General features: G+C 33.1%; 25 protein-coding genes and 2 long non-coding RNA genes across 64 annotated transcripts; 13 read left to right on the forward strand and 14 right to left on the reverse strand.

Annotated features, from left to right (window-relative positions):
- Positions 1-5713: 5713 nt before the first annotated feature.
- LOC127063143 (allatostatin-A receptor-like) lies at positions 5714-49251 on the reverse strand. Of its 3 annotated transcripts, none has more exons than XM_050992520.1 (6): positions 47871-49251; positions 42536-43232; positions 37462-37591; positions 36097-36282; positions 35525-35770; positions 5714-6769 (listed from the first exon to the last, which is right to left on the reverse strand). In XM_050992520.1, the coding sequence occupies exons 2-5, from the start codon at positions 42985-42987 to the stop codon at positions 35525-35527; spliced, it is 1014 nt and encodes a 337-aa protein (XP_050848477.1). In that variant the 5' UTR covers positions 42988-43232; positions 47871-49251; the 3' UTR covers positions 5714-6769. The 3 variants fall into 3 exon arrangements, with proteins under 3 accessions (XP_050848477.1, XP_050848475.1, XP_050848476.1); XM_050992518.1 differs by having other exon boundaries at positions 36097-36363; XM_050992519.1 differs by having other exon boundaries at positions 36097-36345; positions 47871-49249.
- On the forward strand, positions 12350-36479 carry LOC127063149 (uncharacterized). 3 transcript variants are annotated; one of them, XR_007781281.1, is made up of 4 exons: positions 12350-12803; positions 16733-16946; positions 34832-35143; positions 35531-36479. It is a non-coding gene; the product is annotated as an uncharacterized LOC127063149 (long non-coding RNA). The 3 variants fall into 3 exon arrangements; XR_007781279.1 differs by lacking the exon at positions 12350-12803 and having other exon boundaries at positions 14948-16946; XR_007781280.1 differs by lacking the exon at positions 12350-12803 and having other exon boundaries at positions 14948-16946; positions 35047-35143.
- A 920-nt stretch (positions 49252-50171) lies between the features above and the next one.
- On the reverse strand, positions 50172-54656 carry LOC127063606 (uncharacterized). Of its 4 annotated transcripts, none has more exons than XM_050993610.1 (5): positions 54226-54654; positions 52591-52825; positions 52253-52411; positions 51871-52124; positions 50172-51441 (listed from the first exon to the last, which is right to left on the reverse strand). In XM_050993610.1, exons 2-5 carry the CDS (start codon positions 52610-52612, stop codon positions 50665-50667), a joined length of 1212 nt encoding a protein of 403 aa, XP_050849567.1. In that variant the 5' UTR covers positions 52613-52825; positions 54226-54654; the 3' UTR covers positions 50172-50664. The 4 variants fall into 4 exon arrangements, with proteins under 4 accessions (XP_050849567.1, XP_050849568.1, XP_050849565.1 ...); XM_050993611.1 differs by lacking the exon at positions 54226-54654 and adding an exon at positions 53296-53311; XM_050993608.1 differs by lacking the exon at positions 52591-52825 and having other exon boundaries at positions 54226-54656.
- Positions 54657-56446: 1790 nt separating this feature from the next.
- On the reverse strand, positions 56447-60867 carry LOC127063605 (uncharacterized). Of its 2 annotated transcripts, none has more exons than XM_050993606.1 (4): positions 60779-60867; positions 58815-58973; positions 58434-58687; positions 56447-58004 (listed from the first exon to the last, which is right to left on the reverse strand). In XM_050993606.1, exons 1-4 carry the CDS (start codon positions 60837-60839, stop codon positions 57228-57230), a joined length of 1251 nt encoding a protein of 416 aa, XP_050849563.1. In that variant the 5' UTR covers positions 60840-60867; the 3' UTR covers positions 56447-57227. The 2 variants fall into 2 exon arrangements, with proteins under 2 accessions (XP_050849563.1, XP_050849564.1); XM_050993607.1 differs by lacking the exon at positions 60779-60867 and adding an exon at positions 59151-59420.
- A 797-nt stretch (positions 60868-61664) lies between these two features.
- Positions 61665-100797, reverse strand: LOC127063465 (protein couch potato-like). 5 transcript variants are annotated; one of them, XM_050993298.1, is made up of 9 exons: positions 98789-100797; positions 82829-82906; positions 82419-82472; positions 81102-81164; positions 78940-79078; positions 77757-77890; positions 76959-77167; positions 76083-76287; positions 61665-74573 (listed from the first exon to the last, which is right to left on the reverse strand). In XM_050993298.1, exons 1-9 carry the CDS (start codon positions 98849-98851, stop codon positions 74541-74543), a joined length of 978 nt encoding a protein of 325 aa, XP_050849255.1. In that variant the 5' UTR covers positions 98852-100797; the 3' UTR covers positions 61665-74540. The 5 variants fall into 5 exon arrangements, with proteins under 5 accessions (XP_050849255.1, XP_050849256.1, XP_050849257.1 ...); XM_050993299.1 differs by having other exon boundaries at positions 77763-77890; positions 78940-79081; positions 98789-100795; XM_050993300.1 differs by having other exon boundaries at positions 76110-76287; positions 78940-79081; positions 98789-100792.
- A 3863-nt stretch (positions 100798-104660) lies between these two features.
- Positions 104661-120943, forward strand: LOC127063396 (apolipophorins). Its single transcript, XM_050993140.1, has 26 exons — positions 104661-104855; positions 107985-108011; positions 108090-108274; positions 108392-108574; positions 109024-113601; positions 113707-114195; positions 114279-114462; positions 114537-114753; positions 114909-115201; positions 115370-115564; positions 115682-115908; positions 115975-116467; positions 116545-116729; positions 116824-117044; positions 117119-117692; positions 117776-118020; positions 118114-118357; positions 118459-118695; positions 118779-118912; positions 119016-119176; positions 119297-119480; positions 119571-119709; positions 119803-119991; positions 120084-120329; positions 120401-120607; positions 120722-120943. Exons 1-26 carry the CDS (start codon positions 104777-104779, stop codon positions 120749-120751), a joined length of 10146 nt encoding a protein of 3381 aa, XP_050849097.1. The 5' UTR covers positions 104661-104776; the 3' UTR covers positions 120752-120943.
- LOC127063397 (uncharacterized protein C1orf112 homolog) lies at positions 120676-125469 on the reverse strand. Its single transcript, XM_050993141.1, has 13 exons — positions 125287-125469; positions 124861-125016; positions 124617-124763; positions 124298-124518; positions 124005-124162; positions 123716-123909; positions 123492-123637; positions 123292-123403; positions 123044-123209; positions 122710-122941; positions 122303-122630; positions 122026-122217; positions 120676-121951 (listed from the first exon to the last, which is right to left on the reverse strand). Exons 2-13 carry the CDS (start codon positions 124954-124956, stop codon positions 121349-121351), a joined length of 2595 nt encoding a protein of 864 aa, XP_050849098.1. The 5' UTR covers positions 124957-125016; positions 125287-125469; the 3' UTR covers positions 120676-121348.
- A 1253-nt stretch (positions 125470-126722) lies between these two features.
- LOC127062913 (uncharacterized) lies at positions 126723-132164 on the forward strand. Its single transcript, XM_050991885.1, has 9 exons — positions 126723-126911; positions 127016-127213; positions 127378-128010; positions 128071-128616; positions 128694-129030; positions 130218-130551; positions 131218-131335; positions 131450-131610; positions 131826-132164. Exons 2-9 carry the CDS (start codon positions 127028-127030, stop codon positions 131884-131886), a joined length of 2376 nt encoding a protein of 791 aa, XP_050847842.1. The 5' UTR covers positions 126723-126911; positions 127016-127027; the 3' UTR covers positions 131887-132164.
- A 218-nt stretch (positions 132165-132382) lies between these two features.
- Positions 132383-136835, forward strand: LOC127062914 (E3 ubiquitin-protein ligase LRSAM1-like). 3 transcript variants are annotated; one of them, XM_050991886.1, is made up of 13 exons: positions 132383-132708; positions 133155-133397; positions 133666-134079; positions 134150-134179; positions 134390-134491; positions 134592-134700; positions 134841-135002; positions 135078-135177; positions 135241-135484; positions 135560-135685; positions 135769-135963; positions 136064-136267; positions 136408-136835. In XM_050991886.1, the coding sequence occupies exons 1-13, from the start codon at positions 132631-132633 to the stop codon at positions 136561-136563; spliced, it is 2163 nt and encodes a 720-aa protein (XP_050847843.1). In that variant the 5' UTR covers positions 132383-132630; the 3' UTR covers positions 136564-136835. The 3 variants fall into 3 exon arrangements, with proteins under 3 accessions (XP_050847843.1, XP_050847844.1, XP_050847845.1); XM_050991887.1 differs by lacking the exon at positions 134150-134179 and having other exon boundaries at positions 132384-132708; XM_050991888.1 differs by lacking the exons at positions 133666-134079; positions 134150-134179 and having other exon boundaries at positions 132385-132708.
- A 1072-nt stretch (positions 136836-137907) lies between these two features.
- Positions 137908-138900, reverse strand: LOC127062916 (DNA polymerase epsilon subunit 3). The gene is made up of 2 exons (XM_050991889.1): positions 138733-138900; positions 137908-138458 (listed from the first exon to the last, which is right to left on the reverse strand). Exon 2 carries the CDS (start codon positions 138435-138437, stop codon positions 138048-138050), a length of 390 nt encoding a protein of 129 aa, XP_050847846.1. The 5' UTR covers positions 138438-138458; positions 138733-138900; the 3' UTR covers positions 137908-138047.
- A 310-nt stretch (positions 138901-139210) lies between these two features.
- On the forward strand, positions 139211-142403 carry LOC127063583 (gamma-soluble NSF attachment protein-like). Of its 2 annotated transcripts, XM_050993565.1 has the most exons (8): positions 139211-139413; positions 139504-139571; positions 139640-139724; positions 139831-139848; positions 139945-140152; positions 140220-140468; positions 140553-140804; positions 140883-142403. In XM_050993565.1, the coding sequence occupies exons 1-8, from the start codon at positions 139364-139366 to the stop codon at positions 141078-141080; spliced, it is 1128 nt and encodes a 375-aa protein (XP_050849522.1). In that variant the 5' UTR covers positions 139211-139363; the 3' UTR covers positions 141081-142403. The 2 variants fall into 2 exon arrangements, with proteins under 2 accessions (XP_050849522.1, XP_050849523.1); XM_050993566.1 differs by lacking the exon at positions 139211-139413 and having other exon boundaries at positions 139507-139571; positions 139925-140152.
- A 675-nt stretch (positions 142404-143078) lies between these two features.
- On the forward strand, positions 143079-145508 carry LOC127063581 (protein MCM10 homolog). Of its 3 annotated transcripts, none has more exons than XM_050993563.1 (2): positions 143079-145073; positions 145170-145508. In XM_050993563.1, exons 1-2 carry the CDS (start codon positions 143234-143236, stop codon positions 145379-145381), a joined length of 2052 nt encoding a protein of 683 aa, XP_050849520.1. In that variant the 5' UTR covers positions 143079-143233; the 3' UTR covers positions 145382-145508. The 3 variants fall into 3 exon arrangements, with proteins under 3 accessions (XP_050849520.1, XP_050849519.1, XP_050849518.1); XM_050993562.1 differs by having other exon boundaries at positions 143080-143399; positions 143481-145508; XM_050993561.1 differs by having other exon boundaries at positions 143081-145508.
- Positions 145509-146417: 909 nt separating this feature from the next.
- LOC127063584 (nucleoporin Nup37) lies at positions 146418-148533 on the forward strand. Its single transcript, XM_050993567.1, has 4 exons — positions 146418-146710; positions 146894-147091; positions 147225-147592; positions 147686-148533. The coding sequence occupies exons 1-4, from the start codon at positions 146561-146563 to the stop codon at positions 147936-147938; spliced, it is 969 nt and encodes a 322-aa protein (XP_050849524.1). The 5' UTR covers positions 146418-146560; the 3' UTR covers positions 147939-148533.
- A 339-nt stretch (positions 148534-148872) lies between these two features.
- On the forward strand, positions 148873-155703 carry LOC127063207 (uncharacterized). The gene is made up of 14 exons (XM_050992633.1): positions 148873-149328; positions 149808-149988; positions 150097-150211; positions 150325-150565; positions 150653-150811; positions 150887-151114; positions 151199-151345; positions 153418-153633; positions 154050-154230; positions 154337-154451; positions 154532-154772; positions 154859-155017; positions 155087-155314; positions 155386-155703. The coding sequence occupies exons 1-14, from the start codon at positions 149167-149169 to the stop codon at positions 155536-155538; spliced, it is 2526 nt and encodes an 841-aa protein (XP_050848590.1). The 5' UTR covers positions 148873-149166; the 3' UTR covers positions 155539-155703.
- Positions 155704-155818: 115 nt separating this feature from the next.
- Positions 155819-159046, forward strand: LOC127063582 (lipase 3-like). Its single transcript, XM_050993564.1, has 7 exons — positions 155819-156575; positions 156948-157128; positions 157680-157794; positions 157932-158172; positions 158285-158443; positions 158508-158735; positions 158804-159046. Exons 1-7 carry the CDS (start codon positions 156411-156413, stop codon positions 158957-158959), a joined length of 1245 nt encoding a protein of 414 aa, XP_050849521.1. The 5' UTR covers positions 155819-156410; the 3' UTR covers positions 158960-159046.
- Positions 159047-159286: 240 nt separating this feature from the next.
- LOC127063408 (guanine nucleotide exchange factor for Rab-3A-like) lies at positions 159287-180923 on the forward strand. 6 transcript variants are annotated; one of them, XM_050993164.1, is made up of 9 exons: positions 159287-159484; positions 176946-177332; positions 177484-177772; positions 177924-178169; positions 178306-178544; positions 178635-179018; positions 179100-179202; positions 179290-179356; positions 179471-180923. In XM_050993164.1, exons 2-9 carry the CDS (start codon positions 176989-176991, stop codon positions 179548-179550), a joined length of 1752 nt encoding a protein of 583 aa, XP_050849121.1. In that variant the 5' UTR covers positions 159287-159484; positions 176946-176988; the 3' UTR covers positions 179551-180923. The 6 variants fall into 6 exon arrangements, with proteins under 6 accessions (XP_050849121.1, XP_050849123.1, XP_050849122.1 ...); XM_050993166.1 differs by lacking the exon at positions 159287-159484 and adding an exon at positions 171564-171700; XM_050993165.1 differs by lacking the exon at positions 159287-159484 and adding an exon at positions 171667-171815.
- Positions 170509-173342, reverse strand: LOC127063413 (uncharacterized). The gene is made up of 3 exons (XR_007781340.1): positions 172693-173342; positions 171531-172284; positions 170509-171200 (listed from the first exon to the last, which is right to left on the reverse strand). It is a non-coding gene; the product is annotated as an uncharacterized LOC127063413 (long non-coding RNA).
- A 267-nt stretch (positions 180924-181190) lies between the features above and the next one.
- On the reverse strand, positions 181191-183446 carry LOC127063409 (methyl farnesoate epoxidase-like). The gene is made up of 8 exons (XM_050993170.1): positions 183332-183446; positions 182955-183252; positions 182708-182896; positions 182456-182642; positions 182247-182367; positions 181935-182115; positions 181451-181710; positions 181191-181372 (listed from the first exon to the last, which is right to left on the reverse strand). Exons 1-8 carry the CDS (start codon positions 183414-183416, stop codon positions 181191-181193), a joined length of 1503 nt encoding a protein of 500 aa, XP_050849127.1. The 5' UTR covers positions 183417-183446.
- A 2551-nt stretch (positions 183447-185997) lies between these two features.
- On the forward strand, positions 185998-195311 carry LOC127063405 (uncharacterized). 4 transcript variants are annotated; one of them, XM_050993156.1, is made up of 6 exons: positions 185998-187820; positions 191356-193248; positions 193330-193671; positions 193776-194003; positions 194103-194579; positions 194742-195311. In XM_050993156.1, the coding sequence occupies exons 1-6, from the start codon at positions 187809-187811 to the stop codon at positions 194760-194762; spliced, it is 2973 nt and encodes a 990-aa protein (XP_050849113.1). In that variant the 5' UTR covers positions 185998-187808; the 3' UTR covers positions 194763-195311. The 4 variants fall into 4 exon arrangements, with proteins under 4 accessions (XP_050849113.1, XP_050849114.1, XP_050849115.1 ...); XM_050993157.1 differs by lacking the exon at positions 185998-187820 and adding an exon at positions 189192-189985; XM_050993158.1 differs by lacking the exon at positions 185998-187820 and adding an exon at positions 189192-189529.
- A 1029-nt stretch (positions 195312-196340) lies between these two features.
- Positions 196341-199678, reverse strand: LOC127063407 (uncharacterized). Of its 4 annotated transcripts, none has more exons than XM_050993161.1 (10): positions 199259-199678; positions 198914-199184; positions 198674-198837; positions 198198-198351; positions 197917-198090; positions 197732-197833; positions 197423-197648; positions 196986-197311; positions 196694-196885; positions 196341-196574 (listed from the first exon to the last, which is right to left on the reverse strand). In XM_050993161.1, exons 1-10 carry the CDS (start codon positions 199325-199327, stop codon positions 196411-196413), a joined length of 1842 nt encoding a protein of 613 aa, XP_050849118.1. In that variant the 5' UTR covers positions 199328-199678; the 3' UTR covers positions 196341-196410. The 4 variants fall into 4 exon arrangements, with proteins under 4 accessions (XP_050849118.1, XP_050849120.1, XP_050849119.1 ...); XM_050993163.1 differs by having other exon boundaries at positions 196694-196837; positions 197917-198099; XM_050993162.1 differs by having other exon boundaries at positions 196694-196849; positions 197917-198099.
- A 1654-nt stretch (positions 199679-201332) lies between these two features.
- On the reverse strand, positions 201333-207513 carry LOC127063410 (monocarboxylate transporter 9-like). Of its 5 annotated transcripts, none has more exons than XM_050993174.1 (9): positions 207317-207513; positions 206290-206417; positions 205918-206069; positions 204982-205252; positions 204612-204871; positions 204234-204465; positions 203925-204152; positions 203437-203631; positions 201333-203351 (listed from the first exon to the last, which is right to left on the reverse strand). In XM_050993174.1, the coding sequence occupies exons 3-9, from the start codon at positions 205981-205983 to the stop codon at positions 203152-203154; spliced, it is 1452 nt and encodes a 483-aa protein (XP_050849131.1). In that variant the 5' UTR covers positions 205984-206069; positions 206290-206417; positions 207317-207513; the 3' UTR covers positions 201333-203151. The 5 variants fall into 5 exon arrangements, with proteins under 5 accessions (XP_050849131.1, XP_050849130.1, XP_050849132.1 ...); XM_050993173.1 differs by having other exon boundaries at positions 205918-206076; XM_050993175.1 differs by having other exon boundaries at positions 204982-205064; positions 205147-205252; positions 205918-206417.
- Positions 207514-208471: 958 nt separating this feature from the next.
- Positions 208472-212543, reverse strand: LOC127063412 (monocarboxylate transporter 14-like). Of its 2 annotated transcripts, none has more exons than XM_050993178.1 (10): positions 212267-212543; positions 211401-211506; positions 211045-211171; positions 210750-210893; positions 210415-210542; positions 210197-210331; positions 209719-210031; positions 209248-209403; positions 208963-209154; positions 208472-208849 (listed from the first exon to the last, which is right to left on the reverse strand). In XM_050993178.1, exons 2-10 carry the CDS (start codon positions 211485-211487, stop codon positions 208686-208688), a joined length of 1446 nt encoding a protein of 481 aa, XP_050849135.1. In that variant the 5' UTR covers positions 211488-211506; positions 212267-212543; the 3' UTR covers positions 208472-208685. The 2 variants fall into 2 exon arrangements, with proteins under 2 accessions (XP_050849135.1, XP_050849133.1); XM_050993176.1 differs by having other exon boundaries at positions 211752-212543.
- A 4225-nt stretch (positions 212544-216768) lies between these two features.
- LOC127063599 (monocarboxylate transporter 9) lies at positions 216769-221625 on the forward strand. 2 transcript variants are annotated; one of them, XM_050993594.1, is made up of 9 exons: positions 216769-217280; positions 217751-217877; positions 219006-219220; positions 219350-219440; positions 219760-220031; positions 220119-220354; positions 220437-220738; positions 220845-221039; positions 221144-221625. In XM_050993594.1, the coding sequence occupies exons 1-9, from the start codon at positions 217113-217115 to the stop codon at positions 221305-221307; spliced, it is 1770 nt and encodes a 589-aa protein (XP_050849551.1). In that variant the 5' UTR covers positions 216769-217112; the 3' UTR covers positions 221308-221625. The 2 variants fall into 2 exon arrangements, with proteins under 2 accessions (XP_050849551.1, XP_050849552.1); XM_050993595.1 differs by lacking the exon at positions 216769-217280 and adding an exon at positions 217343-217452.
- A 157-nt stretch (positions 221626-221782) lies between these two features.
- On the reverse strand, positions 221783-225483 carry LOC127063600 (cytochrome P450 4g15-like). The gene is made up of 8 exons (XM_050993596.1): positions 225153-225483; positions 224569-224779; positions 224054-224350; positions 223512-223932; positions 223386-223454; positions 222495-222663; positions 222240-222414; positions 221783-222158 (listed from the first exon to the last, which is right to left on the reverse strand). The coding sequence occupies exons 1-8, from the start codon at positions 225289-225291 to the stop codon at positions 221975-221977; spliced, it is 1665 nt and encodes a 554-aa protein (XP_050849553.1). The 5' UTR covers positions 225292-225483; the 3' UTR covers positions 221783-221974.
- LOC127063602 (cytochrome c-1-like) lies at positions 222821-223391 on the forward strand. Its single transcript, XM_050993601.1, has 2 exons — positions 222821-223011; positions 223109-223391. Exons 1-2 carry the CDS (start codon positions 222885-222887, stop codon positions 223291-223293), a joined length of 312 nt encoding a protein of 103 aa, XP_050849558.1. The 5' UTR covers positions 222821-222884; the 3' UTR covers positions 223294-223391.
- Positions 225484-225583: 100 nt separating the features above from the next.
- LOC127063601 (uncharacterized) lies at positions 225584-235456 on the reverse strand. 3 transcript variants are annotated; one of them, XM_050993598.1, is made up of 3 exons: positions 233723-235456; positions 233029-233442; positions 225584-225652 (listed from the first exon to the last, which is right to left on the reverse strand). In XM_050993598.1, exons 1-2 carry the CDS (start codon positions 234370-234372, stop codon positions 233037-233039), a joined length of 1056 nt encoding a protein of 351 aa, XP_050849555.1. In that variant the 5' UTR covers positions 234373-235456; the 3' UTR covers positions 225584-225652; positions 233029-233036. The 3 variants fall into 3 exon arrangements, with proteins under 3 accessions (XP_050849555.1, XP_050849554.1, XP_050849557.1); XM_050993597.1 differs by lacking the exon at positions 225584-225652 and adding an exon at positions 225950-228887; XM_050993600.1 differs by lacking the exon at positions 225584-225652 and adding an exon at positions 232324-232725.
- A 37491-nt stretch (positions 235457-272947) lies between these two features.
- On the reverse strand, positions 272948-276957 carry LOC127063430 (achaete-scute complex protein T5-like). 2 transcript variants are annotated; one of them, XM_050993222.1, is made up of 2 exons: positions 275615-276957; positions 272948-273735 (listed from the first exon to the last, which is right to left on the reverse strand). In XM_050993222.1, exon 1 carries the CDS (start codon positions 276571-276573, stop codon positions 275662-275664), a length of 912 nt encoding a protein of 303 aa, XP_050849179.1. In that variant the 5' UTR covers positions 276574-276957; the 3' UTR covers positions 272948-273735; positions 275615-275661. The 2 variants fall into 2 exon arrangements, with proteins under 2 accessions (XP_050849179.1, XP_050849178.1); XM_050993221.1 differs by having other exon boundaries at positions 272948-273738.
- Positions 276958-288358: the final 11401 nt, after the last annotated feature.

Consider the following 288358-nt stretch of genomic DNA (forward strand, 5'->3'; position numbering starts at 1 on the left):
TTCGTAGTTAGTTGCCGACAGCGCTTAAGTTAGCAGTATTAAACATATAGATCACTTTTCAGTGGCCGTTCAGGAGGCCAAAGCAGAAACTTGTAAATTACACTGACTAATCCAGCGTAGAGTAGTTGGAAAACATGGCAACACACGGTGCTCTGTTAATCATATAATTTTCTCACTTTATATAACACATCTCACGTCGTAATGCGTAAACTGGAACATTATAGAAACAGTGGCTGATGATGCCCTAATTTGATATCATTCATCAATATGCAATATTACATATTTCATTTAGTTACGTCCATCGAAATCGATCGATATCTTTTTATTACGATTAGGATAATCCAATAACTATAATGTAATCTAAAATACTCGAGAAATACGAGAAAAATTTTCTTTCCAAACTTGATAACCCAGTTGTTACTTGTTACTATATCTTATCATAAATGAAAGAGATAAGTAAATATTAATATTAAATAAAACATTATGCCGTTACGTGATGGTTTATGAGGGAATTGATTATGAATATAAAAAACTTTGCAATTTTTTAAAATCTCTGAGAATGTTTTTAAAACTTATAATATTTCTTAATTAATTTCATTTTGTATGTAATATAAACTTTGCTAAATGTAATAGGTTTAAAAAGTAATCATATCGATTTCAAATAATTCTATCAGAAACTATCATTCGATCTTAGTTTACCTATAAAATACGAATATGTACGTACGGATACATGTGAAACATAACTCATCTCCATCGTATTCGATAATACACGTTCTGCCTTCAAATCTTAGAGAATGATCGATTATGCTTCTGTCAAACGTATTAATCTGTGAATTCCAAGTTGCGTGGCTGACAGGCAAAGCATGTTGTATACACCTATGCGGCAAATATTGTGGTGTTCGCGTTCGCATAATCTCTCAAGCATTAAATATTAAACGACGACATAAGCCTTTGATCTTGCTCTATAATTCCCTCTATTCTGTCTATAGACAAATTCTTTTCCATCGTGGAAAGAGTTTGAAGTTCCTTCGGTAAACTTCTTATCATCTTGTTTACGTTATCAACGTCATGATTTCTTTCTCATAACTCTTCAATTTGTTCTAATTAATAATAAAGACAGCGCATAAGCGCGTAAGTAGATATTTCTTTATTTTAAAGTACAAAAATGGATTGCTTGAAAAAGGTATGCCTGTTCGCTTTTATTGCAGACATAACTTGTTTAATTAATTACAAATGTAATTACGCCTTTTTCTTTCTCTCTCGCTATCTATCGTATAAAATTTAATGCGTTATTGCATAAAAATTATGCTTTTGTGTATTCTTTCTCTTCTTTTCCTTCTCTCTCTCTCTCTCTCTCTCTCTCTCTCTCTCTCTCTCTCGCACATTTCCTTTCCCTCTCTCTTTTTCTCTCTATTTTTCTTTATCATTTTCTTCAAATTTATTAAAAATTAATCATTGGAAAAATATAAAAAAAAGGGAAATTTAAAATGCAAAAATTAATTCGATAAAGAGAATGAATTATTTTTTAATAGAATCTGTAAAAATGCATTTAATTTTTTGTACGATCGAATTATTATTTTTGATATGAAAATTATCCTATTACCTATATAATTATTATACATATTAATATTGCAATTAATATGAATTTTTTAATATGAATTTTATAATATGAATTTTATAATACTACTCATAATATTGTACGTTTCGTTGGTTTATCAAATTAAACGAAGTCGAAGTCTAATTAGTGGAATGTATGTAATATTGACGAATTAATTGGACACGCACGACTGATAATAGAACACGTATATATCTATCAAGATCTAATCGAAAAGGATGAAGTATCAATAACGTGATAAATAATAAAAAACATATATGGAGCATGTGGTGATATGAAATATATTGAGTTGAACATAAATTAATTGCATTTATCATAGTGAAGATTCTAATAAATTTTGATTAATAAATCAAGTACGACACACGTAATAGTACGGGCACATTCAAACGTATTTTCGGAGATTGGCTCTCAGCGTAATTTGACCAACTTCGAAATTGTCTCCCGTTAGGTGACGAGTATCGGCGTAAACACGCAACCGCGAATTAATTTGCAGAGACGTTTTAATCAAGTTCCGAGAATTTCGACCACATATATATGTGTGTATATACATTTCATTCCTTGTTTAATATATCGTATATGTACATAATACAAAATATTTTTTACTGATAAAATTAAACATTTTTTTATCATCATTCGCATTAATTATAATAATTTAAGTTATTAATAGGTAATTCACAGCACATATAGCTATTATTATTAAGATTTTTATTGTCGATAATCTTTAATATTTATTAATACTGTTTTATATTTATAAATACTGTATTAATTTTATACAAGGTAAATATGGAATTTAGATAACCTGTCTGTTTGTTACTTTTTCTTCCAATATAATAATTATAAAAGCTTCTCTCTCTCTCTTTCTCTCTCTCTTTCTCTCTCTCTCCAGATAAATGAATTAGGAGACAAAGTAAGAGTGGAGTTGTGATAGATTGATTGAAACCGCGACAATCTGTAAAAGTGATTAAGACGTGGTTACGAATGAAATTTCGAATGAAAGACGGAAAATAATAAGAAGTTAGGAAATATAAAGGTCCCTTTTCATACTACCAAAGTTACACTTTTAGAGTAGAAAAAGTGTTCGCTATCGGAAATTCTATTACTTTCACGTGTTTTCTTGGCCGTTTCTCGATTAATTGAGTATAATACGAAAGAAGCTATACTCGAAAATAATGATCTTTGTTTCGTTGAAAAGATAAAGAAATTTCGATTTTAAATTGATTTTGAAGGACAACTCGAAAAATGAATTTAATGTAACACTTAATCTTGAAATAAATCTAACTTTATTGAAAAAGTTCTGACAATAAATAAAAAAAAATAATGAACTATTAAAAGAAACATTTTTATATACACTTAACACGATTCCTATGAAATTCTTTAGTAAAACTTTCGTTGAGTTGACCGTCATACTCGTTTTTGCCGTCTACGTTGCTTCGACGACGACGCAATTACTAGTGCATACGTGATGACGTGGACCCCTTTAAGTTTCAGAGATGGCCCATATTCTCTCCTTTCTGTTTTCGCGCCACTATATACAGGTTTACCACTGACCTAAGAGGGCAAGATTGAAAAAGAGAGAGGAAGAGATATGTTTCGAAAGTTGACCTCGTTCGATATCGAACGTAAAAATACTTCAAAGAAATTTGATTCCTATGTAAGTTATATAGCTATAAAAAAAATATATGTTTTTTTATTAAAAACATATATATTTTCATTAAAATTTTTCCAATTATCCAATATCGAATGACACGATCCATCTCTATAACATATTTACGGAACCAAATTCCATTTTCTATATTTTATATAATATTACGGAATAATATATAATGATTTTAAATTCATCATAAACTCTTATTATAAATTTAAACTTGATATTATTTTTATATTCAAAAATCAAATTCATTAAAAATGTTTTACAAGTATCACTGAGATCTTTGACTTTTGTAAACATTACAGGTCATATTTGTTTTCGCAACTATCTGGTTCTTTGAATTCCCACGACATATCTTTGTATTTTTGAATTGTTTCAAATACATTACGTTTTTTCATGTACTTATTTACGTGACTTTAATTGTGGCTTCGTTTTCCGCCACTACAATTTATTAAAATTAATCAAGACTAAACATAGTTATAAATCGATTTATAACTTATAAATATATAATTAAATGAATTTAATTGTTATTATCATAGTTTGCTAATCAGTAGATTTTACAATTCATTGTAATTCATTGAAAGTGTCATTTAAAAATAATTAATGTTGATTTTATCAAATATTTTAGAATGATTCATAGATTTTTTTAAGATGGACGTTACCTAGAACGAAGCACACAAATCGATTATTAATTCTGAGAGAAAAAAAAGAAGGAAAGGTAGCTACGTAGGCGTGGTTAGTTTAAATTTCATTTTATGTTAATGCAAGTGCGAAGAAAAGTCGGAGAGTACTTAAGGAGATAGGCACGTATACTACGTGATTTTATTTATGCATAAACCACTCGGTCGGATAGGCATCCATAAACCTCCGTTTCATGGGTTCATTCAAACCTCTTCCGCTCCAGAAACGCGTTTGCTTCCTCCTCTCGGAACATACATTGTTGTTTCTCTTAAGGATAAGGTTCATAGTCGTTATTAGCGTTCAAGAAACGATGCGCTTCTTAAGTGTAACTTCGATACTAGAGCAAACGTAAATGATTATTCGTGCGAACATAGTAAGTAGTACTTACCTTATCGAATTCGAAGAATCTTTGATAGTAATAATTTACAGTCGGTTTCATTGATTATCTTCTATGACAAAATAAAAAAGAAGTTATCAAGAGGTAAACGCGCGGATTTACGATATTTTATTAACAAATTTCGAAAGAAACGAAGATTCTTTTATTTTTCTTTTGTTTTCTTTTTTTCTTCAATCGTTTCTTTCTCTTGTTTCTCCTTTTATCTTATTGTACATATCACCAAACGTCAGAAAAACTCGTAAACGAAAGTTTGCGGTGTGCGATATGAAGACATCGATATTTACGACGTAGCAATGGTGGACTCATAAAACTTAAGTCCTTTTAATTTTATGTGACATCGTAAAAGCACACTTTAATCCTTTCGACGAGGAGAGAGAAGCTACGTCGGCCGACAGATGCCCATTTAGAGGATCAAAATTGTTATCTCTTTTTTGACTGTAACTCTTACTCTACTTCACCAAAGGGTAAAGTTTTGGATACATTCCGGAAAATAAACTTTATTTTTCTAGTGTTTATTAATTTGAATAAGGCGATCAAATGAAAACTATTCTGAAAGCAATAAAAACGAAAATTCAACTCTCGATTGTGTTTTAGTCGTTATTCATTCATTAATGATAATTTTCAAGGAAACTGTATAACAAATCGATAATAGTTTTATCCATCAAGAAAGAGAGAGAGAGAATAGAGAAAAAGAGGGAGACAAAGATTGAAATTTTATTTTCATTTTAAAATTTAAAATAATAAATCATTTTAATTTAAATTCTGTATATGTCCTATATTTATTTTAAAATTTAGAATCTCAAATTAAATTTAATTTAAATCATCAGTAGTTCATTTTACAATTTATACAACAATTTATAAACATTTTAATTTAATCTTTTGTGTTTGTGTGTATGTTTTTATTTTAAAATCTATGCATGGCTGGCTTTTACTAAAAATTATTGAAATCATTATTTAAAGTGAATTTTTAACGATAGGTATAATAAATATAAAAGAAAAGGAATATCGAGCTTCGTTTTTCCGAAACATTAATTTTCTCAAAAGAGCAACTAATTCGATCGTTATCAATATATCCGTTATTTCGCTTTTTCGCGAGCATGGTCTCATTAGGGAAAAAGCTCTTATCTCTCTGTCTCATCAGCGAAATTATAGCTAATTAACGATCGATTTTATTTCCAAGAAGACGTTCTCCGAATCATCGACGAGATTCTTCTCTTCATTTATCACGATAAAATCGAAAACTATTCTTTTAAAGTCCCATTTTCAAAACCCTCCTCGAAAAAACGATATAGTTGATTGATGCCTTTTGATAAATAAAACGAACATAATTCTCGGGTACGATCTTAATTATGAAAAATCATTTAACTACAAATTATATATTGACAGAATTTTTATTTCTCTTTATTAATAATACACTATACAATTGCCGTCAATCGATTTTTTTTTAATTAATTCTTCCATTAACCTTACGAGATAAAATGTTAGAGTTTTCGAAAAGGAAACGACTTATTTTTTTTTTTTTTATCCATCCGTGAAAAAAAGCGGGGGCTCATCCGCGATTGTCCACGGTTTTGGCCGTTTTCTTTTCATGTACACACGCAGTTCTTATTTTAAACGATCAATATATCTAATTTTATCGAAAGCTCGTTCAATCCGTTTACAATCAGTCGATGTTGTTAATAATAGTTTAACAATGAAGAGCGCTCATTTAATTAACACGTCTCGAAATCTTAATAATCTCCGATAATATCGTAAGTGTAATTATCTTATCTTATCTTATTTTAATTTAACAATCTTCCTTTTTCTCTATCTTTTCCTTTTTTCCTTTTTTTACAAGAGATATTTACATTTTTAAACAATATGAATTTTAAAATGGCGGAAGGATTTCGTGTCGCTAACTGTCGGATCTGGTAAAGTTCTATCATTAAGCTTATTAGTCTTATTTCAAATTATACTATATATTTTTATTGTTTATTTCACTCTCGCATGTACATCATTGACTATAGTATCTCGAATCTCGCTGTTTTTATTTATGTCAAAAGAAAAAAGAAAGAACAAAAACATCACAAAGTTTTGATTCATCATTTAAATGGTAATATTTTTAATTCATGTTCTTTAATACACACACATATATATATAGTATACACGTGTATACGTATTTTATATTTATATATCTAATTCTCGGCATCTTTAGTAACTTTGTTAGTCGAACGAAGCGTCACAAAATCACTCCACTCGTATAATACACGCCTTTTTTACAACATCAAAAACATAAACCATCAAATATATCATTTGTTTTGTGTGTGTATGCGTGTCTGCTTGGGTGTGTGATTTTTTCTTTTTAATTTTTCTTTCTTTAGTTACACAAAATGTTCAATACCTATTGTACGTCCAGCATCAATTACATTGATGAACGTGGATATCATACCTGTAACATAAAAAGAATGAACATAATTTTTGTGAGGAAGTAGAACAAACGAATATCGTAACTATAAAACGATTATCACTATTCTTACGCGAAACAAGGACAATTTTAATTTAGCTGAACTATTTCAGGAAAAAAAGAAAATGTACATCACTGCAAGATAAAATAGCACAACCACAACCGCACTATTTTCTCTGTCACACTTTTCTCTGTCAAGTGATATAAAAATATTATTTACTAATTACAATAAATTTACCATTACGATCATGACCATTATCGCAATGACATCATATAAGAAAAGTTCTTTTTATAATATTTATTTCAATCGATTTATCGCATGAAAATGAAACACCTTTTTATTATTTATTACGATGAGAAATGGTTTGTTTAAATATGTATACTTCGTACCATAGAACGTCATATATTATCTAAAATAATACGAATGGTTGACACATTATTTCGACAAAAAGAAATACAAAAATGTTTTTCTTCTTTTTTTTGTGAGAATATATACATACTAGTAGTAAAAGAATAAGGGTAGCTGTGAATATATCGACAATGCAATCTGTTATTTCTTATTTTTTGAAACAAGTGACCAGGGTAATATTACGTGTTAACTGCTATGTTAGAACATATTAGAAAGACAAAGATGTATGAGTGATAAGGAGATCCTTTGTCAAACGCGTGAACGAGTCAGTCACTAAGAAAAAGGATCTGTGAGATTAGTATCACACTGGCAACTGGGTGTTTAAATAATTTGATCACTTAAAAATTGATCTTCTCTTCTGACACGATCTGGATGACTAAGAGCTCGTTCACACGACACCGAATCGGTAAAAAAATAATTACATCGCTCTCTATTCTGAGGATGAGAGAACAGTTGCCGATGTAGACCGTGCATATAGAACTCTGTCTATGCGTAATAGTGATTTTTCAGGTGCTTTCATCTAGTCATAGAGTAATGAGAGTAACGAGTAATAGGCTTTTTAAAATACTAATCAAACAACATAAAGCACAGATACACGCGCTTTCTATGTAATTATTTTTATGTAGTCATTTCGTAATGGAGCTATGTATAGCCTGCGTCTGCAAATCAAAGGAGAAAAGCAAAACTTTAAAGTGATCATACTATTTAATCGGCCATCATAAAAATTGTCAATGCTTGACTAAGTTAAGAACGCATAAATCCAACTTAACAAAAGCTTTAAATAAAGAAAAATATAATATATCCAGCGGTTAGATTTAGTAGTAAAATTAAACAATCTTTCTCAAAGAATACTTCATCGTTATCCTCTATAATAAAAAGAAAAAATTAAGCAGCGGATATCGTTTTTATAATCAAAGTTCTTCTTCTCTATAAACAACGAGAGTGAGTCTTTTCGAAGTTCCTCTTTAAGAAGCAGTTCTAACAAGTACAGGGATACGCCGAATGAAGAAAGGAGGACCGTCGTCGATGAGATCTTGAAAAGATCTTACGTACCACCACTTGCTGCCGTTTGTACGGTATCAGCTCGACATTTTCCAATAACGTTCAATCGTCAAAATGTTCTCCAAGGAAAAGAAATAGAGAAAAAGAAAGAAACTGAGCAAAATTCATTCGCACGATATGATTACCTTTATCCCACTACTATCCACCTCCTCCAATCTTCTATCTTCCATTTCTAGCGTACTTTCATCGACTGTATAGATTTTCGTTTCAGTTTTATGGACTCCTATCTCGTGTAATCTGCGATAAAGCTTAAAATTTATCGAGATATTATTTGAATCGGAATGGATTCCAAATTGAATCAAGTGATTACATATCACGTTTATCGAAACGAAATTATTCGAAACAAAATTCGTGCGTTCATATAAAGTATTGTTCTAAAATATTTTAAATTTGGAATGCTGATTTGATAATTTATAAATAATAGAGAGAAAGAGTAAGATAGGAATTTAAAAAAAAAAAGAAAGAAAAAATGAATTTAATGTACGAGTAGAAGTATTTAAATAGATTCAAGTGATGGGAATACGAATCGATAAGTAGGAAGAATAAATCGATAAAAAAGAGAATGAAAAACGGTTGAGTAGTAAAAAGAGTAAAAAATAGTAGTGTCCATTGAAAGAAGCTCATTTCTATTGTATTTCCTCGAGTTCACACTCTCGCACTATTATCACAATCGTATTGTATATTTGAACACTTTAAAAGCATTCGAAAACGAGTTCATAGATACATCTGATCAATTTTATATGCAAGAAAAAAGTTTTCCCTTTAGATCCATCTACGATAATATCTAATCGAATTCTTTTCTTATTCCATCGAGGGCACAATCAAAATACGATGAAATGATTTCTCGATTTATTACTATCGTTGTTGAGCATATTTTCTAGCAAATTTAACGAGGATAGAATATACGTACGTATGTTGACGTACGTCACTCGACCAACAAATTAAAGGAAATACTACAGTAAAAATACACACTAAGTCTATACCACACGTACATATAATAAATTTATAATCGCACTTTAATAGGCAGTAAAATTTCAACTCTAGTCGGTTCAATCATAGGCTATGATCGTATCCTTTGAATAAATATGATAAACAAATATAATAAATAAATTAAATGATAAGAACTGAGTTTAGCAATACTTTCAGGGACTCGAATACTGATGCAAAAATTTCTACAATCTCTCATTTGGTTTTAAAATGATTATTAAAACTTATTCTCACTGAAGTAACGAAGAAGTTTTTGCTGACGTTTCATGTAACTTAAAAAAGTCATCGCTTGTTATCGAGCATTTCTTTAAATCTCTGTTCCCAAAAAAACACAAATGTTACTCGGATTATTTTACTTCGGTGTAGACAAAACGTTTCTATAAGTTGTTATTCCAGAAAAATGTTTTGGAACGTGCAGCAATAAAAGGCGACAGTAACATCTTCATTGTTATTTCAGTGGGGACAAAGCTTTAAGCCAAGATTCTAACAATAAATCAGGCACGTGCAGATTTCGTTTGCAAAGCCAATTTGTCTCTTATCTCCGATCTTTCCTTTGTTTCTCCTTAGCAAATTTTCGCTTCTATTATAACAGTATTCTTCAATGTTTCCTCGTTGTTATTACATTGTCACAGTCACGATATTATTATCTTTTTTTATAAATGAAGAATTTATACATATATTGCTTATTTAAATAATAACATCTGAAATCACTGGTTCAATAAAAATATTCTACTGATGATGAGTAATAGGAAAATCATTTCTGCTTCGATGCAATATGTATACGCCTGTCTTCTAATAAGGGAAAATTCCTAATCCGGAAATTTTGATTTTCATTTAATTTTAATGAAATTTTGTAATATACAGAATCCATCAATTATGCAAGAAGCAATTTTTTCTCGGAGAAAAATCCCTTTAAAGAAATAATATTATTATATCCCTTAAAGTTATTATAACTTTTTTTCCGATTTAACTAGGTAATTGTACGATTATAAAAACAAGAAACTTTTTTTCAAATTCTTCCCGTCCTAGTGCAATACATATTACAAAAGAAGAAAAAACTTGATCATAAACTGATTTTAAAAAGTTATGTCCTATATAAGAAATAATTATTTAACTGTATAGATTTAATTCGATTTGATCTAATTATACTTTATCTAAAATTAATATATTTTAATGTTGAATCAACTTAATTGTTGATTCGCAGATTATTGCGAACACGATAATTTCACACGGCAATTTGTGGGACGATATTTTGCGACACGTGAAAGACTCAAAATTGCTTGTTACAGGGATATAAGATGTTTACTTACAAGAATAGAACAAATGAAGCGTAATTAAAGTAGTATATGTATGAGTGGACCGTCAGGCGTAACCCGGTTCTTTGGAGATTTAGTTCCACTCAGCGATCGATAGCGAATGGATTAGCAATTATTAACAACTTGCATTTACATTGCCAGTTTTCCTACACAACTTTATTTTCAAACTCCAAAATTAACATTATTAATAACCTTTCCTTTTTAGCTATGCATCGATTTTCGTTTAATTAACTTTTTCGAAAAATTTACCGTTTAATTTTAATTCTGATCAGACGTTAACTAATCATCGTTTACTCGTTTCAGACTCCTTTGCTCTGATACTGGCATAGAATCAAGGCGTACGCATCTTTAATTAATGAGAAAATATACGCCATCACCCAAATTATATCGTAAGTATCATATCTTACAAGATCGTTGACGTGATGGGGGATGGACGTTATCAAATGAAACAAATAGAATTTGTACAAAGAAATGTAGCAAAGCAATAATTTATCCGATAATGATCGCATAATACACTTTCTACGATCATATTTAAAAAATGATTAGCGAAAGGATCAGCGAGTTATACGACGTAAGAAGATTAATAACAAAAATTTGCTTTTTCTTCATATAAAGCGACCCATTTCTTCTATGTATTGATATGTAAGTACCAACAATATCAAAATTCCTTTGAAAAAGTATTTAGAAAAAAAGAAACAAAAAAATCTTTGTAAAAGATGAAGCTCTAAAACGATAGGAAATAATGAATTTCATTTATAGAAAGACGGTTAAGGTTGATGATGGAAATCGAATATCTGATCCCCGTTTTCAAGCGTCGATCAATAGCGAAAACTACGAGGCACCACAGTTTTATATACGACAAGAATTTTCCATTAAGTAAAACGAAGCCAATGTTCGACTTGTCTCGATTACCACCTACCCGCAATCTTTGGAGAAACTTTTTTTTACCCTTCGACGTTAATTTCCACTGCGAATTCGTTTACTCTGTCTCGTTCTTTTCTCAAATACTGACAGCTTTTACTAGCGTTCGTTTCTTCTACTCTCTCTCTCTCTCTCTCTCTCTCTCTCTCTCTCTCTCTCTCTCTCTCTGCTATCTGTTTCATCCTGTTTTTCTTAGTTTGTCTATCCATTCCTATCTTTCTGTCTATTTATCCTGTCCTTCTCTTTTTCTGTCTGTCTATCTTTATCACTTTTTATCTCCTATTCTTGTTTTTCTCTGTATCACATTAATTACTTACTTACGATAAGTAATCTTTCCAAACCTCGAATGTACATCTAGGTAAGTACACAAAGTAAAACAAATCCAACGTAGCAAACTGTAATAGCCAAGTTCTACCGTCGGTGTCACACGAAAATTTCCTAATTAGCGTTGCCTAAGTGGCTTTCCACGAATTCAAGGCGCGAACGAAGCGTTCTTTCGAAGCTGAAGTGGAAAGACAAAAAAAAAGAAAAAAGAAAAATGGAACGAGTGGAAAATCAAAACGATACGAAAAGAAAAAAAAACAAGGAAAGATTGGCTTGACATAATTAAAAAAGTTGAAAAAGTTGATTGGAGACACTATAGATTAGGTACTTAACTTTTCGTGTCTAATTATCCAGTGAATCTTAACTACAACTACAGTATCGAAAAGAAAAGGAAAGTCGATGTTTCAAGCGTTTAAAAGATAAGCTTGTAATAAATTTCTCCTCGTGTTATTGCCTTTAAGAGTTTCTTTTCTATATTATATATGCGAATATATTTGCGTATTTTATAAGTAGATCCAAGCATATGTATATTTTAATGTAATATTTACTATTCACTATTTTTATTCTTATTAATATCATCGGTATTACTGTTTACGTCAAACGATATTTCCTATTTATCTCGTACATTTCTCTCTGTGTATCACTATCATTATGTATACATACGATAAGCTTGCACACGTACATATACATGTAATTTTCGAGATAGTTTCTGCCAACCAAGGTTCGATGCAATAGCTACAATCTGTTCACCGATCTCTAGCACTCTCGTTAATAGCCACTTTCGCACGATCATATGAAGACATCCTCCATATCATAGATATATATGCATATATATTTATGTAAATGTATGTGCTTAGTAGGAATATATATTTGTGTGTGCTTTTGTTTTTACGAAATGGTGCAAACCTATGAAACACCAATCAATACTACATTTTCGAGTTATCGATTCGAGCTGAACGACTCGTCAACAGTTCGTTAGAAATCTGTTCGAGTGTTACAGGTACTTTACATATTTATAATCAATCCTTTAGAAATAGGTCTTTAAGAATTAATGCAGATATTTAAACGATACATATGTTCTACAGGATCTCCTTTCAAAAGATGTAAAAAGATTTTTTTTTAATATTTTTTTTTTAATACATATATGTTATTCTATTCATACTTTTCGAATTATACTATTCTCCGATATATCTAGGATTATAAATTAAGAGATGAAGAAATTTGATACCAGCGTGGATATCGAATTAAACACGAAGTGTATATATCAATAAAAGGAACTATTCTCTTACTGAAACGCCAACGCAAAGTGTTCGGAAGCAAACTAAATTAATCTTCATAATCGTGATCGATCAGTCATATCAACGTTTACTAACAACCAAATATAAAAGTTTTCTTCGAACAAAATAATTAATTAAATCGTAGATATCGTTCATCGTTTACGTAAAAGTAAAAGAAAAAAATCAATTAAAGAAAAAGATTTAAAAAATTAAAGAAAAAAATCAATTAAAAGAAAAAGAAAATTTATTAGCGTTACTTTTACGAATTTATAAACATATATCTTCAGCATATTGTACTACAACATTTTAATCCTCTGTATAGCACTTTTATTTACTACTTTATGCGGATAAAATCATTGTTAAACTTTTCTAAAGTATTTACAATCTACTAGTTTGTCCTATAGAAATTCTTAGAAAACATTTGTTTTGATTTATTTAGGACGAATAAATTTATCACGTAAAGGTTACATTGCGTAACAATGTGATCGTTAATGAGATTGTTTTGATTTCTTGTGTACTGTGTTCTAACGTCGTTTTGTTTAACGTCTCAAGATCAGTCGTAGTCAGATCGTAGAAGAGTGAACATTAGGTAAGCGTTACTTTTACGTATCTTCCCTTTTTAACTTATATCTCCAGCGTATTTTACTGCAATATTTTAATCTTCCATATAGCATTTTTAATTACTACCTTATGCGTATAGGATCATCGTTAAATTTTTCTAAAGTATTTACAAGATAACAGTTCGTCCTCTAGAAATTTTTAGAAAACATTTGTTTTGATTATTCAAGACGAACTACGTACAGGTTATAGCATAACAATGTGACCGCTAATGAGATTGTTTTGATTTCTTGCGTACTGTGTTCTAACATTGTTTTGTTTAACGTTTCAAGATCAGTCGTAGTCAGATCGTAGAAAAGTGAACATTAGGTAAGCGTTATCTTTGCGTATCTTCTTTTTTTACGAATTTATTAACATATATCTTCAGCGTATTTTATTACAATATGTTAATCTTCCGTATAGCACTTTTATTAACTAACTTATGCGTATAAGATCATTGATAAATTTTTTTAAAGTATTTACAAGATACTAATTCGTCTTATAGAAATTCTTAGAAAACATTTGTTTTGATTTATTTAGGACGAATAAATTTATCACGTAAAAGTTATCGCGTAGCAATGTGACCGCTAATGAGATCGTTTTGCTTTCTTTCGTATTACGTTCTAACATCGTTTTTCCTAACGTTACAAGATCATTATTTAAAAAAAAAGTTTATTAGATTATGCATTATATTGGGATATTTTGTGAAAATTTTGAAGAATTAAGTGCAGAAGAGACATCCTTCTTGTATCACAAAGAATAGATGAAGAATATATGAAAGAAAATGTGAGTATCCCGAAGGGATCTTTAACGATATCGTATATCGTATTCTATTCAATATCGTCCTTTCAGTTTACTAGAAAAGACACTTCGAATTTTATGATTGCTTTCTTAATAATGCACAGAGACTTTCTATTTCAATAGAATGCATTGAGTTGTAAACGCGAATAAAGTCTGATATTATATCATAAAAAAGATTTTTATAAGAAACATATCTCTTTCATATATCTCTTTCTTCTTTGAAAGAATTATTTACACTTGCATGAATCTTGATGTGGATACGATTAGATTGATGATAAAACAAATTCTACATAAATAAAATTCACATTAAATTAAATATTACGATTTCCTATATTTTTAATAAATAAAATCATCTTGATAATATTTTGTTTCTTTTTTTTTTTGAGATTAACAGAATTTAACTTTCTCTTTATATTATAATAAATGGTATGATCGTTAGAAAAAAGATAAGAGCGAAAGGGAGAAACAGAGTGAAACAGAGAGAAAATAGTAATATGTATTAAAATTCTCGAGAAACCACGAGCTTACATAGACACGCACACACATCAGTAGGAAAATTCATTTTACATAGACCCTACAACTCGACGAACTAGTTTACTTGCAATTAAAATTATAGGAAAGTATATTAAATTAACCACATTACACAAGCTTTCTGATAAAAATATGATATAATAATTAAAACTTATTTAAATAATTCCATGCAGTTAAATTCACGTTCAAATGAAATTTTTGGACTTCTGTTAAATTCACCAATGGGACTTCTAACTTGTAAAATGTAATCACTGGTTATCTTTGAAGTACTTGTCCCAAACCCTAAAACCACTAAAATTGATCGCACGATCTTAATGAATATAGTGGAGTTGTAATAAATGAATATATTCTCGGATATAACATACTAGTATATTTTAGAGTTAGCTGCAACGAGTTTTTACGTGTTATGTAGATGTTCGACCGAAATTAGGAAAAGAAATGATTTTTGATTGTGTTAGAAATGTGTCTAAATTGTTAATATCGAAATTATTTCTATAATTTCATATGATGTTCCTCATAGAAAAGGATTTTACTGCGTCACGACTAAAGAATAAACGCTACGCATCATAAATCATTTGCTTCTTGAATTTGTACTCAGTTTGAGATATATATCTAAGATAAACTAAAAATTCACAGAGATATCTATGACACAAATAAGCCTTGGCCACGGATTCTTTTAGTTTTGATTAGTAATTGATATTAAAGCAAAATTATAAAGAATTTTTTTATCTAATCGAATTTTATCATCTGACAATAATCGGATTCAATCGCCAAAAACCCAAATTTCAAATCAAATTTTTGAAGGAACTATTTAGCTTAAATTCATACATCTAATATATTATTGATATATTATGCTCCACGTCTCCATTTATTTGAAAATAAAAATCCTAGATTTAAAAGTTGAAATGTTCTTTTTTAAGCAAAAATAAATTCAAACAAGACACAATCTTATTCGAAAGAATAAGAAAAAAACTTTAATGGAACGCAATATATATAATAAACGAGAAAAAAAATCAAATCTCGTTTTTCTTCGTTATTCTGTACGTTCTTGAAAACAGGGCTTTCCCTGTTAGAGAAATAGAGTTTTCGTTTATTAAAAAATTTACATATTTAGTGTAATAAAAATATTCGTGATTGTTTTTATTGTTCGTTCGTTAAAAATTAGTTCTCGAGCGATTCAAAGTCTATATCTAATTTGAATAGTATATACAGGAGCTTAAAAGATAAATAAAGTGGAAGAATGTGTAGATTGCTTACAGAAGAATATTATACCATAAGAAAAGTCTATTTTTATATGAATTAAAAAAATAAAACATAATCATCCTTCAGAAGATTATTATAATGCGCATTCCATAAATCATACAGTCTCATAATATCATAATAATATCGTTTAAACAGCATCCTTTTCGTTTAAGATTTAATAATTGATAAATTTTATACTTACAATTTTAAACCTGTAATTTTTATATATTTAATTCTTACATATTTTGATAATAACAACTAATGAATAACCGACAACAACAATTATTAATCACTCGACTAAACTTGCGTCCTTTAGAAGTTTTTATTACCTATTCACTGTAAATCTATAGCCTTATCTGTTTATAAATAGAAGAGGGGAGAGAGAGAGAGAGAGAGAGAGAGAGAGAAAAGATGTTATCAATTCTATTTGTTACGACCTTCGTCGTTTACCTTAAAGGTAGATGCGTATATTCCAGTTCAGTTTCAGATCAGTCTCCGTACCGTCGACGTAATTTACATTAAAGGAGTTATCTCGCGTTCGATAAATTCGCAGAGGCGTTGTCTAAGCAGAATTCGATGTAAGAAAATCGAAACTCTCTTTCGTTATCGAATAATTTATTATCAAGGGGTGAAGAACGAAGAGGTCACGGAGAGGAGCAAATGGTGGAACGAAAGTGCAAATTACAACTACGTATGTAAGTTCAACTACATATATAATACTACAAATCTCGATAATATATTTAAAGTCCGTGCTAGATATTAAATCTCATGAACAATATATTAATATATAAAATTTATACCAATATAACTATATAATTATATATTAGTTATATAGTTATATGTAGTATAGCTATATAAATTTCACATATAATTCATATTTAGATTCGAAAAATTAAATTATATAGGATTAATAAATATAATATTACTTTCGATATCTTCCATATCTAATCATACCATTCAAAATATTTTAATATGAATTTGAAAAGATGCAAAATTCGTAAAAGAATGTCTCTCATTAGACGGATGTTTTTGTAAGAACGAATATGTTCATCATTCTTATTTTCAATAAGTACAAATCCATAGTTTATCGACTAAATATTTTCTCACGATAAAACGAAGATTAGAACAGCTAGGTTTAGTAATGGAGAAATTCAAACTTCCGAAACATTTATTGATAGGACGAAGAACTAAAGCTAGATACCTAGCTATTCTTCGAAATGTTTCTTCTTTTTTCTATTTTCTGATTAAGAAACCACCAGTGTTTCCAGCAAGCGAGGTATTATCACGTCGAGAAGAAAAGAGAAGAGAGTACAATATACGAGAATATATACAGGGTGTACCAAATTTAAACGAACTGCACCTGTACTTTCTATAAATAGAAATAAGAAAAAAAAGATATTTGCATAAACATTTTATATAATAATATATTAACTAATAAATAATAAATTAATATATGTATAATATTAGTAATGTTGAAATTTGATCGTTTAAACCGGAGCACCTTGTATATATTTACGTACTTATGTAATAGATATATACGAGAATATACACGAATAGTATTTATATAAAAACTATATGTGGATATGTGTGCAACTCACTCCTTCTAAGATAGAGAAAACTTTAAATCGAAACACTAGAAAAGGAAAAAAGAGAAAAAGAAGAGAGAGGGAGAGACAAAGAGATTAAATTAACGAGAGAAGTTAATGGATCGCAAAACTTATTGTTAAAAAGAAATAAAAATGAAGGAAAATTTCGTTTTATCGACGTTTCAAAATAATGAAATATCCTATCATAATTTGAAATCATAATTGATGATTTCAAGAAGTTCGTCTTTGAAAATGACAAATGGATGTACTTATTACTCGTTAATATAAGATTAAAGAATTAATTAATCGAGCAAAAACGATTTAATCGTCTATTTAATGTAGATTGTCGATCTCGTCGACGCAATTTTAAAGTCTATTAAAAATATATCAAAAAAGAAAAAAATAAATAATCAAGCATGCAAAATCCATTTTTCATGAAATAAAATGATAAACCAATATAATGTTTGGCTTAGGGAAGTAAATCTTTTTTGTAGAAACGTGACCGAGAAAAATATTAGCTCCCAATTCCATGGAAATCATGAAAATTCACGTCCGGGAAAATATACTGCAATTTATCAATAAACTAACAAACGTGGAAATATTTTTTGTATATATGAATTTGTGATGTAGAAAAATATGAATACTTGTAGACGTTAAATTTATAATAATATTTCATAATGTCGCATTTGTAAAGCCGATAACATTTATGAATATGTATACGACGAAAGTTTTTTCTTATATTTTTTACGTTTACTTTAGATTAAAAATCGCTTTACTGACTGATAATAAAAGAGGGAGAAAAAGAGAGAGAGAGAGAACTTTTCTTCAACGAAACATTATACTCGTTCTTTAATAATCAAATAATTCGAATTGATGTCTTAAGGCACTCAAACTTCAATTTTATTTCTTTCAAAGCTAAGAGGTTTCATTTCTCTTCGCACCATCATATATTTCATCTGATATAATTTTCTCATTAGCGTGAAGAACTCGCTACGGCTTAATTAAAGTGTTAGTTCGCGGATAAAACGTAATATAAGAAAACGCATTCGACGTGTTTTGATACTTAAATTAATTTAATTTAAATATTTAATTTTTATATATAAATTTGAAAAAGAAAAGATAAATATTTTCGAATTGTAGTGTATCGTAATGTCAACAGTAACAATACGATCGATATCTCTCGAATCGAGGTGTTATTTTATGCTGAGATATTTTCCTTCCGGTATTGCTATATTTTTTAAAACGCGAAAATATTACATTAAAATACTTGGTGTTACGATATTAAAGCTTAGACAGTGAATGCCGATTAAAATCATAAAATTTAATAAACGCTAAGAGTGAAAACAAATGGAATCGTTATATAACTAAAAATATTTAATTGTCCTTCTTAATCGTCCTTTATAAATACATACTTATTTTCAACAACATAAAGGTGAATTTGTTTACTTTTTCTTATTTCTCTCTCTCTCTCCCTCTCTCTTTTATCTTTCTCACTCTCTTTGTTACTGTAACATCATAATTAGCACTCGAGTTTAATGGAACATAAATACTCAGTGTATTTCCATTACAAATTGTATCATATTTTGCTGTTTAATTTTTGAAAATCCTGTGTCTATATCAAAAGAATTTACTTTTTTTATATCATTTACATATCATATACAAAATTAAATATCGAATAAGAACTTGCTCATAAAGTCAAAATTTACCTCTAATTAATAAACCCAAAGTATTGAATTAATATGTCCCAATGTAGAACAGGAATGAAAATATTTATTTTTCATCTCGACTGCTCAAAAGCACGTTAATGAAATGACATAAAGATCGTGTTTGTATTTTCAGCAACATTTTCGTTTGTGAGTCGAATGACGACAAGTTTGTCAGAGAAAATTGATGATAAAATGATCAATATTTTAACAAAGTATTTTAAAATCTCGAATAAAATGATCGAATGCAATATAGAAAGAAATATATCGAGAAAACGATCAACATTTTTTAAGTAATAACGGCAATTATAGTTGGATTGACAGTATTCAATATCGATCGCTGATAAAACAACGACCAAGAAGAAACAGTTACGTCGAATTGTGATCGAGAGACAATCGTTTCGACAAAAGACTATTATTGCCAGACTTGAATCGGACATTGATATGAGACCGATCGTTGTTTTATTATTGAAATTTTTTTCTCAAGTTCAGCCATCGAATCCTATTAGAATCCAAATACACAGAGTGATGCAAATGAGTGATCCATCAAATCAATATGTTATTGGCAACTCAATATCGATATGTTCGTGAAAAAATGAAAAAAAGAATAAAAATGAAATATAATCTTGAAATTTCTTTTTAGTAGTTCTGCAAAATATTTTCTCCTCGACTAAAGTATCTACTAAATGGGAACGTGCCACGTATCAATACTTTTTAACATGCTTTCATTATCAGGCAACGAATGTGCTAAAAATTAGCTTTTAAAAAAAAGCTTTTAAAATCGTTTTTATAAAATTTTCTATAATCCTTTTCTATCTCGTTTATAAAAGAAAATAAAAAAAAGATTTCATTTAACGATAATGTTTTTTCAAGAAACTTCTGTTCTTTTAATAAAAGATTAAAAATGATTTTGAAAGTTTCTTATCGAACTATCATTATTATCACCACCACCAGCATCCGTTTGAAATTGATCCTCTCAATGTCCCTTCTTAAAAAAAAAGAGAAATACTTTCTGAAGTTTAATCATATAGCGATGACAATGTCACTGCCGTTCAATTAACTCGATAATTATCATGAAGTGGATTATACGTATTTAATCGAATTTCAAGAGAGTGAAATATATCTCGCACTAGGTCAGCGGACTATCATTGGATTAATAATACTCTAACTCGCGTATAGGGGAGAGATGTTCGGCTTACCTCGAATTACCCCAAATCCATTTGGGTCTTGTTAACGTTCGCGATAATTATCAAACCAAGTAAACCTGTTAAATAGCTTTAATACTCATAACGATGCTCTTTGTTCTTATTCAATATTACTTTCAATATCAAATAAATATCCCTGTTATCTGTAATCGTACGAAAAACTTCTTATGACGAAATTATAGTATTTTAAATAATAAATACGATAATGGAAAAAACTTTTCTCAAGATTACTTTTTAAAAGGCTTTTAAATCATCAATTTTTATATAAATCGACTTATTATTATATATTCTAGATAAAATAATATTGTAGATAAAATGAGATTTTGGATAATAAGAAATTTAATAGTAGATTTATAACAATGTATCGTACAGTTCACCTGTTTCCAAGATATTTACTTTTGTTTACACATTCTGAAGTTTATTCGAAATAATAATCATTGATGCAAGCAGCATTTTTATCAGCAAAAGTAATTCTACGGAAGTGTAAAACAATGTAATGAAAAAAAAGTTGTATCTCTTTTAAAATTTTTGCTTATAAGCGAGACGAATAATAATCAATAAGATGCTAAGTAATATTTCTTACTGAAAAATCGTCTGTCGATAAAAATCACAATGTTTATCGTGTTTATCAATGTTACGATACATCGTTCGACAAGGTCGAGACAAAGAGAAAAAAAAAGCAAGATATTGTTTTCGCAGAAAAACGTAGAAGACGGAAAGACCATCCAACGAGTTCGACTTATCTTCAAAAATTTCCGAAGTATAAAAAGCTTCCTTTTTCTCGAAGAACTCGTCGTCCTTTTTCTATGCCCTTCTTTTGCCCTTTAGAGATGGGCAAAGATGAGTCAAGGATTCTTTATATCTTTGTTCTAGATCTTTGTGCATCTGCGTTTCTATTTTTCCTTTTTATCTATTCAAACAAATGTAAATAAATACAAACGCATTGTGATAAATAAATATTCATCTTTTCCTTAGTAATAAATTTTTACTTAAAGAAAGTATAAAAATCAAATGTATGTTTGTATTTTCGTGTGTGTGAGAGAGAAAGAGAAAGAGAAAAAGATGATTTCTAACAAAAGAAAAAACAACATACATGAAAAGATAATGCCAAGGCTTTTCCGGATGACAAAAATCTATAGAAAAATATCTTGTCCTTTCCAGTTGGAATAACAAAGAAATTTTCTCATTGTGAAGTTTGCCACGAATTCGTGGGCGTGCCACGAAAATAACGATAAAGCGACGGAGCATGAAGACCGTCGTGGAAATGTTGAGGATGTCTTCGACTACTAATGGAAGTTTTCCCATCTATTGGAAACGATAAACTATGAGAACGAAAAGATATGTAAATAAAAAAAAAAGAGAAAGAGATGACCTCCAATGAACGCTTGACTATTGTCTTTTTCTTTTCAGAGAAAAATGTTATATTCGATTCTATCAATTGTCACGAATATTTATCGCGTTAGCAATCGCGTTGACCTGTTTGTCGATGTCTATTCGAAAGAGTTTCGGTAAGATAGATCAAGTTGACAAAGAAAAGGAACTGAGAAAAATTCAAGAGGAAAAATCGAATAACTTTTCTGTAAAAGTTGAAAAATAACTTATTAAATGCGTGTTTTGCTTTTGTCTTTTTTGTTTAAAATGATACTGAAAGGCGAGACAAGAAAAATAATATAAAGTAGGAGAGAAAAGTATGGAATTAAAATATTCTAACGATTTGATTAATATGTTAATTTTAAATTTGTTAATATATAGATAAATGTATATAAACAGTATTTAGCTAAACAACAAAGATATCATTGTCATTATTAAAAAATAAAAATCATTATTAAAGACAGAAAGAGAAAATTATATTTGAATACAAAAATTAAGAAAGCAATATAAATAGAGAAAATACCAAGATTTTCCACGCGATAAAAATAATTAACCAACGAAAATTTTCATTTACGAAAATACGTCTAATCTAATTTAAATCGAAAAAATGAAAATCTGTGATCATCTCAACTAGCTATCATCTAATACGAGCATAAATAAAAATCACTCATGGGAATCACTGAATCGTGTGATTTCTACTCTTTGCCAAGTTGCCAAATTCGAATTGTCTTACGACACACAGTCAGAGTTTTATCACGAGGTGAAAATGTTATCACGGAAGTTGGCACCGTTAGTGACAACTCGATGGACTTTTTCTTCCAAAATTGCTCTAGATTCGATGGGGATATTGAACGCTTTAGAAACTTGTACGATCGATATCATTGGAACAATTCCATGTCTACTTTTCTATATTTAGATAAAATAAACGAGGAATATTTCACAAAATACTCGTATTATATAATAAGAAAATATTTATTTTACATCATAATTAATTTCTGCAATAATATATCCTGATATATTATAATGAATGATAACAAGATCATATACCGAGATATATATTAATGTCGAATGCACCGTTCCAATTAATTAAAACGAATATATGTTAAAAAATATCTGTGTACTTAGAAAATTACTTATCGTTACGAGAAAATCTTGGGAATCTTTTTTTTTCTTTTTAAAAAAAACAAACATCCATGAGGGGATTAATGACCGAATGAAAAAGAATAATTCGAGATGAGTTCGAGTTAATAAAAATCATGTTTTACGATGACAACATAAAATCGTCCCTATATATTTTGACTCTTATAAATATACTATATCGAAATTGGCGCCATAGGAAGGCAGGAATAACCGAAAGATGTGGCAATTGCACAGCATGACGTCTATTTATTTCTATCACCGCTCAGCATGACTCTTTACTACTTCGTTAACTTTCTGCAGGAAGATCAAAAAGGGAGATAGACTTTGTGACTCACCGAAAAATTATTAAACCTTTCGGCGAAAGATGTTTGCTTTGACTAAAAATATTCGATCAAACGGGATAGGAAGGAATTCTAATTTATAAGAAATGACATATATATATATATATATATATATATATATATATATATATATAAAGATAAACATAAAACATTTTAAACGGGGATATCATTCATGAGTCACGTATCATTTAGTAGAATCTCGATGTTTTCATCGACATTGAAAATCACCTAACAAAGAAAAATATGATTGATAGATTTCATGAACGGGTATCTAAAAACGTATCTGACGTTAAAAAGAAAAAAAAATAAAAGGAAGCGAGAGAGAAATAAAGAAAGAGAAAAATAGGTCGAACCGTTTCACTTTTTTAAAACGATCTATCTACTTACTAACAACACAGATTTTCGCGGTGAAGCTTTGTCATAAAAGCTTCCGTTATTAAACAAATATCTCATATAAATCGAAAAAACTAATTTCGACAAAGTTATTAGTAATTATTGATTGTTGTAATGATAGTGATTTAGTTTTATAAAAGTAAGATACGTAAATATACCACAATTAAACACTTTAAATAATTACTCGCCAAAGTCACGTTTTTATCTAATACTTTCTATAACGTGACGATACATACTATGTCAGTCATTGTTTCAAGATCGCCATGACCTTTAAGAACTTTCTCTTTCTATCTTTCTTTCTTTCTTTCTCTCACTCAGGAAGCATTCTTCATTAGAGCAATTCTTCCTTGGTCTTAGACTCTCCTCCACAAAACTTGAGGCCTTTCTTAACGGAAGAATCAAAAGTAGGCTTTCAGAGATCACCGGATTCCTCGTTGTCCTCTTTCTTATGCCCTCTTTTTTATGTCCAACTTAACTCCCTTGTCTTTAATTCTCTCTCTCTCTCTCTCTCTCTCTCTCTCTCTCTCTCTCTCTCTCTCTCTCTCTCTTTCTCTCTCTATACTTTTCTCTTTGTCAGTCTAATCGCACAACGATATTTATATCTACTTATCTAAGAATAATCTTCTCGTCTCATCGTGTCTTTTTCTTTTCTATATTCATTGATAAATCGTACCAGTTGTCCTCTATGCATCACTTCTAACCCAACTTTCAAAAAATAAATCAAAGACTGAATAAAATTTTAAAAGTATAAGAGTCATGAATATACATTTTTATTGATCTCTAGAAATATGGTAGTCTTTTTTTTGATCGGACTGTAGAAGTTAAGTTAAAATGCAGATAGATATTACACGTTAGTAATTATATCGTAATAAAAAGTTGAGATCTCAAAAACAATGATATTCCCGTTATGATGGCCGAAACATATTTTCCATTGTGACACGAATAAAATGATACCTGTATTTCAAGAGAAAGACTCAACACTGGACGTTTCTCCTATGCGTTATATGTAAATGGTTATCATTAGTATCACCTGCTATGAAAAAAAAAAAATACGATTGAACATTTTTTTATTCGCCGTCACGACACTCGCATATCTCGTTTTGATAAATACAAACTCAATATAAAATCGTGTCTATCGTCGACTTACAAAAGGTTTCCTTCGCAAAAATGTTATCTAATCTCAATGGGAGTTTCTCGTTGTTTTATTAAGTGATTTTGAAAGAAGTCATCATTATCATATTATTGTATTATTTTATCACGAAATACGAAAGCAAACAGTAAAATTAATTGTATCATTCTTTTAATTATTATATTTTCTTTTTATATATACTCCCCATTTTCCAAACTTTCAAAAGACATTGTCATTTGAATATTCATACAAATTAGATGATAATGATTTCTAAACGTTCATATGATCCTTCCTGACCATTTTATTGTATCACGTGATACATGGCAACATAACGCGTGCGATGTAAACCGATACGCGTCCTACATTACTCTCTGTTATCTGGTTACAAATCGAGTCTTCGTGATCCACCATCGAGAACATTGAGAGCATCAAAATTACAAGAGTTCTTGTTATAAATAATTGTCTTCTGTTCGTTCACGTGGTATTACAATCGTTCTTTCTACTTTATCTTAGACCAATAGAAGTTTCTCGTTTCTTATTTTCAGATCGTTCTGATATTTTTTATTTTTTTATAGCAGCGTTCACATCAATGAAATAATTAAATCATTTTTGCTAACTTAATAAGATTTCGTTTTATCATTTTTTCTGATATTTTTGTATTGTTAGTACTTAAATGTAAGTAGTACTTTTATACTCGTATTAATTTACACTTACTTTTTTCTCTTTTCTTTCTTTCATGAGTCACGCTAATTGAAAATGTCGATAGTGGCCATTTGCCCGAGTTAATGAATCCTTGAAATTGGATCTATTTCCCAATGAGCTACTGAAGCAAGGAACCCCACAGCAAACAATGCTGTTTGAGAGAGAAAGAAAGAGAGAGAGAGAGAGAGAGAGAGAGAGAGAGAGACAGAAAGAGAAGGAAAAAAGTAGAGAAAAAAAGAGTGAGAAGAGATAGAAACTGAAGGGTAAAAAAATAATGATCCCTATATAGGGTATTCCGTTTATCTCGAAAAATTGAAATATCTCGTAACTTTCTAAAGAGTGTAAGATTTCTCAAGTTATCAAATGTTATATTATGTATACATGAGATAAGATGTTTGGTCTTTGTTTACACTATGCAAACTAACAGCCGGCAGCGATATAGATTTATATTCCTCAGAAACTCATAAATTTATAACATAGTTTATAATATTTTACGATAATAAACGATGTCATATGGCACGTCGTTAAATCCTACTATGAAAAGAAAAATAAATGGTTCCACTTTAGAAGAAAAAAATTAATTTAACTTTGAAGTTTTCCCCATCAATCGACTTGAAAAAAATTGGCATCATATGATATCTCCCTTCGTACCAAACATACTTGCAAAAAAATTATTTTGATAGGTTCGGTCCCTCACTGAGAAAAGATTCCAATTTTTCTAAATGAACGAAACACTTTGTATCATATTCTCTGACCATATAAACCATATAAATCCTAGGATATGTATCTGTATGCACGCACACGTACACATACGTGACATGTGTTATAATGAACGAGAATGAAAAAAGGAAAAAGAAATAAGAACGGGGAAAAAGCAGAGAAAGGGCATCTTCAACAAACGATCAATTCAAAAAGACAGAATTGAGAAGGCCAAATTGTGGGTTCGCGGACAATATCTAACATAGTAATTGTTATAGCCATATGAGTGATAGCTATGAGGAAAAAAGAAGAAAAGAAAGGGAGAAGAAAAAAATAAAGCAAATAGTGAAGGGCGATGGATGAGTTACAAAAGAGTGGGAGAAAAAAGAGTGGGAGGAGCAATGTAAAATGTGCAACGACATAAGAAGGGGATAGAGGAAGGAAGAAAAAAAAAGAAAGAAAGAAGAAGAGAAGAAAAGAGAAGTGAATTCAGTGCAAAGCTTGCGGACTTAAAGGACGTGGCTTGTAGGATGCGACTTTCGAGAGTAATTAGGGCGACAAAGCTGTTTCTGAAAAGCTATCCCCTCCCCCACTCCTTTCCCATCTCTTTATCACAGCCACGACTACTTTCCTCTTTTATATCCCTATCTCTCTCTCTCTCTCTCTCTCTCTCTCTCTCTCTCTCTCTCTCTCTGTCTCTCTCTCTCTTTCTCTCTTTCTCTCTATCTATCTCTATATCTTTCTCCTTTTCTCCCCTCCTCATTGTTCTTTTTTATCGCAATTTCTCGTTAAAGACGATGCTGTTACGTTCTTTCACATCTCAGCCAACAATCTTCTTCTTCGATCATATTTCGTGAACTCAAGTAGAATAATCGATCAAAATGATTTCCACGATTTCATTCTTCCTCATCTTCTTTCTCTTCTTCTTTCGTCTAATCGCGAAAGAAACAAGCGGCGTTCCCTTCGAACTAATGTCAGGAGAAATGTCGTGAGTAAAAGTAGAACATGTTGGATGTTGTTGATCGATCGATTCCCTTTCAAAGGGTGTACTTCTTTCTTTCCTTTTTTTCCTCGCTAACTCGTTGCGCCACTTATAAGCTCTATTTTCCACGACCTCCATATATGATCGTTTCCCGAATATATGAACACGCATACATTCATGCATACATACATAGCTACAATTATTGTTTACATGGGCACGTCTGGTTGAACAAAACAATAAAATCAATGACGTAAAAAGGACAAATGTCACGAACGAAAGTAAGTACGAGCTTTGATTATCGATTAAAGTTAAAAAAAAATTCAGCAAAAAGAAAAACTTTCTTTAAAAAACGAAGGAAAGACAAAAGAAGGAACGTCGGTGAAAAAAAAGTACTTTTTCTTTTTCTTCTTTGATTTTGAAATTCGAACAGTGATTTTAGATTTGTAAACAGCATAACCCAATTTTACGAAATTTTTCAACGCATTAATTCTAATAATACTCTTATAATTTAAGCTGCGTTTAAAATTTTTTCCTTCTCTTTTACTCTTTTATCGTTCGAACTTACAATCGACGAGATAGTTTTTCTTTCAGCTACGGACACAAGAAATGTGAGAAATTCTTACAATATACTTTATCAGAATTTTCGATAGTTCTAACGAGAAAACGGTATCACAAGAACAGAATATTATTCTTTAATTCTACAAAGAATGAAAAATATTCGTCATTTTACAGTTCTTGCATCGACGATAAAAAGAAGAAACGTGAAATTCTTTACGTCATTCAAGCGTCATATCGACATCATTTATCTCAAAGGATATGATCGACGAATAAACGTTATCTCGAATGATCCAAGAGCGAAAAAAGCGTTTAATACTCTTGACATGATTAATGATTTTTCACAGTCCCAGCTTTTTTATAGTTTACCTTCTTGAATGGCCCTTTTTTTTCGTAAATTCTTTTATTGAAATCGTTAAAATATTAAATATCTGAGAAATTTTATGATATTTTCTTCGGAATTTTTTAACAACGAGTACTCTTGAAACAATCTATATCGTGCATAAAGATCAATGAATAATTTTATGAATCACTTTGTAGATCTTTTATTTCTTGCCATATATAACATTCAATTGCCATTTATAACGACAATCTATTAATTTTTACGATCTTTTTAACAACTCATTTGTTTTAATTAACTCTTCTAATTAATTCTGTTGGAGCATATTCCAACAGAAAACCATTAGAGTTATTTGGCGCATGATAGTCTTGGCTGAGATTTAGTTTATTATTGCATGTCAAACATAATCGTTGTTTACATTTCTCTACATTCAATTATTTGATCGATTGTTATATAGCATTCCGCATATCGTGATCTTGATTAAATAAACATCATATATACATCGTGTTCCATTTCAAACGATATGGCCAAATATCTCCGATCCTAATGGTCTAACAAATAAATATTTCGGATAAAAGTTGCTAGCTTTTAAGAAGGATATATAATACTTATTGCAGCTGTTTCATAGAAGAAACTGTTGTCAAGATACAAAAGTCATAATATTTTTCAAATGAAAATCAACATTTTAAGTCTTATAATAATTATTTCCTATAGATTAAGAGGTATGAAAAAATGTTACAGAAGAAGGTTGTACAGTTAAAAAAGAGAAGGAGAAGGAAAAATAGAATAATATAAATGTTCTTTTCCTAAAATCATTTATGTGTGTGTGTGTGTGTGTGTGTGTGTGTGTGTGTGTGTGTGTGCCCTTTAAAATCTAGAGTTTAAAATTCTTAGTATTGCTATTAAAAAAATTCGATGACAATGAGAAAAAAGTTTAAAAATTCTCACTAATTAAGTCAACGTGTAACGACGTTATGGGAAAAATTCTTTGGAGGATAGAGAATGTCGTGTTAGTTAGATTCATTTGCATCTAAAATAGTAAGAGAACGCAAAGAAAGAGAAAGAGAAAAAAAGAGAGAGCAAGAAAGCTAGCATATTCTAAAAGTGTTCTCTTTATTTCTTACTCTCGCAATTTCAATGATTATGAAAACGAAGAGAAAAGTTTCTGAATATGAAATTACTGCTTCTGGACAAAAAAGAAAAGATTCTATCTCTCTCTCTCTCTCTCTCTCTCTCTCTCTCTCTCTCTCTCTCTCTCTCTCTCTCTCTTTCTCCTTTTCTCTCTTTCTTTTTTTTTCTTCTTTCGAATCCATTAGCAATTTGATGCAAAACCGTAAAATGTAATGATATCTCTTACAAATACGATACGACAGAGAGATGTTTCTTGTAAAAAGAAGGAAATGAATTACGACTCGACTCTTACCATAAATTTGCCATAGTTAAGCGATATCGTTCAAGAAGGTAACAATACTCACTTATTTCTTATTATTTTCCATGAGAATTTAACGCAGCATTTAAAGCAACGTCATCAATTGTCCAAGTATAGGATTATGGCGTAGCAACGAGAAGAAAGAGGAGTAGAAAAGTGGATTGTAAGAATAGCAGAGCCTACAATAATACCGTCTTCCTTGCGACATCACCTTGTCGAATTCATTCTAAACACATTCGCATTGAAAGACATTGGTTTGACTTTAACCTTTTGCTGAGGGTTCCTCGAGGTATCTTTGCAGTATCCTCGCGGAGGATATTCTATCATTATATTCTACGAATATATTAAAGCGATGGAAAACAAGAATAGTGGTAAGCTTAGCTGCACGGTTAAACTATTCCAATACGAGTATTCGAGCGTTGCAAGGAAGTTGCCGTAATATAGGTTCTGTAAGCCTTAGAATTCTCCTGTCTACTCTACCCTCTCCTCGCTACTTCTCTACAATCCTTATAATTACTAATAGTAAGAATTTGAAATAGGTCTTTCGATATTAATGACTTGATTTCCGCGGATTTATTCCAAATGTAATATTTATAATGCTGAGACTTGTTGTTAAATTATTTAATATTAAAAATATGAGCAATTTAACTTTTCTTTAATAACAAACACAATGCATTATCAATATCTCAATTCTCGTTTAGATTAATCATAATTTTAAAGTTCTACTTTTTTTTTTTTAATACAAACAACGTTCTGATTAAATGCATCCCAATAAATCTAAGAAAATTTATTAGCTTTTGTTCGAGTAATAAAAGAATATAATCTATTGCATTTAATATAAAAAAAAAAGAGAGAGAGAAAATCTTACTCGAACGTTTTGTTATGACCTTTGAATCGTCTCTTTTATGGTAATATCATAAATTAATCCAAAGTGAATTGGTCTTGGTAACTCGTAAATAAGATCGAGCGAATGATCAAGAAAAACGGCATCACTTGAAGTAGGTTCCTGGCAACGAAAGAAAAGGCGACGTCGAGGTAGCCGAAAAAAAATCTCACATCAGAAACGAATACGAATGGTTGGCTATATTGGTGACGTCTGTGAAGATAAACGAACTCTGCTCGAATGTCACAGTGATAGAGGAAGAAAGAAAGAGAGAGAGAGAGAGATAGAGGGAAAGGGAAGAAGATACTATTTATACAAGGATATCTTGAAGGGAAACTTAACATTTTCGTGATTCCATCGAGCTTAGCAACCTCTCGTTTTTTCTTTTCCTCTATATATCTTTCCTCTCTCAGTTTTTTTTTTCTAAGTCTGGCTTAGAAGTACCTTACAAAACCTCTGGGAGCTATTTGATTTCTCTTTCTCTCTTTTCAACGCGTATCAAAAGAAAAAAATTACATACATACGTACGTACGATTTAAGTTGGCAATACGACTTGCTCGATTATCATCTAGACTTACGCGATAAAGATTGTACTTTTTTTTAAGCAGAAGAATGAGAAAGTTAAAAAGGGGTAAAAAAAAAGAAAAGAATGAAGAAAGAATAGACGAAAATACGAAGTCTTTATGAAAAATGGAGAGAGAAAAAAAATGGAGGACATAGAATAATTTCCATTGTGCCAAGACGACGAATGATGTGTACCATGTTGTTACAGTTTTACTTTTGTATAAAAATAACAAAACAATATCCCTGACCAAACTTGACCAACTTTCGTACTTATTTCGCGATTCAAATAAAGTTTGTCGATTGTTCGTAAATGTTTTTACCATAATCCGAGATTTTTCAATTTCTCTAAAATTTCATCTTCTATTCGATAAAACGGGTCTTGAATAGAGTTTTAGATATCGCTTGATCTAGAGATTCCGTATTTCCTTCTTCTGAAAGAACATATAGTTACTAAGAACGTGCCTGGCTATTTCCGATAAAGTTGGAGAAATGTAGATCCTGATAGCTTCTTTCCGAGTGCACCACAAGAACGGATTCAGTGAGATAGAGTAATGTAAATTTCTCAGAAACGCTTTGCAACTTCTTCCTTGCTAAAGCATGCGTTATTACACGTCGTATATCTAATATTCATGACAATTTGTACAAGAGCTCATGCGAAAACAGAAAAAATATAAATCTTCTATAATCGTCCATGGATTCAATTGGACATTAGATAAAATACCATGATTTATCCCGCAAGTGGACGAGTGCGTAAACATTTGCAAGAAAAAAAATAAAAAAAGAAAATGAAGAAAAACAAGAACGGAAGAAGAAAAATTACCAAATAGACATTTAAATAGTTTGATTAGTATCGCATTCAACACTTTTTTAACGGATTAACAAATCAATCTAATTTAATTATGAAATCCGCGTTTTACAAATTTTTACATAGAATTTCGACGAAAACAAAATGAATAAAAAACGCTTGTACGAAGAAAAAAAGAAAAAGCATACGAGAAAAAAGGATAGAGTGAAAGACAGACAAAGGGAAAGCCAACATTGGAGGGTGTAAAATCGTACGAGTGTTAGCTTGATCCTACAAAAAGGGGTCGTTAGGGTTTATTTACTGCGCTAGGATAAAATAACATTTACGTAGAGAATATAGTTCTCGACCTGCAAACTCAGACAGATTAACGTCGAATACATAAAAGAACCGGTGAAAGTAAAAGAGACAAACGTAAGTATATAACGTCGTCGCTCACGATCGTTTTCGAGCCCTCACGTCCATTTGTCTCTGACATTATTCCTTTAGCATATCTTTCAACGCGAACAACGACTCACTCACGATTCTCTCTCCCTCTCTCTCTCTCTCTCTCTCTCTCTCTCTTTCTCTCTCTCCCACTTTCTTTTTCTTTCACTTTCGTACTCTCTTTCTAAAATAAAAACTTTACGACAGGAGCTTGCCCCTTATTTCACAGTTTCCGCCTTTCCGCTCCTCGTAAATCACTGAAAGTTTTCCTTCGTTCGTTTACTGTGCCCTTCTTTCTTTCTGTCTGGTTCGATATTACATCACAGAGAATCGAAACTTGGTACATCGGTACGAACTATGGCCGAGTTAGTCAAAGTATCTTTGGATGTCATGGTATTTTTATGTTACTTTTTTATATTCACTTTGGTGAATACATAAATCTAAGATTTTTACTATAGTATAATAAAAAATGTTTGGATATTCGAGTCATCTGCAACTGAAAGATTCAATATCTTGGTTATTTTTGATAATAAAAAAAAAATTTTTCAAGAAGAATATATTTGATTAAAAGGGCCTGATATAATTGAAGTTAAAACTTTTGCCTTTTGATAATATGTTGAGAAATATTAGGATTATCGATATTTTTCTAAATTAAATTTGATTGTTTTTCATTTCACTATATCACCAGCTCTTCAATCGAATGTTTTTTTTCAGAATTTTTTCCTGAACAAACCAAGATATTCAAGTTTACAAATTTTAGATGACTCGTCCAAATGTATGTCAGAGAGCGTTTCTTTTTAGTTTACTTCCTAAAGAACATATTTTATATTTCTTTCACAAATGAAGCATGGATTGTGACCTATTACTAAAACCTACAAATTCAAACGACATACTTCATTTAAAATAAGAAAAAATAAATCTTTAAAGAGAATTCAAACCCTTAAGAGATATTTTATCCTCATCATTTCAACTTTAAATTACTATAAGTAAACAATTCGTAATATTAAATTCCATTAAAAAAAAAAACAAATTAGAATATGGAAACTGAACTCGCGTAAACATTATATGTATGTCCTGCGAAAGTAATTAAGTATTACCCTTTTAGTGGGAAATCTTACGACGCTTGTTTTTAATTAGTTTACTTGATTTATAGTTAAAATGATGATCAACATTTTGTAAACATTTTCGTTCGTTCGTTCATTCGATATTGATTACTTTTACGTACCATATTTTTCCTGAATTAAATTCTATGACTGTTTATATAACAAGTATTATTTTATCTCGTTGCAATTTATTTAACAGAATATGAGATAAAAGGGCAAACGTGCACGAGTAAAATGAGCTGCTGTTAAGAATCAAGTTAAACGAATTTAAAAAATTCTTTGCATTCCTTTATTTCTTTGAATAATATTGGAATATCTTCACTATGTTTACGCGCATTTTCGATGTACCATAACTTACAAAATTTAGAATAAAAAGAAGTTACTGCATAATATGTACGTTTATTAAGGTTCGTTCGTGCGTGCCAAGAAAATCGATAATCCCGAGAAGATCCCGTCTCGTGCGAGTTCTCTTCATCCCACAATTTCCTCTTCGATCAGACGATATGCACGCCTGAATAAGTTCTTCTTCATAAATGAAAACGTCAGCGAGAAAAAGAATTTATTTCGGTTCTTCTACTACCACGATATACGAATAAAGTGTCAATTATTATTATGTGTCTAATCGTGAAATTATAACATATTAACGTTTAGTATAGTTTAATGTGCGATGCAAAATATGCGTTTTCATGTAACAATTTAATTTTTCATTACATTTCGTTAAAGAAATTAAAATGATTTATATAGCTAGAATATATTTAATGGCTATTATAATATTCTTTTCATAAATATTGCTAAAATAATAGATCATTTATAAAAAGATTGAGAAAATCCAAAAGCAAAGCACTCTAAGCAAAGTAACTAATCGATAATTGTACAGTAATAATAAATCGTAGTAAGATAATATTTTAACGTAAAAGATTCGATATGGATGCTATTGTACTATAACAAATATCTACTTCCTTTTGTAAAAATGTATCGAATAGATACGATCATAAATAGAAGATAGATCGATTTAATTTAAACGAAATATCAAATCCCAAAAAATCATGCAAAAGGTTATAAGAAAGAAAACGAAACTTGTTATTTGTAAACCTTAAAAATGTCTGTAACTATTTTTGAAGAGAGAACAAACATTTCATTTTCTTCTGATCGCGTCAAGATTCGAATGAAAATCGATGGTGAAATTGTTAAAAGAAAGATCAAAGTTAAGAATCGCTCTCGTGACAGTTCTAGATTCGTTCGGTATTCGTTCTTCCGTACGGGAAAAAGATACCGGCTGATTCCCGCTAGCTCGATGGCACGGAAAATGCAGGAAATTGCACTCGCGGCGAAACGAGAAGCGTAATTTAGAACAGACTGCTGCAACCTAGACTTTCTCCACTAGTGCGCTACCCTCTAAAATGTTCCATCTTTCTCTCTCTTACACACTCTTCTTTGGATAGGCTCACGTTTCGAACTTGAGTCGAGTACTCGACTACGCCTACGAATACGGAAGAGGAAGAGAAAGAGAAAGGGAGAGAAAGAGAAAGAGAGACAGAAGTGAGTAGAAAAAAAAAGAAAAAACGTATTTCTTAGAAAAAAAGAAAAAAAAGAAAAAAATTCTCGATTTGCACGAAATAAAGATATCCTATCAACACGATAAAAATATTCGTTTTTATCGCTTTGTTTTACGTTAAAGGTAATCAAATTTTCCCAGTCGTTATTTCATTAAAAAATTTGTTATACTTTTAGACATTTTATTCTCGTCTGATATTTACTCTTTCTCTACCGATTTTTTGTAATTCTCTTTCTAAAAAGACAAAATATAATATGAAAATATTTGGATAAAGACAATTTTGATTAATTAAATCTTTATTAAGTGTTTAAATTTCGAATTCATTTTCAATTTCTTAAGGAAAAACTATCAATTTATTGACTTACTTATAGGATGTCACCAGTGCTAGCAGCTCTTGTAGTTTTTGTAGGTGGACCCGATCTTTGTGGATCTTGTCGTGGCCTGCAATAGATGATTTTCCGGAAAGCTTTTCGGAAATTATCGCTGAGAAAAGCGTAAAGGATGGGGTTGACGCAGCTATTGGTATACGCCAGGATATGACTCGCTATCTGGACCATAATCGTCGCTGACTTTAAAGGATATGCCTCTAAAGACTTCGTAACTAATATTACCTGTAAAAATAAATAGATAATTCTTTTTTTTTTTAAGTACCTATACGTTAACCAAAACAATTTGCTGAGATTAAATGATTACGATAGTAGAAGTACGAACGATATTCATCTACTCAAAAAATGGATATATTACATAGTACACCTATATTAATTAAATGTTTTTTCGTTTCAATTAATTCATTATAGAGGATTGGTTAATCAAGAATTACTATGATTGTTTCAGTTAAATAATTAAATCTATCATATTGATGGATAAAATCGTCATTGGCCTAATTTATTTTGTAAAAATATTTAAGTCTTGAAAAGGTAAAAAATATTTAACTCACCTGGATCGGACACCAACATATAGCGAAAACTCCTACAACGACGAGAACCAAACGAGTAACTCGTCTTCTCCCTCGTCGACTCTCGGCACTAACACGAGCACCACGCCATAGTCTGACAAGCATACAGACGTAAAAGACGCATATCAACGTCAATGGCAGCAAGTAACTCGTTAGGAAGAAGGATACCTGGAAAAAGGACCAATCATATTGCGGTAGGATCCGACAAGCCGTCGACGAGTTGTCCAAGTCCTGAAACGTAAAGCGAATCTACATACATAAGGGAACGACTCTCGTGAGAGAAAAGAGGCTATGAATTAGGGAAGATAAGAGACATCGAAAGATCAAATTTTGTAACAAATTTCAGTAAATCATTGAATCGAATATTTCATGATATATATTTATTTGTGCATATATGTAAAATCATATATATATATATATATATATATATATATATATATATATGTATATATTTATATATATTTTTTTTACAATGGCTACAGATTCTGTACAAATGCACGCTGTTACGTTCTATTTATTTCCCGTCTTATATATTATTACTACAATTATAATTATAATTATCATAATATTAGTTAGTATTGTTATCGTTATTACGAATAATTTTTATATGTATATGTGTGTGTTTGTATAATCAATCTAGATGAAACTCTAGATAAATGCATTCCAACTACCAAGCTCATAATACTAAATATACAATAAACCAACGAATACACAAAACACTAATCATCTACAATTACGACATAATTTAAAATACATTTATTACTTTCGAAAATCGATCTTTTCTTTTATAATACACGTCCAGATTATTTTAAGACGATGCAAAATTCAATCGAAAAAAATACAAAGTTAATCGATAAAAAATGCAAATATTATAACAGGTACTCCAATATAATGTAAAAAATTGTTTAGGTTGCTTCCCATTTTAGTTGCACATTAATTTGACCTATTATTAAAAAAGAATGTCTGATAACATTTTTATATCCTCCATCTTATGAACCGTAATCTTTACAAAGCATATTTGAGACATATGAATATAGATAAATAGTAACAGCATTACATCAAACTTTTTTACGTAAATAAATAGATCAAACCGCCTATGTTTCAATTTTTTAGTCGACACTTTAAGATAAAAATTGATTTACAAAAATAAAATGTGAATGTGCATGAGAAAATATGAAACGTATTGTATAAACTCAATCGATTGATTTTTATATGAATTACAAGTTATCCAAAGAAATAACTACAACAACGATGTTAAAAAAAAAAAATAGGACGTTTCCGTCTGTTCTCTTTCCTTTCTCTTGAAATCAACTTTCGAAAATCTCTAATAAATTTTGACTGACTTACCTCGCCGTGAATAACGAGAGCTGGTGTAGATAATGCAAATATAAACGCCCATGCGATGCAAATCGCTAAAATCGCATGGTTCTCTGTTCTCCAAGACATCGATGTTATCGGATGAACCACCGCCAAATACCTGAGAGCAAAGGAGAGAGAAAGAGAGAGAGAATATTAAGGGACAGATATAGAAAGATAGTAATAGACGAAATTAGAGAAACTTTGCTAACATTAGCAATAGTCGATGCCCAATTATTCTATGATAGGAATCGTAACAACTTCAAGTACAGTTTTGATATATATGTAGATAGTATATTACAATCCATATTTTTTCAAAGAGTTTTGATAATATAAATATTAAAATATAAGAATTTGTGCCATAAAGTCTTGATCTGATGATCTTACCTGACTTCTGACTAATACGTACGATTACATCGATAGAATTTAATTTACTGATAAAAATAAGCTTCGAATTTTTAAATGAATGCGACAGGATCATATGAAAGAGCTCTTCTCGCTAGATTTGTTTATTCATCAACATGTGAATAATTGATTATAAAAGAAATAGTAACTACTATGCTAGATATTCATAATACTGATAATTTTATCAACATAAATCAAATATGAACATTATCTACAGGTTTTTCTGCTTACGTTCGCATTATTAATAAAAGATTAGATTGATTAATCGCTATGTAGATGTTATAATATGAATATTATTGGAAACTCAGGACGCTTTTCTCAAACTCATTCGCCGAATAGACAAGATCGCACGAAAACAGGATTTATTAAGAAAAAAAAAACGTGACGAATCGATCTTCGTCGTGTACTCAGCCGGATGTTCGAATGAAATGCGTCAGAAAGATACGTCATAACGATGCGGTTAGTTCGTGACATGTAAGGGTTCAAAGGAGGGCGCTTTTATTAAGCTAGCTCAAACACTACTCCCGTACCAGGCTGTATGATTTCATCTAGGATAAATCTGGTCGTCAAGCTGGGGTTGCGAACGACTTCCCCAACTCGTAATGATAACACGAAAGAGCGAAGGCAGGACACTTTTCAGTGAGCGGGGTGACTCTCCTGTGCTTAATAGCTGATGGTAAGACAGGATATCGTTGTATTAGAAGATATGAGGATGGTAGATTGGACTATGTGTAATACGTCGTCACAATTCTAACACAACGAAAATTATATGTGCGTCTATGTGTGTGTGTGTATATATTATATATATATATTGTATATATATATATATATATATATATATATATATATAAAGTGCAATAATAAATCTAATTTAATGTGTTAGATGTCCTTGTCTATTAATGATTACTTCAGCCATAGATACGACTTAACTTCTCGTTATTTATTAGTCACTGGATTTTCTCAGAGAAATAAGTTTTGATCACGATTTATCGAAAAAGTATTATATGAGCTGCTTGCATCGACCTTCCGAGCTTACAATTAGATCGATGATGTGTACGAGCGGATGATTAATAGGTTGCGATGTATAAGAAAGTGGGAGTGTCACGAATATAATCGTATTTGTCATCCACACCTATGTAACCGAAATATGGTATAATATTTACATATGTATACTGAAAAAGGAATTTTTCTCGTCCTATCAGCTTTCATTGGAATCATCGGCTTTAAATTCAAACTCTAATTTCATAGATAAAATACAAATAGAACTTAAGTAGTTCCATTTAAGATCTTATGAGTTCTAATAAATGTAAATTGCAATTCGTGTACGATTAGTTTAACTGTAGCGAGTGATTTACTCGAAAATAGAAAAAAATGTTAAATAAATAAACGATGAATACGATGTATTCATTTTTTATTAAAAACAAAGGGAAAGCAGCAGAATAGATTTCAAGCATCTAATACGAAGATTAAAATATTGTATTTTACCAATAAATAATGTTGGAATTTTCGATAAAAAATAATAATGTCGCTTATTTAGATATAACTACTGAAAATTCCTACATTACTTATTGGCAGAATTGATATATTATCAGTAAAGATATAATAATTAATTGGAAGAAAAGAAACAAAAAATAAAAATAACTAAAAGAGAATATATTATTTTTCACAATGAAATATTGTAACGTCGTAGATTATTATTTTCATTTCCTTTAGTATCCAATATCGTAAAAGCATTTTTATTGAAATCTTTTTCATATTTACAGTTATCCATACTCGACGAATCGAATCGAGTATATTATTTTACCTTTTTGTATAATTATTTTTTTACATATCAATACACCGACTTGCACTATTCAACAATATAGAAGTTTGATCAAAAATTGAGAAAAAACATATTCTCGTTTCACGATTGTTTTATTTTCACGATGGATTTTCCAATTTTTATTTTATTTTTCACCAACGAACGATTTATTTCACCAACGCATGTATATACCCTATATACAATGTACTAACAAAAAAAAATCTTTCCTCGCTCAGAGCCAACAGTTTTTATCCCGTTGCTTTAATGCTTTCGTTGATTAAAAGAATGATTGATCGTTTCGTGAGTCGGAAGAAAAGGGGAATTGAATGTATCGCGATACAAATCAATAAAAGAATTCTTGAACGAATATCTTACGACGACTTTTCAATCTTATGTCAGATGTTACGAATGAAAGTTGTAAAGAATGAAAGTCGTACATTCATCGTTTAATCATATACATATATAATACATAAGTACATACATATAAACAATATGTACATACGTACGTAAATATATTTATATTTTTCTCATTGAACTATGCTTTATCCCATAAATTTTTTATGACGTATCGTTTTCGTATATAGTGATATGTGTAAACTTCCAAAAAAAGAAAAACAGAAGAAAAAAAGAAAAAAATGGATAGAACAAAGAGAGAGAGAGAGAGAGAGAGAGAGAGAGAGAGAGGAAAGGCTTCTAATGAGAGCACGGCACAAAAATGTTTCTGAGCTACATTTTCTTGTGTAAAGCAAGAAGTAGAACGCACTTCGTTTTTCCCTTTTCCAATGGAATATCCTTACTCGCTATTTTTCACGCGAATGTACAAGAGGTTGATGTGTCCTGTGAGAACTGATGTCACAACAAATCTACTTTCACATTTCCTTTAATAACACAATAAAAATATCTTCTTTCTCTTTATACTCTAACTCGATTATTGGAGGAGTCTAACATAAGATTTATTATCAATGTAATCATACTGTATAACAAGAAAAAATTCTTGACGTTCCATCAGTTTTCTCTTTTAACTGTATTTTATGTTATTTCTTTGTATTTATTTTATAACATATAAAATCATCGTCGATGTATTTCGCAATGTTTTCAAATATCAAAAATAACACAAAGGAATGAATCTAAGTATCTAATGTTAACATGATTTTAACACATTATATGCGATATGAAAAATAATTTTATTTAAGAAAAACACCTAACAATATGATTTTTTTTTTTTAGTCATTTCTTATGAAATGGAAAAAAATTAATTATTTACTAAAAATAATTAATATTGTGCAAATTGCGAAATGGTATCGTACAAAATAAATCTCTTTGTCAAGACGTAGTGAAACAGGTAGTGAAATAGATAATGAATCGAGATGTATTCATTTCTATAAAATCAGAATGCGGAAATTAATTAGGGGAAAATTTAATTAAATAGAGTTGTAATTCTAAAAACAGAATAAATAACAATGTTTTAAAGTCACGCGTAACTAAGCTAACGTCATGGGGTTGAAACTGTCATTAAAAAGACTACAGCTTAAGAAAAAACAAAATTTTCCATTACTCATGGAATACATTGTGCATGAAATATTTTCTGAGTCGCATATAATGTAATTTTCTAAAAAACATGTCTACTTATTCTAACATATGGCTCGTTCAAAATTATATTCATTTTCTTCATTACTGTGAACTTGTTATATTAAAAAATAGAATTTTATGTAAGTTATTCAGTATGTTTAACATATTGGATACGCAAAATTTGTTTTTTATTTTTATTTTTTTATATGATGGACATTCCACGTGGTTCTAACGAACCTAATGTACCAGCTGGAGCTTTTTTAATACCCGTATATCTCCTTTAAAGGAATCGACGAGTATTTTCCACGCGAAGGGCTACATTAGCAACGCGACGACACGATTTTATCGTCCGAAAGCAAAAGGATAAACCGAAGAAGAAAAAACCACGAATTTTATCTCTCTCTCTTTCTATATATATACATATATATATATATATATATATATATATATATATATATATATATATATACTCTCTTTCTTTCTCTTTGTCTGTATGTCTATCTGTCTCTCTCCCTCTCTCTCTCTCTCTCTCTCTCTCTCTCTCTCTCTCTCTTTTTCTTTCGTAATTTTCCTTCCTACGGCAAATATGAAGCGAATGAATTTTAAGAAGGTCCATCGAACGTCGACGTTCATTTTGTCGCACTGAGAATCATGCCGCAATGGTATGGAATACGAAACGAAGAGAAAAGTCAGATATTTGTGTGTCTTGCCAAATGGAATATGTGACCCCACTATCTAAAATTTATGCACGTCGCCTGTCAAGAGTCCACTCAGGAAAGCATTTTTGGTATATATTTACATCTTTTACGTGAGAAAAAGCTTCGTCATAGCGACTGAAAAAAAAAACAGCAAACACAAAAAATTGGATCAACCTAGCAAATACAGTGAGTACATGAACTTCTTTGTTTCACTTCGTTTGCATTTTAGAACTTTTACAATTTATCAAAAAACTGTAATTATACTTGAAATAATTTACGAATTTAAATCATATCATATAATATATGTTCTATATGTGTGCCGTTTCGCTCAAAAACGGAATTACTATAAATATAAAAAATTAGTTTATTTTAAATATATATTACATGTATTTTATTATAAATGGAAGTCAAATTTATGTATATCTAATCATCTCATGCTAAAACACTTTCGATACTTAAGAAACCCTTATATCGATACTTAATAAATTCGCAAGCAAACGATATTGTTTATCAATTGTTAAAAAACAGTATTGGTAATATCAAAACTACAGAAAAAAGAATGAACGTGAAATAAAGTAAAAACTGGTCTTACCTGTCGAGACTCATGAGGACCAAAGTGTAGACGCTAGCATAGGCAGTGACGATGATGAGATATTGGACGATCTTACACCAGATATTACCAAATGGCCAAAAAGGTAGGACAAAATCAGTCGCCGTGAACGGTATGCAAAATATGACGAAAAGAAGATCGGCCACCGCGAGATTAATGATGAGAATATTAGTAGTTGATCTCATGCCTGGATTTGCAGCTACGACGATGACCACGAGAGTATTTCCAATCAATCCGAGGATACCAATCATCCCAAAAAAAACTGGCACTATCACGCGAACTATCTTCTCGATGAGATCACGATCATAGCCAATATCGAATTTAAGTTCCTCGCAATTTTCCATATCCATTAAAGTGCTATGCGTACTATTGCAAATGCTTATATTTGATTCTTTCGTTAAATTCGAGATCCCAATGTCCCAGCTAGTCTCCATCTTGATTGCGAACTTTTTCTTCGTGAGGAAAGAAAGGAGAAAGAGGAAAAGAAGAGGAGGAGGATGAGGAAAAGGAAAAGGAGGAGGAGGAGGATCGATAAATGAGGATTCTCGAAATTCTTTGACTTAAATGAGCTATACGATTTCCATTCGATTCTTCTCGACTGTTCGCGTGCTTTGCGTGACTTTCATCCCAGACTAATGTTTTTTTCTTCTTTCAGCTTGCGATGGCCCTGGTTGATAATCTAAAAAATGCATGGATTTAATTTATTAAAAGGTTCAAAATATTAATCTTCTCTCGAAACAAAAGATAAATATTAATATTAAAATTTTCTAATGCTACTTTAATTAGCTACGATTCTATAATGAGATCAAATATTTTTAAAGATATTTCTTTCACATTTGCGACAACTATTCTAAAGACCTGATCAATCATTATTTATTTAATTACCGTCGTATTTTTATTATTTCATTTTAATACAAATTTAGAATATTCAAGTTTTAGGTTTTTAATGTCCTACATTTCCTATATTTTTAAATGTCCTACATTTGTATTATTAAAAATAAGCAAAATCTTTCAATGTATAGCGTTTACTCCACAATTTTTAACTACATAGTAAGATGATCTCATCGATCGATCTCGTGGAGATACGAATATTCTTGGAATTGGAAATTACGTCAACGGACTTCATTAAAAAATATTCATGAGGGTCCTCGCATCTTAAAAGAAGAGCGTGTACAGCGGGAGAGACTGCCATTGAATTTTTTCATTTCGCACTTCTTATGATCAAGAAGAGCCAAGAGATTCTGTTTCCATGTTGAAAATGATTATAACGATCAATATCAATGGAGGAAGATATTTTCTATAAAAGAATATTTTACGAAATAAATTTGTGATGATCATAAATGATGGATATTTCATGACTATTCGAAATCAATTTGATCCAACAGCATATTAAATTATAATACAATTCCGCGATTCGTGAAACGCGATACATCCACGTAGATTTTCGAAATTGATTTAAGACGTTCCTTTCGATATTTCTCTTTGTTCTATATAAACAAAACCTTAATAAAAAAAAAAAATGAGAAAAAAATATAAATTATGTGCAACAATTACTGAAGTTCTCTATCACATCTAAACAACATAATGAATAAATAATTCTAAGTGTTATATTACTTATGTTATGTGATATTTTTATTATTCATTTATAATTATCCTCTATCTATTTTTTTCTTTTTTCTTTTCTTTTTATTGAAAACAATTGTAAAAAATGTAATAATTCTTAAGTCTAAAAATTCAACCTATTCGATTCATTTGTTAAAAAGTAAAAAATTATATATTCGTTCTTAACGACGTATATTCTATTTTAACATCCTATATTGTAAGCTGCAAAGATCGGAAATGCAATCGAGCAAATACGAGAACGAGATCATAGTAAATTTCCGAACAGCTTTAAACGGTAGCCAAGCATCGAACTGAACGAATCTCGGACAAATAACAATGGAAAATGGATGGAAACTGTAGGATTTGGTTGAGCTTGTTTGATTTTACGCAGCCAGTCGACAGATCAAATTAACCAGAAGCATCGGCCATTCGAGCATAATACCGCGATAAATAGTTTCATTCGACTGCAACCGCCCATAAACGAGTCATTTATGCATTTCAACTACCTTTATATGATCCACTTCTATTAAATCGATCATGAGAGAATGATGTTAGTGGGGTGAGTCTCGATGAAAGGATGACCAAAATCTCGCCATTCTCTTTGTACATAATTCGTTAATTCTCTTTTTAATGTTCAACTAGAGATTAAAACGTTTAAACAATTTGTTTAATAATATTTCTTATATATTATTATACATAATGCAACAATGAAAGTTATAAAAGATATGAAACAAAAAAGAAAACAAAAAATATATTTAAAAAATCATACTTCAAGATAATAAAAAAAAAGTAAATCAATGAACTGGAACAATGTCCACATAATTTACGATGATTTCTTTCCTTCTTTTGCTTTTTTTTTGCCTAATGTTTCATTCTCATATAATCGACTATCTTATCTTAGAAAAGATTAACAACACGTAAGAATAAACAGAACGAAGGAGATCGATACGTACGTAAAAAAAAAAAAAAATAATGGCAGGTAGCTCCGAAGGTAATAACGAGCGTATATCTTACATCACGATGAAAATGCGATAATAGAAACAACAATTGCTTTTCTTTTATATATATATATATATATATATATATATATATATATATCATAATAATACAAAAGAGAGAAAAAAAGAAGAATTACGTACACACACATACGAGTAGAAAATAATTAATTATAATATTCACAGAAATAAAATCTCTTTTTGAAAGCAATCTACTTATGCGTTAAACGTTCAACACGTTATTAATAAATTTCACGGTAAATAGAAATTATGCAAATCGATGATAACAGATGATCAAAATAAAATTTTATTAAAGAAGTAAAAGATAAAAGAGAATTGAATATTCTCAGCTAAAATATTTTATTATCGAAATGAATAAGTATGATACAACCTCTCTTTCGTTTTACTCGCTTGACATTCTTACAACATTTTTCTCTTTATATGTGTAGATTTTATGTGGTACTTTCTCTCTCTCTCTCTCTCTCTCTCTCTCTCTATTTCTTTCTCTGTTTCTCTCCATTTTTATTCATTATATTCGTTTCTCATGCGTTTCGGAAGCCATTGAAACTGAAAATCTTTACTTTCGAAAAACATACGTAAATAAAATAATAAAACTATTTTGTTATACTACTTTCTTATTTATAATAGTTATATTTGTCTATAGAACTATAATAATTATTATATAATATTCCTGTTGCATAATGACGATTTATGATTATGTCAAGAACCTAAACTCGACGATAGGAATAAAAATTATAAGTAGTTACGTAATAAAATAAACGAGAATATAAAATGATAATTAGAGCACTAATTAATTTTCTTTTTTCTATACTCTCCGTTCAGAGTTCTGGTGTTAATAACTAATCGACTTTGTCATCTTTCTTCATACAATCTTACATTTTTATTTATCTTCTTCTATTAATCTACGTATTTATTTTTATTATTGCTTATTCCTATCACTTATCATCAATGCTTTAGAATTTTTACTAACTTACTTTGCCTATAATATATATCATTCCAATGCAGTATATATATGTATATATATATATATATATATATATATATATATATATATATATACGTATATATATATATATACGTATATATCAAAAAGATATAAACAACCAGAACGACACATTAAAATAAAAAAATACGATTGATGGCACGTTTTATCGCGATTATAAAATGATCAATACGTACGCATTACCGGAAGAAAAGTAGATCGAGCGTAATCATCGTAGATCGACCGTTCGCTTTCCGGTAGAATATCCTACCAAGCTACCAATCTCTTTTTCTTCCCTTGGTAAAACCAGAAACGAATCGTCGTCATTATCATCATCATTTGATGCTTTCACACTATGGAAAATATTACCAAGAAGAAATTTCCTTCCATTCGTCATCTACGTTACTTCAATTCGTCCGAGAATTATTGATTACGTAGGTGAAATTGCTAAGAAACTTTCTTCAAACATACATCTATTGTTTCCTTTTATTTTTTTCACTTCTTTCAAAAGTTTTATTCCGCGCAGATTTTCGAAATTCAATAAATATAGAAAAATTTCGAGCTACAAGAATATCCTTAGTTTTACAAGCAATTCGTACATTTTATGCATGCATGCAAGAAACTCGTCTTCGTACATCAAATAGAATATTTTCCACGGTGTTTTAGTTATTTTAAATATGACCTAAAAAAAAAAAGAACCTCTCGAATAATATTCAAGTACGAATTTAATTATTCTCACGAGTGGCTGAAAATGTTTGAAAAGAAACATCGAAACTTAATTAAATATGTCAGATAATTTTTCCTTGTTAATATTAAGAAAAACAAAAGGACGATAAATACAATTACGAGTAACTTACCGATCGCAATTCTAAGCAGAGACTATGTCGGATCGAGAAGATTTCACAGAAGAATAACGAGACGTGTAATGATTATTCCTATTCATCATTCTACAAGGGGAGGAGCGTGTAATTCACATAAATGAATAATGACGGAGGGCATCACTCTCTCTGTGTCGACATCGAAAATTTATATCGCAGTCGTGACCATCGCCATAGGATTTATCTCGAAATGAATGTATTCTTCCATATACGCTATCCTTTAAAATCGATCGGCATTTTCCATTTCTTTTTTTTTTATTTATTTATTTCATTTTGTATTCTTTTTTTTTTTTTTCCATGTGTCATCATAAAAGAACTTGTTTTTATTAACTGTCTATACTAAAAGGAAAGCTCGACAAAATATTTTGTTATGGAAATACATTCGAGTCTTTTGTAATTCGATTGCGGACGAAGTAAAAAACAGAAAAGAAAAATGAAGTGATGAACACAGAGAGATCATAATCACCGGCCTAGATTTTTGAACGCAATATCCTTTTATGTACACGGTTTGATAAACGGAAAACCCTTTTTTTCCTTTTTTAAAAATTCTTTTATAAAAGTACGAGCGGAGACGAGCTTTTTGCGTTCATGCGCACAACTTTATAACTTGATAATGAAACCTCCACTAATCCTAATCTACTATCATCGACAATATCAAGTTTTCTTCATCTTTCTTTTCTTTTCTTTTTATTTTTATTAAGTAACTACTCTTCGCCAATAGATCTCACCTTTGAAAGACATCGCTTATAATATTGTATTATCCTACCGATGAATCTACCTCAATAATGTCTCATTGAAAAAAAATGAAGGATAATTATCAATGCGTTATATGTACATACCTTTAATGCACGCGACGATGTCATGCAGAATGAAAAGAAGGAAGGGTGAAGTAGAAGATTGAAATAAATTTTTCTTTTTTCTTTTTGCCCGCCGGTCACACGACCTCGTTGACCACGTGCCGTCTGGATCGAGACAGACTGGTCTCACGAAAACTTCCGATCGATTATTTTCGTTTTTCTTTTCTTCTTCTTCTTCTTCTTCTTCTTCTTCTTCTCCTTCTTCTTTTTCTCACTTGAATGCCCGTTTTCTTCGGCCTCGTCGATGAAGTGTTCTGCGAAGAACTCGACAATAAACTATTCGACGATAGTCGTTGATGTACAAGGCTCGTCGAATATCCACACGCATGACTCGCCGAAAGATCGACGAGTCGAATGAAATTCACGAGTTGCGAACGCCCTAACGATCTCGATCGTTTGATCCTCCCAATCCTCTCTGACGATCACATTATGATCTTTTCAAAATTTTAAATCTTAAGTTAATGAATTCCAATTTTATACCGTGTTCCCACGAGGTATAAGCCACGAACATGAATCACGCTTCTGTGCTCACCCCAGGTTTTTTCACGTCTATCAGTGGAAAGTGTGAACCGTTCGGCATTGAAATTTTTAATTTTTTAATTTACAACAACTAGTAGAAACAATTATGTAGGCATTCTGTTTTATGCTTGCTACTTTCATAATTAAAAATCAAATCGGTTTGATTTTGTCCCGACTAAATTGTGAAGGCATCGATGTCACAGGCAATCTTCACGATAGCATCTTCCCACAAGTCGTACTTCACGAAAACATAATTCACGTTCGTAGCCTCGTAGGAACGCGGCTTTAAAAAAAGCAGTTTCGAAGTATTAAGTTATTGTAGTTAAAAAAAAAGGAACAAAAAATCTAAAGGTCGACGATCAGCGAAGTCTCGTTATCTTTCTGTTTCCTCTGTAATTTTATTTTTTCTTTCTTTTTATTTTTTTAAATGCCACACATCGAGGAAGAAATATTATTTCGGATGATTTAGCAAAGTGAGATGTAATTGTCGATAGTTTCGTCGAAAACAATTCATCTTAATTCATACGTTGACAAAAACTCGATCAAACACTCTTTACACGATATATCATATGATATCTTATAAATATTAAATAAAAAAGAAACAAAAGAGCCTTTTTGCCTTTAATTGTATTTATCTACGGCACGTTCCTTCGATCCTATCTTCGTTACGATCAGGATCGTCGTCATGTAACCGACCACGCTCGTTCGAAGGACATTCCGTACTGACGACTTTTGCCCGCTCGTAGCGACTCACGCATCTATGAGAACTCTTCTAGAGGGTGTCCAGAATCAAGGAAGCGCGGAGGACGTTGGATGAAACGCGACTCGATAACGTCCTCGAACTACTGTGAGAAATTTGTCCCTGATTCCTCGATCCAGGAACGAAGTCGATTTCGGTAATACGAAGCTGTCCATAGCGACATCTAGTGATTAATTAACATTCAATAATCATAAGAGAAACTAGTTTTAACTCTAACGATTGTTACACTTCTCTTATTTTACAATATCGACTAACTTTTTAACGTTAACCTCTTCGCATATGATTTAACCAAAATCAAGGATAGAAATGTAGCAACCAACTCTGACCGAACGGATCAAATAAAGAAAACGAAAGTATAAATCAGTTGATTACATTCGTTTACATGAGTGTTAGGATTGTGTTAGGATTCTAGATTTCATTCCACATTTTAATTCAAAGCAAAAAAAAAGCTATATGACAAAAATATCTTCACAAACTGTAACTCAAGAGACCAACTATAAGTTATTAAGTTATTCTTAACAGAGTAAAAACTTCCGCAATAGTAGATTTCTCTTTGACCAAGTAAAAGAATACGATAATAGCAAATTTCTATTCTTCTTACAGTTCGTAAAGTAGATTCCTCTTTATCACCGGTCCATAAAGTATATTCCTACTTTACAGCTATTGGTAAATAGATCCTTGGTTAATAATGATGTTAAGTAGATTTCTATTTTATCGATAGTCAGTTCATTTCTATTTTGCTAATAAAGAAAAATTTAGATAAATCCTAATTTACCAACATATCAGTGAAGCATTTTACTATCATACTCATTTATGCAGTATATACGAAATCTATTAGAATCGATTTGATATTCACGTTCCTATAAATTGCTTTATAAAGAAGAAAATGTCAATTTTCTGGAGGAAACTTTTATTATATACTTTTTTTTTTATCAACATAAATCATTTTATAATTGGATAAAAAAGATTGACAAATTGCTATTGAACACTTCTGATGTTTCTCATTAATTTTATCTTTTTTTTTATTTTGTTTAACTTCTTGCATTACAATCTCAATTTTTACAAACAATTTAATATTTATGATGTAAAGGTTATATTTATAATATAAAAAGATGAAGCTATAATATAAAAATACATGCATGCTCCAAGAAAAACACGTTAATATATTCGCAATATGGCATATATTTGATAGATATTTATTAATGTAAAAAGTTAATTGAATTGTTTTGTTATTTTGATTTTTTCTTTCTTGTATTTACAATATGTTTAATTAAATCTTATTATACTGTAAAATTGTTTTTTTCCATTATTCAATAACTGAAGAATAACTTTCAATAATTGTGTAATGCCGATCAATAACTGACATTTTTGCTGTTAATGTTTATAATATCGTAGAATAACAAAAATAATTTTTCTCTTAACGCATGCTATTTCATTACATTATTCTTATTTCATCTTTTCAAATAAAATTTAATTAACAAAATCGAAAAATTCCATCTATTGCACATACGTTCGAAGATAATGTAAAGTTATCAATTTAAATCTCTCGGCTTTCGTTGCATCTATTGCCTTATTAAAAAATTCCATGTCTTCTATATTCTTGACAGTCATTTTATCCATATCTACAACATTGCTTTCATTAGCGAGTACTATATGAATCAACCAAAATGAAGTGATCAATCCGTACAAGCAAAACTTCTTTAATTCCAACTTGAACCATTCTATGGTCAAATTCTTAAGATCTCCCTCGGAAACGCCATACTCTTTAAGCTTTTCCACAAACGTACAGTGATAAAGCTCGATCAAATTATCATATTTATCTTCAATTATGCAAGATCTTACGCTTGAGTACACGAAATAATGAAAGTCAAGGGCGACAGATGTATGCCGAGATAATTGAAAATCAACGAATTTTATATCAAGCAGTTTACCGTTCTTATCGTACTTGTAAAGGATATTGTTTATCCATGCATCCCCATGACAAATAGTGAAATACCTATCTTTCGGTAAGGAAAGCAATTTTGCTATTACATCGTAGCAATTATTTTTGAGAGATTTTACATACTCTATCGCCTTTTCTAACTCTGCCGTTTGAAGTTTTATTGATTCCAAATGATCGGTTGCACTAATCAGACCGTTTTCAAGGGTCTTACCAACGGCAACATTCAAATCTACCGGGAAAATGTTTTCCTTCAATGGACTTGCCAATTTTTCAAAGTTTTCACAATCCTTCAATTTTATCGATAGAGACTTCGCATGCCACTTCGCCAGTGTCTGAAAGAGAGAAAAAACGTGAATATTTCTTTCATTACTTATGTAATAAATTTTTCAATAATCATTATCGACGACTGTACATTGATTTTTAACAACATGAGAAAGAAGAATAAAAATATTTCTCATCCTTGACTATAATTAATAAATAAATTCTGAAAACTAAACTAAATAATAAATTAAATAATATTGTTTAAATAAAAACTTTCTCGATGACGTGTTCCGGAACATAGAAGTAAATCAAATACGACAATCCTATAAAAGCGATTGCCTTGGCAGATGTTTGCCGTTGTACGCATCTTGCATACGCAATTAATCATATTATCTTTTATAAACAGCTGAACATATGTATCCGGTGAAAAGAATACATACATAAAAATTATTAATAAAAAACTTTCATAGAAATATCGAGAAAAAAATTTTCGATAGTACCTGAATGGTGAACAAGGTATGTTCCAAATCAAGATAATTTTGTCTTTTGCAGTTAATGTATCCTTTCTCTCGCAAATCTTCCATAATAATTTCCTTCTGGTCGACGTAAACGCAACGCGGACCATAATCACCGACGACAGGAAGGATCTTTTCATACATGTATCCTTCGATAATGAAAAAATCCGCGGTATTGATGAATTCGGCAACAGGACGAAAATGAGGAAGAATTTTAGTCATAAAATTTTTTTTGTAAGCTATAAATAGAAAAAAAAACAAAAAGTTGATTCGATAAGTCGTTGTTCGGCTATTCATTGATAAATTAACAAAGAGATCGCAATGAAACGTTTTATATGTTGATCGAAAATCAATGAGTAATACTAACGACTTCCGTTTCCATATTTGCCGACGACTACAGTTCTGATCATAACGGAGGTATAGTTGTCACCTAGATTGGAACCCGCTTCATCTTTAGCTTCATTAATAACGAGTTCATCATCACCTTCAAACTTCTTTAACAAAGGCTGCATCTTCTTTATGATATCTATAAAAAATTATTAAAAAAAAAAAAAAACAAGAAATAAAAGGACAAATATATTTGAATGTCTTTGTGAATAATGTCGAAGGAAAAAAAAATAACAATAAATAAATCGTCTAATTAAGCTTCTTCGTGAAAGCAGAAAATCGGTAAAATAATATTATCATAAAATCTTTCTCTGGTACCTGACATAGACCTCTCCTCCATTTTTGGTTGTAACTGTACTAGATCTAAGCCGATAGCAAACTATTTTCTTAGTAGAAAGAGCTGGCGTAATAACGTATTAAGATGCTTAGCGTAGCGTCAAAGATAAGTACAAATATCGCGGAGAATTAACTAACTTCTCCCATCTTGATTATGTTCTTTTGCTCTCTTTCTCTCTCTCTCTCTCTCTCTCTCTTCCTCATAATAATACTATTCCTAAGAAAAGAATTGTAACTCTAATACCATCATTATAAACTTTTCTAGCAAACACGATTATACAAAACTACCATATATGGTTATCACTTCACTGAACCCACAATATCACTCGCAACATTGCATATATATATATATTTATATGTATATATATATATATATATATATATATATATATATATATACATATATATATTCTATCCACCAAAAATATACACTTGAGCTCACGCGAGTACAAATAATAACTATCAACAAGGTCAAGAGCTGATAAATTGGACGAACGTTACAACAATCTGACATCCCATTGATTTATCTCTTTCCTTCTTTATTTCTTTCTCTCTCTTTAATCTGGCATTATCTTTAGAAGAGTGCTATGTCACCGCTTGACCTTGAACGAATAGACAAGTATGTAGGAACTCAACTATTCTTGAATTCTGGTCTATAGATATGCCCAACTGTATATATTTACTTACGCATAACTTCTTTATTTTTTGTTTTCGTTTATATAATTGATAAAATGTCAAAAAACTTCACGATCGACTTCTTCATAAATTTTTCTTATTTATTCGAATAAGTAAGTACCAACTTAAAAAAAAATTGTTTAAATATAAATAAAAAAAGATTGAAGAAGAGAACATTAAGTATGTAATATAAGATGTAATATGTAAGAATGTAAGATGTAAAATGTAAAGGAAGCAGATGATATGTCGTTCATTATCACGCGATAAGAATTATTGCTTATAGCAATATACGTAATGCTCATTCGCTAATTACACAGAGCAATCGATATTTTTACGAAGACCATGAAATCCACGAGCGCATATAAAAAATTGAAATAGAGATAAATAATGATTACGAAGATAAATTTTATCATTTTCATAAAAAAATTGATAAGTATAAATGCGACAAAACAACAATAATATAAATATAATATACAAAATGTGATGAAGAAATAAAAAATAGTAAAAATTTTTAGAAATAAGATTTTTAAAATAATAAAGAAAAATAAAAAATAATTTCATAGATTTTCATTAGATACTGTTACTTATACTCGAATATTAATATTCATTTATATTTAATGTATAAACAATAGACAATATGTAGCAAAAATTATAGAAATAAATATAAAAATCTTTCTTTTAATTTTCATTAAATAATCGCAATGAGCTTCTGGATTGATCAGATAAGAGATAAAGAAAGAAAGAGAGAGAGATAGCTATGTTTTTTAACTTCATTTTTCTTATGCAGTAGAAATTGCTTCCAACGTTTTTTCTTAATTATAATAGACCGTCATGGAGCCTTATTAATATGGCCATTTACGAAACTCTCTCTCTCTCTCTCTATTTCTCTTTCTCTCCGCTTCTTTTTCTCTCTTTTTGCAATATATGTTGGTTTATACGTACTTTCAGATGAGCGATTCAACAAAAAGTTTTCCTTCGACATCTTGTCAATTGATTGATTAATCGGTAACAAATCAAGGAACACGTGCTTCTGAACACCGTTAACGATTTTTAAAAAATGACGATTTTGTGAAGCAGAATTGACATAAATGAATAATTTCTAATCGCGAACGATCACCCACCAATTTCCTTGTTATCTCGACAACGCACATAACTTACAAAACTCTCTCTCTTCCTCTCTTCCTCTCTCTTTATCTTTTTCTCTCTCTCTCTTTCTCACTCTCTATTTCTCTGCGTTTTTATTCATTTTATTCGTTTCTTATGTTTCAGAAGCCATTAAAAATGAAGATCTTTTCTTTCAAAAAACATACATAAAAAATAACAAAATTATTCTTTTTTTTCTTATCTATAATAGTTATATTTCTCTATAAAACCATAATAATTATTATACTAATTATTATTTTACTATAATAATAATTATTAATATAATTATCGATTATTTTGTCGAAAACAATTCATCTTGATTCATACGTTGACAAAAATTTGATCAAACAATCTTTGCACAATATACCATATGGTATCTTATAAATATTAAATAAAAAAAAAGCAAAAGAGCCTTTCTTTCGGCTTGAAATATATTTGTTCACAACACGTTCTTTCGATCCTATCTTCTTCGTAAACAGGATCGTTATTATGTAACCGACCATACTCTCTCGACAAATATTCTGTACTGACAACTTTTGCCCGCCCGAAGAGACTTATACACCTGTGAGATCTCTTCCAAAGAATGTCCACAATCAAAGAGACGCGGAAGACGTTGGATAAAACTCATCTGTACGATAACGTCCTCAAACTACTGCCAAAAATTTGTTACAGATTCCTTGATTCAGAAACGAAATCTATTTCGGTAATACGCAGCTGTCAAATGAACAGTTCAAATAAAGAAATGGAAAGTACAAATAAATTGATTATATTCGTTTATATGAGCATTAGGATTGCATTAGTATTCTAGATTTTATTCCACATTTTAGTGCAAAGCAAAGAAAAGGCTATATGCCGAAGAGATCTCCACAAATTGTGGCTCAAGAGACTAACTATAGGCTATTGAGTTATTTTTAACAAAGTAAGAACATCCGCAATAGTAGATTTCTGTTTGACCGAATAAAAGAATTCGATAAAAGCATATTCCTATTTTTCCTACGGTTCGTAAAGTAGATTCCTCTTTATCACCGGTCCATAAAGTAATTCCTGCTTTATGGCTATTGGTAAATATATCCTTAGTTAATAATGATGTTAAATAGATTTCTATTTTAACGACGGTCAGTAAGATATATTACTGTTTTATCAATCAAGAAAAATTTGGATAAATTCTGGTATACCAATATTTAAATGGAGCATTTTACTGCCATACTCATTTATATAGTATATATAAAGATTATCAGGTTTGATATTAACGTTTTTACTTTATAAAGAAGAAAATGTTAATTTTCTAAAGGAAAGTTTTATTTTTAATTTATATTTAATTTTTTTATATTTAATATATATATAAGATTTTTTTATATTTAATAAATATATAAGAGAATATGTGGAAAATATAGAGGAACGATAATCTGAATATAAACGCATGGTGCGATGCTTCAGCCCGTAGTAATTTCTAAAATTCCACTATCAACAGTTTCATTATGTTCCATATGCGAAATAAAGCATATGTTTATTTATTATTCAAGTGTATTAAAATCATTCTTAAAATATTTCCTATTTATTCTAAATCACCCTATATTCACATATCAATATAATTCAATCGAAAGAATAAATCTTTTTTTATTAAAAATATATATTTTAAATATTATTTTATAATTAACCATTGAAAAAAATGCTTATGATATCTATTATAAATTTTAACTTTGACCGCTAAATAGGAATCGTGTTGACAATTAATCGTACATAAAGTGCACCCGGTTCGAAATTTTATAACAAAATGAACATCGATCTCGTTATTGCGATGATGAACGTTATAGATCATTTATCAAATTTGCTGTAAATTATTATGAATCTATGTAATAATAAATAAAATGAAAAACAATAAATAATAATAAGTATTATAAGTACTTCGAAAAACGTCCATGAAATGGTTCAAAAAATACCAAAATGATAAACTCTAAAAATTTATACAGGATTTCGAGTGACTAATGGACCATATTCTTGTAAATAAATAATAACACACTTCTTTAATAATACGTAACATGTTTATAAATTTATAGTGGTATTTAAATTGAGTTTATTTAAAATAATTAAATTGTCTAACATGAATGCTTAAAATTGATAATTGGTTTTCTTTATTCGCAGGCATAAAACTTTCTTCTTAATCATTAAATAATTATAAATTTTCCCGAAATCAGATAAAATAAATTAAGATATTGCTATTAATCATTTTTAATCTTTCTCATTGAAGTTTTATGTTTTCTTTCGTCCAAAACTTTTGCTTAACTCCTTGTATTACAATTTGTGTTTTTACAAACAATTTAATATTTATAATGTAAAGATTAATATACTTATAATATAAAAAGACGTAGTCATAATATAAAAAGACGTGTATATTCTAAGAAAAAATCGTTAATATACTAGCAATTTGGCACATATTTGATGCATCGTAATTAAGATAAAAAGTTAATTGAATTGTTTTATTATTTTGATTTTTTCTTTCTTGTATTTAAAATTGTATTAATATTTCATCAGATTGTATTATAATAAATTTTTTCTTTCTTCTAATTATTCTATAATTAAATGATAACTTTTCAATAATGGCTATAATACCGGTCAATAACTAACATTTTTGCTGTTAATATTTATAATATTATAGAATTACAAAAATATTTTTTTTCTCAACTCATACTACTTCTTTTCAAGTAAATTTTAATTGGCAAGATTAAAAAATATGAAACATAATTACACATGGTCTACATCTGTGATAGTTGTTCCCTTTGTCTATTTCTTAAAAATTCCATCTATTGCACATACGTTCGAAGATAATGCAAAGCTATGAATTTAAATCTCTCGGCTTTCGTTGCATCTATTGTCCTATTAAAAAATTCCATGTTTTTTATATCCTCGGCAGTTATTTTATCCATATCTAAAACGTTGGTTTCATCAGCGAGTACTACATGAATCAACCAGAATCCAGTGACCAATCCGTACAAGCTAAACTTCTTTAATTCCGACTTGAACCATTCCATGGTCAAATTCTTAAGATCTCCCTCGGAAACGCCGTACTCTTTAAGCTTTTCCACAAACGTACGATGATAAAGCTCGATCAAATTATCGTAATTATCTTCAATAATGCAAGATCTTACGCTCGAGTACACGAAATAATGGAAGTCAAGGGCGACAGATGTATGCCGAGATATTTGAAAATCAACGAATTTGATATCAAACAGTTTACCGTTCTTATCATACTTGTAAAGGATGTTGTTTATCCATGCATCCCCATGACAGATAGTGAAATACCTATCTTTCGGTAAGGAAAGCAACTTTGCTATTATATCGTAGCATTTATTTTTGAGAGATTTCACATACTCTATCGCCTTTTTTAACTCTGCCGTTTGAAGTTTTATTGATTCCAAGTGACTGATTGCACTATCCAAACCCCCGTCAACGGTCCTGCCAACGGCATCGTTCGAATCTACCGGAAAAATGTTTTCCTTCAATGGACTTGCCAATTTTTCAAAGTTTTCACAATCCTTCAATTTTATCGATAGAGACTTCGCATGCCACTTCGCCAGTGTCTGAAAGAGAGAAAAAACGTGAATATTTCTTTCATTACTTGTGTAATAAATTTTTCAATAATCATTATCGACGACTATGCATTGATTTTTCACAACATGAGAAAGAAGAATAAAAATATTTCTCATTCTTGACTATAATTAATAAATAAATTCTGAAAACTAAACTAAGTAATAAATTAAATAATATTGTTTAAATAAAAATTTTCTCGATGACGTGTTCCGGAACATAGAAGAAAATCAAATACGATAATCCTATAAAAGCGATTGCCTTGGCAGATGTTTGCCGTTGTACGCATCTTCCATACGCAATTAGTCGTATTATCTTTTATAAACGGCTGAACACATGTATCCGGTGGAAATAATACATATATGAAAATTATTAATAAAAAACTTGCATAGAAATATCAAGAAAAATATTTTCGATAGTACCTGAATGGTAAACAAGGTATGTTCCAAATCAAGATAATTCTGTCTTTTGCAGTTAGTATATCCTTTCTCGCGCAAATCTTCCATAATAATTTCCTCCTCGTCGACGTAAACGCAACGCGGACCATAATCACCGACGACAGGAAGGATCTTTTCATACATGTATCCTTCGATGACGTATAAAGCATCGGTATGCATGAATTCGGTAACGGGACGAAAATGAGGAAGAATCTTCGTCATGAAATTTTTCTTATAAGCTATAAATAGAAGAAAAACAAAAAGTTGATTCGATAAGTCCTTGTTCGGCTATTTATTGATAAATTAACAAAGAGATCGCAATGAAACGTTTTATATGTTGATCGAAAATCAATGAGTAATACTAACGACTTCCGTTTCCATATTTGCCGACGACTACAGTTCTGATCATAACGGAGGTATAGTTGTCACCCACATTGGAACCCGCCTCATCTTTGGCTTCACGAATAACGAGTTCATCATCACCTTCAAACTTCCTTAACAAAGGCTGCATCTTCTTTATGATATCTGTAAAAAATTATTAAAAAAAAAAAAAACAAGAAGTAAAAGAACAAATATATTTGAATGTCTTTGTAAATAATGTCGAAGGAAAAAAAATAACAATAAACAAATCGTCTAATTAAGCTTCTTCGTGAAAGCAGAAAATCGGTAGAATAGTATTATCGTAAAATCTTCTGCTCGTACCTGACATAGATCTTTGCTCCATTTTTGATTGTAACCGCACTAGACCTAGGCCGATAGCAAACTATTTGCTTGATAGCAAGAGCTGCCATAATAATGCATTAACGTGCTTTGACGTAGCGCCGAAGATAAGTGTAGATATTGCAGGGAATCAACTGACTTCTCGCATCTTGATTATGTTCTCTTCCTCTCTCTCTCTCCCTTCCACATCTCTCTCTCTCTCTCTCTCTCTCTCTCTCTCTCTCTCTCTCTCTCTCTCTCTCCCTCTCTCGCTCCCCCTCACAATAATATTACTCCTAAGAAAAAAATTGTAATTCTACTACTGTCATTATGAACGTTTCTAGCACCACGACTATACAAAGCTACCATATATGGTTATTACTTCGTTAAACCCATAGTAACACTGCATATGTATATTCTATCCACCAAGAATATACATTTGAATACATGCGAGCAAAAGTATTGACTATTAACAAGGTCAAGAGCTAATAAATCGGACGGACGTTGCAACGATCTAACATCTCGTTTCTCTATTTCTTTCCCTCTCTTTGATCTAGCGTCATCTCTGGAAGAGTGCTATGTCATCGCTTCACCTTGAAAAAGTAGACAAGTACATAGGAACTCGACTGTTCTTGAATTCTGATCTGCAGATATGCACAACATATATATGCATCCTTACGTATGACTTCTTTACTTTTTGTTTTCGTTTATGTAATCGATGAAATGTCTAAAAATTTCGCAATCGACTTCTTTACAAAGTTTTTTTACTTATTCGAATATATGAAAGCACGTATATAGGTAAGTGCTTAAGCAAGTATCGATTTGGAAAAAAATTTTTTAAATACGAATAAAAAAAAGGTTGAAGAGAAAATTAAGCGGTACAAATGTAAGATGTAAAACGGAAGCAAATGGCATGTTGTTCATTGTCACGTGATAAGAATTATTGCTTATAGCAATATACGTAATAGTCGTCCGCTAATTACACAGAGCAATCGGTATCGTCACGAAAACCGTGAAATCCACGAGTGGATATAAAGATTGAAATAGAGACAAGTAACGATTATGAAGATAAATTTTATCATTTTCACAAAAAAACTGATAAGTATAAATGCGACAAAACAACAATAATATAAACGTAATATATAAAATGTAATGAAGAAATAAAAAATAGTAAAGATTTTTAGAATAAGATTTCTAAAATAGTAAAGAAAAATAAAAAATAATTTTATAAATTTTCATTAGATACTGTTACTTCTACTCGAATATTAATATTCATTTACATTTAATGTATAAATTTAATGTATAAAAAGTAAACAATATGTAGCAAAAATTATGGAAATAAGCATAAAAATCTTTCTTTTAATTTTCATTAAATAATCGCAGTGAGTTTCTCGATTGACTAGATAAGGAATAAATAAAGAAAGAGAGAGATAGCTATGTATTTTCTTATGCAATAGAAACTACTTCTAACGTTTTTTCTTATGCATTATAGAACGTCATGAAGCGTTATTAATATTGCAATTTACGAATCTCTCTTTCTCTTTCTCTCTCTCTCTCTCTCTCTCTCTCTCTCTCTCTCTCTCTCTCTCTCTCTTTTTCTCTCTTTGCAACATATGTTGATTTATACATACTTTCAGTTGAACGATTCAATAAAAAGTTTTTCTTCGACATCTTGTCATTTGTAGGTTCCATTAATTGATCAATGGGTAACAAATCAACAAATACGTGCTTCCAAACACTGTTAACGATTTTAAAAGAATGACGAATTTGTGAACCACGATTGACATAAATAATCTCTAATCGCGAACGATCACCCACCAATTTTTTTCTTATCTCGGCGACCTACATAACAATACTGGGAGCTTTCGGTTTTCCTCGCAGTACATTGACTCCACTTTTTAAATGATTAAGTTACGTAAACAATCATTTGATAATTATTATCATAATCACCTCGAAAAAAAAAACAAGATTAGAAACTGAAGATGTCAATGAACTCTTTTATGCTTCCAATAAAACTTGATTGGAAATATATTTTCCCTTTTCATAAAACTCTTTTTCGTTAAAAAAACAACTTTTATATTTGTCATTTCTATTAATATATACTATTAATATTCCTATTCATAATAATTTTCATTAATTTGAATAAAATGTAGGAAAAAATAAGTTAATATACCTTTTGTCTTTCTCTCTCTCTCTTTCTCTCTCTCGCTATTCCTCTTATCTAATCGCTCTTTACGTCGATAAGTATGAAAATCTGATAATATCCGCAATATTTCAAGTGCTCTGACGATAAAATAGATAAATGATAACATTGTAAATGGAAATTATTTAAAACTCTCCTACCTTTCTTCTCTTTATTCTATAGTCATTTTTATTTAATCATCACAACTATTGACAAAAGAATGAGAGGCATAAGAAAAAAGAAGCTTTTCTCTTCTTATTGATCACTCCTGCCACGCTATCTCTATCTTCGAATTTGCAAAAGGAGAAGAGGTATCAAATAAAACAAGATATCAATTACGTATTTGCACGTTTTATTATTTTCAAATGTTGCTTAGAACCTGAAGATATTCTTTCATAATCTAATAATTAATTAATGATAATTAAGTTTAACATTAACGCCTGACAACGACGAAGTAAAGATTATATATATATATATATATATATATATATATATATATATATATACATATATATTTATATATATATTTATTTATTTATTTTTATATATATGTAAGCTAATCCTTGCCCAGACACACGTACTGATATGTAATGTTTAATGGTTTTATTTATTTATTTATTTTTGTTGTTGTTAATCTTATTACTTCGACTTTTTTTACGGGCATATAAATAAAATCTTATTGCTTAATAATTTTTGTTTATATGTATATATATGTATATATATATGTATGTATATATATATACATATACATATATATATATATATATAGTAATATTATATACGATGATATGTTTTTGTAGTCCCAATGATTAATATGCACGCTTTTGTGCAAATGCCTCGGCGCGAGACATGTTTGGACGGATTGATCCAGACACGACGTGGACATTCCGAGAAATGATCGACAATTTCGTTCAAATTTTTGCTTTCTTGAAAGGAGTAGACATATATAGGTCATATATCGTCGTCGTAAGAGAAAAACGACGGAAGAAAAAAAAGAAAAAGGAAACAGGAAATATTCTAAAGGATAAACAAAAATTGAATTTTCAAGATAAAACACGATAATCAGCCGATACAATCGCTATTCGCGAAATGCTCGGAAGGTCCTCGCGTGTCCGGTAGTACTTGACGAGGCCTCGGATTGTCGTGTCGAACCTCGTCCTCGAAAAAGATGACAAATAAGAAGGAAAAAGAAAAACAAAACAATAAAAGAAAAAGCACGAAAGAAAAGAAAAAGAAAAAAGAGAGAGAAACGGCTATATCGAGACACCCACCGCTATATATACTTTACTATCTCTCGTGGCGAATCGACCGTTTTCTTTTTTTTTCATTGTTTTTTTCTTTTTTTCTTTTTTTTTCCATTGAAGAGGCAGCGCTCGGAGCCTCGTCGACATACTGCTTAATTATTTTACTCCTACGCTCGCTAATATATCAGATTCTTATGTTTCTGTATCAATATGTATATGTTTTTGTCTGTGTCTGTGTATGTGTGTGTGTGTGTGTGTATGTGTGTGTGTCGAGTGTATTTCTTTTTCTCTTTAGTTTATATCGCTACGGTAAAGTTACCATTACTTAGATATCACAATAACCTTACACAGAAAGCTGCTACAATTTATTACTATCGATTATTCCTACTGGTTATTAATATTACTTATTATCATCATCATTATCATCATCAGCATCAGCATCAGCATGATCGACATCATCATTATCATCATTGTCATCATTATCATCAACGTCAACATCGTCGTCGTCGTCGTCGCTACTTCGATTTTAAGATTCATTCACAAGTTATTTCTTTCTCTCTATTCCTTTCCATCGCATAATCTTTCTGTCCCATTACCAACTCTTTTCTTTGCAAGAATATACGTTCTCAAAACGTTCCCTAAACTAATTCAAACCTGCTATTACGCATTCATTAAGATACGATTACGAAACGACGCAAGTCACTCGATCATGCATTCAAATTCAAAATTCCCTCTCGTATGAGCGTTACCTCCTACTTCGCGAGTTGGATAAAAAATAATCCTACCCCAATCCATTGTCATTAGTATCAGTATCGTGATCATTGCTATTTCTGTATGCGTAGACGGTACTTTCTTTACAAATTTTCTTCCTCTGCTTTGTTTACCTATTTATATATTTTTTTTTTGTTTTTAACTTCTCCTCCCATGATCTCCTAAATTTCAACCCTATCATATATACTGTCCGATCTTAAATGTTAACTATCATATGTATATGTGTCCATGTATTTGTGTATGTATGTATGTATTATTTTCCACTTTAAGAGTATAAAAAATATCCATTCAATGGTCTATTAATTGCCCTTTCATCATACTTTCATTCAAAATATGTATATGCTTGTGACATATTATTGAATTCATGATTATTACTGTGATCTCTTTCTTGTCTTGTCTTGTCTTGTCTTATTTTGTCTTCTTTTCTTTAGCTTCTTATTAGAGTATCTACGCGCGGAGAAACATCATCGACGAATAGATTAAATCTTATAACAGCTGACAAGTGTATCGTTTGACCGCTATCGAGGAGTAGAGAGAACTTTGGTTTCTTGACTCGCAATGGTTTAATACGAAATATTGTATATTTGGTCGTTGAATGTTACTTCAAAACTACTTAAAAGCAGAGAAATTCTATATATTATATGTGTGTGTGTGTGTCTGTTTGCTTGTATGTACCTAGATACGTATAGATATGTATAGTATATGACGATATTGCAACGCATGAACTCCGCGCGTGAAGATCGACGTCGAATGAACGACTTCGAACGAACACGTTAATAAATTATTTATCTCATAAATACTCCTTTTGGACGTTCAAATTCGGTTATTAACTGCGTACAATATACTGCCGGTATGCGATGCTTTGTATGTGGTATGTATATGTATGTATATCACAATCCATTCATTAACTTCCTCGCAAGCGTATCCTATATTTTCCGAAACAAACAACAAGTTTATTATTTTTTTATCGTTCCTTCGTTTATCCGGGAAATCTCGCTGTTTAACCTGTTTTGCTTAAATAAATCGAATCGATATTATTCTGGTGACGAGCATAAAGATCTTTACGAATGTGAATGAGTATTTCATTCAGCTCATATCGAGTTAAGAATTACAATTCATACTTCGCGTTACATCGATCTCTACCGAATACTTGGTACTTCTCGTTAACATAAATTAACATGCTTTGAAATGGCTTTGGTTTAAACATAGACATTAACAAGACAATAAAAAAGTATCGCAATCAAATAGCTTTATGATCGTCGGATGCCTACGCATAAATGATTGATGAATTAGCTATTCATAATCACGTGATGTTTACCTGATACGCAAAGAATCGCTGTGCCTGCCTGACGCGAACTTTTTCGATTTGTACATATATAAAGAATATATTACATATGTATGTATACATATACATATATATATACATATGTATATATATAATATATATATATAATATAATAGTAATCGTTCTTACATTGATAATACATTCATAATCACTCGAAATTTTAGCCCACTTTTCATACTTTCCATAATTTTTTTCGTACAACTTTATATAAGTAGGAACGAAATTCCTAGAAAAATCTTAGACGCTAAATCTTAGATTTAAAATAAAAAAATGTTCATTTTCCGAGAAAATATGCAGGATGAGCGTGCTTTCGTTCTCATGAACGGAAGAGCATGTGTACGCCGATAAACGCTTAATGGACCTGCTCTTTAATTGGAGCTGAAGTTTAAAACAAAAATGATAATTGTCATTTTTCTATTTTTCTTTTTTCTATTTCTTTTCTTGCCACATATGATAACGATCATTCGTGATCGATACTTACGTAAGTAATAATAGTATCAACAGAATATAATGCATCTAATGTTATTCATAATCATAAAGAAAAACAGCGAAAATAGACGTACACTGTGCACGCTATGGGAACACAGAACTCGGTTTAAAAAATATGCCCTTGGAATGATAGACGAACATCATTGAACATTCGTGATATACGACGACACTCCTGGACGTTGTGTTTTTTGTTGTTTCTGCCTTGTTAGATCGTTTCGATGAGTTTCACTGTAGTTGTTCAAATAAGAACACGACGGATCTCGACGGAATAGTGTAAGAATAATACTGATATCTGTTTCGTCGATTGAACCCCAAGCAATTAAATGCTTCTTTCTGATTAAATCTCCAAAAGGCTAGTTTCTTTTTCTAAATACGTTGAACTACGCACAACCACCATACTATATAGTTTCACAGTAATCGTTAATATAATATATATGATAAAATTTTCTTCGTAGATTCTTACATTAGGAAATAGTAAAGAAAAAAAAAAAAAAGAAAAAAATTAAAAAAAATTTACGTGTCAGCATTTTTTTTTCAATATTCGGTCCGCCTAAATGCTCGTGCCTTTATAAACGAGCTAATATGACTCGACTTTTTATCTTCGTTAATATAACGATATGTATTAATGACTTATCTCGCTTGTTAAGCTCGGTTCGTAGATTTCGAAAAACTTAAAAACTTAGCTATAAGGCTCGCATTCTTCTTGAGTTTAAAATATCGCAAACTAGACGCGTATTTTGAATCTCAAAAGGGTGTATCTATAATTTTGTATAAAACTTTGGAAAGATCTAATCGTTGCCGATCGACTATCAAACTATTATCCAATTTTTATTTATTAGCTAGCAATTTATTATTTACCGAGCCAAAGACAAAATTTTTTTCTAAATCGTCAATCGCGAGTTTTTTCCTCCCGCTACTTTTTACTGATCCTTACCTAAAAAAAAGAAAAAAAAGGAAGAGAAAGGTGCTTTTTTTATTTCGAATTAATCGATGAATTTCGTTGGGATCGACACTCACGATCGATGAAACGATAAACGATCGAGATTTCTTTCTTCGATTGTAACAGATAAAACTTTTGTGTTCTAAGTTATCTTCCTTTCAACATTTATCACTTCGCCTTTTCTTCACTTTTATGTTATTCTTCTTCGTTATTTCTCTCTTTCTCTTTCCTCTCGCTCTTATAATCTTTGGAAGGATATACATACGTTGCTAATCTTTGGTTAAGAATATATTCTTTCGAAGTTCGATCTCGACTAACTCGAGGGTAGATAACCTCGAGTACCCCAGGTTTCTACTTTTTATCCTCTTTTATTTTCTTTAAAACTTCTTCGAAGATATATACAAGTGCAAACTAGAACGATCTCACGCGTTTTCTTTTTTCTGCTTTTCTTTTATTCACGACCATTCAACCTTTTCAAACACAACCCTTTCCATCGCATTTCAACACATCTTGGTCGATAGCCTGTAGCAAGAAAAGCAGAGGATTTTGTAAGACGATCTTCAATGTAGAACGCAAGACGTTCCATTTTGTAATTTTCTATTTTCTTTATTTCTCGTTTCTCATTTTTTACTTCTTATGCTCCTTCATTCATATATTTTTCTCTGAAGGCTTTCGGCTTATGATGAACGACATTGAACGTTGACAAAAATCGTCGCGAAAGGTAAACGTCCTGCATAAGACGATGTTATCTAGTAATCGTCTCATATCATGTAATCGTGTTGACAGATCGACTATCACTCGAGATCGATGCGATAACAAACGTTTTTTTGTGAACTGCTTTTATGGAAAATACATTTCATTGGTGCGAATTCACGCATCATTTATCTCTTTCCAGCGATACCGATTCACATCATTGCGAAAAATCTTTATCGCGTAATATGTGTACGTTTATATCTGTGTTGTATGTTGTATGTGTGCATGTGTATGCCTGTATATGTGTCTGTATGTGTGAACTTTTTACACGCTTTCTATCGAATTTGTTTATCTTATTTTCACATATCTATATTTTCGCATAGCAATTGTGCTTACGTAAATTTTTTACGAAAATTTTTTATGTTAACGTAATTTACACCATAATGATATTGCAATAAATTGTACAAAAGAAAAAAAAAGTAATGGAGTCGTTAGAATAGTTCCTCTTTCCTCTCCTACTTGCATCGTTCTTTCATTATCTTTGTAATCTTGTTATTTTCTTTTTCCCTTTCCTTCTCCTTTTTATTTTTCTTTGTTTCCTTATTACGGTACAAAATATCTGATAGACAATGTACATATTTTTCTCTTCATTATACGCAAGTTTGTGTTTGTATATGTGTGTGTTTTTATTTTTTCTTTTATATATTTTTTCTCTCTTTCTCTCTCTCTCTCTCTCTCTCTCTCTCTCTCTCTCTCTCTCTGCGTCTTTTTCTATTTTCGTAACGTGTATATACATATACATATGTTTGTGTATATATATATATATATATTCACTTTTAATATATATATATACATATATATATAAATATATATATATATATACATATATATTATTCTAATATTCTTATTTACGCGTAAACGCTACTCCCTAGAGAATTACATACTAGCAGTACTATCTACTGATATGAGTTAGTTCACTTGTAAAGCACTTTAAAATTCAACCTAACGACCCGTCGTCGATCGCCGACAACGAGTACGTTCCCTTACGATCTAAAATACAGAAAACCAGTTACGATTACACGGAATGAATTCGCACTATATTTCACCGATCCCGATGATTCCTCCTTTGTCGAAATATTTTATCAAACTACGGTGATAGAAACTCTACAAAAAGCAAAGAGGAGAACAGATATATATTATACTTTCGTATCTACACCGTTCTCGTCGATTGGGTCTCGTCGATTTCCCTCGTCGAAAAGGCCAATCGGGGAAACTAGAGAATTTCGCTAATCACACGAGACGTCGAGATATGTATATGTACGGTACCTACATATATCATTTTCTTGATGATTTGCATGCAGAGCACGGGCAAAGCTCGTTCGTCGGATCATAGATATGTATATCGCGATCGTCGGTCTATGTACGTTTTATTCCTACATTGATATTTTTTTTTTCTTTTTCCTCTTTTTTTTTCTTTCTTTTTTCTACATCTTTTTTCAAATATAGCTTTTCGAGCGACAACGCTCGAGCAATCGCGTTCGTACAGTAAAAAAAATGAAAAAGGGAAAGTGATAATCGAAGTAACTCTTTACTTTCGAAAACGGACTCGAAAAGAGAACCGTTCTTTTCTCGACGAAACGAATTCGTGCACCGAATCGTGTATCTCCCAAGGGAAAAAAGAATTTCAATGATGATAAATTAATTAACGAGTTTTCCTACGAGGCTTTTGGTTTCAATTGACTAAGTTATTTGGCATTGTTTGCACACTGATCTTCTCACCGATTTCTATTATATTTCATTCAAATATTTCATCAAGCAATCGCCCTTTAAACGACGTTGAATTAATTATGAGAAATTTAATCTCGAATTTCGAATAAATAATTATACAAGGGATATATGTGTACAATGATTTGACCGAGTTCGTTCTACCGAAGAAAATATGCCATAATATATCATCGCTTCGTTTCATTGTACGTACTTTCCTAACTATAAAGCGAGCTCTTTGGTAAAAATGTTTAATGAAACACGAAAATGAGGGAGAGAACAAAATAAAAAAAAAGAGCGGGGTAAAGAAAAATTGAAGTTCGAAGAACTCCAAGATTATTCAACGTTCAGCTCGTTAATGTTAATAATTTTCCCTGAAACCTCGATATGGGATGTAAGGCCTCGTTTGGCTCACAGCTTCAAAAACTGTTCTATTACTTTTGAAAATAACGTCTAACAAGCATTACCCTTTTTAATCGTTACCATTTCTAACCGTAAGTACAAATTTCGAAAGCAGCCTTTGAGCGACTGCATTCGAATTCGCTTCAATATAATATAATACATAAATAAGTTAATAATAGCATTAAAAATCATTTTTCAACGATATTCAAGATATAAAATAAATTAAAAAACGTTTCTATTCTTTTCGATTTAATCACTCATGGTCGATTCGAAATATCGCTGCTCGGCTAAGTTACAAGAAAAATAAAAAAAGAAATATACGACGTAAACGTAGACACGTCAGAATATATATCAATCTATAATAAAACCACATGAATAGTAATAATTTACGTATATCGATAACTATAATCAAATTTAACGACTTAAATTTTTTAAAAACGTATCACGTAAAACACCATGTAAAGATAAAGAATATAAATAAATAATTAACACACAATAAATATCGAACCTTTACATTGTTGTTGCAAATAATAATAAACTAAATACTATGGGTTTACTCTCGCTAAAGAATCCCAACGAAATAAGAACAGCGCGACTCGTGTTTCGTATCACGTGCATTAACTTTTTTAAGGTGAAATTCTTAATCAAGTTGCGATAAGCTCTATTACGTGCTATAATTTGCATATTGTTGCATTGTAACCCATCATGTGTACGTGATAATTCAGAAAATTTACATCGCGCAAAAAATAGAGTTCACTAAAAAAAATCAATTCAAGAATACATTTCGTTCGTGATATTTTATGCCCGCGACTTTGCTAAAAAAGAAGTAATTTATTTTTTTCTTTACGTTCGATAGGAATTTGCCAATAAAATTTCGATTCCACGAGTTACACTGATCTTTGGAATATATCGAACCAAGAAGCATACTGAATCATATTAAAATATCGGCATTTATTGAAGTAGGATAAAGAAAAGAAACCGTACAAAAAAGGACGGATCGAACTTGTAAGTTTAAAATACGCTTTGAGAATGCCTTGATGCACAACCTCAATCAAAAAACGCGAAATCGAAATTGTCCTCATGGAATGATTTAAAAATAATATAACTCGTATATCGATATCTTGTACGTGTATACTGCAATTTTGAATATCCATGACGTTCTATCTCGTTTGATTTATTTATTTACTCATTGAAAATTCTTTTTATTTTCTGTTACTTTCGTACGTGGACTTGCTTTCCCCTTTATTATAAAATTTTTGCTCAAAATTGCTCAAAACGGTCGCTCGCGTTTTCCTGTAATTTGGGCTTTTTTAATCTAATCCGAAATTAGGAAATATATATATATATATATATATATATATATATATATATACATATATCTGCGTGACAGTATAACGACCCTGAATACCATTTGCAACGTACTCTTATCACTTTCCACACGATATGATGCTTTCGGCCATCGTTTTCCCTGAAACGATAATTCGGTCCCGCTCTATATGTATGTGTATATATGTATGTATGTGTATGTATGTGTATATTTCATATTTATTCGATATTATCATAATCAATAATATCAACACTATAATTCGTCTAATTGTAAATGTAAATTCATCGATCCGTCCTCGGATCAACGAACAAATGTATCAACAGATGTGCTTCTTCTTTTTCCTACTTCTTTTCCTATTTTTTTATTTTCTATTTCTTTTTCATCTACGCAAGAGATTATTCAATCTCTCTGAAAGAACGATAAAATACTATACGAACGTCCACTGCGCGATCAATTGTCCCGACTTATATGAAAAGTCCCCACACGTTTCTCTTTCTTTCATTTTACTTTTCTTCTTTCTTTTTACTTTTTCTTTTTGGTTTCATAGTTTCTCTTCTATATTATTTTTTTCACCCAATTACGTCGGCAAAGTTGAACGGTCGATTCTCAGCGATTTTTGCGCGCGCTGGACATCCCGAACGTACGCGGAAACATTTAATATGTCGGGCTTAATTAATGAACGTTATTCAGCCGAGCAATACTCGGCGAACGCTCTTTATACTTTCGATTCATAGTTTATAGTCTATTAAAAATAATTACGAACGCATTGATTGTTCTGTCCTATCCAGACTCCACCGATATTAGTGAGTTTATTACACGAGTGCGATATTAGGACGGCTAAGGATATGTGTCTATCGCGATGGAACATAAATACTTTCTCTCTCTTTCCTTATCATGGAAAATGGAAAACGAGAGGCGAGACGATCGTGATCGGTCTACCGAAATTATTCGAAAACATTTCTCGTCGATATTACAAAAAGGGTGTGAAACCAATTACAGTTTTCATAAATCCACGAAACTCTAGCGCTATTCTCTTGTTACGAGTTTATATTATTTAAAAAAGAAAAAAAGAATAAAAAAAGTAAAATATCGTGAACGTCGCGAAAAGATCCTTTCTTCCTTCAATCACGACTTTGTTTAATTAATTATTTAATCTTTCTTTATTTATCCATCCATCTCCCTTCATATCCTGTCAGCGTCGAGTTTTAAAATGCAAAAATCGCGACTGGGTGTCACATATCGGCATTTTGATGTATGGATGATGATCAATAGAAATCCTATTGATCTTTTTCTTATGGATTTTTCTGTTTTTGTCCTTTATCGATGAACGCCAAATATATTGACATATACAGTAAGAACTACTCCGACGATTTGCGATTTAAAACATGGACTATCTTTAAAATCTCTAAAATGCAATTATTCGTCATTTAATTTCTGCATGAAATGTGTACCTATATACATAAGGCAATGACACGAGCTTTATTATTATTTTATTCTTTTTCATCTAACTCGGCTTTATTCGATTATCGATTTAATTCTAACAACAGCGGGTTTAAGGTTTTTACTCGACATCTTCGATACGGCATTAACGCCATTAACAGACCCGAGGGAGACGCGGAAAATTTTGCCTTAAAACCGTCCTAAATCCGGTGGATGATTATATATATATATATACATATATATATACATATATACACATACATACATACATACATACATACACATATATGTATATATAAAAAGAAGAAAGAAAGAAAAAACAGCGCTAGAGGCATAAACATTGAATTTTTAGTCTTTTTTTTCAGACGTTTAACATCCGGACGAGAGATTCTTTTTTTTCTCTTTTATCTACAGTTTACGATTAAAGCATGACTCGACCAACGGGAAGGCACTTGGACAAATTACGTGCCGAGTTGGCCGCTGTTTATTTTTTATCTAGCACGCATGGCAAAACACCTGTTCTGTCTGCTTTCTCTTCTCTCGTTTTTTTTTCCTCTTTTTCTTTTTTTCCTTCTCCGATACATCACGACAACAGATCGTTTAATAATGTTTCTCACGTTTTTTCTTTGCCCTTGCCTAATCGCCTAATCCTATGATATGTTCACATTCGTTATGTATATGAATAAGGTTATCACTTAATACTCGTTCGATTTTTTAATAATTTTTCTCCATCTTTTTTCTCTCTCTTATCCCTCCCTCCCCTCATCTTTCTCTCCCTTCTAATCCTTTTCGCTAAACCATACTAAATCTTTCGTCCTTTTTCTTCTATTTTTTATATTTTCTTTTCTATCACACCCTTCCCTTCCCTTACCAACATCATCCTCTTAAACATCCCACCTGAACACCCACGTTCTTTCGTTTTATCCATTCTATGTGAATAGATGCACATCTATCAACAAGATACATATTCATGCAACGCATATGGCTCGCACCTTCGCAATCCACCGATAATAAAACATAAATACACGCATCTTAGGGCACCTTTGGTATTAAGCTTGATGTACATAACTCGTCTTCCTCTTTGTATAATAAATACGTAACTTCATCTACGAGCCTTCGACGCTTGCTCCTCTTATTTTTTCGTTTATCTCTCTTCATCAACATTGTCCATAAAAGATGTATGTTTGTGTTCGTGTGCGCGCGCGCTAATTAGTCATCTCGAAAGCATCGACCGAAAACGTTCCTTCGTCGTTCGTCTTAAAAATCAAATAACCGACCGTTATTTACAGAGATCGTTTGTTCAATGGCGACGATAGCCATCTTGTATAAAACCTATTTTTTGTTCTTTCTTTTTTTTTCTTCCTCGTTAATTCTTATAGTCTCAAGTAAAAAGCTGCGAAGGATAGCGTTACTTGCGCGAGCGCTTGATTATTATTATTATTATTAGTATTATTACTATTATAATTATAATTATAATTATAATTATTATTATTATTATTATTATTATTATTATTATTATTATTATTAGTATTAGTATATATTAATGTTATTATTGGATAATATAATTATTCTATTTGTTTTTTCTTCTTTTTCTCATACGTCTCTCTTCATCGCAATTTCTTTCTTTTTCTCGTCAAGACGACAGCGCGCGCACGCTCGTTGCGTTCTTCTTTCTTTTCCGTTTTTTTTTTTTTTTATGATGAACGTCGAGACGTCATCGCCGGCGTTTTGAGGCACGAATTATCTCCTAAGGAGAATCTTACTCGATCTTCTGTGCGCGACGTGCAAATAAATTATATGTGCTCTTCGGTGTGATATCTCCGTTATTCTTCTTTTTTTATCTTTGTAAGTGTCATCTTTGTCTTCTTTACATTATTTATAATACGAACCGATCGTCTTTCGACAACAAGGCTATGCACAAGCGTGGTTTTGCGCTTTAATAATTAGCTTTAATTAGCTTCAATTACATACTCCTCGATATGCGGATCCTTCGTATCCATTTGTTTCTATCGTCGACTGTTATCTTCCTTCATTTTTTTCGACTTTCGTCTTTCCGTTTTATTCTCTTTCTCTTTCTCTTTCTCTTCCTCGCACACATTTTCTCCTCATCTCACGCAGCATGACTTGATTTTTTTTCTCACTCTCCTCTTTCACTTCGTCGTCGTCCATCCATCTGATATATAATTCAGCGAAAATAATAATAATAATAATAAAAAAAAATATATATATAGGGAAAAACGCACGGCTACGAATCGGTAAGATAAATTCTTTAAAAATATTATGTATACCTAGGAATACACGATTATTGGGCCCCCGGCGAGACGCGAACCAACGCCATTGCGCCGAATAAATTACAAAATTTATCTATTGGTGCTGCACGGATCAAGGTGGAACGACTCTCCTCACCCCGTCCTCGTGATTCATATTTTCGTATCTCCCCATTTTTCTTTTACTTCTTCTCTGTATGTACGTGTAAATACCTGTTTTATTTCGCATGTATTTGTAGATGTATGTGTATGTGCGTGTGTTACGTTACTCTTTACGATACGTTAATACGCGCCTATCTATATTTTCATTTTCCATATTAAATTGGAAATTTTTTACGCCCGATATATATCCAATTGTCGTTGTTCTTTTTGTTTTTGTTGTGCTGTGTTTCCTGTTGTTTGTCATCGTGTTGTTGTGCCATAGCGAAATCTTCCAATTCATTATGAACGCCAGCGCTTTTTTTCCCTTCTCCGTAAGAATATGCCGTTTTTCTCTTGCTTTTCTTCTTATATCCCATTAATGTCGATCTTAAGGTTGCCCGTTTTCTTCTCTCTTTGATCCCTGAGAAAATAAAGAGAAATAATTAGAATCTCTTAGACAACTGCAACGATCGTCTATAAATAAACTTATCCTTCTCGTATTAAAAATGTCAAAGTAATCTTTGATTAAATATTTTTAAATCGCCCTTCGTATAACGCCCTTTGTCTATCATACAAAGGATATCTACTGTATATTAAATCGAAATTGTTTTATCACTCTGTTCAAGAAAAATTAGATGAACGAAGATACAAAAAAAATAAATGAAAACGTTAAAAGAAATTAATTTTCAAAGTTAACAGAACGCGTCGCTATGTTGTTATTTCCTATGCATGGAAAATATCTCTACCTTGTCTGCTCGTTGTTAAATTAAACAGATAAATAATAATAAACTTGCTGTAAAGAACGAGTTACGTCAGAAAATTTATGGGATGTTATTTCAAATGCGCTGTATTAATTTTTTTCATAGAAAATAAATGAAAATTCTTTTGCAACATTCCCTAATCTTTTTATTAAACAGAAAATTTTAATTGAAACACTATCTGATAATGTTTTTATCTCGGATATGAGTCATACTAATTGGAAAGAATATACTAAAACTAAAAGAAAATTATTTTTAACAGAATTGTCGAGATCGAGCCAAATGTGAAACTCAACATTTACAGGATACTTTACAAGCGATTACTCCGATTAATCGACTTAACGTATCACTGTAAACGCAAACATTGCATTGTTTAAAAACGAAATCGTGCAGAGACAGAGAAACAAAACCCGTCCCACCAAAGCACTATTTCAGCGCAATATATATATATCTATATATATATATATATATATATATATATATATATATATATATACACACACACACAGAAAAAGTGAAAGAGGGAGAGAAAAAAGTTTTAATAAATATTAGTGTAGTAAGATCAGCGATTTTTTTTTCGCGAAAAGCAAATTCGAGAACGCAAAAATTGAAGAAAGAAAACTTGAATAAGGCTAACGCTAATAAGATCGAGAGATGCAAGGTGTGAAACGGAAGATAAAAAAAACAGAAAAAAAAGAAAAAGAAAAGAACAGATAATGGACTCTATAATCCACCGCGGCCAATTATGTCGGATAACGATCCAAAAACGACCAAAACGCAATGTTGTGCTCGTGATCCCTTCAGTAAAACCGATGCACGATGTAGACCTCGATCGTTGTGCACTGTACAGATATAGATTGTCCTTCTACGTTCATTATTACAATGATGGAAGTAGAATCGGTGCAGGAGCAGGTAATCAAGCGTAAAGAACATCGGGCGTGCGTTTATGCGGTTTAAAATTGACGGAGAGGGTTGGAAAGATTCCGAGTGGCTTAGCATCGTATATGTATGTATGTACCAGTGAGCAAAACTTTGCGCGTTCGTCGAATATTTTACGAGAGAAAGAGAATGAAAGAGAAAGAGAGAGAGAGAGAGAGAGAGAGAGAGAGAGAGAGAGAGAAATATAGACAAAGAGTTAGCCGGTTGTGTATCATAGACAAAATGAAACCTACTTCGATCCAGAGATTTGTAAAGCCCACCTCGGCCATTTTTGATTTTGCATATTCGATTCTTATCGCTCCTCGGTCGGAGGAGAGGAGAAGGGACCCCTGGAGAGTGGACATCGCCTGTGCCGCGTAGCGTACGTCTTGATATTCGACGAAGGCCACCGGTGACCCTCCCTTCGTGTGCATACGAAGCCGGGAGAAACCAGGGAAACTGTGCATAAATAAGATAAAACGTGCTTTTGTTAGTTGTACAGAGGTTTTTTGCTGCTAAAAGGGTTTTGGGAGGTTTACGGGCTTAGGGGTAGTTAATTGCTCGTGGTTGCTGGTGATAATTGTGCAAAATGTTATTATTGTTCTCGGCCAATACAAAGCCGGTGCACGCGTGTGATGCATAGAAGAAAAAAAGAAACAGAGACAGAGAGGAGAGAGAAAAAGAGAAAGAGAAAGAGAGAAAGGGCAGTTGGTTGGGTGCATGGAAACCTATACTGGAATTTTCGAGTCCTATGATGAGATTCCAAATGGTTACCATTGTGAAACGATTGTTGGTGCGATAAAAGATAAGATTCTTTCATTCTCCGAATTGCTTGTCTTTGATTTGCGATCGTGTCAAAATGATGGACGATGTAAGATATTTTATCGCGCACTGTCAACTTTGAAAATTAAACATCGATGCCATTGAGATTGATTATTCGATGTCAATCAAACGTACTCTAAACGAAAAGAGAATCCGATTTCTAATTAACATTCAAAGCAAAACGAGGGGCACTCGCAAAACTGTTATAATTATCATGAACAATCGTTCGTGATAAATGTAAAAATGCTTAAAGCATTTAATCCACCTTTAATCTGTTAAACGTCGTAGATATATCAAAACTTTCTGACCTGCTGAAGATATCCTTAAGCTCGTGTTCGGACACAAATTGACCGAGATTAGCGACAAACAGGGTGGAGCACGGAGCGTTGCTAACTGCGATATTCGGCTGTGATGACGGCGATCCAACGGGTGACGCCAATGCCGGTGATGGTAAGAAGTGTGGCAGCGATGCGTGTATTGATGTTAAAGTCGTCGGATGTGGTAAAGACATAGGAGCCTGAAATTAAGAAACATTGGAATATATCTTTACGTGTTACTTGTGCCATCAGAGAGATCGAAAAAGAAAATTCTAATTAATTGGAATGTAAAATTTATTAATATTTAGCCAACTTTTAAATATATCCAAAAATGGATATATATCTACTGTATTTCCTAATCCAGTCGCCTAACCGTATATTCTTTCCCACGTTCCATAAAAATCGTCTCTAGATCGCGAACTGTCTTTGGTCGATTCGTTCGATCTAGACATATGTATTAGATATAACGTGTACACGTCAAAACATCTACGCGAGTATAAAAGCACGTCCATCGAGCAAATAAATAATTCAGGCGATCGAAGCAGAGAGATCCGAGATAGAAAAACCGAGCTATGTCGTGCTCGTCGTAGTCATCATCGTCGTCGTCGTTGAGTCACGTCGATGAAATTGATCTCGACGTAACTTCACGTATCTTTTATCTCTATCTTATTTGGACACCGCATGATTCAGTAATCGAGTATAACGATCATGTGTATCACTAACGTGCATCGGGGCGCTCGTCGGCGGCTCCAGAGCTTTGTCTGCTGATAGTCAAAGATAGGAACGTACGGGGACCTGAGGGTGTAACGCTGGATGCACCAGCGTTGCATGTTGTAGAGCTCCTGGTAATTCTCCAGCTGTTGAATACGCCAATGGATGATGCCATAGTTCAGGACCACCAGGGAAAAATGGGCTTCCTATGTCTGAAATAGAATTGGTTATTAGAGAAGATTGTTGTTTTTCATGAACATAACTTATAATTTATATTTAATAACGTATCGATCTATCCAAACAAATTGATAATGTTATAAAGTACGATTAATATTAAATAAATCTTAAAATAATCACGAGAAACGTTGCAGATCATTCATACTGTTTAATAATAGATACTCCGATGTACTCAAGAAATTTATAGACAATATAAATTATAATCGATACTAAACGAACCTTAAAATGATCGTGTGAAAATATATCGTTCAATAATAATTTTATGTATCTATCTCGAATTAATCCGGAACAACTATTTTTATTTCTTAATTTAATTTATAGTCGAGATTTTGCAAACTTCTTGGAAAGTATGGTATATGTATCTACGTTACATATATGTAAAAAAGACGTCAAGATTTCCACGAATGCCGGATCGAAGCGACGCGCTTTCACATCCGTGACACGTCCATACCCTGGACAATAAATTTTCGACGAGGACGATTAAATCAATCGTGACGGTGAGTAATTTCACTGAAATTGTTGATGGCTTAGAGTTGCCATGTTTCGAAGTACCGATCGATAAAACAACGCTTCGCGTAGAACCGCGCATGGTACGATAGAACGATACCCGCAAAACCCGCTTGATAAACGCTCGAGTTCGTTCTTCGCTTTCTCCCCTTCTTTCTTTATTCCCTGATCTTAATAGCGTGGTTAAGAACTCTCTTGGATCATTTTTATAGAAAATTAATTTTAATACTTTCTAATGCTTTTTTTGTGATTGCCTTACTTCCTATTCATGAGCTCGTAAAATGAGTCAGTGATAATAAATGGCCACATTATTATATTATTATTATTATTATTGATAGGTATATACTCGTATGAGGGACGTAAAACAGATGAAAAGGAAAATAAAACAATAGGACAGAATATATATATATATATATATATATATATATATATATAAAGTTTATACAATCGGTGCAGTGGGTGAGTAGAATTGGTGAGTTGTGTGTCAGCGAGTGAATGAGTGGCGGTGCATACTTACGTCCAGTTAGAGGGTGCATCAGAGCAGGGTGCGAGGTGGCTGCTGCAGCGGCTGGTTGCTTGGGTTTGCTAACCTTTGTGTTACTTTTTGCAAATTCCAAACGTATGGTTTGTGGCATATCAGGATCGAATCTAACCCCCTGCTGGAAATAGATTCCCTAAATTAGTAAACCGGGAGCACACGTACAGAGCTGGGTCGTGATATGTGTGGAGGTAGAAAAAGACAGAGAAAGATAGATAGAGGTAAAGAAAGAGAGAGAAAAGGGGTCAGGCTTTTTCGAACATTTCAGCAACGTCTTCTTTTCCATCGTCGCCATCGCATTACATTTTCATGTCCAACCCTATTTGCCCTACGAACGCGTTCAAATAGACATATCCTGAAAAACTCGTTGATATTTTTATTATTCTCATATTTTCATTCGCGGTGAATAGATATTTTACGTTTGGCGACGATGAATCGGAAAATAATGCATCTACAGGTAGTGCCAATCACGAAGGGTAATAGAGTTCAAAAGAATTCAGCATAGGAGCACGCATGTGCGTACGTGTTTTAACAAAGTGGATCGTTCCTCAGTCCGTTCTACGATAATATGGATACAGAGCGAGATGTGTCCATCCGACAAGAGGATGTTTCTCAAAAACCATTGTCATTGTTATCGTTGTTATTGTCTTTGTCATTATTGTTGCTGTTATTGTTGCATACTTGCAATATAGCGTGAGCTCAGTTGCAGTGTCTACTAGATAAAAATATATACATATACGCGTACACCTATATATGTATATATAATGTATACAGTCAAAGATCGTACGACCTCCTCCCCTTCACCTTATTTACCACACATCGCAACGTCATTTTATAAGATACCAAATCGACGTACATACATATATCAAAAAGCTCTATCGCTAGCGCAAGCGATATTCGAAGGCTTTCAAAACGTGACACGGTCCGTTCGTTAACGGGTCAAAGTTAATATTAGGAATGCTGACGTCAATTCGATCTCGCAAATAACATTTATGCCTCAGATGCATTTTTCGGGAGAGATGGGGAAGGGAATGGTACCGCGAAAATAAAAACGAATCCTCCTATCGAATTCAATTTCGAACGATGTTCATTAATATTATACGATAAATCCGTTTGCTTCGACGTAACGAGAATTAAATATTGAACTTTGTTCCGATTTTCTCTCTCCGGTTATATACCCTTCAAACGATTATCATGATGTTTAAGCATCGTTCAATGTTCTAACCTACTTCGGAGAAACTGATGCTCGCAATTACTGCAAAGGGGGTACTTAGAAGAACAACGGGCGCGATTCAAACGCAAATCAGTGGTCTTTAAAAGAGGAATATATTTATGAAATGAAAAACGCTTACAAGTACCTACCTATCTACCGCTACTTCCCATCTATATAATTAGTTTGTAAAATACGAAATTAGTTTAATAACTACAACGCCACAACTAACGTTATCAAACCACTGTAATCTCTACTTTCATTTAAAAAGATTACATAAAAATAAATACGTAAAAATTTTATTTCATAGATAAAAATTGAAGAAATCCACCGAATTCTTCCGTTAATTCTACTAACGAATATTGCGATTACGTGAACTATGAATATTTATGCAACGAAAACGATTCTAAAAAAAAGAAAAAAATAAAGTAGAACACGTTACGGTCAGTGTTATTATGAAAAGAAAAAAAGAAAAAAGGAAAATTTATCGATTTTCGTACGTGGTGATATAGAAAACAACGATACTGCAGTTTTTCCCAGGTGAAAGAAGCTAATGCTTGGATAATGAAAGGGGCAGGGGGACGGATGAGTGGAGGATATAACGAATAAGAACTAAATAACGTTAATCCGTGCCAAATGGACGGCATAGTCAAACAATATACGTGTGTGTATGTGTGTGTATATGTGTGTAAATATATTAGGGTATATAGATGGATATAACGAAGTTCTAACATTCCATGGCACGTCTCGTCTAATCTTATGTTTGTGTGTGTGTTTATATATATATATATGTATATATATATATATATATATATATATATATATAAACACACACACGAAAGATAGATAGGCAATTTCCTTAAAGATATTTTCCGACTCCTTGAATTCTATCTATTTATCGAAAGCATTTTCAATACAACCGGACTCTTACCTGTAGATCTTGTTTGGCCGCCTCCGCACCAGCCCTCGTATGGAAAGTCACGAAGCCCACCGGCTGAAATTGTAAGTAAGCCCTTATTTATATCCAAAATCATGAATCACGCTAAATTTATAAATTTATTATCGATAACTTCGACTCTCAACGATCTTATTTTTCATCAATCAATAAAAATTTTCTTTTGGATATCCATAACCGTGATGGAATCATTTCATTATTCATGATACGTTTAATGAAAAAGATCGTTTTAATATTCCACAAATTTTCAAAGTAGCTACAGATAAAGGTAAATGGTCAAGTGTATGTCTTACGAATATTGTTGATTTTAACTTTACCGAGGCTCTTTTCTGAGCGAACGAAAGACAGTACAAAAGTTTCGTAAGAATCGTATATTCTACTCGAACTGACGAATGCAACTTAAGAAATTCCTTCTGAGACATAGTCAACCTCGAAAGACAAAGCTTTTCATAAGTATATCCTTTAAGTATTCCAAGTCTGACAAATAATAAATTATGATGAACGTAAGACGGACGTTCCTGAGCTCTCTATGGTCCGTTGTCCTACTTTTCACGTTATATCTCTTGATACTCTTGGGGATCGTACGAACTATTGTATTTTATATCGGCATCTTCATCTATGCATGTGTATACGTATATTATATATATGTATATTGTATGTTTCGGATCGATGAACTTAAGGAATTCTAATACTAACTATAAGGATGAGTTGCACGCGTGCGTGTTAGAGTTTACATTGATCTCGTGATAAATCCGAATTATCGTTCAACGTATCGTTCATTTTTGAAATTAGTTAAAAGAATATCAATTGTGTTAATAGTAGCTAACGTTTGAAGTATCATCGTAAGAACCGATAATAAAAGGAAACGTAACTATATTGCAATTGACGTAACAATTCTTCTGTAAAACCGCGATTTATTCCATTACAACCTTCATATGTCTGCCGACCGATAAATGTTTCAGGAGTTTCGAACGAAAATGGAACTCGGATCGATGCCTCGTAAGATGGCCCCCGCTACGTCCGTAACTTCCTTATTTCGATATCCCTGCTATTTTATTTCCGACCACGTTACCATAGGGAAATACAAGTTTTCTTCATTCAGTACCAGTGCATCTGGTTACGAAATAAAATTTTTCTCAATTCTTTTAGAAAAGTTATTGTACGATCGAATAATGAGTATCCATTTGTGTAATTTCTATGTTAAACAATTTCTTTTGTTGCCTAAATTTTTAAATCTATTTCTTAAAAATAAACTAAATTTGTATTTCTTTATATCAAAAATATTTCACTTACCGACGCCGTCTTTCCATTTTTACTCGTAACCTTCAGCAACGATCCCTCATAACCCTGAAATAAAATAAAAAGTGCTCACTATATCGCTCGTTTTCCCTTCGCTGAACGAATCGAGGAAATAAGAATGAATAACTATAATCGATTCTATTACAACTTTTCTATTAGTCGTCCATGCAACATATGGAACGTATGGAAGCTTTTATTATCGACCTTCAATAACTCCTATAAAGTCTATTTCTGACCTAATCGTAAGTCTAAATGAAAAATAAAAGACGATTAAGTTCTTTCTCGCACCGACCCCAGTATTATGATGAATAATAAAAGGGGAGAGGGTGCAAGAAAGAAGACAAAGGGAAGGAAGAGAAAACAAAAAAAAAAGAAAAAGAAATTGTGGTAATTCGTGTGCTGACCTCGTATGCTCTGAACAGCAGGTACAGTTCTCGAGGCTTGGCGTCCATCGGTAAGCCGCTCACGAACAGCGTGCGCACCTGAAAAAAAAGATGAAAAGCACGATAAAGAAGATTAAAGAGATACCCTTTAACGGAGGATTTTAGACCTAAGGAAAGAAGAGATGGACAGTCTGTATCAAAAGATCGTAAAAAGTCAAATTCGAGATATTTGTACAATTTATATATACTCTACTAAATAGATAAAAAAAATAGAAATTTAGAAATAAACCCAAACAACAACCTTACATTTTTCTTCCCTCTCTCCAATATTGAGATATGAGTCATTAGATAAAGTAGCTTAGTTACTGGAATACGTCGAAGCTATAACGACACATAACGAGCGTTATACATTACGTAGAGATGATTATCACGATCTCGCGACCCTATTTCACATACAACCAACGGAAAGAAATCGTTCAAAGTTCACCTATTTTCCTCGGCACGACACGCGACGAAACCGTCGTACTTTCTGTTCTCGTCGTCGTCGACATTTCCAAGATAGAAAGGGAAAAAATGAAAAAAAAAAGAATAACGAAAAAGAACAAAAAAAAGCAAAAATAGAAAGAAGAGAAAGAGAAAAAAGGGAGAAAGCTCTTAGGTGGAAGTTTAAATTTCGCGGATTCTAGTGGGCTCAATAACGAATCTCAAACGGGGCGCATAAGACGACGGGGATTGAAAAGTTTGAGTTTAACCAGAGCCCACTGAAGAGGGCATAAAGCGGACAAGAAGAAGAAGGTTAGGTGGGGCAAAAGTATCAACCGAGTGAAAGCGTACAGTAGAAAGAGGTAGGGATATGGGATGGTAATAAAGAGAAAGGGAAGGAAAACGAAGTATGAGTAGTAGGTGAAGAGGGATCGGGCAGGGGGTGGCAGGTATACTGGCGCCATCGTGTCTGTGCAACGCCCGGAACGAAAGAAGCAAGCACCGCATGCGAATCACTTATTCATACGCTGTGAAATGATTTCAGCCTTCTGCGTAGAGAAAGACTAACATATGTATACGCGAGCCAATGTTCAGAATTTCTTATGTCTTTTCTTTGTACATTCGTTGAACGGATGTACATATATATATATATATATATATATATATACACATATATATGTACACACACACATATGTGCCCATATCTCTTTATTTCGTTTTTTTTTTCTTACGTATTCATTTATTACGCATGTGTATCGGTAAACAATAGTTTTGCAATTGCCATCAATATAGACATCTATTTTTAATTACACGAGTCTCGCGAGAATAATTCAACGAGACTGGACCGATTCCTTTGAATCTTTCGAAACGACACTGCTATTGGGTAACCTTCGCCGCCATCTTTTCTTCGGCCATATATCTGGGAGCTTAAACGATTTTGGATGGCGAATCGTGATTTTCTTCGGGTTTAGGAAAGAGAAAACGAGAGGGTGATATCAAAGCAGGAAGGGTGCCATGGAGTCGAGTCGTGAGTCAACTGTCCGAGAGATATTGACGACGAAGAAAGGGCGGAAGTTGAGAGCAGTAATAGAAAGAGGGTCAGAAAGAGAGAAAGAGAGAGAGAGATCAGAAGAAGAACGTGAGAGGGTGACTCGGTTCGCTTGTTTGCGGATAACGAGTCGCGTACGTGTGAATGTGGTCGACTTTCAAGTGGAAAGTGGGGCTGCTACTGACTGTTTCAAAAATTTCTTTCTTTCAATTGACTCTAAAGAGAATACGTTCCAAATCAATAATTAGGAAGACATTAATACGAGTGAACGATCGTTCGAAAACTTCAATTGTCAAAAATTCTTTTATCGATAGAAGAATAATACGATCAATATCCATTTTATGGATCGTACATATACCTAGCTTTGAACGCTCCCTCTTTTTTTTCTCCCTTCTTTCCCTCTCTTACGAAGGATGATTCATAAGGTCTGGTGAGACCTTAGATATAACGGGATTACAGGATTTTCTAGTAGGATAATAGGAGTCAAATTATATCCAAAGAGTAAAGCAAGGCATATCGGTCGATATGACGAGGTATCTTAGACTCTTATTAGACGTTTTTTAAAAATCGTTACGGCTGAAGGATACGCTTTCTCAAATGGAGTATATACGTTATATACAGTATTGTGATGTTAGGTTACGTGAGACAAAAACAACTGTGTTAAAGAATGCTTTAAGAAAAAAAATATATGATCTTTATAAGTATACAATGTAAAAAGTAGATACACATTCCATCCTCTTCTTCGTTGTTTCCTTTACGTTACAAAATGTAAAACGAAGTTGAATAAACGTAGAACAAAAGCGGGCTTATCTGCGTCGTTCAAATGTTTTACCATACGCGAGCTATGCGCTCTACGACAGAAACGCTCGCGCATGCGTACTCTCCTCGATGCGAATATAACCGGCATAGAATATACTCCTCTCTCCATCTCTCTTCTTCTTCTTCTTCTTCTCTCTCTCTCTCTCTCTCTTTCATCGATCCTTGCATATACACGCGCGTTTAATCACTAACTACAGATTCTCTAGTATCCAATAGACTATTAAATGAAATTCAAGCAACTTTTTCTCGAGCGTTCGACGTTACTTCACCTTCTTTACCTTTAATATTTTAAAGGCGACACTTTTATTGCTTGCAGAATGTAAAACGTTACGTTTCCCATCGTGCTCGTAAAATATTTAAAGAACTTGTGACTATAAATCGATTACGAAAAAAAAAAGGAAAATAATATTCGCGTGAAAAGAAATTACCTTACCAAATCGACAAAATGTGAGGATTGCAATATTAATCTATGATAGTGAAAACAATAAAAAAATTATTATCGTTAGATTAATAGCTTTGCATTATCACCACTAATAAATTTTTTTACGCAATTAAATAGAATAATATATATATATATATATATATATATATATATATATATAAACGTTAAAGAAAGAGGTTATCCTTGCAATCTGTCTTTATCACTCTATCCTGAATTACCGACATATCCTACTGTATAAAGTAGTAACATGGCGCACTCTACATCATAAGTGCGGACGTTTACTGAACTACAATTACGGATTTTGTCTGTATACTAACTTGTTAGCAAGGTTGCCAAGTCGAGTGCGTTCTTGCCAAATTTAAGCGTGCGTGTAAAATTCTATGCTCGCGAACACGAATCATTGATGTGTGGTGTATAACACGTTGCACTCACTCATGCAAATAGTCAACATATGTGTACGTATATGTGTGCGCGCGCGAGTAAACGGCGTGTGTATATATATATAACGTGTGCTCATATTTATATATATGTGTATCCATCAAACCGTGCATCATAATTGTTCCCTGAAGTAGAAGAGCTATTAAAAAAAGAAAAACGGCTGATAGCGCAGTTTTACGGATATTTGCAAGCAAATTCCAGCAAATAACTAAGTAAATAATATTATTTAATCACAAAAGAGAGTGTGAATATATTATAAAAAAATTATACTTTTCTAACGTTCGATTAAATATAATAATGAATAAATATACATAGAGTTGATTAATAGAGTGAATTAATAACGATTCGTTAAAAGTTTCGTTAAAAGTTTTATATTTTAATCCAAAAATCTATTCTCTATATTACGGTGCATGAATCGAATACAAATTAGATGCGCGCAAATGGTAAGGAACGAAAGCGAACGAACGTCCTTTTAATGCGCGCTTGAAATGCAGAGAATTCTAAGCGCGTTGAGTCTCGTACATCTGTCTTGTACTAAAGACGATCCCTTTTCATTTCAAAGAGCGTTCGTTAACGCGTCCGTAACGTGTTATAACGGTTATCTATTTGCGTGATGTTTTATTTTTACATAGAAATGGAAAGGAACATGACGAACGAACGGTCGGCCATTTTTTTTTCTTCTTTCCTTTCCCTTTCGGAAAGTAACTTCGATAGACCGTGAGGTAAATAGTAATCGATATCGAACAAGGGAAGGTATGCTGCTGCCCCTTCAGAGAAAAATGCGCGAACGCACCGAAAAAGGGAAAAACCGGTTAAAATACTTGGCAGATGTGACTAGGTGGGAGAAAGAAAGAAAGAAAGAGAGAAAGAGAAAATAAATAAATGCATACCATTTCTCTACTCGCCACTCTCTTGTTACAACTGTGTTTTTTAAAACTAAGCAATCATGATTCAATGTACGCGTGGAAAAAGAATTTTTTACGACTTTCAGCGCGATGCCACGTATGGCTAAAGGAAGAGACAATCAATAAAGCAAATAAAGCAGCGTCAAACTCGTTTCAGGTTGCTGACCTGCGTGGTGTTTGATGGGTCACATAAGAGTACCTTTTACGATGCTTTTTTAAATATATCGTCATTAGAACTCGAGCAGGCTCTTTATCATTTCGAAATGAAAAACGGAGATTAAGATACTCGTTCTTTTTGTTAGAATTTAATTTTCTGATAATTTCTACTAGTACGTATAGATAAATATATGTGTATATGTGTGAGTGTATGTTATGACACATCGCTGTGCAATTGTTCAAAAAAGAAAATAAAATACGCACATTGGTATTGGCACATTGAAATAGATCGAAAATGCACTGTCGTAACATATGTCCGGAAACACTTTATTACATAGATAGGAACTCTAGTGTGTCGTATAAATGACCGAGGTCGATGCAAGAACGTTGGTACAATTTCATGCGAATGTTTTGAAACTCTCTCGAAGAACAAACGTTTGAATTTTTATTTAAGTTCTCCTTTACTTCGTTTGTTCCTTTTTATTTGCAAAAATCTTTTACTGAAATATATAAAAATAGGAAAAGATGAAGATATTTACGATTTATATGAATATATCATACTCGTGCGTTTGTGAAACCGACGTTAATCCAACAATTTCATATGACTAAAACATTAATTATAACTACTACCGAAATGGAGATTAAGAGGATTTATTCAGCGTATGATAAATATTTATTCCAGTCGTAGAGTAATCCAACAAACACTAAATAAATACTTATAAAAGCTTTAACGCTAATCTAAATACTGATTTCAATGGCGGATTGCCATGACGTGTAAGCTAACATACACAGGCATACAAATACGTAAGGTAATGGATATCAGTTCGACTAGTTAGTAACATAATATGAATGCTGGTAGTAATCAAGCATTTCCGAATAGCTATTAATTTGTAATATTCGACTATCCTCATACCGATGTATCGATTTAACCTTTCTCAGAAATCACCTGTGCAATTTATAAATCAACCGAAATATCACACACTTGAATGCAATTGCAATGAGAACGAGAGAACGCAAGGATATATTATTTGAATTTACCTATAGGGAGCTATTTGTAAAGACGATATACGCTTTTCGATAACAAAATTCATTTCCAATGCGACCTTTACATAAGAAATTGTGCTAAATCGAATCAAACATAAATACTACTCTTCCGTTTTTCAACGAATCATCGAATTAATAACGGCCGTAACTTTCTTCGTTGAATCAGCGGAAATGTTTCGCGAAACAAGAACGCTAAAACTGGACCAGTTCGCATAACCTCAATTCGGTTTCAGGAAAATGGAGAGGAATTTCACAATGACGTATCGTCGTTCAATCTCGGAAAGCTGCGTTTCAGACCTCATTCGTTGGGAATCTCTGTAAATAGGTACAGAGAAAAATATATACCATATATATGCATATAAGCGTACACACATATAGAAGAGATAAAGGATGAAACACAAATGAAAAATGGATCTCATTGTACGTCAGTAGTGTTAAAAAAAAGAAGAAAAAAAAGTAGAAATGTTCACAACGCCATTAAACATTTTTGCGTCCTATATAGATGGAACTTTGACCGCATCTCTACCTTGGTCAATGACATGTCGGAAGTGAGTATTACGACCCAACAGCTAAAATGTCGGTTTTACAAATCATGGGTCGTATGTCAACTCTCGTTTTACAAAATATACCTCGATCAACTGCGGAAGTGTAACCACAAGTCGAACGTTTCACGCGTTTTATAAGACACGATAGCATATGACGTATAAACACATATCTAATCACACGACAATGAAGTGATACGTAATATAATCAAACGAATAGTCCAATAACAATTTTCAATGGAAGGAAATATTCAATGGAAAAACAAAAATAGATCATAATAATCATCGGTGAAACGTTACCTCGAAAATGACATCGCGAAAAGTATGTATAATGTATCTTATCAAAGGACAATTAATATATCTATACACATGGAGTTAAAGAAAAGAAACAATGAACAGGCAGAAATCGAAGAGAAAGTACTGAATTGTCAGCGAATTGTAATAAATTTTTAAGATCGTATTCGAATCAGTTATTACTTACTTTCCTCCTGTCTTGTTTTTTGTAAAAAAAAAGTGACGAATATTCGATAAAGGCACTTTCTACATTGCCAGGACAATGAACGCGAATGATCTCATGGCGGAATTAGAGTGGTAAGAGAGATATAAATGTCGAATAAAAGAGAAAGAGAGAGAGAGAATGAATAAAAACAAAAAATAGTAGAAAGAACAGAGAGCATCGAAGTCGAACGACGTGTACCAGAAAAACAGTGGTGAAAGAGCGGTTGCAACGAGGAGCGAAAGAGATTACGGAGAAAGGAAGGAAGGGTGTGAAGAGGAAGGGGACAAAAAAAGGAGGATTCGGGGGCGACCTCTTTTTCTTGCAAAAGCTGATTCGTCCAGCGAGCGTGCATCTACGAAGATACATAGTCCGTGCATAGACAGTAGTAAGAGAGTCTTTATGCTCCAAGGTTAGACCATCATTCCGCGATGGGAATACTTTATGTTGATCGTATCCGGTTCATGATGATACGCGCAGCTTCCGTCGACGTGATATCGATCTGGTGGATCAAGGGACGAGCCCTCTCCATTCTCTCGGTAGCCTACAAAGCGAACCTTTGAATGCCAGGTTACAGAGCGATTACGTCCGCTATCTCTCTCTTTCTCTTCAGTTCGTATTGTATAGCAAAAGCCGCAAAATCGATGCATTTCTACCATTGAAAGTTCTCGAGAGTACATGAGGAGAGAATACATGATCCATTTGAAATCTATAAGAACCTTGCATTAGCCCAATAAAATCTCTCTAGTAAAAACAATAGAAAATGTTATGGATTATTCTTTTATTTGTACTCAACACGCATTCTCTCATATTTGAAAATTAATGAAAATCTTTATGAGAAAATTAATAAAAATACAAATCGATTGTACCAGCTCAAATAATATAATGATTATTTTGATTCCGCTAATGGCGAAACAGAATCTCGCTCGCGGCAAATAATTTCCAGCTTTTTGATACGCATATACTTTCGAATAATGTTGATTATCGTACATAAGGCGTAATACCCATGATCGATTAATTAATTAAAGCATACAAAAACATTTTTTTTCTTTTATTTAAAAATATATTACTATTATTATTTTACTGTATTGTTATGCGTACAGATCTTGCACGGAAAGTACATTCCGATTTACGCGTTAACTTCAAACTTAGTTTACTGCTTTGTACATTTACACGAGGTATAACAAGCAAGTTGTTCGTTTAAAAGCAAGCAGGGAATAAGCAGACGTAGTACCTATAGTAAACGCAAATATTTCTCTCGAGTTAGGTCAGTGGGATTCTTCGTTGGTACGGTCAACTTATGCGCCAGACGCGACACTGTTAGGGACGCTGTCATTTGTTCCGGTCGGACGAGTGTTTCCTGTGCGAATGACGCTTCGCGGAAAATGATCGCGTTCGAGGCCGCATCGGAGTTATGGAGTCGTTACCAGAGGAACGGTGTCATTTTAGTCGTTTCGATTTAGTCGCAAAGTTACTCCGACATTTTCTTCCGTTGTATTTTCATGAGCGCACAAGAAACAAGCTAACCTCAAACTTTCTGATTGTAAGATCACATTCGTTGCACTGATATTAAAAAAAAAACCTACTTTCACGTTTTAAGGTTCAACGAGTGGACTTTCGAAAAGAAAAAGAAAAGGAGAATGATTCTTTCAAAAGAAAAATAAAAACAGAACTTTTCTATTAGAATTCCTAGCAGGATATTTGAAAATTAAATATGACCAGTCATTCGATTTTATTTCGAATCATCCGAGCAGCGTAAATATACAAGAAATTGACGAGAAAGAGAGAGAGAGAGAGAGAGAGAGAGAGAGAGAGAGAGAGAGAGAGAGAGAAATGGAGAGAAGTCGGACTTTCGTGGCTTTTACGGTTTGCTACTCCCGTCTTGTTCCTCTTCGCTGGCTAACCGTTATACAACATCCGCTCTACCACAATGCCCGCGCCCGCTGAAGTCCCAGCCCCCATTGTCTATTGTTATACAATCGTTATTCGTTCTCTCGACTTGCTACAAAATTCGATGCGATAGAATACTAGATGTGCGAGCTAATCTGCTACGCACATATATATAAACAAACTTGTATAAGTAGAAATAGGAAACGCGAGAGAAGATATTTGAATTCTGGTGTGAATCGGATAATCCAATTTTGTTCTCCGTCTCTCGCTCTATCATTATTTCTCTTTTTTCCTGTTCTTTTTAATTTCATTCCTACGACTCTTGTCGTCTATAAAGTTCACAAAACGTATAAGCTACGTGTGCGCTGCGAGCATCGATTTTCATAGCTTCCATTTGACCGTCGGCGTCAATCGTTGTACATATCGTTGCTACGTAACGTGTATAGGCTGAATATATCATGGTAGTTGAAGAAAAGGGAACATTAGATCCAGTCGTAGAAGAAAATTTTACTTTGAAAGCTTTCGTTAAGCGTAAAAAAAGGAAAAAAGAAAAGAGAAACGAATCGATCGAGTTTGCATAAATATTTCTGAACCTTTCGAAAAAGTAGAACTTCTTTTTTATGAGGACAAGTAGATATAAATACACATTAATTGAAAAGGTGATTAGTAGTGAAGAGTGCCTTCGATAATTCAAACTTCTCTCTCTTTCTCTCTATTCCTTTTTTTTTTTAATTCTTCTGTCGAGTGTCTTTTTGATAGCGAGACACCGAATCTATTGAAACGACTAAAATATGCTCCTACAAATAGTACACGCTACTACCATATTCACGCGATAGTACTTTCCACTTTGAAGTTCCATCTGGTGAAACGTTAAATATTTATACGGCTTTATTCCCTTTAGGATCTCCATGCTATCTTTTCGTACTCGCTCTTGTCTTATGTACGTTCGTTCGTTCGTTCGTTCGTTCGTTCGTTCGTTCGTTCGTTCGTTCGCTCGTTCGCTAGAAGCTTCAGGGAACGATTCTCTTTAGATGGAAAGTCAAGGAAACCCAATATATGTAAGCCGAGTGTCCTTATTCGCAAAAGAAAAACTCGAAAATGGTAAAAATTAATATGGCATTCATACCATTTCGAAAAGTCAACTATTCCGTACTTTGTCCAAATCCCTCGTCGTACGCTTTCTAGGATTAATTTTTCTTGGCCGTAAGGAGAGGTTCTCAGCCATTAATGCTGAATTACTTAAGGAAAATGAATAGTACGGCGGAAACGACCGACGAAGACGAGCTCCAAACATTCTTCAATCTTAATGCCACCGGATTTGCATCCCTAATCTTAAGGCGCTTGCTACCCGTTGAAATCTAATGCGATTCTCTCTTATTCTCTCTCTCTCTTTCTTAAAATGTTCGCGTCTCACACAAGATCGAATCGATCTACCGTGGTACTTAACGACCTTTTTGAATATTCAACAAAGTCTGATTTCCACGCCCAGTTACAAATCTTAACACCTTTTTCCCCAGTAAAATCCTATCAACATTTGAAAGGACAGAATCAAAGATAGATGCGGCAAGTATAGCTGGTGGAAAATAGAAATTGTAAATTCAATGAACGTATTCCTCAAAGCAAAAGTTTCATCTACTGTTTCTCTCCCTTCTCTTCTTTTTCTTCCTTTCAATCCATCCGAAGAAGTGTCTTCGCTCTCTGAAGATCCAACGAGGCCTAACCCTCTTGCGAAGCTCGACGAACGCGCGGTTTCTCTCGCAGCAAAGACGGATCGGCGCGCTGCTTGAGCACGCGCTAAGCGTTTCAGTTCGACTCATGGATGCGATTTCTTCGTCCTCAATTTCTTTTCTCTCTCCTCTCAAGCCGAGATATCCGTACGGGAATTTCGCTCACTCGCTCGCTAGTTCGTTCGTTCTTACCACTAATTTCGAGCTCGATTTAATCTCTCGTTCCAAGACATCTCGACTTTCCTTTCGTTTCTTCGTTACGAACAGCGCGATGCGAATCATAGAAAAAAAATTCTCATATAGATGAGATCGATATTCGTCTGACCATGACAAATGATATTACGCTTGAATGATTAAAATGAAACTTGTCGAACAAATGTCGAACCCTCTCGAAATGACGAATTACGATGAATCGACATTAGTCCATCGTTTGCACGAATAATTTGAAATTCGTCGAGCGAAAAACGTCTTAGACTTACTAATGAAATAATCTCGAAATTCAAGATTAATTTATGTACTCACGTACGATACCACGGAGTATGGTAACGATAAAGAAGAAGGAGAAGAAGAAGAAGAAGAAGGGGTATCGTTTCCATACTTAGATGACCGAGCACGATAGGGCGATCGATCTGCAACATATTCTCTGTCTCTCTCTCTCTCTCTCTCACTCACTCTTTTTCGTTCTATCCCTATCTTGAAAAGAACATACGTTGGTTAATCGAGTAATACTCAGAGGATAACACGATTATAACATATAAACGCTATATTAAAGCAGCGTTATCTTTTTGCTCGCTATAATAGATTCGACAAAAAACGAGAAAAAAAGAATCTCGTTAAATTCAACAAGGAGAAGCTTTTACGACCCTACAGATTTTTTCGTCTCGAGATAATACATTTTAAATGAAAAAAAAAAGAAAAAGAAAAGAGAAGAAGATTAAAAATGTGAAAACACTTTTCGCGTTATTGTCGAGTAAAAAAACAAAAAATAAAATAATGTGGCACACGATCGCGTCCGACTGAAGAAGTCAACGACCTATTACGTGGTTTACTTGGCCAAGTGAAAACTCCTGTTACATAGAGCCTATTGCGAATAGAATTGTTTGGGTATGAATAAAGTACGAAGAATCAAGCGTTTCAATTTTCCTGCGTATCTTCAAAGAAAAATACGAAACCGGAGTTTCGGAGAAACTAACTCACAATCGATTCATCAAGCTATGTAAAATATTGATTCGTTGATCTTGCGATTAATTCGATGGCAAACTTCGCACGATAAATAGAATATAATGTGACGGTTAGCACGTGCTACCACGAACGAATTTCGCTATATACGCGAATCCAATTAACGAGTTGCCGTACGGCGGGATTAATTATGATCGCATTATATTTGGAGATAGGCTGTCACAATACAAATACGCGTGCGTATAACGTGTAGTTAGTTATCTATATAATAAATATCTACGTGCAAACGTGGAAATTTCGAATTACGTACGTTTGAATCGATCAATGAAAATATCGACACCTCTCTCGTTCATAAACTCGAACCACGCATGATATTAATTTTAATAAACGTTTTCGCACTCTTCCGTGTATTACAATAAAAATGACTGTAGGCTTGAAATTAAATTTCCTCTCTTCATTAAAACGGGAACCTCCAGAGAGAAGCATTCGAATTTATACCGATGTTTCTCCCTAATTCGATTTCGTTAAGGTTCTTTACGCAACGATGAATTAAAATTATTTATCTACGTATAATCATTCAGAAAAGTATTCAGATATTTTGTGGAATAGAATAATATTTTTCCAAACAAAGCGTTCTGGATTTTTTAATAAACTTTTTTAATAAAATGAAAAAATTAGTACATAATATGAAATATGTAAAAGATTTTTTTAAATATTCTTTCGCTGTACCAGAGTAGAGATACGAAAAAAATCTATATTAAGAGATCTGCAAAATGCATATATTTCTTTTTTTATATAAAATATTTTATAGAAATATATTTTTATGAAAAAAGAAATATATGCATGTTGTAGATGTATTTGTCTTATTTGTATCTTGTAAATATCTTGAAAATTAATAAACCCTAGAACGAATTTAACTAATTTTAACTGAATTTAACTAAGAGATCTATAAAATATGGATTATATCATAAAATTTATCATTTGACCACGAAAAACTCTGTAGGATATATAAAAGATAATGGAATTAATGAAATATATTTACGTAATTTTTATAAAAACATTTGATAAAAAACTTGAACTTAGTATTTTGCATGACTACTAAAACAGATAAATTTCGTTTTAAATCTAGACTTAATTATTATACACTAACTGCTCCATATCTATTAAAACATTCAGAACATATTTTCTTTAGTCTAAAACAAATTATTCCATTTCAAGAAGTGCTCAAATATTTTGTAAATGACTGTGCTTTGCATGCATTTATATAAAAATTCGTCATTATGTTCAAGCAATTAATAATCGTTCAGTATTTAAGTACCTACGTTTGGATTGTGATTTTTTCATGATTTTTACATCGAATGTTATCGCAAAAAAAATTCTAATCAAACACATGTTCTGCATCGATTTTCAATCTGTTAATCAAACCTGACATTTTTATTTTTCCGACATTCGTTCTCGATTTTATACGAGAGAAAGGAAAAATGAGAGTCAGAGAAAGAAGATAGTAACGAAGCGGAGTCGTGTGAAATAGAAAAAAGATAAAAATTTCCACGGTGTTGTCGCTACCGGCACATCTTGCAACAAACGCGTTGTTATTTGCAGTACCGTGAGAATTAAATTTTCCTCGCGGCACAAAGTTTCCCGCCAGTAACAACGGCGCGAAAGATCTGACTTCCTACCGACGCGTGTCCATGCCTCATCTTTTCTACGCCACGCAAAAAAGTCGAAACTGTTATATAAGTACAATACACTATTATTTATATACATTATAGTTTTACATACATCAATAGTAAACCAGAAATAATAATTAAAAAATCGTCCATATTCATTAACATTTTCAGCTTTCTGCATTTACAATATTAATCTAATCAATACATAATCCTTTTATAATTCCATTTTATATATACCATACCGAATTATTTGTAAGTGCCATACAAAAAAAATACAATAGTTGTATTTTTTTTGCCTTTATTCATTATCCATGGACCCAACTGTCTATCGAAAGTAAATAATCGAGAGCATAGGGTATACGAAAATTATTCTATTCTGATTATTTTAATTGATACAGATTTAAAAAGAAAACAAAAAAAAGTCGTCGAGCGTCGAAAAAAAAATAAAAGTTCTCTCGTGCTCACACCGTAGCTAGTTCGATATTATCGACCAAATAATTTTCATCCTCGTGGTGGAGGAAGATTCCGCATTAGCCTCGACGAAACAAATGTAAAGACAAATGTAATGTAATACCATTCGCTTTGGCTAACGAGGGAGGCTTCCCATCTTCGTTTAGCTCGTTCGTTCGCTCGAAATGGCCACTCCTAAAGCTGTTCTCGCAATCGATCGATCGCGATTCTCAATACGAGAATATAACTACGGCTATGACTACGATGATGACTATGACTACGACGACAAAACCCATGGAATCCGGATGGCCAAGAAAATCTCGATTTTCTTTATCGCATGATCACCTCGGCGATTACGAGAGGCGAAGTGAGTGGTCATACAGATGATCTCTTTACGTTCCTATCATAAATATTGATCGATCGACGTGTGGAATTATTAAACAAGAGTACAAATACTGAACTATTATATCTTCTTTTTCTATTGCCTTCACTCTCGCTCTAATTATTACTATCTTACATTATATTATACTTGTATGTTATATTTTTGTTATAATTTGTAATTACAAATTATAATTATAGTATTTAAATGATTCATGATTTCTATATAATATTATATGTATAATATCACATATGCTTTGTCCTTACTCATTTATATTATTTATGTACTTACAAATACGAAAGAATTTATTCTAATTCAGTAAATCATATTATTCCTACTCTCCTTATCGGTCTTTTTCTTTCTTTTCTATTTATGACCAGATTGCATTCGACTTTATCGATTTCACCATTCTACTAGCAAATTCAAAGCTCGTAAAAAATGTTACTTCTACGAGAAATTCCACGTTAAAAAACTACACCGAACGAATTTCGATAATGCGACAAGCCGATGAATAATTTACTAATGATTATTCACTCGTTGGCGTAGCTTAATTTGGAAAAGCCTGAGTACTTTTACACTCCTTTCAAATTGATAGCCTCGAAATTTGAAGGACCAAAGAAAAAACGAATTCGTATCGAAACGTAGACATCATTACCACTGCTGTTGTTAGCAAATCGCGTAACTCTTTTCTATAGAAAGTTTTCCAAAGCGCTAATTTCCCGTAATATACGAAGCGCGGTTGCGTCCAAAAAAGTTTTACCGCGCAAAAAAGCAAGTTGAGAAAGAGAGCGAAGAGAGGAAGAGAGAGAAAGAGAGAGAGCTCGTGTCGCTCGAACGAGCGTGCGAAATCGGCGAACGTCTCGTAAAACTAAGAATCATCGTTTTTAAAGTGCTTCTCGATCGGAAGAATATAACGAATCGTTCCCTTTTTCGAACGTTCCGTTACGGAGAGATGAATAAAACGGCGTCACGGTTTCACGCACAACCGAGACGATTATTGTCAAAGAATAAATTATTACTCGAATGATTACTTGTAGGGAGCGAATTGTTTCGGTTTATTAGATAAGAAATTTGTTTTCAATTTCGGTGACAGAAAGAAAAAAAGGAAATGATACCTCCATAGTTTGTAGATTATAGAAAGCCACGCGACACGAAGAGAATAACACAATGTTCGATAGTACGATAAGGTGTACAATTTGGTTCGATATTTTCCTTTGCTTTCTCTGTATATTATGTATAGATACGTAGGTGTATAAACCCATATATGTATGATATATATCTATACGTAGAAACCATACGCGTACGTACGTTCTCACGCGCGTCAAACGGAGCGTAATTCTCGTCCATATGATATGGCACGTAAGTAAGCTACATACGTAAGTGTAGGGTACATACATCCGTATGTAGGACGTTGTACATATATATCGTACATACGGAATACATACTACGTATAGATTATAACGTAGTTCGGCGCCTTTGCGCTCGCCGGCACTCGCCTAGCAGAAAAATCAATAACAAGCGTGGTATGGCGTGGCGCGTCGTGCTCTCTCTCAGGTGCCCGCCCGCTCGGTCGCCTGCTTGGCTGCGCGAGAGGAAGGAAGTCGGTGGCAGGAGAGGTGGCCAGCCAGCCAGGAGGCAGGCAGGCAGGCAAGCAGGCAAGCAGACAGGCCGACAAGCAAGCAAGCAAGCAGAGAGGCAGACGATGGTGGCGGCCAGGCAACCGATCGAGCGAGCGCGAGCTCGGTGGAAACGAGTCACCTGCGGCACACTGACGTACCTTTGCGATCGAATTCTCTCTATCCCTCTCTCTCTTTCCTTTTCTCGAAGGTACACGCGTGACGGGAACGCGCGATACCCTATCTTCGTAATAGTATGTGTATACGTCTATATATGTATGCGCGTGCGCACACCTACACACGTTACCAACGCGTCTGCGCTGAGTAAAGAAAAGAAGGGGGAGGAGGTAGTCGACGGCGCGTGCAAGGTGGAACGAAGAGAGAAAGATGGGAGAGGGGTGAAGAAGAGGGGAGAGAGGAAAAGAAAGAGAGAGAGAGAGAGAGAGAGAATGTGTGTGTCAGTTCGCGCGTGCTCGAGAGACGAAGAAACGGGGAGAGGACAAGAGCGCGAGTCGAGCGAAGGGTCGCTTGAGCGCTCGCGCACGAGCACACGAAAGGCGCGGAGGAAGCGTTGCTTTGCTTCCGTCGAGTGAGCGAGAACTAGCATCGCCGCTGTCCAATGAATACGAGAGAATGTGTATGATATATATAAATATAGGCATATATGTGCATGCGGTAGAGTCATACATATACGTACCTCGTCCTCACCGGTGGCCACCGTGTTGACGGAGTCCATGCTCTGAGAGAGCGGCGCGTCCATCGTGCAGGCTAATTTGCCGGACGGTCCGGGTTTACCGGAAGCTGCGGTACGAGCGGGTGGCGGTGAGGAGTCCACCGTATCCCGTCTCGGGCGTTTTAAAGCGGGAGGCGTTATGGTTGAACCGGCGAAGACGACGGGCGCCTCCAGGACGTATCGGTGGAAGTAAACTTTCGAGGAGAAAAAATCGGCCCTTTTGCCACCTCCCCCTCTCCCACCTCCACCACCACCACCACCACCACCACCACCACCGCCTCCTCCTCCTCCTCCTCCTCCTCGTCCTCCTTCACTGCCGCCCACTTCCGCTTCCTCCACTTCCTTTTCTTTCTAATTCCCCTTCGTTCACTTCTTCTTCCGCTTCTTACGATGCGTTTCTTTCTTTGCCTTATCCTCTTCTTCCTCTTTTTCTTCTTCTTCTTCTATTTCTTCTTCCTCCTCCTCCTCCTCCGTCGCCGCTGATGCCGCCGCCACCACCACTACTACGTCCACCTCCACTAGCACTACCACCACTGCCAACACTACCAACAGTCGATCTCCTCCACCAAACGAAACAACGACGGCACCAGCACTAGCACCACCTGCACCACCACCTCCACCGCAACCACCACCAACGATAACAACGACGGCCGAGGGCCAAGCAAGTCGCGGTGCTACTGCCACCGTCGTCACCGATGCACCTGTCACGCGTTCGCTCTAAGGGTCTTTAAGATAGAGCGAGAAGGCAAGACGGAGACGGGAGAGAAAGAGCGATGTCCAAGAGAGAAAGAGAGAGACGAGATGGATGGACGAGAGGGCCCGCGAATGTCTACGTAGCCTGCAGGTGTTCCCACGCGTCTATTTTCGAGCAATCGATACACACCGCACATACGAACACACGCGCACGGTGTGTGCAACTCTATGTTTCTCCTCTCCTTTTGACTTAACTTAAAAAACTATTTGATGTGTCAAAAAGAAGAGCAAATAAATTGATCTACCGTTGTATTTCTCAGCGTTCGGCACCACCGATCATTTGCCGATCATTACTCTCTTTGGTGACGTTGCAACTTCCGTTCACATTCGAAGAACACCTTTCGTTTGTTCCACCTCGATTAACGACGATCTTCTTTGCGTGCGAGCACATACGGTATCCAAATTTTTTTATTTTTATTAACCAGATTTTCACAGGCCTCTCTCTCTCTCTCTTTCTCTCTGCCACTCCGTCGACGACGACGACGACGACGACGACGACGACGACGACGACGACGACGACGACGACGACGACGATGCCGACGACGTAGAGGAGAAGGAGGAGGACGTTTCGTGCATAAAAGCAGAAAAGCGCGAGATGAGGACGCGCGCGCAACTTTCCAAATGGGGTAGGTGGTGGGCTTACTGGTAGCGACGATCAGAACGAACAAGACAAACGATGATAATGTAGGCGTGGGTACTGATACTTCCTTCCGATGTGAACGCGCGTGGACGTAAAAACGGGACGTTCGAGAGTATAGTAAGGCGAGTCGTTATAAAAACGAGCCAACGTAACGCCAAAGGGTATATGTATGTATATGTATATGTATATATATATATCTATTTATATATTTCTATGTGTATATATATATATATCTATACATATATATATATATATATATATATATAAGTAAAGATAATAACGACGTCGTTACACGAGCACCGCGACACAACTGGTACGCAGGCTACCGATAGACTGACGGGCCATGAACGAGCGCAACGAGCGCAACGAACAGCCAGGTGAGAGGGGAGTTGGTACGCGCGCGCACACACACATTCGTGGGGTGTCGGTTTTGTCCATCCGCCAACTACCACCAGCACTCACCATCGCTAGCACCACCTCCACTGTAGGGATGAGGCGGCCTTACGATGAGCTTTCTGGGTCGGAGGTAGGCGCGAGCGCAGGACTATGTATGGTAGGGTGAAAGGGCGAGACTGGGGGTGTCACGCGGTAAAATACGACGAGAGGGGTCAAGGGGTGAGAGCGGTGATATGCATCGCTATACTCAAACATCGTGGTAAGGTCGCACACTACTATCTCGTCCAGAAAGCAAGGAATCGTAGATGCGTTCGGTACTACATATTTTCCTCCAGCTTTGAAATGGGAGAATGATGGAATAGAGGAATACGGTTATGTAGTACTCTCATTCCTCATAGTAAAAATGTCGGATGCGAGATAGAGATAAAATGGCCATAACCAAGAGAGAATCAGTAAACGAGGAGGATAAATAAACTATAGCTTTTGTTTTCCTTTCTTTAATATTTTTTTCGTTGATAGATGCCTGGCGCCTTTGACAAAAAAGGTCCTATTATTTTGTGGCTATATTTTGAAACAACGCACGACAGGTGCACTTGATCCGAGGGTTGAAGCTCTTCCGCGTGTTTCAAGGTATGATCGATGATTCTACGAAAATTCAGCTGTTCGATTTATGACTTGGCGAAATTTTGATCCTTCGTTGAGGACAGGTGCATCGGCGTTGATGGTTTGTAAAAAAAAATCATATTTGATCGATGAACGCAGTTCATTTCACAAGTCTTAATATTTTACCTTCTTAATGTCACAAATATATATTTTTGCTCAATCTTTTCTGTGTATATACGTAGACATTTGCGTTCTTGTTGCGCATATTGTAAAAGAAAGAAACAATAGAGTAGAATCTTCGCAGCCATGACCCAGCTCAGCCGATGCCAAGAGATCGTAGCGCTCCCTCTTCGAAGAAGATGTCCCAACGTTGACCTTACCATCTGCTTCGCTACTACCTCCCACTACAAATTTTATCGGTTTTGTAGCACAACCATCGTACAGTTTGTATAATTATTTAAAATCAATCTACTGGATCGTGCTCAATATTTAATACAGATAAAATAGGAAGAGGCGAATCGTGCAGAGAGAACCTTGGAACTCGGATTGAAATCGTCGATCCTATATTTCCGCATTACTCCTGTATTTTTTCATGCACCAATGCAATCAAGGAATGCACACTTTTATATAAATAGCATATTCTGTGAATAACAATTTTCAGTTATCAAAAAAAGAAACGATGCACGATTTAATTATTTCACCTTTCAATTATTCAAAAGGTACGTTTTTTAGATTAAAACAATGTAAAAAATATTTTTTAAACTTTCACTATACACCTTTCATGTTCCGTCCATGTTTAATCTTGCTTCCAACCGATGACACTATGGCGCTACTATCTGTTTCTATTGATGGTAACATTGGAAGCGACATAAATACAATAAATGTCCGAAATTCTGTTATTTGTTTACTTTTTATATACTATTTTGATGTAGAAAAATATTAATGATTATAAAAACATTAAATTCACGCAATTGATTGCTGACTTTGATAATATAATTTTTGTCAATTTTTTAATTAGTGTCAATATAAAATTATTTTTATACATATTTTTCTCATGTATTATTGTAGTAATATTTCAACATTATTTAAATGGTTGACAGAATCTAATTTTCTAAATTGTATAGTTAAATAATTTAAAATGAAAATTGTAATACGTACGTTCGTATAATAAGTAAATAATATGAACATATTCCGGATATATTGACGTAGTTCATCAATGAATATAAAAAAGCTTTACCCTGTGGCATATAGATAACGTTTATATCATATGAATCACATAATTATGTTTAGTCGTGCCGAAAAAAAAATAGAACGAATCATTCAACATTCAGAAAAATTCATCTTACTTACATAGACATATGCAAAAATAAGTCTATGATACTCTAAACAAAATTAATTATGCTCCATTTAATAATTCACACTTGAAAACATAAAAAGTGTAACTTCGTTAATTACATTAAAATATTTCTATTCTAATATAAACTAGAAAGAAGTACTCGAAAAAACTTAAATTCTCATAATCTATCATTTGACTGTTAATAATACTGTTTATCTATATTATTGATACTCCTTAAAAAATATATTTATTTATGAATAGCATTAGTAATTAAAAAATGTTGGAATATTCGCAAATACAAACACAAAATACATTATATCGCATGTAATTCATCGATTTTTACGTTACAATTTCTCAGTTACCGACCTAGAAATTGATGATACTTATTGCCTACAGAATACGGCAAGAGAGTCGCTTCGATCGTTTCTTCTTCTATTTTAATATTTCCTTCAATATTGAATATGTATTTTACGAAAAAAACATCTTCCATGTGATAAAATGTTTATTTTTAATTAACATTTCCGATTTAATGAATGATATTCAATTTTTTGGAACAATTTTTTCATTATTATATATACATTATAGCAATTCGATTAAAACTTCTCAAACATTTATCTTTCAATAGTATTGAAAATATCGAGTGATTATTAATTTGATTGTTTTTTTTTTAAGCGATATTAAAAAATCTGTAATTTAAATGTATAAATTATTTTCTGTAAGCGGGAATTATAAATGGAAACTATAAATTATTCTATCATGCCATTAGAATCAATTTGGAATTGTGTAAAGAATACGATTAAATAATTGTGTAAAGAATAAGATACCAGTAGTTGAATGTACGAAAGATATATGCATATTTATTTAAGAATAACAGAATGGAAAGATAGATATTTACTTTTCCTCAGATCTATATAGAAGAGGGAGGTGACCGGTCAAACTCCAGTCCGCTGTTCCGCAAAGCAAGATAGCTTGCGTTTGAATAACGATATCAACATGCAGCTACTTTAACGTAGAATAAATTTAGAAGATTTTCTTATTATGTACAGTCTGCTTCTGAACTTTGTTCCTATTCAAATGTCAATTTTTACACTTGCCATGTTTACCGGAGGAACAACTAACAACCTTCTAATTATAAATACTACAGATTAAATTAGATAATATTGATTTATATTATTTATTCTTTTAAAAGAAATCAACACTTCGTTACACGGAACGCGATTTTATATGTTTGAACAATGTTTATCTACACTAAAACTTTTGTAACAAGAAACACTTGGAAAATCGATAGAAGTACGAATTAGGAAAGCCGAGGAAAAAATAACTATGTATTCTTCATCTTAAATTGAAAGATTGGAGAACAAAATTTCAATTAAAAGTTTTTTTCAAGTTGCAGTACTTCAGATTACGAAAGTTCAAATGTAGTTCTTTACTCAGAAATATTAAATATATTAACTAACTTTTTCATTCGGTGATAGCTTTCTTATATAAAGGTAACATGAAAGTCCATTAAGATTATAAAGTTAGAAAAAGTAAAATAACGAAATGCAATTATTTATCTCCTCGGGTAAATCAATGGCATGACTATAAAATATATTAGATAAACGAATCTGTTAGATAGGATTGCGTTTCGATAATTTTGACATTATTTCGAGTATTTGTTTGAAAAACTAATTTTTCATAGAACCAGTATATTCCGAGAAAGGGGCGTACGAACGCAATAAGGTCGTCGATCCGCAAAAATTATTTTGTCGTTAGAAAATCACGAGCAATCATGCCCAAGTTGACACAAGAAACGAAGTGCTTATTACCCTGACCGAGACTTCTTTCCTGTAAATAATGTTTAAAATGATCGCTTTGCTTTCTTAGGAACGTCTTCCCTCACTCCTCTTCCTCCTTTACACTGTCTTTTTCTCTTTCCTCTTCCCTCCTCCTTTTCCTCCTTATTCTTCTTCGTCATCGTTATCTTATTCGACAGCGAGTAAATGAATAGAGGGTATATACGAAGGTTAGACGTGTTAACTCACTGCCCCCGAGAAGAAGGGGAAGAGAGGGCGGAAAGACGGGGAGGTATATGGTAGAAGGTACGAGAGCATAAAAGCACGCACGAAGAAAAGTACCGAAGCTTTTGTGGTGTGCTCTCGTGGCCGCTTCGTGTCTCTCGGCGATTTCGTGCTGGACTATACGAAAGGTCCGGAAGCCGAACGAGTCGAACGGCAACAACATCATGGGGCATCCACCTCGGCTTCTAAGAGCCTTCCTCATCCTTGGTTTCGTCCTTTTATCCGTTATATCGGCTTCGGCAAGTAAGTCTACCCCTAACATAAAATCGTCTTTTACAAGGATCTTCCTCGGTCCATTTCGTTAATATCGATCCTGTTAATGTTAAAATCATTTAAGATCATTTTCTAGCGAGTTTAGTAACTTCCTCTTCTTTCTTCTTTCTTTTTTTTACTTTTCTTTTTGCTTTTCCTTTTCTTTTACTTTACTGTAATATTCCATAGATATAACTTTTAACTAAATTTTCGAATCAAAGTTATAAAACGATCGTTGCTTCGGATACATCCAATTAATTCTATATAAAGCGAGTTATGATCATTTAAAGATTTATGAGGTCGCTATTATATCGTCATTATATCGTAAAACTCATCATTTTAGAACACTTAATTTAATCTAAAACAAGTTATTTAATTTCAAGGAATACACGAATATTCTTGTGACTAACTGTAAATGCCGCGATATAGTCGAAAAGTACAATTTTTGTATTTTTCTACTATAATGTAGAAGATAAATATTTACCCTATGATAAATGCGTGAATGGTACCACGTGGAGATGTTACTTAGCATTTTGATTATGACGACATTTTGATATAATTAACAATAAGAATATTTTTTTGATAGATTTAATATGATTTTCATAGGTATAATTCGTATTTCTACAAATATGTGAAATTATTCGTACAAGTATGTGAAAAAAGTAAAAAAAAAAAAAAATTAAGTGGATTATATGCTATCAGATACTAAGTTATAATATGAGAACGTTATCCATCGTTTCCTAATATCAATTCGCGTCAACGATTATCAGTGCCGGTGGCAAGATTTAATGAATCATAAAGGTTACGCGTTATATCAAGGTTAAAGATTATTTTAGCAAGATGTCGAAATGAAGAATTAATCTAGTTGATGATAGAATTATATAATACTGATATTTTGAGTAATATAATAAATTACAGGGCAAAAAAAAGTCAAAAATTAATAATCACTCATCGTCTCGAATCTTAATAATTATTCGTAAATATATAACTATTAAGATTTTATTAAATCAAACAATTCTGAAAGTTGAGAATTTCTAAGAAGGGCCTTGAAATTTGTTCCTTACTCTTTCGGGAAGTAATTTTTATGGTAATTAAAAAAGTGGTAAATTGTACATACGCTAACAACATATCACTGCATAGTACGATGTCTGTACCATTCAAGTGATTACACGACCCCAGGGTTAAACCGGACGTTTGGTAAATTGATCTGATGTCCCTGCTATCATCCTACCATCGTCAATTCCCAATAATCTTTTTATTACTTCGTAGAGATGTGTAACCCCGTTACCGTTTTTCAACTATATGATATATTACAATTCTTATTCTTTAATGACAGATTTATGATATGTGAAATTTTGAGAAATAAAAAAAAATTTGTTCTGCCTCTCCGACTAACGATTGTCACCTTAACGTAATAATTTCATCTAATTTCGGTAGCTTTTCTTTTCTTTTATTTCTCTACGATAAGATAATTATGCGAGGAATATGTGAATAATTCGTGTAAGCAAAATTTTTACACTGGGTAATAAATAGATAACTTTTTCGCTCTCACTACTGAATGATAACACGGACGATCTCGACAAATATGGTAATATCAAAAGATGTAAAAATTTTGTAACATTTGCATTCAGTTTGTTGCTGCGAATTAACGCATACGCCACATATAAAAAAGAAAAGAAAAGATGATCATAGTTCAACTTTATCAAGTATTTTTAATTTATCATTGCAGTCGTTATAAACTTTTTATCATTCATATGATAAAATTCAATTTTTCGCATTGGATAAGAAAGAAGTTTAAGGAAATGCGACATAATATTACAAATTTTATCATTCACCTCGATTATATATTATATTATTTTGTTAAAATAGATTTTTTACGGATAACATTTATAAAATTATTATAATTTTTATTCATAAAGATCCAATATGAACTGCTCTATAAACGCACTGTATAAATTTATAAAAGATTAGTAATCTTTATAATAAATTCGCCGCAAATAAATACATTATTCTCCTCTAATATATTTAGTTGTTTACAAAGACAAGAGTTCGTTGAGTAATACGGATAAAGAAGATACTATTGAGCGTATCACTTTTGGGTCGCGGTATAAGTCAACAGCGATTATCACTGAATCATGGAAGAAAGCGATTTTTAATCTTACGAATAAGAAATTGAAAAGAAATAACGATCTCTCTATGTTGATCTCTGCTTAATTAAGAAAACGATGTGCATCACGTTCACTCGAATACAAGAATAGCTTCAATCGAGTTTTAATCAATCATAAACACGAAAAACTTTTATAGAATACGAGAGAACGTACTTAGCGCTCTTTTATCTCTTCCCTATCTTGTTTTTAAAAAACATAACATTCTGCGAACATCGATGAACCGTATCGACCCTATGTTAGCTATTTTTCGATGAAACAACGAATCACGCGTATTCGCTTTTTATCAAAGTTGTCCTTACGTTGTTATCACGAAAAAGGAGTAAATCATATTGAAATCGTTCTGAATAAAAAAGAAACGAGGTGTAATTAAAATGTTATTTGGAGAATTAAATTATTAAGACTTTGAGTTATTAGGACTTTGACGTTGATCAATGTTGCTATTAAATCTTTTTATTTCATGCTTCATTTTTCTTCATTTTTAATGCTTAAATCGCTTCACTTTGCTATTTTTCCTAACCAATGAGCGGATTTCTATTCGACTACTTATATAAAGTTCTACAAACGGCATGGCTTTCCAATAGTCCCCGATTCTATAAACAATTAAATAAAATTATCATGCCACACACGTAATCGCAAGTCGCAGAACAAAGCAAAAGAAAAACCACGGGACATAAAGCTGAGAAAGTGGGGAGAACGCCCCTTACTCATTAGGGATTAAATTTATGACTCTTCGCAATACAACAGCTTCGCAAACGTTTCCTATACGATTTGAATTAGTTCAGTGACCCTCTATCAACGTAAACATTTCCACATGATTTCGATGGTACAGCTAGTCGAACACTATGTTTGTACAGATTATAATTCCGTAATACTTCCATATATTAAAGTCCGTACATACAAATTTCTTTTCCCTCACGCAGCGATATAATGCTTAAAATTTAATTTGTTTCAGAAAAATGCAATCTAGGTTGTCACGGAGGTGAGTTGTAAAATTTAAAAATGATAATAGCAGGCATAGAGAACTGCGCAAGTTTATAATATTAATAAATAATTGCAGGACAATATGCAAAAGTGTATCAAGAAGGACATACCTATATATATCGTTTGGAAGGAAAGTCTGTAACATCTGTAACGGATTCTCAAGGCGATGCTACTCTTAACTTGAAGGCCATTGTTGAATTGACTGCAAAACCAGACTGTGTTCTACAGTTACAACTGAAGGATGTACACTTGAATGATGCTGTAAGTGTCCTCCAAATTTTTAACGATACAATCTGCCTAAACAACAAAATCTATTTATTTATTTACTCACATTTTAAAACGCAGAATATTCAAAGTACCTATAATTATATTTTTCAGCCAGCGCCCTTGTCGGACATTCAGAAGTACGCTCTTCAGTTTAGCTACCATCACGGTCACATTGATCCTGATGTTTGTGCGGAGCCTGATGATTCTCAAGCATCTTTAAACATCAAGAGAGCCGTTGCCTCTTTGTTCCAATCAGCTGTTCAACTGGAATACGGTTCTACCGTTCACCACGAGGTACACACAAATTTTTATCAATTAATATATAGCATATTTGTTCATTTATTTACATATACTCTGTAAGAAATCTCCTCCTGTCAATAACCTTAATGTTCAATTGACAAGAGTCGTTAGTTCAAGGATAAATCAAAATTACTGACTATTACTCTGCATTGCATGGTAGACGAAGATGCAATTATCAGCTTATTTAATTTATCCTGATGATCATGAATTGCATTAACTTCTGATAATAATACGTACTAAGTGACCATATAATATAATAACATCGTTTGATTGATCGACTTAAAAAAGGGATCGAGTCGACCCATGGATAAGGTCCAATTAGCTTGCATGTATGCCTGCAGAAGAGAGAAAATAAAACAAAGCTCATTTTAACGACCCGTTAAAGACAAATTTCTGACTATCAATCCTAAGTTCTTATTTATTTTTTATGTTTTTCTACACAGACTGATATATTTGGCAACTGTTTGACGGAATTCACTTTCCAAAAAGAGGGTGACTCCTTGCTCGTACAAAAATTCAAGGATCTTTCACAATGCTCCTATCGCGAAAACATCAGACAAGGACTCATCACGTCTGTATTCGATACGTCAGCTGGTATCAAATCTACGCCTTTGCTCGCTTCTCAACAGAAGATTGAACAACGCTATAAGCAGGGTATCTTAAATAAGGCAACATCTACGGAAAGTTACAAATACAGACCATTTAGCAATGGAGAAGCTGGAGCGAAAACCATTGTTGAGACAACTTTAACGTTTAAAGGCGAGAAAGGTGACAATCCATCTGCTCCAGTATCCGTTTCCAAGTCTTTGATTTTCGAAGTTCCACATCCGGTCGCAAAATCATCAGCAGATACAATTAGCAATGCTCTCAAAGCCGTATCGAAGGAAGAAACCGATGTTGTTCAAGCGAAGGCAGCCGGAAAATTTGCTGAACTTGTCAAAGTACTTCGAGTGAGCAATAAGAAGGACATTCTTTCGGTATATCACAAGGTCAGTGCTGGTGCAGGTTTTAATAAAGTTTCTGACAAAAAGATCTTGCTGGATGCCCTTTTCCGCGCTGGTACTGGCGAAGCAGCCGAAGTGGCCGTAGAGCTTATAAAGAATCATGAGCTGACCAATCTACAGAATTACGTCTTCTATGCTAGTCTCCCGTTGATTCGACACGTGAACCTTCCAGCTGTCACGGCCATAACGTCTCTTTTAAATCAGCCCGATTTACCTCGAATTGGTTACCTTGGAATTGGACAAGTAATTGGCAAACACTGCAAAGATCATTCCTGTGACAATGTTCCGGAGGTAAAAGCAGCCATCCATAAGATTCGTGAAAAAGTAGGAAACGGAAGGACAAAGAGCAGAACACAAGAGAACCAAGTGATTTCTGCTTTGAAGGCACTCGGGAATACACAGTACCTGGACGATGCTACCCTACAGAAATTAGCAAACATCGCTGCTGACAAACAAGTACGTAATCGAGTACGTGTTGCTGCTATCGAAGCTTTGCCTACTACTTGTTCGATGAAATGGAAGAATACCGTTTTCAATGTATTGAATGACCGTGATGAGGACAGTGAAATTAGAATAAAGACATATCTGTCGTTGGTCAATTGCGCCTGTCCACACGTTGCCGATAAACTAAACGAATTATTAGATAAGGAAACCGTCAATCAGGTCGGATCTTTCATCACCAGTCATCTCCGCAATCTGAGAGCATCCACGGATCCTAACAAGGAAGCTGCTAAAAAACTCTTGCATCATATCAAACCACGCACTAAATTCCCAGAAGACTTCCGTAAATTCTCTTTCAACAACGAACTGTCCTATAATGTCGAGGCTTTCGGCATTGGTTCCTCCGCCGAAAGTAACGTCATCTACAGTCAAAATAGTTTCATTCCGCGTTCGACAAGCTTGAATCTCACTGCTGAAATATTTGGACAATCCTTCAATTTCCTTGAACTCGATACACGTGTAGAAAATCTTGATAGACTTATAGAACATTACTTCGGACCGAAAGGGCAATTCACTAAATATTCGATTAATACAAAGACTTCCAAGGAAGTCGTCGATACTGCCTTCAAAATAGAGGATTACATATACAAACGTTTCGAAGAATTAAAACGTAGGAGACGTGAAGTAAAACAGGGAGAACTCGACAGATTTGCGAAGAACGTACGCCTACGAAATACCGAGGTCGATGAAAATCTTAGCGTAGACTTATCTTTGAAATTATTTGGCGTCGAACTCGCATACTTGAGTTATCAGGATGATCCTCAGAAATTCACAGCGGAGAATCTTATCGATAAGATTTTTGACAGTCTTCAAAAAGGATTTGATCTGGTTAAGGACTTTGATTACAATTTCAAGAATCATCTTCACTTTCTGGATGCCGAACTGGTCTATCCAACTGGTTTGGGTATCCCACTTTCTTTGGGTGTAACCGGAACAAGTGTCGTTCATATGAAAGCTAAAGGAAAATTTGATATCGCGTCCATCATACAGAATCGAGAAAACGCAGCTGTTCGACTTGCTCTTGAGCCAAGTGCTTCAATCAGAGTCACTGGTAGTATGATGCTTGAGGCATTGGATAGGAATTCTGGCGTGATTCTCGTTTCCACTCTCCATACCGATACAGCATCGGACGTATCCATCAAAGTACTCGATGGTTCTGGCTTGGACGTTAACTTTGGTATACCTAAAAAGACACAAGAACTTATCAGTGTATCTAGCGAAATTCTATTTACATCCGGACCGAAAGGTGAAAATCTCGTTCCACCTAAATTTGACAAAGGCAAGGAATATTCTGATTGTTTCGATCAATTGGCTTCTCTTTTTGGTCTGACCGTATGTGGATACATTCAACTCCCATACAATGACATTGAATCCATTCCAACGAAACCCTTCTATCCATTGAGTGGACCCACTAAATTTGGCTTATCTATTAAAAACAATGATGTAAAGAGTTATCATTTTAAAATTTATTATAACAAAAATGTTCCGGATGCCCGTTCTTTGGAAATCTTATTGGACACACCCAACAGCAAAACGAACAGACATATTTCTGTACTCTTAGAAGGTGGTTTTCAACCGGATAAATACATCAAGGCAGATCTCAATTTACCTCTCAAAAAGGCTTCGGCTTTAGTTGTCCTGAAAAACAAACCTGAGGAACGTACATTCTCGATTGTCGTTCACAATGATCTTATCGAATATTCCCTCCGTGTTGGACTTCTCGCAAATGGCAACAAGTATAAGCCTGTATTGGAATATAAGGTACCGGAACATATCGAAAAATTGTCAGGTACGAAGATGGGGGTTAAAGGCGGACATGGTGGTCAATTATATAATATCGATGGTATCGTGAGTATCACCGATCATGAAGATGGCAAAAAGTACACGTTTGAAAATGTTGTGGTCACGGGTGGTGGCAAAAAGATAGTTAGTCTTGACGGATTCGCAGTTTCCACACCTAACAAGGCGATCGTCGATGTAAAACTTGGTTATGGGGATGAGAATTTAGCCTTAAAATTAGATGGTAATAGACTAGGTGAAAGAAATTATTTAATTAAATTGTCAGCTGTGCCCTCCAGAGATCCAAATATTGGATTTAATGCTATATGGGAATACAAAAGGCAACCACATGAATTTGAACATAAATTCGTTTTTATTCACGGCGCTGATCCAAACTCTGAAACCAATCGTTTCACTTTGACCCAAAACGCTGTGTACAAATTGACTCCATCTGATTATGTTTTATCTGGATCGAATAAAATAACATACCCTGCTATGAATGCACTTTTAAAACTAGAAGGTAAATTAACCGACACATCGATAGACGCAGATCTCGAAATAAAATACGAAAAATTCCAATTTGGTTCCGAAGTGGGCGCGAAGATCAATATGGTCAAAGATGGCGATTACGAAGTCGAATTAGAGATTGAACTTCTGGAGAATAAAATTGAATTGAAGTCGAAGCGCACTGTTCTCGAACTAAGAAAGAAAAGCGAATTCAAGAACTCTCTTAAACTATCGCCAGGTGGTAAATACGAGGTTAATGGTGTCGTCGTTCACGACATAAGTAGATCCCATATTAATTTACAACTGAATGGCAATCTCAATTTAAACGGCAAAGTTGTTACAGTTGATACTGGTATCGAAACAAATCCAGATAACTTTAATTCCCAAGCTATCGTTAAGGTTGGTGGGAATAAATATCTAGACTTCGCTCTAAAAAGTCAAAGTGGTCCAAATCTCAATGGAAACTTGAATTTTAATGTTAAAAATTATGTGAACGCTGTAGGACAATTAAACTACCAAAATGGCAAAGGAAATGGACGTATTACGATCGATATTCCTAAGTACAATCGTAAGATCGAGGGTCACGGAGACTTGACCATTTCTGAATCACAATACGCACTTAACGTTGAATTGTTGTATGATGCGAGCAAAGATGCGAATAAACGCATCAAATTGTCATCTGTGTCTGACGTAACAAGGACATCGATTGATACAAAGAATATACTTGAAATTCTCTCATCCAAACTAGAATTAAACGCAAAAGGTGAATTAAAAGGTACACTATACAATGGTCAATTAACGATCGAAGCTGATACCCTTCTACCAAATGGACGATATATAGTATTTTCCAATAAACGAGAATCCGTCAAGAAAGGAAACAATTACGATATTAAAATGCAATCTGAAATAACAGATTATGTCACAAAAGGAGGCGATTCGCGGAAGTTTATCTGCGACATGGACGTTAAAGATTTCAATTTTAACTTGTTAACTTTCAATAGCAATGCGCAATGGAAGTTCATCAATTTTGATGGACGTGATGTAGTGGTTGATATAAACAGGAAGAATCTTCCTATCGAAAATACGGATAAAAAAAGCGCAGAATTGTACTTCAAATTATCGGGATCGCTTCCACCCAAACCTTTGGCCTTTGGAATATCCAGTGATTATGGTGAGAATGACGTCGCATATAAAGTCCAATCATCTCTTGGAAATGACTTTGAACTTATGGTACGTCAGTCAGCTCGTATGTTATTTTATTGTATAATTCTATCTTCTGAAATTAAGTATAATTTAAATTATACATTTGAATGATTTTGTAATAATAATTTACAGGTCAATGGGAATTACGTTTATGGTAATAAGGTGGACAAACCTTTCACCTTCGATACTCAGGCAGAAATGAAACTGCCGTTTGAGAATTTAAAAAATATTAAATACCGTTATAAATCTTCACTTCTTAAAAACGATAGATTTTTGGAGTATTCAGGTGTTGATGATCTTACATACAACAACGATAAAAATATTGTACTCAACGTATATGGGAAATATACACACGGTGATAATAGCAATGAAGGTGTTGGCAAGATCAAGTTGACTGCTCTTCAATTCTCACCTTTAATTGTTGAAAATACTTTCAATAATGTCATCTCCGATGATATGGGAAAAGGTTCTGCCTCAATGAAATTGTATTATGGTGACAAAGGTGGAACATTGTCTTTTGACAGTGCGTATGCTTCTGATCTATCAACGATTGATATAAACGCTAAAGCTACGACGACTATGGAAAAACTGCAGAATATCGATCTTCATCTTAGTCACAAGGTATTTTAAATAAATTGTAAGAATATATCATGAATATAATATCACAACATCATAATAACGATCTTGCTATATTGATGTTTTAGAGAAAACCAGACAACTATAGACAAACCGATGCCACTTTACAATTGGATAATACTAAATATACATTGAGCACTGAAATTCAAAAAGACAAGATAGCACCGATGTTTCACTTTATTTTAACCAGCCCACACGGTGTGACAGAAGTATTATCTAAGTTCCAAAAAGTTGGTGACACTGATTATACAGGTGATTGAAATTATCAATTAAGTTTTCGATTGCTTTATCAATTTATTCTTCAATGTTTATTCCTTGATTTTTAGGCGAATGGAAAGTAAAAACACCGGTAGGATTTGTTATCGCTGATGCGCGAATCAACTTAGAAAGTGTTGATAACTTTTTTATTAACATCAACTTTGACAGCGATAAACTAAAAGAACGTAAAATTCATGCTGAGATAGCTAATAAGCCGACTGCTAAGACTGGAAGAAGAATTATCATCACTGTCACTAGTGACGGCAAAAATTTAGTAACCGGAAGGTATTGCCTATTATCATTATTCATAACAACAGATCACATTGCCTATTATTATTATTATTATTTATAACAAAAGTAATATAAGAACATACTTCCAAAAATTCGTGAAATTATGCTACAGACAATCTGACATATCTAAGATTTTTTTATGTCCGCAGTACAAATTATAAAAAACGCCAGGAAGAAGGCAAAATTATTGTAGAAGGTAATGGTAGCTTAAAAATCGGCGAAAATACAAGAAGTTCTTCTTTCAAATACACTCGTCAACAATTGACACACGAAACTGACGGTGAAGTTGGAATAGCTATGATTTTAAATGCAAATTTCGGACCATCCGCAATTGTTGGAGAAGTCAAACTTACTAATAAAGAAGTACACGTATTCAATAGTTACTGCGAACAAAGTAAAGACTGTGCACATTTTAAACTGCAAGCCACTTTGGATACCGATAGTGAGTATTTCAGAATCATTAAAACGATAGTTTGATGACATACATAATTAAATCTTTAAATTCAACTATTGAAATTGAATAGTTAAACCATAGTTCTTTTATTATTGTTATGAACAATCCTATTTTTGTATATAACATTGTATAATTTAATGATTCATTTTTTCTCAGAGAAATCTTATTTCAAACAACAACAAACGGTTGAATTCAATTTGAGAAAGTTCAACATACCTGCCGAATTTGGATTACAAATTAGTACTCAATATCTAAATGATAGATTTGATCATACAGCCAGTTTATATATGCACTCCACTAAAGATAAATCTCAATACACTTATCAACTGTACGTTCATCCCAAAGAAGCTGGTAAGAATATGTTTTGTTTATAACATATGTCTGATAAGATTTTTAAAATATTCATTTATCGCATTTGTGAACATTATTATTTGTAAAAAAAAATATAACTTTCTTTTATAATTACAGCTGCTGTTCTAACTTTACCCAGTCGCGAACTAGCACTTGTTGCAAGCTTGGATCTTCCTAAAACTAAGCAAACTGGACTGTACAAATTAGAAATTTCTTCCTTCTTAGATAGAAAAAATAGACCTACGGAAAAAACAAGCTTATCTATTAACGGCGACGTAAACATTGAAAAAACTAGTTTATCTCTTAATGGTGAAGCCAAATTTACATATCCGTCACAGACAAAGGTATAATTATTATAATAAATTAAGTTTTTACGAAGATCTAGATAATATTTTCCATATTCTTCTCAGGACATGGTAGTAAAAGGTAAACTGCATAGTAGCGACCAAAATCTATTGGATGCTAATGTGGATATTGATGTTTTCGCAAAAAAAGCGCAAAAAATCAATATAGTAGCTAAAGTGTTACGTCTACCAATTCCGAAGGGTTATAATCTAACTGGATCCTTCCAAGTACTCAGTAAAGGTCAACAACTCAAGATCGAACATAAAACACATTTGACACTATCAGAAAATGAAATTGGAGCTGGTTCTATTTTTTCATACACGGATGTAAATCAGAAACCAAAGAGTTTGATACAATTATTCTCTGCTAATCTCAATGAAGTTCATCTCTTGATAACTTCTCCGAACAAAGAGATCATTAGATCGGATGCAAAAATGGAATTTACTAAAAACTTGCAGAAAATAGAAGTAGAAACTAATATTCTCGACGGCAAGCCTTGTATTATTAGTTTCGAAGCAAACGATTTCAATAATTTCAAATTTGTAGAATATGAAAAGAGTAAGTTAGGATTAAACGATATATATTTTTAATAATCTGCTTTAAAAAATATATAAAAAATAATCATATTTGTGCAGACAACCCTAATGACAAATTGACTGCTAATGGCCGTGTTGTACTCGGACAACTTGCCGAAGTTCATTCTGATTTTTACCAAAATGGTAAAAAGAAAAACTTGTTCCATATCTTAGTGCATCTTGATGAAAACAAATTTTTGAAACCTGATTTTGAATTTAACAAGGATAATCTAGAATATCTAGCGGTAATATACAATATTTATGTACAAATATATTTGCGTACTCTTTGCTATATATTATATTTATATTAATTGCGACTATATTTTTATTTGCATATAGGATCACATTCGAAATCACATTCTTAATATAGCAAAACGAGTGAAAGAAGTTGCTACCGATTTGGCTAAGGAAACTGTAACTGAGCTCAGGGATCTACTAGAACACGCCAAGAAAGCTCAACCAAATATACAAGTACTTTTGGACTATTACTCTACCGAATTAACTAAATTTAAAAACGAACTTCATGCTGACCAAATTATCCAAGAGATCCAAGTGACTTTGTAAGTAATTCTACAACTAATGTGTAAGCGTTTCTTTAAATAATATCATTGTATAAACTGTGCAATTATAACAGGAACAAACACTTTGGATCAATTATTACTGCGATCAATAATATTATTAAACAACTTATGGAACAATTAAACGAGCTCTCGAAGCAATACAACGCAGTTATTTCAACACTTACTGAATCAGTGAAAGCAATATACCCTCAAATACAAGAATCCTATAATAAAATCTTCGAAGCGTGCATGAAGGTGTTAGATGCGGTTGCTAACTTAGCTATAACTTATTTGAAAGCTGTTTTAAATATTATTAATAATCATCAAAAAGAAATAAAAGAATTGGCTGTTATTGGAACAGAACTTGTTCAAGATATTGCCAAAATTATATTCAAAGCACTTGATCAAGTCAAGAAGGATACCAATGAATTTATAACTTTGCTCATTAACCAAGCAAAGGCTTTACCCGTTTATGAAATTGTAAAAGAAAAATATAATCAGATAGTAAACTTCGAAGTGCCGGAGGCATTTACAAGCCCTATTGAAGAACTTTGCAAAATAATAAAGGCAATGTTACCAACGAAAGAATTACAAGACTTCTTCGGTTCAACGTGCGATTACATAATGGCGATTATCAAACGACAAAAGGTACATATCATTGTAATACGATTTCTTACGAAATCTTAAAAAATTTTCTTTACGATGAAAATTATTTTGTTTTGCTTTTGCAGCCTGACAATACTGCACAACTTAATACTATCTATACGAAAGCCCTTGATGCACTTAAGTCCTTAATCGATCTGTTGGAGACTCATTCGCTCTTAAATAATGTTCAAAATATTTTCAACACGGAAGTAGTAACCGATTTTGGTATTTTAGCTAAGTTACCTGGTATTTCTACCTTGAGGGTTTCAGTCTTGAATCATTTGCGCAACGCTGAATTACCAACACCTCTTGATATTTACTACACGTACAGGTATGCCCAAGATTGATTCTTGTAATTTTCTACTGTATGTGTTCGTACCTTTCTGTTCCAAAATTGTATTGTTTTATGATGATCTTTATTCAGGCCTACTTTGCATCTAACCGACATCGTGCCACCATTCAGTAAGACAGGAACTGTCGCTGATGGAGGACACATTTTTACATTCGATGGAAACCATTTCACATTGCCTGGAACATGCAACTATATTTTAGTACAGGATATGCAAGATGGAAACTTCTCTGTTATTGCGAATTTAAAGAACGGAGTTCTAGTCAGTGTAACTGTTACCGAACCTAAAGAAAGTATCACGCTAAAGAATAATGGAAACGTAAGTATATAATTAAAAGATTTAAGCCTGAAAGATTACTGATCGCTTTTATTACATTATTTATAAAAAAAAAAAAACTTATAAAATAAATATATCGACAGATATTAGTAAATAACAAACCAGCGGATTATCCTGCCAGTACGAAGAATTTACAGGCCTTCCTAACAATACCAGCAATAAATGTGAAGTCTGCTTATGGTGTACACGTAATTTGTAGTAGAAAAGCACCTATGATCTGTACAGTTCGAGTCTCTGGCTTTTACCTTAGCAAATTACGTGGACTTCTTGGTGATGGCAACAACGAACCATACGATGATTATAATTTGCCATCTGGAAAAGTACTCTTATGATATTTTTAATTCTATTGCTAATGATATATTTATTTATGCAATAACGTATATGAGTCCCATAACATTTTCAGATTACTGAAGATGCAACAGAATTCGGAAATGCTTATAAATTGAAAGAAGATTGCCCAGCAGCTACTGCTGTTAAAGCTAGCGCACACGCTCCAATTTGTTCCGAATACTTCACCAGTTCTTCTTCGTCATTAAGGTACCTGATGGTTATTTATTTTAAGATATTTATCTTAATTGTTCATGTCAGAATCAAAGGAAAGATGTATCATATTTTTATTACATATATTTTAATATTTTAGTTCCTGCTTCAACTACGTAAATCCGACTCACTATCAGGAGGCTTGTGATCAGGCCGTTAGTGCCAGCACTCCTGAGAAAGGAGCTTGTTTGATTGCATTTGCGTACTATGCTGCTTGTTACGAACACAATGTCTTTGGCATAAGCATTCCTTCTAGTTGCGGTATTTCTTATTCTTTATTATATTTCTCTACCATAAATTAATTCAACGAAAATATTTATTTTTTTCTTATTAATGACAAACAAAATCGATTGAAAATAAATCAAAGTATTATTCCTTTAGTAAATTGCAAAGTTGGCACAAATTCAATTTCTGTCGGCGATTCCTTCAACGTAAAAATACCGAAGAAAGAAGCCGATATTATCTTCATAGTAGAAGAGGATATGCAAAATGAGAAAATCTTCAAGGATATGATCGCACCACTTATGACAGAATTAAGAGAAGAGCTGAAACAACAAGGCATAACGTGCGTATTATATTATAAATTTAATTTTTAATTATAAGAAATTAAAAAAAAGAAAAAAATACAGTAGTAATAATTGAAATGCATTTATAGTGACACTCATATCGGTCTCGTTGGCTTTGGCGAACACATAAGCTGGCCACGCCATTACACAACCGATGGTAGCACAAACATCGTGGGTGAAGTAAAGAACATTAAATTCGAAGGAACAAACCCAATCCTAAAACTACAAGTAATCTAATTAAATTCATCTAACATAAAACATATCGATAAATTGTCCATGACAATACAGTCACTCATGTTCCTCTTATATTATAACTTTCAGGATGCTACTCGAGGAAACATAGGATTAACATTGAAATATCTTAAACAAAGATATGACGTTGAATTTGGTACTTTTAAATTAACCGGTGCTTATGAACAAGCAATAAATTATCCATTCAGACCAGAAGCAGCTAAAGCTGTTGTCGGTGTTATCGCTAGTCCATGCGAAAAGAGTCCTCTGCCTATTTCAGTAAGTTTATTTTGTTTAAAATCCATTCGGCCCCTTTAACGACGTTCCACTCGATTCTATCGATATTTAATAAAAACAAAAATCTTAAACAGTTACAGCAATTGCGCTTACTTCTTGGACAAAAAATATATCGTGATCTCGGATTGACATACTACCACGTATGGTTCCCGAATGACACTCTGGTTTCTGGAAAGCCACAAAAGAATATTGTCGGTTATGATTATGACAGTGTTTATACTTTCTCTGACAGCAAGAAGAAACCTTTGGAAGGAAATAACGAACTTAGAAATAACATGGTTCTATCGACCAGTGATGTCTGCGCAGACTTCGCCATATCCGTAAGTATACATTCTATAGTATTCTTTTATTTTATTTAACGATCCACTTGATTAATAATCATTACTTACAGTCCGGTGGAGCTGCATTTAGTTCAAACAATTTCTTGGAAGCGAAACCTAATCAAAAGAAACAATTCATTCAAGTAGCTGCCAGAAAAATTCTTAATGGACTCGTCAATACCGAAATTGAAGAGGATTGCGTATGCAAACAAAGCTGCGGAGTATTTGCTAAACCGCATTGCAAAATTGTAAACAAGAGAGAGAAGGAACCTCTGACGGTATGTAAAATCCTACGAAATGAAAAAATTATTATTGACGTATTTATAGCAAGATTTACAAACAAAAATACGTTGATTAAAAATAAAATTTTACTTCCATTTATCTTGTTACAGAGGCACACTAAGGGTGGAGTTAAGGGTTAAAGTCGTCTCGTCATAGTAGAGACTATTATTATTAAATAATCAAAATGTAATGTATTTGCTTATTAAGCCATTACTTGATGTATTTAGTAATATGTAAAATTGTCATTTAAGATTCACTCTTATTTTATATAAAATGTCAAAGCACCATGAAAACATAAATAACACAATAAATTCGATATTATAATTGTTAAACAGATGTGTTATTAATTGTTTACAAATCAGTCTCTTTACCTAGCAATCAGATGTAAATGACATGTAAATGGTCTTTACATGTGTACGTGCGTATCTTGAATATATACACAAGTAGTATGTCCTCCTGCATCTGTGAATGAACTCAAAATGTCAGTATTAAATGATACCACGATACTATATTATACATATATATATATATATATATATATATATCAAAAATATAAATTTTATTATGCATTAAATAATCAATAGAAAAGTCTAATTCTTATTCTTACGCATAGTATAATATTATATCAAATGTTATCCAATCTTGCAATTTCTTAACTGCTAATAATAAAACGCAGGTTTTAAATGTTTGTAACCTATTTACAATTTGATTATCTATATATGACTTATTCTAACAAATTATTCAGTAAGCATTGTGAGCACAGCTCGCAAATTTCGTAAAGTAGTATCATTAATATCATTTTTTTGTTTTATAATACTTTCTAATTCATTGCATATCTTATTTATACGTTCGTTCAATTCTTTCGACATATTTTCATATTTCATTTTCTCTGTTTCTATCCTTGGTATTTTTACATCCTTTTTAGAATCTTTGAAAACCATACATATATGTTTCGTATCGTCGTTCATAGAATCTTTGATTAAACACAACAAATACGATTTAACATTTAAAATATCTTGCAATTTATAATATTGCGTGTAAGATAAATATGCAGGCACGGAATCGCAAATCGTTGATTTTCTGGAAATCGCATTTGCAACCTTTGCCACAAGTTCTTCGTTAGGACACGTATGTGCCAAACGATCGAAACTCTCGAGCATTTCTTGACATACCCACGGATTTTCATCCTCTAGCAATTTACAATTTAACTCTGCGAACCCATTGATCACTTTAGGTTGGTCGTTCTTAAATATCATAGCTAAATCTTCTAAATAATACGCTATTTTTATTTTTGCATGAGGTAATGCGTGCAAAGATAAATTAGCTATAGCATTTAAAATCTAAAAAAAAAAAAAAATTATATAGATCGATGTTTATCCTTGTCCTTCGAATGCGAGAATAGAACTATACATACAGAATCATGGTAAAAAAAGTCGTGTTGAGTACCATCAAGTACATTTATGGAAAAATCAGATAATATAAATGAATATCTGTAATCGCATCCTTCAATGATATTTGTGATAAAATTCCATAATTTGGATATAACATCGATCATTTCTTTTTCCGTTATATTGCAAAATTTGCTCACTGCTGGTATTAATTTCATCTAATATAAAAATAATATAAATAAGAGCACAAATTCATATTTGATATCAAACAATTTACCATTAAGATCTCCAAGTTATATTTACCAATTGAAACCAATATCTGGCACTGGGCTGTTGTAAAAAATTATCGACTACATTTGAAATGTTCGTAACGCTAAAAGCTAAGCGTTCGCATATAATCATACGCGTTTTATACGGTAACAATCGTGAAAAAGATGACCATAAACACGCATCTATATCGCCTAATTCGATCACTACAGAATGCTTTTCATTTTCAGGCAATAAAGTATAAAGTCTACTAATTAAATTTTTTAAAACGCACACTTCAAGAGCATTGCGACGTTCGGCCAAAACGGCATATATGTGCATTAAATATTTCACGTGAGAACTACATAAATGCGGTGAGCTATATCTGAAAAAAAAAAAAAAATAATGATGTGTTCCAAATTATAAATAATGATTGAGTATAATTGAGAAAATGATTAACTAACCGTCCTATGCAATACCAAACGTCAGAACTAAGTAAGGAACTCCAAAAAAATCCGCACAAAAGATTTTTTAGTAATATCTTTTCAACAATATGGAAATTTTCACAAGGCATGGAAATAATGAGATTGCAAATCGACACCAAAGTTGCTGCATAAAGATCGATCGGTCCTGCTTTTTCTTCGAAGTTGTAATTGCCTGAGAGCTGCAATTCTCCGATACAAAGTTCTTCTTGCACTTCGTAAAAGAAATGCGTTATTATAGAACAAAAGTTATACAAATTTATAAAAATAATCTAAATTACTATTGACTTATTCGTAAGAAAAGATAATTACTTACAACAATCAAAATTTGTGAACATTATGTCGAGTATTGATTGTGTTTCTAAGATCCACTTGCAATATTTATCATACGGAATAGCGTTTATTGCTTTCAAAATTGCAAGTGTTAGTAAATGGAAACCTAATTTATCAACATCCTTTTTTAGTCTATATTGAAAGTAAATCTAAAATAGTTTGATATAAAAATAAATATAAAAAAATTTATTTATCTAACAATAAATAATAAAATTTAGGAAATTAACAAACTTGGTTAAAGTTGCTATTTTTCAAAAGAATATTTAGAAGAAGATTTGTTCCTGATGATATATTATTGTTCAACATATCAACTGCTATGTTGTCCATTAAGAAAGCAGTATATCTAAATTAAACAATGCACATTCTTTGCATTATCTTCTAAAGCAATATATTATTTTATAAATCAAAAGAAAGTTAAAACAATGATATACCTATGTAGATGCAATAGAAGTTCAACTAATGTAAAGAGAATATCATTACTTAAATATTTGCAGTAAGATGAAGTCAATTTAGTGATGATATTTAAAATTATAGTAGCTCCTTTCAATGTCCGTTCTTCCTTTTTATTGCTTGGATCCTAATTATAAAGTAGGCATAAATAAATTTTCACAATTACAGTTCAAATGATAATAAAAAGAAATGATAATACTAATACCAAAATTGTGGAATATAAAATATTAGCTTCCTGTGTAATTTGTTGAAATGATGTAATAACATTTTCTGGAGATGTTGTTTTGATGTCATTGGAATAAATTATAGCTAATTTAGCAAAAGATGTTGTTGTTCCCACAAAAGTTTTTAAGTCTAGACCATATGAACTTGCAGCAATAGCACCAAGTAATTTTATTACTATATGATAAAATAAGCAAACAGTGATTAATCAAGAAGCAAAATGCTAAGTTAAATTATATATTAAAAAACATAAACCCTATAAAATTATGTACCATTTAGTAATGATCCCATCTCAGGTTCTATATTCACATCAAAAATAATGACATCTTCTAAAATAGTCAAAAATATCTTAAGAATTCCATTTGCTTTTTGGAAGAGACTCATTAATTCCTTAGATAAATCTTTAAAAAAATTTCCATAAATATGTGAACTAAAAAATAATAATTTTGTGTAACAAAATATATAAAATTAAAAAAAATAAAATTAAAAAGAATTAAAATTAAAAAAAATATATATAATAATGAATTAATTAAGTAAACTATATACTACTATATCGATAAATTACCTTGTCTTGCAATGTTCAAAAACTAGTTTTATAGAAGATGGTAAAATATCAGATAGTGATTTAACATATTCAACGGAAACCTTTCCAAAGCTAGATACATATTCCACACATTTTTGATAAAAATGCAATATATCTTCACAATTAAGTAATTTATCTTTTATATTATTCAAAATGTTTGATACTGTAGTATTTGTCAAAAGTATATCAATTTGTTTTAAAATCTGTTAAGTATAAATTTATTATTCTATTGTTACAAAAAGCTAAATATATGAATATTTTCAATATGAATGAAATATAGTTCATGCAAATTAAAAATTACTCGACATAGGAGAGAATGAACCATAGGCAAAATTTGACTGAAAACATTCTGATCTAACAACTCTCGCTTGCAAGTAGACCAAGATTTCTCTAACAATTGCTGCCATTCCTTTATCTGAAACGTTGGATTTGCACTCTCCAGTGCCTCGTATAACCAATAAAATATAAAAAATGAAGGAAAACACAAACATTAATTCTTATTTCGTATAAGATATTCAAATTTTTTAAGTTTTGATAAAGGATATCTTTAATTGCGATATAGGAGATTCAGCGTCAATATCACTTGTAATAAAAGATATAGTATTATTGAATTGATCTTCAAATGAATCCTGATCCGCCATTTTTATAAATATTAGATATAATATTATTATAACATCATTTCTCTTTAAAATAAGTTGAACCTATAAGAATAACAATATTAGGAATCTTTAATTATATACTTTCTCTATGAGAAACAGATCAGAATAACATAAGAATTACTAAAAATGATTTCTTTGTCATAATTAACGTACTATTTTTAAAATAATCAATAGAGTCCATAAAAAAATATTTGCTTAAAATACCATTTGTTTATAAGAATAAACTTTATATGAAAAATAATAATTAATAATCAAACAAATAGGCGGTAAATTTCTAGCATGTACGTAATAAAGAATATAGCGAAAACTTACAGTTTATAAAGATGTAGTTTATACGTGAGGAACTATTTTACACTGATTTCAAAATTAATATAATATAAAAATATCAATACATTAAGCATACTCTTTTTATGTATTGTATACAACTTCTAAATACGTAATATAAATAATAAATCACACATAACACTTCTCCACATTCGTCGTCTCATTTCACGTTCATACTAGATAGCGCTGGTATGTACAAAATCTGATACAAAGTTTAGACGCTAGAGGACAGTTAAATATTAATACCAATCTTCTCGAATATTGACTTATTCCTCCCTAACTGTATTATCGACACAATTTGTATGCTATATATATTTAATTCAAAAGAAGTAAATCTTTCGTTCATTTATGTATAGGTTACATATAAAAACTTATATACAAATAAAAATTAATAGAATAATTCTATTAATTTGTGTTAAATAGTGAGAAAGTTCTATTTTTAATGAATAATAATAAAAATCATTTTTTATTGTTAATATTTAAGCAAATACTATAAAGCATTATGAAAACTTAGAATATTTAAACTGATACTGAAATGTTGTCCTACTAACTCTGTGTACATTCAATATAATGTTTAAAGCTTCGATTTCAAACAAACTGCCATATTAATCGAAAGCGTGGGATAGTGTCAGTAACAGTCAGAAAGACAGAAGAGAAAAGTAAATTCGTATGATGGGTTGATGTCATGGCAACTACAGACAACAAGCTGCCAGATCACGAAGTAGTTTTGATCAATAATCCCGGATGACCGGTAGACCTTCGAGTGTTCTATTAGTGATTTCGAGAATTGTATATAGCACGCAGACAGTAGAAGAAAAGAGGTATTGCACCTTCGAGGTGATATATTAATGAAGGACTAATTTAAATTCGTACGATGTCGATCAAAGTCAAAGATTAATACAAATTTATAACGAAGATTTCTCTTTAAGTAAACGATATTTTTTCGTGATCTTATATCATCAATTTATTTCCACTATAATAAAATTTAAAGTATCCTAAGAACTATAATATCTAAAATATAATATTCAAAAATATTAATAAAAATATAATGATAGTGGCAACGAGATAGATATAAAATCGATGTTCTCTTTAAAAAGTTGTTAAGTACAATGATCGCGAGAAAAGAAAAAGCAAAAACTGCTTATACCGAGTTTCTCAACTAATCGTAAGAAACTCAAACTCGAGTTGCGAGTTCGTGAATCATGAAACACGGATCGATTCTTGAGTTCGAATACCTCAACGGAAAATCCGTTGAAGGTATAGAGGAGTTCAAGGTAATTGCCGTTGTGGATATAACGTGACCAGCTGCACGAAATACAAAAAAGCAACGTACTGTTCGACCACCCTCCTTTTCCTTTCGGTGAGAGGGTGGTAGAAATTCTGTACTGAATCACGAGTAAGGTAGTAGTTGTAAACGATCATAGTAGAGGGCAATGGATGAGACTCGTCAGTCGGCATTCGATCGTGCTGTGAACACGATGCGAATGATCCGATCATATCTTCGTTCATTCGCATGAGAGAAGAGTTTTCACATCGTACCGTTACTAACACATATGAAGAAATATTCTACCAACAATTATTTTGGAAAATCATAATTGTTCGAATTATCAAAGGTATAGATATATCATGTTGTAAATATATAGGAAAAATATTCTTCATTACTTTTCCATCGCATCGAATGGAAACATTTGAAGACATTAATCATACTTTTATTCAGAGAAATATACAAATGTCAGAGACTCGTAGATCGGTTGCCCGAGTTCGTCAACTCTCGTTACAATCGCCTACACCACGACGATGGCAACTAAGACGACAAAAAACGTCGGACGATGAGAAATCACCGAAGATTCATGGCGATCCTATTGGATCTGGAAAAAATCGCGTTAATTCGAGATCAGGATCTTTAAGACCGAAGGTCCTTTATTGATTTAATCTTTAATAGTATTAGTTCATTCTGTTCTAAATAGAACATTTTATATTGTTATCTGTGTTAATCGTACTGAGTAAACAATTTTAATTTACGAATCGAATTCCTTCTATTTTCGTTTTGTAATTAAAAAATTCTATTGAATCTTGCAGGTACGTATAGCTTGGGGCGAACGACATCGCGAGAATGACAGCATCGACCATGTCGAAGTCGTTGCACGACAAATTACCGGTAAGTCGAAGTTAGCCTTGAAAAAATGTCAGAACAGGAATATGATTGTAAATGAAGAGAAGTCATCAATACTTTACTCGAGGCAAGAGTTAACGGAAAGACTAAGACTTGCCTGGAAACATCGCGAAGAAAATAAAGCCAATATCGATATATTTTTGGCGCATGGTGTCGTCGAAGAACGATGCGATTCTGAATCATCGAATTATACTACTATTTCGGAACCACAGACACCTATCTCCAAAAGCAAAATTCTTCAATCGACGAAAGATAGACAGCTTATTCCCGATCGCAATAATTCGGATATTTCTCGTAACGATAATTCATATGAAATTCAAATAACGAAGCGTACAGATTCTCTTGAAAGTAGAACGGATTTGAACAAGGACATCAAAGAAACAAAAAGACCAAAAAAAACGAAAGTGATCGAGGACAACTTTAAAGTTGTTGAAACTTCTTCGGTGAAGCTTCAAAATGATGTTTGTTATTCAGGACCGATCGAGAGGATAAAGTATGTAGAAAACAACACTAACAAGACACTAGAAGGAACAATCGAGGTATAACTTCAACATGATCCTGTTGACAATAAATCTTCTTGTATAAATATTTTCTTTCAGGTTTCAGCGGATCAATTCGTTGAAAATGAAAAAGAAGTGTGCATCGAGAAAGACGATAAAATAAAATTACCAACATTAAAATCCGAAACTACCACATTAAACAATTTAAAAACACAAAACGAAGTATCGTCGGCGAAACAAAAACGTGCCAATTTTCAAAGCGGTACGAATAGAGCATTTCTATACACGGAAACAGATAAAACTGCTGTCTCGAGAATATCGAACGATACCGATATTCCATCGAGATTAAGTTCGATCGAAAGAAGCTCTTCGTGTAAAAGAACAATGGAAATCAAACAGAACGAAGCTAAGAGTGGGCCACAAAATGCGATAAAAAGTATAAACGATCAAAGGCCTAATCGAAAGTCAAGAAGTAGCTCTGCACCGTTACAAGGCCGAAGTTCATCTCGTATTCAAGTAAATATCGTCCTAGATACGACCTGTGATTCTGGAAAAGTTCAAAAAGGTTCAAACGAAATTAGTGATAAAGGAAAAATTAATGAGGAAGACGTTGTTACCGACAAAAAAAAAGAAATTCTATCGAAGGTAATATATTAAAGAGTTTTTTGAGATGCTAGTAATTAATTTTCTTACAATAATTTAACTATCCCAATTACTGTCAGCCGTCCTATGCACGACCAATAAGATCAGCTCCGATAAAAAAACGTTTAAAAAATATAAAGAAACGTCAACACAGCGTAGGATCCGCTTGCAAAGACGAACAATGTAATGGTTCACGAGGTCGATGTAGAATATCTACGAAAGATTGCGATGGGAAATCAAACGATATCATTACTATGGTTTCTTTAATCAGTTCGACCGAAAGCGACAGTGATCTCGAAAATTCACCAAACGAGGCTAAATTGATCAGTCAGTTACGAGAAAAATTAACTACAGCGCCGATCATAAAAACTTCGACAACGCCGATCCCAGGAAATATCAGGAAACCTGTGAAATCAGGTAAGTTCGAAGATTCGAACGTGAAAATGAATGAAAAATATTGGACAATATGTAGAAAGAATATGATTAAAATAATTTGGAATATCGTAAATTTCCAACTGCATAACATATTTTTTATTAATCTATTATATATCGTACCACTTTTTCAAATTTTGAAGTGATGCGTAAAATGAACGGCATTCGCATAATAAACTGATAAAAGCCGAGTAGGAATTCGATGAACCGTACGTAGGCGTAACAATGAGGTGAGGCGTACAACGATAATTAAAGGAACAAATTACAAAGGGTGCGAGACACGCGACGCACACATTCCATAAATTATCTTTTCGCTGGTTCGTTGTACTTAGATATCGTGCATGAATCAAACTGATCATAAATGAAAAATTTTCATGCAACGCCTTGATCGATATTTTTAATAGAACCGTCGAAATATTTTCTAGGAGTAAACTTTCGAATCGTGTAGTTTCAAACAAATTAAGAGTTTTCAATCGATCAATGTTAGATAGACGCGATAAACTGATATATTTTCTTCGAATAAAATGAATTCATGCTGTTACTACCGAAGACTTTTGTTATATAAGCATAGAAAACTGCAGTATGTACTTGTCTATTATACCATTTCTAACGGTTATCAAAAAGGTCTTCTTCATAAAGCGTTGTCTATCTTCTTCGTGCTATCCTTATAATCGATTGAACATGTTAAATCGACCAAACTTCTTCTCAACCCTATTAACCCTCAAGGACCTCCCTTCATGGAGCAAAATATCTCATTGAAACTCGACGCGCAATCAACTTACAATAATTACTTTATTTGAGTTTTAAACGAACTAATAAAACCGAAAAACGTGTTGGACTTCTTAACATTCCAAGCGTACTTTCATAGATATAGGAACAACGATAAATATTTTTTCAAACTTTAATTTAGCTCGTTATATCGGTCTTCATTCTTCCGTTATTTTAAACGATTGTTCAGAAAATCGTATAACAGATTTATCAATGTGCAAATGAATTTCTAATACGATCTCAATATGACAATATCTTCAAAAATATTGCAATATGCAAAATAATTTTTAAAAATGTAATATTCTCTAATCGTAATGGATGTTCGTATTATTTCTATCGAAAATAAATTTGACTAGACAATAACAAGAAACCAATGTTCAACGAATAAATAACGCATCTCGTAGTTTCTTTTCAAAGAGATTCCTTCGACGAGGATACCACTTTGGAAAAAGCACAGTTTGGTTGTGTAAAAACAAAAAATAGCCTCTCTCAAAATCGTTTCATCGTGATAAAAGATTCCGAAAACCTTGAAGAATACGGAACGAGCAAGGAATCGATTCTTTGGAAACCGAACGAAATCAAAACGGCTTTACCGATGCTATCGTTTGTCCAAGATGAAAGCGAATCTTTATGCGTTCCTTTGATGGAGCATGACATGCGAAGTCTAGCCGTACCAATCGGAAATATGGATGATATGAAAAAGAAGCCACATAGAATACGCAATACTTCAACCTTAGCGTAAGTCTTTCTGTTTTCTCTAAGGAAACAAAAAAATACATATTACTATGGATTTGTTCTATAAAAATCGTCGTGTTAAGTAAAAAGCAAATTCATTGGAAAAGCCACAAAAATATGATCTCTAAAATTAATCTATCCGTTATCACATACTTCGTTAATATTACGCCTATTTAGATTATTATTTATAAGTAAAGCAAAAGCACAATTACAAGTCGAGCATACTCCTTCTTTCAACAAAGTGTATATAGAAGATGCGCGTAGGTTCTACCATAATGAAGTTGGTTCTTCGACGATATCCGCATTTTAATATTTCATAAAGGTCACGAAATACGCTTTGATTACTCCATGATTTACGATAGTCGAGAAAAAAAAGAGCTGGATCGATACGATATACATATAACATTATCAAAAGAGCTATAACATACTGGTACGACCACTCTCATTTTATTCCACTTTCTGTGAATAATTTACAATGTAAATTTATAATAAATTTTTTTTCGATATTGAAAGGTATCTTCGATAATAATCGAATTTCTTCTATTACTCTTGACTAGTTGATATAATACCATATGAATAGATGATAATAATAGATGATATAAATAGATTGAATAAACGATATGATTACTAGTAATTTAAAAATTCTGATATATCGTAATATTTTTACAGTGTTCTTGATAAAAAAACAACGATGGTAGAGATCAAAAAGGATAATGAAGCAATAGCAACGGACGATCAGTCAGTCGCGCGTCGAACAATGATGGCTGCAAAATTTTTACTTCCAAAAGTAAGACGATTTAAGTATATATATGTGTGTGTGTGTGTGTATGATTCTAATCATAAATAATATATCGAAAAAGAGTTACGTATTATATAATTTATTGTATTTGTCTATTAAAAGGTCAATCCGAATACGGAGATTTCTTTGAAAGAAAAGAACACAGACGCAATACCGATAGAAATGGAGCCTCAACTTCAAACACGCAAAGAGAAGGATTGCTGGCATCTCTACAAACGAATGTGTGACAAAGGAGTCAACGTTTCTTTCGACACAGTTTTAAGGTGTTAACAAAATTATTTCTAGAATTGTCTTTTCTTTAGTATTTGGAATTTGTATGATCTAATTTTTAACTATTCTATCTATGAAGAATGAAATGTCAAAATAATCGACGACGTTAAAGTAATATTTCAGTAAGAAGCAGTTTATTAATAATAAATAAATGCTCGTTTGACCTATATGTATATATACGATATACTTTATACACATATTGTTTCAGAGGAATGCTCACACCCACGGAATATCGATTACGACAGAAAGAATATTCGCAGAATTTTTAAAAACGTTGTCCACCGCTTGTTAGCATTTGTTATTTCCATCTGTGAATATTTTTTTAGCGCGTTAGTATCGTAATTATTATTGTGTATCGATTATCTCGTTATATAAGGAGAAGACGAAAACTTATCTCTATCATAAAAATTTATAGCAAATGATACATTTGTTGTGTAATTGTTAGAATCTTTGTGTGTATAAAGGAAAAAATATAAAAAAAAAGCTATCGCTAATGTCATTATTAGAAAATAATATATAAATTTAAAAATAAATAATACGGAAATAAATTCGACATATTTTTATTTCAAGCCTCGATGCCTTTCTTAACGAATGCATTCTTTAGAATTAGAAATTAACGTTACAATGAAGAATGGCAATATTATCGGCGCATCATTGACAAATAGTAAAACACATTTTCTGCAACAACTGTACATTGTGCAGCACGTACGCGATTGGTCTGGTTAGATATAATAAGTATAGCGAGCGTTAGTTCGATGTCTGACTGGGAGGTGTTCCGTGCATGTTCCCTTAACTCAAACAGCAAATGACTACATTGCCAATTAACGTACTTGTTCGCGAGAGACGCAATATACGTAGTTGTACCGTGAATAAGAAGAATGCTTTGACAGATGATACGTGTCTCCGTTCGTGCTTCGCTAAAGCAAACGAAATCGCATCACGACGATCGAAGGCAAACCGATGACAATGTAAATTATATATGCCACATATCGCTGTCATGACACATAGGACTAATGATGTCTCTGATAAATAAACATGGGAGCAAAGTTAATATGGATTACAAAGCTCGTCTTGAGCATAAGTTGTATCTGGTATGTGTTCATTATAATTGGAGGTTAACGATTAACGTACTCATTCTCATTATACGATAACGTAAATTATCGTGATCGATTTGATCCTTTTATTATAATTATTTTTCAAACTACATAAAATATATTAGTACATAGTAAGGTATTTGAACTAAAGATGGGGGTTGATGGTCAAAGGATTCACCAGCCAGCTCCCAATATAAAATATGATGTTAATAACACTGACTTGATGCATGACTTTGTTCTGTCTAACTAAAAATAATCATGATGTTGTTACTATGGTATTGACATTGAATGTTAATTATGATACCAATAGAACAATAATTTTATGATTGATTTTTATTGTTGTTTCTTTTTGTAGCTTTTTTAAAAAATATTCAAGTTCAAATAAATTTCATAGTAATATTATACGTATTATGATAATTATTCTATTTATTAACATATGATAGGCAAGGGAAAATCCAGAACCTGTTTTTGATATCTCTGAATGTGCCCTAAAACATGTGCCACCTGGGATTTATTCATTATGCAAAGTCTTTAGGAAGAAAATCTTATGGATGTATCGTAATAAGTTATCTTCTCTTTCGGGTGGAGGTACCTTGAATGATCTATCTTTGCTTACTGTCTTAGATCTTCATGGAAATCAATTTAGTACCTTGCCTCCTGACATTATGTGTCTTGTTTCACTCAAGGTATAACCACATATATATTATATTACATTATATTTCATTTAAATATACATACAAAATATATCTAGATCTCTTTTTATATAGTGACTTATATAAAAAAATATTTTTTCAAAAAAATATACATGATTTTTATAACATTTTCTGCAAACTAATTACTGTATTTTTGTAACCATATAAGTATAAACTATATAAAAAAAATACTGTATAAAAAGAGATATAGATATATAATTTATTTGATATACACATAACAAATCATTTCTTTATACTTTAGGAATTATATCTACAAGAAAATAATATAAGCAAACTACCCAACGAAATAGCACATTTAAATAAATTAATTATCTTAAATGTATCAAGAAATAATTTGAAACAATTACCAGAAGTAATTGGTAAACTTCAGCATCTTATTACTTTGGATATTAGTTACAATAAACCTCTTCAAAAACTTCCTAAATCTCTGGGTTATCTACAATTAATAACAAGTTTAAATATTGATGGATTAAAATTATCTTATCCACCTGAAGATATTTTGAGTGGGGGTACTATTGTAATCATTGCATTTTTAGCAAATGAATCTGGAATTGAATATTCCCCTGAAGATTCAGTTTCAGATAATGACTTGTCCAGAGAGACAAGCTCTGAAAATGTACAAGCAATATACTATGATAAGAATAGCGATGTGCAGGTATTGCATGTTGACAGCTTGCCTTTTGGTGTTGTAATGCATGTCATAATGTTCTTATTTCTGTTTTTAGGAAACATTGCAGCAGTTAGAAAAAGCAAAGGCATGCATAGCTATTTTTATGTTTCAAAATATTTTGTATCAGTATCATTGCTTTTTATTGTTTATTATAATTTAACATAACTATTTTTATTTCATTCATAAAATAATAAGTTTCTACAATTTTACAATTAATTCTTTGAATTTTATTCAAGTAATACATGTTTATTTATTTCTACATAAAATTTATACTATAAGATTATTTATTTTACAGGAGCAGCGTCAATTTGCATTATTAGAAGTAGAAAGAAATATAAAACAACAGAAAGAATATGAAATTGAGGTTCAATCTATGTTAAAGTCACATAAACAGAAGGTATTTCAGATCTATGTGTTTGACATTAATGGTTAAATTCATTATCTTAAATATAAGGCAAAACTTTATAATCAAATGCACTGTGCATTCTTAATTTCAGCTGTTAAAAGACTTGGCACTACAACAAACTCAGTTAGAACACAAATTAGAAAAAGTACAAAAAGAAAGAGACATTAATAGAGCACGTCTGCTTTCCTACATTTCTAATGGTATATCAGTTTTGTTGTTATTTTCAAATTTATTAATAAAGACAATTATAAAATTATAACAATTCTTTATCTAATTTAAGCATAATTCATATTATCTAACATTTATTCGTAATTCAACAATAATATTCACTCATTTTTAGCTGAAAAAGAAGCTGATAATGTAATAAAAGAATTTCTGAGAAATAGTGAAGAAGAAAGACAAACTCAAGCTGAACTATTAGAACGAGAAGCACAAGAAGAAATGCAATTATTATCATCTTGTCATTCAGAACAGTTCTTATTTCGTACAAAGGATACTCTCTGTAAATTTCGTATATTTAATAATTTAAATAATTAAAATATATAAAATATATATATATAAATATTTTTGTTTTTAGTGGCAATGGAAGAATTATTGGAAGAAGAATTATATAGGACAAGAAAATTGGAAGAACATACGAACTACAAAAATTATACTGCACAATCATTATTATCTTTGTTAGTATTTCACTAAATAATTTCAATAAATATTTTTCAATTGTTACAATTTTAAAATTGCAGAGAAGTAAGGCAGAATGATCATCTTGCACAAATTGTACAAAATCAAGAAAAAAGTAGACAAGATCTTATTGACAAAATACGTCAAGATGAAGTATTACAAAAGGTTGCAGTAGCAGCTTTATTAGAACGCAGTGATGCACGATCTTGGAGTATTATGCAACAAGTGAATTTGGTCCAATCACAGTTAGCTGCATTAACTAATATAGAACTAGAAAGAAGAAAATTTGAAATAAACCAACAACTTGTAAGAAAATTCAGTCAATTATATTTTATAATAGACTTTCTTTTTCTTTATTCATAAAATATTATGAATTTGCAGAATGAGATTGCTGAACGAAGAGTAGCATTAAGTGCTATTCTTATCAGTTTATTAGAACAACAAAAAAATAGAAGAGATCAACTTCTGGAAACCATTAATCATATTGAACAAAAACGATCTAGTAGTGTAATTACCTGCTTTATTTTTATTTTATTTAGATATCAATTTGACTTATTTTATTTTTCTTTAATTTTGTATTTATTTTGAAGGATTTGAGAAGAAGCAGTCAATTTTGGTTAATGCAGTACCATTCGTTAATGGAAACTCGTCCTCAGGGTTTATTAGAGATGTTAGAACCTACGTTAGTGCGGCATGTTGCAATTGCAGGAGCACTACACTGCCTACCTTTTTTAGCTACATTACCATCTTTACTACCAAACATTAATGATGAACAATTACAAGCTGTTCGTAACATTTATTAGCATAAATTTTTAAAATAGTTAATTTAACAATTTAAATGCATTTTTAATTTATATACAGCTAAAAAATAATATAACTTTGCAGATTGGTATAACAAATGAACGGGATCGCACTGCTATAAAAATGGCTGCTGAAAATTATTTGGCTGAAATAAAAACAAATGAAGATAACTCACCAATATTGCCTTCTGCACCACCTGAAGAAGCTTCTACTAGTTATAATCAACCCGAACTTGATATTGTAAAAAGTATTAATACTGCTGAATGTGTCGTTTGTCTTGATTTACAAGTGAGTTTAATAGATATTTTTTATTAGATAAATATTGTTAATTTTTGTAATACTTTTATCTCTTTTTACAACAATATAAGTAATTACATAAAAATAATTTATTATCATATCATTACTTTTATTGTTTTTGATTTTTATAGTGTGAAGTAATTTTTCTACCATGTGGACATTTATGTTGTTGCTCAAATTGTGCAAATATGGTTTCATCGGAATGTCCCATGTGCCGAAGTATTATAGAACGCAAAATGAAAATTTTTAAAGCCATAAGCCATGAGATGCCTTTTTTAAAAGATTAGAGTACCAGTTACTGGTTATTTTTAAGATACAGTACGTAATATACACGTAATAAAAAAAAGATATATTACATATATACAGCATTTTTACTAATAACTGATGTTTATTGTTGTGTTTAGATGTGACCATTTATTTATTATGCATTTCATATTTCTCTATAAACTTCATTAATTTAATTAATAAATTAGATCACATATACAATCTAGCATAAACTTTATAAAAATGTTTCTTTTATAAAAACATCTATAGTCATAATAAAAAAATAAGAATACTACATATTCGTATACATGTTTTTCTAATGACTTAAAGTATAAATAATTAAGATGAATGAAATTTGCCAAAGTGATATGAATATTACCCAAGTGAAAATTAAAGATTTATAATTTTTCTATTATTGAAATATTATTAAATATTACTAAATAAAATGGTCCCTTCAATTATATTGTTTATAGATTTTATTGTTAGGCATGATCTAAATATATGCAATATAATAGTTTATGTATATTATTCAATTGAAAAACTGCTGGAAATAGATCATATAAAGCAAATATTGAAAAAAGTAGATATCATAATTTTATTCTACTATTTGTTATAAAAAGTAATATTTTAATAATAAAAAAAATAAAATTTGGATATTATTTAAAAAACTTCTCGCATATAATTAAGTAATACAAAAACTATATATTTGGTTTGGAGAGACCATACTAAAATTAAAGAGCTAGATTTTATATATAAAATATTACTATAACATATCAGTCCCCAGTATACATCACATTTCTATAATAAGAATAAATATGCTAATCAAATTTTCTAAGTAATCTATAAAGGTTGTAGAATAAAAAATAATTTTGCATTTAAGCCAAGTACAATGAAAATTAAATAGATTAAGATTTTGGGTAGGCATTTTAATCTGCTACAATTTTCAAGTTTTATATTAAATGTGATTCTATAGTAATATAACTTTATTTCTACATACTATATAAATGATATTGAATATTTAAATCAAAGATGAGTAATCTAAGTTAATTTCGAAATTTGATTTATTCTAATGACAACGGCAAGAGATATGTAGAGTAAAATATTTGTAAACCCATATTTGTATGACATTTTTATAAACAACTAATAATTATCATATTAATTGTAAATATTTCTTATAATATTGAAATATAAATTGGTTATGTACAAAATTAATCTATTCAATTATATGATAAGAAAAAATGATATATGAAATTATATCATTATGATATAGTAAACAAATATGTACAAAAATTATTGTTGTTATAAAATGTAAGTGATACTTTTATCTTTCTTCACAAGATAAAAGAATAAATATAACTATGGAAAAGTAAACATCATACTTGTATATTTGATAATTATTATATATAATGGTTATAATAATAAATACATAATATAAAAAAAACTGCACTTTTGCGATTGACTTTATATTATCAAGAAGTATTAATACAAAAAGTTATTCTCAACTATGTTATAAAGTTGTAATTTCCTTTCCAGTATCTTCATCTTCAACTATTTCATCTTCATCTTTCTTGATCTGCTTTCTCTTTGTTGTAGCATCTTTCTTTTCTTTTTGAGTTCTTTTAAAATTTTCTAAAGATTCTTGCAAAGGATCTACAAACTGATCAAAATCTATGTCTGCCATTGCTTGTATAACATCTGTGCCACTAATAGTTTTACGATTTGCTTTTTTGGCTATTATGTTTGCTGACGATGTTAAATATAAAATAAAAATTGATGAAGCTTTAGCAATAGCAGTTCTTGCATCTTTTCCTATAGTAACTCCATCTGGTAAAGCTTCCTTTATAATTCTAGTAACAACCGCATTTGGAAGGTTTAAATCTTCTAATCGTTCAGCCATTTAATTATTTTGTATAAAAGCCTAAGTAAAGAAAATAAAGAATAAAACGTGAATTAGCTGAATGTACTAAGAAAATTGTTTCTTCTAAATGAAAATAATATAGTAAAATAAATATTATATAATACATATTTTAATTATAAAAAGATAACGTGTATTTAGTGTTTATTTAACAACTTATCAACATATATTTACATATGTATATTATCAAACAAAGTAATACACAGTTCGTATAGGTTATATATCATTATACATAGAAAAATATAAATTTAAAGTAATGTCTAAATATTGCATTTACCTTCAATATTTAATGTTATGTATGTACATGCACGCTTTTATTTCTTCCGAAATATAATACTTCCAATGAAAAATAAGGTTTTACAATGCACTGCCCTATTGCTTTCCCGCTGTTTCCCGCTAAGGGCCATTGTAGTAAACAATCACAAAAATTCGATTATAAAATCGAAACTAAAGAAAATTAAATAGAATGGATTATGAATGTAGTATAGACATTCTATAATCCTCCGCTAGATGTCATCTATCGACATTTTCATTTATTGTCAAAAAAAGAATATATATTTTGTAACTTAAGATTATATAAATATAATAATTAATTCGATTAATCGCGATAAATCTTTTATTTATGTATCATATTTTTATTTACCGAGTTTGTAGACAAGACCAATAAAAACAATCGTATTTGTATCGGACAGCGCCATCTCGCGTTGACAATTACATGAAGTACGAAAAATCTTGTTTTACACTTGTTCTAACTAAGAATATCAATTTTATGGAATAAAAAGAGTGCACAGTGCCTTGACAAGAAGTACCTGTCACAAGTGATATTGGAATCGAACACTATTTCATTCCTTAACAAAAGGATTTATTGAAGAGAAGGGTAATTACCAACTTACACCATTTGGAGAAAAATGTCAAAAATCGAAGAAGGCAATGCTCACATACGGCAAGCTGAGAAAAGGTATTATTATTGAACGAGAAAAGAAATAATATGAAGAACTTAATTTTTAACATGAAATAAAAAATGTTTGTCTTGTTATTATTGTTACAGCTTAAAAACTTCTTTATTGAAATGGAAGCCTGATTTCGATTTTGCTGCTGATGAATATACACATGCAGGTAAAATATTTTATCACTTTTACAAATGATGTATCTTAATAATATATATTAATTTTAATTTATTTTAGCTACTTGTTTTCGAATTGCTAAATCATATCAACAGTGTAGAGATTGTTTAATGAAAGCTTCTGATTGTTATAAACAAAATAGAGCGTATCCTTTGATAAATCAATATCATCATATTATATATATGTTGTGGTAAAATTAATTGATGTTATTATATATTTGACTATATTTATTATCCTGAATCATATTATAGATGGTTTCATGCGGCAAAGTAAGTATTTATTGTTATATATATTAAGTTGTTGTTTACTACAAAGAAAAGTATTGATATTATCTTGTATTTGAAGTCATCAAGATATGTTTTCAGGAGTATAGAACAAAGTTTATTAATTTGCAAGGAAATGGGCAATCTTTCAGAAGTATCAAAACTTGCACATAGTTCTTGTTCTTTGTACCAACAGCATGGTTCACCTGAATCAGGTGCTACAGTACTTGATAAAGCAGGAAAAATGATAGAGTCTACACAGCCAGAACAAGCTTTAGAATTGTTTAAGCGTGCAGCAGATATTCTGATGGTATAAATTATTTATTGCATAAGATAATATATAATATGGGTTATATAAAAAAATCTTTTGATTAAAGGGTGAAGATAGTCCTAGACAAGCAGCAGAATATATGAGCAAGGTAGGAAGGCTTTTGGTAAAACTGCAAATGTATGATCAAGCTGCAGATGCCATTCGCAGAGAAATAGGAATGCATCAACAAATAGATCATATACCATCAGTTGGCCGTCTGGCAGTAGCATTAGTATTAGTACAACTAGCACGTGGTGATCAAGTTGCAGCAGAAAAGGCATTTAAAGAATGGGGCAATTATTGTGATGCACCTGAGGTATTTTTAAAAATAAATATATTATATAAATTGCTCTCTACTGATTGTCTTTAGCATTAATAATATCATTAACTTATTAAATAGGTTCAAACTTTGGAAATGCTTTTACAAGCATATGATAATGAAGATGCAGATGCAGCTAGATCTGCACTAAACAGTCCTTTTATTAAACACATGGATGTTGAATATGCAAAACTTGCTCGAGGTTTACCTCTACCACAACAAGTATATGCTGTACCACCCGTAGGTATTAGGGCAAATGCAGCAGAGTCATATGTATCACCTAATGCTACCAAATTAACTGGGCAGGCTACAGTTGAAGCTGAAGTCAATTCTGTAAGTATATAAGATGAATATTTATAATTTTCTTTTAAATATACATTCATAATATGTTTATGTTTATTCGTTTTATAGAAAGAAAATGATACTGCTACTACTGCTGCTGCTGCTGCTGCTGCCACTGTTGCCGATACTACGGCTGCTACTGCTACTGTATCTAATGATACAATGGAACAAATACCAAATAAAATAGAAGATGAGAAATCTAATATAACTCTACAAACTTTAGATACAAAAGAAGATTCTGATGACTATGAAGGTGGATTGTGTTGATTGCCTTCCTTATAAATATACAATTCTTATTTAGAATTCCATATACATAGAATCTAATTTCAAGTATTATTTCCTACATTATTCCATTTAAATAATATACAATGTTAAAGATAATCGGATATGTGCAAGATGACGCTTGTAATATGAGAGTACAATTCTTAAATATACTGGAAATTACAGTATATTTTGCAAGTCATATAGAAAATGGAAGAGCAGTATATAAATTTGTCATATACATATACATATATATGTATGTATATGTGTTTGCACATGCGTGTTGTTTATGCAGAAAGATTTAAACAAAAGTAATACCAATTTAGGTCATATACATGATATATATATATATATATATATATATATATGTGTGTGTGTGTGTGTGTGTATATTACCATACACGCTTTAAGCAAAAATAAACGTATTATATTTGCAAGCAAATAAACTGCTTTATACTATAGATCAGAATAGATTAATATATTATATAAAACTTACATGTGTCTGAAATTGTTGAGGCCTTCTGTTAAATTTTCTGTAAAATATGAATTTTACTGAAAAAAATATTATATAATTTTATTTATATTTCACATTGAGTTCTGCAAATATTACATTATTATTTACTACGTTATTATTGTTATTATAGTTATTATTGTTTCTAATAACATTATTTATTATTATTTATATCTATATTAGTATATAATATAAAAAGTGTCAACTATATTTATATAAGTTTTTTTGCAGAATTATAAATAAAGAAAATGATATTATTTGACAAATTAACTTGTAGTTATATTTCCGTGTTAATGAAACTACAATTAATTATTTATATAGTACTGTTATATATTAAGACTTAATACATTAAAGCTGTGCATCATCCCTGATTTTTTAATGTTACAGTATAAATTTATAATATAACAATAAGATACAGATTAATACTTAAACAATTTTGATGAACAAGGACTCATTTTAAAGATAAAATTTCAAATGCAGATATATTGAAATATAATTATAGATCATATAACGCAAGTATTGTCAAGCGAATGGCTGCATATTTCAATTTATTTTTAAAATACCTTTAATTTAACTCTAATTAAATATTAAAGTACTAACACTTTACATTGCTAATACTTTTAAATAAATAGATTGGATATAGTAGAATTCCAGGAACAACTACAAAGTATATAAATTTATGACTGAAATTAAGATTTTGTTAATTATTTGGTGAATATAATAATTAATGATTACCTATATATCTAGATATTATATTATATAATTCAGAATATTTGTTCATTTCCACACTATCTATGAAATAAAATTCTCAATATTGTTCTTCTTGGTTTCTTCAGTAGGAGTAGTTCTTTATATATTCTAATTAATCGTTATTTAAATGTTTTAATTTAAAAATGTTATATGATATAATAATACATAATATAATAATATAAAAATAAGAATAATTACAAGAAGAAAAGTAGAAGAATATAATTATATATCTAGCTTATGTAGATTCTACATTATCATACATAATATAGAATATACAAATAAATTATGTATATCCTATATTTTATATGATAATGGTGATTTATAAGAATAAAAGAAGAAAAAATATATTTAAAAAAACAAGATACAATATAAGCAATTTACTTGGCAATATCTCATAAAGATATCTGTTCCTTTTTGTCACTTAATTTGGTTGTTTTTCTTGAGATCTTTAAGAAATTGTACTTTTCTATAATAAACATTAAAGCCTTCTCTTTCCAAATGCTTTAGATTAAAAGATTAATTTACTAATTTTATAGCTGTTTAAACCATATTGTGATATAAACAAAGCACAATAATCTAATATTTAAACATTAATAATATTATAAAATGATTTTAATTTTATATTTTAATAAAATTAAATCTTGATCTCCAGATAGATAAATACATGCAATATCAAGAAAAATAAACAAACGTTTAATTGACTTTGATGTATATTATGTATTACAGGAGTATAACCTATATAATTTATATACCGATGGGGACTCATGGGAACAATGTTTTCTTATTGTCTTGTAGTTCATATTTTGCCATACCTGTCGCTAAAGTCTCATACGCTACGAGCAAAAAGTGGTGAATAACCTTAATGTTTATATTTTATCAGAAATTTATCGATTTCAAATATGGATAGTGATAATGATTCTGATGGAGCTAATATTTTGAGTGATCTTTTATCAAACAGTGATGTAGAAGAAAATGGATCTACAAAAACTAAAACTATTAAAGAAATGGACTATAATTTTTTGGATTCTATATCTAATAATGCATGTATTGACAAAGTAGATAATAGTAAGTGCAACGCTAGTAATCCGAAGCCAAATAATACTGAAAATATTGACGAACTTTTCGGTGATAATATTGATTCTTCAGATGATGAAGACAAACGTTATTTTGAGGAACAAAAGTATTCTGAATATGGACGTAATATAAAACTTTTATTAAAGAAAGATGAAGTAAAAAAGAAAGATACTTGTACACCATATGAAAAAGATAGTAGATCGCTTGCTGTTAAAAGTATTACATCAAACAATAATATTACAAATTTATCACCTGTGCAAAATAATGTTCATTGCGATCCTTTTTTTGGAATAAGAATTGTTAATCCACTTATATCTTTTAAACAAATGAGAGAACAAATGAATGGTAAATCAGCTATAACAGTCTCTAAAATTAAAACATGTATAATATCAGGTACATTGTCTAATGATTGGGTAATAGCTGGAGTATTAATTAACAAATCACCTACTAAAACTTCACAAAAAGGTTCATCATATAGTATATGGAAAATTACTGATTTATCTGAAAACATGGCAACAGTTTCTATTTTTTTATTTAGTGCTGCTTATAAAACATTTTGGAAAACTACTCTTGGTACTGTAATTGGTATTCTAAATCCAAATATTATGGAATCTAAGGATCAAATTGATCAAGCAACATTGTCTATTGATACTCCTCAAAAAATGTTGATCATTGGAAAATCAAAAGATATGGGAAAATGCAAGTCAACAAAGAAAAATGGAGAACCATGTACTGCTATTGTAAATATTAATCGATGTGAATTTTGTGTGTATCATGTCAAACAAGAATATAAAAAATGTTCTAAACGAGCAGATTTAGGATCAAACAATAATGTTCGTGGATTTTCATCCGATCTTCCTAAAAGTAAATCTCAACAAACTTCACGATTTTTCAATAGTAATGGTATGCAACCATTTACTCCAATTCGTGCACAGGAAAGTGTCAAATTACGTACGCATGATCAAAAACGTTTAGCTCTTCTTTCTGAAGTGGATTATGATAAATCTAAATCTAATAAAAATAACACAGAAATAAAAAAAGGTATCATTTCTGTAGATTTACAATATAATCAAAAAGCAAAAGATTATGAAAAAATAAATAAATTAAAAGTTTGGAATAGTAATAAACAATTAAAGATGGAATTAGTACCATCATCTTCACAATCCACAAGTATTGAAAATGGAAGTCGTACTATTACAGAAAATAAAGAAAAGAAAATGATAAATACAGGAATATCTTTATTATCAACACCACGTTTAGGTATAGGTTGTAATAATGGTAAAATTGATTTTTCTCAACCAATTACTAAAAGACAAATTGATATTGCAAAAAGAAATGCAATTAAATGGGTTCAACAGAATGGTATAATTAAGCCCAAAAATCCAAATAAGATAAGCTTGGAAAAGGGAGAAAAAAGAGGTACCAAACGTACAAGAGAAATTATTGAACACATGGAAGAAACACAAGAATCAAAAAAGTCTAATTCTTTACCAAATAATTTTAAGAAATTAATGGAAACTAAATCTGTGCATGTAGATCTCATAGAAAAATCATATGAAAAAGAACAAGAAAAATATTTCAATAAATTAGAAATAACAGAAAAAATGGAAAAAAAGATGTTATCAACCTTTAAAATAGAATGCAAAGCTGTAAGATGTTTAATATGTAAATACACTGCATTTTCAAGTTCAGATTTTTGTAAAAAACAAAAACATCCACTTCGTGTAATAAATGCTATTAAAAGATTCTTTAAATGTTCAGATTGTGGTAACAGAACAGTTAGTCTTGAAAAACTACCTCTACATAGCTGTACAAAATGTAACAGTTCAAATTGGTTACAAGCTGCAATGATGGATGAAAGAAAAACTAATATTATTACAACAAATTTATCTGTGCGTGGTGGTGAAGAAAAGTTTTTAGGATCATCATTGACAAATGCTGATTTAAATCTCTTAGTCCCAAAAACGGATTAGTAGATATAAACTTTAAAACTTATAAAAAGTATCAACAGATGTATAGAAAAATTACAATGTATTTTTAGCATTTTTATATACATATGTATTAAGATCCAATTTCAGGAAATACATATTTTTCATATAATGACAAGATATATTCTAAATAAATATCAATATCATCTAGGATTTTTATTTTTTCACAATTATATATATTCATTATTTACGTACTACAAAATATCATATCATAACCTAAATACATAATATCATAACCTAAACATATTAATTAAATTTAACCTCCTAGTAATTTTATTTGCGTTATCGAATTTATAAAACTTATTACAATTCAATGAATGTATCGCTAGGTTCAAAATAAATAATGCAGAAGACTAATATGGTACACTGTTACATACATAATTATTTTGTGCTTTTAATTAAATCTTCTAATTGTGGTTTAACACGTTCACGCCAGCGTTCTTCTTTCGTTTCTCTCCGTAAGGCGGCTCTTATATTCATGCTTTTCTTCATTCTGCTTTTTCTATTAATATACTTGTTGAATTTTCATTATTAAAATTTTCATTATTAAAATTTTCAACTATATAGCAATTTTTTCTAATTACTAAACAAATTATATTTTTGGTGGTACGCTCACTCTACAGAAGATTGAAGTGTATGGAAGACTCGAGCATGAATCATCGATGGAACACGTCGCCCAATGGAGGACTCGACAGTGAGCCACTGGTGGTACGCGCCGGCGTGAACGTGTTAAGTCAGTAGCCAATCACGTTACAGTTACTATTTATTCATTTTTGTATAATAACATTGTCCATGTAATGTAAGATGAAAATCATGTTTAAGATTGTATTCTACTACTTATTATAGTTTTAAATGAATTTAAATATCTACGTATAAAAAAAATATTTTAATTTCTAAGAATTATTTATTAAATGTATAAACAAATGTTGGTAATATATCGTGTATGTGAAAATTGTTGGACAAAAATATGAATTGCTAACTTTATATTAACCTGCATTATACTTTTTCTATGATTATATCCCGCTTAGAAAAGAATAGAATACGTTTCTACAGATTATAAACAACCATTGTTCGAAAGCCACGAGGTTTTTCCTTGCGTCTGCTTTTAAGGTTATGCCGCTCAATTTTGATGCATGTATAGCATTTTATAATTAATGATAAGAGATGGATGAAACATTGAGTACACCTCCTACGATTAAATTAAATTTATCAGGACAAATCTATTGTGTAGAATTTTCTCCTTACGAATGGTCCCAGCAACTGATTTGTATTGGTTTAAAAGAAGAAGTCATAATTGGTACAATCAAATTTCAGGTAAATCAAATTTTGATATAAAGTACATCATTTTAATGTATTATATGTTGTATTATAACTTCGAGAAAGTATTTTTAACTTAAATTATAATTAAAATTATAACTAAAATTATAATTCTTGATACATTAGTAGTTAAATTCTATTATATCAAATATATGTTAACACATTTATTAAATTTTATAGGATGAAGATGATACTGTGGAAGACATAGCTTATAATTTAATTAGAACCTTTCATCATGACACTAGACCAAATGCTATTGCATGGAGTCCAGAAACAACCTTAAGTGTTGTTCCTAAAATTCTTACATTTTGTGTTGCTGGTACAGATTTTAGAATACGAATGTATAATAGTAATTTAAATGATGTTAATATATATGAGGTACATTTTCTTAGAAAATAATAATTATAATAATAGTAATAGTAATAATAAATAATAATAATAATAATAATAATAATAATAATAATAATAATGTCATAATTCAGGCTTTATAAAGTAAATTATATTATTTAAGATTTTAGAAGGCCATATAGATTATATAAATTCAATTTCTTATGAACCTGAGGGTGAATTATTAGCATCAACATCTGATGATCATACTTGCAAGCTTTGGGCTGTTAAAGAAGATCAAAAGTGTATTTCAACATTTCATTTAACATCACCTGGTATGAGTGTATGCTGGCATAGTGAAGAATCTGGAAAGTTGTTAGTTGCAGAAAAAAATGGATTGATTCATATGTACAATGTTAGAAATCAACAAGCAATTATTTCACTTGATGCAGGAGTACTTCCTTTATCCTCTGCAGATTGGTGTTCTAATCCATTAAAAGTTGTATCTTTAGCAGCTGGAGAATTACTCTTATGGGATGTATCTAGGCCAAGGTAAGAGTTTAGTTCTACAATTTATTATCTCTGGATCATAACATTCATATTTCTTAATTATACATAATATATTAAAGATATTTATGATTTTAGTCGACCACTAGAATCTGGAACACTTTATATTGAAGGTGGTTTATTAATCAAATTCTCTCCTAGTTATGAACATATTGTAGCTAGTATTGGCAGACCTGATAATCTATTAAAAGTTAGTAACTTTAAGTTAAAACAAGTTATATTACATGGGAAAGTTAAAATTGTAGGAGGTTTGTCTTGGCATTATAAATATCCATATATTTGTGCAGGTAGTGATAGAGAACTTCATTTTTGGAAAATAAAAATTAATTAAATTTCAATAAAAGTATTATTCTGATATTTATATAAATTTATATTATAAGTAAAATATTTTTACTTTTAAGTAAAATATTGAAATGAATAAGTGAATAATATTTGTACAATTCACACATTTACTTTTCAGGTGTATTTATAATATATATGTTTCAAAATCCGATTTCTATTTTTCCTTTTATCTGTTTAATGTAGTTTATGCTATACCTCATTAGATCTAACCGAAAATTTAATTATAACGTTTTCATTAGAAAATTTTACAATTAACTCATTAGTTTTGATAAACATAACAATAGAAAAATAAATGAAAAAGAATATGTATTTAAACCTTTTTCATTTATTTTTTATGGTTAGCTACATTTATAGATAGGTTAGAATCACTTACAATCCAATTTAAGTCTTATGAATACATAAATAATAATAAACTACGTACTTCAAATTAACAAATAATAAAACAAGTATTTCAAATTAACAGAACCTTGAGGTGACTTTTTCTTTGTAAAAAAGTTTCATTTAATTACTATTTTTATAACCATTAAATGATATTTATTACTATAATTTCTTGACTCAGCTGCTTTGATATTCTCTATTTTATTCCTATAAGTGACTTGATGTAATGTTTTTTTATAAGTACAAAAATATTTACATATCGACTATATTTGATATTTATGTCAGACGTTTTCTTCTTTACTACTTTATTATTGATGATAGAATATGTAGAGAAATTGTATATTATTATTAATTATTACAATGTAATTATAAATTATTAAAATATAATTATTTTTTAATAAACATAGACATAATAATAAAAATAACAAATTCTTGTCGAAGTTTTGTAGTAACATTTTCGAAAAGATGCATATAGGTAATACGGGGGAAATTAACTTACCGGTCTTGCGCATAAAAGCTTTGTGATGCAAATATATACTATGCGACTAGATATACGTATATAATAGAACAAAGGACGTTTAGAAAATTATATAAATTTATTATAGCAAGAGTAAAACATATACGTATTCGTTTCTCTTTCAGTGATAAAATTTTACGTATTACTCGTTAATAATTGTTTGAGATTATACAGTAAATGATTTACAGATAATACCTTTATTTAAAAACTTTATGGCATCGTATTTATAAACATTGCTGATCAAAACAAGTGTGACATTTAAGCATTTACTGCGAATTATCCGACTAAGAAAATCAAGAAATATTACCACATTCTAGTTAAAATGAATACGACTTTTCTATATGTTTTCACCATTTGCGCTTTAATTTTTGAGGTTACATCTCTGGTGCTTTTTCCGGATATTCAAATGATTGAAAAATTTATATCAAACAATCATCATATTTCTAATAATGAAACATACAATCCATACGTCGATCTTAATACCGTAAGTAGAAATGGCTTTTTATTTTTGTCAAGTATAAATTTGATTATTGAAGAAACAATATATAAATCGATTCATACTTGTTTATGATTGGTACGATTTATGTCGACGTTATTGATGATATTTAAGTGCATTCTTTTTTTCTCTTTTTGTAAATACTTTTTTTTAAGTACATAATAAATGGTGCATACATAGTAAATGATTTATTAGTACAGAATAAAGAAGAAATTTTATCATTCATATAAAAATATACTATGAATCATATTCAAACGTTTTTTATTCGTGTGTTGATTTTTTTAAAAGATAATCTCTTGTCCTAAGTAGATGTCGCTTGTATTGTACTAAATTCAAATCTTGTTATCCAAATCGAACTTAATACATATATTTCTTTATAGAAATATACATTTTAAATTTAATATTTATTTCATTGTACAATTAATTGTCATAACATGTACATTATATTTCTTATTGATGTTTTTCAGCCGCAAATTATACAAAAAGAAGGTTATTCTTCCGAAGCACATATCATATCTACGGAGGATGGCTATCTTTTGACACTTCATCGAATTCCGGGAAAATTCAAATCACATCCAGTATTAGTGCAACATGGTTTATTATCAAGTTCTGCTGATTGGGTACTTTCTGGCCCAAAAAAGAGTCTTGGTATATTTTCAATTTTATATAAAAATCATTTTTATTCGTACAAAATAAAGTAATAATTTTTCATAAAATGTGTATTTATATAAAATATTTTCTTATTTTATTTTATAGCTTTTATATTAGCTGATCATGGATACGATGTATGGCTTGGTAATTTTCGTGGTAATACTTATTCAAGAGCACATAAAAATTTATCAATAAAAGATTCAAGATTTTGGGATTTTAGGTATATCATTTTATATATTTTTTTTTAATAGTATAATACAACATACACTTTATTTTTTCTATTTTTAAATTCTAATTTTATATGGAATATTTTATACAATGTTTTTGTATTAGTTGGCATGAAATGGGTATATATGATCTACCAGCAATGATATCATATATTACAAATCTGAAACAAAGCAACTTGACATACATTGGTCATTCTATGGGAACAACAACATTTTATGTAATGTCTACTCTGATACCAGATATTGCTAGCAGGGTTCAAATGATGTTTAGTCTTGCACCAGTTGCTTACATAGAACACATGAAAAGTCCTTTGCGTTTGTTAGCTCCTTTTGCACACGATTTAAAGGTAATTTACTACCTTCTTAAAATTGAGAATGTACTAAGATTTTTTGATATTTCATAAACTAATAAGTATTCTTTATTTTAATTATAGTTGATTACAGATATTCTAGGTAAAGATGAATTTCTCCCACATAATAAGTTAATAGAATATTTTGCCAAATATGGTTGTGATATTAATATCTTGGAACATGAAATATGCAGTAATATATTATTTGCCCTTTTTGGATTTGATAAATCTCAATTCAATTATGTATGTAGAAATGTTTACAAATTATTAGTATTAAACAAATTAAAACACATTTATGTATCTTTCATTACGTTTTAGACATTAATACCTGTAATTTTTGGACATGTACCAGCTGGTGCTTCAACTAAAACAATAGTGCATTATGCACAAGAAATACAATCTGGGAAGTTTCAGCAATTTGATTATGGTCCAGAACAAAATCTAAAAATTTATAATAGTGTAGAACCACCTGATTATGATACATCTAATATTTCAGTACCTATGGTATTATATTATGCCAGCAATGATTGGTGTGCAAGTGTTACAGTAAGTAATATTTAATAACATTATGAATAACTTATTATACTTATAAACATATTATATTTATATCTATTTTCTTTCTATTTTTAGGATGTCCTTAGATTGTCAAGAAAATTAAGTAATGTTATTAATCTGTATAAAATACCTTATATAAAGTTTAATCATCTGGATTTTTTGTGGGCTATAGAAGCCCCAGAGTTAGTTTATTATAAAATACTAAATACAATGAAAGATAGCTAGAGTATAAAGAATGTAAAAAAGAAATTTTTTGTATATATTAATAGATACTCCAAAGATTTATGCTTTTATTTTTTTCTGTCAAAATTTTGATGATATACTGTAATAATCTACTTACTAATATTATTGAAAATATTAGAAAATATGCAGAATTAATATAATAATATAAAAATTAAAGTAAATATTAAATATGCATAGACAGTCTATATTACTAATCGACAATATACATGTTTATATGTAAAAATTTTTAATTTTCATTTGAAGTTAATTGAAAACAATATAACTAATCGAATAGAAAAATATATATATCGATCGATCTTCAATGTTTCGATCGATTTCTCTCCTTTTTTCTGAGAGAGGTAGTAAACATTTCGTAACAATGAAACTAATGAAATTTTATTTACGTTTTATTAGATATGTATAGAATGCAAATATTGGCAAATTCTATTTTTTATTTATTCATATACGCTAATATTTTTATCAGGAAGTTCACTCTTCATTGTAGCGATTAGAGATTTTTATGATATTACTGTAACAAATGACATGTTCAATAAAATATTTCTTTTACTGTTTGATCATCTAAGTGATCTTTTCAGCTGATCTTTTTATTTTTATTTTTCAAACATTCAAGTGGAATGAAACATGTTTATCTTGCTCTGATTCTATCTATATTTTTTTTTCATCTGTTTCAAATCTATCCGATTACATAGTTTCGATAATTCAAAATAATTTAAATTTTTCTTTGTTTTTTAGAATTCACAAGATTATCGTAAAAAATTTAAGTACATATGGATATTATGAAATCGAATAAAGGCTTTAGATAATAACAATAAACTGTTCAACGTGATACTATAACTATATTGTAAAAATAAATGTGTGAAGTTTAAGATAGTAGATATCGAAATGTAACACCTGCTACGGATTATAATTGTTTTGATTTCACTGATTATATACCATGATTCACAAATCGCTTCTTTATCTCAATAATCGTGTTTGATTTTAAAAGTCACGAGTATTGATAATATTCTCTCAGATTTGTCTAACATGAATCTCTTCGAAATCAGATTTTAGAAAATGCTGTTAATATTTCTTTCAATGTTATATAGTTTAATAGTTAGCAAAATAGTTATACAAATGTATTTGATCTCACGTTGATGCGAGAATAGGATAGTATATAATACGGATTATGATCTAAATTTCCTCTACATTTCGTATATGATTTTTGATCCGTCGAATAGTTATTTTCGAAAAAAAGAATATTTTGTAATATTAATCTCCAACCTTACATTTTAATGGATTTAAAATCAAAGCTATACGATATTGTGAATCTGAAACGTCTACAGTTGGTATAAGTATATTGCAATACATAATATGGTAAAAAGAAACGTCATTATATCGTATGACAGCTTTTACTTTATTGGAAATAAAATCTTCTAATTTGGTAATGTAGTAATAATCGCACGATAAATAATAAATTTCAGAAGTATTTTGTAATTATATGTATAAAATAAAGATTATTAATTATAGGTACTTATTAATTATAAATTATTAATTATAGATGTCCTATACAAATAATAAATTTACAATTAAAACACAAAATAAATATACAAAATTTAAAATACAAAATAAATAAATTTAAATTTATACTTGAAATTATACTTTACAAAAATATCAACTAATTTAATAAATATTTTTTATGCGAACTAATTTAACAAAATTCAATATATTGATTATTAGTTTTGATTTATAAATATTGTTTTTCTTTCTTTTTGTTCAAATTATAATTTATTAAAAAAGACAAAATATTTCTATGAAATTTATTGCAGCGAAAATTACTATTTTTTTTTAATAATATTATAACTAGATTTAAAGATCTTTAAAAAGAGTTTTTGATAACGATAGTAAGGGCTTAATATATTTTTCCTCGTATAGAGTTTCCCTCTCTTTGTCTTTCTTTGACTGTATATGACTTCATATCTATAAATATTCTTAATGGAGATTAATACGACAGTAATATATTTGTCACGGGTAGTGTAACAGCTTCGAACGAGCAAAAGCAAAAAATCTATTGATATTTCTTGATTGATTTATATGAAGAAAAAAGGAGACAATATATTGTTATCAAGATGAGGAAGATTTTTGTATATTTTTTCAACATCTACACTCTTGTCAAGATGATCGTATGCTTGGAGATAGTTTCTATAAACGACGAACAAATGGAGAAATATATGTTCGATAATTACATTCAGTTTAATAGAGAATTGAATCCGGATATCAATCTTAGTACGGTAAGTCTATTGAAATTAATAACATTTCGTGATCTCTATATTTTTTGATTGTTGTTTTTAATAATTTTTTATTTTTACTACTAGTAAATTTAATTCTTACTTATAATAAGCGAGTAAATGATAAATGATTTATAAGTTAATGATCTAGATGTAGAAGTGAATTTAATCATCTTATTTATTAAATAAAATAAGAATACATTTTAAATCATTCATTTGCAGTAATAGATCGTTATAATAGCTACAGTTTGTTTGTATTGTAATAGATCTTAATTGTAGGATATTTAATAAATTATCTAGTTTCTTTTTTCAAAAAAAACATTAAGAGTTATTCGATAAGAAGACATTCGACGAAATTATAAATAATCACTATAATATTGATTATATTTATAATCTAAACTCTTTGCTGATTATTTCAGGACAAGTTGATAAAGAAATACGGTTATTCTTCTGAAACACATGTTGTAATAACTGAAGATGGTTATCTTTTGACGCTTCATCGAATTTCGGGAAAATCCGGATCACATCCTATATTAATACAACATGGCTTATTAACAAGTTCTGCTGATTGGGTTATTTCTGGCCCAAAGAAGGGTCTTGGTATATATAATTTTATTTTTCTTTGGATTATAAACATTTAAAGATAGAATTACAACTTTTGTTAAATTTTATTGAATTTACATGTCGTTTTTACTTTATTGTATAGCCTATTTATTAGCTGATGAGGGATATGATGTATGGCTTGGTAATTTTCGCGGTAATACGTATTCAAGAGCACACAAAAGTTTATCGACGAAAGATCCGAGATTTTGGAATTTTAGGTATTTTTTTGAAACAATACTTTTCTGTTAAAGAATTTTCATTTTGCGTAAATATTTCATAGAATATTTTTGTAAGTTAGTTGGCATGAAATGGGGATATATGATCTACCAGCAATGATATCATATATTACAAATCTAAAACAAAGTAATTTGACATATATTGGTCATTCTATGGGAACAACAGCACTTTACGTAATGTCAATTATGAGACAAGACATTGCTAATAATGTCCAAATGGCGTTTAGTCTTGGGCCAGCTATTTACGTGACTCATATGAAAAGTCCTATTCGATTTTTAGCGCCTTTTTCTCGTAATTTGCAGGTAATATCTATTAATTTTCTTACATTCATAATTTATTGAGAAATATATTTTACGAAAATAAAATTTTTTTTTTGTTTTCTTTGTAGTTTCTCGCAAAATTTCTAGGCCAAAATGAGTTTCTTCCACATAGTAATTTAATAAACTTTCTTGCTAAATTTGGTTGCGATCTGACTTCTTTGGGAACCACGATATGTAGTAACATAATTTTTTTAATTGCTGGATTTGATAAACCTCAAATGAACACTGTTAGTTATTTTTATTACTAAATAAATTGAAAAATATTTTGCTAATACAAATATTTGGTTCATTTTTAGACGTTATTACCTGTAATTTTGGGTCATGCGCCAGCTGGATCTTCAACTAAAGCAGTCATACATTATATGCAAGAAGTGAATTCTGGAAAGTTTCGACAATTTGATTACGGCCTGCTGAAAAATTTAAAAATTTATAATAGTATTGAGCCACCTGATTATAATATATCTAAAATTTCAGTACCTATCGCAATATATTATGCCGAAAACGATTGGCTTGTTGATGTTGTGGTACGTAATATTTCATTACAATAAATTTTCATTAATGTATTGTTTTTACAATAACTTTTTAACGTTTTTAGGATGTTTTTCAATTATCAAAGGAATTAAAAAACGTCGTTGATATGTACAAAATACCATATAAAAATTTTAATCATTTGGACTTCATGTGGGCTATAGAAGCCCCGAAATTAGTTTATAGTAGAATATTAAAAACATTAAAGGCTAGAGTATAAATATTGATAAAATTTATGACATTGATAGATGTATACAAATTTTCATATTTTTTTCAATATCTTAATATACTTGTTACTTATTTCAATATTTTTCATAAGATAATTTTATTGTAAACATGATAACGTTGATAATCAATGATAAATTGTCTCTGTCTCTGGGTATTATTTATTTTATTTCGCTTTTCTATTTCCCTACCATATAACATAATATAATATAATAGAGAAAATGATTCAATTAGTGATAAAATAATGAAAATATATCTCTATTATTATAGAGATAGCAAAAAATAGTAGTCTTTCTTCTAGCAATGTATAAGGTGCCGCTATTTTTTTTGAATATAAAGATAAACTTGACAAAAAATACAATATTATTTAACATTTTAATCTTACCTTTTAAACGTTTATGTAAACGCTTGGCATGTATATCTTCAATATAAAAATTATAAAATTATAAATTAGAAAGAAGATCTTCTGACGTGTATAAAATTTAAGACAGAGCACGTTTGTTAAACGATACCAACATTTTTCGTGGTAGAACTCGAGTATGGGCACGTCTGCGTTCATTGTTCTCTTCTTGTCAATATTATATTACATGGTACGTGTCTGATATTTGATGATAATCCGTAATATACGCCATCATTTTATAATTTATTATGATTAGGATTTGATAATTGTAAAGAATACATTTTTTTTTTCTGTGAAGCATTACGATGACGCATTTATAAAAGTTCTGGTTCTGTATAAATGTAATAGTTGAGCATTTGTCGTGCGAAATGTTAGTCGTACGGTAGTAAAAGATTTTTCGACGGTTTTATAAAACTTTTATGTGTTAAAACGAAATAAGAAACACTATAGAAGATATTGTAGTCAAAATGAAAATAATTTTTTTACATTTTCTCTTTATTCACATTTTTGTTAATTCGACCGCATTTAGGAAGAATAATATACTACAAAATTTCAATATGTTTAACAAAATTTTATCTAACGATCGATATGCAACTAATGGAAAATATAATCCGGACATTGATCTCAACACTGTAAGTGTAAATTTTGTTTTTGTTTCTGCCAATCATTTTCTATTTTTATTTTTCCTTGTAGTAATATAGTTTTTACAGTAGTTCCTACAATAATTTTCTTAACATAGTTCTTTTATTATTGAAATATTCCTTAAGTAATCGGCGAAGATAAAAGCCGATTTTATGGTTTACATAATAGCTTAACATTGCTTGTTATTTTTTTATAGATTTATTTTTGTTTCTAATCATGACCCTTATATTAATGAGATATTTATTATTTTCTTATATTAAATTTAAATCTTCAAGATTAATTCTTTGATTCCACAGAAATATGTATTTTTTTTATCTAAATCCTTATAATATTTAGTCTAACATTTAAGTTAATTTTTTTAGGGGCACATAATACGAAGATATGGTTATCCTTCTGAGGCACATTATATATCGACAGAGGATGGTTATTTTTTGACGCTACATCGAATTCCGGGCAAATCTAAATCATCCCCCGTTTTGTTGCAACACGGTTTATTTTGTAGTTCTGCTCATTGGGTATTCACCGGTCCAAAGAATTCTCTTGGTATACCTTTATATATGTATCATGTGTTTTATTTTTATATTATTAAATCTTTATTTTTCATTTTTCAGTATTATACGTATATAAATAGCTACAAATTATGATAATCTATTATATTAATATTTTTACTATACTGATTCCATAATCATCGTGAAAAGTGTTTTGATAGAAGTGAAATTTTTTAATTTTGTTTGTAAAGTTCTACATGAATTATGATATTTTCCAAAGCTGTGTTTGATCTAAAAGATTGTTTTCATTTTATTATAAATAATTAAAAATTGAAGATTAACGAAATATTTTAAAATTTTACTGAACTTTTATGAAATATTCATTTCGATGAATATGAAGATGTGTTGTTCGTAATTTTAAGTAGTTGTCTGATTAGTTTCGACATGAAGTCTATTTTGTAATTAACTTATATAATATAATAGGTCATAAATAGGTATTTATTATTTCAACATTCTTCGATGTAAATTAAGGATACACGCAAGAAGCTGTTATAGTTCATCGAAGAATTGTTCTCATTTATTTAAAACATATGCGTTTTGTTTTAGCTTTTGTATTAGCTGATCATGGGTATGACGTATGGCTTGGTAATTATCGCGGTAACATTTATTCAAAAGCACACAAGTATTTGTCAACGTCAGATTCTAAATTTTGGGAATTTAGGTATATATTTACTTTTATGCTTTACTATCGAAAGATATCGTGCATTTTATTGATTTCTACATATTGAATAAAAATAATATTTTTCTTTTTAGATTTTAGATTTATACATTGTATTTTGTATAATTTTTTTATTTCAGTGTTCACGAACATGGTATATATGATATACCAGCAATGATATCATACATTACAAGATTAACAAAAAATAATGTAACTTATATTGGTCATTCTATGGGATCAACAGGATTTTATATAATGTCCATTCTAAGACCAAACATTGCTAGTAGAGTTCAGTTAATGTTTAGTCTTGCTCCAGTTGCTTACATGAATCATTTAAATAGTCCTATAAATATTATAACTCCTATTACATCTAATTTGTCGGTACACAGTATTAATTTTTATCTATTTGAAATATATTGATGTATATAAATATAAATATATATATATATATATATATATATATATATTTTACAAAAATTAAATGTTTCTACAGATGATGTTACATTACTTCGGTGAAGGTGAGGTATTTCCATTAAACAATGCAGTAATGTTTTTTTCAAGATATTTTTGCAATAGTGGTGCAATAGCACATAAAGTGTGCAGTATAGTATTAAACATGCTTAGTGGATTCGATAAATCTCAATTTAACGATGTAAGTTGTAACAATATTTATTTCGTTAAACATATGTAGAAATATACATTTTACTTTATTTTAGACATTACTACCTGTAATTTTTGGTCATACTCCTGCTGGTACGTCATACAAGGTAATAAATCATTATAATCAAGAGATATTTTCTGGAAAATTTCGGCAATACGATTACGGATCGGAGCAAAATCTAAAAGTTTATAATAGCACAGAACCACCTGATTATGACACATCTAAAATTTCGGTACCTATGGTATTATATTACGCCGAAAATGATTTTTTGTCGGATGTTACGGTAGGTAATTTGTATTTAAATGTGATAAAACAAATGTTTCTTTATTGTTTATTTTATTTTCTTTCTAGGATGTTCTTAAATTATCGAAGGAATTGAAATATCTCGTGGATAATTATAAGATACCATTTAAAAAATTTACTCATTTGGATTTTCTGTTTGCACCCCAAGCACCACAATTATTTCATAAAAGATTACTTCAGACAATGAAAAAGTTTGTAACATAAAGTTTCCGATTGATATTAAATTTTTGCAGATTTAAATAATTATAATGTTTTTGTGTCAATATCTATTGGATATGTTAATAAAGTTAATCTTACGATGCTCTCATGTTTGTTTTTAAAATATTTCGGTATTAATTTGTTAAAAAATGTTAAAAAATCTTGAAAATATTGTATTTTTCGTATTTTCAAAGTAAAACACTTGTTAAATCGATTTAGAAGGTAAAACGCATGTATTATCGACTGATCATCGATTCGTTAATATATAGTTTCAACTTCTCTCGCTAGGAGCGCTGCAGGCGTCTCGCGGCTATGAGAGCTTGCGATAGGCCTCAGTCGTGGTCCGTGGCCCGTGTCGCGGATCGCGAATGTGAGTTTGCTTGTGTTTCTTTACTTTCGTTTGGTTGACGTACGCGAGTGCTGGTGTCAGGAATCTTTCCCAAGATCCAATAACGAGGACGCAAGTCAGCAATCTGTATATTTACAGCGTAGCAGCCACGCCAATGCCGCAAGGATCACGAACATCTTCTCGTAAGTCTTCTGGTCGCTCCCATTATTAGAAACGTACTTTCCGATCGATACTGATACTAGCTTTCGTCTTGATGAATCAAAACTGACGGATGCTGTGCGACATTTTTCTTAGCTTTTACTTACCATCACATCCCTTAAATTGTAAGATAATCTTTAATATGTACGTATAATGTTAATAAGTAATTCTGTTCGACCTTTATGCGATCGTTTTAGTTCTGTAAGTTTTATGAATGTTTTGTCGGGATTTTCTTATTTTTTTTTTGCGAGCGTAAACACACACGAAAGATGATGATGTGTTCTCGCGATAGTATCAAGATCCTGGGCATGCGTAAAATACGATTATCATTAGAAAAAAAGAAAAATAAAAAAAAAAGGAAAACATTCGCTATCGGATACGAGTTTCGTAAATGAAAAAATGAAAATAAATCGTATTTATTCACTCGAAGTAGGTCTCCGTTACGACTCAAAGAAGCTTACTGTCTTGAGCAATGCGTCGTTACTTTTGGAATATCAATGAATATCTTAATATATCACTATGTTTCTTCTTTTCGTACATTACAATGATTTCCTTTCTCTCACTTGATTTATCTCGTCTTTAATAGCTACGAAATGATAGATGTTTATCGCATATCCTGGATAAGTTATATACACGAATTTTTCACAAAATTTCGTGAAATTTGACATATTGATCGCGATATATAGTTTGAAAAGAGAAAGAGAGAGAGAGAGAGAGAGAGAGAGAGAGAGAGAGAGAGAGAGAGAGAGAGAGAGAGAGAGAAAGCGATAAAGAGAAAGAGAAAATGTTTGAGTTCTTTCTTTCTCGCTGCATTCGTTTTAAAGGAATTTGTTGTTTAAAGTCATAATGATTTCACATGTTCGAGCGTGACATTGCTTCTCCGACTTTTTGTGAAGAAATAAAGAATATCGATCGTGTAACGCGTTCCTCTCGTTCGCATCTTTCCTCCGTTAAATCGTGTCACGAGGCACTTCCGTATAAGAAGCTTTCTAATCTCTCGTAGATCGAGAACCGGAAGGTTTTGCATAGAAGGGGATGACAATTCAATTCGAGTGGTTGAACGACTACACTCGGTTTCAATACGAGTTCGTCCATCGATCTTTTTATTCCGCTCGATCAACGTGCCAAGCATTCTTCGCATATTACGAATACGAATAAATAAGACGGTCGTCAAGTCGGAGAGAGTAAACGGACGAATTGCGAATACTTTTCGATTTATATTATATATTTACGCCGATCTTTTTCGAGTCCTTGACCGAAGCGTTCAGACGGAACGAAACGTATGTATGTATGTATGTATGTATGTATGTATGTATGCATGTATGCATGTATGTATGTATGTATATATCTATCTATCTCTCGTGAAATATCGTTTATTCTGTATATCGATCTCGATTTCTAATGTTTTAATGTTCTTTTCATACTTCAATGATTTTTTCACATATTCGCCTTGAAATGCTCTTGAGTAACCAACTTTCATTCATTTTAAGTATCTTGAATTAATTTTTTTTTTATTTTTAAAGAAATTCAAATATCTTACTTATTGTGGAAAGTTGGAAAGAATATATAGATTTTACGTAATGGATATTTTAGGAACAACGGATACAAATAAATGAATATAGAGTGATAAGAAACTAATTCGAAAAAATGGGTCATCTATTAAAAGTAATGATTTCTCTAATTTCGTGGCTTTGTCATTCTTCTTCAGGACACGTTAATTTACTCCTTGACCTCGATAATTGCCTGGCTTTCTAAAATAACGAGCATCGATAAAAAGTTCCCAAATTTTTTTCTACAGAAGAGTTGTATTTTATCTCTAACAATGAGAAGAGAAAATCGAACGTTGTTATCTGATCGCAAAATTCTACCAATAGCTGTAGTTATATATTCTATTGTGTCTATTTCAACGTCACAGGGAAAGCTTAATGCAACAAACGGAGGATTATTCTGAATCCTTGACGCTGTGTAAATTTACACAGTTTGAGCTATTATTATTTTACAAGTTCTCATTGATATCTCAACTTGAATTAGGATTTCGTCTTGAATTATAATCTTTAAAATAGCAAACGTTGCTTTTCTTAAACGTAACATCTGACGTTATAATTAATCACAAAGCCAAAATCTGAAACGTTAAAATTCGACATGTGAGGTATCGTATATACGTCATCGTATGCCGACTTGAAAAAAACATTCGTAGAGGATATTTTTTAAAACAGGCTCGTGTTGATCTTTTATCAGGCTTGAGTGTTAGATTCCTTCGATTCGAAAGCATCGTAATCTTTAATCATAGAACGAAAGAAATCGTCAAGCAAGAGAAAGAGCTGTTTTGAACGATAATCGAATACAGAAAATTTCTCGTTTGAAAGTCTCAGTGCGTTATTTCCTTTTATTTTATTTCTCTCTCTCTCTCTCTCTCTGTTTCTTTTTTAACGCGTTTCAAAGGAATGAGGATGCGTAGGACGGCCTTTACCTTATCGAGAATAAAATTCTATTTTTACAAAGGGAGCAGCAACCGCTGCTTGGTAAACAGTAAATCACGGAGGCGCCTCATAACCAGAGGCGTCGTGTGAAAAATAAAGTGGGAGATGCTTGATCCCGTTATAACAGTATATACAGTGGTATACATATATACATATATACATACGTATTTATATTTATATGTATATGTATATATATATAAAAGACAGGAGAGGTCCTTGCACTCTAGGAGATTCATCAATTGTTGTTTTTGCAACATATTGTTGATTTAAATTGAGACTTTTAAATCGCATTAAAAAAAAGGACGTTTCAAGTGTAATCACGATTGTTGCGAGGATCGAGAGATTTCTCCGTGCTTTCTAATCGCACGAAAGCGATCTACGTACATACGTAAGTACGTATACGTATTTATTTGTCGTACAGATACTTCAATCGTCCTTTTTTAGAAATTCAAAAAAAGAAAAAAAGACGGGAAGTTATTTCGCCGACGAAAGTTATTTCGGTGTGTCATTGATTAATGACAGAAGCGAAGTGAGATTCCATGGAAATAAATTTATCGTTCTTCTTTGAAACGACGATGCAGGGAGTTCGTTAACAAGAAAGAGAGAGAGAAAGAGAAAGAGAGAAAGAGACAGTGGTACGAGCTGTGAATATCGAAATGGCAAGAAGATAATTAATTCAGTCGTGCGTCGTATAACGTTTTTCGAAACGATTTTCACTGACAATGAGTTGCATCGTTTGTCCTTTGATTCGAGCGCGAGAAATCGCGACAAGCACGGATCGACCGATTGAGAGGATTTTTAGGACGAGAGAAAGTACAATTCGTCTACTCGCTTTAAAATAAAAATTACGATGGGTAATAGAGCGAATTAGAAACGATCCTGAGGGGACCGTTCGAAGATAGTCTACCAACGGTCTATAGATACTTGATTTTTTATTGATTGATTAAATGTACAGGTAATTACATAATATATCTTTTATTAATTATTATGATTCGTCAAACATTGATAATTATTGAAATAAAGCGTAATATCGTATCCTATTAATATTCTTTTTAGTTTTTCGATTTTCTCATCTATCGATTTTGCTTTTTACACTTTTTTCAAATAACATTGTAGGTATATATTTTATCGTTTAATATATAATTACATTAAGTAATATCTATTCGTATAGTTCTTAAATTAATGATAGATAATAAAATTCGATATGTGCTTTTGACTTGCCGATATATCTATTCGTGTTTTTCTTTTATATTTGTTTCATAGCTTCGTTTCAACATCATTAAAATATTATTCTATCTTTTATTGTTGAAACGTACTCTATTCTTTATCGTCAATCGCTCGCGAAGATGTCATCGGAACACCTTCTATATCGCACTGCAGAATAATTCGACTTTCACTTCGAGCAAAGTGAATGTTATCGTACGCGAAAGAGAAATCATAAGGTTGTAAGTTCCGAGCCATGAACGTATCATATGATTTGGTATGAAATTAGCTATGATGACCTACATAAGTAGTACATGCTTCAGTTTGTTAAAATTTTCTTCTATTCTAATTTCGATTCAATGATTTTATCGTTTCGCGAGGCATCTCATGTTTCTTAAATTCTTTTTATTTCATAACTTTTTATTTTTGTTACGGATGGTAATTGGAATCCATTAAATGTTATGAACGAATATTAAAAATGTTTCTAATAAAATCTACAAAATCGAATAATGGTAATCGATAATTCCGTAACGTATTAATAATGATACGTTTTATATATAAACGTTCATTGACCTTGCTCAATCCCGCTGTTTTTTTTTTTTATATTAACTCTACACCTTATCAGGAAATAAATTCTTCGAGATAATCAGGACTTTCTCCAGAGCTCGGTAAATTTTCCAGCAGTCGAAAGTGGATTTCCGTCTTCATAACAAGCGTATGTACACATATGTTACACGAATATGATATACGCACATACTCACGCCTTTGTAAGTCGTTGATCGATCGTTTACTTAAGACATAAATTTTAATGTACGTTCGCCGATAAGATTTTAATTAAAACGAGAGAACACACTTTGTTTTTTCGAGCGGTAAAACTTTATGTTCTCTGTTGTTCAATTTGCAACGATTATTCTTTCACAAGCGAATTTTTATTTGCGCTAATAGCTTGACTTTTAAAAATGTTATGCATAGTCACGATATTTAAATGAATACTCTTGGTCCATGTTATATGGAATACAAAGACAGAACGTAAACATGATATACTATCTTACGAGTTAGCACATTTATTATTTTTCTTTTTATTTATTGCGAACAAAAAATATTGCTCAACGTATCACTTTTCTTTTATTTGAATGTAGAAATTATTAACACATGCGTAGTGTAATGGACGAGAATTGAACGGGATTAAAAAGACTTCTTTTCGACGGCAATTACAATGTAGTAACACTATGCAAAGAACAATGATCAAAGGAAGTTTAAATAGAAGGAAATTAATGAAAATAAGATATAGTACAATAATGACCTTTTTACTATGTTTTTCAGATTTACGTGTTAGCCATTTGTTTACGCATATGGAATCGATATTCCATAGTATATTAAAAAAAAATTCAACGTCATTATTTCAACGATGATGAAAAAGAATGAATGATTTCAGAAAAATTAGAACAATATCGTGTTCACACGTATGTAACAGAAGAGGAAGAACATAATAAGTATATACGTCTAGATGTACGTACACACGCACGCACGCACACACATATATCTATCTATATATATGCATATACATATATGTATGTATGTATATGTCGCGTCGATAAAAGTATTGGAGCGGGATGATCGGAGACGCTTTTGTTTATCGGCTTATTACATAAAATCGAGTTAATGGAGGCGCTGATAATAATAGTTAATGACTCGCACCGATGCTTTTATAATTAATCCTTTGAATATTACGGTAATTGGATGTTGCCGAATGAAAATCATGTTAAAAAATACCTTGGAACGAGTTTTTTCGTGGGAGTCACGAAGGAAAGAAGGAAAAAATGTGAGGAAAAACTAATGAATCGGAGCGTAGTAAATTAAACTTAATGAGAGCAAGCTCGGTTAATTAGAATCGTCTTTTGTGATCCGAGTTCGAATAAAAGTCAAAGTAATCGATAATTAGACTAAAGAAGTAGGGTTTAAAGTGGGAGGATCGGTAGTTGATCTACTCTCGATTGGATCTCGATCGGTCAGGATCGAGGAATACACCGTTCACGAGATTCTTTATGCCGTCAATGCGCACGACAGAGCGGAATCCAGTTGGAAACCGGTACGACAGGTTCCACGGTCGTTGCTGCCGCTCTTGTTGTCTATGTGTTAGTAAGTGGAGAACTTCCCGTACTCGTAACTCATAAAGCCCCGATAGTATCCCTACGTTCACATAAAAATACTTGGTCATCGTGGCAAAGACCCCTCCCGGTACTCCCTTCCTTTCTCTCTCTCTTTCTGTTTCTCTTCTTTTGCGTATGTACACCATTCATGGAAGAACCGCGTTTATCTGCACTCGTGCGTAAACATTACGATCATTAGTTAGACTTATTTAAAAAATCGTTTTTTTTCACGAATATCGTTTTGTTTTCTTCTTCATTTATAAAAATAAAAATAAAAATGCTTACGCGTACATTTTATACTTTCGTTAATTAATATTCCTTAGAAGTTGATAAGAAAAACGACGTTGCGTATGAATTATTCAAAAGGATATATCGAAACGACATTTATCATAATCTTGTCCACAACATTCCCACGATTACAATGTAGAAATCTTCGTCGTATAATTAACAAACGTATACGCGTACATGAAATGATTTTAACGGATATTTTTGTTCTCTATCGTTGCGTCAGCACGTCCATGATTCTTATATTACGAGGATGCGATGTAATCGGAGTGACGAAGAAAAAATAATATTGAAAATGAAAGAAAACCGTCGACGTTTATAAACGAATGTATCTTGTGTTTCGTTTCGTATACTTGCAATAGCGTGTTTTCTCTCATATAAAAGATCCAAAGATTACACTTCCAACAGGGGGACAGCAATGGGAAGGAGCTCGTTAAAAGGGAAGAAAACTATTTTGGATGTCGAGACGTGTGTATTGTCTTGGCTGGGCTTTGTTTGTCGGGCAATTACCTTCTTTCACTCGACTAATAGCATGTATGTACGTATATGTATATATGTCTATTTCTTCTTTAATATGTGTATGCACGGTTCTCTGTGTTTGTACGTAAGTCGTCAGTATGTGCTTGTAACACGCGAAGCCCTTTTCACGATGGAATTCTCCGCGGCTCGTGCGCAGTCGGGTCACGGCCTGGGAGGAACGTGAGAGCGTGCGTACGCGTGTGCATGCGCGTGTCTACCCGCTTACGGCCCTCCGGATCCCCGGGATACTGTTCAGGATTACGTCCTGCCTTTTTCTATACACTAACAGATGTGTAAGTACGTATGCGTGTATATAATCAACGGGACCATGATAATTCCTTTTGAAATAGATTCAAAGAAAGGTAAAAAAAAAAGAGGTCGTAAAATAATCATTTATCATATTGAAATCGTGAATCATTTTCTTTCTTCTTTTTTTTTTCGATTTTGGAGAACCCTTTATTCACATCGTCCTCGTTCTCATTGTCGATCTAGCCGATGTCGACGTTTATTGTCACGTGCAATTCCGTGCAGATACATATATATTTACATTTACATATAGATATACATTTGTTATTTATTTTATACCAGTTATTGTCTGTTATTGAGGGATAATTTTCGCTACAATTATTTTATTCAAGCGTTCTATCATTCTTTATTACGGTGAAACGTCTTACTGTAATAACTTTTATATCTTTTCGTAAATTTACTTTAGAAAGTATTTTATGCCAGTAACTTTTTGTTTGTTACGACGAGATTATTAGTATCTTTATATTTATTCATGAAACACTGTCTAGAACATGATAATGGCTCTTGGAAATTATAACAACGAAAGATTATAATACTGTGAAGTAAATTATTTTATTATAAGTGAGAATCATAATACTGAATTTTTTTTATCTTCGTTGTTATGTATGAAAGTATGCTTTCTTCGTTGCGTTCCTGCATTCTTGTGGCTCAATGGGTACTAACCTTGAGTTTCATTTACGTTCGTACCGTCGTACCTGGTACACCTATCTCCTCTCTCTCTCTCTCGTTCTCCTTCGCTCTTGTAGAATTTCATTACTCTTTCCGGCATACGTATCTTGTTTTAAATAGATTTTGATAACGTCTGTAATCACGTTACTCAGACAGCTTTTTCTTCAATTCTTCTAAATTGCCCTATGACCTGATGATTAAACTTATATCTTGATACGTATTGCATTACACATATCTTTATATGAACATATTTTCTCAGTAACATAAACGAAATTTATGAGAGACAGAAATATGACGGTCTTGCTTTGTTATTAATAATTTATTAATATTAAATATCTAAATATTAATTATCTCAATTTCTTGTAAAAGTATGTAAAAACATTATTATTTTTTATGGTAATATATACAGGATTTTTACTTTAATAGTTCTAGAAATAAATAAGATGATCGTTATATAATCATACGTTTCCTTTTTTACAATTTCTACAAGTACATTCTCATAGTTAAACGTTAAAGAATGGGCACGATCGTATGTTTATGATATCAATGCCGTCGTCTTTCAAGTTTTTATTTAATCTAGCTCGGGTCGAAGTTGTCGAAACGAGAAGGCTAAAATGACGAAATCGCACGCAAATAGTCGACTATCGTTTCCCATACATTTTGTATCTTCTCACGTGTCGTACATGGGTTTTTTCAAACGCGATTGTGCTGTCGAAAAAATTCGCAGGCTTCAGATTTCTCAAATCTCTTTAGTCTTGAAATATTATGAAAGAATTATAATGTTATTCAATACACCTTATCTGTGATAAATTCGTGAAACGTGCGTTGTACAAAAAATTATGCAAAATTCACATGGATTTCTCATGTACTTTCAATTTTTTTTTAAATACAATAATGCCTTATTGTCATTGATACGATTAATTAAACATTTTCAGGGTTAATACGAATGACGTAAATCCTAGTTACATATGTTTAAGCGATAAGTATTTAAGCATTTTAATGTAAAACGCTTTAAAAAGTATTTAAAACATTAGCTTTTCAATGCAGCCATCTACGTAATATTTTCATGAATTTTTCCATTTTTCGATTTTTTATTTTTTATATTTAAAACACATTTTTATGTACATAGACATAGAAGCGGAAATTGTCGATGTTAATATAAAATAGTGATAATCTAGTGCTCTGACTAAAATTTAATCATTATAAATAAAAGAATATTAATAGCAAAAGAATATTGATAGCGCCGGATGTTCGGCGAATGCGGGGGTACCGTTGAAGCCTTGTGTTGAACGACGACATTTTATTCTTAAAAGCATGCCGGATGTTGTTTTGTTACCAAAATAAAGAGTGCGATTATAATAGTGTACGTGTATGCGTATGGATCGGCAGTTGAGTCCCATGAAGCTTACTAATTCCAATAACTTTTGGCTCGATAATTTTGTCGGACCGGATCGAGGACTTTTATAACATTTTGATAAAAAATAAATGTTCTCATACCGATATCTATTAAATTTCTATTGTTTTTAAAAATTAATAAGATGGAATACAAAAATATTTGTAAAGAACATATAAAGTTGAATTTTTTAAAGATTTCTTTTGATATCATTGAAAAATGTTTCTTTTTTCGTGATGTCAAGATGATCCTGTTCTCTCACTGTCTTGTTTTCTATAATAAAAAGCATTCATTCTCATTAAGAAACAATAGTTTTTAATGAGGTTATTATATGTAATGTATAAAAAATATTTAATGAAGCATAAACAATTTCCAAAGTTTTTTAACTTTTTTATCTTGATAATTATTCTGGACACATGATCAGTAAAGATACTTACTTCGTTGAAGATTTTCCGTATGAAGTATCGTTTTCTTTTCCTACAAATAACAATAAATAACAATACCGAAAGATATGAAAATTGTTCTAGATCTCATTCCCTTGGGCGATTCGAACGAGAATCGTATCGCTTGAGGAGGATTTATAAGGATTTAGAGTCGTAGAGATAAGCTCCGATTACGTTAACGTTCTTGGTCATCGTTCTCGAACGGATTGAACCGATCTGAATCGTTGGTAGGATCATACGATTGCGGTTGCAAGAGGGAAGCCAACGATGCTTCTCCTTCACGGAAATGCTTCATGGGACTTCGTGCATGTGAACAACTTCACGATGAATCGCCTTAATGGCAGAGAGTCGATTGATAGGGAAAGCTGGAGGATGTGGTACTCGAAGCATCTTTGAATATTCGATTCGGTTTCGAACATTCGATCCAGTTTCTACCAAATAGAAACGCATATTGCTTTTATCATACGAAAATAAAAAGAAAACGTTTTTTCTTCATTTTTTTTTTTACTTTATCATTGATACAAGTAAGTTAAGATGTCATTATTAACGAGTTTTATATATGATATTATATTTATAACGGCAAATTTTACAAAATTTCCTTGGATACAAGTTTCGCGTTATCGGATGATTTTTAATTAACCTACATAATGTTTGAGATTTCGATATTTGGTTATATGCTAATATATATAAGATCTTACTTTTCGTTTAACGTGAAAAAATAACGGATGTTAAAAGATACTTTGATTATTTTTGACGGAGGAAAGATCATATTTGGCAAATTAAATGGTACCGTTATGCATAAGATATCTATTTACCTACTTCGTATTATTTATTCGCGATTCCCTACGATCGTATATTAAAACAGAACAAGGCGTGTTGAGTCGAGTAACAATGTATCGGATCCGGTTTCCTTGTCAGTCGTGTAGTCTGATGGAAATTGATGAGAGGAAAATGGTGAATGATGTAGAAGGACGAAACGTTTAAAGATATATATGTTCTTAATGTCATATAAGTTAGTATTACATTCTCGATTGATATTATTCCCCTAAAGGATCTTGACTTCACCCATTACTTTTTTGTCGTACACCCAGTAGAAAACCACAGATTCACACGAATGCGTGCGAGCCTTTTCGTATGTAATTTGTAAGAGAGTGTGCGTAATATTCTACCTACGCTACTTACACCAGTCTATTTGATACCTGCGGTAGGCGATAGGTAGAGTTCGATGGTGTGCGAGTGCATACACCATAAGAGAGAACCTCCGTGGAATTGCAGGGCTGCAGATATAGGAATTTCATGTGCTCACAAAGTGTAAGCAGGATGTACGGAGAAACCTTTCTCACGTTCGCCGTGTATCTCAGGGACGCAAGCGAGCTGAAAAATTCGCATTAGGAGTGTTTGAAGGACCCCTTTAATGGGCGAATATTCATCTTTCTCGTAATGCTCTGTTAGAATACATTATATATGTACACACACACACACACATATAGTAATAGTAGGGATTACTATAATTAATAAAATAAAACGAACGTGTGTGTAAATGAATGTGGGTATATTTTATTATAGTACATATACATGCACGTATGTGTGTTTTATATATTATATACATATTACATCTAATTATAAATAATATATTGCGTTTGTACGTCGTAATTGTATATATTACGACCTAAGTAAGAAAAACATTTTTTTTTTCGTAGTTTTCTCTCAACAAGACGAATACGATTCACAATAGAGAAATGACGAATGACGTTATTAGACTGGTAATAATAGGCCGGTCATAAAATTATAACAAGGGTCACGTTTATCTCATTGAGACTTATTAAGTTGAATTACGGACGACACGATTAACGTGTCACCCCGTTTGGCTCTATTACCGGTTCTATAGTAACCGTAGGAATGACTGTTGAGTACGTTCGATAGAGGCCAATTGTTCCCATAGAATATGATATGGTATAAGAGAGACGGTGAAGAGTGCCCTCGTTGTTTTTCAATGAGTCGAAAAAACGAGTTTGAACGAGAGTATCGAATTAATATGTGTGTAAGATTTATCATTCATTAATTTTCGGTTTACTCTATCGATACTGTGTGGTACGAATCAGTCGTATTAGGTGGAGAGCTTAGATAAGAACGATGAGGGGATACATAAGCCGACGTATTAATAGATTTGGAGATTATCGTACGAATTTATAGCTTTGGAGTGCTTGGTGGAAATCAAGGCATATTTCCCCAATTAGAATTGGGTTTACATTCTGAAAAAAAATATTGTTATTTATACAGAACTTGAATATATTATTTATGGAACGTTGATTAATTATTTGTGTTTCGAAAAATTAAAATTTGTATTGTTTTTATTGATACACGCGTAAATACGTGTCTCGTCAATAAAAAAATCATTATCACTCGTTTATAAAGTTTTATATTATTAATAACTAATTTTATGTTTCATATTTAATTAGGAATTACTATTATTTCATTGCAATGTAAATAAGGTATAATAATAAGTAAAATATATTCTTTCGAGTCCGTAATTATATTCTAGTCAGAATTCAAAATAATATAAAGGATGTTAGCGTACTAACATTCTGCAGCCCTGTCGTTCTTGCGGAGAAGCAGGTGGATGAAGAGAGTCTATGAGAATGCATCGTGGAAGGGGTAGTAAAGATCGCTAGCTGACAATGGGCCAAGTGGAAAGAGAACGTATGGTCAGTCTGCGGCGAGCCGTCCTCGTAGGCGGATTATCTATCATATCGTGAGTTTATATCAAAATACGAATCAAATCAGTCATTGAGTGGTCGCCATTGGTTTGGTCCTTTCACCGAAAAATGTCTCATTCGTTTTTTATCATCCAAATCGAGAGTCGACAGGTATCGTTTGAAAACAAAAATTTTAATGGTAGACAGTGACGATATTGTGAAATTGTTCTCGTGGATAAAAAGAAAAAGACAGAGAAAAAGCATGCTACCTAATTGGCAATAAGTCGTTTTAAAACTTTCCCGATGTTGTTTGGGGACGTTCGTTATCGGTGTATTCCATCTCTCGAAATTTCATTGGATGATTCAAGGATTACGCATGCTGCGAGCGACGGGTTGTGAGATAAGTTCGAATGGAGAGAAACAATAGAGAAAAGAGCGCGGAATATTCGTGTACTTACTTTCTCTTCCTTTGGTGCCGTAGCTCGTACAGGTATACTTCATACTGTGTATGCTCACTTGTCGGCCCGAGCGAGTGCACGAGCTCGAAACTGTGCTCGTTAGCTCTTCTGGAACGTCATCTCGAAGAGTAGGAGGAGGTACAGCGAAGTGGAAGTCCTTGCTTTCAGTCGAAAAGTACCTACTAATGAATAGAGTTGCGGTAATCTTCTAATTATAATTGCTCGGCGGGCTACGGTCAAATTTCTCTTGACACAAAAAGGATTCACGGCGTATTTGTTAACGTCGGACGAGTAGGCTTTATTATCCGCAATTGCTTTGTCTACTTTTATTTCAATTCGCGGAATATTTTTTAAAAATATGTTTTTCTCTTTACGAAGAAAAATGGTTTTCTCCTTTGATATATATATATATTTATATCGTCAAGAAATATACGGATAATATATTATTGATTCATTTGATAATGAATGCATTTTAAATGCACAGTAAATACTTATGTAAAATTTTGTCTAATTTTTTTTTTAACATCGTCTGAGTACAGATAATTTAAAAGGTCTTTCAGTATAGAAGATATAAACTAGCGTATACTAACCGTGAGAGAGTGCAAGGCCAGTGCCGTATATTGTGAGAACTTTATTCGTACGAGCTTCCGTCGATACTAGTCAAGATCTTGTTAAAGACAGCGAAGTTAATTTATTTCTACACACACATAGTCGAGTGATCCAATTATTCGTAGAAAGTAACGTGGAATGAGAGCGATGTATGGAACGAGTTCGTACGTGTTATAACAAAGCCAGTGAAAACTTATGAAATGTAATTTATATAAATTCATGTTGCTTTATGTGAATTGTGTTTTAGAAGATCAATATATTTTTTATTGTAACATTTAATATTGCTGTTTCAAATCTTAATGTCCATGACGTCAAGTGTTAAATTTGAAACGTTGATCGAACGGATACCTTCCTAGCGTCAAGGATAAATCGATTAATTTTTATCCGAATAAAAACAGACAAAACGACGTTCCGTTTTATATATATGCAAGTCAGGTTCAATTTATATGCGTGGTAAAAGCAAGAACCAAACGTGACACATACTCGTAAGCTTTTATTGTTCCACGAAGGAAAATGGGAGTTATAACGCGGTGTGTATGGTTACGATGATAATTTGTGCTTCGATGAAAGCGTAGATAATGACATGATGTTTCGAACGACGTAGATGAAAAAACTCTGTACGTGAAAGATCATCGACGTATATCGAAGAACGAAGTTAACAAAGTTATAACGATATGTCTATATAGATTCGAGTTAAGAATATGACGAGGTTACCGAGAATAGAAATTCTCAGAAGAAAGCATCGAAGGTCGATAGAGGTGGGGACATACATATGCATATATATTCGTCGAGGAAGAGAAAGGAGAAATAAGAAAGATATTTTTGGAGTGGCTCGTCCGAAGTTCTCGTTTTGTGTAGGCTGTAAGTTTATCTATTTGAAAAATATTCAGGGAAATAATTCGTTTCTCTCATGCTATGATAGCTCGGTTCTGAATATATTATAGCAGGATTTTTAAGTACTATATTATTTCGATCAAGAATTCTTTATTTGTTTATGTTTCCAAACATAAACAACGTCATGTTGTTGTTGCTATAATCGTTAGATTTAGAGATTTTAATTGCAAATCGTATTCCGGACTCTTTTTTCCGGATCACTACATCAGACGTTTCGTATTTTAAAACTGTATCGTAATGTAAGATTATTACTGGTAAGAATAGATCAATTGTAAAAAGTAATATTATTTATCGGAAAATGTAAATATCACAAGCGAAGCAAAGATCAAAATCCAATATATAGCTTTCTTGGAAAACTTTAAATTCATAGAAACTGATCTAAAGTCAGCGTTATGAAGTGGAGCAAGAGTCGAGGGTTCGGCATCAGCATATCACGCTGGCGAGAGTCGAGTGGTGCTCGAGACGGGATGCTCGAAAGCAAATTAGCGTTTGGCGGGATTCCTTTGTCAGAGAGAGCAGGAGAAACTGGGCTTTATCATCTGCTAGTGTATGGGCGTGAATGGAGCGTCAGTGGTATGCCGCAGCGTCATTACAAATACGGTGTACCCGGCCGTACCATTCGCCGCTTTCCAGCGTGCGATCGCGATGTGAACCGTGACGCAATGTTCGCGTGAACGTCCCATTTGACGAAGCCAAGGATATACATATACAGACTCTTGCGATTCGAAACACCTCCGCTCTTTTCCACGCTTCCCGCTCGTCTTCTTTTCCGCTCATCGTGCGAGTGAATTTTCAACGTAGAAAGATTCTCCCCGATTGAAAAATTCGTGGTAAACGTGAGATAATCAGCTCGTATATATATATTATAGTACCGATGCTGATTTCCGTTTGAGCTATCGCGATAACGTCGGTATAAACTGAAAAGTTTTCTTTTCTTTTGTTTTTTTTTCTTTTTTTTCAAGCAACGAGTATTTTAGGTAGACGAGTTTAGATATAGAAATCGTTCGTTTTACGCGATTGCTTTAATATGTAAATACATATGTTAAAATCAATAGTTAACTTTTTAGCATCGTGTACCGTTAGAAATAATGAACTGTAAGAAGGATAAAATGTACCGTTTCAAAAATATCTATTAACATAGTTTGACGTAACTGTTTCGATTAAAATAATTGAATTCTTATCAGGAAATGCATTCGAATGCATCTTTGCGTTGGTCGCTTCACGAAGCGTAAAGGTATTTCAAATGAATGAATCTCGGCAACTAAGAGCTCATCGTTTGTTCGGTCAAAATGAAATTTTCTTCGTTTTAGTTCAATCTTCGCGTGCACTCAACGATGACTTAATCTTTGCCTTTCGTACATGACATTTTGCTTGCGAACAAATGAATCGAGCAAAGTCTTCGTAGAAAATGATATCAAGTTAATTTTTTCACTTCGTAACGATCGCTGAGCTTTGTATTATAGTTCTTTTGTTTAAAACGACACGTCGGCGAAAAAACATTGAGCCTGTCTAATGCAAACATCGTACTTTGATACCTGACTGTTTCGCAAGAAACAAAGAATTCAATAACCGGAAATGTTTTTAGGTTATCATTAATTCTGCAGAAGTGAAAATTCTTTTCTTGGTAATGTTATAAAGACAAAGAAAAGAATGTATCGAGTTAATTGCAAGGATCTATGATTAAAAGTTAATGAGATCTCTTGCGATTGATTTATATAAATTTCTTCTAACTCTCAATGTGATTTAATCGTGAGAATAAATAAAGATCAAAGCTCACATCGAGCTGTTACTTGCTTTTCTGCTGAGATGCAATTAGCTCGATTAAAATCCACGAAGTGAAAATAGAGATGCGATAATCGATAATAACAGAACGATTGTCGTGACAGTTCTGGACACAGTAACGCCTACGTCATTGCGGCTACGAGCTAGGAACGAAATTTCTGTCGGTATCACCGATAAGCTATTTAAGAAGGTAAACCTTTCACCAGCGAGACGGTGCCAACAACGGGCAAGGATCGATTAGCACCGTCGTTAAATCAACGCCAAGAAATGGAAGAAATAGAACGAATTTATCAGATCCGCCTTGAGCATCAAGCGTAACAATCTAAACGCGCGGTATTCATCGTTGCGAGTTAAAACCGACGGAGAAAAACTCGATTAAGCTGTGTCCTTATTTTAAGCTTCCTCTTGTTATTTTATAACGTTCTTCGTTCACTTATAAATAGTATATGAAATTAATTTTCGCTATAAAATAGAACTGGTACTAATTTCACGGATGAAAATCAGTTGATTTTTTTCTTTTACTTTAACTCGTAGAACGTAAAAATGTACAGGCATTTATAGGACATTGAGGACGATGAAGAGAAAGAGAGAGATGGGAGAAAATTAACTGCGCCTGGTTTCTTAATTGACTTAATTTGGAGTAGAGTGTGGGGGAAGGAATGCGATGACCGGCCGATTCCCAAGTACCGTTTATGCAATGCGACTGAGCGACTGACGTGACGCAAGCGACATCACTTGCTCTGGCTACATTGTCTGTTGGTAGATCGCAAAGAAGAAGCGCAAGAGATCTCGCCAAAGGGAACGAAAGATCGAGGTTTCCACTTCGAGTCTCTCGACTCGGCTCGATCAAGAAATATCTCGGTCATGGTATCCGTTTACGCTGATTAGCGCAAATGCGAAGGTTTTCATTGAAAACGTTGGATGAAGTAGTACGTTCGTACGTTCGAATCTGTACTCAGCACATTTTACATTATATATTTTTCAATATTAGCTCGTCACGAATTTTGGAAATTTATCGAAACTAAATATGGGATATTATCGCGATCGTGCGAGTTAATTCCTTTCTCTGTTAAATGCGTAGATCTACAATTAAGAAGGCAAATTATATTACATATTGACAGAGATGGTTCGAGAAAGTTTCAAAATATTTAGGTCGATGATAGTACGGTGCATCATTGTGCATAGCACGCTGGTATGCAATAGTCGAGCCGGATACGTCCAGTCTCTGTTGATTTCGTGGATCCGTGTCACGCGACGCGTTACGCCCTCAACGTCCTGTCACGAATGATGAATTATTCCTTCGACGTATCGAGTCATCGTCGTTAAAAACATCAATTTAGGATATTACTTCTTCTCAAAGCAATAATCCATTCTTCGAGAAATAAATAGATCCTCTCTTGTTGCAAAAGGAAATTCGATCATCGATGCGAATAATTAAATTGATATCAAATTCGTCGAGCACTTATCGTATTATGTTATCGTCGATAAAGCTTAATGATGATTGAAATAAGAAACTCTAAGCTTATCGCAAGGATAAATAATGGTTGTGCTATTTTAGTAAAGTTGCAGATCGAATAGAGACAAAGTAATATCCAGGCGCCATGAAGGCGGTACAGGAGCAACAGCAGCCGGAATCGATGGAATCCAACGAATCGGTGTCCGCCTCCTCGAACGAGTATGCCTATCGACCATTGACAACGAAACACCGAAGAGCCGGAAGTACTGGCACTACTGGCGACGAGGAGTATACCACCGACGAAGATGAACTCTATCCAGATGAAGCCGATTGCACGATCGGCTCGACTTTACACGCACCTCATCCAATTCTCAAGTCCGATCTTGCAAGAGCTGCGACGGATCTCTTTGGATATGCGACCAAGCGCGAAGATGAAGAGGAGGAACCTACAAGTCTTTTTGATGAAGATGACAAGTTTCTCAACAGCAGGTAGGCGAATGTTAATAACATTTTCACGTTTTTTTTTTTTTTTACGATTATCACCTCGTAAATTTTAATTTACCGAGCGAGAAAAATATAGATGTTGTTCATCCATCGATTTATGATCGTTCGTCTTAATTGGATTTGCTTTTTTATTTAGTTCTAGCTTAGCCAAATCGAACTCGCTCTTCGCATACAACGACAAGATACATAGTGTTTTAACGAGGCATCGAAGTCCGATGACGATGAACGAGAAGAAGCCTAGCGAGGCTGTTTTAAACACGCATGCGTACAAGTCGGAAATTCAGGTACCTGCAACTCAAACTATGACTAATTTGGATATTAGGTTGGGTGAAGAGAAGATAGACGATGTTATGGGAGACACAGTGAATAAGCAAGAGAACGTTTGTGTATCATTAGAGACGTCGTCTACTGCGAAGGATTCGCAGGTAAATTTAATAAACTGAACTGTTGAAAGTATTAAAAGAATAAAATTTACATCAAAACAATTGTTACAAACTTACGGAAAGGAAATAATTAAAAATACTTTGTGAAACTATTATCCTTAAAATTAATAATGGAAATATTTTGTTGATGCAGGCTGACTCTCGAGTGAAGCAAGAAACTTCTTTAACAAAGGATCCAAATGATCCTCCCTCTCCTACGACTGCACAATGGGGCAGAGCTGTGGCAGAAGTAAAAGAACACGCTGTGGCGAAGCTGCAGGAGGAGTTGAAGAGAGCTCACGAGGAATTGAAATTGAAGGATGAAGAGGTGGCAAGGCTTTCGAGAATCCGACAGGACGTTGAGGCCGAATTGGAGGAACTCACCGCCAGTCTATTTCAAGTACGTCGTGTCGAGAATCGAGATTCGCAGATTAAAAGAGAGAAAGAGAGAGAGAGAGAGAGAGAGAGAGAGAGAGGGAGAGAGAGAGAGGGAAAGAAGGATATGAAATCGAGCTCGAAGGATAATTCATTTTTAGGAAGCGCACAATATGGTGCGCGAGGCGAACGTGCGGCAAGCGACGGCAGAACGTCTTCTGGAGGAGAGTCGAATGAAAGCCGAGGTCCTAGCGGCTGAAGTGACGGCCTTAAAGACTTTAGTCTTAACTTCGACTCCAGCCAGGCCAAATCCACATTTGCATCCTCAGATTGACACGAGATGTCGTTTGAGCTTGGGTGATGAATGTCAGCAAGGTCTTTTTGCTAAGAAACATCGAAGGTATAATTCTTTTATGATTATCTTATCGATAGCGTAATAAACACATGGAGAAGCGAATTATATTAATATTTATTGAACTTTTTACACAAGGTCGCCCTCGCATTTTAATCTTAAATATGGCCGAGAAAACTCACCACCGGAATCTCCTGTGAAGGAACAAAGGCCATCTTTACCAAGTGACAGAGAAGCCTTGGCTAGGGATTGGAAGAAAGATCGCGAAAAGGATAGAGACAAAGAGTGTAAAGATCTAGGATTGGAGGTAGATCCTAGAGTTCACACAGAATTTCTCAGGTGGAAAGCAAATCCTTGCGTCGATAAGAGCGATCCATTTGTTGCCAGAGTGTTCAAAGAGGATATCGACCTCTGTTTGGACTTTCCTAATAAAGAACTCGGTTCGAGAGTTCGACAGGCTGTTCTCGATGGAATCATTTTTATCGAAGCTGTCAGCGATAAGACCAAACTTGCCTTTCCTAAGTAAGTTTTCTTATTTCATCAATCTATAGCTCTTTGATCCTTTTGGTAATTATTTCATTTTATTCGTCACTGTCTTTTTAGAAAATGTGCTCTTCTCGAAGCACCACGACAATGTCACTATCGTATGAGACTGGGCGATCAGGAGAATCAGTGGTATTGTATCTCTCAAATTTGTCGCAATCGAGTAAGTGTCTTCTATTTCATGAAAAGTACTTAGATTTCATATACCGTAAAATATTACTTAATCGACGATGTTTCTTTGAATGTTTAGATCATAGCGGTTTGCGATTTTCTCAATTATCTACGTTACGTAGAACGAGGTCTTGTTAAAAGTTCGGGTAAGTTATATAATAAAATCATGTTTTACCTTATGTCGATAGTTTTATGAGAATTGCAATTATTCTTAGGCTCAGACGCGTTAGGCCGAAATTAATTTTTTGTTTCTGTTGAAGTACACGATGTATATTGGGAGATTACACGACTACGGAAGGAGATGGTGTTCGCTCGTCTGGGTTTAGTGCTTTCATCCTGAAGCTTTTTTCTGGTGGATTTCATCTAGTCTGGAATAACGGCCGTAACACGGACCTAGAATCTTATTATGTTTTTTGATCGACGAAGAAGAAACGACTGGAGAGCGTTGTTGGAGGATTAACGTAGGATAATAACGTCGATCGGAAAGACGATCGATAATTGTCTTCATTTGACACGGGAAGATACGATTTACGTTTTAGACGAAACGTATCCCACATTCTCTCATTCTGTATATCCTTCTGTCTCTCTCTTTCTATCGCTATTTAGTATATTAGATTGCACTTTTTGCCAATTGGGAAAGAGATAACAAGGCGACAATGCAACTGATCACGGGGCTGTGAATGATCTTAAAAAAAAAAAGGCAAAAGTTAAATGTTATCAATAGGTTCCCTACATGACAAATGTACATAAGAAGAATGATTTTTGAATCTATATTTCTTTGAATCTATATTACTTTTTACAATTAGAAATGGATACATTGAAAATGTTACGGACGTTTGTGCAATTGAAACTTGCAAATGGGGATAGGACGCATAGCGATGTCCCTAAAAATGTTGATATTCGTTGTTATATATTGTGAGTATACATTATTGATATTATTATCTGTAGATAAAGAAAAAGATGTTTATGTGGACCACAGGAAACTCTAGATAGGTTAATTGCATGTAGATCTTTTATGTATTTTCTGCATATGTCCTAGACGTATTATTATTACGCAGCGAAGTTATGTTGAAGTTAGATTCATTTAAGAAAAGCGATAGAATTGTTCATTCTTCTAAACGATGTTAATCGTAAATGAAGGTGCAGCTAATTTATTTCAGTACCTTATCTTCCCAATGTAATTTAGAAGGTCATTTACAATTTGTGGTTTTATCCACTTTTTCTACGCGCTTTTATTGCGCTGAACGTTTGAATTCGTTCGATAAATATTGATATTTTGCTATTTCGATATTAAAAATTAAGGAATCTTCGATTTACATGCTGCAAACGAAGTATCGCGTTGATACGACATAATGACTTCGTCGACTGAAAGACGATATCGTCTTCCAAGGATTTAATTCATTTTTCAGCTGTTATGAATTTATCGAATTACAAGACAATGCGAGCATTGAGTAGAAGTTGCAAAATGAAAGTTAAGTTGTAGAAGTAAAAATCTAAATTTATCTTCATCGCGTTGACTCCAAATATTCGTAGGAACAAGTATCACTGGTTGTAATGGAGGAAAAGCGAAAGCTCGTCGTGTTTTTATAAAACGGCGAACGTTTTCTGTAAATACAAGAACTTACTACTTGCCTGTCGAATGTAAATAGACTGTCAAAATTATCTGAAAGAATTCTTGTATTTAAAGAAGTAATAAAGGTAATTTCCATTGTTCGATTCTTCTTTAACTGATTCCTTTTTCGATTGCGTGTACATCGCTTACAGGATTGAGAAAATATAACGAATTCATAAGTCGACTGATAGATATGAATAGATAATGATTTTTAGCAAAGATTTAACGAACTATAAACGTATACGCCCTGTTATGAATCAGTCTTTTTATTTAAAATCGTTTTCTTCCTTTGCTATTTTTAGTTGTCTTACATAGCACATTACATTTAAACTTTCTTATAGTTTCTTTTCATTAGTCTTTCATGATTATTATATTCGTTTCGTAATTAGGAGATTTATTGGTGGTGGTGAGATAGTAAAGCCATCGATACCTAATAAATTTGGTTCCGGATATCCTGGTGCTATGGCGAAATGGAATCTTTGCAGCATGCAAGCGATTATCAAGAAGAGAAAATTTTTCGCCAGAATCTCACCTGGACATCTTCTGTGACCTGCAAAAAAGAATTAGAATATAGAGTGGAAATATAATAGGAGATAAATTTATAAATAACATTCCTATTACGAAATACCTAATCCAAATGACATTAGCCAAGGATCGTCGTAATATTCTCCTTTTTCGTTGATGAATCTTTCAGGACGAAACGTTTTGGGATCGCCCCAGTGATTCTCATCCATATGAACGCTCATTAAATTCGCTAACAAAATGGAATTCTTTTTTATATTGTATCCTAACAAACTTGTATCGTTCATAGCTCGATGAGGCACTGAAGTTGCTGCTACGTTCCCCATTCTCGCTACTTCCGCCAGAGTTGCTTGTAGATATGGAAGTCTGAGAGACATTAATGAAAACAATAACTCATAATTATGGATGTATCGCCTAGATTTCTATTATGTTCTAGATCACTTAGTTCTCTTGATTATTATTCATCGAATACATTGATATAATAATGATAGACCATCCTATTTCTCTCTCTTTGAATAAGATTATTGTAATTTTATTTGCTCTTATGTTAAACTCAAGTACGAGGATTTAAATAGAAAATAATCAAATACCGGTTTTTATGTACGAGACGAGGTGAAATATCCTTGCCGAGAACTTCATCCAATTCATCATGTATCTTTTTTTGTATATATTGATTTACGGAAAGATATGCGAACACGAAACCAGTGGTACTGGTGGTCGTCTCGATTGAGGCAATGAAAAGATCTCTGATAAGTGCGATTAAATTTTCATCTATAAACAATTAATATCGTTTTTATAGTATAATATAATTGTACATGATAATTAAATTGTAAATGTTAAAGTATTAATAGGGATATATATTGAGTTTAATACCACATTTTAATAACAAATAACGCTTTTACCGTTGAATTCCGATGATGAAGATAAATTGGAGCATCGTGTTTGCATCTCTTTTAGATAAATGTCGATTAAGTTCGTTGGTTCATTCTGCATTTCAGTCTCTTTGTGTTCCATTATTATTTTCTACGATAAAAAAATTTTTTATGTATGTATCTACTCTACGAATTAATTTATAAAATTATAGATATTACAAGATCTTTTATTGTATTACTTTGAAGTATAGCCACAGTCGATTTTGCCGCTCTTGCAACTGTGTATATCCCGTTAAACGCGGTAAAATATATCTGAGAAAAGGCAGTTGATTTATTATACCACCGATCGTAGTGGAACGTTTTGCATTTTCGTTTGATATCGCAATAGCTTCCATCAATTTGGGATCTTTTTGATCCAATTGAAATCTAAAGAATATACAATGAGGAAAGTCTAATAAAATGTAGGTATTTGTTTAAAATTAAATTCTTACTTCGATCCTGTAACAAGAAACCAAAAGCTGGCTATAACGGCGATCGAAACGAGATCGTATATATTTGTTATTGGTCCTTTTTCTGCTAATTCTTCGATTATTTTTAACAAAGTGACAGTATCCTCCAGTATCATATCTTCCATGTTTGTTTTATCGAAACCAAGACGTTTCAAGGTTTTTATTGTAAATCTATATTAATTGCAGAGATTTACAAGTTAATGAAACATTGTTTTAAAATAAATATTACCTTCTATGCTCTGACCAACGTTTTCCATCCGTAAAGATTAATCCTCTGGGTTCACCTCCGGTTCTCAATTGAATTTCTAAGTTATTTGGTCTGCCATCAAATTCTGCTCGACTGAGCATCTCGATGACAGCTTCCCGTCCAGAAATAATTATAAACGTATAACCGAATCCAAGTCGTAAATGCACTATCGGTCCGTACATTTTTGCCAAATAACACCAAACATGAGCTTGGAATTTAGTTTTCTTCATTAAACGTTTAATGTCCAATATATTTCCGATTATTGGTAATCCTGGTGGACCTAAGAGATTTAATTATTTTAGTTACGTTTATTCTATGATTCATTTCTTGGATAACATATTTATTTTTTGTAGAATTACCTGGTGGAGAATTTCCTGACTGCTTTTGGTCAATTATTATCTTGACGAACAATGTTATTACCAAACAAATAATCAAGAACCACATTTTTAACGATTTCACACTTCGGATTTTATTATTTTTTCCAGTATGGAGTTATTAATCTAAAAATTATTCGCACAGAAAAAATATATATTTCACATTCATGGCATTTCTCGTAGCGACACGGTTTAAACTAAAGGCTGGCAAAGAAAGATGTGGACGAAAAATGTATCCTTTCACCAGTAGATTGGGTAAGAGTCTGTCCGGCTCATTGCGTATCATAACTTTCTTCCGTGCACTTTCCACTTACGTATAAACCGTTGCGGACATTCTGTTAACGTTTATTCAGTTACACAAAATAACATGTCCTTATCAATTCAATCAATTTACAATACTTACTTGAAGGAAAATATAATTTTATTTTAACTTTTCTGGTTATTTGCGTTAGTAGATAGAAGCAATACGTGATTCTAATTCAGTTGAAGAAAATTAATCGACGGTATGAAGATTAAAGATACAATTTAGATACTGTTAGTGTTGATATTAAAATATCTTTTCCGAATTCGTTAAATTATCTTTTCCAAATCATCAGATTGCAAAGCAATTGCAGTCAATATTTTTTTTTATATACATGAAAGTCTAATTTAAAAATCATATTAAATCGAAGACAGGATTAGAATCTGGTGGCATAAAAATGCAGGATAGGTTTATTGTTAACTGAAAGAATTACAGAATAGAAGACTGACTCGAAAAATTCAAAAAGAAGACTAGCAATTAAAATCAGTCTTATAACATATTCGCTGAAAGCCACGGAGTCCGATATAATTGAAAAATCTAAGCACAACGTCGAATTTGAAAAGATCATGTCTCTTTCGTTGTAATGATTTTAAAAACATCTATAAGCTTATTTGATTTACTTGACAATTTTATATTTCATATTGATTTTCAATATGCTATCGATATTGCTTATTGTGGTTGCTTATCAGCTGTTTCGGTGATGTAAGTGGTGAAGGAAGAATCGTCGAGATTAAAATGGATGGTGATATTGGTACTATTATGGGATTTATTTTCTATAAAATTGGATTAAAATTATATTAAATATCAAATTTAATTTTATTTAATCTGTGTTTCTAATATTTTAGTATTAATAGTTAGAAGTTTTATTGTAATAATATAATAAAAACAAATATCCGATGGCAAGATATTGATGGGTAATAATTTATTGTGATTAAACTTTTCAAATTCAATTATGTTTTTAAAATCAACATATATTGTATTATATATTGTATTATATATTGAAATTATTTTTTGAAATAATATTTCAATTTAATTTAGTAGTAGATTCACTGCAAGTATAAGTTGTACGCAAAACACATAATTTTCTTATAGGATCGAAAATTGTCTGATTTGGACATTTTAATATTTTCTTTAGATATCCTTTTGCACTCCAGTAACACAAGTAATATTTTTGACAAGTTGGATCGTCGATAGGGAATCGACCTGAAGTTAAACACTTATATGGATTGGTTGTCGTCTTTGGAAGCATATCGCAAGCATATTCTGTTGGCAATACACATGTTTTTGTAATAGGATAGAATACTGTGTCATCAGGACATTTGAATATGATAGGTAGATCCTCAAAACACTCGTAGTAGTATTGACAACTGATATCATTTAAAGGCAATCTTTCAGATCCACTACACACAATTGGCCCAGTTTCAGCTTTCACTGATTCAAATATCAGAAGATTTAGCAAAAAAGTTTTAAAAATAATGAGAAACGTATTATTTATTTCCATTTGTATTTCTAGTTATTACGATCGTTGCAGCTCAATGTGGAAAATACTACACTGATTTCATTCCTTTCGGTTTATATATCGCATATTTTATTTGCTCTATCACTTATCTTGATTTATTTCGATTTCGTGTTATTTGATCATTGGTACATTGCTAACAAAGTAGATTGAATTCTAAGAGAAAGAAGAGATAACGACCATGGGCGAAATTTGTCGTCATAAAAAAGAAAGTCTCGTTGTTAGACAACTAGATTTAATCCGTGCTTTAGTTAAAAACTACGATGAGACGACTTTCGATCACGTACCTGTGCCACCGACGATCAATTACTATTATAATTTCGCAAGTTCTGTTTCTTTCTTCATGTGGTGAAATATTTATGACGATGCATGTTATTTAAATAGGTATGATTGAGGTCGCATAGATAATGCGTCTTTGAGATGCTTGAAAATATCGAGTAATACATATCTAAACGAAATATTTTTTTAAGAATACTACCGAAGATATGAATGAACACGAAGATATCACAATTAAAAGGGGAGATTCATTCACTGATATTTTTAAGAATAATTAATTTGAAAATTAAAATGTACGTTACTCATCGACTTTTCGTATCCAAACGTGTTCTATCGAATAGAAGAAAGTATACATATATGTATGTATAATATATAAAAAATATAAAAAATGTTCGCATTTATATCATATGTTTTTGCTTATTATATATAAAATGTGTACATTTATATACAAATATGTATTTGTAATAGAAGATGACATCTGTTACTAAGAAATATTCTGTTTGGATAGTAGAACGTACGAATGTCACGCTGTTCTGATAATGAACTTTATTTATTCCGTTCAGATACGGAAAGTTTTACTATTTTTTTCAAAAGTAAGAAAAAAAAAAGAAATTGTTAAAAGAAAATATAAACAACATTGTAAATAAGATAATAGTATCGTTGTAAACGTTTGAAAAGATACAAAACTCATTATAAGTCCTTGAATCTTCTTAGCTTGTGTCTCGTGACATCGAGACTCTTCAAGGATCCTAGTAACCCATTTAGTCGGGTGCACAAACACGACGTGATCGCGGAAAGATTCTCGTATATGCAGACTCGATCGACAAACAACGCGGAGTCTGGAACGTGCCAATGTTACGCGCGTAGAGCATTAAACCCGGTTAGACTTTCTCGTCGCTTTCTGGCGATTTTGTATTCCGCGGATTCACCCTCGATTTCCCCCTCGTACGTAAAGTTGCGTTAAGTCTCAGCTTTCTGGATCGTCGTACGTTTCACCGACGACGAAGACGAATGATGGTAATTCGAAGATTTCAAGGCTCTTGTTCGAGGAAGAGGAACTTCGTTGATGTAATTAAAGATGTCTCAAGAATAGAAATTATTTGTATACTTTCGATAGATTTTCATTAAATGCGTAGACGTAAGAGGCTTTTAATTCATGTAACTCGTAACTATTTGTTTAGTTATTATTTCTAGTTATCTCTTTTATTTTTCTTTAGCAGAAGTATATATCGACCACGTTACGATTTAAACAGTTAAAATTTATATTCTATGGGTTGTCGAAAATATTCAGATTTACGGTTACACGAGCATTGTATTAAAAAAGGACACTATTTCAAAAGCGAAAGTTATCAGCCAGTAAATCTTTTTTGAGCAGGTCAAACGTCCTTAAACTGTGATTTTTCGTAGAAGCCTTCCGACGATTATTCTTACGTCGAATTATTCTACTAAGAGGTCACAAAAATGCACGTGTATATTTTGTACGAATTTCTTTCTTTTTTAATATTATACTGACAAATGCAATAAATGTTAAGATTTATTTTTTAAATTTACTCGGAAAATATAATGTGTTTTCTATTTTTCCACTGAATTGTATTATCTTCATATTGCTGAAATCTACTAAGAAAATTTTGTTTTCAAAATATTCGAAGCGTTACTCAGAAATATTTCTTAGAGAACAGGTAAAATCTTTTCTCGGTTTTTACTCGGTATTTTAGCAAGGGTTCAGCAGGTAAAGATGTCAGGTATAAAACCATTGGAAAAGCTATTGATTATGCTAGCAAGAATGGTATCTGTAGGTGGTCGATGACGAGATGAAACGTTGCTGATACGAAGGTTAGAAAAGAAGAATAAGAGGGAGGCAAAGATGAGAGGAATGAGGGGAGAAGAGCGAACGTATATAAGTCACTCGTACATAAGAGACTCCAATGGACTCTCTCTTTGACCCTGGTCAAGTGCACACCTTTCTTCTCTCTTTTTCCCATTCGCCTCCCTCTCCAAAGTGTTCCTCAGTCAGTCGTCCTCCTCCATGGTGCTCTTCCATCCGTAGTAGTCCTTCTTTTCCTGTCGTTTCTCCGCTCTCGTTGTAGCGTCACTCGTATCTCGTCTCGCGTCGATACTCGGTACAATGTGTTGAATACTTATGATGGGACTCTGACTCACTTTTTATACAAAGAACCGTATATTCTTATTCATTTTCACTTTTTTCTTTTGCTTCTTCGTCGCGAGTTAAAGAATAATTCTTCGAAGAAGAAATATCTTCTTTCGTCATTTCGTTTTTCGTTGAGGTGTGATATGCTGAGAAGAAGAAGGTCCTGAGAGGTAGAAGGAGAGAGAGAGAGAGAGAGAGAGAGAGAGAGAGAGAGAGAGAGATGGACATTCGCGTGAGTGTTTTTTGTTTTGTTTTCAATTATTTCAAATCTTTTTGTTATATGTTCAGAATGTTTTTATGAATTGAAATAGATTTTATCTGACGTATTCAATAGGTATCGAGATAAGAACAATTAATATTTCAATTTAAATTAAATTCATCGATAGCAAAACATTTTCTCCAGTCGGAAGTATAAAGAAGATAACAAGTTTCTTCCTTTTTTTTTTTCTTTTAGAAAGGAATTCTCTTTTGCTAAGGACCGAAATGTGTCATTTTTCGTTTGCACAACTCATCCAACTCTGTTATCGATGGGCAAATAAAATTTCCAAACATAGGAACATGTTTAATAACGCCGTTAAAATATTTGCCGGATATCCATCTTTTTACTTTGGTTTCATATATTTTTTGAATATAAAGCTCAAATATATGCACAATAAAAGAATTATAACGTAATCACTGTTTCGATTATGTTTTGGTACACTGCTTTCTCTTTATTCTCAATCATTGCAACCATTAGAGTTTAATACTTTGCCAATTTGTCGAAATAAATAATTCCTTCTCTTGATAATTATATTCATTATCTTTCTCTGAAATACAAGCAACAGTTTTCAAGAAGGAAACACGAAGAGTACACGCGCTTCGTTACATTTTCATACGTTTCACCAAGCCTTGCGGCCTGTCATTAGACTCGATAAACTAGTGGAGATCATCGTAGTTAAAACGATTTTCGTTTTTCTCGAAGCAAGGAGATGACATGTGCCGTTTCACTCACCGACATACGTCGAAATAGAGCATCGAGCGAGGAAAAAGATAATAGTTAACTCTCCCCTCGCGCTCTCATCTGTACTTGCTTGTAATTGTCTTCTTTAGTTCGCGTCATTTCGTTAAAGAACCGTTAGACCGTTCTTGTCTTTTCTATAGAGATCTGATTTTCACTCACGGCTTCCCACGTTACTCGCGCGATGAAATTTCGGATCTTCATCGTAATTATTGTACTCGCAAGATAGTTCACTTTTATATTTCGATTTAGAAGAGCGTTCAAGATAAAAAGAGAATACTTTCATTAAATACCTTTATTAATATACGAAGTACGAGAAAAGTGTTCGGTTCGTTAGTTTCATTGCAACTTATAGATTATTAATGTAAAATTGTTCTTCGACTACGGTCATTAAAGTATCAACGCCAAGGATAAATTTATGAGTTTTTAGATACGCAGTATTAACGTTTTATGATATAGATTATCGAGAGAAGCGATAAAGTCTTCCAAATGAGATAGTAATTTCGTTCGAGAACATCGACTAACGTCCTTTAACAAGAAAATTACTTGTAAAATAATAGTTTAAGAAATAGTTTTGAAACGAAACGAAGAAAAAGATATAATAAATAATATATTATTTAATAAGATAAGAAACGTAAATGGTTATGTTAACGATATCATAGTTATTATCAGCGGTATTTCTCGATTAACGTCGGTCGAACCGCACAAGACTTTCATGTTTGGCGCGCAACGATGAGAGATACACGTGGTCACACGTATACACACACGCAAGGTCGCGCGTCACACAGATTACATACACTCACGTTACATCGTCTTTTCTCCCCGTAGGTCGACTCTCATAATCCCCACAGTCCACTTACCTACATTGTCGACTCGCGCGCACGTCTACACAAACACAAATACAAAACTTCTTGGCCTCCGTGAATATCACGAGCTTCTCTCCGGTGAGATCTCCAAGTGTTTCGCGATACTCGATCACGATTTCATCCTCGATTGAAATAAGATTTTTTCATTTAACTTCTTCATGACAACTTGTTTCTTGAATTCGTTGATGTCGAACATTCGAATTGTCGTGCACTTTCATCTTTCTCGAATGAAATCTACAAAACGATAAAATGTAATTCGTCTTTTCTTCAATTTATTTTTTTTCCGATTAAGTTCAAAAAGCAATTAAGAATATTAAATTAGAAGTCACAAAAGTGTTCGTTTCATTTCATTCAAGAACGTAGAAGTTTTCATTGAATTGTTCGAGCTGTTCATTTAAATCAGATATTCGACGTCCGAAGAAAAAAACAGATGAGGAAGGAACAAGTTGGGTCAAGCGGAACGAATCAGTGAAATCTTGTACTTAGCACATTGAAATCGCGATACCATAACGTGCGATTCTCTTTTAAGCCATTGTAAGTTGAAATTGCTTTTAAAACGATAAAAAAAGGAAAAGGGAATAAAGCCGTTCCTATCCAAATTTGCATTTGCATTGTGTAAACGTATAAGCGGTGTCCCTACGAGGGAAGGCGCAGTTATCGTACATACATACAATCAGATCTAATCCTCATTTATCTGTTTCCTTCACTTTCCTATGTCGCTTCCGGTTTGTACGACTCAAAAGCCTTAGCTGTGTGTCAAAGTGCGCGCGCGCGCACGACTACTCTCGTTCTCTCTCGCACGGAGCGTGTGTGAGCTCTCTTGGCACGTAAATGGCACGTGAAGCTCGCCAAGAGAGCCATTCAATCTGCGTTGTGTGAGAAAGTTTCCAAGCCCCGGCCACGAATCGACTCGTTCTCGATTTACACATCGAACACATATACATACACATGCATACATACATTCATACGTAGCAGAGAGATTCGTTTTCCTCGTAGCCTTTGCTGCGAGATCATTCGTGCACGTACTTCTTTTCCGCGCGAATAGAAGCGGAGGAAGTAGTGTGCGAATAGGCGAAAGGATGGGAATTGGGGATCTCAGGAAGTACATCTTGGTTTTCAGATTTAATTTATTTATTTATGTATGAGATATGAATGCAAGTAAGAGAAAAGTATGCGATGATACTGGATAAAGATATAATACATTGACTTAAAGTAGAAAGTATAGAAATAATTAATCATATTAAGATAAATGTATAGGTATACGTTAATGCAATATTAAATCATTTGTATGATGTGTCACATGTTTAGTCTGAAGCAATTATGAACGCTCGTTGTATGAAAGGATCCTAAAAATGAAATAATATCCGAGGAATTGTTTGAAAGAGTTATTCTTTTAAAACATTGATTGTATTTTGCAAAATTATAATTATCGATTTGTAAAAGATGTATTTGTGAGTAGGAAGAGTTGTCTAGTTCCGCGTACGGCACACATGTTCTACGAAGGTTCGAAATGATTCTCACGGAATGACCCACTTATGGCTACTATACTCGTATACTACGTTGTGCCATTGACTGCTACGAGATATACTCATACATAATTTTTTAACGTGTAAACGTACGAACGAACTTTCATAAATTTCAAGAGAACCAAGTGTTGTGCGAAATACATCGTGTATATATATTGAATCGTATTACTTTATCTTGCATAGTAACGCAGGCCATTTTCGCAATCATGTTGTAAGCGTTACATCGTAGAATGAGATCCACTTTTGAGATATAGGAAGATCGATGCGTTTCAAATTGCAAAATGCATACAAGAGATTCTCATGCAGGTGTCACGTATTTTATAAGCATACAGTAGGAATAAGGACGCTTAAAATTTTATTTGAACGCTTTCTTTCTAGGCCCCGATGTTCTTAGTATTGTTGACATGTGTCGTTGGTACACTTTCATTGGCGGGCAATGATCGAGGCGTTCCAAATTCGGTACAACGAAACCAAAGATACGCCTTGAGCGAATTTCTGATCCCACCGCCGCTACCACAGTTGCCATCACGTGTATTTCCCGGAGGAAGGACTGGACGAACTGCTAATCCACATCCTGCTGAATCTCTTGGTTATTTTTCAAAGTTCATAAGTTGGTTAAATCCGTTTACTAGTGGTACTACCGCGGAAACACCTCTACCTCTACCTCCTGAAACGCTCTATCCGCCAAAGTTTATTCAATCACACGTGCCACCATTACCACCATCGGGACAACCATCTGGACTGCCACTAGCAACGCCTCAAGTTTACAATGTACTACCACCACCTGTCTTTGACAGACCACCATTGCCTCAACCGCCATCTCCTGCAGATATTTACAACAATCTAAATCCACAGGCCAAAAACAAGAATTGTAATCCGTGCAATAAAGTTCCTTGGTTACCCATGAATCATGGAGGAGCTTACCTTCCTCCAAGCAATCAAGATGGACATATCGGAGTCGTAGGTGGAGAATATCTTCCACCGAGTAATCACGGACTCGTTGCTGCGGCATCTCAAGAAGTCAAAATACCAGATTTCTTTTACGCACCACCTTTACAAAACGGAGAAATTCCACCGATCGGACCTCTACCGAATCCACATTTGTATCCAGGTCCCATGCCTCCTCTGTTCAAAGCAGAAATATTTGATTATCCTTCACAATCGAATTATCCTACTAAAGGAAATTTACTACATCACGAGGTACCCATATCGACTGTTATTGAAACAAGTCCATCGTTACCTTTGGGAACATCGAACGATCAAACGAACAACTCCGGTGATAGAAATTTAGGAATTCCTCAAGAAGGACAAACTATTTTCGAAAGTCATCAAGTATCTGGTTCAAGATTAAGTCATAATGAATTTGGTAATCAAGGATACGGTGGAGTTCAAATAGACTCTTTTTCTAGTGCTTCTCATGAGAATCAACAAGGATCCGTGGTTCACCCAAATTTTAATAAAGAAAATGATGCAACGTCGATTAAACAAAATTTCGATGAATCCAAGATAAACCAGTTTACAGAACCCAATACATCCGGTAATTTCGAGCATACAAGTTTCGGGAACAATCAACAATTCGTTGATTCTTCTGGATTGGATTTTCAAAGAACCGATCAGACTGTTCTCCCATCTGTAATAGGAAATGATCATTATGCATTTGGAAATGCAGGATCGGGACAGCAAACATATAATGGTGATATATCATCTAGTATCGGTACAGTGAAAGATTCCCATGCGTCAGGTACTAATGTAGAAAATCCAATATATTTCGAAGAATCGCCATTGACGGATTTAACGAAGACGAGTGAAAGTCGTACGGATTCGCCCTCGATATCATCCTCTCCTGCTACCTTCATTGATCTTGATGGAGAACAAAAATCTAAGGCAACCTTGGATTATGAATCGAGATCGAATTCTTTCCAAGTACAACAAGAAATTAATCGATTAGGATCATTGGGTGGTAGTAACGATAGTTTTTTGAATTATTCAACAGAAAGTAATGTGATCAAAGACTTGTTCGGAATTGATAAAATTAATGAGCAAACATGGAGAAATACTAAATCGACTACTTTGACTGCGGGAGGTTTGCAGAATTTTGATACTTTATTCGTAGCGCCACAAGGACAATTAACTGATTCTTGGTCAGTCGTTTTGTCGACGACCATGAGGACGACGCAAGATGAAACTTTATTAGATAATTTAGGAAAAAACAAAGAGACAAATAGGGAAGATCATAGTTTACAACAGTATGGAGGAAAGAGAAATAAACAGGTACAATGAAAAAGTCGATAATTTGTTGTTAATACAGATATTGAATTTAATAAATTAATGTAATTTTTAATTTTGTTTTAGGTACAGGTAATAATTCCATACACGTCTCAATATACTCCGTTACCTTTCCATTCATCCTATGACGATAAAGATAATGTGAAAGTAAATCAACAACGGACAGTATCTTTCGTGGACGTATCGAATCGTGATAATTATGTCAGTCAAGAGTCTAGAAGCGAGAGTAAGGTGATAAGTCTTCCAGAAACGGTGACAGTTTCTAGCAATTTGAATATTTTGGATGATCATACGACGAAAGTTGCGACGACGACAACTGAAGCTGTCTTTAATATTAGTACGAAGAAGGTTAACAATTCGATAGACGTTCATAGATTACAAAAGAATATCGATAATTGGACGATACAGGTATGTACATATTGTGTTACATCTATGGAAATGAAAACATTAAGAAATTAAATTAATTTTTTTTGTAAATATTTAAATCAAAACTTGTTTGGATTTATAATTAGGAATATTCTCGAGGAACTACTTTTAGCACGATCTTACCCAGTTCCCGTCCTTATCTGCAACCATCGAAAAAAATACCTAATGAATATTTCACGACAACGGAATCTGGCGTACATGTGGACGATTTGAACGATCATGAAGGAAATGTAAGATCTTTTGCATTAGCTGGATTCAGTTTTAACGATATTGAGGATGAGGGACCTAATTCATTCGAGGAATCTAGGATACAGGTGATATTATTGATTTACTATTACTATGAAAAATAAAGGAGAGAAATTAAAGCAATTATATTGTGAACGATCAACCGAGAGAATGTTTCTTTTTTTTAGGCTGTACACGTTGAGAATCCAACAAGTAAAGCGGAATTTAATACGTCGAATGTAAACGAAAATAAGTCGAACGCGACCACGAAGAAACAAGAAAGTTCTTGGAAAAGTTTTCCAGTGTCGATTTCGACGGTCGATAAGGAACGAGTCTATGTCGTGACTCCTCAGACAACTACGACTGTTGCAACCGAGCGTCGCGAGGAGGAAAATAAATCGAGCACGAAGAGCACGAAGAAAGGGAGCGTAGTCTATTCGAAGAGTATCAAGAATAAGCAGGACGAGTTCGAGAAGATAGAGAGAGCTTATCAAGTCCTACCACAGGCTGTAAATAATTTAGCTGTGGCTTCTACGGGTCCGGAAACCCTTCCTTTATGGGGAATAATGGAACACGAAGAGTTTGCCTCGTTAGGCCAAAACGAAGACGAGAACAATGACGATGAGTCAATAGTGGCGCCTATCCTCTACGCCGGACATTCCAAGGTACTTTTTTTGTTTGTATTATTTGCTTTTACTACGATTTTTTGATTCCCTTAAAGTTAATTTTATGCTTGATTCAATATATATATATATATATATATATATATATATAATAATTATTATTATTCTTATAACAATTAGCTTATTCTTTTTTTCTTATTTTAGGTTTCACGGGCTAGGCGATGACTAGATAAAAGACTTTCGATTGTATAAAGACTTTCCGTGTTCTTGTTTTGTCGCTGATATAACTTCGTATAGCGCATAGATAAGTAATGTTTGCGATCGCCGAGAAGCGATTTTAATTATCAAGATTTTCCGTTTAATGCGAAGAGAAAGAAGTCGGTCAGGCGTCAACTCAAGAAAAATGGACAAATCACAATTTCTCATGTGCGAGATATTTAATTAAAGGGACATCGATAACTAATTAATTTAAAAAGTAGTGTTAAACGAATGCGTGACTGATAGTGATTGATGATATGAGGATACCAAACACGTTGTGTTTTGTTATTTTCTATCAGCTTATCTGGTAATATGCATTAGTTATTTATCTTCCATATGTATAAAATATCCAACGCCAGGACTTGCGAAAATAACAGTAGGGTTTTTTTATTTCTATGTTCAATATTTATTCATCACACTACATCAGATTTCTTTCATTCGTTTGTCGGTTAGAGATTTTTTTCTCAGGGTCATTGAATTTTCATCCAATAAAGTCATTTAGGATTTTCATCATTATATTATATTTTTTTTTGTGTAATCCTATTCGTATATATTCTCCAAGGCTGTATTTATTTAATATTTAGAAAATAAGAAAAACAAAGAAGAAAGGATGTTCTATATTCAACAAAAAACCTCGAAACTCGATTGATTCTTCACTATTCACCTTAAGCCAACTGTTTTCTACTCGCGATGTGACTCGATTTTCAAAACGATTGCGTTTTACTTCGGAAAGTCACTTTCGCCGATTTCGAAAATCTGGATGCTAGCCAAAAGGTGATTCAGGTGATTGCAACTAAATATATCAGCCGTGCGTGCGGCACATAAATGCATATCATGAAATTGACTTGACATCGGCTTTTCTGAATCGTATGGTGAAAGGAGAAAATACTGTATCCGGACATATTTGGAACGCATGAACGTATGTCTGTGCGTGATTTTACTGCCGTATTGGAAAATTTAGAAGCTACTTGCTAGGTCAGTATGAAGATTTATTTTAAATGGCAAATTATTAAAGATTCATTACTAACTATATGTTATAATTCAGTTTAATTGCACAATGAACGATTATTCCAGAATCACTTATAATTCTAAAAAAAGAACTTTCACATTTGACTGACTCCTTCACGTTCATTAGAGTTTCGAGAAAATCTTTAAAGTAGAATGAAAAAGTATTTACTTGGATGTAAAAAGTTTCGTTTTTATTTTAAATTTATATGATCTTGTTTAAATACAAGGAACATTTTATACATTTCCACGATGTTTCAACCTCTGTTTTTTGATTCCGATAGAAAAATCACACGTTTGCCGTCTTGCTTTGTATTGTGAGAACTCGTTCCGAATAGACGTGGGAAAAACTATCTATTGTTTGTACATGGCATCTCATTTCTTCATTTTTTGCTCGTAATTAGATCTATTTCTTTAGTAAAAGGGGATAGAACAAGGACACGACCTTAATTAAGGTCATTCCAACATCGTCTTTTATTTCCTCGTTGAAAAACGTAAAAGAGCTTGAGAAAATCGCCAAAACAATATCCCGATATTAAATTAAAATTTACATTAATTTATTTACAATGAATATGATCAAATGTACATTAGAAACGATTGGATTAAATTTCTAAGTATTTTGCTCAATGAGATCCTGTTGCTTTTGTTTCAATCGCAGTTTTGTTCTTCGCAAGACGATCAGCTCCGTCAGCCATAGAGTGACGGTCAAGGCCGTCATACTATTAATTATGACGATGCAGGGCGTGTAACTTCCTATTGCGTCTCTAATTACACCTACGGTACAAATAATTCGTCACTTTTTTACGCTTTCTACTTAATCATAACGGCAAAAATTAAACTATTTTCCCGAGAAAATTGAATACAAAGAGATTCAACGATATTTTAAACTATACCTAAACATGGTCCAGCACTTATCATGATGAATCCATTTACCATCATCTGTATCGCAGAAGCATATGGTAGTCGGCTAATCGGTACATAGCTTGGTATGATCAATGACATATAAACTGATCTAATCCCTTTGGCAATTCCTAAACCTACAGCAACAACTATCACTTGTTTAAATGAATGGGTAAATATTAAACCTGCGTTATAATAAAAAAATATGAATAACCAAAATTTTGAAAGGTGTATTACGTGAATAATAAGATCATTTGTGATATCATATTATTAAAAATATTGTACCTGTTCTGCTAATAATAAGAAAGATCAAACTGATAGTATACATTGGTCTCGGTGTTAGATGAAGCCATTCTCCAAGATATGGAGCAACACTTCGGAAAATTAGATCAACCGAGGCAATGACGCTCATTGTAATTGCAATTTCATCTGTCAATAAACCTCGGTCACCCAGAATGAAGGGAGTCAATAAAGAAAAATTAATTTCCGCGAAAATGGCAATTGACATGCCTAACATTATATTGACATATATAGGATCTCGTAGAAGATCGAGATCGTAAAAGGCCACCACCCATCGTAGAATTCGCACGAATCTCGATTTCTTTTCTTGTCTGTTGACATATCATTGTTACGTTATAAACTACAATATATAGTAATGGCGTTAAAAAAGTTTGCTATAAGATAAATAAAACTTTTGGGTTTTTTATTCACATTTGACTTACTTTTCACAGATATCATCGTTTTGATTCTCCACATTTGAATCATTTATCATTATCTCGTTATTGTTTCGTAGAATGTGATTATCTCCCGGCATACTTTGACAACTTTTTGCTTTCGATATTTTATTTGTGCTACTGAAACTAAAATTCTTTCGTAGAGGTTGGTAAGCTGGCTCCTCATCGAAAATTTTTAGACTACTGTCGAGATTGATAGTGTTTATGCTTTTAGCTGAAATAAAATAGTAAAGATTATAAATAATTGTATTATAGATTGTTGTGTAGGATTTTAGATTAAGAAGTAATGAAATTTACCTGAATTCCACCAGCGATAATCTTGCTTGGAACGTGTTTGATTACTTGATTCGTAATTATTAATCCATGCCCAACCATCGAGACTCATCTCTTGCGAAATGGCTAAAAGAAAAAAATAATGTAATCATATTATTCTGGAATGGTCAAATTGAACAAAATGAGTAAATAATATTTGGTTTACAAACTTCTCGCCGTCTCTGAAAGTTGCAGTGATAATGGAGTTTCGAAACCATAGATGCTAACACCTTCGACATCATGATTAATACTTGATACAGTTAGTCTTCTATGTTTCTGTTGTTCTTCCATTAGCGGCGCGTCATGAAAAATATCTTCGTCTTCCGAAACTTCCTTTGGCGTATCTAACATCACTAAAGAGCAAAATTTAAATGATCAAATCATGTTCATTGCAATTAGAATATTTTTTATCGATTGTTTCCATTAAAAATGAAAGCAAATGAATAATTACCAATAGACTGTTCTTTTTCTATGTTCTCGATAATCATCTGCTTATCCTGATCTTCAACGTCTGATTGCTTTTTCATGTGCCATTTTATAGGGTGTAACATCAAGGCGCCTATTATCGCATGTAGAGAGTAGGAACCAAATATCAATAGCGTGCCCTATTTTGAAAATATTACTTTATATTTGAATGGAAACACTGCTATCAGTCAAATCAAAAAAATCAAAACTCGTTGTTGTTAGAAAAACTTGCTGTCATGATGTGGAATTTAAGTGCATGATTTCTCATAAATATTAGTTAAGAGTACAGTTTATATCACATTAAATCTTAGATTAATTCAATGACGAGTACAAATAATAATTTCATAACAGTTTATAACAATCAAAATTTCTACGATGTTCTACACTGTTATCTGAAATGCTATTGATGAATAATAGAGATAAAAACGTTCAACAATTGATCGAGATAAAAACCTAAACTACCTGGGACCCGTAATAATTGAGCAAAAAAGTTGTCACGGGTGGCATAAAGATCGAACCTAGTCCCATAATAGTGATGGCCCAGCCGGTTGCACGTCCTCTCTTCGTTGTGAAGTAGGTGTTGAGTGCGAGAGAAAAAGCCGATCCTGAAAGTGTCAGTCCGACAGCTTAAAACACAAATGAGACAAGATTATGAGAAGTATATCTTTGAAGAAGCACAAAGAGAAATAAAGAATTACGTACATGCTATTAAACCGTAAGTGATCATGATGAGAGTAAAGGTTGTTGAGAACGTTGTTAGTATTATACCGATGGAATATAACAGAGAACCAACTATGGCCACTTTTCTATATCCAAAATTTCGTAAAAGTGGACCATTGATTAAACCTAATATCATGCCAAATGCCATGTTGGTGCTAATGATAGTGCTGCTTTGTGTAGCATTGATGTTTAACAATGGAAACAAATCTTTAAATACTAGACCCGAACCTTGTATGATAGGTATCATGGCAACCTAAAAAGAGGCCTTGATAATTCAACATTCTAGCTGAGCTTGGAAGTCAGGATTAAAATATTCATAAAACTTACGCTGTTAAGTGCGTAGGCCATGACGATTACCCAACCATAGCCCCCGTCCGGTGGTACGAGCGTAGTCATTTTTACTAAATTTTCACTATTCGATCTTATTTCAATGAAGTTATCAGATAGAAATAAAAAAATGATCCATCCTCAGTACTATCCTTGTTCTTCACGCACGTGTTTTATGACTTTTCCTTATTCTGACTTTATGACTTTGTTATTCTGATCGAGATTTTTCAAATCTTTTGTCGATTTAATTTTGGTTTCCTTTTTCCTAACTTGTTTCTCTTTTCTTCAGACCTTTCATTTCTTCCGACAACTATTGCGTCGACGTAGAAGAACTTATTTACAATACATGGATCTCGGTTCATGCATCGTTTTGCAACTATATGTAACACGCTTCGCAGCCAAGCGATCAATATTACCAGCTCATTGCTATGAGATAAGTATGAATTTAATCTAATCTCGACACGGAATATGTTCCGTCATTCTCTGTAGATTATCAATAAATGACCTTCAGAAATAATGCCGGACGGTAGATAAATACAATAATAGTTTATAATTAGTGTCTTCAGTGGACATTATGAATGGTAAACTTGTTTTCCTGAATGATGAATCAATGTTTTAAGATAGGAATATTAATGAAGAAAGACTTCTTATTGTGTATATCTTAGTTTATTTCATATTTATATATATACAATTAAATAATCAAAATACTAGAGTATCGATGTTACATTTTATTTTATAATTCTTTTAAATCGTACACGTGACATTCTACCACTATAAGATAACGTATTATATCGTATACTTGAGATAATAACGTATAATAAATATTTGGAAAGTTTTATAATTTGTTTTATAAATTGATGTAGAAAGTGAAATTCGTTTACTGAAGATAAATATTAATTAAAATAATTTAGCATGATTTACATTAGTGTAAACGATGGTACACAATAATTATGATATGATTATTTCTTATTATTTTTATAACAGTATTTTTACAAATTTAAGATGTATATGAAAGCATTAATTTAGGAATATAGTAGCTTATTAATCAGATATAGAAATTACGTAATAAGAAATACGGAATTATAATTAATTTCGATGTAAAATAGGGAAAATCGTTTAATCTAGATGTTTAAAATTAAATTATTTATTAAAATCTTAGTTACAAGTTCGACAAATCAATTCTATAAAACAAGAAAGGAAATAATCAATTTGATTTCATTACATCCTTGATGGATAATAGATTTTTGTTGTATGTTTAGTTGCAGTAATTAATCGATCTATTCTAAATAATTTCATACCTAATATCGAATATGTTAATTAATTAAAATTACATTCTTGAAAGTATCATAATTAAAATTACATTCGAAAAATATCAGAGAAAAGTACTTTTGCTTAGTTTAAGGACTGTTGACATTCTTTCCTTTTTTCTTCTCTTTTTAAAGTAATTCTGTATAATCCAGGAAATGGTTGTTAAATACGTGGTAATGTTTAGATAGTGAAGCATAATAGTATAATTTGTCATGTCTTGTATCCAACCGATAACAGGTAAATAGCACAAGATAAGGTAAATCATTCCACTGACCAACTGTAAAAGTTCTACTGCACAGGTAATCTCGATAATGGCACGTGCAACGATCTGATTAGAGTTATGACGATTCTATGAAGTACTTTTCTTAATGTTGTTATTTTGTAGGTGAGTCAATATTGTTAAAGTTTTTAATTTTCTTTTCTATGATGTGAACGAAAAGAAAAATTTAATTTGAGATATCAAAAATTTTTCAGAATTAGTTATATCTATTTCTGAGAAACTCTTTTTCTCAGCATTATAGTATAGATTTTTGCTTTCCTTTATCGAATGCATTATAAATAATAACGTTCTTCAAAAAAGGATTCTGACATGTAACATTACCGATATTTGTATCATTTTGCAATTTCTAGAAAAATGCAATCAAAAATTATTATTATGTATTATTTATAATGACTCAAATGCATTTATTTATCCAAGCTTGTTATTTTTTCATTGCTATTCTTTTTCGAATTTTTAATATTTGTTAGCAAATATTATCAAAAACTGTTTTCTTTAAGTTATCTTTTCTTTATTATAATACTTTCATAAATGAGGTTCACCAGTGTAGCTTAGCATTATTTTACTACCATTTTGTGCAATTTTATACAAGTACATAATACGATTATAGGACTATCAGTGAACTAAACACATTATTGATAACAGTAAAGTTTTATTTAATTATAGTATGTAATAATTCACCATTATATGCTTGTAACAATGAAAAATATTTTTAAAGTAAAATGTACAAAATTAGTGTGGCAGTTAATATATTAATGATATAACGTTAATGCTATAATGCTATTGTTACTGAGTTAATTGTTTGCGTATCTCCAATATTTTCAACAATATTCTTTCATATTTTCTACAATATTTTCATTTTTAAAAAAATAAGAATAAACATTTTAAAATATAATTTAAATAATTTTTTGAATACGTTTCAGAACTGTAACATATATAATGTTAAAACTTTGAGTCAGTTTGCTTAAATTAAAAGCAAATCGAGATAAAGTGTATTCACCTGATAACGGATACATATTCGCGATTTGGTTAAAATGATTATTTTAAGTTATGGAATATATATATATCTCCTTATAAGGAGTATTTGTATATAATAGATTTTATTATCAGTAAATATATAGAAATAGTCTTATAGAAAGATGATTTATATGTCTATAAAACCAATAAAACAACAAATAATCCTGTATGGAATTTGTCGAATACTTTTGAGAGAAAAACATTTTGGTGAGTGAAAATTCTATCAGGAATCTTCAACGAAACGATCGTTTATTATATATTCTTGTATGTTTGAATTTATTCTTGCATGCTTATATAACGAGGCTTCGATAGGTAGTAAATAAACAAAATATATCTTGATAATTGAATGCATATCGAAGTATCCTTATAATTTCTTCTATCAGTACTGTTTCATTTTTGCAATGATAAATAAAATATTATTTTAAAAACTAGGTATACTTAGGAATATTTGCATATCAGTCGTTTTAAGCATTAACATCTGTTAGCGGAAATACCACATACAGTGCTAAAAAAGAGAACTTGAAAGATACATGCAGTATCCATCAAGCTGAATAAAAAATGCAATTAATATGGATAGAAAAATTGACTTTGATGAATTTTTGGTTCTGGTAATGACAGTAACTTTTTCCTGGACATCCTATGTAACAAATAAAGGATTACCAAGATTTATCTTATCTAATGTTCTTATTCTAATGTTTACGAATTTATACATTTTCTTTTGATTATCACACATGCATTATTGCAAACACGAAACTTCTTAGTCTTTCTCGTACTGTTTAATAAGGATTTTGTAATTCTTGTTATAGTATAAATATATGGGATTTGCGAGAATAGTTAGATCTCCGGGTGATCTGAAACGGGATTTAAATCGGGATAACTATGTTAAATCTCTGAGTTATTCATGCTCTTAGCCCGATTTTTTTATGAATATCTACTTATTAGAATTAGAGATGATCGCCTCCGCGAATATCATATATCATTAATAAGAATTGGATAAATCGAATTTTTAAGATATATTCATAGCAAGGATCTATAATTTTTCGTTATAAAATGACGATTTTTAAAACTTTTCTTTTCAATTAAAAAGATTTCGTAAAAACTTCTATTTTAATATTATATTGAATTATTTTTTTGTAACACGCTATATATATAAATATGTAGATACTTTTCTAGTGAAGTGCCTCACATATTCGTAGTGAAGAGATGACGTACAAGAAGTGAGGAATTTTTGTGAATTTTTTGATTTTATAAGAAATACTTCTTTTAAATTTATAGAATAAAACTGAATATATCATCGAATATCCGGACTTTCATTCTGATTTTCCGACGAACATTTTTCATTCGGCGTGTCCCCATTCTTTTTTACTTTCACACGGTTACCAAGAGGAGACCAAAGACCTCCAAGCAGCCACAAAAATACGCAAAACATACTCATCGCGGAAGTGAAATGCAAGGAACCAATGTAACTACCAGTTAAATCATGCACCATGCCTAGAAACATTACGAATAAATAAAAAAATATTTATTATATTTAAAACTTTTCGGATAATAATTAATATTATTATTAAATCTTTACCTATGATCGGTCCCAGACTAATAGACAAAATGCCATTGCAAACCATTTGAATACCAGATGCTGCTGGTAATCTTTCTAATGGAACGTAATCTGGTATGATTAGAGCTTGAAAGACAGCCTTTGTACCCTTTGCTACTCCTACGATAACAGCAACTAGGATTACGACGAGGTAATCATCACCCCAAATACAAAGAACTGTAAAAATATTAATATTGAATTATTTCGAAAAGAAAAAGGAAACGAACTTTTCTTAGTATTCTTTATAATGTTACTAATCTTCCAATATGACTAATTAAAAGAGATAAGATCGTTGAAGACTAAACGAAATTAAAAAGCAAGAATGAGGATGAATTTTTCCAAAATAAAAATCGGATTGTTACGCTCAATTTTTGAAATAACTGAAATCAACCCACCCCAAGAAATACTGCATTTTTCAGCTCGATTTCTTCTCTATCTCATTTCCAAATATTTTACGTTGTTGTACATACTCATCCTTCCGAATGTAGATCCTATCAAAGATATCACGTAAAGATATCTTGGAGTCCATTGCGCTTTTTGTGCGAGTAGAGGAATACAAAGACGTCCAGCGATATCAAAGGCAGCTTGGATAGACATTATAGTCGCAATCTCTTTTATTTCTAATCCTGATACTTTTTCGAGAACGAAAGGCATCAACGCATTGAAGTTCGTCTCAGCTACCAAGGATATGCCCATACCTATTTTCAAGGAGAAAAAGCTTTTACTTTTTATTATTTCAAATGAAATAATTATCTCATATCTTTTCTTTTTCTTTTTACCTATCACCACTAAAATATAACGTAAATCTTGCAAAAGCATGAGATCCAGATTAGCCGAGATCTTTTGAAAAAAGCTACGTTTCTTTTTTGTCTTGGCTTCTTTAAAAAACTTCTCCAAATTTTCTTGTTTTTTAATCTGTTCTTGGTTGTTCAATAACTGGCACTCGACAACATATTTTTCGACGTCACTTTCATTTTCATTTGACACCGTAGTATTTTTCACATCATAGTCCTATCGAAATAATGTTCAATATTATTATATAAATGACAATACTGTTTGACACTTATCGTGTAAGTTTTACTGCCGACAAATACATATCTTTTGTTTTATCGATAAAGTACAGATAGTAAAGTATTAAGGTGTAAACATTGAATTACCTCAGTTGTTATGTTGTCCTTATTTACGAACGGTCTTAACAAGCAAACACCCACGAAAGAATTCGCAGCGATTCCAGCGAAAATTAATAAAGTTCCCGTAGTAGCGTATGCATCTAAAAGCTTCACTATTAAAAGTGGCATTAGAATAGGACCAAGACCGGTCAAGGTAACGCAAAGTCCCATTGCTATGTTACGTTTTTTTCTAAAATATGTGTTTAATGCTAAACTCGTTGCTGGATAGTTGATTCCTTGTCCGATTCCTAATTCAAAACAAACGATAAAAAGATTATGCAAAACAAAAAAATTATGTACATAGATAAGTATGATATTTTTATTAAAAAAAGATGTTATTTTTATTTTGTTCAATTACCGATAATAACGCAATAGCCTACAATGATGGTAGGAAGAGAGAGAGCGAATGCCGTAGTACATATTCCAATGACGACTGTGAAACTACCAAAAAAAGCGACTTTGCGAAATGAAAATTTCTTCATCATGGGTCCACTTATCAAGCCCAGGCTGCAGCATATCGTACCGTTTAAATGAAGTATCAAGGATGTTTGCGTCGCGCTGATACCGAGACTCGTGAAACGCTTTCCAAAAATAAGACCGTAACATTGTTGAATAGGCAGTACAGATAGCTATACAATGAAACAAACAAGTTATTGTCGTGTATAATCGTTCATTTTTTAAAAAATGAATACCTCCACTCGTAATATTGAGACTCTTCTATATCGTTGGTACTCGTCGCTTGTTATTAAGTATAGTATACAACGTTGTTAGGATTTAAGAATAGATATCATATCGCAAAGATATGAAAATTTATTTTTTCTTAAGAATGTGACATATCTACGATTGTCTACAAAAGTTTTGTAATTTCGAACTTATCCGCGTTATCGAATGAGACAAAGAAAACTGACGATTGAATAATTAATTACATGAAACGATTGAATCATAAATTTTCTATCATTTTTCAAATGTTTATTAACTTGAAAGATGAATAAAGGACTTTTTAATATACTATATTAAATTTAAATACATGATTCTATTAAACTAAAAAAAAAAGAGAAGAGAAAATTAATCGATTATCGTGTATCACATTAGTATATCGTAGGCCATAAAAGATAATTAGACGAATAACGAGAGATTCCGATAGAAAGTAGGAATGGTAAAAAAAAAAAAAAACAAAATAATACATTAAAATAGATATAACTAATGTATAATACACATATACTCTTATCAACTTCTTAGATATTTTGAGATGCACTTCAAATTGAGAAATATGGGAGATAAGGCACGGACTTACATTAATAATGGTGACTCCAAGAACGACCATCCAAGCCCAGCCTCTGTCAGCCTCACAACGAGTCATGATATCGATTTTACCGATCAGTTTCGAAATTTTTCACGAGTAAATTCTTTCTATTGTCTCTCTTTGAAGGCTCGTCTTCGAGTAATCTGCAGACTGTAGCTTTTATAAAATTGATCAGTATACAAATCAGGATGGAGAGATAGAGAGAAAGAAAGAGAGAGAGAGGAGAGAGAAAAAGAGAGATAAGATACCAGATGGATTTTTTGATAGGAACATGAAGATAGAACGAGAAAGATAGAGAGACTAAGAAAGAAAAAAAATTAATCAGTCTTCCCACACGTACATGCAAATATTATTCATGCTTACCTATACCTGACTGTCTATTGATATATATTATTTCAACGATTTCGGTACCATGTGCCATTTGAGCGACAAAAAGGGTTGGGTAAGGTTTTAAAAAATTGTTCCGTTCTAGCAGTAGAATTTTAACACATCTGCAAAGAGAATTTTTTAATTTTGCATGGTTTATTGAAAATTTTATATCTTCGTAATATTTTTGTTTTTTTTTTGAAACAGGCGTATCGTTTTACATGTTATATAGTATAATTAATTTTAATTCACAAGAATTGGCAATTCCTTTTATAGTTAGTATAATAAATAAAATATGAGTCATTTTTATAGTGTCCTTTTTAAAACTCAAATTTCAGCGTGTCGACACTATATAGTTGATAATACTTTAACGTTAGATAACTGGAGTAGAAATAAGACGGAGCACATCTTAATGGACACTTTAATCGGCTGAATTGCTTCTACTCTCTTACGTATATTCATAGTATATATTCGATCTAGTTCTGGTTAATGATAGATAATAGTCTTATCGTTCCGTGTCAACTTAATATTTTTTTTATGACATATTTTGTTTTCGCTACGTGATATGTTCAATTAAAAACCATTGCTTATCGATTAATCTAAAAAGTACGATACTGCATAATTATTTCATTTTATCACATTAACAGTACGAAAATGGTTGATTTTCTTCGATAGAAAATCGATCTTTTGATCGATCGATCGATTGAATGATTTGATTTCCTGTTTACTTGTATTTGAATTTTTCATATTATTAAGAATAATTATCGTTTCTTGCAATATACCAACATCCGTGTAACAGAAGTATTGAATATTTATGAGCACATCGTTCTTACGCGAACTGTTTGCTAGTTATAAATAACGCGCATGAGCGTCTATTCATTATTTCTTTTTTTGACGTTGTTATTTGATAAATAATTAATGTCTTTTTGCTCGTTTTGCCCATGATTGTTCGTTCATATTAATGTAACACAAATAATAATTAAACATTTCATAGAAATGAACTAAATCGTCGAATAAACGATACCATTTAATTATTAGAAAAATTCATGTTGTTCGTTCAGTCTTTTTTTTCCTCTTGGTATTTTTCCAGTTTATATACTTCCATGCTTCAATAATCACGTGGAAGAAATAAAGACGATTACGTTACGGTACGTTTCAACACGAACTGCGATCGTTTCGAGACTAACTCTCGTGAGTCAACGATGATACGATTGAAACCGGCTTCGGAAAATGTATTCCAGAGTGTGCTGTCCCTTTCATATTCGTATCTTCGTCTTATGTTATCTACGTTTCGAGGCATACGTTCGAAGCCGGTTACGCTCGAGACGCCTCCTTTATTCTTACTTCCAAAGCGGTTTCAACTTCTCTTTCTTATCGACGGATTTTTGAGTTTTGTGAATTCGAAATAATCATGCCGAACAGAAAATATCTGATTAGCAAATATTTAGAATTCAGTATTTCGGAGCATCTGTTATAATACCGATTTATCATAAAGCAAGTAATCAGAAAGTCCTTGTGCAAGATATATTCATCTTATATCGTAATAAATTCGAATGGAAAATGAATTATTTCTCTTATTAAAAAATATTAAAGAGAAGATATTGTCGAAAATCTAGTAGGATGAACCTAATCAATTGCATATGAATTGGCTTGGTGGTGAATGATCGATAGCATTTGAAATGTATAACTGACATGTGCAGGGAAAAAGTAATAAAATATTAAAGAAATGTCAATGATCGCGCGCAATTTTTATTATTTGTAATATAAGTTAAAAAGTAAATATTTTCCATCATTCGTTAGAATCGATATAAAGAGATCACCTATTGTATGTGGTATTCCCGCAATGATAAAAGAGATCATAAGAATGATAATAGATCTCTGATGTAATGTTAAATTAACGATAAGACATAATACGTATAAATTCTTAGAATCCGTAATTGTGCACCATTATAGCGTTGAGAGAATGGTGATGGAATGATCTAACGCTATTCTCGGTTTAATTTACATACGCCTAATCTCGTCAATAGTGATACCGGAAAGACAAATAATAAAATAATCTACATAGTGATTAAATGTCTCCTAATTGATACTATCGCTTCCATTTTAATACAAAAAAATATGAATGAACTTGAAGGAGCGTTGAGGAGTGGGAAAGAAATAATTAAAATCCATGATCGTGTTTAAGTGCATTTCTATCATTTAATATATATGGAGTCATAAAATGTAAAACTACTAGTCAATAGCGTATAAATAAAAGTATTATATATCGCAAATTGGATTAATACTTGAATTACTATACAAGATCGATCATTCTATCATCCAAGATGGATCTTTTAAATCTGAATGAGCGCTCATATAAATACTTCGCTCTCGTTAAAAAAAATAACAACTCGTTATTCTATTGTACTCTTATGTGTTTCTTCAATCAAGTCGCGTTTCCTTTTACGTAGGCCGAAATATGAGAACTCAACAGTCCACGAGACAAAAGTCAGAATGATCAGGCTCGTCATTACGTGAATGCATATTCTGTAGCTCTGTGTGTAGTCTCGTATATATCCTGCATTAACATAAAAACGTTTTCTTCTAATATTGATTATCCTTCCTATGACTCACACGAACATTCGTACGAATAATGACGAAAATTGTTCAGAATAACTTGCAGTTACTTACCAATAAGTGGACTCATAGCAACAACGAATATACCCTTCGAAACCATAAATATTCCAAAAGCACTTGGGAGTTTCTTTAGAGAGCAACATTCGGAGATACTGAGGTTTAAATTGACCAAAGTAGCTCCACGCAAAAATCCTATTATTATGAATATCACTATCAAGGTCGTTCCTTTTGTTCGCTCGGCCAATACTGAAAAAAGATGGATGTAGAAGAGATAATTAGTAATATTTTGAATGAGTCTGTTATGATATTAAGACTATTGATATTAATGAAAAAGCTTACCGGAACGTCCAAAACCAACCATGACCGAACAAATCCAAAATATCGATCTCTTCTTCAAGCCAAACTTATCGAAGATCGTTGGTAACGTCAGACGTGCGAGGATGTCCGTAAAAGCAGTGAGGGATAAACAAAAAGCGACTTCCGCCTTGGTCATTCCTATCGATCGTCAAGTATCTCGAGGAGTCTAGCTAAATTCTAAGTAGTGCCGTAGCGAGGCTTAGGTTTCATTAGATGGTCGATTTGATCCTTTACAAGTTCGCAAAGTTTTCAACAATATAATCAAAAATAAAAGCTTCAATCAATTTTTTTTACTTTCGTTTTTTTTTTTTTTATAAAAATAAAACTCGAGCTGCGTCGACTTTTTCAAGATTTAAATGAATCTTTGAAGAGCGTTAGATCGATCGATCGACGGACCACCAACGTCCCTTGCTACGATACCGCTCATGAATTCTTTTGCTAGGCGATACTAACCGATGCTCGAGAGGAAAAATGGAGTCATCAACTTGAAATTTGATTCTGCCACGTAATAGAGGCTAGTACCTATAATTACGTTCAGATAGACCGTATCTTTGAGAAGATCCAAGTCGAAAGTTTTCTTTAATTTGCCAAAGCACGTTGTTTTTTTATCATTCTCATCGTCCTCGACCTCGATGATTTTTGAATCGTTCTTCGTTTCGCTTCTTTTTCTACCGTCCGTTTCATGACTCGTATCATTCGTCACTTTACGTAGAGACATTGAATATTTTTGCAGCAAAGCATCCTTCTCCTTTGGCTCTGTGATTTTCTATATAAATCGTTTGATAAACAAACGTCATTATATTTTCACAAGTATCAGTCGTACAGTAACCTTTTTTGACATGTTATTTCGAAATGGATAACATGTTTTTTTGAGATAAATATTTTCACGTCATAACGATCGATGGATTTCAAGATAAAATTTGTACATTACTTTAGGTTTTGAGACTTCTTTTCGAGTTTCCAAAGACTTCAAAAGACAGGCACCGACTACCGAATGAAGTGCCCATGCACTTATAATTAACATTGTTCCACGAAATCCGTAGGATCTTAGAAGTACGTGAACGAGCTGTAATAAAAAAGATACATATTTTATCGAGTAATTATATATCTGTGTGGATTAGTGATCGTTACATGAATCATTTTACGGACTTGCGGTACCAACATCATTGCCAAGGTTGTTCCAGCCATTGAGAAGCCCACCGCTTGTCCGCGTTTCTTGTCGAAGAAAGTGTTCAAGGCTACAAAGGCGGATGCGATCGCGATTCCTGTACCAAAGCCTGTCGTAACGCGATAAATTGCTACTATGATATATATTGTCATACATATATCGAAGATCATAGAAAAATTGTAATTTTTTTGAAATTCATTGTTTCTATTTGAGAAAGTCAACGAATATGTGACTTAAATCACTTTTCAAATTATTAACATTGTATAATAAATAGTTGTAATCGTTATTTAATGTATGCGAAAGCATAATTATTTACCTCCTAAAATACTATAAGTACATATCAAATAAAACATGCTGTCCGCCCTGGAAGTCAACATAAGACCTGTGCAACTCAGTAGTGAACCAAAGAATGCGACTTTTCTGTAAGAATATTTCTTCAACAATGGTCCAACAAAGAGACCTACGAAAAAGAGGGAGAAATCGTTTCATTTGTACGAATCGATGATTGAAATAGGTCTTTCAACTTTTTATGTCAATATAAAAACATCCAACGCAAAATAATTAGATATTACGAAACAATATAAAACAATGAATGAAAACCGAATGGTTACCTGAAAAATTGACGATAGCGTCAAGTATGCTCATTATCATTGACGTTCCAGTAGATTCAATATGGAGATCTTCTAAAAGATCTTGGAAGAGAAGACCAAAAGATGGATCCAATGATCTCAAGGAGAGCTAACCGTATATTATTAAATTAATATATATACTATAATTTTGTATTAATTAACAAAGAAATATGAATATATTCATATTTCTTAGATAACAAAGAATATATTCATGACATGTTCATGAATATATTCATATTTCTTTGTTAATTAGACGCATGTACATACGCATGAGTGTGTATGAGAAACCGAAGAAAATTAGATGATTTTGATCTGATATAAAAAAAATTCGAACTTACCGAGATTAAACTACTACCTAGGCAAACGAACCAGCCCCAACCACCATCCGGTGCCTTTTTCTTTGTATCCTCATGCGAGTTCTTCATTTTCAGCGAGAGAGGATTTCTGAAATGCGCACGTTCGATCGTGATTACGAATTGGACTGAAATTAACTTGGCACGTGTTACGATTGAAGATTCAGTGTGGTAGAAGGTTTCTGCTTTTGATCACATAAACGAGCGAAACAGTCACTACTGATGATAACTATCACTTTATTTAACAATCGTTGATTGCTCGATATACTTAATCTATCGATTTTCTCTCACTTCTTTTATCGATACTTTCTTTGTTAATATCCGATTAGCACCTACCGCGTAAATCATCGTCCGTCCATTCGTCCATTTATTTGTTCGTTGCTTTGCTTCACTTATCGTTTTTATCTCTGTTTTAGCATATACCACTCAAAGGAAAAGATAATTCGTTAAAACATTCGTTTATACGTAACCAATCCAACAGACTGTAGATGCTCCATCTTAAGAAATCTTTTGAAACGACATGATTCATCAAGCCATTTATCATTCGTGAAGAAGGTATCTTCGATAATCACTATACTTTTCTTTATTTAATCGATAAATTGAGATTATTTTCTATCATTATCGAGAAATCAGATTATTCAGGAAGATTATATTTTCTGACAATGAAGAATATCTTATAAAATTCATTCAAACTACAATAAATTATATATAATACGCAATCGTTTCCATCCACTGTTATTACGAATCCCAACTGTTATTACAAATTCACTTCTTGTTATCGGTACGAATGGTTGTTATCTTGTAATTAGCAGTATCGATTCAACGATTAAAATATTTTTCATTTTACGTACGTAGATATCCATGAAGATACACCGATGCACTTGTCTTTTGAACGACAAATATTTGCATTATATATATATTATACACGAGAACGTTGATTCTTGCTTCGCTATAAGGATCACGAGTTATCCTGTGAGTAAAATAACTTCATCTGCTCTCTCTACGGCCGACAGCGAGACTTGATAACATTTATCGTATGTCCGACTATTTCTAGTGTGTCGTCCACTACTGGTCGACCTTCTTTCCGCTACGTTTTACACACGACGCACGACGCACAAACAGCGGAAGGATCACGATAATGAAAAGAACGAACAGCGAACCAGCGGGCGTTTCTAATCACTGGCTATCTCGCTTCTCTACTATTTCTTTCATTTTTCTTTCGTCCTGTATATTCGTATTCGACTCGCGTTTGTCTTTCGCATAATTTCATATCGTGCGATTGTTAGCATAAATTTAAATTTCCTGTGCAGAAGTTCGCCTGCCGAATAGGTTCAACTGATTGACATAATGATGCTGTTAAAATTAAAACTATCAAATCCGTAAAAATGATAGATTTCAGATTTCTTATTTTATAATCACTAAAGTCATAATCAAGATAAAGATATAAGTTAAAAGCTATTTTTATTACTGTAAAATTAAATAAATTAAAAATAATAAAGAATAAATTGTTTTATCCAAATTGACGAATATAGTAAAAATATGTTAATAGTTCTAGTGTGAATTTTTCTTATATTTGATTTCTCGTTTATTCGTATGATTTCTTTTTTGATTATCATTTCACTTTATTTTATGTAATTAACATATGTTGAAGGTGAAATTTATTCGTATATGTATATACGTAATGAAATGTTACAATCCTGCCACGCAAAGACTTCCGAATGGGAAGTCGAATAAAATAATTCGATAAATGCGGCCGAAAAACTCGTTTGCTACACCTACCGGCACTAACAAGGGAAAGGTGGTTTTATGAGGTTGCGTATAAGACCTGGACGGAATAAAATATACTCGTATATACAATTATACCTACAGTCGAACAAGAGTATTAAGATGTTCGTCAGGAATGTGCATGTACATATGTAACGTTGAAATCAAATAGAGATATGTATAATACATATACGTCGAAGAAGGTTACGAGTACGAATTCTGTTGAATTTATTAACATAAAAATTTAAATAATCTCTGTCGCTCTTTTGTGCTGTCTACATGTATGTATGTATATATCTATGTTTAAGTATATATGTATATATCTATGATTATTTCATCGATAAGATGCCTTTTGACATTTTGAACAATTTCTTGTTTGGTATATAATTGGATATTAATGGATTATATAATGATATTAATATAAATGGAAATAGCTTGATCATTTTCTTTAATATAGTTGAGTTGCATTACGAAACGTAATGTGTTTTAATATTTGATTTATTGGGAATATCTGGAAACACCTATTTATCGATGATGATACGACCGTATTAATATTACAGAGTATAATAGGAAAGACGATATTATTCCGTAGCATCGGATTGACAGTGGTAATATACTATGTTGTATCACAGCCAATAATCTCTAAGAGAATATGAATCAACCGCAAGATCCATTTATATGGTTTTACAGCAAATAAAATATCTGTCTTCGTTACTTTTATCGATATCTTACCTATTTGTCATTAACGTCAATTTTTAATTATTAGTATAAATCAATGCATCAAGGCACGCTTTACAATTTCATTTATAATTTATTATTTATTCATTAATCTACTCATTAATAGCTTGCGAAAATAGAGCTGTAATTTTTTTTTCTTATTAATTTTTTCGTTACAACGTAAAATGAAGTTGAATCACAAATGTATTATACTATTTAAATGTATTAATCTATATGTATTGTACCATTAATGTTAATGTTAATCTGATACTTTAATATTATGCAAATTACTAGTTCCTTATTTAAGATATATGAAATTAAAATAAAATACATTATGAATAGACACAAATTTTAAGTTTTTATTCCAGCAGAATTTTGATGACTATAATATAACTTTAGTGTACAGTGAGTGTTCAATGTTGGATGACTTTAATAAACAAAAGGTTAAATACAATGTAATTAATAATGCAGTTTTTAAAAATATATAAATTTCTGTTAAAATAATATCGAATCAGTGCAAGATATATTTTTTATATATTATTCATACTTCGAATATAACTATATTGAAGCTGCACCTGAAGATATGCAATTATTATACCGATGCAACTGCAGCGAAACGATCACTTTATTTTTTTCCATTGATGTTAAAATAAATATAAAATCATTTATGATCAATACGTTAACACTTTTAAATAATGCATTAATAAGTGATTGACAATAACTGATCTTTTTTATTTGAATTTTAAGTTTACGTCGAAGACAGACTAAACATGGAAGAAGATATCCATAAAGATAGTATTTTCTCCTTGCAGATTGTCAATTGTATTCGAAACTAATTTTAAGCAAATAAGATATTCTTCAATACATTTAAGATCAGTTTCTTATAATAGATCATCTTTTATTTCAAGAATTTCACTTGCTTTTATGATTTTGTTTCGTAAATGAGCAATGCAGACATGGAAGTATGAAGATACAGACATTCGTCAGGCGCAACGATACGGCGGTCGTCTCAGTAAAAAGTAACTTAATTAATTTTTATATATCTATACTAAACTTATGATGACAGTTATGTAGTGCATGTTCTCATAATTATTGAAGAAGTTGAAGACATATATTTCTTGGAAACTTTTGCTATGTGTTCTTCTTGCGCAAGAATTATTGTTAGAACACGTATGTTTTACTATAATTTTCATGTTTTGTCACGTGTTGTTTTCTCAGACCGAGACTTAGAAATTAACGAAGAGGAGCCATTGAATCAAAACGCAACTATATATATTCGATTTCTATCTTATTAGTCTGATAAATTTTTTTGGTCTAATAATTTTCTTACATCGCACAGTGATTATAGCTGATAAAATTTACAAATTAAAAATCTTTTAATTCTTAGTTTACAATTGATCAAATACACGAAGATATATTTAGGGTAAGTCAAATAGAGTACATGTTCTGAGCGCCAATATTAGGAAGGGGAGGGAAAAGTCGAAAAAAATAATATTCTAGTATTCTCCAGAATAAAAATCGTTAATAGAGAAATAGAAAAGAAAAGGTGGAATTGGAATGATACACGTATTCAAAGAAGGCGTAATTTCCGCGTTTGTTCTAGACCATATTTACGTTAGATATGTCTCTGCAAATACGTTTCTTTAAATAATTATTGAAAAATATATTACCCTGATAATATTTTCAGTCGTTTCATTTATATTACTTTCTATGAAGAAGAATTTCTTATCTAACAAAGTTTCAGAAGCAAAGGATGAACTATGCTGGTATTTAAATCGTATCTTCATTAAACAAAAAAACTATTTTACTTCGAAAAAAAAGAACAAGGCAAACAATTTATTCAGCAGAAAAAATGGTAAGGCGCCGTTTAAAGCTTTCTGTCTTTCTCCGTTCCTTCTCATAAGTCTAGATGATCATAAGCAATATTTCATAATAACTAAGTAACATAATCTGCCTATATTAGTTACGACACAAAAATGTAGCTTCTATAACACTCTGTCAGTTTTAATTACTGCGATTTACATACAAGTGCTATTTTCTTGGATTTTTAACTGTAAAAGCGCTGTAAAAACTAACAAAAAAGTCCAAATGGATCACATATATTTTGGCTGTATTAATAGCCACAAAGTCACTATGTTAGTGATCAGAAAAATCAACAGCCTCAGATCAACAAAGTATCAAATGCAAAAAAAGTAGTACATTTTTTAAGAAAGTAGCTATAATCTAGCTGTAATTTATATGTAATTATCAGTTTTATGTTAAATTTAGCATGTATCAGTGATGTGTATAGTTCTATAATCACTGCGTTCTCATAGGAATCTGTCTCCATTTTAGTATACTTATATGTGTGTTATAAATTGCAATAATTTGTACCGATTAATTGAATTAATCTTTTAATTTGGTCTAAGTTTAGTGAGAAGAAACTTTCGGGTTATTAGTGGTCCAATATCAATTGAAGTAAAATATTTTTTTGATTCTTTTTCTATTTTTTTCACGTAATTTAAAGATTAAAATCTACTTGTCATAGAATATTGATTATACATATAAGAAACATTATCCATTTTTTAGTTTAGTGTTTATCTTTTTATTTTATTCTGTCATTGCCATAATGCGGTTGTGACAACATTTTTACAGAAAAATACTTGTGCAGCTAAATGACTGTGACATCGTTTTCAAAACTGTTGTCTTACTTTTGTTGCTATAACTTTGTCAAAAATCAAAATGACATTGCAGTTGTGATAGACAAAAAAGCTGCAATTTAAGCTGCGACAACGTTATCGCCGACGTTTCAAAACTTGACTTGGATAATGATGGGTATTTACTACGGTGACGTCGAATACACAGATAACGGAATTTTTTGAATCGTTTGTTACTTGTCTCGTTTAGTCGTTGAAGTCTGTCTCAGAAATCTGTCTTTCTCATTATCGTAAAACTCTTCCTGTGAAACGACCGCAACTATATTACACGATACTGGACGTTAAAAGAAAAAAGATAGAGAAAGAGATATAGAAAAGAAGAGACACAAATAATTTTGAATTTGAAATCGAATGTTCGAATAATCACGTTAAATATTATAACTTTTGCGAAGAAACAATTAAAGATAATAAAAGCAAGTGTCAATAAGTTTATCGAGCCATTGTGCTCATATTTCGTAATTCGTAAGAGTGAAATGACAAATTGCTGACAACAGCAAAGAGGAACGGTAGAACAACAGAAATGACGACTTTAACGACTAATAACGTCGAAGAGAGAGAAAAAAAAGATCGAAATCTGACGGAAATTGATCAAGTTATTTGTGAGGTGGACGATGATATTACATTGGAGGATCTGGCACCGGACGGTGGTTGGGGGTGGATGGTGGCTTTGGCGATGATCATCGTTCTTGTATGTGAATAACGACTGCTTAGAGAGCGATTTAAATTGGATTTTAAATTCAATCCATTTGTAAATGAAAGAATTTTGGAGTGTCTTAAATTCCTGTATTTTATGCAATTACAGGTCTACGTACTTTTATCCAACTTGTGCATTACTTGTACAGTGAAGTACAATGTTGCCGGTGATTTATTTTCTAGAGCAATTACATAATATATTAAATTACCTCAAAAATTACCTTAAATATTCAAAGATACAAAATATTATATAATGTCAAACGTATAATACGAGAGGCGCGACAACGAGCCAAAATGAATCATTCGTTTCCGAATGATGTTTCGTATGATTCGTGATTTCTATTTTGCAATTATATTAAATTTTTTGCAAGGTCCATTATTATTTCGCGATTAACGTCCATGGAATCAATTTTTGGATTCTTTTAATTATAGGCATCTAACAAATAATATCAATTATTTTTTCAGGTGACGACACTCGGACCGGCTTCGTCTTTCGCCATAATTTTCGGTGATTTTCTCGTGACTACTGGTCAGACTGGAACTGCCATGACGCTCTTTAATTCCGTCTTCATGATCACTTTCTCCATCTCTAGTAAGTTGGAATCTGATAATTGCAAGTACTTTTTTAATGCAAGTATTACGACATGAAGTTCGCAATAACATAAAGATACGTTTGGGTTTTATGGAGAAGTTTGAGCATCTCGATATTTGAAAGAGAAATCAGTGAAAACATACCGAAAACAATAAAATACGATTTCTTCTGTTTCTTTTGAGAATAATCGTAGATTTTTATTTTTCATATTTGAATTTCAATAATTTATGAAAAGAATTGTCGCCGTCCTTGAGAAAGATGAAACTGCAACTTTATGACTTTGCAATTTTATATATGGACCCGTTCTTATGTTAAGCACTGTTGTATTGCGATTTTCATTAGGCGCCAAGACGAGGAATAGTAAGTGCGAGACGTCGAGACACGAAGTATATTTGCGTACAAACAGAACAGTGTTGTAACGTGTCGTTAGACATGTGTGTCGAGTTCTCATTCGTAATACATATATATGCATATCATTAGCGAAGTGTAAACTGTAGTAAACTTGATCCTTGATCTACATATCGTATGAATTCTACTATTGTTAAGAAGCCTTAATCGATTCTGTCTACGTTTCTGTGTTGTTTTATATATATGATCCAGTAAAAAATTTTCTCGGGAAGATTTGAGTTCTTATGATTGCTTGAAATAACTTCGTGATGTATCGCTTGTATATATCTTGTATATTGTACAACGAATATAGTCGTTTTGATTATTGTATTACGTATATGCATGTATAAGAAATTTTATGAAAATAAAATTATTTATAGAATAACGAGAAAGTTACAAATCGAAAAGATAAGATGATATCGGATAATCGAAAAAGCTAGTATGTTCGCATACGCCGTCAATTTGCACAAGAATTAATGTAGATTGTACTAAAAAAGCAAAACAGTAGCGATAAGAGAAGATGATGAACTGAACAGTAGCTTGTGTGTTTTGCTTCTACAAAAACTTTTCCGATCTTGTATATAGATAGTCTAATAAGAAAATTTTTTTATATATTTCTTCTCTTTGCAAGGAATTAAACAAAGTTTAGAAATTGTTAATCCATTCGTTGTATCTTTAAGAATATAATTAAGATCATGACAATTGAATGAACGAAATTTTAGCTTTGATTTATATTTACAGGTTTACTAACGAATGCATTATTGAAGAAATATTCGATGAGACCAGTTGGAATCGCGGGTGCAATGTTCTTCTCCATACCAAACGTCGCATTGGCATTCGTTAATAATGTCTACGAAATGGCATTCATATTCTTTCTTCAAGGGATTGGAATAGGTCTTCTTATTACGATATGTAACACGAATTTCAACGCTTATTTCGTGAAGAAACGTACCCGAGTGAGTGAAAACGAGACATTCGAAACATCGATATTAACGATATATTTTCGTTATTCTTTTTTAAGAGAGAGAAAGAGAGAGGGAGAATTCTACAGCAAAAGATTACATCGAAATAATTTTATGTCTCAGGTAATGAGCCTGGCTCAAACGATCACCGGTATGGGTGGCATCGCTTATCCCATTTGTATTGAAAAAATGATGTCAATGTACGGTTTTCGAGGTAATTTATTTAACGTAAATACATATGAAGAAAATATATTATTACACATATATTATATATTCACCGATTTATTACGCAGAAATAAAACATTATTAGATATTTATCGTGAGAAAAGTTTCTTATATAAACAAGTAAAAGATTATTAAATTCTTTAACGTTTAATTAAATTTAATTATTTTTTACTCGTAAAAAAATAATAACTAAAATTATCGATAAATCGTATCGACGATGGTAAGATTCAAAATTGGTTTTATCGAATAAAACGATTTTACTTCTCTGTCTCTTTTTCAATAATTGTGAATTTCTTTATGCGTCGAAGGAACCGCGGCGTTGACAGGTGCTTTCAGTTTGAATTGCATCGCCGGTATGACGATGATGCATCCGGTCGAGTGGCATGCCAGAGATCCGGCAGAGGTTCGTGCAGAGAGAATTCGCGAGGCTGACGAGAGAAAATCGAAAGAACTCGCTATATCGAAGCGACGTTCGACCATTCATGTCTATCAAGAGTCTGCATCGACCAGGAGATGTAGTTTACGTAGTTTAAAGGATGAGAGTTCCAACGAGGTTCCTCTGCTAATCGATTCTTACAAGGTTTTTATGTTTTCTCTTCTTCCTTTTCCTTTCGATCAGGTTAAAATGAATTGACCAAGTTCGACCTGTTTGTGAAATTAATTTTAGACTCATGCAAAGAAAGTCGCATCGATTTCCGAGCTTGAAAGTCCTCGTTTGAGATCGTCGTCCTTGTCGGCACGGGAAGCTTTGACTAGAAAATTCTCTGCCCTCTCGGCATCGAGCTTGACAAACTTGGCGAGTGGTGTCGGGGCTTTTACAGATATCAGACACAATCGTTTGGATAAAATCACCAAGGTGGCCGATCAAAAGAAAGGAGACCAACACGAAGAAGTTCAGGGATTGTAAGCCTTACGCTTTCACTATTTTTCAATCTCACTTTATGTCATTCTTATTCTGTTATTTATTTTCTTATCTTTTCTATAGAACAATGTCTAATATGTTATCCGAACTTTTGGAGATGTCTCTGATAAAAGATCGCTCGTTTTTGAACCTATGTTTCGGCATCAGTTTCGTTTTTACGAGCGATTTTACGTTTAGTTCACTACTGCCATTAATGTTGACCAATTATGGATATGATACAAGCGATGCTGCTTTGGCTGTTATGGTTGGTGCTACAGCCGAATTGATTTCAAGAATTTTACTTGCTATTTTCACCGTTTTCGTCAATGTCAAAGCCCGATACTTGTTTTTCTTTGCCATGATTGCAATGTCGTTCGCTAAAGCAGGTAAAATTCTAAACTATAATTTAATAACGTACTAGTTTATAAATGTTCATAAACTATATCAAGAAAAGAATTTCCATAGAATTTATTAACGACTTATTTCTTAAAGGATTTTTAATTTTCGAAAATACCTTGATGGGCGCATTAGTAATGAACGCAGCGATTGGAATGGTTCGTTCTTGGCTTCTAGTTCCTCAACCGTTAGTTATCATAGAGGATATTAGCATCGACAAATTTGCATCTGCTTATGGTATTTTTGCGGTTGTCAACGGTATCGTCTCGATTTTTGTAGGTCCCTTTATCGGTACGTTGTTCTCACAATTCTTTTGGTCATTTTTTAGTTATTGGTACATCTTTGTAATGATTAGATCAAAATGTATAATATTTACATTTTACAATAAATTACAGGGTTTGTTAAGGATTGGACCGACAGCTACCGAGTTTGTCAATACGCTATGTTAGGAATGAATTCCATTTTCGTCATTCCATGGGCTTTGCAGTTTATTTTCGTAGATCTTTTAAAATGGAGGAAGGAGCGACGAAACAAAATTGTATCATCCTCCCTTAAATAACTCAAATGGAGAGAGATGGAGAAAGTAATTAGTATAAATATTCAATACTATAAGTGTACAGAAACTGAAGGCAGTGAACACGATAATGATAAATGTGTCAACGTTCTCTAGAAACAAGAAATAATTATACTCTCTATCGATTATATTACATCAATTATATATTATACCAATAATTTTATATGACGATTCGAATCAATCGTTCATTTATACATACTTCGTGATAGAACGTTTATCTTATTCCTAGCTTATTTCTTATCTTGCATTTCTCCTGATTGCACAGTGAATGCAAATCTTATTACACTTTCATGAAAACGAAATGCTTTTACATTGTAGACGAAGCATATTTGTATGAACAATAACATGGTTATATTTATACGTTAAGATCACGAATGAAATAGATTTAATTTTCTAATTTTGTCGACTACTTCTTATTTTTTCAACTACTTTTCCGAATACACCAAAGATGAGGAGAACGTAGTAATTATCATTTTTATTTGCTTTGATGTAATGTTACAATTGTTGTCTGCGTTGATCTTATATTTTTTAAGCTATTCTTACTCTAAGTCTAAATTAAGAATATTAACTCGAGTACATCCTTTGAAAATTATTTTACTGAAAAATAATAATTTATAATACGAGCGATATCGATCGTAGTTTAAGTACAACTTTATTGAACAACTTTTTGGCGTGGCTCGATTTTTATTTTGAAACCATCAGTTCTCTTCAAAATAATATCAACCTGCAGTTGAAAATCTTCTTCAGACACATCGGCTAGAATCCTATAGTTTCTTAGAATTGTTGATATAAGTACTTTTAGCTTTAATAATGCGTACTTACGTCCCACGCAGGATCTTTAAAATAATTGTACAGTTATTTAAAATCTGATTCAGACAAAAGCTAGAAAGATACTCCGATAAATTTTAACAGCTTACCTGGGACCTGCGCTGAAAGGTATGAAAGAATAATAATGCCTCTGTTGCATTTTTTCTGGTAAAAAGTTATCTGGATTAAATTTGTTCGGATTTGAATAAAATTCTGGCATGCGATGAATTTTATAAGGCGGTATTATGATTCTACATCCCGAAGGTAAAATATTGTTATTGCTGGCTGTAGAAAAAAAATGTTATGGATAAGCATTGTATTGATAAATAAAACGATATATTTACGTAATAATTATTAAACATTACCTAGTTGTACGTCTTCGTTAAGAACTCTCGCTATCGCTGGGACCGGTGGGAAAAGTCGCAAGGTTTCTAAAATAACTCTTTCTAAATATTTCATTTCAATAGTATCTTGAAATGTGCATGGTCGATCTGATCCTTTGAATATCTCATTTAATTCTTCCATAACTTGCTCCTGAAAGAAATGTTTCCTTTTTCATACACGTGAAAGAAAATTAAAAGATTATGATCAAAAGAAAGTAGATGAAACGAAAAAATTATATCGCAAATTTCTTAGCAATCGATATATGGATATCGAAATACAAGCGATAGTCATTTGATATGGCTGATTTGTAACATACTTTCTTATACACTAATAACCTGTACATTTTTCGTAATTATTTCATTGCTATTGAAATGGGCAACGCCGAAAATGGAAAGTCATTATTTATGAAATACTGTTCAACCTGTCATACGTTCGATAAAGATGGCAAACATAAAATAGGTCCTAATCTTTTTGGGGTCGTAGGCAGATCATGTGCCAGTACGTATATTCCTCACGAAATGTATAATTATCTGATTCATTCTTAATCAAAGAATCATCGCGAGATTTTTTTTAAAGATATTGATCGTTTGTATAGCCAAGCCTGGATTCTCGTATACGGAACATATGAAAAAGAAAGCTTGTACATGGGACGAAGATACTTTGAACATTTATTTGGAGAATCCGAAGAAATTTGTACCAGGCACAAAAATGGTATTCGGTGGCATAAAGAAAAGTGAAGAGCGAGCAGACGTAATAGCATTTTTAAAGACATTAAAATAAAGCAAGGACTTTCAAAGAACGTGGTTACTTACTGCAATCGGATATTTGTATAAATATGTATCATGATTATTTATGACTTGATAGTTACTTACTTGAATATCTTGATGAGCTCCCAAGATACAGAGAACGAAGCTGGAACCTGCTGCCGTAGTATCGTGACCCTAAAATAAGATAAACGACTTTATTTTCTGAGCTCTTTCTCTTTCAATCAATTTTACCTCGAACATTATGGTGTCGACTTCTTCTTTAATTTCTTCTTCGGTAAGATTAGTACCCGTTCTCGCGAGCTCGAGCATCTGATCCAAGAAAGCCATACGTCTTTTTTCTCCTATATCATTTTCATCGATTTCGTCGAGATCATCCTTAACGTAATGCAATTTCGTATACTTTTTTTCTGGTTTATCATCTTTATTCTTATTAATTTTTTCCGTTTTTTCTTTATCAGTTTGAGATATCTCAGTAGATACCATTGGATGTGAATTCAGAACTTCTGCTTTTTTTTGTTTTATCAATCGTGTTGTCAGACCGTGAATTATGTTCAAAAGTTTTTTTTGTTCGATCCCATACTTCGTCCAATTGAAGTATGTGTCGAATCTTAACAACAACTTGTATTGCCTTAGATGGATAATATTGCACATTCTGTATAAAAGGAAAGGAAGTTATGAATAAGTATACAAATAACAAAGGTATATTACTTCATTAAATAAAAATAGGAATAACGTGATCAAATATCCGTGCATAATAATAGAAGAATATGTACTTCATTACAGCCATGGCGTAATCGAAACTGTTCTTCTCCTTTTGAATTCCTCTAACACCCATAGCGGTTTCCATTAAAATATCGACCGTTATTGCCGACAAATAATCGTGACAATCAAACTCTTTGCCAACTTGATCTCGTAATCTTTTTACCAAAGTCCAGCTATTCTCGTAAAATAATGGTACAAACGATTTTAATACACTAATATGAAATGCGGGTGCTATAATTTTCCTGTGAGAGTACCATTTTTGACCGTTGCTAATTAATAAACCATCACCTAACCACGGCTTGAAAAATCTGAAAAGAATACCCTTTGTTTTATAAAACTTGATTACAATGGAATTATCGATTCTTTCTTTTTCATAGCAGGAAATGTTTCTCACGATAATGAAATGAATTTTCTATATATTTACTGAGATTATAATAGAGTTATAAAAATGTACCAACGATAAACACGCCAGCAATTTAACATATGTATAATATATTTAATTTGGATTTGTATTTGGTATTCCAACCTGTATTCCGGAGATTTGGTTACGTGAACATGACTGCTGAGAATGATTTCGACATCACGCGGATCCGTGAGAAATACGAATAACTTCGATCCTAAGAAAGCACGAACAGTGGGTCCGTAAATATCCATCTTTAACAAAGTTGGTAGGACATCTTTTGGCTGAATATTTCTTACTAGCAATGCGTTTCCAAAAAACGGAACAGTTGGAGGTCCTAAGGAAATATATCATATAAAATATATTATACAAGATATAATACATATATACAGGATATAATTAAAATACATGAGAAGATTTTAGAAATGGATTTCTCATATATAAAGAGGATAAGTAGGTTTTATCAATATAAATCCGAGGATGCTTCATTTCTAAGTTATAAAACTTTCACATATGATCTTAGTGTACTCCGATTATGTACATTTTATTCGCTAGAATTAAATCTGAGACATTAGTTACATTATGCTCAAATATGTAACCATTTCCATTGAAATTTTTATTATAACATCTATAAATAGATTACCGTGTTCTACGTAAGATTTTTTTTGCTTATTATTTCCATGTATATATTATAAAAAATAAAATATTACCTGGAAGTTTTTTTCCATATTTAACAAGTCGTGATGTTTCCATATAGTGGTAAATTATAGTTAGAACGACGATTACTGTCACCAAGGGATAAAATCCCAAAATTGATAAAAAAGACGATGCAATTGGGACTGCTTCCATGTTATGAAACTTTCTTTATCAAATTTCTTTTAAGATATTTTAATTACACTTCAACAATACATAAACACTTTACTCGGATATTTTTATTTTGTTTATCTGACAAACCAAGTAGAAATTATTAAAATGGTTTCATCCAATAATTTTTCTCTCTTCTGTTATTTCGATTGATTACTAGCGAAAATCATTCACTGAAGACGCATTCAATAATGACTAGCTTTTTCGGCTTTATATGCTTTTATAATCATTTCATTGGTAAGACTGTCTGTATTGTGGAATTTATACATTGACCTTAAACCTCTTCCATCCGTTTTAAATTGTAAAGATCCGTCATAATGGAAAATCTTCGTCGATAACATCAAATCTACCATGTGAAATAGAATATATTTATCATTGTCTACGTTTTAGTTTTTATTCCAATATATTATTTCGCAAAAGATTGTATTGATATTAAATTATACAAAAAAACATGCGTGCTATATCCATACACAATTAAATTTTCGTATGTATGTATTAATTATACATTAATATTGTGTAAAGCGTCTTAATCATATTATGTGTAATTCGTATTAATTATACATTAATATTGTGTAAAGCGTCTATATGGCATGTGTCAATCGAATTAATTTTATGCGTAAGAAAAAATGTTTTATTTTTAACGCTCTTTCTATGAACGTTTTTGATGATAGTACTATAAGTATGTATTTACCATTACAATCCCGAATAATCGGAAATAAATAAAATGTGTGTTCAAAATTCATAATTAGCTTAAGATAACGTGGAAAAAAAAATGTGGAAAATTTTCGATAATTTTATTGATGTTATGTAAATGAAGCAAAAAAGTGACTGATAAAAATAGAATCATGAACGTCGCTACTGACATAGGTCTATAATAGAATTAACCATGAATTTATAAAACAGAGAACATTTGTTATTCGTAAGGGTAAGAAAACGATTAACAATTTATTTCTGGGTCATCGAAGCATAGAAAAATACTCGCGGAAATGATGTAGCAAAGTACCCCCTGCATAGAACGTGTTCAGAAAATAACCCTCGAAAGCCAATGAAAAAACAACAAAGAGGGAAAGGGAAGAAGAAAGATACAATAGACGAGAGAAGGATAGAAAGAGAGAAAATGAGAAGAGAAACCGTTCCCTTCGTGGTCGACCAAGAGCAATTTCACGAAATTACAGAATTATCGATGGCCACCCTTTATTACTGCCGGTGGCTAGTACTACACACGTTTCCGGCTTAACATGATTATTCATCAAAGACAGGTAAAAATTTAGGGGAACGTTTGGTAATCATCGTGTAGGTTAGTATCGAGTCTTTGTTCTCTATACGTGGACTTAACTTGGATGTAGGTCTCATACAGAAAATTTTTTGCGAAGCGAAATAAGAGATATTGTTATGTTTAGTGGCATAATTAAAGTGATCTTTTCTTGATCAATTAACCTTTAGAAATATCAAAAATTTAATATCAAGCGCAGATTATGAACAGAATATTAAATTTTATTGACTTTACAGATTTTTGAGCTGACTATTTGATTGACTGGATTGGAATAATGAATGTTGCGTCATAGAATTAAATCATTGCAAGTGGAAATTCCTGAGGTTAAGGGATCTTGCTTGCTGTTGATTTAAAATGATGATCCTTATAATAATGATCGGTGCTTCCTGTCATCATCTAAACAGTTCGAAGAATTCTATTGGATCGATATTAAACAGAGATTAGAATTCAAGAGCTAAAAAAACTAACAAAAAGCATATTCTAAATAGCGAGGGCAAAATCTATAAATTAAGACGTCAAGTTAAGGCGACATTATTTGATTCGAAGAGTTGTGGAATATCGATAGTTCATTGATTTAACAGAATTGCGCACTTTTACTGAGAAAGTATAAGACGTAGAAAGAAATAAAAAAGTATGAAATATAATAAAGTAGAGCAGAACGTAGGAGTAACATTACTCGTAATAGTGTTTGATATATTCATATACAAGGAATTATAAAGAGACACCTAAATTAATATTGTATAAATATTAAGATGTATTTTAAATATTTTATAAAAGTTATCAAGTACAAAGAATGTTTTCACATGTATATGAAACAGCTTATCTTAAAACTTAATTAAGGCACTTGTATTTACATATCATCTGGTACTTTCTAATGTCAAGAGAATAATAATGTCAATGATAATTCTCGTATAAGATTATTGTAATTTGTACAACTTTTGATTTTATCGTTCTTTGTATTTTAGAATGTCTGTTAAACTTTTCCTTCGTATACGTTGTAAAATATATAATATATATCATCTTATATATATATATATATATATATATATATATATATATATAAAACATTGTACATTATAATCAATGGACAACGTAATATAATTATTTATATAAATAGAATGACACAGTTTTAAATATTCCATATAAAATAGCAAGTACAAAAAATAGTATTATAGACTAACAAGACTAATCCTCAATTTAATTAAGGCACTTTTATGTACAAATTTTTTTGATTGTGTATCGCATTTTTTAAAAAACGCACATTAATGATTTTTTCGTCATCGATATTTTTAGATATACAGGTTAATTTATGATTCCAGTTAACTGGGTAGAGAGTAATTATACTGGAATAAAAATAAATGAAAAATATATAAAATTTGTTTATACTGTTTTTTGTTTCCGAAAAAATCGAGAATACTATGAAACATTCACAGAAAGTTATTTAGAACAGAACAAATATGCGTTCTATAGAATGTATATTTTAAATAATTCATATAACAATCATATGAAAAGATTTTATTTTACATTTTCCACTTATTTTGTTATGTAGAATTACCCTCTTCTCGGTGTTACCAGCTTTAACAAAACAACCTGTATATCGTCTTTCTCACAATTTAACAGCATAATAGATTAATAAAAGCAAAATCTATTTTATGAAAGTCTTATGTGGCAAACGAGAAACATTTAATGTACATATATTTGTTAAAAAGTAAAAGATGAATATTTAATGACTCCAATAGAAATGAGTACTAGGCAATACAATCGAAATTAATCGATAATATATTTTAATTATTTAAATATCATTGGTCCATGGATCATTATGATCGTTTCAGAACGTTATTCACGCTTTTAAGGCACTCTTTATCATAGTTATAAATATTTAAGTGTTTACATAGTTTATATTTTTATAAAATATCTTCAATAACAAGCGTTTACGTATGTAGACGTATGAGTGTGTAAGAAAAAGTCTGTCTCTCAATATTATATTAGGAATAATTTTGTTAAAATTTGATCGTTTTGAACGATAATTATAATTAATTTGTTGACGATATTCTCTGTTAATTAAGATGCAATTCTGTTCGCAATGAATTTCTGCAAGAATCCTTTTTTGAAAAAATAAAAAAAATCGAGTAAGAAAGACTGTTTAGGCAGTGGTCGAGAGCGAAAGTACTTTTGGCGATAAGTACTAATACTATTCCGATGGAGATTTTATCGCACGGCGATTTCTCCTTTCTTCGGTTTCGTGAGATCAGTCGCATTAGATTGCTGTACGCTCAGTGTTTTTCTTGCTAATTGTCACTAAAGTAATCTGTAACAACAAAATAACGATAAAATTAGTGTGACAATATAATTTTATCTAGAAGTGTTAAATATGATTTGTAATACATAATATCGTGAACAGGAAAAGACCATGATCTATTTAAAACGTCGACGATATGCGCAATATATCAGCAATATATTACCAATATACATTATACATAATAAAATTTTTTACTTTTACAGATTATTTTAAATAAATCTATCCTCGGTGCTGACTTTCGGATTGGTTTACGATCCGAGCAATACGAACAATATTATATTTGACCTCAAAATATAACTTTCAGGATGGAACAATCTTCATGGTAAGATCCGAATAGTACTCGTAATAGAATTGATCGACTGCTTATTTTTAATGGCGCGTGAAATTTGTTTGGTTTTCGAGACTTGAATTTATAAAACATTTCAAATATTTATAAAATTAATTGAACATTTTCTTTGAAATAATATATTTTCTTTTACAATGAATTTTTCGATTTTTCTTCGATGCAAAGACCTTTGCAATTTGACAGTAGTGAGTTTAGAATTAGGTTTCACGAGTGGAACATTTTCCCTCTATTTCCCGAGTCCATCATTCTAAAACGTCAACCAGGGAAACGTGAATCCCAGGAAGAAGAGGATTTCTGTTTCTCCCCTATTTCCACCCCCTTCCCTTCCCCGTAAGCACACATCTTTCCCACGAATTCTATCCTTACGAATGTCCGACAGATACCCCAAACCGCTTCTAAATTTAATTCTTTGCAATCCAGGTAAATAAGAATCCATTCGATCAAGAAGGACGGAGTACAATAAGCGGATAGGACAATGCCTGTCCCCAACGTGCAGAGGGGTTCTTCATTCCCCTAACCATCAAAAGATGTGTCAAAGTACTCGCAACGCGTAAGTAGTGACGTCCTTAAAATCATTTCTCCCTGTTTTCGCCTAACGGTTTCTTTTTTGCTTCGCTATTCGAAAAAAAATCATGCGATATCGAATTAAAATATTCGCAAAAAATTAAGATTATTGTCATCGATGTTACATTAATTTTTTTTTTGTATAAGTCTGGTATACTAGTATAGATGTCTTTTTTTTATCTTATTTATTTCATCCTTACAGGATTCACGCGTGTTTCGTCTCGTCGTTACTTAAGATACAGCTAAGAAGGCGATAAGACAAAGAAGATAATTTCAAGTAGTGATACTTTGGAAATCGTAGAAGCCGACGGAGTGATTTATTTTATCGGAGAAGCAAGGGTCTTTAGGATCTGGATCGTATTAATCAGCGTTAGTTATAACTTTCTAATGGATAGTTCGAGTATTTGGTCGATTAAAACCATAAATTGAAATAGTATTTTTAATTTCTAATCTTTAAAAATCCTGAAAGAAGTCAATAAGATATTAACTAAAATCGATGTATCTTTTTAAAAATAGAGAATCGTCTCAGCACAGTTGACTACCGAATCTAACACAGTAAAATTACTATGCTGGTAATGTATATTGATAAGATAGTCGACATGCGGGCTTCGCCGGTATAATTGCTCATCAAATTCTTTTGTTCTCTGCATCCTTATGCAAAACCATGTGCCAAGATACAACAAACGTCACAGTGTTTCTCATTAAATTTGCATAGCCTGTAAATTCGTTCAACATGTGCATATTTTTATACTTTGTAAGATATTGAATTATTCGACCTATTAAATTATTACTTATATCGATTATCATACTTTGAATATTTTAGTTAGTCTTAATTCAATTTTATTTATTTACTTTTATAGGGAATTTTAATAACTATCATATACATATCTTTCTTTAACATTCACGTTAAAAATAATTAATCGTACGATTCTTAGAACTAAAAAGTAGATTCAATGAATAATATATAATAAATATTTCATAGATTATGTAATATTAAGAATAAAGAAGTAAGCGTTTATATTTTATCGCGATAGAAATATCGTAGGACATCGTAAACTGATAGTATGGCTCAAATTGCGACGATACTAAGGGTATTATAAAAGACGTATATACATACAAATGTCTTTAAAATGAAGAAACGACACCGAAAGAAAGACTATCACCCGCACGCGGCGTGAACCAAGGGCGATATAATATATAACTACACGACTGGGAGCCAAGAAAGGAATTTATTAAATTAATTTGCCGCGACGACGCATCTCGTAAACTTCGTAGATGACCTCACTTTATAATTGTCGAGAATTACTTGCTACTTGTGCGTTCGCTCTCCCTTGCGTGAGACTTCTTATTTCGTAGTTTCCAACTCGACTTGAAACTACGATACCGCGCGGCGCTTCTTCATTCCCCGAATTACTCGGACTAATAATTACGTTCATTAGTTGTTTGACGGTAGATCAAATAATTCCTTTTTACCAGTTTTATAGTTGCTACTAGGCTGCTGATATTTGATATTTTTATTTCACGATTTTATGAATGTTTTTCATGATTACTCTTCTCGAAACTTGGGTTAAATTAATGCAATAGAATGGATAGATTTTTCTAATAGATTCTTTGTATGGCAAATTTATAAAACATACAAATTTATTTTGCAATAGGATCATCTACATCTTTGAATTATCATTAGAATATAATAAGTTTAATTGGCCGATAGAATTATATCGATATTAATTTTGTTTTTGCTACTTGTCAATATAGTTGATTCGGTAAGATAACTTCAAAATAATGTTTTAAAATATTTATGACGGGGAAAAAGTACTCAATACGATTTCAGTCACATTGATATCCATTTGTAAGGGCTACAAGTGTCCCATGAGTTGCCTCTTCTTTCTATCTTTTACTCTTAAGACAGAAGAGCGAAGAGGATGATGCGCGCACGTGACGAACGCGATAGAGGAAGCCACCAAGTGGAAACTCGTGTTCGGCGCTTCCCTTTTGAACACGTGCTTCGTCGGCTTCGAGCCCGAAAATAAACTTTATGCACCGAACCACTTTGCGAAGTGCCTGCCGACGTGACACTCGAATGTCACGGTCTCTCTCTTTCTCTCTCTCTCTCTCTCTCTCTATCTCTCTTCTTCCCTTATCTTCGTCCTGCGGGCATCCACCTCCTTGTCCCTTGATAACCAGGATCAGTTATTACATTGTACAATGTAACGCGGGCTTTTTGAACGTGGGGAAGGTAACAGACTCGTTAAAATTTTTTAAGAGCAACCGGTTTATCACGGTCTTAATGGAGTTCGTCTGGTGGATATTATTTTATAAAAAGGTAATTAAAAGTAAACTACGATAAATTACGTGGAGCTTGGAATTTGAAGAAAAAGAACTTGTCAGGTTAATTGTTACTGATCTCGGTAAATTTATGACGCCATATCAATGAAAGGATATATGGTGGCTAATATAGACGTCAATAGATCGAAGAATAATCGAAAAATAAAATTTATCATTTAATCGTTTCAACTTTGTACTTAATTTATCAAATTTATTGCAAACTGAGAACGCAAACGTAGCGGTCATTTTCAAAAATAGAACTCAGTTTAGAACACGTACATGGTTCAAGAGAAATAACGACGAAGAAATGTCGATACTTCCGTTGTTATCGTACGTACGGCGTCGTCGCGACGTGAGAATCGAAGGAGAAAAAGTCCAGTGGCCGGCAGCCCCCATGCCGCAAATAGAAGTCAACGTTTCCGAAGAAACGCGCGTAACCCACGTGCCATGCAGCCAGCAGATATATAATGCGTGGTGTATGCACGCGTATCGGCACTCGGCTCGACCAAACGACGACAAGAGCTGCATAGGGTAGCATGCCATATGGGTAGCATTACGATCGAGAGAAGTCAGCGGACGGTTGCCATATGCTTCACAGAGATCTTTCTTCAACTATATCGAAGTTAGACGATGTACCAAATACTTTTGATAGATTTCATTAGATTGTTCAAATGAATAGATTCAATGAAATCAGTTCGTTCAATTTTTTTTTTTAATGATTTGAAATTAAGTATCAATTTTCTTCTCTTTACAAGGGGGATGATATCGTCTTAAATAACGATATGAAAATCTCTGTTAGTTGGTTAGAACGAATTAAAGTATTAGAAGCTACTGTCAAAAATTTAGAAGTATACAAAAATTTAGAGATGTTTTATAGCGTGAAGTACTAAAAGTTTTCGTAAAATTCCAACCAACCTTACGAGTTACACGTGTGCCAACCTCTGAGCGTGCTGTTGAGTATGATGCACCAGTCGACCCTGTTCCTGTTCCCACCAACTGACAACGTCCATAAATTCGCCAGGCTCAGCGATCTCCTGTTTATAATAAAGGGCCCCCGAGAAAGCTTCCGGGCTAGCCGCGTAAACGGTCGTAGCACCTTCCTCGCTGTCGCCGGCACCGCTGTAAGGGGAGAGAATTCTAGGTTCCAAATTTTCCTCGTTTTGTCCATAATACTCAGAGGGTGGCGAGGCCACGGAATTAGGGGAAAGTCGCGAGTAATTTTGTGCACCGTTCGACGAGAGACCTCGAGGTTCCAGGTTCTCTTCGTCGCCCACGGAAGACGCATAATAGTCATGAGGCGACGGCATGGCCGTTCGATTAGGTGATAGTCTGAAAATATTCAAATCGCATTTTCAGTATCGTTTTCGTGTAGATACGAATTTTATATTCATTCTTCTAAAATATTCTTTTCTTTCGCTTCAAATCTTAATAAAGTTTATGAATATCGCATGTATTTATTATAGAGCTTTTGTTATTATATTTTGCTATTCGCACTTATTGAAAAGTGTTATCTCAAACGATCTCTGAATGATAAATAATTTTTCACGATGAATGATCATAAAAATAATCACGATCAAATTAAAACGATAATAGAGATGTCTTGACTTACCTGGAAAGTGTCATTTTAGTTTTACAATTCTCCTCGTCCTCGTCCAATTGTTCACAATCTTCACCGTCTTCAACCGTAAGAACGTCGTCCTCGAGTGTGAGTTTCTCGCCAGAACCATTGTGACTTGAGGAGACGACGCTGCTCGTAGGCGAGGGGACACATTGAGATCCCAAAGCAGAATTTGAATCGTACTCGACACCATCAGCTTCTGCGAGTAATCTCTGAAGACCTCGAATGTACTCGACAGCCATTCGAAGAGTTTCGACCTTGGACAATTTCTTACCCCTGTCGCCGTATCCCGCCGCAATATGATTCGGTATGTGTTGCCTCAGGGTAGCGAAACCATTGTTTACTTGCTTCACGCGATTCCTTTCTCTGGCATTTCTCCGAGCTACGGCAACTGGAGGTGGTTGACCGTTTTTTCCGTGCTTTTTCAACCTCGATGGATCGTAAGGGGGTAAAACGTTAACCGTGGCCATACCACTACCACTGTTATTATTGTTGTTAGTCTTTGGAACTATTAAATGAGGCTGATTTCCGAGTATATTGCTCTCGTTATCCTGTAGGGTTCGAAGTAGCATCAGCTGTTCCTGATCATTTCCATTTATTTGAACTCTATTGCAGAAGACCGTTACACCCATGGTCGTCATTTCGAGGTGAATTTTTTTTCGTCTTTTCAACGAGTTCTAATCTTCACTCTACAGTTTCGTTCGTCGTACCTTCCCTCTTTCTCTTTGGTCGTCAGCTCGCAGGGACGAACGTTACTTTCGATCGACGAGCCGTGACGCCTCGTGGGAAAGCTTTTTGATCAGGTAGAAGGAACGTTTGTCGGCGCGACATGCGGAGGGTGAAGTCGTCGTATCGCGTGGTTGCCCGAGTCGTCCGGCCGCTCATCGACTCTAATGTCTCTCAAGGACGGAGCTAATTGACGGACTTATAAATAAAACGCGCACTCCCGTCGGAAACAAAGGCGATGATCGTCAGGGCAGACGATCGGACGAAGCTTCGATTCGATGTTCGAGGATTTGGGTCACATTGAATGAAGAAACAACCGAACCATTTGATATTTCACATTCCTTCTTTTGATATCCTACTCGTTGGCGCAGGACTATCACACGAAAAACACGAATTTACTTGCTTAATCTCACAAATAGGATTTCCGAGGCATCAATAAGGAAGATGAAGGATACGAACAAGACGTGACGTTGACCGGCCGATTCAAGATCCAATTATCTCGCTGCCGGTCGCCACAACTTAAGTAAAGCATGAGGTCACCGACTATTCTTCTCCACGACGGTCGTCGACATCATGAAAAGCATTTCCAAGAAAGCACCCTTCTAAAGTTATCTTTTTTCTTTGACATCTATGTATTTCCCAACTTGTAAAAAAGAAATTTCTTTCTTATAATTTAACCACTACCTTTCACCGAACTTAATTTCTCGTTGTTTTTCGAACAAGCACCACCAACCGGTTGTACCGAACTATCTCACGAATTTGGAGGTATATTCAGAGACAGGGATGAACGATACTGACGAAACTAACGAGATAATCCGTAATGTTCGCTACCTCTCGCGTCTTTGCTTCGGATCTGATGTAAGCGTTACGCATCGCATGGCGTCCGCATTGAGAATGAGCGCGGACATCCGATAGATGGGTTAGGTTTCAGCATTTTGCCGCACCGTCGAGTGAGAGAGAGAGAGAGAGAGAGAGAGAGAGAGAGAGTAAGAGAGCAAGAGAGCAAGAGAGAGAGAGAGATGGGGCAAATACGTCGACATCGAAGACACGGTGAAACGTGAGGAGGGGAGTTACCAGTGTGCGGGGAAGAAGGAGAGAGAGAGAGAGAGAGAGATTGTGCGGGTTTGACGTGTGTGCGAGAGAGATAAAGAGAGAGAGAGAGAGAAAGAGAGAATAAGGCGTCACGGGAGAAGAGGAAAAGGTGGTGGGGATTTTGAGCACGCGCCGCAGCCCCCTTCGTTTCTTCTCCCCAGGAACTGAAAAAGGGGGACCATGCACGCCATATGCCAGGAGAGCAAACGAGCGTGCGCCAGTTGTGCCCTTGTGTGCGCGCACGCGCGAACACACGCGCGCAACTTCGAGTTTAGGACACCCAAAGCAAAATGCTAGAAGAGGAAAGCTATGGAGGATGGACTTGTCGCGACTACGAAATACGTCGTGAGGAAAGTCTAAGTCCTTGAGAGACTAAGCATTTGCGTCGATTGCTCCTTCTCGATGGACTTATCGAGAGGGTGAAAAGAGAGACGAGAGAGACAAAGAGAGAAGGAAGTGAGAAAGAGAAAGAGAAAGGGAGAAAGAGAAAGAGAACTTTAGTTACAAAATGCATTGTTTTCGATGAGTAAATGAAAGAATAGATTTATGGCTGTTTCTTATATCCAGAATAGATTAAAATACGATTACCTTTCGTTGTTAACATTTAATTTCTTCTCAATCCTTTCTAGCTATCGTTGTTTTTTTTGTCTTAATTTGTTAATAAATTCACTTTCATAGATTAATCAATTTATTTAGATATATATGTTATATCAAGGGATAAAATTTAATTCTTATTCTCTTTTGCTTCTCCTTTTCTATTCATTGTTACATCAGAATTAATATTTATTGTATACTTTCTTATTGCCGTCGGATATATAGTGAGAAGGCTACGAAGACGCTGCTCGTTAACGTTCAATCGATCATTCTCAGAATTAATCAGAAATACAAGAGCAAAGGTTCTTTTTCCTTGCCATTTTCATTAGCTCTTAATCCGTTGTTATTGCTCGTTTGCATAAGGAACATTTAGAACATAAATAGAGCTATGTTGACCGTGAAGAGATAAACACGTGAGAATATGTGTTTATGCTTTCATTCGTGTAAATTGTAAATATATGTATATCGTATGTAAGTATTCAACCAAAATATTGATCGATCGAGAACGAAGTCTCTTTCACTCGCTCTAAAATATTATCATTCGCGCAATCATATTACTACTTTCTCGTGTCTACTTTCACTCGAGACGATTTTTCCTTTATAATATAACCATCGGCGATATAAAAAAAAAGAAAAAACCGATACCAACTGGTACCGATGTTCTCTTTCCCTCTCTGAGACGAAAAGCAAAGGACAGGAAGAACGAATTTCGGTTCTAGAGACGCGGAAGTCTCGTGTTTCGAGGCGGAGCATTTTCACGGACCAATGACGTCTCTTGTACGAGATATATCTCGTCATTCTCTAGATCTCTCTTTTTTTTTCATTTGTTTTTTTTTCTTTATTATTCTCTTTTTTCTAATCGGATAATTTTTATTACACACTTCCACTTTGAGTCGTTCGAAGGATACAATCGAGATTAAGTTTGGAATTAAATTAGAAACCCTCTTTCATCGAATTGCTTACTACCAATCTGGATATAACGCGAAAACAGCCGGGCGTTTTCCCAACTGCGACTGGTCGTTTATAAATCACGATTTAAAAAACAGCTCCATTAACATTTCCCGATGCGAGGGTTATCCTTCTGTTCGCAAACCGAAGGGCTTTGATTCGACCTAGATCTAGTTTACCTTCTATCTATCTATCTCTGTTGCTCTGTGTGTACCTAAAATCTAAAGAGAGAAGGAGTCGTAAGCCGACCGTGCGACTGAAAGTGGGGGCTTGATCAAATTTATAATACAAAATATATAGAGTGAGGCCCCATGGACCCTCGTGCGGACCTTTAATCTCCGTTCGTGGCAGGATCGTACATAAAATTTCATATTGGAGGGGCTCCCACATGAAAAGAAAGAATAATAAATAATTTTATATACCTACGTCTACGTTGAAACCTTATTATTAATTCTCGTCAAAAAATTGTATACGTTAAATAATTTCTTTGTACATTATGTTAATCAATTTTCTTTTTATGAAAACGAAACAAAAACATTTGAAAAATAATTCTAATTTCTTCGAGTTTCATTCATAAAAAGGACACGACGTAGCAAATTTTATACAAAGAGATATTCATAAGCAAGTAACATATAAAATAATTCTTCGTTCATAAGGAAACAGGAATTGATTGAAATTTAGACGGCCCTGTACGAGAGAAGGTAGAATCGAGAGCACATCTCGCAGTCTCACGATAAAGATAGCTCCACGTATTCGGGGGATTAAGTTCACCGTCGATCTTTGAAATCCCCAGCAAATCGTTAAAAACCTTGAAGCGACCCTCGTCGTAGAGACCTCCGTTTCAATGAACGCAAAGCCCACCTTTTCTCGTGAGACTCTGCTCGACCGAGTCGAATAATGCGCATGAGTTATCAAACCACGAAACCGGTCAAATATAATAATCGTATCGATACTCTGCCACCGTCGGATAATAACGAAATTCCGTAATATATATAAGTACCTACCTACGTATCGGACAGAAGGCTTTATCGAAGAAAACACGATGGAGAACGGAATTTACAATTTCGTTTATGTCGCACGCGTAAATTCGGATCAACGGAATAATATCTTTAATTCGAATCATTACGTAGGAGCGTGTGCATACAAATCTTTTGTCATTGACTATATTTAAGAAATTAGACATCTTCCTCGGGATGAAAGCATTCTTTGATTTTATGACGATTTATGAATTCCTATTTCTTTTTTAACTTCTTTATGAAAATTATCGTTGACACACAAGTATCTAAAAACTTTATTTTAACATTTCATTTGTTCTAAAATTTCTCTTTTTCCTTTTTTTTTATTCGAGAGAAACTAGGAAACGAGACGAAAAAGAGGGCAGACCCGTTTCATAAATCACCATATTTACGCCAGTTCGAGGCCGTTAACTAGCGCCACGTGGAGTCCATGCATGTCGCGTGTGTCTCATCCTGACTATATCCGCTTCTCACGTGGATTAATACAAAGATTTCTATATCCTTTGTGGAGTCTCATTATCGACGCTAAAAAAAAAAGATAAAGATGGATCATATAGAAGAGATCACCAATCTCTTATTCTAGATTGAATATTCTATAAATATAAAATCTGATAAAATTTTAGACTAAACTAGAATGATCATCCTTTCGAAATCATGATTTATGACGGCTGAATGCTCTCGAATAAAATTGAAATCGTTGCGTTACTCTTGCTGTAGACTTTGATTTCGAGTCAAAGTCAAAGATCGATAGAGTGTAGCTTGGAGTTATTTCGGTCGATACTAATGTGCTGGCTCTTTATATTTGAGAAACACTCCGGTGGAAGGCGCCGCGGGAATCTAAGAGTTTAAAAAGCGCTAATAGGAGCACGAGTATACCCAAGTTGGGCCGTTTAAGCGATTGGGTAGCATTCGGTGGATAGTGTCAGGGACAGAAGCAGGCAGAAGTAGAGAAGGGTAAGAAAGAAGAGAGAGGGAGGCCGAGGGCAAAGTAGAAAGGGGGTGGGTCGGTGCGGGCCCTTTGTTAAGACGCGTGCCCGTGCACGTGTGCACGACCAATGCCTACGCACTTCTGTTACGCATCGCGCTTGAACGCAGGGTCGAATCGTGCACGAGCGCATGTGAGAAACGTTATATATGTATACGTATATTTACGTACGGCGATCTCGTTAAGTCTTCAAATTACGATTTCGCGTGAGTATACGATGACAAAGCGTGCTTGCTTCGAAGTGCTAACGATTATTTTTAACTTTCTTTTTCCATTCTTTTTTATTGTTAAATCATTCGGATTAGTTCTTTTTTTGGATTTATCTCAGAACAACGTCGACATTCGAATATTATAGTACGTACGTCGATTTATTTTATTGCTTTTGAATTTTATAATTTTATTTTATTGCAATGAATTCTACTTTATGAATTTCTTTATTGAATTCCAGTTACAATAACATAACGAACTCGCAGATCAATTCGGAGATTCGAAAGCGGGACGGCGATGTAATCCGAGTAACAAAAACGAGAAGGCCTGGATCGAGGCCTCCCTCTCTCTCTCTCTCTCTCTCTCCCTTTTCTCTTTCTCTCCTTTTTTTTATATACGACTAGATTCACCCCAGTCTAGATCGATCCGTCCCTGATTTGGCACGCACTTACGCGCTCGCTCGTTCTCTCTATAACTCGTCCTACGTGCCTACGTAGGTGCGTTTCTATTCAATTCCGAAAGGTAATTCTACTCCCCTTTCCTCCATCGTCTCCGCTCGACATAGGGCCAGCCTTTACAATGTGCAAAATTATACGATCACCCAGCTCTCCTCTCATACCCTTCGTCCTTTCTCTCCCCCTCTTTTGCTCGTTCGATCGATCCTGCTCTTCTTTATGAACACGATCATTCAATTTTTGCTTTTACTCTGTAAACGATACTATCGTTGACAATCCTTCGTTTCTCTCTTATTTCGAACTTTTTTTGTAATTTTCTAGAAAGGATTTATGCGAAAAGAGCGTATTTTTATCAATAGACGTCATTTATTTCCTTCTTTTTTAAGTAATTTATTTATGTTCTTTAAATTTTTAATCGTGAATTGTTTAAAATTGACTTTAGAAATACAACAGTGACCTATTAATATCCGACGACACTTTTAATTCGGCGTAAAATAACGAACAGCAGTGAATTAGATGGAGGTACGGACAAAATGCAAAGCATTTCCTGTCGCGTGTTTTCAGCAATAATAAAAAAGCGTCTAAGGACGGCATATTCGTGACCGTATCGTCCTGTTGTCGTCGTTAATGTTAGCGAACGTCTTTGCTTGGAAAGGCTGACCCGCATCATCAACGGATCTGGAATGTATTTTTTGTTACAACCTCGGAGATACTACAGCGACGTCGTTCGTTGAAATCGCAATGACGTGTTCCCGACAAGAGACTACTTTTCTTCGTATGTACGAACACGTGTGCCGATAATAGTAATAGCAAACTCAATGTAGGTTTTGTAAATGTATATTTCTCTAACCAATATTCAAATTTTTATAAGCGTGATAAATTATTTAAAATATTACAAATATTAACACAACTAATCGTTATAAAATTTTTTTCACAATTATAATATCTCAGAATTTCTAATCATAAGAAGAATTATCGGTTAAAATACATTTTTTTTTCTTTTCCATAAGCTTATTAAAAAAAATATAATTTGTGCCAGAATTTTGTAACAGTCATTGTTTTTCCTCAGCGTACATACTCTCAATGGAAAAAATATATATGTCTGTCTATATTTATCTTAGAAGAAGGCTTGTATTTCAAGGTGAAATCGGATTTATTTCGTCGTTAAAATCCGAGAATGTTTTTGTATAATGATTGTAAACAAGTCGATTCATTGTGGGTTCTTCGGTATAAACAAGAGTATTCGATGAACGTATTATCAATATCAGAGAGTCCGCTGATACATGTATGTATACTAGTCAGTCGTCATTTGGCCTTTGATGAGTGTAGTCACCAGTTTATCTCATTATAATTTTCAAAGGTTAGTCTTATAATTTAATATTAGAGCGTGCCGAATTTAAATAAGAAAGATATTTTAAATACTTTTAGATATTGTTTATTAAAACAAACAGAGAACACAAAAAATGTAACAAATGTCGAGTGTATTCCAAGTAAGTACTTTGTTCGCCAAATATTCTTAATTTCACGAAACCGTAATTTCATATCTATGAAAATAGGTGAATAAATTCTTAAAAATAAGATGTCTGAAGATCGATATAAAATATTAATATTAAGATAACTAATATTAAGATAAAGAGTCGAAATTAGAATAGGATTTTTATTTTTCTATATATTTCAAACTGTACCGAATGGTGATCTCATCAAAATTCCTTCAAAGGTCAAATAACGTATACCACCCTAATGTATACGTACATGTACATAGATTACGGCGTAAACGTAAGAGATGGTGTTAAACCTCGAGTCGGGTAGTGTTGTCGTCGCGTGGCCGAAGCGTGGCTGGCTCCTTCCATTCTTTCGCAACGACCTCGTGTTTCTCATTGATAGAACGAGGAGCGTGAGACGAGAGAAGGACTTGTAACGGTAACGGGGGAGAGAAGGTTAGAATGAGAGAGAAAGGGAGAAGAAGAGAAAGAGAAAGAAAGAGAAGACGAATGAAGCGAAGCGTGCCCGAATGGCTGAGTCTCCTGCCAGCTGCACTTTCGGATAGTGATGCTGCTGCTGCTGCTGTTGTTGTTGCTGTTGCTGTTACTGTTGCTTCGAGTTTGGACCGAAGAAAATCTCGTTTGCTCCACGACAATGCGATGATCGTCGACTCGTTGTCCTCTTCCTTTGAGACTTTTAAAGGGAACGCATAGACGTTCTTCCTTGAAACCGTTTCTCGCCATTAAGGAAACATCTGACTGTGTTTGGCACACGCTATATTTAAATCACTCTACGTGTCGGTCATTCGAGAGGTCAAAATGAGGTAGCTCTCAAGGGTAAGTCTTGCAATGAATCTTACGATAAAGACGACACTTTGTTTTCTAGTTTATTTACAATGGTAATTTGTATAATGAAAAAGTTTTAACGATAGTTACGTAGTTGAGCACATTTGAGAGAAACAGAAAAAGAAAAAGAGAGATACTATATATTTTATTACATGTATATAATTTTAATTAGTATTAAATGAAGCAATTATAGCAAATGTTCTTCGTTATCGTGTATTCGACATCTTGCAAATTTCAACATTTGTAACTCTCACATATGCATGGAATGGCTCTTCATCAATATTATCTCATACGAAAAAAAGGCGGAGATCTATATTTCATCGAAAATTGCAAACAGTTCGGGTAAAAGCTGTACGGATAGTGTTGTGTAATATACGTTTATGCGAGAATGTGAAAGAAAGAAAGAGACAGAGAGAGAAAGAGAGAACGACAATGATTCGTCATCTGCACTGATTTGGAGATAGCTTGGACGGTTAATGAAATGCACTTACCGGTTGACTTGCAGAATTTTTGGGTGTAACGCAGGTGAGAAAAACGTACGCTCACACCTGGATTCTGAAAAGATTGCGTAACGTTGAATCGATCGACCGAGTCAACAATTGTCGATACACGAATTATATTTCGAGAACGTTTAATATAAAGATTACTAATGAATTACAGATATTGTTAAAACCTGAAAATTTATTGATCGATTTGCATTTACGTCAATACATGATTTGCTATTCTGTTAATTGAAACAATACGCATATGCTTTTATTTTAAACGAATAAAATTCGAAAAGGAAAATAAATTCGATTCTTTTTATCTAAACGATAACAAGTTTACTATAAAATAATTTGAATTAATTTAATTACAATAATTTAATTACAATAATTAAAATACAAATATGTATGTGAACAATGGAAATTTTAACGAAGTTGAACGTGCCTTCGACTTGAGAGTGCATAAAAAAAAGTAAATGCAATCTTTTCGAGACATCTCGTATAATAAGAAAGTTACACTTTGTAAAACAGTCTTATCCTCATGGTGAAGTTGTCTGACCCCACGAACAATTTTAACCGAACGGGATCTGCCGTACGAGCAGGTTTCTTTTCTTTTCTTCCACCTTGTCAAAAACGTAGACGGTCGCTATCGATGATTCTACCTACTACTGGATCCCAATTTGTTGAGAACAAAGAAGCTATCTACATCATATAGGATAGATATCTACCTACCTATCTACCTAGAAACGTTTCTGAAAGAATATTTTCGTTTGACCATGCCAGATCGAATTCCAGTTTTTCTCTTTTTCTTATTTTTGAGTAGTGGTCGTCCGGTCGCGTGTCCATACACGCGTTTTCTCCCCCACGGCTTTTTCTTAATTATGAAAGCAGTCGTTTCCTGAAATTCTCAGTGTGTCACTACTTCCTCAACTAGAAACCAGCCGGAACCGCCGTCGGTTCCTGGTTTTGGACGAGCGATTCTTTCTTCTACGCAAAGGCACATATGAGTCCGACGTTCGTGGGCCATAACATATGCGGGCAGATGGTTTCTGCTTCCTCTCGCTCCCTCCTCGTCATGTACCCTCCCCTCTATCTCTCTTTCTCTTTTCTTGTCTCTCTCTCTCTCTCTCTACCTTCGAATCCACTTCCCTTTTTCTTTCTCTTTCTAGCTGCATCACCGCTCTATCTCCCTTCGCTCCGTTGCACGATCCAAAAAAGCCCGGGGCACCCTCTACGAAGAGTGCTCTTGTCTGTTGCCCAACCCCAAAATATCCGAAGACTCATCCAACATCCAACTCTCTCTCTCTCTCTCTCTTTCTCTATTCTTTTCTCTCTCTCTCTCTTTCTCTATTCTCTCTCTCTCTCTCTCTCTCTCTTTCTATCTTTCTCTCCGTGCACCCATCGGCCACGTGTGCAGTGGTTCTCTCCCAGATTTTCAACCACTTGTGGAATACGAGACCTTGAACGATCATTGTCGATTTTCAACCCTTTCTTCTCTCCTATTTGATCGACGAACTACGAAAGGTTTCAAAGAATTTGCGAGAAATCTATTCATATTATTTTCGAGGAAACTTATTGTTAAATAGACATGTTCTTTCTGCGGAACTGAAAAGTGAAGTATATTTCATCGCCTGATGACAGTTTATAATTTCGATGGGAAATTTTCTTCATTTGCATAGGAACAAGATTGAAGAAGAAAGAAAGAGAGAGAGAGAAAAGGAAAAAAAGAAAAGAAAGAGAGAAAGAGTAAGAGAAAAAAGGAACGATCGTCTCGCAAAACAAGACCGCGAGATTCTCAACCGTCCCTTCCCATTATCCCTCTCGTCCCTACCAAAGCAAAAAAGAAAGAGGTAGAAGTAGAGAGAGAAAGAGAGAGAGAGAGAGAGAGAGAGAGAAAGTACATGTAAGTGAACTTGGTATAATTTGCCGTGCATTGAGAATAATTTATGTACCCTCCTTTTTAATCGTCGCTAACGTACAGAACCACGATCACAAATTTATCTCACCGATTCAAACCTGGTTATTTTAATTTTGATAGAAGTAAAAAAGACAAAGAATTTGTAACGTGCTTTTTGATTTTCAAAATTTCTTAAGGATTTGAAAATTTTAGTTAAACTAGTAACAAGTTATAATTCATTTTATAAATTTTTTTTAATTTTCGACTTCATTCTTTTTCTTTATCTCCTGAATTGCTTTTTTCCAAAGATTCTTTCTCTCTTTTTCTTTTTTTCTTTCTCTTTCGTTAGGAGAGAGAGGTTACGGCAACCTTGCACAAGCGGTAAGAGAGGTGCACGAAGAGAGAATGTTAGGGGTGGATTGTGCCTCGTGGCATGCGACGCTATTCTTTTGTGCCTTCGACCCCGTAGTAGCACCGAAGTCTATCTCTCTCACTCTTACGTACGTTTATTCTCTCTGCTCTCTCTTTATTTCTCTCCCTCTACATCCCCATCGTGCCTTCTCTAGATATGCGAGAGCGCGTGCGCTCTCTCTTCTTCTCTCTCTTTCTCTTTTTTTCTTCTCTCCTTCCTTCTCACCCCTCCTTTCGTAGTCCTGCCTCGAGTACGCTCGTGCACAAGGGGTGCCACGTAACCCTCCGTCTTTCGGGGCGAGTGCCTGCACATGCGCGTTCGCGCGACATCAGTGGCTCTCGATTGATTCAATGATTTTTAATATCGTCCTTTTTCTTTCAAATTTCTTAAACAACCAGAATTTGCAGATGTATTGGTATCGCTTCGGTAATTTTATCGTAAGAAAGATCGATTATTTTCTGGATAATTATACAGGAGATAAATATAATTTATATAGGAGATAAATATAATTTATATAGGAGAATGGATCTACAAAGTCGGCTATTGTTAGATGTTTTACAATCTGCCTAACCAAAAATCAGCCTAAAAAGTTTGTAAGAAGAATAGTTGATTGTTAAAATTACTTAGTCTTCTTTTTTATTTCTTCATTCACGTATTTTAGTTCAATCTAATCGAAGAATATATCAAATATATACGTATCTTATAATATGTTTCAAACTTGTTTATTATTATCTGCTATGTCATTTCACCAATACGTCATTATAACGTCGATTTAAAAAACTGAAAAGAACTACGATTCAAATTGTATAATATATGCTTTCGTTATTACTTACGTTATTTAATTTTCTTTTCTTTTTTAGGTAACTCGTTGTTCGTGAATATAAAGTATATATAAAGAAAATAAAAATAAAGAAAGAATAAATACAGTTGAGAACCGCAGCACCACCGTAGAAGATCAGTGCAGTTATGCCGGATCACGATTCGTGTTCGGTCGTACGTATCTCGACTGTAAGTTCTGGTAGGGGCGACATATGCCACCTGAATACCGAAAATCAGGGGAGCAACTCTAGTCAGGTTTCTGGATCGAGTCGAAGTTTCGGGGGATGCAAATTCGGATTAGCCTTGGCCAGTCAGCGAACAGGCTTGAACGAGTAATGGGTGCATGCATTTGTATTAGTCGCGCATGCATACATAATTAATAAGTCGCTAGTCGAGGTATCATTGATATAATCGTGGAGAAGGAGTTTTGATGTCATATTATTATTGTTATTAACATTGTGACCGGTCGCGTTTCGAAATAATCAGTTGCATACATCGAACACATCGAGTGTGACAGCGATACTGCGAGCACGCGTGATGCACGCGTGCGACTATTTTACTCTGTTTTCTCGAATTAGTGACCATTTTGATATTATTGCTCGGGAGAGTTATTAAGAATGTAGTAGAGTTACTCTTTTTTAGAAGTGGATTAATAATATTGTCTAGAATCAATAGCAAAGAAGAATGAATAGTTTATATCTGCTTTTTATTATGTGTATAATATCAGTAGTTATTAATTTACAAAAGAGAACTTATACTTTTTAAATTATTCGTTTTTCCTAGCAGACTTTTAAAAAATTTCTTGAATTCGAGTATATTCCTTAATTTACACAAAAAAAAACATCAGCCTTCTATCAAAACTGATAAACAGTTACCGTTTTCCTCTTAATATCAGTAACCGCAAATCTTTGTTACGTAAGAAACGCAAGTTTTGGTAGGGTGAAAGAAAAGAAAGAGAAAGAGAAAGAGAGAAAAAGAGAGACAGAGACAGAGATCGAAAATCAGAAGAAGAAAAAAAACTGGAAGAAAAATGTTCATTGCCCGTGCGAGATCGATGAAAAGGGAGACGGTTTCCCTTGTGAGAAGAATCGATGTATCGGCATGACACGATCGATTCCGAACAATGAACGGTCGCATTCTGAGATATATTTGGCTATTGGAGGGTTTATAGAAGAGAATGAGAAAGAGAGGAAGAGAAAGATAGAGAAAGAAAGAGAGAGAGAGAGAGAGAGATGGACAGAAAGAAAACAGAGACGGTAGGAAGGGTAGGTCTTCACCGATCAGGGAAATAAATCTCCATATCTGACGCGTTGCTCGATCGTAAGTTTGGCGTTTTTCTACGAAGAACAGTCGTGGCAGGAGACGAAGGAGAAGAAGAATACTCGTTCTACCTTTCTCTGTTGGGTCGGAGGGTGAGGAAGAAGAGATTGAAGGAAAAAGGGAAGAAGAAAGATGGAGAAGAGTTCGTTTTCATGTAGAATGAAAGGAAACTCTCTCTCTCTCTCTCTCTCTCTCTGTTCCTCTTTTTCTCTCTGTCTGCTTTATGTGTGTATGAGCTTAGAGAATAGATATCGCATCCGTGCTGCTTCTTGAAGAAAAAGAACGGCACCGTTTTTTTCCTTTAGGCAAGAAGAAGATTCTCGAAGAATGACGTAGCTTCTCTTTTCCCTGTCTGGACCGCGTACCGCTTCCCTTTGACTTCTGGATCTTGATAGTAACTAGATCGGACGATAGTGTTCTCGAGTGAAGTCGTTTGTTAAAAGTTCGAAATGGTATCTTTTCTCGACTTTCCTTGTTCTTCTCTCGGAATCCAAATTACAAGTTTTAATGAGGTATTTAGTTTTATAGGAGTAGAAAGATGAAAAAAGGAAGAAAAAGTTCTCACATGAAAACGTCGACATATGGTTGGTATGAAGACTGGGAATAAGAACTTTTCATAGAAAAACGAACGCTTGATTTGTGATCTAGGAAATGTGTCGAACGGATCGGTCACGTCTTTGGGATCTCGAAGGATTCGTAAAGCTTTTGGGAGAACGTATGTTTGAACTTTGAACCTGGCCGTACGGCGTTTGGAAAAAGTCTTTTTGTCGAAATTAATCCATACGGATGATGCTTGCGTAGCTGTGCTAACTTCCGTCGTTAGGAACTGTAAAAGATCGACAGATGGCAAATTAGATCGTTATCCATTGGTACGGTCGATTATTGGGACATCGTTCATTACACGAGGGCAATTTTGTTTGCTGCTAATTGCGATTTATTTCGCACCGTGGACGCTCTCCACCTTGAGATTCGAAGTTCGATAAACCATCTCGAGCTCTTATATATTTTTTAAATGATACAGTTCTTCACGAAAGCGTAGTTATATGGCGAACATATAAAAAGGAGTGGAGAGATCCGATTTTTCCTCGTCGTCGTCGAGACATAATTTCGGTCCGAGACACGATTTCACCGTTGGCAAACTATCCGTTAGAACGTCCTAATGAATCGTCGCGATTATTTTTAATCACGTCGTATTTCACGCGTGCTCGTTTGAACTTCACCGTGTATTTTTGAAGGAAAAAGAAAAAAGAGAGAGAGAGAGAGAAAGAGGACCTACTTATATTTTCTTTTTTACGCGGAACTTATTTCGGAGATAAGGCAAATTACGATGATTCTATCTTAATTACATAAAGGAGGGCGCTACTACTTTCGTGTAAAATAATTAGGTGGAAAAAGAAATAAACGAGGTAGAATAAAGTAGAGTAGATAAAAGATACAAGTTATTGAAACGAAGACAGAAAAAAGAGAGAAATAGAAAAAGAAACAGAGAAAAAGAGTAAAAAGAAAAGAACAAGAAGAAAGAATCCCTCGATAAATAAGAAAGAAAATAAGAGATGTTTAACTATTCGGTCAGTTTGATATGACACTCCAGGAATGGAAAACGGTAAGAAAAAGATGAAGAGACGAGGCAATGAGGTGACAAAAGTGATCCGACAGTTGCAGTACAACGAAAAGATAATCGATCCGCACGATCACGTTCGACCGAAAACGTTCGAGCGATTTAAAGAATCGATCGCTCGCGAATACTTCAGTCTCGATCGATATTTTGAGGAGGAGAGATGGCACGCGTCGTCGAAGTTGCGGCACTCGAAGAGTTGCGAGAGGAGGACGACGATATTCTGTTCGGAGAAGGAGAGGGAAGGAAAGGAGGATGAGGAGGAAGGTAGGGAGAGACAGGTGCATCGCACCGCCAATTATATTTCGGAAGGGAAAAAACGAGCGGTGCGTAAAAACAGGAAAAAAGTCCGAAGACGCGCGCGCGCTCTGGCTTGTACGCAAGCACGCACGCACGCACGCACGCACGCACGCATGCACGCACGTGCGCGTGAGCGAGAGGTAGAGAAAGAGAGAGAGAGAGAGAGAGCGCAAATATGCTAGTCACGAAAGAGGAAGGAAGATGCAGAAGGAAGAAAAGGAGAAGAGCTAGTGGATCCGGATAGAGATGATTGAAGTTTTCGAAGCGTTCGTCGAATTTCCTTGTACTACTTTTGACGAGCATAAATAATCGTAGATCACAAATTGCACTGTTAGAGGTCTCTATCATGGATTATACTACGTGCGTGGCAACATCGGCTCTCTTTCATTCGATCCGTAAGTCGAGACGTGAATGCTCATGAATATGTGGTTGCTTCGTTTTTAAGTTGTCGTACGTTTTCTATTTTTCTTAATTTTTTATTATTTTTTATATTTTTATATTTGGGTGAGTATATTTTTCATAATTTATCACGAATCGACGAAACGAAGTAGAGAATGTAATACAGAGAATAAATTCTCGTCAGTTAAATTATGTTTAAGGCAAAAATATCGATAAAGAAAAATGACGAACAGGAAAAGATAGTATCTGCGTGTTAAATTTATATATGCCATATGTATATATATATATATTTATGTATGGTTCAAGAGAAAAAGCGTGATGGTTAGTGGTGGGGGTAAGGAGTAATCGCGGCACGCGCCTTGTTTCCCTTTCACTCCCCCTCTTTCAGTCTAGAGATCGCCATCTTTTTGCCCTCTTCTGCGATACTTCACTTTCCTCTCGCCCATTTATAAACATCGATTTTTATAACAAATTTACCTTTGATTTATTCTTAAAGTCTCATTAATTCATATCCAATTTACTTTGAAACTTTATTTTCATCTTTGTAAAATAATGACGTTATAAATAATTGGCGTGTACTTACTTTCTCTCATAACGCACGTCTCAGTGCACACGAAACAAAACAAATAATAGTTCAAGATCAGAAGAACTATCGAAGGACATTTCAGCGGCGCTCCTCCTTCTTTTATTTAGCTGAGTGACATCGAATAGGTTTGGTTGTGTGTGGTATCGAACGTAGATATTAGAAGGAGAAAGGAAGATAAAGATGAGAAGAGAGAGAAAGAGAGAGAGACTTCGGTAGCACGTGCACGAGCACGAGCGAGAAGGAGATCCGGCCAGTCAAAGGAGGAGAGAAAAGGACGAGGTTAGTGGCGTGCGAACAGCAGGTGCACGACCTCTTCATGACCAGAGCCGCTCCTCAAAAATCATTCTTCTCTCTCTCTCATTCTCTCCTTCTCTTTCTCAATACCTCCACGCTCCTTTTCTCTCTCGTTCTTTTTTTCTCTGATACACATACGCGCGAGCACACATACGCACATATTTATTATACACAGAGGACCAGCTTGAATACTCTTTTTTCGATTCTCTTGCTCCTCCTCTTCTTCCACCTCTTTCCACCAATCACTTCCGAATTTCGATGTAATTAAGGGATGCCTTAAGCGAGTTGCCATCGGTGACATATACGAGAAGAATTTAATGCTTGGTCATTATCGTGGTTAAATCGTTGCACATCGAACCGACAAACCAAGCGTTGTTTATAGAAAAGCACGAAAGTTGCTCACTGTCGCGATGACGACGACGACGAGGACGACCACGCAAGGACAATCGAGAACGAAAGCTGTCAATTAAAAGCATCTTGTCTTGACTCAGTTTATGTGCTTGACTTGGATCGTTAATTCAACTTAAATACGAGATTATCTTTTGGAATTCCATTCAGAATAAAAAGTGGCTCTTGATATATCGAATCTGCAAAAAATCGATTGCAAACTTTATGCGTTATATTTACTCCAGAATTATTGAATCATTTATTGTTACGAAGTTCAACAAAGATATTAAAATAAAGATAATTGTTGATAAGTGATAATAAGCTATACGTGAAAAAAGAATAAGAATAAGAATAGGTGTAATGGTAGGTTATCTTTCTATGAAATTGTAATTATCTCATATTATATTATCTCACACACAGATACATTATCTTCTATTATAATCCTACAGGAATAAACTAGAAATTGCTACTGTATTTGTATATTTTATTTTCATATTTTTTATAAATACATATATTGTAACATTCGAATTATGCGTTTATATATTGTGATATAGTAATATGAACGTAGAAACAAACATTTATATATAAGAAATATTTATTTTTGACATCTATATATTTTACATATCCTAAAATTGCATATTTATCTTAGATATCGTACATAACGATACGTAATAGTCTATTATATATCTATTTAAACAATTGTATACTATTTCAGATATAACATATCAATATATATCAAACGTTATTAAAACCAGTATATATGTATATAAAAATTGTATTCACACAATACAATTGTACGATGTTTGAATGGTATCGGTATTATTAAGATCAAACTTATCGAATAAGTTAATGTATCGTCGACATTCGGTCGGATTATCGTATAGAAGAACGAAAGCAAAAAAGAAGGAAGAAAAAAGGAGATCGTTTTATCGGCGTAGCTTTATCCGAGATGTGCGTAGAGCGAACGAAGTCGATCGCAGAGTCGATCGAACGAGCGGAGCAACGAGGTGGGTTTTGGTGTGCGCACGCACTCGTATCGCCCTCGGTCGAGCGTTGCCTTCGGGCCGGCACCTTGCCTTCGCGACAGACAGGTGCATCGCGATAGTTTCGTCCTTTTCTGGCTCCTTCCGTGCGCCTTCCTTCCGTCCTTCTCGACTCGTCCGATAACGAGAACGGCGCACGACGGCTACGAAACGCGTTGGAACGCATGCCGAGAGACTCTGTGTGTGTCTCTCTTTTTATATGTATGAGTTTCTGTTTGAGTGAGAAAGAGAGAGAAGAAGAGAGAGAGACAGGGAGAGAGAAGGGAAGAGAGACAGAGAGAGAGAGTTCGAGGCACGTGGCAACGAAATAATCGCTTGGAATATTCGGACTCCCTGCCGTTTCTGCACGATGGACCACGACGTTCGACGTTTGCGGCTGATACTTCTCTTATCCTACAAAGGATAAGATATTTTTTCTTTCTTTTTCCTGTTCTTTCATTTCTATAGATAATCTAATATACCGTTAATTGATTTGGTATTCTAATAACAATCCGATGATGATCCATTATTCTTATTTCGATATAAGATCTTCGAAAATCAGCAAATTTCGTTTACGATAAAATTACAATTGATCTATTTAGTGATGTAGATTGGATCGTTAATCCTTTACGCGATTGATTGTAATCGGATAATTTGTTATTTCATTTTTTGTAAAATTTAGTGAACATTTGTCTCGGGAAGGTTTCTATTCTTGCTTCTAACGTTCCGAGATTTTTGCCCCTAAATGATTGCTGTACCGGATCACAGCAAGGGAAAATCTATTGCTCTTATTTAGGCGTCGATATTTACGATTTTTATAAAACCTTTATCGGTCGAACAATCATATTTCGACTGATTTAGAATGTTTTAGACTTTTCTTAAAAATTTGATGAAATAATTTAGCCGACGAATAATTGGATTTAGCTACATTTGGCCCATTAATTAATATAGCCGGTGAGATAATTAAGAGAACGGAGCGAGTATAATCGAGATCTTTCATAATTTCATTCTAATTTTAATGCTTTTATTATACGGCCAGAAGTAGAAAGCTTTATTCATATATGAATAATCAAATAGAAGGTACTGCTACGATGGAGCGAAACGAAACTATGGTTTACGACTGATTTAATTAGTGAAATTAATTTAAATCTCAGTTATTATTCCTCCAGGCTATTGCGTGTTGATCCATATAACTCGGTATAGAGAAACCAAGAATGTTCGTCGGAAATATCGCACCAATACCATATTATTTTGCACCAGTATACGCAAATCGCGTGCTGACCTGCATTCGTTACCGCTAGCTTATTCTCTTTTTCTCTTGATCTTTTCTTTCAACGAAAATCCCTCTTCGAATATTTATAAAAAAGATATTTCCACGCAGTTAATGATTTCTCTCGATCGTTAGATCCGCCAATTGACATTGTATATATATTTTATGAAACATTACGTATATTATCGTCGTCATTTTATCGCTCATAAACGCTCAATTACTTTGGATCGCTTATAACCCCGTAATTCCATCTTTTGAACCGTAACCGTTGTGAAGTTCGAGAAACGGAGTCTTTCTCTTACACATAGATATGTCGCGTAAGAATGTCAAAGAAGAGCACTTTCATTGTCATCTTGGTTTCTCGTCGATCGTATATCACGCGAGCGTGCAGGACGTCTTCTCGAATCTCTCGACGACTACCCAACGAAGTTTCTTTTTTTTGTCTGAAGCCGCCCGACAGCAGTAAGAACAACCGTCGTAAAGAAGCCGAATTTTATGGCTTCGTAATTTCACAAAAATCTTACCAACGACGTACGAAGGAGCAACATTCGTTACCGTTTGCTCAAGTGTTTTTACGATATGGCTTCTTTCTCTTTCTATTACCCCTCCATCTTCTTTTTTTCTCAGGAGGAGAAAACTTTCATTGTTTGGAATCTCGGTCCTCGAATCGTCGAAGACTTTTCCGTCGTTTCGAGAAGGAATTTCGATGTTTATTTTCTTAGTTTTATTTTTCTTTTCATGAAAAGAATTAACGAATCGTGCTCATAAAATTCTTTGCTCGCAGTTTTTCTCGATTACAGTTTTCTTCAAAAAAAAAAAAAAACTCTATTGAAGAAAAAAAGGATGGAATCTGGATAGCTTGCCGCGTTGGAAGACGAATTCGTTGTCAAATTGTCTAACAGCGGGATGTTATTATCAAGATGGTGTTACTAACGTAGAGTCGTGCTCTCATCTTTCCTCTGCGCACGTACAGAGAAAGAAGAACGAGTTCGACGTATCATCGAATAGGATCTTTCTCTTTCTCTCTTTATTCTCCGTCTTTCAAACCCACTTGTCTAGCGCCACTTTGACTTCACTAACGAGTCTATTTTTTTATTCTTTCTTCATGATTTAAGATAGACCGTAATTACGCCGAACGATCTTGGCGTGATTCATTGTCAAATTTAAGTTTAGACTCAAAGAGATTCGAAGTTGTAGAAGATCGAAACGATATCGTTCTTCTTTCAAAGAAAGACATACAGTTTAATAGTATTACTCGATTATTATAGTAAAGTTTTCCAATTATTTCTATTTTTGTTTTTGTACAATGATGAATACATTCAATGGAAAAATAAGATGCAATAGAGTAATTAAAATTAGTTCGAATATTTATTGATATATCATATTGTATGTAAGTGAACATTAATTATAGTAATAATGGTTTATATAAACATGAAGAAGGTGAAGAAATCCGTAGATGGTTTGGATCCCGGCTGATGTAAGAAAGAAAGAGAGAAAGCTCAAATTGGTGGAGGAACGAAACCGTGTATTTAACAAATAGGATACACAAAGGAACGGTACGGACTCCCATTATTTTCTATCCAAATGGATCTTTTGAGAGACCTGCGTCCCACGTTCACTGTTCTCTCACCCTCCACTATAGTAATTCTCCCTTTCTCCATTGGCCGCCGAGCTAGCCCCATTATTCGCGCTTACAGATAAAATCTGCTTTCTGCAGTTACGCGTATCTCTCGCCTTGCTTCCCTACTTCTTATTTCGATCATTTTTCTTGGCTCCCTTTTTCGAACGAGCACGAGACTTTGTAGGATCTTTTTGTCTAATGGGAGAAGGGCTTACTTATGTTCCTTTTGTAATAAAGTAAAATGGTTCCTCGTGCATATAATATATAAAAAATAATACTGCGTTGAATTTATTGTTAAAATTATAATTTATTATTAACTTGTACGGCTATAATTAAAAAAGATTTTACAATATATATACATCTTTTTTGATATATTTGAACGTATTATATAAATAACATAATCTTTGATTAAATTACTGGTCATAGAGAACACAGGATGGACTTCAAATAAATTTTGTTGTGTATAAATATATTCCATATTATTATTACATGATTCGCTATAATATTCACTAATTAAATATCTTCTCTGTTATATAATTCCCATAATCAAACTCTCAGTCTCTCACGAAGTAAACCTTGTTCTTTCATAACATTGTGTAACTAAATGATTGATCTGTTATATGCCATGGCTGATTTATCATTATTACCAATTAAAGAAAAGTAAGAAAGAAATGATGCTTGATTCAATATATGGAACGATTAAACGTGGACATAGATATAATATAGATATCGACAAACCATAAAACACGTGTTTGGTTTGTAGTATATCTAATAACTATATTCAATACACGAGCAATTAATAAATGATAAACGACATCTAGCACGTTGGTAAACGATCTACAATCAATTTGACACCAACAACATCGAGCATCGTGGGACATGATCTAGAGGACATATTGGTTGGAGGGCGTCATTAGTTAGTGAAGAACAAGATGAATAACGAAAAAAAAAAATCAAAATAAACGAAGAAGACGAAGAAGAGAAAAAAAGAGATAGAGAGCTAGCGTTAACGCCCTCGATTATTTCTAAGATCGTATCGTACGTTAACACGTCGTTCGATCGAGGCGCGTCATTACTCACGCGGCCACGTAGGATCGAAGATCTTCCTCGGAGCCGATAGACATCGATCGCTACTCGGGCTCTCGATTTCTCGTTCGGTCGATGCTGCGAGTGCTTTGATACTTGAAGCTGCCGAGTAGTCGTCGTCGTCGTCCTCGTCGTCGATCGGCTTTCTACCTCGTTCGCTCGCCACGGGTGCCGAAAAAAAACGTCCTCATCTCGACCACGAACGCGAACCTGAACAGGGATGGCGGACGCTGAAAGAAGAAGAAGAAGAAGAGAAAGAAGACGAAGACGAAGACGAAGAAGAAGAAGACGAAGAAGAAGAAGAAGAAAACGAAGCAGGGAAGCTGAAGAAGGTTGAGACCGTAGAAAGAGAAAGAAAGAGATAAGAGTTTGCTCGAGATGAGACGAGAATGACCGGGGGCAGCGCACGCGAGTCCATAATGATACACCGCGGGCTGAGAGAGAAAGAGAAAGAAAGAAAGAGAGAGGAGAGAGAAAGAGAGAGAGGAGGGCGAGTAAAACCCAAACGGGCCTCGTGCTTGCCCCTCTACGAAACCCCAAGTGCAATGGAAAAAGAGAGTGGACACTCTCGCGAGAGCCTGCGAGCTGGAATTTCGCACGAAATTGCATTCGCGTTTCTCTTGCTTACTCTTTTTCCTTCTTCTTCTTCTTCTTCTTCTTTCTTTCTTTTCTTCTCCTCTTGCTCTTCGCTTGCTCTCCTGTTCTCTACGCGGCGTCAGCGCTACCGGCGTCGTTTTCTTAACGATTTTTTAACGATTCACGTTATCGCCCAATGCCTTGGTATATCGAAAGCGAATTACTTCATGGTCGAGGAATGCAAACGTTACGATAGTATTCCCGTATGTCACTTTATTTGTACAGCACGTGGTTTGATTATATATTTTTTTAGCTTTTTCAAGCGTAGGAGTTTCATGAGCTTCTGTAGTTTTTTTTTCTTATCGATTAACCCATTGTTTCATAGAACAATCGTAACAGATATTATAGTCCAGTGCTTTTTCAAGCAAATCGTATTATTCTCTTATAATTATCTAACTCGTATGTGAAACATTTATATTTTCTATCGACGATTTAAAAGCTGTTTTTGATGATATGACCAAGTATCTCATTTCAGATTAAATATACATTCATATTAAATATACATGAGAAATTAGTAACAGAGTATATTTTTATTATGAGTCATTACTTTATTGTTTCGAAGATGTCGTTGATTATAAATAATATACATAGGTATATATGTACTTGTTTATACTTGTTAACTTGTTTATACTTTGTATATATTGTTTTCATGGAGATAAAATGAACGATATTTATATATTTAGGATACAATGTAGGTAACATACGAGTTTTTTCCAAATTGTTACGAACCTAGTAAACAAACCGATAATTAAAATTCACATTTAGACGTTTATTAATCTCGATATAACACGGAAATGGAATTTAAGAAGAATTTTAACGACTACCGACCTTCACGTTTTAGTAAACATTTCTCTCGCTCTCTTTCCTCAACGAACATTATTCTTCTTTCCTTTCTCTGACACTTGGGATCTATTTATATTTTTTTCCTTTTCTACTGAATAGACTAACCTATCCCGTTTTTCGTAACAGTTTCTCAAGTCCTCTCTCGCAATTGATGATGAGGTAAGAAACAAAAAAAAAGGAAAACAAAAATAGGAAGCCTCTCTCAAGTGCGTCGTTCGTTCGAGAAAGAACGTTCGGACAGAGACGAAGAAGCACTTCTTCCTACGGTGGGAACCCGAAGAAGTTACTGCTGCCGTTGCTGCCGCCTCTGGCAGAGAGCGGCAGAAGAAGAAGAAAAAGAAAACTCGCTTCTGCGTTCGTATAAGAGAGTGAGCGACGGAGAGGTTGAGAGAGGAAGAGGAAGATAGAGAGAAAGAGAGAGAGAGAGAGAGAGAGAGAGAGAGAGAGAGAAAGAAGAAAGAAGAAAGAGAGAGTGAGTAAGAGAGTGAGAGTGAGAGAGAGAAAGAAGAGGGTTGCAGAGTGATGAGGAGAGAGGTGGAGAGAAAGATGACCAGAGGGAGAAGAGAGGGTGATTCTTCTCGTGGTGAGGGTGGAGGTGGAACGAGATAGTCCTCTGCATTCCATGCCGGCGGCATAGAAGAAGAAGAAGAAGAAGAGAAAGACGGAGTGAAAGAGCGAAAGAGTGGAAGAGATGGAAGGTCGAGCGTGGCGGTCGCGTGGCCAGTGAACGCTTGCGCGTGCGCGGCCATCGGCTCGATACCATCAAGCGTAGATCCTCGTGAGATCGAGAAGCGTAAGTATTGAGCTCTTTACATTCGTGTATTTCGCTTCTATTAATCATGATTTGTGATAAGCCATGCAACCGAGTGATCGTACATGAAATGCAAATAGCTACATTTTATCTCGAACGTTGGATCCTTTTTAAAGCAGGAATTATGTCTACTGTCATCGTTTGACAAATGCGATTAAATATTTTTGAATCGAGAGATTGATCAGTAGCTTTATTTTTGATAATAGATAATATTAAGGATTCTTCATATTTTTGAGACGATTGGCGTATACATTTTTAGAAGATATATATTTCTTCTAATAAGTACAATTAATGTTTAGCTTTTTGAATATTGATTAGTTCTTTTTTTATTAGCCCTCATTGAACAAATTCATGTTTGTCTTGCAAGTATAATTCAAATTATTCTATAAGCGTTCAACTGTTACGTATATGGGATATTGAGAGGTCTGTTTATGTAAATGAAAGTCAGATAAATGAAGTTTGAAACTTTGTAAGTGGTTTTTTTAAATCATTGGCCACGCGACCCACTCCCAAATACGTATGAGTAAAGAACGGCGGCAGCTTTCTAACGTAAAAAGTGATATAGTCGAGAAGGGGATAGTCGCTCGAAGAAAGTTGCTCGATAATTGCTACTCATTCAGTATGCATAAAAGAATGAAATAAAGAGGAGAAGTAGAGAAGCGGTGTATATAGTACGAAACGATGGTACGACGGTACCATCTCCGCAAGAGCGAAATGAGTTCTGTGTTCTCTCATATTCGGAGCCCTACCTTCCTGCAAACATGGGACACGGCAAGAACTCGAATCGAGGCAAGTGCGCCGGAACTGATCGACGCACGAACAAACTTTCGTTCTGCCTGTAACAGTCGGCGTGTACTCATTGATAAATTGTTACAGAGCAGGACAGCACTTGGCACGTGCAAAAGATCGTCGAAAAAAGAAAAGGATACGTTGAAGAAAAAGAGAGGGGAGAAGAAAGCGAAAGATGTACGAATAAGTTTAAAGAATAACCTGAGGGAAGTGGAAACGAAGAAAAACAAGTTCTAGTTAAAGAAGATAATGGTAGGGGTAATAGGATCTGCGAAAAAGTGGTAGAAAGCATAAGACAAAATGAAATTTTATACAAAGAAGAAATGATAGAAGAGATATTGTCGGAGAGAAAAAGAGGATAACACGCGAAAGAAGATGAAAGTTCACGAAAGAAGAAATAAAGTTAGGAGGGAAGAAGAGAAGTCATCTTTCATAGAAGACAAAGTAAAATAACTATCATCTGCAAAAAAGAAAGAAAGTTGCCAAAGTGGCGAAGTAGAAAGGGTAAGAGAAAGGAACGTGCATCTTGAAAGGTGAGGGATAAAGAGGAAAGAAAGAAGAAAAGAAGATGAGATGGCACGCGCATCGCCTGGTGCCGTTCTCCTTGTATGATCGCAAAAACACAAGGAGCAAACCTTACCGTACTTGGCAAGCCGATGCCGAAACGAGTACGCTCGATGGTACTTACGACGATTACAACGGTACCAAGAGTACTACGACTCCCTCTCCGCTTCGCTCTTCCTCCCGATAAAAGGCCGTATTCGCAAAACGATCGAGAGGTGAACGCTGAGAGAGGTGAAAACGAAAAAGAACTGGTGTACGCCATGTTCGGTAACTGTCGCATTTATTCGTGAACTGTTTTTGACCACGCCAAATAAGCCAATGAAACTTCCCTTCGTACGAATTATGTTTTTGTTCATCTCTATATCTTTCTCTTGTTAATCAACGTCAGTGTGTATGTATTTGTATTCACAGGTGAGTTCGCGATTTTTATTTTTTATATTCTTTCTATTCAACTTCTTTTTAACTTGAATTAAATTAAGCTATTTTAATTCTTTTCATGTAAACCTAATTACGTTAATTTTGGTATAAGTTTATTATTACTTAATTAGTATTTCTCCTGTCTTTTTTTGTATTCTATTTTTTAGGTTCACTTACATATTATTAATATTTTCATATTCGTGGGATTCTGCATACAATACGTATTATTTCCTCTCCCCCCCCCCCCGCTCTCTCTCTCTCTCTCTCTCTCTCTCTCTCTCTCTCTCTATCAGATAGATATCTAATATTTTTGAAACGTTTTAAAAAGAATTGTATTTTTAAAGCACACATTTGAAGAATTTTATTACTGAATTGATATCGTGTTCGTTAAAGTTCATTCGGAACTCATCAGGCACAAAAATATGTCTACCTCTTTTAATAAAGAAACTCTCGTTGAACGAAGTTGTATGTTTCACGTGTTTCGTAGGCAGGAGATACGCTTAATGCGTTAACAGCAAAGCGTTTTATAGGAGTGCAATAACTGTCATGTTTTATGTCGGTCTTCGTGAAATACGTTCTTCGATAATAATACATCGTTCATAACACAACAAAGGCATATTTCACAGTGCTCGAAGACGAGACGACGACGAATTTATTATCTCGTATGTGCGTCGGCACGCGCGAACATTCGGTAGCGATTTATATTCCACATATATGTACACGCACACACACACACACATATATATATATATATATATATATATATATGCAAGTATATTATATATATATATTATATGCACATAAATACATAAAAACAAACGTACATATATTGAAAAGCATGAAGTTTATTTAAAAATAGGAACAGCTGGATAATTAAAAAAAAAAGCATCGAAGAGTCCAAGTTGGAAATAACGGTTGGAGCTAGCTCGAACGATTTCGTTTATAAATCATCGTATGTAAATGGATCCCTTTTGTACTCAGGGCGGTCCGAATCACGAGCACGCCTTCCTTAGGTTCTCCCAAGGACGAAAAGTAGCGAAGACGAAGAGAAATCGGAGTGGCGAATGGATTGAAAAGAGAACGCAGAAGTCGAAGAACAAGCAGAGAAAGAAGACGAGAAGGACGAAGAAAGAAAAAGGTTTTAATTTCGACTCCCTTTGAAGGGACTCTGGTTTCAGTCGTGTACGACGAGCTACGCTGCTAATACGACTCTTGAGAGGGCTATTGTTTATTCTGCCACGCACGCGCGCATCGACGTGTGTACTAACGCGAGGAGATAAAGAGGATGAGGAAGAAGATGAAGAGCAGGAGGACGAGGACGAGGACGAGGACGAAGACGAGGGCGAGGAGGAGGAGGAGGAGGAGGAGGAGGAGGAGGAGGAGGAGGAGAAGGAGGCAAAGAAGAAGAAGAAGAAGCAACGAGAGGCGTTTATTCTCGTCAGGCTCGAGCGGATCGGGAACGAGCGTACACCGTTTGTAGGTCCGTGTGCCACGGGGCCAGTGGGCCCCATTCTCGCGTGCGCTCGCTACTAAGGGAGAGGGAAATTGTGAGGTATGTAAGCATCATCAGCCTCTGTCGAGGAAAACATCACGATCTCGATTTTATGTCTTTCCTTTTTATCTTCTTTTTGAGTAACGTCTTTCTTGATTCGATCGACCTATCGAAAATGTTTTTGATTAATTTCTTTTACATAACTACGGTTCTAAATTTTAATCACTGTTGGCTTGATTGTTAATTACTGCTATAATATATTAGATAAAAATAGTTATAACTATATTATTTTTACTGAATTATTAATCACTGTAATTATAATACGGTATATTATATGCGGAATCGTTGAGATATATCATGATTTTTTTTTTTTTTGTATCTTTTAGCAATATTTGAGTAATATATGATTACTACTGTATTATTTTGTAACATTATTCTACCAGAATATGGTTTATTGAAAGTTTCGTAATTAATATTAAAAATTCGATCGGTCATTGTATGAATGTTGCGTTAATGTACAAATGTTACTATAATTCTGTAAACGTTGTTTCTTTCACGTATGAAAATACGTAATTACGGGCAAGAAGGTCGACACGTTTCCTGTAAAACAACAAAAAAATTGTTCTGCTCTGAACTAGCGGCGGACCACCTTCTGTATCCTCCGACTTTTTCTTGCTCTCCGCTTCTGCCTTTCTCTCTTTCTTTTTCTTCCATCTCGCTCCCTCTCTTAATAATAATTGCACTGCCGAAACCTGTCCGGTTTATATTCCGGCACTACGTCAGGATGAACATTCGAGAGCGGTATGCTCTTTCCGACGAGTCGTTGCCGCTTGTTACCGTTGCTTCTCGTCCATTGCTGTTCGTTGCGCCTCATTGCTGTCCGTTTGCGCATCGATAATTAACGCATTCTCCTCCTTCGTTCTTAAAAGAGCTCCCGTTCGAGCGAAAGTCGAGCGGGTACTTTTAGACGAAAGTGCTCGCACGAAAACACCAACGTAGGTACGAGTATAACGAATACCTTGACTTTTTATATATTTTTATACCTCTATATTTCTTCTTTTATATCTCTATACCAATACTCTGTCAAAATGAATGAATCAATTGATCTGAAAAAATGGGGTTACTTGCAACAGAGATTCACACGCAATCTTGGATCCGACTTCCGACTTTAAAATGGTAGTATTTTAAAAAATCAGAAAATTCAAAAAAGATTTAAGAATCAATTCGTCGAATGTTTAAGATCATTTAAATTTGGATAAATGTTAACTAAAGAATATATTTTTTCTCCCTTTTTATCATTATCAGACACTAATTTTGTTTATCGCCATCTCATGAACGATATCTTAAATTAGATTTTCAAATGGATAAGGATGGTGGCCCATCGAAAATATTATTTTCAGCAGAGTCAGCAAGATCTATAGTAATCATACGTATTAAAAGGGACGTTCGTCGATCGGTGACAACTGTATCACGTTAAACGATCTGCGATAAGAATAACTAATTGTTGGTAGGTTCAGATTTAATTGCGCCTTCGAAAATGGACGTCGTATCGTTATATAACGATCATGACTTTCGCGATCGATCCTATCGCCGATCAAGGATATTTCATCGACGAGCTGCCCGTTGCAAAATAATACGTCAATGATATTTTAAGTCTTTGACATTAAATGTTTTTTCATCGTTATAATTCTTCCCGATATTACGACATCATATCGTTATGGTTAAAGAAACAATGACAATTGAGTTGATGAGAATAAAAAACATAATGTACTCAACGTGAAAGATCATCTTCCATATCGTTTATTTTGTTCATATACAAATTGATTGCATTGAAATTAATAATTAATATTTTATAATAGTAATGAAGAACGCAAAATGAAACAACAAATAATAGTTAATATATAGTATATTTACAGAGATATCTCATAAAATAATTCTAACAATATAATCGGCTTTTCATCTTATAGAATTCATAAAAAGATGAACCAACGATCATTATGATCGCACCTTGACCACAGAGACACGGGTCAAAGAAGAAGATAGGTATCTTTTTTGACCTCTCTTTCTCTCTCACATACACAAACACACAAATACACAATCGATATCTCGTAAAGACCGTTTTGCGGTCTGTTGTAAGGCCAAAGGTAGGGCGTGATTTTGACGAAAAGTAGCCCGAGGGCAGAATTCTTGCAAAAGAATAAACTCAGGAGGGTGGTACGGGAGGATGTATCCGAAGAAAATCGAGCTTCCATTCAATGAAAGAGGACAACGGATCGGTAATTCCGCGGGTTTGAGTCGTTGATCGTCATCAACGTTCTCGGTCTCCTTCATCGGTTAGAATTTTTGTGGAGTGCGTGCTAGGTCGTTCCACCTTCCGGCACCATCAATGTCTCTCGTTCTCCGTGACGCGGGGTGTGAGCGAGAGGGTCGACAAAGAGTCTCTGTCGAAAGAAGAGAACGAAGCAACTGAATGGTGTCGGTCAATGCCGAGGCGTGAGACCCCAGGGTACCCTGGATTGTCCTTCAGAGAAAACCTTACGATGAATGGCTGAAGAATGGGACCCAAACGAGCCAAAGTTAGTCTCAGAGAGGAGTGCGACGATGAGGAGGTGAGGAAAAATGAAGGAGGAAGAGTACTACCGAGGCATTTCTCGTTCTTGAAAATCGCACGGTATGAATTCTCTTTCTCTCTTTTTCTTTCTCTTTTCCTTTTTCCTTACTTTGTATAGCCTCCTTGAATCGGATACCGCAATAATATTTTTCTAGGAGCCTATGAAAACTCGATACTACCCATCGGATTTTGTCGATCTCGTTTTTCTTGCTACCCCGTCCTAAGGATAACATCCTCGAGACTTTCCAAGCATATCGACGCGTACCAAATAACTCTGAAAAAACTTTGAGAAACTAAGGATCTCCATTTTTCTTTTTTTCTCTTATTCATTTTTTTCTTCTTTCTCGTATGACGTAATACGTCGCCTTTGTCACGCGTTTCGTTCTTCGAGCTTCTTGTCGTAGATCTCGTTCTCTCGTCGGAGCCGGTGAGTGTAATTAATTATACTCTTGATCGTTATTAACGACGTCTTCTTGATGATAGGGAACGTTATTGCTTCCTTGATTAACTTGGCAGACGCTACATCATTTTTACATACTTTATTGCACCTACATACATTGGTTTTTTTCCACTTCAATTTATCTTCTAAAACTATATTTTAATCCTCATTGATGCCGTATATAGCACTTATACAAGATATAAGTGTCGTTATAAACTAGGTGTTTTTCCAACGCTATGCTTTATAAAATTAATGATTCCCTAGGTCATCAACTCCATCGTTGCCTAACGTCGACTTTTGTGGGAAAAAAACATGCTCGAGACGAAACAATAGAATCTTTTTCGAAGTTCACCATAGGGGGTCCGATCGTTGGATCTAACGATGCAACCGGGTAGAGATTGTTACCCCGACTAATTGCTTTCTAATCGCCGATCCAATCAACAATCGAACGTGAGAGGAGAGAGAGAAAGAAAGGAACTTAGGGGGATGTGACTTCGCCAAAAATGATTCTCCCATCTATATTCATTCACTGTTTCAAACGATCCTAATCACGCTTGGTCGAAGTTGATATAAAACCGAGAGAAGATCGTTAAAGAATCATCTTAAACGAAGTCGCGCTCGTATCTTTTGGGCCACCTGGCAAACTCCTGGGAGGTCACAAAAAATGCGTACATCGAAGTAAGCGTAAAAAAAGAAAAAAGGAAAAGGGAAGAGTAGGTCGAGACGGAGGACGACGTCGATGGTAGGACAAAAAGTGGGCTAGAGAGATCAAGGAGAACGATGTATCTCTCTCTCTCTATCTCTCTTTCTCTTATGCATGCATCCTGGATCCTTCCTTCCAGAGGATGATCCCTAAAAAAGATCGCTTTGCTCGTATGCTCGTGCTCGAGCTCCCACGCTCTCTTTCTCTCTCTCTCTCTCTCTCGGATTTTGTATTTATCGGCAGGAAGTGACTACAAATATTTGCGGAGCCGCTCCTCTCCTACGATCATATTCTCCATCGAGTCCTGTGGACTGGAGCTCGATTGTACGCACGTGACGTAATCCTTCAACTCCCCTCGGCCTCGACTCGATCTACTTATAAGTTCAAAATATTCCTTTTATCTACGTGTTTTTTTTTTCTTTTTTTTTTCTTATAGCTAGATTTGTTCTACAAGATACGTTTACTTTGATCATTTAATTTTTTTTGTAGTTCTTTTTCTTTTTTGAATATTTTCTTTTTGTCTTAAAGAGGATATTTAATGATATAATATTTGTTAGATTTATTTCATTGGAAAATATTCTTTGAAAGTTCTAGTAAGTATTGTATCGTTAGAGAAAACTTTTTAAAAATTCGATAGATATTTCGGAAAGAGTAAAAAAGAGAATTCTTGGATCATGAGTTGTATCACGAAAGTAACGTCGGATCAAAGGTAATAAGTAAGCGCGTTCCCGGCGAGACGTCCTAATGCGAGCCTAAATATACACGTTGATCCACATGAAAGCTCATGAACGCCCTAAGAAGAGCAAGTAGATTGATGAAAAGAAGCACGGAAGCCTAATTGGCTGCTAGCATGCAATAGATTTATGTAGATCTTTATTCGTCGTATTGTACGCACATTGTTTTTCGTTTTTTTTTTTTTCGTTCGATTGACAATACTTTTAATAGATTCGTTGATCTTTATTAATTTTTTCTTAAAAAGCCATCAAGATATGAAGAAAAATACAAAAGATTATTTTTATTGTCCTGTTTTTATTGTTTTTGATATTTTACGATCACGACAATCGCATGATTTTTTCCACGTCTATATATGAATCTATCGTCTATGTACGAAATCTGAAAGAAGGGGAAACAATCCAGAGGGTTTTCATTTTTCTCAGTGCGTTATCCAGCGATAGATTTTTCTTCTCTCGTTCTTTCCAGTCTCCAGCAGTGCACCCAATAGACTTCCACGAGACCCAAAGGTTCTTTCGATCAAAAGGAGAATTTAACGAGACCAGGTAATTCAACGCGTAAGAGACGGGTTTTCCGCAACAAAGAGAGATGCAGAAAAAGAGAAGGACGATATATAATGCGAATGGTTTCTCTCTCTTCTTTCCTCTTCTCTCTTTTCTCCCACTACGGGCAACGAGATGAAAGGACGAGCCACGGTAATTGAAGTTAAACGAGATACCCATCCATTCATGGACTATGGCGTCATAACAATGAAGCTGGCTCTTCCATGAACGGACGTCTCAGCTGACAGACAATGGCTCTGTCGGAGTTATACTATGTCGAAGTGTTATGCCGTAACACCAAACTTGCACCGGAAACTTTTAGCTTCGTTTACGAAAGGACCTCGTATTCTTCGATTTGTAACTCTCCTACGAGATACGACCTCTTCACTGTCGGTTTTTTTGAAACAGTTTTAGAATTTATTACTTGGGAAAGGTTCCTCTGACTATTTATATTCAACGCGTATGGAAAAAAGTCGTTTTTGATTTTTTTAAACTGGAAACTTGGGAAATATTGCGTTTGATATTTATGTGAAATCGAATTAGAATCTAAAATCATTAAGTATGCTAATTGATTATTCATATGAAGTATTCATTTTATACAATAGTCTCTTTCGTTTTATTATATATATATCGGTTTAATGAATATTCTTCCACAAAAGCAGGTATATGTATTGTATAAAAAATCCTACAGGTATATAGAAATGAAGAGATAAGTCATCAGAATTTGGTCGAACCCAAAATAACACTTTCTTTTTTTTTATTTTAGCAGTACAGTAGTATAAGCGTTCTGAAGTCGTTCGAATAGCTACTCGAACAGAGATTGAAAGCGAGTACCGGCGCTCGAAGCGATTTCTGCTTGTGTTATACGCATCGTACATACATTATAGTCCTTCTCTCGATGGTTTTAAAGTCCCAAAGGCGTTCGCGGTTCGTTAGGTCGCCGTGTAAGGGCAAGTGTCGTCGATCATTGTGCTTGAGCCGCGAGAATAATTTTGGACGTCCATAAAGAGCCGATGCCCAAAGGAAACATACATTATTCAGGAACAATGAAATCTTAACGGGCATGCCGTAATTATCGTACGAAGCGCTTGAACGATGCTTCCTGCTACGACTACTACATTCGAATTTTTATTTTTAATGTACGTACATGTATTATACTCGAGCGAAGAGCGTTTTAATTGCACGAATTTTTAAGAACCAATATCTTAATTCAAAACAGTTCGCATGATGAATATTCATGTAAAAGATTATATTACATAGTAATTTTATTCGATATAATATATCCATTTTATTTTTTCATAATTTAAATTGTTAATTATAGTTTAACGAAAAATCTTTGAAATTGTAAGTAGATTTTTACATTTAATTTTACTTATCTTGTTTTATTTTTTTTTTATTTAATTTTATTTAATTAAAAGTTTCTTAATTATTTCGAATTTGTTTAATTAAATGTGAAATGTTACAAATATATTGCTCTTAAAAAGGATGAGAAATCTCAACGCTTATCTATTCTTCGAATTCTGCGAACCTTTTACGACTTAGGTTTATTTAGGTCTGCTGAATTTTTACGATCGTATTATGTGGAAACTATTTCCCTGAAGAAGTTGGAATTCTATAGTAAAGATCGGGAAGATGATGGGATACTCCAATTTTAGGCCAACAGGGACATCCTGCGGGCGACTCCCCTCGTTCGTTTACGTCATGGGAAAGGATTTAAAACTCGCGTCTGTAAAGATCAGGATCTAAACCCAGCCGATTCTTCTTTGAATCGAGAAACAAAAGTGGTACTTTCTGTCTCTCGGTTGGAGAACAGCGTGACGCATCGCGGTGACCGCGATCGAATTTCCGGAGATGACCGATGGCCAACCGGTTGACATCGGCCCTGACAGTCTAGAATTCTTCTGGAAATCGACCGCTAGCACGGATAACATCTCCGAGGACAAGACGTTCCTTTTTCATTTTTTGTTCTCTCAATTTTTTTCTCTACATATTTCTCTTAAGAACATCTTTATAACGTACTAGAGATATTTCATCTATCGTGTTCCGAGTCAGCGTAGTCTCGCCTGCAGCCAGATCGCGAGATTTCGATTAGAATCAATGTTTCTTAATTTTTCATTTTCGTCGTTCGACCTTATCGATTGGTCCCTTGAAAGTAGAATCGTCCGATCGAAGAATTATTAATATCGATCGAGAGAAATGAAACCGTCTCCGGTATAATAATCATTGATTACAATCAAGTAAATGGTGGTTATTTAAGGTATGTAATTAATAAAAGCAAAATTGCTGCGCTCGATCCGAACTTTCATAATAATTAATCGAAATCAAGATATTGCAGGCGATTGCAAAAATTACTTAAACGATCTCCTCTTATTCTCCTCCGTCGATTCTTCGGTAGAAAGTAAGGTAGAAAAAGTTTGGAGTCAGCGAAGAGACGAACGATACATCAAACTTGTTCTTCCCAAATGTGGTTAATCGGTGCCAAATTCAGTGATGGTGTGCGTAGTCGGTTCGAGCGAGAAAAGGGTGAAGTCATCGAAATCGCGTGAAGGTAAGAAAAAAAGTGGATGACGGAAGGTAGAATAGGGTAAGCTTTGAGAAGTTCTAGAAAAGTGAGATACAAACGTCATGGATTCACTGCACGTCGTCGAACGTCTGAATGACGAGATCGAACGAGAATCTTCACGGGCGGTCGTTCCGTCTCTCTACTTTGAATCCATTTAAATTCTATTTAGCTAGGAGCTAGCGACTGTAAGTCCTGCGGCAAGGATAGATCAGCGAATCAGATGGTTCGATGAAGAAGAGGAAAGAGTAGAGAAGGGGATGCCGAATAGCAGGAAGGAAGAACGCTATGGATAAAGCCAATATTCCACATACACACTATGAGTATCGTGGGTGGTCGCCAAGGGGAATGTTATCCCCAGGGAAGAAGCATCGGGATTCCCCCCGTCTTTCGGAAGAATTCAGCGTGCGACCGCAAAAGATGGGACAGTGAGATACGATGGAAGCTGGACCGATTCCGATCGCAAGTAGCCTTTAGCAATTCGACCGGTCTTTTCTCTGGATACTACCAGAAAGACACTCTTGATTTCGTCTCATTTCTCTTTCTTGCTTGCGTGCAGATTATTGACGATCCTGACTCTTGTTTCGTCGAGCTCTTTGCTCCATAATTAGTTTCCATAAACCCATAATCGTGTTACTAGTCGTTCACTCGATCAGTCCATAATTTTGCTATAGATAGAGTTCGAATTTTCTTTTGAGACTGTTCATTCATATAGTTTTTTAAGACATTGCCAATTAATCTTATTCATACAGGAATCAGTAGATTTACATCTGTATTCTCATAATGCTCTCATATATGTTTATATAAAATGATGAATATTGGATACATATATCTTTATTATTCGGTGTGGAAATACGTCCGGTTCTCTTTTTCTAGCAGTTGATAAAAAGTATAGAAACATAATAACGTTGGGATAATTTCTAAACGGTTAATTATTTCCAAGGGTTACGTACGAAGAAACCACAGGGGACATCCTTTATGCTCGAAGTCTTGTCAAGCTTTTAAAGCCGCTTCGCTTCTTACTAACATACTCACTTCTCTTTCTAACGGAACAACGTGTCCACGCCGAGCTGGACTCCGGTCTACTCAAAGAACTTGCCACTAATTATTCGACCGGATGCAAAGGAGAATGTTTCCAACGAGTGACGAATCGACTCGTCCTGCTCGTTTACAAAATTACTTTGCCAGAGAAACATTTTCCGAATTTGAAATAATATTAATTAATTAATTAATCGCTCTTTTCCTTTTCGTTTTTCTTCGAGTACTCGAACATTAAGGTTTTATATATGATCCATATTTTGGCAATTTGAGTTAATCCTACATAACTGTAATTGTATCTCGTTCATATGACCCGTACTTACCCGCTCGGGCAAGATAAAAATAAATGGACAAGTTACCTGTTAAATGCGAAACGCCATAAATCAATAGGCAGTCACGTTCGGTGAAATTGGCTACATTGCCCATAACCGAAGAACGATTAATAACAGCGTCGATGAAAGCAAAAGACATCGATGCATATGAATCGTACTCTGTATCTTAAAATGAAAGTCGTATTCGCAAAAGTATCGCGTTATACTGATAATGACGTACATTTTCGGGAATAACTTTTATATCGTTGGTAATAAATTTATCAATGTTTTCTCTTCGTTCTGATCGACTTCGATTATCAACGTTACAGTTTTTTTCAATGTTACAATTTAAAAACATAAAAATATTATTACCATTTGATACAATGAGAGATTGGTTTTTAATTTATTTGTTAATTTCCTTAATGAAAGTCAAAACGTATAAAATATTAATCAATGATAATTGTTTCTAACTTCCATGAGGTTGATCGTAGTGGAAGAAGACGTTTAATACATTAAAGAGTAGCATCGATTATGACAGCAACGATGAGAATCTTCGCTTGGTAATTAACGAACCTCGTAAAAATAAGAAGAAGAAGAGTTGGAGCACGGAGGAAGAGTTTATATAGCAATTAACACCGAGTCTGCATCCTCCAGATCGCAAAGCAGGTTTTAATATCCTTATTTACTGTCTGTTCTTTCACAGAATTATCAACCTTCCATGGTAGAAAAAGAGGTTTAATGTAAAGGTATTAGTAGAATGTCAGGAAACATCAAATCACAGTAGAATTTGTTTCTTAAAATTAAGATATGAAAGAAAAGTTGCAATTTTGTTTCTTATCGCTTTGCGGAACCCTTTGATCGTTCGTTCGAAATCAGATTTCCTCGAAAACTGATTCGTGATATGACCAACGAAGAAAAAAATGTAATATCTTAAATTTTTGTTAAGGTCATTGGAAGAAATAATTCAATATCCATACAACGACCTTCGAATTTAAATCCGATTTGACCGACGTTGTCTCGAGAAGAGAGCAACGGAGCATACAACAAGATATACACCGAGGGTCGTTACTCGTCTTTGCCAAAAGCTTTTACCGGTTAGACGGATCTGCATTCATATAGTTAATGCACCCTCGAAGAGCTCGCCCTGTTAACTCGTTGCACCGGTAAGACAGGTCCACGATTCGATCGTTCATTGGTTCTCTCTTTTAATGCGTCATTCTCGTTCCTCGAATTTCACTCTGTTTTATGATACCGTAAAGTTTTTATTTGGAATATTATTATGAAAATTTTTTTAATATATGTACTTTTAATATAATATAACAGATACACGCGCGTACACAATTTTATTCATCGGAAAAATTTCTTGAGCTAAATAAGATATTTTTTAGGTGAACTTGCAGAAATAATTTTCTTGTGAAAATTTTCTCGATCTGATTGATTATAATGCAGAGATATCGTATGATTTCTACCGAAAAAGATGAAAGGAAAGGATTCCAGGAAAAGTGGTCGTTCTAATTAGATAGTTTCCAAACTTTCGGCGAAGTGTTCGTATCTGTGAACTTGAAAAGCACCCTTATACGCCCCTGAGACATCATTCCACCGCGAAAGAATCGTGTAACGATATGGTGCTGTAGGGCGGAGCATCCCACCATTATCCCTGTCAATGTCCTTGTGGTTTTTGAGTAAATAACCAGCTGAAATCACAGTAATCTCTCTGTCGAACGTCGCTTCGGTTGTGGCTCCTTCATTTCGGAAACCGCAAGCAAAGTGTATCGGACAAAATCGTGTCATGTTAACTTCGTTACTTTGAGTTGCGTCAATAATCGTTCAAAAATAACAATATACTAATAGTTAGCATTGCCTGGGGGAACTTTTAAACTAGTCGAGCAGCTCCTGATTTCTTCAGAATTACACGTCATTTCAATGGACTATTCTCTCTCTCTCTCTCTCTCTTTCTCATGATTTTCTTCAAATTATCATGTATACGTTCTAACAAAGACCATTCCAATTATTTGGAGTTCATTTTTCTATTCATAATTCATTCATTTTATGATTTCATAATAATTTTCTACTCCGTAATCTTTTAAATCAAAAAAACTTCACTAGTAAATCTATTCTCCTTCTACTTTTTCTTTAAAACTACTTGGATACTTAATCATTCAAAATCCTCCTGATTGTTAAAATTTATGAAAGGTAAAAATTAAAATATCACAAATATTCATAAAAATATTTGTACAATTTACTTGACGATACGATATGAAACTAATATTTTTTCCTTTTTATTTATTATATTTCACGGAATATATATTTCTATTACCACCATAACTCTTGATAGAAAACAATATCGGAAAAAGTAATTACTTTTATGTTTAATGTGCTACAACGTATTTCAATATATCTCAAATACCTAACACGTTAAGCGCATAAAACGATGTTCCATGTTATATTCATATTATATGTTTTGTAAACGTCCTTGAGTTAAGACATATTGTAGAATTTTTATATATTTTGCGATGATATATTGTTTTATTGCTTAAATAACAGTCTTTGTTATTTTCTTGTCACTTTATGAAAATATCCAAATTTGGTAAGTAAATAATTTCTTTGGGAAAATGTGAAAAGTTTCATTTAAAAAGCATTAGTATTGAAATATTTATTATTTATATATTCTCGATGATATATGAAATCGTTAACAAAATCTATATATAATAATATTTCGATTGTAAACATTACCTTTTTATTTGTTAGGTTTGTATGTAGATAATTAGTTATTAATAATTGATAAAGGAAGAAAAGGAGGATAAGAAATAAAGATAAGAATAAAAACATAGATTCTGCATAACATCGTGTAATATATTTAACGAATTATCTGTCGATAATTATGTACAAAGCATTAATCTCGCAAAAATTTATCGTGCGATTTGTTTTTATAAAATCTGAGAATAAATTCTATTGTCGGGTTTATTTTATTTTTTTTTTAATTTGCTTTTGATACTAATACTTTTAATACGTTAATATTTCGTAAAACTTTGTTTCTTTAATGAATAGAAAATTAATAACCAATCGCACGAGTGTTTATAAATAATTATAAGGCGTTTTAAGGCACAGTGGAATGCCGTATCCATTCGAGAATACTCATTGATCGGCCGTCAGTTCAATGTCGGTGATAGTTCTTATTGATTCGATTCAATAGATTCACTCTTCAATAATCTTAAACGATGGGATTTAAGGGCTCTACACGATAACAATGGCAACATTAAAATGTCTAAAAATAATTTTTCAACGTTCTCCAATATACATCTCAATAATATTGATCTTTACTTTTCACTCATTCACACACACACTTTCTCATGTATACTCTCATCTAGAATAACATAAAATATTGTCTCGTCATTTTATATATAATTATACAATCTTTAAAAGATTGTTTTGTGCTAATTATGTAAATAATTAAAAATGAAGTAGTTCCACGCTGATTTAAGGGAAACACGCGCGCAAGACTCTAAGTAAATTAATATCAGATATATACAATTATAAAATAGAGAGGTATGACTAGATCACAGTTATTGGAACAGCCGCTGTTTGTCATCTTCTGTATTGTACATTGCGATTCTTCTGTCTGATAAGATTTTCCAACTGATTATATATTCCTCTTTCTTCTGAAACAAAAAGAATGAAGATTTCATTAGCACCGAATGATTTTGAATGAAATTATAAAAAATTTTTTAAAGCATTTTTGTCGTTGTTCGATTTATTGTAAAATGATATCATAATCTTACGATAGAAAAAAATAATCGGTAGAGTTCGTTTTTATCGAAACATATTACTTCGATGTCTACGTCAAGGAAATTGCGGGAAGGTACAAAACAGAATTTTGAAGGTAGAAGGTTTATTGAAGAAAAAAAAAGAAGCCACAGGTATACGGATAGAAGAAGTAAGGGGATGATTTCAGGTAAGGGCAGTTTTACTAGAAGAAGGGTCTCGGGAAGAAGAGAAAGAATCGAAGAGAGAGGAAAAGAGTGATAGGAAGAGAGAAGCCGAGAGAAAAGAGAGAGGGAACGAGAGAAATAGGGAGACATAGAGATAGAGAGGAAGTGAGCGAGAGGGAGAAGAGGAGGGAAGAAATGAAAAAGAATGGTGTACCGGTCTAAAAACCGACAAAAGGGGAGGACTAGTATATCCTGGAAGATGCATTCAAGTTAAACGCAGCGCGCGAGACAAAATCGTCCCTAGATAAAGAGAGGTGGTACGAGAAAAAGAAAATCTGAAATGGGGGATCCGAAAGGCTAGAAGAAGCGACGACAGAGCGGAGAGAGGATTCGAATAGAAAACGCTCAAAGAATGTTATGCGATTCGAGGGGATTTAAAGGAAAAGTTACGTCCATCAAGATTAGAGTCGTATTCGAGTATAAAAAAGAAAAGTCTTATACTTTATATTTTTTTCGAAACAAATACGTTACGCTGCAATAGAAATTACTGGATAAAAAGTGAATTTTCTGAAACTGAATGATTAGTAAGGAGAATATGGAAATAAACATCATGGAATTTTTAACTAAAATTTATCATTATGTAGCGTTTTTTTTTTTTAATTCGGAACTCAACTCAACACGTAGAGATAATTAATTTTTCTACGTGACCGATCAATTTGAACGCTCGTAATCGTTGAGATAACTTTGACTTCTCCGGTGGGAAAAAAGAGAGCGAGAAAAAGAAAAATAGAAAAGGAAAAAAAGTAGAAAGATTGAATGCGTTGAAGGAGGTAGCATGAGGAGGTTGATGTAGAACGAATCGTGCTCGGGAACGGTAGCGCGTGGACAAAAGGTGAGGAAGGAGGGAAAACGTACGGCAGAATAAGGACGCGACTCTGGTGTACACGAACGCACGTACGCACACAAGTATATACATTTATACGATGGCGTGCTAAACTCGTACGCACGGGAACACATACAGGGAAAGAAGTAGTAACACAAAAGCGTCTCTCCTCCACTGTATATGCGGTGCTCCTTTGAATGGAGTCTGCGATTTGAATGGTCCAAGTTTCAGCGAGGGGTCGCGGGCGACCATTGTGAGAGGGCAAGGTCACAAATCTACTCAGAAATTTCTTTGAGATTCCTCTTTAAGCGCGAATATTCTCCCCTGACGAAGAAAATTTATGGTCGCAACGTAGAAACGAGCGAGGGAGGAAGTTACCTTAACAATGAGGGAGAGAATTTTGAGAGAATCGATGATATTTCGTAACGGTGCAACCATTATGATCGATGAAGACTCGAAGATGATCTGTTATATATACTTATATCTATTAATTGTCTATGCATGTTTAATAAAAAGATCTGATGTTAAATTGTATTATACGATAAATTGATATTTTGATATTATCTGTTCGATGTATTGGAAAAAAATAGAGAGAAAATTTGATATGGAGTAGTAATAAACTTGAGTAGGGCTTCATCTTAGATAGTATGTAAAATCTTATGTTAGTACGTCGAGCAATAAAAGAAAATATAGAGTAATAAAGAAGCGCGTCACGACACCAACCTCGAGGACTATACGGAAGTATCATCGGGAAATCGTTTGTTGTCTCATTAACTCTGCTGCCAACAGAAGATGACATCAAGAAGATCTTCGTCCTCGGGCCTCATCGGCTCGTTGTAATCGTAATCGTCGGGGTGAGAAGCATAAAGATTACCCGAGGACGTTCCATAACCTTGACTACCGGCTGATGATGTTTCCGAGACGAAACTCGGCGTGGGCGAACTCGAAGCTTCTGAACAGGGTGCTGGTACAAAAGTCGGGCTGGGGTTTTGTCTAATATGTTGATGTCTGTGAAGATCTGAGGTGTGATGAGGGCTAGTGTGATGTCGCACGTCGTTACCACAAAGTCTGAGTTCGGATGCACGATGATTGGAGTCAGTACCGAGTCCACCGGTAGGACTACACGCGGCAGGTGAGGTTGATGAGGTGGTTGATGACGCGGACACAGTCGGGGAAGAAACGTCCGAACCATTGTCATGTTCCTCTAAGAGACGTTGTAGACTTCTGATGTATTCTACTGCCATCCTAAGTGTCTCAACCTTGGACAACTTCTTGCTACCCGCTCTAGAACCACCGTGAGTTCCAGCCGTGCTCCCACCCAATGCTTGAGCGACACTCTGAGGTATATGTTGTCTTAGAGTAGCGAATCCGTTATTCACCTGTTTTACGCGATTCCTTTCGCGCGCGTTTCGTCTCGCCACCGAAGCCGGTTGATGGGGAACAGCTCCATACGGTCCTGTTGCTTGTCCGTAAATTTTTGACCGTTTACAAGCATGCTGCTGCAAGCCCTTTATATCGTTATTTGGCATGCTGCTGGTTGAGACAATTACGTTGCCACGATGATTTTGCACAGAGCCTGCGGTAGATACATGTAAACCATGGTGATGATGATGCTGCTGCTGCACGCTTAGCATGATGGGCAGTACGTTCGGGTTCTCCTGCTTCAGTCCCACTAAGGTCATATCACTGATCCGATACCCCCACCGCGAGAGTAGGAGTTCTCGCGCGTGCCCGCCGACCTTGAAGAACGAGCTCTTCTCTACGTGTATCCAAGTACTGCCGTAAAAGAGCCACGACTACTTACAGTCTAACCCTCTTCTTATCTATCTGTCTCTCTTTCTTTCTATTCCTCGTTCTCCTCTGCTCGCCTATCTTCCTTCTTTCTTTCTGTCTTTCTGTCTGTCTCTCTCTCTCTCTCTCTTTCTCTCTCTCTTTCTTTATCTCTCTCTCTTTTTTCTCTGTCTGTCTCTCTCTTTATCTCTCTCGTTATCTTTATTTGCCTAGTATCCTTACACCTTATCAAAATTCAACTGACAAGAGTATATCGATATAGGAGCTATAAACAGAGTCTGTTCACGTTAGAAATGTTAACGTGGAATAAGAAACCACACCCTCGATGCTCACAGTACGGTCCTGGCTCCCGAAATGCTTTGCCAGGGAGGGTTCGGGGTCTTATATAGGCAGGACGGGCACGCGCCGCATCCCCTCCACCAACTCCCATACTCGATCTCGGGCCCTAAACCCCTCGTCTTCCCCCTACCTCACCCTACCAGCCCGTACTGCCTCATACCCCATGCATCCCCCACCACACTGGCCCCAAAGGCCCTACGAGACGACCGAGATTCTCATCTCTTCTCGAATTATCGGTACGATCGTGGACACTCTCCTCTATAATCGTGGGTTTACCACCAATTTTACTATCTCTTTAGTCGATATTCAAGCTGTGATAAGACTTTTACCTTTTTTGCTATTTATCGTTAGGAAAGTTTGATCAATATTTTTTATGTCTTATATTATTAAGTTCCATATATTTATCAACTTATTTATACTGATGATAGAGGTGGATGGAGTTTGAATAATGAACCGGTAATGAGACAAATTATGAATATTTTGCAATAATAGTAAGCTTGTATTATTAATCTGATCAAGTGTATTAATAACGATCTTTGATAATTAAAAAAATTGCAGGATTATTTATCAATTCTATTCATTTCATTCATAAATTTGAACATTCATATAATGCCAATGAATTGGTCTAGTCACCAGAAAAACATCATCATTTTTCATTGCTTACTCAATTGCATACATATATTATTATCATTGTCATTCGATTAAAAAGGCTCAACTATATTTCGGAATAAAATAACGTTTTACCCCGAAGGAAGCCGACGATGCAAAGTGCGCAAAATCGTGTGAGAGACACTGACGACGTACGTACGAAGGGGCCAACATCCCCACTGGCGGCTGGTCTGTGTCTCGAGGATCGAAATTTGAACAGTTACCGGGAGAAAGAAAAGCTGGTCCATGGGTCAAGAGGAAGGAAAGAGAGAGAAGGAGTGAGAGAGAAAGAGAGAGAGAGAGATGGTTCGAACAAGATAGAAAGAAAGAGAAGAGTGAGAGAAGGAGAGATCGAGACGCGTTTGTAGAGAAGCAGAAGAAGAGGATGAAGAAGAAAAAGATGGAGGAGGGGTAGACGAAGGAGGAGAGGGTGGAGAGATCCGTGGCGGACGCATCAGAAAGAAGGAGAGAGAAAAGAAGAGAGAGAGAGTAAGATGAAGCCGACGGCGGTTGTCGCAGAGGAAGAAAGAAAGAGATAGAAGACTTTATAGGGAGGTGGGGTTGCAAGCTAAGGCCCAGGAGGGTGGAGGGAGTCGAGTGACGCGAGCCGTCCTCCCCTCTCCATAACGTGGCGCACGCCGACCTCCATCCGGCGGCTCGCTTGCCCCACCACCGTTCCCGAGGCCTCATCTTCGCGGAGTCGAAGCCTGCGCGTGCGTGCGTACGTGCGTACATTCATTTGTGTGGGAGATCGTATACGAGAGCGTACGCGTGCTCGACTGGGCCGCGTGCTGCGCCAAGAAAGAGCGAGAGAGAAAGAGAAAGGAGTGTTGTGTGCCCACCAGTTGGCTTGATATGTGTATGTACGTGAGTATGTGAGAATGTGTGAGCGAACAGGAACAGGTATATACTCTATCCTCTATCCTCTATCTTTCTCTCTGTTTCTCCCTGTCGAAAAAGTCGGGGGCACAGGAAGGGTCAGTGGACGATCTTCGAAGGGCTCGCGTCTCTGCCCTGTGATAAATACGATAGAAGTCTCACTCCGTACGTTGTCATCGCTGATTTCGGAAGAAATTATTTAATCATTGATACCGATTTTTTTTTATCACGTACAAAATCAATAGTTTCTTGATAATTGTAATTGATTTTATTTTATTTAATAGATTATATACTTTTCAATTTAGTTATCTCTCGCAATTTTATGTTTATTCACTGTATTGTACAGTCAGGGGTGTTTAATGATCATACTATCATACATAATCCAAGTAACTTTCGTTTCAAATTTGTTTCTGATCTATTCATCGTGTAATCTTGTGTAGTTTACATTATAAAAGATAATCGTTTTAATTGACAAGGGTTAAAGAAGAAAAAGGAAAAGATCATGATGGTTTCACAAATATTTTAAAGGAACTAAGGGTGATCTACGAAAGAGGTTGTCGCACCAAGGACAGGATCGGTGCGCCATGCTAATAATGGCGGTACCTGCGTCTCTGTGGTTAAGAATTTGTCGCGCAGCAAGAATTCATGCGGCGAAGAATCGCTCGACAGAATCGTAAATCTTTTGGAAAGAGAATCGTCGTGGACCTTGCGGGCAACTATATTTGTAAAACGAGAGACACGGGTCGTTACGAACGGAGATGGATCTTTTGCGTTTGTTGGTACAATCGAATCAGCGATCGATAGTTGGACTTAACCTTGGACCCTTTCTTTTTTGATAAAATATTACCATGTAGAATAAGCGTGAATACGATTATTTGAAAATCATTCGTTCATGAGGATCCATATACATACATATATCGGAAAAGACACGAAGTAAAGAAGTAATATGTTGGGATTATATAAGAAAAAGGAGCACTCTCTCCTTCGTTTTTATGAGCTTACAAATAAGGACACTCGAACCGGCCTTACGTCGCGCATCGTACATCGTATTTTCTTCGGATGTAAACAGCGCTGTTCGAAGTACACAGGAGTTGAAATAAAAAGTGTCCATTAAATCAATAAAACGCTGCCCGGGGTGTGGAAGACGTATTTGGTTCTTACACTTGCCGCTCCATTCCAATGTCACCTGGAGCGAGTTTTACAGTTTAAATGGATTGACCGTTTACAAGACGCCACGGGGCGCCATTCGTAGACAATAATCCGAACCTTTCTTCTTACCTGTAATCACTTATATTCGTAAACTCAGTCTAGACATCAGGTATTTTTGCGAGTACCTAATCGGATACAAACCAAAGGCTGCCACTTTTTCCAAGAAACGAAGTCAACGACCGTCCTACTGACCAGTGTTACCTTAAATATATCTTTTACGGTCGTTTAAAGATTACGATACTGTTAAAAATACTAATATTATTTGTCGGTATAAAAACAATTTAAAAATATTATTAGATCATTGTAGTATTACAGAAGTTAGGTACTTTATTTAACCCCTACAGTGTCCTTAATTATTTTATTTATACTTTTCACGATATTCGCTTTATTAGGGAAGGATCAACGCAGACATTATATTGTATATATAAATATCTTGGAATACTCGGTATAACAGGATGTAGTAAAATTAAAAGTTAATCGTTTCCAGATATCATATTCAACGTTTACAACGGACATAGTCACTGATTGTGAGTCGTCGAGAATACAATTAGAATCAATTTTAGCACGGTAAAATCGCGGTAAACGCAACGATACGCATGAAAAGATGACGTGGCACAACTACGTTAATTTTAATACTCCCCGCACGATGCAGGATCAATAAAAAGATGAAAAATCTGTAAGTAACGTAAAACGATATAAGAAGATAGAAAGGGAAAGAGAGAGCAGAAATTTTCTTGACCAATCATAATAGCCTTATTACCTTGAACCTTTGACTCAAGAATTTATACTATAATTATATTCCTGAATATCGGTATCCTGACTATGTCTGACAACACGCCGTTAATTATCGTGAAATTAACTACCGGTCCGAGTGGCGAGATGAGCGATGCATTGCTGCTGCCGCCATTCTGAATACGTTAAATTTTCTACGTTTTACCCTTTGCACCGGGTTCAACGCAGTGTCGGATTAACAGATGGAAGCTTTCTTGGGCTCCTGAAGATTATTTTCTTCTCGATCTGTCAGATTCGTTCTTATTCTTGTTTCGTATTTTTGTTTCTCTAAATCATTTCACTTTTCGTAACAATTTCAAAATTCGTCATATTAAACCTTTTATTGTGGGAAAAAGGCAATAATAAATTTTGAAATAATGTTACTATAGTCAAGTTGATATTTTTACTTATCGTTTTATATGATTAGTATTTACAAATATGTATGATAAGTTATTCTTGTTTCAAATAATAAGAATCGATTGACATTAATTCGATTAGAAAAATTTAATGAAATTGTTATTGTTTGTATTTTCAATGTGCAGGGTTACGAAATATACTTAGGCCAGTGCTGATGATGCATCCAGCCTTTGAAATATAAAAGCAAGCGGCGTTTTAACGCCCGAGGCTCAAGTAGATTCTTAGGTCATTGTTATGCGTGATCATAGAGATTAAAATCTTCCTAGTCGGCCAGATAAAATATGGTCGATTCCGACGAGTCGTTACAATTTCTTTTCTTTTTGTTTTTCATACTATAACTGAAGACGCTTGCGTTTGCCCTACTTGGAATATCCGTCAATTAGTTGTCTTTAAATTTAATAGAACTTTACAAATTGTTATGTAGCAAATGAAAATAAAAATTATTTGCAATAATTTGTCTTAAAAAGTGAAAATCTTCTATAAAATTATAACTCTTTTTAATTATTTCGTAAATGAATAGAAATAAGAATAGATATTAAATAAAAAAATTACTTGATTTCTTATAATTATCACAATGACAAAATAAACTTTTTCATAAATTGCTGGTTTTTTTCTCAAAAAACAAATTATTTGCATGATTTTTTGTAACATGGAACGTTTTATATGAATAAATTTTATACTTAATCTCATTTCGGATTTAGTCGTATATATATGTAAATATATGTATATCAATGTATATTTCATATTTATCAAGATATTGATGATAATGCGATAGTGATTGATAAATATAACGATAAGATGGAGGTTAATGTCCCGTTATGAATGTAAATGTTCCTAAGAACTTTAAATTAATTAGACAAAGCTATATTCAATATTCTTTCATTGCATTCAATATGACATTTTCGAATATCAAATAAGCCTTCAATTAATTTTTTACAAGTTTTATAAATTCAAATTCTTCTTTATTTTCAACTAAATGTTGAAATTAAAAATTTCGTATGATATTACATTGAGTAAAATTACAAAATACAAGAACTTTCTGTAAAACAAGAATAATTGAATTTGAACTATGAATATTTCGTAAATAAAGTAAAATCAATAAAATAATACGTTACTATAACATTACTATAAAACAATTTATACTTATACATTTATTTTAATTTATTAATATTTATTAAATTTATTTTAATTTATTATTAAATTTCATCAGTATGTAAAATCAATTCTTTTCTTCGTCGTTAAGAAACAAATCAAAAATTACACCGTCAAAACAATTCATAAGGCAGTACATTCAAAATATCGTAGGTACTTACATAATTATTTTCATTCGAATCAGTGTAACAAGAGTGGAACATAACTGAGGTCGTGAGCATAAAAAAGGGAGGTCAATATCGTCGGTATTCAGACAACCTGCGACAACATATGCGACGTACGTTGGCCGTGATGCAGATACGTATAGTTACTGGTATTTCTGAAGGCATGCATTCACACACAATCTCGTACGTGAGAGTACGCACGCACATAAACACCATATGTGGTTGTCGTCGATCAAGGGGGTTAGACAGCGCAGACACGGCCCACTGGAATAACCCCACATGACTCCAGACACGAAATACATGCGCCGTTACGCTCTTGAATTCTCTCTTTTCCCTTGAACCCCATGCTCGAGAAACACAGAGAGAGAGAGAGAGAGAGAGAGAGAGAATGTACCTGTACATTTACAAGCACAAACAGAACATATGCCAGTCGGTGGCAACGAGACGCGACAACACGTGGAAATCAATATTTTCGAGGTGGAACTGTGCATTTTGTATGTAACCCCTTCGGTTCGATATACACACGTTTTTTGCTGCCTCGTATCAGGTTCGATCCCATCATTGCCGACGCGTGCAAACTCTTTGGACCCACCAAGTAAGTCGAAGATATTCATATTTCCAATCTGATGTAAGAATTTGGTGACTCTACGAATATCACCAACCTCTCGTGGTAAAACGTTTTATTTTAGCACAGATATATATATGTAGTTATACAAGGTTCGTAAACGAGACGATATTTACCATCAACAGGTGTTCGGCATTCAGTTGCCGGTCAATTAAAGAGAAAGTATTCCTTTTTTTCTTTGGAAGGTCTATATGAATAAATGATTAATCACCCATGAGTCTGTCTTGGGTTTAACATTATTTTACTTGTGTATAAAGTTATCACTTCGTCAAATAATTCGTTTTATCTTTTTATTGTTTCCTAGATGTATCAATATCGTTCGAAGATATAATTATAGGTCTAATCAAATTCGGAACACTATTTCATTTTGGTCACATTATTAGGAGTAAACAAATAGTGCGATCTTTGTTTCATTTAATGTGTCGTTCACGTTTCTTTGTATAATTACACGGTAAGAAGTTTTATACGTCTAAGTGGTGGCAAGCGAAAAATAAACTTATTGCAATTGTTATGACAGGAATTACGTATAATCTTCGCTTAAGCGTAATGCGACGAAAAGACTACGACTCCATTGGCGTTCTATTACCCGTTTCTCTCTCTCTCTCTTTTTCTCTCTCCTCCTCTTCCTCTGATCTTCTCTCGCAGAGAATCGTCGGGCTCTTGTCGGCGAGCACGAGTTGCCGGGCTTGATTAACGATCCTGAATGCATCACGTGTACGCGAGCCAACCACCGGTGCGGTTTTCCATGCACCGTGCACGCGACCTTGTCGAGTTTATCACCACTACCTTCACCCACCGTGAATCAGAGACACGAGCTATCTTCTTCTCTCTCATTCTATAGTGCTCTTTTTCTTTTAAGAAAATAAGAGAGAAAGAGAAAAAGAGAGAGAGAGAGAGAGAGAAAGAGTGGGGGGAGTTTAGCGCCTACACGCGTTCCTTCGCGTGCGTAAGAACGTAGTATTAGACAGTTGAAAAGACAAGAGAAAAAGGGGGAATATGGAGATAGTTTCCGTGGAAGCGCCACAAAAGAACGTGTTTCTCGTACAAATCCTGTAAGACGCGTTGATTACTTTCCTTTCTTCCATTATTTTTATCGTTCTTTTTAAATCTTTACAGGAGGGACATTTATTTATGTACATAAGTGTATTTCGTTATATTATAATAGTGTGATCAGATATAATCAAGTAATATAATTCATTTATATTTAACTTAAAAAATTTATGATATCCGTAATTGATTAAATGCTAATGAAATGGAGTCAGATTATTAATAACATTGATAAGGCACTGATGAATATATTTTTAATGAAATAAATTTTCTTTTAAAATTACATAAATTTTAATTTTATCCAACAATACAAAAGAGTTTATTGAAAAATTAATAATTAATTACTTGAACGTACATCTTTAAGAGATGGACGTGTATGATTTTAATGAATTTCCAATTAGTGTAAGAATTCGTTGAATTCTCTTAACAGATTCTATAAATAAAAGAGAATCATGCGTACGTCGGTGAAGATTCGCAAGATTTCGATTCTTAATATCGTGGCTGTCGAGGGCCATCATGAACGCATATATGAGGCGGACAGGTGTGCACGGATATGGTCGGAAAATTATTATCGTACTTTCGTGCACGCGGTGGATTTATTCCTCTCTCTTTCTTTCGGGTTAGCAGACTCATTATTGCTCATAGTTATTACTCACGTTAACGCGGCCGTTTGACTTATCTAACTACTTATTCCTCGTACCATTGCCGGCACGCTGCCGGCTTCGACATCGTCTCATCGTACTCGCGACGATTTATCTTTGATCTCTTCGCAACGATCTTCCGCTCAGGTGCTCCAAGATGGACGTCGTGGACATCTTTCTTCGTTGTCATCGTCCAACGAGAATCGATCAAAGCATGAGCGAGCCTACGCACGACGATCTTCGTTTCAAAAGATTTATTGATCTATCAGGTTGCTCGCTACTTTCGTGTCGGATGTTATATTTTATTTTTCATGAAACACGAACAAAGAGGTGGCCTCTTAAAAGGGATCTATATCCTATGAATTTATTTATTTTTTGTCACTAGTCTATGGACATCTGTTTTTAATCATGATCGAAGAATTTTTCAAAGTTACATCTACCGATTTTTACGAAATTTTCATGGCATTGAAAAAAGGAACAAGAAAGAATCATTTAACGAGCCAGGAGCAGGTGCCGTCCGATCGGTGCAGGCGCTACGTATGTTGCAAATGACAAACGATGGTAGTCTTCCCTTCGAACCTCATAAATTTTGAATAATATTGTTAATGCGTAGTTGTTACCCCAATTGTATTTTTAGTTCTACTACGAAACGTATTATATATATATGACATCTTTTCGAAAATAAGATTTCATCATTTTTATTTTTCTGAAAGAGAAAAATGTTTTGTTTCGTATAATTTTCTCTAATTTCCATACAATATACCTTTGAGGAATTAAAAAGTTCAAAAATGACATCGATAAATCGTAGCAAACGAAAATAAATGTTTGTGCGTCGAAATTTACCGATCTTCTATTTACGTCAACGTATAATCACAGCGTTAAGGTCGAACGCGTGCTCGAGGACAAAACTCGATTACTATACACAATGCAACATTCTTACTTCTGAAAGATTTATCGAGTAAAGTCGCGGTATTCGTCCAGCGCGTAATTCCGTGGCTTCTTCTTTTCCGCAGGGCAAAAAAGATCGAACGAATCATTCGGCTCGTCATTTTTCACGTGAACGGACAAAGGGGAGTCTCACAAAAGACTAAACGTTGTATTGGAGAGCGCGCAAGCACCGGCCAATCCGCTCTCCCTTGTGGATCTTCTCAGACGACTGAGAAATATTCTCACCAAGAATATAAAAGTCAAAATCATTGGCGTTATTCTCATGGCTCATAATCGTTTTTTCGTGTTTTCACACGATAACTATGACGGATATTCATTTAAATTGTTAAATAATCTCCACTACCGGGTGTACGCGATAATAGTTGATCTATTTGAACGAATACGTATGTATTTATATGATATGAATATTTATAAAAATGATTAATATGAATAATAATTTAACAGAACATGAATAACCTAATTTAACATATATTAAATGCATAATTTACGTAGACATAATGTAATTTTAAACAAATTTTTGCTATTGCTTCCTGACATTTGAAATAGCATTATTCAAACTTTCGAGTATGAATAGAATTCTCTTGTATTTTGCATCGCGTGCAAGCTCGCACCCTTCCTTTCTGCTTAAAAAAGAATAAAAAAAAGGAGCGTAATTTGCACAGTAGGAATAACAACATTATTATTCACACCAAGACGCAATATCCAAGAGGTACGTTAATTTGTGTAATAAAATTATAAGCACGAAACTGAGATGGTATGTACGCCAATTCTTGGAAGTTCCCCAGGTCTTGCAAGGATTCTTCGTTAGCGCAAAAACAGATCGCGTGAGAGTCGAGAAGACGAAGTAGTAGAGAATACTTGGTAAATATGGTGTAAATACTTCAATTGGTTTCAGTAGAGTCCAAGAGTATACAGAGTTTCTTCTTTATTTTTCTATAGATTTTATGATTGACAGAAATATCCGTAAATAATTATTTCACATTAAAATGGTAAGCAATTGTTTGTGAGAAATAAAAAAGATTTAATCGATGTATGTGCAATTCAGTTTCACTTTTATATTCAAGATATTATTCAAGATAGTATTGTTTTTGATTACGAAATTTATGTAGAAATCAAATTTTATATATATATTTTCTGAATTCTTTTGTGATTTATATAATTAACTCATTTATTTAAGTAAGTAATGTAACTATGAGTAGAGGATCATAACATTTTCTCTTGTTAAAACGTTCTATTCGTAACACGTACATAAGATTTCGCAATACTCGAGCACTTTGTTATCGAACTATGCATTAGAAGCACGATATAAAGGCCTTCTCTATACCTCGCGGTACTTGCTGCCCGAATAACAACGAGCCCATTCACGATGATCGTGCATCACACTTTTATCTCCGTCTGACTTTAATCTAAGAGCAAGATAAAGAGATAGCTAGAAGGCGAAAAAGAAACGGAGAATCCTTACGATAGTTTCAATCTTTCGAATATCTCACGGGCATTTTAAGTCACCTAAAATTTTATTTTTCTTTTTTCTGTCTATGTAGTTTGGTTTACAGTATCAATTTCTACAGGATGAATATTATAAAGGAGAAGACGAATTGAAAATGCTCATTGTTGGTTGGTTCCTTTTTTTGTTGAAATGCCAAAAACAAGCAAGGACCCTTGGAATAGACGTTGAAAGGATCCTTGCAAGGTGATCAAAGAAAGAGAGAGAGAGAGACAAAGACAGAGACAGAGAGAGAGAGAGAGAGAGAGAGAGAGAGAGGGAGGAAAGGAAAGAAAAAAAATTGAAAAAAATCTCAGACAGGAATATACCTACCCAGCAAGAAATCGGTATGGTTTTTGACGACGTTATCTAAATTGTCACCGAAGACGGTGTCTTTGATGGGACCACCGAAAAATTTCAGATATTTGAGATAACCTTAATTACAGGCGTCAAGATTAAGGGAGGGAAGTCCGACTACCTTGGTGGCAATCGTCGTCTATCGTATTTTCTTCTCCTTTTTCTTTTCTTCTTTTTGAATCTTTCTTCTTCCTCGAGCAACAAGTGTAGCTTTACGAGTCTCATGGGACGTTGAAAAATTAAGTCTCGCCGTTCTTATGCATCAAGTATCCCAAGTAAATCTGTGGAACCTTGAATACATTAAACCCCAATCGCTCGGAAAGGACCGCAGTAAGATTCGAAAAAAGAAGTTTCTTTTACATATTTGTATATGTACATTGTACATATATACGAGCATACATACATACGGTGGAACGTTATAGCTCGGGCCGACTTATTAATTGCCACAGCATGCATTCGTTACGTAAATCTTTAGCACAGATTTGAGAGCTACTTCGTGAATCGACTTCGTATCGTATCGAAGTTATTTCAAAGCGAAGATAAATGACGTACTTATGTATTTAAATATATTGATTTCTATATTTTTATTTTTTAGTCTTTATCAACGTGAATTCCATGTTTTCTATTTTTATATCGACATGTAATTAAATTCAAATCAAGACAGGATGATTATTAATTGATGTCATATGATCATGCAACACCGATAAACTGATTCTTTATTAACATGATAAAAAGAGACGACTGACTTCGTTAGAAAAAAATTTATTTTTATGAATAATTTTGTTTCTATATATGTTATGAAAAAATATAGTATTCGTATAAATTACACAAATGAGAGTGCAAGTATCTGACTTTTGTATGATGTACCTATATTTACTTGATCGCTTCATTATTTTTGTACATTTTTCCGCGATATATTTTTTGAATGAAATTTATTGTCAATAAATGGATGATATGAAAATTCTAAAAAGTTTTTATAAAATCGACGGTCATCTA

The sequence above is a fragment of the Vespula vulgaris genome, chromosome 4 (genome assembly GCF_905475345.1).
Source record: "Vespula vulgaris chromosome 4, iyVesVulg1.1, whole genome shotgun sequence".
In the NCBI taxonomy this organism is placed as follows: Eukaryota; Metazoa; Arthropoda; class Insecta; order Hymenoptera; family Vespidae; genus Vespula; species Vespula vulgaris.

Bases quoted from the DNA above. Each gene is read 5' to 3' on its own strand.
- LOC127063143 (XM_050992518.1), bottom strand. From the start codon at position 42,987: ATGGAGACTAGCTGGGACATTGGGATCTCGAATTTAACGAAAGAATCA. The intron at 37,592-42,535 runs GTAAGACCAGTT...CTTTGCTCTCAG, and splicing joins GTCCTCATGAGTCTCGACAG to GTATTTGGCGGTGGTTCATC. The intron at 36,364-37,461 runs GTAAGTCAGTCA...TTATGTATGTAG, and splicing joins CTCTCGTTATTCACGGCGAG to ATTCGCTTTACGTTTCAGGA.
- LOC127063606 (XM_050993608.1), bottom strand. From the start codon at position 54,265: ATGTCGAAGGAAAACTTTTTGTTGAATCGCTCATCTGAAA. The intron at 52,412-54,225 runs GTACGTATAAAC...AATTTTTTATAG, and splicing joins GTTGAATCGCTCATCTGAAA to ATATCATAAAGAAGATGCAG. The intron at 52,125-52,252 runs GTTAGTATTACT...TTCTATTTATAG, and splicing joins CAAATATGGAAACGGAAGTC to CTTACAAAAAAAATTTTATG.
- LOC127063605 (XM_050993606.1), bottom strand. From the start codon at position 60,839: ATGGAACCTACAAATGACAAGATGTCGAAGAAAAACTTTTTATTGAAT. The intron at 58,974-60,778 runs GTATGTATAAAT...AATTTTTTACAG, and splicing joins ATTGAATCGTTCAACTGAAA to ATATCATAAAGAAGATGCAG. The intron at 58,005-58,433 runs GTACTATCGAAA...TCTCTCTTTCAG, and splicing joins ATACCTTGTTTACCATTCAG to ACACTGGCGAAGTGGCATGC.
- LOC127063465 (XM_050993297.1), bottom strand. From the start codon at position 98,851: ATGGACGCGCCGCTCTCTCAGAGCATGGACTCCGTCAACACGGTGGCC. The intron at 81,165-82,418 runs GTAAGTGAAATA...TTACAATTTCAG, and splicing joins AAAATGGAAAGACGGCGTCG to CCGGTGGGCTTCGTGACTTT. The intron at 79,082-81,101 runs GTAAGAGTCCGG...ATCTATTTCCAG, and splicing joins CGGCCAAACAAGATCTACAG to CAGGGGGTTAGATTCGATCC.
- LOC127063396 (XM_050993140.1), top strand. From the start codon at position 104,777: ATGGGGCATCCACCTCGGCTTCTAAGAGCCTTCCTCATCCTTGGTTTC. The intron at 114,196-114,278 runs GTATTTTAAATA...TTGATGTTTTAG, and splicing joins ATCTTCATCTTAGTCACAAG to AGAAAACCAGACAACTATAG. The intron at 115,202-115,369 runs GTGAGTATTTCA...ATTTTTTCTCAG, and splicing joins AGCCACTTTGGATACCGATA to AGAAATCTTATTTCAAACAA.
- LOC127063397 (XM_050993141.1), bottom strand. From the start codon at position 124,956: ATGGCGGATCAGGATTCATTTGAAGATCAATTCAATAATACTATATCT. The intron at 123,210-123,291 runs GTTTGTTAATTT...AAACTATTTTAG, and splicing joins AAAATAGCAACTTTAACCAA to ATTTACTTTCAATATAGACT. The intron at 122,218-122,302 runs GTAAATATAACT...TTTTTATATTAG, and splicing joins CCAGATATTGGTTTCAATTG to ATGAAATTAATACCAGCAGT.
- LOC127062913 (XM_050991885.1), top strand. From the start codon at position 127,028: ATGTCAGAGACTCGTAGATCGGTTGCCCGAGTTCGTCAACTCTCGTTA. The intron at 127,214-127,377 runs GTCCTTTATTGA...TGAATCTTGCAG, and splicing joins CAGGATCTTTAAGACCGAAG to GTACGTATAGCTTGGGGCGA. The intron at 128,011-128,070 runs GTATAACTTCAA...ATTTTCTTTCAG, and splicing joins CACTAGAAGGAACAATCGAG to GTTTCAGCGGATCAATTCGT.
- LOC127062914 (XM_050991886.1), top strand. From the start codon at position 132,631: ATGATGTCTCTGATAAATAAACATGGGAGCAAAGTTAATATGGATTAC. The intron at 133,398-133,665 runs GTATAACCACAT...TTTATACTTTAG, and splicing joins TGTGTCTTGTTTCACTCAAG to GAATTATATCTACAAGAAAA. The intron at 135,686-135,768 runs GTAATTACCTGC...TTTATTTTGAAG, and splicing joins AACAAAAACGATCTAGTAGT to GATTTGAGAAGAAGCAGTCA.
- LOC127062916 (XM_050991889.1), bottom strand. From the start codon at position 138,437: ATGGCTGAACGATTAGAAGATTTAAACCTTCCAAATGCGGTTGTTACT.
- LOC127063583 (XM_050993565.1), top strand. From the start codon at position 139,364: ATGTCAAAAATCGAAGAAGGCAATGCTCACATACGGCAAGCTGAGAAA. The intron at 139,414-139,503 runs GTATTATTATTG...TTATTGTTACAG, and splicing joins ATACGGCAAGCTGAGAAAAG to CTTAAAAACTTCTTTATTGA. The intron at 140,805-140,882 runs GTAAGTATATAA...TTCGTTTTATAG, and splicing joins TTGAAGCTGAAGTCAATTCT to AAAGAAAATGATACTGCTAC.
- LOC127063581 (XM_050993561.1), top strand. From the start codon at position 143,234: ATGGATAGTGATAATGATTCTGATGGAGCTAATATTTTGAGTGATCTT.
- LOC127063584 (XM_050993567.1), top strand. From the start codon at position 146,561: ATGGATGAAACATTGAGTACACCTCCTACGATTAAATTAAATTTATCA. The intron at 146,711-146,893 runs GTAAATCAAATT...TAAATTTTATAG, and splicing joins TTGGTACAATCAAATTTCAG to GATGAAGATGATACTGTGGA. The intron at 147,092-147,224 runs GTACATTTTCTT...ATATTATTTAAG, and splicing joins ATGATGTTAATATATATGAG to ATTTTAGAAGGCCATATAGA.
- LOC127063207 (XM_050992633.1), top strand. From the start codon at position 149,167: ATGAATACGACTTTTCTATATGTTTTCACCATTTGCGCTTTAATTTTT. The intron at 151,346-153,417 runs TAGAGTATAAAG...AAAATCTATTGA, and splicing joins TAAATACAATGAAAGATAGC to TATTTCTTGATTGATTTATA. The intron at 154,452-154,531 runs GTATTTTTTTGA...TTTGTAAGTTAG, and splicing joins CCGAGATTTTGGAATTTTAG to TTGGCATGAAATGGGGATAT.
- LOC127063582 (XM_050993564.1), top strand. From the start codon at position 156,411: ATGAAAATAATTTTTTTACATTTTCTCTTTATTCACATTTTTGTTAAT. The intron at 157,795-157,931 runs GTATATATTTAC...TTTTTATTTCAG, and splicing joins TCTAAATTTTGGGAATTTAG to TGTTCACGAACATGGTATAT. The intron at 158,736-158,803 runs GTAGGTAATTTG...TTTTCTTTCTAG, and splicing joins ATTTTTTGTCGGATGTTACG to GATGTTCTTAAATTATCGAA.
- LOC127063408 (XM_050993164.1), top strand. From the start codon at position 176,989: ATGAAGGCGGTACAGGAGCAACAGCAGCCGGAATCGATGGAATCCAAC. The intron at 179,019-179,099 runs GTAAGTTTTCTT...CTGTCTTTTTAG, and splicing joins ACCAAACTTGCCTTTCCTAA to AAAATGTGCTCTTCTCGAAG. The intron at 179,357-179,470 runs GTAAGTTATATA...TTTCTGTTGAAG, and splicing joins AGGTCTTGTTAAAAGTTCGG to TACACGATGTATATTGGGAG.
- LOC127063409 (XM_050993170.1), bottom strand. From the start codon at position 183,416: ATGTGGTTCTTGATTATTTGTTTGGTAATAACATTGTTCGTCAAGATA. The intron at 182,116-182,246 runs GTAAAAGCGTTA...AATTGTTTATAG, and splicing joins TTCATCATCGGAATTCAACG to ATGAAAATTTAATCGCACTT. The intron at 181,711-181,934 runs GTATTTGATTAT...AATGTCTCTCAG, and splicing joins CGTCTCGTACATAAAAACCG to ACTTCCATATCTACAAGCAA.
- LOC127063405 (XM_050993156.1), top strand. The intron at 193,249-193,329 runs GTACAATGAAAA...ATTTTGTTTTAG, and splicing joins GAGGAAAGAGAAATAAACAG to GTACAGGTAATAATTCCATA. The intron at 193,672-193,775 runs GTATGTACATAT...ATTTATAATTAG, and splicing joins TCGATAATTGGACGATACAG to GAATATTCTCGAGGAACTAC.
- LOC127063407 (XM_050993160.1), bottom strand. From the start codon at position 199,327: ATGACTACGCTCGTACCACCGGACGGGGGCTATGGTTGGGTAATCGTC. The intron at 199,185-199,258 runs GTAAGTTTTATG...GCCTCTTTTTAG, and splicing joins TGGCCTACGCACTTAACAGC to GTTGCCATGATACCTATCAT. The intron at 197,649-197,731 runs GTAAATTTCATT...ATTTTATTTCAG, and splicing joins TTATCGCTGGTGGAATTCAG to CTAAAAGCATAAACACTATC.
- LOC127063410 (XM_050993174.1), bottom strand. From the start codon at position 205,983: ATGACTCGTTGTGAGGCTGACAGAGGCTGGGCTTGGATGGTCGTTCTT. The intron at 204,872-204,981 runs GTAATTGAACAA...GTTTTGAATTAG, and splicing joins AGGCTATTGCGTTATTATCG to GAATCGGACAAGGAATCAAC. The intron at 203,632-203,924 runs GTATGTACAACA...ATATTTTTACAG, and splicing joins ATCTACATTCGGAAGGATGA to TTCTTTGTATTTGGGGTGAT.
- LOC127063412 (XM_050993178.1), bottom strand. From the start codon at position 211,487: ATGAAGAACTCGCATGAGGATACAAAGAAAAAGGCACCGGATGGTGGT. The intron at 210,332-210,414 runs GTCCGTAAAATG...TTTTTATTACAG, and splicing joins CAATGATGTTGGTACCGCAA to CTCGTTCACGTACTTCTAAG. The intron at 209,404-209,718 runs GTTAGTATCGCC...GACGATCGATAG, and splicing joins ATTTTTCCTCTCGAGCATCG to GAATGACCAAGGCGGAAGTC.
- LOC127063599 (XM_050993594.1), top strand. From the start codon at position 217,113: ATGACGACTTTAACGACTAATAACGTCGAAGAGAGAGAAAAAAAAGAT. The intron at 219,441-219,759 runs GTAATTTATTTA...TATGCGTCGAAG, and splicing joins GTCAATGTACGGTTTTCGAG to GAACCGCGGCGTTGACAGGT. The intron at 220,032-220,118 runs GTTTTTATGTTT...AATTAATTTTAG, and splicing joins TGCTAATCGATTCTTACAAG to ACTCATGCAAAGAAAGTCGC.
- LOC127063602 (XM_050993601.1), top strand. From the start codon at position 222,885: ATGGGCAACGCCGAAAATGGAAAGTCATTATTTATGAAATACTGTTCA. The intron at 223,012-223,108 runs GTACGTATATTC...TCGTTTGTATAG, and splicing joins CGTAGGCAGATCATGTGCCA to CCAAGCCTGGATTCTCGTAT.
- LOC127063600 (XM_050993596.1), bottom strand. From the start codon at position 225,291: ATGGAAGCAGTCCCAATTGCATCGTCTTTTTTATCAATTTTGGGATTT. The intron at 224,780-225,152 runs GTAATATTTTAT...ATATTTCCTTAG, and splicing joins ATATGGAAAAAAACTTCCAG to GACCTCCAACTGTTCCGTTT. The intron at 224,351-224,568 runs GTTGGAATACCA...TATTCTTTTCAG, and splicing joins ACCAAATCTCCGGAATACAG to ATTTTTCAAGCCGTGGTTAG.
- LOC127063601 (XM_050993598.1), bottom strand. From the start codon at position 234,372: ATGACGACCATGGGTGTAACGGTCTTCTGCAATAGAGTTCAAATAAAT. The intron at 233,443-233,722 runs GTAAGTCAAGAC...GAATATTTTCAG, and splicing joins ACTAAAATGACACTTTCCAG to ACTATCACCTAATCGAACGG.
- LOC127063430 (XM_050993222.1), bottom strand. From the start codon at position 276,573: ATGACCTTAGTGGGACTGAAGCAGGAGAACCCGAACGTACTGCCCATC.